Here is a 288,358-nt window from a genome sequence, read left to right as displayed (position 1 = left end):
CCTAAGCCTAAGGGCTGGGGTACCCCAGGCCTTGGGCTCCCAAAGCCTAAGGGCAGGGACGCCCCAGGCCTAGGGCTCACAAATCTTAAGGGCTGGGGCATACCAGGCCTAGGGCTCCCAAAGCCTAAGTGCTGGGGCGCCCAGGTCTAGGACTTCCAAAACCTAAGGGCAGGGACGCCCCAGACCTGGGGCTCCCTAAGCCGAAGAGCTTTATCCCCCAGGCCTGGTGCTCCCTAAGCCTAAGGGCTGGGGGGCCCCAGGCCTGTGGCTCCCAAAGCCTAAGAGCTGGGGCGCCCCAAGCCTGGGGCTCCTAGCGCCTAAGGGCTGGGCGTCCCAGGCCTGGGGCTCCCAAAGCCTAAGGGCAGGGACGCCCCAGGCCTAGGGCTTACAAAACCTAAGGGCTGGGGCGTCCCAGGCGTGGGGCTCCCAGAGCCTAAGGGTTGGGGCGTCCCAGGTTAGGGGCTCCATAAGCCTAAGGGCTGGGGCGTACCAGGCCTGGGACTCCCAAAGCATAAGGGCTGGGGCGCCCAGGTTTAGGACTCCCAAAGCCTAAGGGCAGGGACGCCCCAGGCCTGGGGCTCCCTAAGCCGAAGAGCTGTGTCCCCCCAGGCCTGGTGCTCCCTAAGCCTAAGGGCTGGGGGCCCCAGGCCTGTGGCTCCCAAAGCCTAAGAGCTGGGGCGCCACAAGCCTGGGGCTCCTAAAGCCTAAGGGCTGGGCGCCCCAGGCCTGGGGCTCCGAAAACCTATGGGATCGGGCGTCCCAGCCTGGGGCTCCCAAATCCTAAGGGCTGTGGCGCCCCAGGCCTGGGGCTCCCTATGCCGAAAGGCTGAGGCGCCCTAGGCCTGTGGCTCCCAAAGGCAAAGGGCTGGGGTGCCCCAGACCAGGGGCTCCCTAAGTCTAAGGGCTGGGGCGTACCAGGCCTGGGGCTCCCAAAGCCTAAGGGCTGGGGCGCCCAGGTCTGGGACTCCCAAAGCCTAAGGGCTGGGACGCCCCATGTCTGGGGCTCCCAAAGCCTAAGGGCTGGGGCTCCCAAAGCCTAAGGGCTTGGCGTCCCAGGCCTGGGGCTCCCAAAACCTATGGGCTGGGGCGTCCCAGCCTGGGGCTCCCAAATCCTAAGGGCTGGTGGGTCCCTGGCCATGGGCTTCCTAAGCCTAAGGGCTGGGACGCCCCTGGCCTGGGGCGCCCTAAGCCGAAGAGCTGGCCGCCCCAGGCCTGGGGCTCCCAAAGCCTAAGGGCTTGGGCGCCCCAGGCCAGGGGTTCCCTAAGCCTAAGAGCTGGGGTGCCGCAATCCTGGGGCTCCTAAAGCATAAGGGATAGGTGCCCCAGGCCTGGGGCTCCCAAAACCTATGGGCTGGGGCGTCCCAGCCTGGGGCTCCCAAATCCTAAGGGTTGGGGCGCCCCAGGCCTGGGGCTCCCTATGCCGAAAGGCTGGGGCGCCCTAGGCCTGTGGCTCCCAAAGCCAAAGGGCTGGGGTGCCCCAGGCCAGGGGCTCCCTAAGTCTAAGGGCTGGGGCGTACCAGGCCTGGGGCTCCCAAAACCTAAGGGCTGGGGCGCCCAGGTCTGGGACTCCCAAAGCCTAAGGGCTGGGACGCCCCATGTCTGGGGCTCCCAAAGCCTAAGGGCTCGGGCGCCCCAGGCCTGGGGCTCCCAAAGCCTAAGGGCTTGGCGTCCCAGGCCTGGGGCTCCCAAAACCTATGGGCTGGGGCGTCCCAGCCTGGGGTTCCCAAATCCTAAGGGCTGGGGCGTCCCAGCCTGGGGCTCCCAAATCCTAAGGCCTGGGGTCCCCAGGCCTGGGGCTCCCAAACCCTAAGGGCTGGGGCGCCCCAGCCCTGTGGGTCCCAAAGCCGAAAGGCTTGGGCGTTCCAGGCCTCGGGCTCCCAAACCCTAAGGGCTGGGGCACCCCAGGCCTAGGGCTCCCAAAGCCTAAGGGCTGGGGCGCCCCAAGCCAGGGGCTCCCTACGCCTAAGGGCTGGGGCGTACCAGGCCTGGGGCTCCCTAAGCCTAAGGGCTGGGACGCCTCAGGCCTGGGGCTCCATAAGCCTAAGGGCTGGGTGCCCCGAGGCCTGGGGCTCCCTAATCCTAAGGGCTGGGGCGCCCCAGGCCTGGGCATCCCAAAGCCTAAGCGCTGGGGCGCCCCAGGCCTGGGGGTCCCAAAGTCTAAGGGCTGGGGCGACCCCGTTCTTGGGCTCCCTAAGCCTAAGGGCTGGGGTACCCCAGGCCTTGGGCTCCCAAAGCCTAAGGGCAGGGACGCCCCAGGCCTAGGGCTCACAAATCCCAAGGGCTGGGGCATACCAGGCCTAGGGCTCCCAAAGCCTAAGTGCTGGGGCGCCCAGGTCTAGGACTTCCAAAGCCTAAGGGCAGGGACGCCCCAGACCTGGGGCTCCCTAAGCCGAAGAGCTGTGTCCCCCAGGCCTGGTGCTCCCTAAGCCTAAGGGCTGGGGGGCCCCAGGCCTGTGGCTCCCAAAGCCTAAGAGCTGGGGCGCCCCAAGCCTGGGGCTCCTAGCGCCTAAGGGCTGGGCGCCCCAGGCCTGGGGCTCCCAAAGCCTAAGGGCAGGGATGCCCCAGGCCTAGGGCTTACAAAACCTAAGGGCTGGGGCGTCCCAGGCGTGGGGCTCCCAAAGCCTAAGGGTTGGGGCGCCCCAGGTTAGGGGCTCCATAAGCCTAATGGCTGGGGCGTACCAGGCCTGGGACTCCCAAAGCATAAGGGCTGGGGCGCCCAGGTCTAGGACTCCCAAAGCCTAAGGGCAGGGACGCCCCAGGCCTGGGCCTCCCTAATCCGAAGAGCTGTGTCCCCCCAGGCCTGGTGCTCCCTAAGCCTAAGGGCTGGGGGCCCCAGGCCTGTGGCTCCAAAAGCCTAAGAGCTGGGGCGCCACAAGCCTGGGGCTCCTAAAGCCTAAGGGCTGGGCGCCCCAGGCCTGGGGCTCCCAAAACCTATGGGCTGGGGCGTCCCAGCCTGGGGCTCCCAAATCCTAAGGGCTGGGGCGCCCCAGGCCTGGGGCTCCCTATGCCGAAAGGCTGAGGCGCCCTAGGCCTGTGGCTCCCAAAGGCAAAGGGCTGGGGTGCCCCAGGCCAGGGGCTCCCTAAGTCTAAGGGCTGGGGCGTACCAGGCCTGGGGCTCCCAAAGCCTAAGGGCTGGGGCGCCCAGGTCTGGGACTCCCAAAGCCTAAGGGCTGGGACGCCCCATGTCTAGGGCTCCCAAAGCCTAAGGGCTGGGGCTCCCAAAGCCTAAGGGCTTGGCGTCCCAGGCCTGGGGCTCCCAAAACCTATGGGCTGGGGCGTCCCAGCCTGGGGCTCCCAAATCCTAAGGGCTGGTGGGTCCCTGGCCATGGGCTTCCTAAGCCTAAGGGCTGGGACGCCCCTGGCCTGGGGTGCCCTAAGCCGAAGACCTGGCCGCCCCAGGACTGGGGCTCCCAAAGCCTAAGGGCTTGGGCGCCCCAGGCCAGGGGTTCCCTAAGCCTAAGAGCTGGGGCGCCCCAAGCGTGGGGCTCTCAAAGCCTAAGGGCTCGGAGCCCCAGGCCTGGGGCTCCCAAAACATATGGGCTCTGGCGCCCCAGGCCTGGGGCTACCAAATCCTAAGGGGTGGGGCGCCCCAGGCCTGGGGCTTCCAAAGCCTAAGGGCTGGGGCGCCCAGGCCTGGGGCTTCCAAAGCCTAAGGGCTAGGGCGCCCCAGGCTTTGGCTCCCAAAACCTAAGGGCTGGGTCGCACCAGGCTTGGGCTGCCAAAGCCTAACGGCTGGGGCGCCCCCGGGCAGGGGCTCCCAAATCCTAAGGGCTGGGACGCCCCAGGTCTGGGGCTCCCAAAGCCTAAGGGTCGGGGCGCCCCAGGCCTTGGGCTTCCTAAGACAAAGGGCTGTGCCGCCCCAGGCCAGAGGCTCCCTAAGCCTAGGGGCTGGGGCGCCCCAGGCCTGGGGCTCCCTAAGCCTGAGGACTGTGGTGCCCTAGGCCTGGGGCTCCCAAAGCCTAAGGGCAGAGGCGCCCCAGGCCTATGGCTCCCAAAACCTAAGGGCTGGGGCGCCCCAGGCCTGGGGCTCCCAAAGCCTAAGGGCTGGGGCGCCCCAGGCCAGGTGCTCCCTAAGGCTAAGGGCTGGGGCGTACCAGGCCTGGGACTCCCAAAGCCTAAGGTCTGGGGGGCCTAGGTCTGGGACTCCCAAAGCCTAAGGGTTGGGGCGCCCCGAACTTGGGGCTCCCTAAGCCTAAAGGCAGGGACGCCCCTGGCCTGGGGCTCCCTCAGCCGAAGAGCTTGGTCACCCCAGGCCTGGGGCTCCATAAGCCTAAGGCAGGGGCGCCCCAGGCCTGTGGCTCCAAAAGCCTAAGAGTTGGGGCGCCCCAAGCCTGGGGCTCCCAAAGCCTAAGGGCTGGGCGCCCCAGGCCTGGGGCTCCCAAAGCCTAAGGGCAGGGACGCCCCAGGCCTAGGGCTTACAAAACCTAAGGGCTGGGGCGTCCCAGGCGTTGGGCTCCCAAAGCCTAAATGTTGGGGCGCCCCAGGCGAGGGGCTCCATAAGCCTAAAGGCTGGGGCGTACAAGGCCTGGGGCTCCCTAAGCCTAAGGGCTGGGGGGCCCCAGGCCTGTGGCTCCCAAAGCCTAAGAGCTGGGGCGCCCCAAGCCTGGGGCTCCTAAATCCTAAGGGCTGGGCGCCCCAGGCCTGGGGCTCCCTAAGTCTAAGGGCTGGGGCGTACCAGGCCTGGGGCTCCCAAAGCCTAAGGGCTGGGGCGGCCAGGTCTGGGGCTCCCAAATCCTAAGGGCTGGGGCGCACCAGGCCTGGGGCTCCCTATGCCGAAAGGCTGAGGCGCCCTAGGCCTGTGGCTCCCAAAGCCAAAGGGCTGGGGTGCCCCAGGCCAGGGGCTCCCTAAGTCTAAGGGCTGAGGCGTACTAGGCCTGGGGCTCCCAAAGCCTAAGGGCTGGGGCGCCCAGGTCTGGGACTCCCAAAGCCTAAGGGCTGGGACGCCCCATGTCTGGGGCTCCCAAAGCCTAAGGGCTGGGGCGCCCCAGGCCTGGGGCTCCCAAAGCCTAAGGGCTTGGCGTCCCAGGCCTGGGGCTCCCAAAACCTATGGGCTGGGGCGTCCCAGCCTGGGGCTCCCAAATCCTAAGGGCTGGGGGGTCCCTGGCCATGGGCTTCCTAAGCCTAAGGGCTGGGACGCCCCTGGCCTGGGGCTCCCTAAGCTGAAGAGCTGGGCGCCCCAGGCCAGGGGTTCCCTAAGCCTAAGAGCTGGGGCTCCCCAAGCGTGGGGCTCTCAAAGCCTAAGGGCTCAGAGCCCCAGGCCTGGGGCTCCCAAAACATATGGGCTGGGGCGCCCCAGGCCTGGGGCTTCCAAAGCCTAAGGGCTGGGGCGCCCCAGGCCTGGGGCTCCCAAAGCCTAAGGGCTAGGGCGCCCCAGGCTTTGGCTCCCAAAACCTAAGGGCTGGGTCGCACCAGGCTTGGGCTGCCAAAGCCTAACGGCTGGGGCGCCCCCGGGCAGGGGCTCCCAAATCCTAAGGGCTGGGACGCCCCAGGTCTGGGGCTCCCAAAGCCTAAGGGTCGGGGCGCCCCAGGCCTTGGGCTTCCTAAGACAAAGGGCTGTGCCGCCCCAGGCCAGAGGCTCCCTAAGCCTAGGGGCTGGGGCGCCCCAGGCCTTGGGCTCCCTAAGCCTGAGGACTGGGGTGCCCTAGGCCTGGGGCTCCCAAAGCCTAAGGGCAGAGGCGCCCCAGGCCTATGGCTCCCAAAACCTAAGGGCTGGGGCGCCCCAGGCCTGGGGCTCCCAAAGCCTAAGGGCTGGGGCGCCCCAGGCCAGGTGCTCCCTAAGGCTAAGGGCTGGGGCGTACCAGGCCTGGGACTCCCAAAGCCTAAGGTCTGGGGGGCCTAGGTCTGGGACTCCCAAAGCCTAAGGGTTGGGGCGCCCCGAACTTGGGGCTCCCTAAGACTAAAGGCAGGGACGCCCCTGGCCTGGGGCTCCCTCAGCCGAAGAGCTTGGTCCCCCCAGGCCTGGGGCTCCATAAGCCTAAGGCAGGGGCGCCCCAGGCCTGTGGCTCCAAAAGCCTAAGAGTTGGGGCGCCCCAAGCCTGGGGCTCCCAAAGCCTAAGGGCTGGGCGCCCCAGGCCTGGGGCTCCCAAAGCCTAAGGGCAGGGACGCCCCAGGCCTAGGGCTTACAAAACCTAAGGGCTGGGGCGTCCCAGGCGTTGGGCTCCCAAAGCCTAAATGTTGGGGCGCCCCAGGCGAGGGGCTCCATAAGCCTAAAGGCTGGGGCGTACCAGGCCTGGGGCTCCCTAAGCCTAAGGGCTGGGGGGCCCCAGGCCTGTGGCTCCCAAAGCCTAAGAGCTGGGGCGCCCCAAGCCTGGGGCTCCTAAAGCCTAAGGGCTGGGCGCCCCAGGCCTGGGGCTCCCTAAGTCTAAGGGCTGGGGCGTACCAGGCCTGGGGCTCCCAAAGCCTAAGGGCTGGGGCGGCCAGGTCTGGGGCTCCCAAATCCTAAGGGCTGGGGCGCACCAGGCCTGGGGCTCCCTATGCCGAAAGGCTGAGGCGCCCTAGGCCTGTGGCTCCCAAAGCCAAAGGGCTGGGGTGCCCCAGGCCAGGGGATCCCTAAGTCTAAGGGCTGAGGCGTACCAGGCCTGGGGCTCCCAAAGCCTAAGGGCTGGGGCGCCCAGGTCTGGGACTCCCAAAGCCTAAGGGCTGGGACGCCCCATGTCTGCGGCTCCCAAAGCCTAAGGGCTGGGGCGCCCCAGGCCTGGGGCTCCCAAAGCCTAAGGGCTTGGCGTCCCAGGCCTGGGGCTCCCAAAACCTATGGGCTGGGGCGTCCCAGCCTGGGGCTCCCAAATCCTAAGGGCTGGGGGGTCCCTGGCCATGGGCTTCCTAAGCCTAAGGGCTGGGACGCCCCTGGCCTGGGGCTCCCTAAGCTGAAGAGCTGGGCTCCCCAGGCCAGGGGTTCCCTAAGCCTAAGAGCTGGGGCTCCCCAAGTGTGGGGCTCTCAAAGCCTAAGGGCTCAGAGCCCCAGGCCTGGGGCTCCCAAAACATATGGGCTGGGGCGCCCCAGGCCTGTGGCTTCCAAATCCTAAGGGCTGGGGCGCCCCAGGCCTGGGCTTCCAAATCTTAAGGGCTGGGGCGCCCCAGGCCTGGGGCTTCCAAAGCCTAAGGGCTGGGGCGCCCCAGGCCTGGGGCTCCCAAAGCCTAAGGGCTAGGGCGCCCCAGGCTTTGGCTCCCAAAACCTAAGGGCTGGGTCGCACCATGCTTGGGCTGCCAAAGCCTAACGGCTGTGGCGCCCCCGGACTGGGGCTCCCAAATCCTAAGGGCTGGGACGCCCCAGGTCTGGGGCTCCCAAAGCCTAAGGGTCGGGGCGCCCCAGGCCTTGGGCTTCCTAAGACAAAGGGCTGTGCCGCCCCAATCCAGAGGCTCCCTAAGCCTAGGGGCTGGGGCGCCCCAGGCCTGGGGCTCCCTAAGCCTAAGGGCTGGGGTGCCCTAGGCCTGGGGCTCCCAAAGCCTAAGGGCTGGGGCACCCCAGGCCTATGGCTCCCAAAACCTAAGGGCTGGAGCGCCCCAGGCCTGGGGCTCCCAAAGCCTAAGGGCTGGGGCGCCCCAGGCCAGGTGCTCCCTAAGTCTAAGGGCTGGGGCGTACCAGGCCTGGGACTCCCAAAGCCTAAGGGCTGGGGTGCCTAGGTCTGGGACTCCCAAAGCCTAAGGTTTGGGGCGCCCCGAACCTGGGGCTCCCTAAGCCTAAAGGCAGGGACGCCCCTGGCCTGGGGCTCCCTAAGCCGAAGAGCTGGGACCCCCAGGCCTGGGGCTCCATAAGCCTAAGGCGGGGGCGCCCCAGGCCTGTGGCTCCAAAAGCCTAAGAGTTGGGGCGCCCCAAGCCTGGGGCTCCCAAAGCCTAAGGGCTGGGCGCCCCAGGCTTGGGGTTCCCAAAACCTATGGTCTGGGGCGTCCCAGCCTGGTGCTCCAAAAGCCTAAGGGTGGGGCGCCCAAGGCCTGGGGCTCCCTAAGACTAATGGCTGGGCCATACCAGGCCTGGGCTCCCTAAGCCTAAGGGCTGCAGCGCCCTAGGCCTGGGGCACCCTATGCCGAAGGGCTGGGTGTCCCCAGGCCTAGGGCTCCCTAAGCCTAAGGAATGGGGCGCCCCAGGCCTGGGGCTCCCAAAGCATAAGCGCTGGGGCGCCCCAGGCCTGGGGCTCCCTAAGCCGAAGGGCTGGGATGCCCAGGCCTGGGGCTCCCTAAGCCGAAGGGCTGGGTGCCCCCAGGCCTGGGGCTCCTAAAGCCTAAGGTCTGGGGCGCCACAGGCCTTGAGCTCCCAAAGCCTACGGGCTGGAACGCCCCAGGCCTGCGGCACCCAAAGCCTAAGGGCTGGGGCGCCCCAGGCCTGGGGCTCCCTAAGCCTAAGGGCTGGGGCACCCCAGGCCTGGGGCTCCCAAAGCCAAGGGCAGGGGTGCCCCAGGCCTAGGGCTCACAAAACCTAAGGGCTGGTTCGCCCCAGACCTGGGGCTCCCAAAGCCTAAGGGCTGGGGCGCCCAGGAATGGGACTCCCAAAGCCTAAGGGAAGGGACGCCCCAGGCCTGGGACTCCCTAAGCCGAAAAGCTGGGTCCCCCCAGGCCTGGGGCTCCCAAAGCCTAAGGGCTGGGGCACCCCAGGCCTGGGGCTCCCAAAGCCTAAGGGCTGGGGCACCCCAGGCCTGGGGCTCCCAAATCCTAAGGGCTTGGGTGCCCCTGGCCTGGGCCTCCCAAAGCCTAAGGGCTGGGGCGCCCCAGGCCAGGGCCTCCCAAATCCTAAGGGCTGGGGCGCCCCAGGCCTGGGGCTCCCAAATCCTAAGGGCTTGGGTGCCCCTGGCCTGGGCCTCCCAAAGCCTAAGGGCTGGGGCGCCCCAGCCTGGGGCTCCCAAATCCTAAGGGCTAGGGGGTCCCTGGCCATGGGCTTCCTAAGCCTAAGGGCTGGGACGCCCCTGGCCTGGGGCTCCCTAAGCTGAAGAGCTGGGCGCCCCAGGCCAGGGGTTCCCTAAGCCTAAGAGCTGGGGCTCCCCAAGCGTGGGGCTCTCAAAGCCTAAGGGCTCAGAGCCCCAGGCCTGGGGCTCCCAAAACATATGGGCTGGGGCGCCCCAGGCCTGGGGCTTCCAAATCCTAAGGGCTGGGGCGCCCCAGGCCTGGGGCTTCCAAATCCTAAGGGCTGGGACGCCCCAGGTCTGGGGCTCCCAAAGCCTAAGGGTCGGGGCGCCCCAGGCCTTGGGCTTCCTAAGACAAAGGGCTGTGCCGCCCCAGGCCAGAGGCTCCCTAAGCCTAGGGGCTGGGGCGCCCCAGGCCTGGGGCACCCTAAGCCTAAGGACTGGGGTGCCCTAGGCCTGGGGCTCCCAAAGCCTAAGGGCAGAAGCGCCCCAGGCCTATGGCTCCCAAAACCTAAGGGCTGGGGCGCCCCAGGCCTGTGGCTCACAAAGCCTAAGGGCTGGGGCGCCCCAGGCCAGGTGCTCCCTAAGGCTAAGGGCTGGGGCGTACCAGGCCTGGGACTCCCAAAGCCTAAGGTCTGGGGGGCCTAGGTCTGGGACTCCCAAAGCCTAAGGGTTGGGGCTCCCCGAACTTGGGGCTCCCTAAGCCTAAAGGCAGGGACGCCCCTGGCCTGGGGCTCCCTCAGCCGAAGAGCTTGGTCCCCCCAGGCCTGGGGCTCCATAAGCCTAAGGCAGGGGCGCCCCAGGCCTGTGGCTCCAAAATCCTAAGAGTTGGGGCGCCCCAAGCCTGGGGCTCCCAAAGCCTAAGGGCTGGGCACCCCAGGCCTGGGGCTCCCAAAGCCTAAGGGCAGGGACGCCCCAGGCCTAGGGCTTACAAAACCTAAGGGCTGGGGCGTCCCAGGCGTTGGGCTCCCAAAGCCTAAATGTTGGGGCGCCCCAGGCGAGGGGCTCCATAAGCCTAAAGGCTGGGGCGTACCAGGCCTGGGGCTCCCTAAGCCTAAGGGCTGGGGGGCCCCAGGCCTGTGGCTCCCAAAGCCTAAGAGCTGGGGCGCCCCAAGCCTGGGGCTCCTAAAGCCTAAGGGCTGGGCGCCCCAGGCCTGGGGCTCCCTAAGTCTAAGGGCTGGGGCGTACCAGGCCTGGGGCTCCCAAAGCCTAAGGGCTGGGGCGCCCCAGGCCTGGGGCTCCCTATGCCGAAAGGCTGAGGCGCCCTAGGCCTGTGGCTCCCAAAGCCAAAGGGCTGGGATGCCCCAGGCCAGGGGCTCCCTAAGTCTAAGGGCTGAGGCGTACCAGGCCTGGGGCTCCCAAAGCCTAAGGGCTGGGGCGCCCAGGTCTGGGACTCCCAAAGCCTAAGGGCTGGGACGCCCCATGTCTGGGGCTCCCAAAGCCTAAGGGCTGGGTCGCCCCAGGCCTGGGGCTCCCAAAGCCTAAGGGCTTGGCGTCCCAGGCCTGGGGCTCCCAAAACCTATGGGCTGGGGCGTCCCAGCCTGGGGCTCCCAAATCCTAAGGGCTAGGGGGTCCCTGGCCATGGGCTTCCTAAGCCTAAGGGCTGGGACGCCCCTGGCCTGGGGCTCCCTAAGCTGAAGAGCTGGGCGCCCCAGGCCAGGGGTTCCCTAAGCCTAAGAGCTGGGGCTCCCCAAGCGTGGGGCTCTCAAAGCCTAAGGGCTCAGAGCCCCAGGCCTGGGGCTCCCAAAACATATGGGCTGGGGCGCCCCAGGCCTGGGGCTTCCAAATCCTAAGGGCTGGGGCGCCCCAGGCCTGGGGCTTCCAAAGCCTAAGGGCTGGGGCGCCCCAGGCCTGGGGCTCCCAAAGCCTAAGGGCTAGGGCGCCCCAGGCTTTGGCTCCCAAAACCTAAGGGCTGGGTCGCACCATGCTTGGGCTGCCAAAGCCTAACGGCTGTGGCGCCCCCGGACTGGGGCTCCCAAATCCTAAGGGCTGGGACGCCCCAGGTCTGGGGCTCCCAATGCCTAAGGGTCGGGGCGCCCCAGGCCTTGGGCTTCCTAAGACAAAGGGCTGTGACGCCCCAAGCCAGAGGCTCCCTAAGCCTAGGGGCTGGGGCGCCCCAGGCCTGGGGCTCCCTAAGCCTAAGGGCTGGGATGCCCTAGGCCTGGGGCTCCCAAAGCCTAAGGGCTGGGGCACCCCAGGCCTATGGCTCCCAAAACCTAAGGGCTGGAGCGCCCCAGGCCTGGGGCTCCCAAAGCCTAAGGGCTGGGGCGCCCCAGGCCAGGTGCTCCCTAAGTCTAAGGGCTGGGGCGTACCAGGCCTGGGACTCCCAAAGCCTAAGGGCTGGGGTGCCTAGGTCTGGGACTCCCAAAGCCTAAGGTTTGGGGCGCCCCGAACCTGGGGCTCCCTAAGCCTAAAGGCAGGGACGCCCCTGGCCTGGGGCTCCCTAAGCCGAAGAGCTGGGACCCCCAGGCCTGGGGCTCCATAAGCCTATGGCGGGGGCGCCCCAGGCCTGTGGCTCCAAAAGCCTAAGAGTTGGGGCGCCCCAAGCCTGGGGCTCCCAAAGCTTAAGGGCTGGGCGCCCCAGGCTTGGGGTTCCCAAAACCTATGGTCTGGGGCGTCCCAGCCTGGTGCTCCAAAAGCCTAAGGGCTGGGGCGCCCAAGGCCTGGGGCTCCCTAAGACTAAGGGCTGGGCCATACCAGGCCTGGGCTCCCTAAGCCTAAGGGCTGCAGCGCCCTAGGCCTGGGGCACCCTATGCCGAAGGGCTGGGTGTCCCCAGGCCTAGGGCTCCCTAAGCCTAAGGAATGGGGCGCCCCAGGCCTGGGGCTCCCAAAGCATAAGCGCTGGGGCGCCCCAGGCCTGGGGCTCCCTAAGCCGAAGGGCTGGGATGCCCAGGCCTGGGGCTCCCTAAGCCGAAGGGCTGGGTGCCCCCAGGCCTGGGGCTCCCAAAGCCTAAGGTCTGGGGCGCCACAGGCCTTGAGCTCCCAAAGCCTACGGGCTGGAACGCCCCAGGCCTGCGGCACCCAAAGCCTAAGGGCTGGGGCGCCCCAGGCCTGGGGCTCCCAAAGCCTAAGGGTTTGGGCGCCCCAGGCCTGGTGCTCCCTAAGAAAAAGGGTTGTGGCGCCCCAGGCCAGAGGCTCCCTAAGCCTAACGGCTGGGGCGACCCAGGCCTGGGGCTCCCTAAGCCTAAGGGCGGGGGCACCCCAGGCCTGGGGCTCCCAAAGCCAAGGGCAGGGGTGCCCCAGGCCTAGGGCTCACAAAACCTAAGGGCTGGTTCGCCCCAGACCTGGGGCTCCCAAAGCCTAAGGGCTGGGGCGCCCAGGAATGGGACTCCCAAAGCCTAAGGGAAGGGACGCCCCAGGCCTGGGGCTCCCTAAGCCGAAGAGCTGGGTCCCCCCAGGCCTGGGGCTCCCTAAGACTAAGGGCTGGGGCACCCCAGGCCTGGGGTTCCCAAAGCCTAAGGGCTGGGGCGCCCCAGGCCTGGGGCTCCCAAATCCTAAGGGCTTGGGTGCCCCTGGCCTGGGCCTCCCAAAGCCTAAGGGCTGGGGCGCCCCAGGCCAGGGGCTCCCTGAGCCTAAGGGCTGGGCCCTACCAGGCCTGGGGCTCCCTGAGCCTAAGGGCTGGGCCCTACCAGGCAGGGGCTCCCAAAGCCTAAGGCCTGGGGCGCTCCAGGCCTGGGGCTCCCAAAGCCTAAGGACTGGGGCTCCCCAGGCCTGGGACTCCCAAAGACTAAGGGCTGTGGTGCCCCAGGCCTGGGTCTCCCAAAGCCTAAGGGCAGGGGCACCCCAGGCCTGGGGCTCACAAAGCCTAAGGGCGGGTGCGCCCCAGGTCTGGGGCTCCCAAAGCCTAAGGGCTGGGGCGCCCCAGGCCAGGGGCTCCCTAAGCCTAAGGGCTGGGCCGTACCAGGCCTGGGGCTCCCAAAGTCTAAGGGCTGGAACGCCCCAGGCCTGGGGCTCCCAAATCCTAAGGGCTGGGACGCCCCAGGCCTGGGGCTCCCAAATCCTAAGGGCTGGGACGCCCCAGGCCTGGGGCTCCCAAAGCCTAACGGCTGGGGCGCCCCTGCCTGGGGCTCCCAAAGCCTAAGGCCTGGGGCGCCCCTGGCCAGGGGCTCCCTAAACCGAAGGGCTGGGTAACTATTTTCTATATAAATACATAAACACACATCCGTGTGGTAAGGTTTACCCATGAAGTAAACTAAATGCTTGTTTAATAAAACTTCATTTGCACTGTCATTAATTTAGTGCATCACTAAGATTTTTTTATCTGCATACCAGCTTTCTTCTTAGGCTCTTTGCCTATAATGAACTTTCAAAATTTAACTCCTATTTTATTCATAGTAACTCCATATCTATCTACCTACCTGATCCACCAATATTCGGTATGGACTCTCCATTCTTCTGTGTAAGATCCACTTGTCCCTAAGAAGCCGTCTGCCTCCCCGATGGAAGGCTATCACTGCAGGGACCTTCTCCTCCTTCCCTAGCATCGTCATCATTCCCCTCTCAGTTTTGTATTTCAACCCGAACTTCCCTCTTGTTATTAATTTCTTGCTTCCTTTTTATTTTAATTGAAAAATGTTAATTTCCAATATCTAACCAAGGATATGCTCCGCAAAAGCAAAACCAAAACTCTTCCTAGCACCACGTCCAGGCTGCCTCAGAGTGACCCACAGGACAGAGGAGAAGTACCCCTGTGAATCTAAGGCTGTAACTCTCAACAGCGCTAGAAAGCCTCATCTTTCTCTCATCAAGCAGCTGGTAGTTTTGAACTGCTGACCTTGGAGTTAGCAGCCCAATGCATCATCACAACTCCACCGGGGCTCCAGGAGCCATTTTTTATTCTTTTCTAAATCTCTACCACCTAGCATAGTTCTTGGTATAGAGCAAGTACACAAGATAAATTTGTTGAGTAATAAAACTTACAGGTACAGGGTTGTATAATCACATGTGCTTTCATTTTCAATTCACAGTTCAGTGTGTTGGCTAACCCCTGATGTTGACTTGAATAGTGTGAGGATATTGGATTCCGAGCAAGGGCCTCTGGTTAAAAACGTCTTTTTCTCTCGACTCCATTTCTCATTTTAGGCAAGTTCTTAATATCTGTGATTCTCTTCTGTCAAATGGAGAGCTTGATCTAGATCCTATGTTTTCCTAACATATCCTATGGTGACGAGTGTGCAGTGTCTCAGACGCTGTTACCATGCTTATCAAGGGTGGCTCCCGTTCTGTGGACTTCTGAGCACCATCGGGTTCCACGTACGACTCAGAACCAGCTCCCCAGCACCTACAACAGCAACCGCCACAGCACACGACTGTTCAAAGATGGTCATGGGAGATGTTTCAGTGTTCTACAAACAACTTAAAGCCCTAAACAGATGGGATGGTGTGTAAATAGTTGCTCTTGGCTCTCTGTATGCTTCTAAGTGCATTTGAAAATTAAAGGAAAGAGGGATTCACAGAGTGTCAGGGACCGGGAGAAGAATTCTCAGACTGGACGGTGACTACTGGGCTGGTGGAACTGATTGGAAACTGGTGTGACAAGTTGTGACAGTGTGTTGGAGGAACAAAGAAAATAGAACAAGGAGGATGAAGATGGATGCCCATTGGACTTCGATCGTGGAAGGGCCTTAGATGTGGAAGGACGCTTGTGCCTGCAACCTCCTGCAGATATTAAGCAGCCACTTCTCTGGTTTAAGCAGTGACATGATAAAAATGGCTTTTTTAAAAATATTTTATTAGGGGCTCATACAACTCTTGATCACAATCCATACATATACATACATCAATTGTATAAAGCACATCTGTACATTCTTTGCCCTAATCATTTTCAAAGCATTTGCTTTCCACTTAAGCCCTTTGCATCAAGTCCTCTTTTTCCCCCTCCCTCCCTGCTCCCCTCTCCCTCATGAGCCCTTGATAATTTATAAATTATTATTTTCTCATATCTCGCCCTATCCAGTGTCTCCTTTCACCCCCTTTTCTGTTGTCTGTCCCCCAGGGAGGAGGTCACATGTAGATACTTGTAATTGGTTCAGCTTTTCCAACCCACTCACCCTCTTATCCCCCCCCCACCCAGTATCGCCCCTCACACCCCTGGTCCTGAAGGTATCATCCACCCTGGATTCCCTGTGCCTCCAGCTCCTATCTGCACCAGTGTACAACCGCTGCTTTATCCAGACTTGCAAGGTAGAATTGGTTCATGGTAGTGGAGGGGTGGGGGTGGGGAGGAAGTATTTAGGAACTGGAGGACAGCTGTATTCTTCTTCTTTTTTCTTTTTTTTTTTTCATTTTTTTCTCTTTTCTTTTTCAGGACGATAAAGACATAGCATACTAGCATTCCACTCCAGGAATGAAGATAAGCCTTCAAGAGGCAGGTAATTTGATTAAATTACTATGTTTATGATTCATTCAGCGAATTAGGGGTTTGCCGTTTATTTCTTGGATTATGTGAGGATTCGTCTGGTCTCTGCACACCGGTGCATTCTGATTAGGGAGCTCACACGACTTAAGAGTTCAGAGCCCAGGAAAAATTTAAATTCTACAGGACTGGCTTGTTTGAGATTTCTTTTCTGTTGCTCTAAATTTGGTCAATTGTGGTGAAATTAAACTTGAGCTCCTTAGTTCTGTTCATGTCTGGACTTTTTGTTTTGCTTTGAGTGTAGAGTAGTGTTTGTGTCTCAAGCGAATAAAGGGTGCCACTGAATAATCTCACAGCGTTCCAAGGTATTCCTAGGTGACCCGAGAAACCTCTGCTTGCTAGCACATTGATGGATGGAGATTTATGTCCTATTGACTATGTTCCTTGGATGGAAAAGGAACAGTGTCACCCCCAATCCATTAATCTGACATCTCTTATAATTGATGTCCGACCAAGTTTGTGTAATAAGAATTGCTTGTGGACTTGTGTGTGTCAAGGAGAGAGAAGATAGGGGTGGGGGGAGACTGTGAGGAGGGAAGATTGTCTACAACTCATTGGAAGCTCGGTGTTTGAGGACTTTGAACTCTGTCACGAGCGGGCTCCATTTAGTAAGGGCCCAGGAGAGGCGTGTTAGCATCCAGGTGTGCTGCCTGAGAAAACGGTAGTCTCCTTTTGAATGATGCTTCCTACAAAAGTATCATTTGTGATCATAGTTTATATCACATTGTGGAATCAGAAAATGTATTTCCAGAGCAGAAATGGGGATAGTGCCTACTGGGGTGGGGGTGGGGAGAGAGATAATTAGAAAATTTACTTTTGACTTGAGACGAAGCAGTGCAGAAAATCAAAAGACATGAAATGGAGCCGTAATTTTCAGGGTCCAAGTTGTGTAGTTAATGTGCAGTAATGTATAATGTACAACAGTGGAGAGATGCAGTTGTGAAAACCATCAACCTGGATTAAACTTTAGATATTATTTAATTTAGCCACTTGTGTTGCTTGTGCTGCTTGCAAGGTTCTGGTTATCCAGTGAAGACAGAAAGATAAAGACGTTCCTACACAGCAATGTCTTTTGTTGTATACCCACATAAGAAGAGGGCTGGTGGTGCTGTGGTTAGACATCGTGTAGCTATAACTGCAAGGTTGGCAATTCAGACTTATGAGCTACTGGGGGGGGGGCGGGGAATGAGGTTCCCTGCTTTTATAAAGACGTACAGAAATCCCATATAGGGTTGTTATGAGACAAGAGTAGATTGCATCTGAGTTTATAATCCAGTGTTCTAGGGACTGCATGTACAGATGCTGATGAGCAGGAGCCCCTGCAGTGCCATGAGTGAGGTTTTGAGCTACTAACCCCAAAGTAGGCAGTTCTAACTCACCAGCTGCCCCACAGGAGAAAGATGAGGCTGTCTGCTCCTCTAAAGCTTTATAGTTTCATCAACTTTCTGCAGGATACCGATGAACTATAATCAGCTCCATAACAATTTGTTACTTAGTTTTTGCTTCTTTGTTTGTTTAAAAGAAAAATTAATTTTAGCAGGGAGTTTTCAATAGGACGGCAATAAAAAATTTCCCTACCAGAATGTAGGGAAATGTAGGTTATGTAGTAATCTGCTATCAGTTGCAATAATTTATTGTTTCTGGAATTGATCTCTCTCTCTCTGCATGATGTATTGCGGGTGGGAAAGTGGAGGGAGTCAGTGTGGGAAGGAAAGTAGAGAGTAATGGAAAGTGGTGAAGCTGAAGCAGTAGGCAGCAGATGCATCATGAAGGGTCTCATAAAGCAGGTTAGGAGATTTTAGTCAGTGACACAGAAATAACGCAAAAAAAAGCAAAAGACACAGCTATAAACAACAACCGAAAGAGTCTGTGAAATCCAAATCCAGCAGCAAGCTCTTACAATGAGTGTTTTTAGAAAACAACTTTAGAGAGCAGAAAATGATCAAAAGAATGAAGGCTAAAGAAAGGGAGAGAACGGTCAATATTTTAGCCTAAGACTTTGAAGTTCGATTTGCCCCCAGTTAAACCCAATTCTGTTAAATTTCTAGCCCACCAATTCTGTGGACCATCTCCAGTGATAGAGAATTCGGAGACACGTGGATTATAATAGAGAGTACGTCAAAGTTTATAAGGAAAATTTAAAGTCTCAAACCAAACTCATGGCCATCGAGTCAATTCTGACTCATACCCACTCTCTATGTGGATCAGAGAAGGGAATGTCATGGCATGAACGAGGGGGTGCCTTCCGACAGCCCACTTGCTGCCACGCAGTCACTCAGCCCCACGGGAGCCACACGTTTCTGCTTTTGAAAATATTGACAACGAATTAACTTTTCTATAGCCTTTGCTTATATCCCAGCTACTTCCCATCATTTGTGTAATTAGGGTCATAGAACTATGCGAGCGATTACCAAATTTCCACCAGGAAATAGTGAGGGAGAGCACCCAGGGGAGTAGGGGGTCATCTCAGAGGGGATGGCATGGTGCAGTATTTTGGAAAAGTTGGCGTTTAGGACATCATTAAATGCCGTATCGTAAGGAAGAGCTTTGTCCTGATCCCGCTGAACAAAATTATCCATGCAATGAGGTACAAACATCGCTTCCAGTTCCCGGTTCCTGAACTAGTCCTTTTGCTTCTCTGTCCCTACTCATGACGGAGAACGTGAATTTCTTTTAAAAGTAAACTGTCCTAGAAATATCCCATTTCTTGGTGGCACAAATGGTCCTGTGCTTGGCCACAAAACAAAGGGCAGTGGTTGGAATATATCTGGAGAGGAAAAGGCCTGGCATTTTGCTTCTGCAAGGTCTGCAGAGTTCTACTTGGCAAAGGCGAGACTGCGTTCACAGAAATGGCTCACTGACAACGGCCAGAACTCCGTGAGTGTGCCAGGGCTTGGGGCAACTGCCTCTCTTGAGCGCACGCTTGCCGTCTCCAGGCTCGTTTCTACCAGAACCAGTTCAACACGCAGTTCTGAATATGCTACTTCCGTTCTAAATAAATGGCTCCCAAATAATTACTATGCACGGAATCAACATCTTCAATTTAACTCTCTTTGAACCGTGACCAGAACTCTCTCTTCATCAGTCCTTGCCTCTCCAATCACAGCTGGAGCTGGAGCCCTATTCTCCCCCCCATACCCCCCCCTCATTTTTAAGAGACCATACTTCCCTGTTTGTTTGCTTTTTTCCTGTATCAAAGTAGGTGCGAAGGGAAGACAGTGCAGAGCCCCTGGGGTAGGAAAATTGGGGGAGGAGGTAGAAAGGAGAATATGTCTCTAAAGGAGGGGAAGAGGTGTATCATTAAGGCAGGAAAATATTCTCTGTCAAAAGCTGAGGGGAGGGGTAGCTACAAGCCACAGAGATGAGCGCAGAGGCTAAGGCACAGCATGCCTCCTCAGTGAGGAGGGGGCGCGGTCCTCTCCACTCAAGTGTCCAGAGGAAGGGAATTGGTAGGTTCTCTTCCATCTCTGGGTCTTCGTCCCGGTCCAGCCACTCCAATGCCTAATCCTTCTCCCTTATCTAGATAAGGGTCCTTCAGGGCCCGGAAGACAGAGATTCGTTTTTGTGGGTTAAAAACCAGCATTTCCAGCAGCAGCTGTGCTCCGAACTCTCCACCTCAGGGACCACTGACTCCTCTGGGCAGGGCCCTTTGGGGGAAAAGGCTCCCGGGGCAGAGATACGTCTCGGGCCAGGCTTCCTCTGGGGGCAAGCCGAACAGATAAAAATTGTTGCCTAGCTGGTCAGCTTCAGAGTGCACAGAAGAGAGGCTTCCGACGAACCATCTCTGCAGAGATCAGCCAGCACTGCTTGTGGCCACCGGAGTTGCTTATGCAGCTTGCGGAGGGACTTTGGGAGCCCTGCACCAGAGTGTAACAGCCACAGGTGTAAGGGCCATCTGGGAGCTGGAGATTCTGGTCACGCCAAAGGCAGCCGGCTTGACCGTCCCATTACTTGTCACCAGAATGTTCTCCGGCCTCAGGTTGCAATTGGCACGCAGGACATCAAGGCCTCTGAGAAACTGCCCCATCAGACCCTCGAAGTTCTCCGAGGGCAAACCTGGTGAGGGGCCTATTCTTAAGCAAAGCTACCTCCTGAGTTGTGCATCCCTTTCTGTTCTGTTCATTCAGGCCTTTCTTCTCAGCAATCCTTTGACACAAACGACCGCTCAAGTCACAAAAAGCAGTGGTTACATCTCTGTTTCCATCTCAGTTTACCTCTTAGGAGTCTCCCACGCGCCCAACACTTTTATTGGCACACAATTCTCATATCATACAATCGAACAGTTCAATCGTTCAATCACATCAAGGGGAGTTGTATTCAGTTGATTAATTCCTCCTTCTTGCAGTACTTTCTTTCCTTGCTTTTTCATAACAAGTTCTTAATATTCTGCCTACTCCCTCATCTGCTTTTCATGAACTTCTTTGATAGCTCATGCCCTCTGAGATTTCCCCAATCTTGGGGTGCTCTCGCACTCTACCTGTGGCTACTTTCTCCATCTAGACATCTTAGGAGTAATCCTATCCATTGTCTTGACTTTAATATCTATGCACAGAGATGGCCACATTTATCCATGGTAAGCCCTTGGACAAATGCCAGACATCGATTTCTTCATTTGGCAACTCGAATTTGATGTTTCATATATTGAAACTTACCATGTACAAAATAGAACTCTTCATTTGCCACTCCCCTTAAATTTACCTTGTAACTTGCTCCATATTAAAGTTTTAATTAAAACATTTTAAATTGAAAGATCATTCTATCGGGGGGCTCTTACAACTCTTATAACAATCCATACATCAATTATATAAAGTATATTTGTATATATGTTTTCATCATTATTTTCTAAACATTCACTTTCTATTGAACCCTTGGTATGGACTCCTCTTCACCAACCCCACCCTCATGATCCCTTGATAAATTATACATTATTGTTATTTTTATATCTTACACCAACCACTGTCTCCCTTTCCCCATGGTTTCTGTAGTTCGTTCCTGTGTTCGTCTGGGTAGACTAGAGAAACAAATTCATAGACACTCATGTATATATAGGAAAGAGCTTTATATACAAGAATAATTGAACAGTGAGGAAACATTGTAGCCCAGTCCACATCAAGTCCATAAGCCCAATATTAGTCCATATGTCTGGTACCAATCTATAATGCCCTCTTCTGACTCACAAAACACATGCAATGACATAGAATGCAGGAAGATCACAGGCCAGTGGGTAGAAAGTCTTGTGGATCCAGTGGCATTGTAAGCATCTTAGCGCTGGCAGGGGTCTCCATGTGGCTTCTGCAGCTCCCAGGGTTCTGGTTGCATCAGGGTAGGTCCATGCGGCTTCTCAGAAAGGTCTCACAGGGAGTGAGCATGAGTCCCGCCACCGCCACCAGTGAACTATTTATCTCCTTAGCATCTCCAAATGAGGTCATCAAGCTACTGCCTGATTGACAGGCTAGACTCCACCCCTTGACACCAGATTATGTAACTACCACAGTCCCCCTCGTGTGTGTCTATGTGTTGATCATTGCAACTGGTTCCCCCTTCCTTCCCTGCTTTCCCTGCCTTCTCTCTACCATCCTGGTATTGCTACTCTCATTTCTGTTACTGGATTCCTTTTGTTCTGAGCTTTTACCTCTCATCTGTACTTGTGCACATACTCTGGTCTAGGCTGCAGTGAAAGGAAGGACTGGGGTCATGATAGTGGGGGGTGAGGAAGGCTCAAGGAACCGGAGGAATATTGTGTGTTTCATGGGTGCTATACTGCGCCCTGGTTGCCGCATCCCTTCCTTGTGACCCTCTGTAAGGGCATGTCCCATTGTCTACAGATGGGTTTGGGTCTCCTTTCTTCGCCACATTTGCTTACGCACGCATTTTGTTTTCAGTGATTGCGCTGGGAGAGTGAGCATCACAGGGTGCCAGGTTGTTAGAACAAAGTGTTCTCGTATTGAGGGAGGACTTGAGCAGAGGCCCGAAGTCTGTTTAGGAGCCCCTCAAATAGACTTCAGGCTAGGAGGGGCAGATCCTGGAATTCCCCCAGGACCAAAGGGGAAATAGTCATAAAGGTCAACAGACAGACCTGGAATCATGTATTTTTTTGGTTTCTTTTTTGCTAATTACTATTATCTTTTTCCTTTTATCTTTTTATTCAATTTTTTTTCTCTTTGTTTGGTCTCTGATATTGTTGGTTTGCCTACATATATAAGATAGGCATGGGAAGAAAGTTCGAGGAGAAAGCAACAGGACTGATGGTTCAGGAAGGACTTGGGTGGGCTAAGTGGGGGAGAGAAGGAGGCAGGGGAAGGGAGCAGTGAGCAAACCACACCATAGAGAGGGGAACAACTAGGGAATTAAAATCAGCAATGAGAAGGACATAGAGATCCTGCAGGGTTTGGAGCAACAGCAATCTAGCTGAGAGGAATTACTAAGAGAAAAAAGAAGGGTGAGCATGATGGTGGGGCAGGAGGAAGGTAAAAGGAAACACAGGAATGATCTAGGAAACAACGCTATGGAGAGAGGTATAAGCGTAGGTGTATAGAGCTTAAATTTTGAGCACTAGGGTTTCAGAAGGCTACCATTACAGTGAAAGCCCCAACTCCATCTGAGTCTCTAGGGAGATTAAGGTGCCATTGAATTTCTTTCTGACCTTTAACTAGCAAAGTATATATCTTTGCTCTGAGACAAAGTACATTATCACAAAATCAAACTCACTGCCATCCAGTAGGTGTAGACTCATAGTGACCATACAGGGAAAGGGTTGAACTGCCATTTTGAGTTCCAAAGACTATCTGTTTACAAGAATAGAAAGTCCTATCTTCCTCCCTAGGAATTGCTGGTGGTTTTGAGAAAAATCTCAGTCCAAGGCATAACCACCAAGCTACCAAGGCTCCTCCCAGGGTACATTGAAAGTGAATTCCTACACTCCCCTAGCCAAGGAACAGGGGGAAGGCCTTCCCTCAAGGGCTTTCCTAGCTGTGTCTTTGGTGTAATGGGGTACTAGAGTCTCATGGTCATGAGTCATACTCTGAGCGTCCTGGTCAGAGGCCCTCAAAAGCAATTCTGTCTAGCATTTTGCATGCTTCCCAATCATGGTCTTACTGCTGCTTCTGTATTCCCACCTGCAGATGTATTGATGTGTTGCCAATCATGCTTTTGTGTCCATTTGCCCTGTACTCCCATGTCCTGCTTAAGCAGGCAAGCTCACTACCATGAAGTTGATGCTCACTCATATTTTCTTACAAATCCTTAGGCATCATTACGACCTCCCACTCATGGTCTCCTTCATCGGGATGAATTGTTTCCTTTGTTGTCCTGTTTAAGAAATAATAAATGTGTCTTTACCAATGATATTTGAGATCTGGGGTTTCTTTTGTCCCCTACCTTTATCTAACAGCTCCCAATTTGACCTCTATTTCAGTTAATGGCCACTTCTCTTTTCTGTATTTATTAAGCTCTGGTTTAGCCTGGTTTTCCTCTCTTAGATTACTAACATCAATGAGCTAATTCTCTGTATTTAATCCTCTTCATTTGAAACATTCCCTAGATTTTGTGGAATATACCCTGATTAACATAGTATTTTTAATCTGTTTGATTTTCTGTCCTGATTGTTACAGGCTTGCATTTTCTCAGATTCATGTACTTATTCAAATGTTACCACCATACTCTATATTTATGAAAAAATGAATATTGATAACACATTGAAGACATTTTTGAAATCATTCACATATATGAATCATTTGAAATTTCTTTTTGTAATCTACACTGTTTTGTGATATATCTTTGTTGATAAGTGTTGAACAAGTTCATTAATTTTCCCAACTATATGCTATTGTTGAACAGACTATAGTTTATTTATATAGTCTTCTACTGATTTACTTCCATTAAAACTATGAACCAATCTGCAATCAATATACTTTTGAATGTATCTCTTTGAACCCACTTTCTAAGTTCATTGCCACAGTGCTTTTGATACGTCTTTCTTGTTTGAAGTCAGGGGATGTCATTTTAGCTACTTACTATTTTTGGTTTAGCAGTGCATTCCAAGGAGGTAAATGAAAGCCATTTTTTTAGGATTTGCTATAAATAATTATCTAGTTTTCATATTTTTGGAATAACATACTCTTGAATTTGTTCACTATTTTACTCAGATTTCTCAACGAAATTACCTCTTAATTGATGAGTTCAATTGGCCTATTTCAGTTTTTCTTATGCTTTGCTGCTTGATAGTTGACACACTCTCTCCCCTTTTCAGTCAGCTTATGTCCTCTTCTCTTTGCTTATAGTTAGACGGCACCACCCACCCCTGAGTCACCGTTAGCTATTGCTGCCTCTGACTTTTTCCCTATTAACTCCTCCACTCTGTGCTTCCTGGGATTTGTCTGTAGTCATTTTCTCTTATGTAGTCTCTGTGCTAGTTAGGTTTATGTCAAGTTGAGTAGGACAGGATTCTCCCATGATGCCATCTAACATAGTGTGGTCAATTCCACGATTCAATTTTTGACAAAGCACTTAAGCAGCTGTGGGGAGAATAAAATTAAAAGCCCAACTCACTTCCATGGAGTGGATGCAGGCTTTTAGCAACCCTATAGAACAAGATAGAACTTCTCCTGGGAGTTTCTGAGAGTGTAACTCTTTACAGGAGTAGAAAGCGTTGTCTTTCTCCCCGTGTGGCTTATGGTTTTGAACAGCTGACCTTTCAGACAGTAGCTGTAAGTGCAACCACTTAATCTGGTCACAGACTTGATATGGCTCAGGGAAGTTTCATTTAGAATGTGGCCTGTGCTTAGTATAAGTTGACAGTGGATGGAAGTTAGCTTATTCTGACTGCTGAATTTGGATCCTGCATTGCTTCATCAACCTCCTATTTAAAAAAATCCTGCCCATCAAAGGAGCAATCATTAGATTCATTTGAAACGTGGATTCATTTGGCTGATCTCAGATTCATTCACCTGGGCATCCACCAGTCTGTGGTCTTCTTGTTTCATCATCTTGCTTCTTGTTCATTAGCTCTTTCAGCTTTGGAGGTTAGCTTACATCTGGCCCATGTTCATGAACTGAACTGAACTTGATGCCCTTCTACAATGGTATGAGACTTCTTGATAAGAACCTCTTTCTATATGCATGCGAGCTTCATTGGTTTTGCTTCTCTAGAGAACCCAGCCGAATTCACTCTCCCTAAGGAATTACATGAACTATCAACTTTGGACATGTTAGCGGGAAAGACCAGTCCCTGGAGAAGGACATCTTGCATGGCAAAGTGGAGCGGCAGTGAAAAAGAAGAAGGTCCTCGAGATGGATTAACACAGTGGCCACAACATGGGCACACACATAAGAACAATTGTGAGGATGGTGCAGAAGAGGGAGGCGTTTCTCTCTGTTGTAGTTAAGGCTGCTATGAGTCAGAACCAACTCAATAGCACCTAACAGCGACAGTAACAAATATCAACTTTTACTTGATGCTTCCCAAACTCTTCATTTGAGTATCTCCTACTCTCTAATCTATTTTAATTAATTATTCAACATTTTCATCTGGATGCCCAATAGGATCACAAAGTCGGCGTGTATATGCTTACGTTCATTACTTTACTTCCAATTCTCATTCACTTTGTTTTAATTATCCATCTTACTGTCAAATTAGGAGTTGAATTTGGCCAGCAATGTGGATGAGCATCTCAGAGTCAAAGACATAGACTTTACCCAATTATACATATCTATCTCTTTGTATCTGGATCACATTTCTTATGTACACATGCACTTTTCTTTTCAATAGTATTTCCAATGTCTGTGTTTCTTACATTGGGGTACTTTGACCCTTTCCAATTCATGGAAAACAGCTGTACAAAGTATAAGACAAAGGATTCTGAACTCAGAATCTTCATTTAGATTCATTCTTTCTAGGAGTACTAAATAAGTTATGATGTACAGAATTTTTAAAATAAGGACATAAGATAATATTTTATTCTAATAAAATAACTGTAAATTGTTATCATCAAACAATTCTTTAAAGGAACTTTTTGGATCAATGGACTGCCCTGGTTCCCGCATGGGAATATTTGTTCTTCATTTCTCCCAGCCTGTGCTTTTCTGCAATGCCCTGCACATCAGCATTCTGCTCACTCCTTACAGTTCAGGTCAAATGCTGCCGCTGCTGTGGAGCGATGCTACTCTGAATTAGAATTAATTATTGCTTCCTTTGTGTTAATAAAGCACTGTTTTTTTGTTGAATTTTGTCTTGTGCTTTATTTGTTCATAGGCAATTTGATCCCTACTGTTGAATCTTGTTTATTTTTTCTTGTATTTTAGTTTTATATATATATATATATATATATATATATATATATATATATATATATTTCTTCATGAATTATATAGCAGGTAATTGTCTACTCTTTGTAGCTTCGCTGTACCTAGCTCATTTTAGGTGCCAAATGCATATTATGAATTTAATCCCTATTAGCAGATAAATAATATTCTACAACTTTTTCTTTATACTTTTGCAGCAGGTACAAAAAGAGTTGATTTTTTTCCCACTCAAATCATATCCTCTACCTTTAAAGCTAGAAGAACATGAGATGTCTCTCCATATTATTCTTTTTCCCTATGTAATTTCATTGTTTGATTGTTGATAGAATTAGTCTGTTAACCTTTCAAATGAAGATAAAAATATAAACACAAAGCAACTATATTACTTTTATGAAATAACTTTACTTTAAAATATAGGATTATATGCTATACTATAATACAACATTACATACATGTGACATATTTTTCTACACATGTAAAGGAAAACATTTTTTTGCATGCAATGAATTACACTTGACAACTAATAACTTATAGGAACTGAACTTGTTGAAAGCAATGGAAACTACATGATTTACTGAACACAACTGAATGAAAATAAGACTTTTTACCTTTTCTCTTTTAGTGTAGTACTCTAAGGTCTTCCACATTTTCTATTACAGCTCGCTAAAATGCGTCAATAAATCTCTACATTTTACTTTCCGTGCTACTTTATCGTTCTCTTGGACATCTGCTCATACTTCGTCCTTTGAGACTCTTTTATAGCCCCTCTCCCCAGGATCTCCTGGTACAGCTGATGACCAAAAAAGATGAGGAGAGCAGGGATGTTACCTATGACTCAGTCATATTAACTTAGATCGAAAGTGTTATTCTGTTTTTACCCCTGGTGTCACCTGATCCTCATTGGAATCTTACTTTACTCAGGAAGCCTAGGAAGAACAACCTCTTTGGGACACGTAAAAGGCCACGGTCCAACTTCTTAGGGCTTGAATCGAACCGTGTCTGGAGAACAAGCATGGTTCACAAATGTCAGTTCTAATGCAGAAAAAGGTAGACAACTTGGCACATGGTGAGCATGATCCGTAGCAAAAAGGCTAAGCCCCCTGAATATACTGGTATGTTTAAAGTTCAATATTTATGTTAATATTTATAAAATTAAACCTGGATCCAAAAGGCATTGGAAGATTACAAACTATCCTAGCAAAACGTATTGGCAGCTGTGCTTGACATGATTGAAGGGGACGCTTTGTTGCTCTCATTTTGCTCTCCCGTAGTCCCGTGTATCTAGCACACGAGGTGGCCTCAGGCCTCCCCAGTCTGCTAGCAATGAGGCCACATTAACATTCACGCCTGCTTTTGCTGCACGCTGACATTTACCTGTACCACTGTGAGGCCTCAGTTCCTTCCTGTCCCCATCTCAAACATCTTATTTCTCCAACATTTATTTCTAAGCATCTCTAGGAGTAGTCTCATGAGATCTCTGGATCAACAACATTAATCTACTTTTGTCTCTTCGATGTCTGTTGCCTGTGAGTCACTAAGGGAAGTGTCTCACCATTGTCACTGTTGTCAGCACGTTACTGTGCCTAAGTTCCTTCTGTCGCCCTCTTCCTAATTATTTCACATTTCATCACTGAAGCTGTCCAGTCTGTGTAAACCCAAATATCAGGGTGCTCTAACCAAGGGCCCCCCCGTTTCTGCCTTCAGAGGGGGGAGGGAGCAGGAAAGGAAAGTGGCTTGGTCATGGCCAGGCGCGCAGAACCAACCTCACCACTTCTTCTGCGACTCAGAATAAGTTACTAAAACTCACTGAGCCTACTCTGACTCTTCTGCAAGTGGGGATTGATAAGAATATCTATTTTAAAGAGTTATAATGCAAAGCAAACTCACTGCCACAGCTCGATGTTGACTCACAGCTACCCAACCGGACAGGGGAGACCTGCTCCTGTGGGTCTCTGACACTGTGACGTTTTACAGGAGTAGAAGGTCTGTCTTTCACCCAAGGAGGGGTTGGCGGTTTCAAACTGCTGATCTTGGGATGAGCAGCCCAACAAGTAACCGCTATGCCACCGGGACTCGTTCAGAGGGTTATGACAGAGGATTGAATTAGTTACCATTTGCAAAGTATTTATTCAGTGCTAGTGAACATTGGATATTATTACCATTTGTTATTGAGGCTACAAAATTATCTTTGAATTTTATATTCATGCTTTACTCCAGAGTTGAATTACTCCACGCTTCTCTGGCTATCTTGAAGCCACAGACACCATCTCGGGATCCAGGCCCTCGAGTTCAATGGGTCCGTAGAACAGCCCGTTCTGCCGCCGTGAGACCGATCCTCGACACTGGCCCTCCGCCCACTGGGGCATGGGTTAGACTGCTAGCCACAAGGTGATCACTTTGAAACCACCAACTGCTCCATGGAGGTAAGATGAGGTTTCTACTGACGTGTAGATTTAGTGCTGGAAACCCGTCCGAACGGCCTCGATGGCAGGGAGTTTGATTTGGGGTTAGCTGCTCTTACGGCTTTCCTGCTCTCCCACTCCTCCCAATCCGCCGCCACTCCCCTTGGGATTTTTCCGAATTGTCCTTCTCACCTGCTTTCTTTATCGTCCAGCCATGGTCTGCTTCTGGACGTGTCTGCTTAGCCTCCCTGCGCCAGTCCTCTCCTATTGTCAACTGTACCCGCTTTCCCGAGACGAGAAGCAGAAGGGTTGTGATGAATACCATCTCATGTGCCTACACTCGTTCGGTAACAGGTGGCTGCTCCGTCAGCTGGGGTCTCCTTGAGGACACCCTCCCGGCCTCCCTTTGACCATGCATACGCTCGTCCAGATGGCGACTTGCTTCCCCAGAGTCCTGAATCAACCGAACAGGAGATGGCAGGGCTGTGCTCATTTTGCCTGGGGTTTAATACAGGCATGGAGTTTTATTTATTTTTTGTCCTCTTAATTCAGGAAAAAGGAACAAACCTTATGTGAAAATGATGTTCACAACGTGGTTTTAAATTCTCTCACAGGAAGTCTAAATTTGTGTGATTAAATTAGCATTCATAAATGCCAAAGCAAGAAACCAAATTAATTTGTTTTTGCTGTTGGAAAAGAATAAAGATATCTTTGAATCATCTAATGTATTAGATTTTTACTCTGTGTATCTTACTTCTGTTTAATGCACTCTGGCTACATTAAAATGGAGGCAACTGAATTTATTATGTAAAGATAAATGTATAGGTTAGGTTCACCTTGGTAAGATGGAAGCAAGTTGCTTTCCCCTAAGGTTAAAACAGCTCTTCTACCTTGTATTCTGGAAGTAACCTACTTTCAACCAAATTACGGCTTCAAGAACAGTACACATTTGCTTGAATTCATCTCTGCCTCTATCGTTTTCCGGATGCATCTGTGCAAGCCCTGATTAAAGTCTTCATGTTGCTTGAATGCCTACTATCCCTGAACATTAGAGTAAGAAAACCTGGAGCCAATGTCCCAGAGTTGAAGGATAGACATTTTTAAAGTTTAAAAATAATATGGCTTTATTTAAAACATATCTAGTCATTTGTAATCCCTGTAAAAGGAATCACTTATGGAAGATTTTTCAAAGAATTAAGAAATCCCAAATATAAAGTCTTCTAATCTTAATCTGTTAAACATTGGTGTAGGTCGGGTTCACTAGGCAAGCAAACCTGGTGACACTTATAAAGGTATTTATATTAAGAAAATGCCTAACAATTATAGACGTGAGCATGTCCAAGTTCAAGCAGGATTCAAGTCTGTGAACCAGACGCTAGGCTAGAGGTTTCTCCTGACTCATGTAGCTTCAGGGAATAGTAATTCCAAGATCAGTAGGAAGACCACATGATGGTCTTCTGAGTGGCTGCTGAGACAGACAAATCCAAGATTAGTAGATCAGGCTTGTGGCTGCAGAAGCAAATTAATTCACAGTCAGCAGGTCAGATGACGGGGCCCAGAATACTCCCAGGATCAGTAGGCAATAGGGCAGAAAATTGGCTCAAGTCCACAGAACCAGAGGTTGATGAGCCAGATACAGGAGACAGATTCAGCAGAAAGCAAAGCAAACTTTCCCACAATGTCCCATTTATATTGGACGTAGGACACACACCCTAGGAAACATCCTTTCCATTGCATCCATCTGTGACCTTAGTAAAGATGTTGCATAACACGTTAATCTTGTTTCAAAGACTGGCTGCTCGTAGTAGATTCCATTATGGAGTTAACTACACTGTGTTAGATCACATGATAAATCATAACTACCAAACCACTGGGAATCTTGCTCCAGCCAAGTTGACACAAAACCTATCAGAAACATTAACTTATTTAGAACCACAAAGAGTGTAAGTTCAAGAAGATATTTTATGTGCTTATACATTTTTCTCCATCACCTGTCCGTCAGTTTGTCCTACTGTTGTGGTTCTGTGTTGCTGTGATTCTTGAAGCCATGTCAGTGGTATTTCAAAAACCAACAAGGTCACCTACAATAAACAGAGTTCAGCAGAGCTTCCTGACTAAGCACAGACTATCAAGAAGGAAGATGCTGTCCGCTTCTGTGGAGTGAACCACTGAATACCTTATATATTGAAGCACAGCACTGTCACATACGGAAAACCCATTAACATCAACAGAACATGGTCAGAGACAGTTCCAGAGAAAGAGTCTCCCAGGTCAGAGGGCACGGCCCTCACATTATAGCTGAAGTACTTGGGGAAGACTGCCTTCTCAGAGCAGAATGGACCACAGTGATGCAGCTGGAGTAAAGCTTTTGTGACCTTCCTTTGCTGATGAGGCGCCGCTGAAAAGGAGAAGAAACACTTGCAAACACCAAGAATAATTGGAAGATGAAATGTAACAAGTATGAATCTAGGAAAACTGGAATTTGTCTAAAATGAAATAGAACTTCTAAGGATGGATTTGCTAGGTATTAGTGAGCTGAAATTAACTGATACTGGCCTTATTGAATCAGAAAATCATATAGTTTACAATGCTGGAAATGAGAGATTCAAGAGGCATAGTGTCTCATTCATCATCAAAAAGGATATTTTAAGATCTATCTTGAAGTGCAATGCTGTCTGTGATAGGGTAATATTTATCTGCAGGCAAGTAAATCCAATAAATACTATTATTCAAATGTATGCAGCGATCACAAAAACTAATGATAAAGACATTGAAGAATTTTATCAACATCATTCTGAAATGGAACTAAGATGCATTCATAATTATTGGTGATTGGAATGTAAAAGTTGGAAACAAAGAAAAAGAAATAATTGGAAAATATGAGTTTTGTGAAAAAATGAAACTAAAGATCAGGTGATAGAGTCTTATATGACCAATGGCTTCTTAATAGCATATACTTTTTTCAACAACACAAATGGTGACTCTACACATGGACTTCTCTAGATGGAACACACAGAAATCTAGTTGACTGTATCTGTGGGAAAAGACTATAGAGAACCTCAATATCAGCAGCTAACATGAGGCCAGGGACTGATTATTGGAAAAGACCATCAATTGCTCATATTTAAGTTCAGGTTGAAGTTGAAGAAAATTGAGTCCATGACACCCCAAATAGGATCTTGAGTTCACTCCACCTGAACTTTTAGCACATCTCAATTATAGGTTTGGCATTGAGCAATAATGACAGAAGACCTGATGAGCTGTGGGAAGACATCGAGAACATCATTCATGAAGAAAGCAAAGGTCATTAAAAAGGTAGGAAAGAGGGTGTCAGAAGAGGGTGTCTATGTGGGTGTCAGAAGAGACTCTGAGACTTGTTCTTAATCACAGTGTAGCTAAGGCACATGGAAGAAATATTAAAACCAAAGGGCCCAACAGAAAATGTGAAAGGCAGCTTGAGAAGACAAAGTAAAATATTATAATGCAATGTGAAAAGACCTGGGGTTATAAAATCTAAAGGAATAATGCACTCAGGATATCAAACTGAAAGAACTAAAGAAAAAAATTAAAGCCTCAAGTTGCAATATTGAAGAATTCTTTGGAAAAAATATTGTCTTAAACAGGAGGCATCAAAAGAAAGAATATACAGAGTCCCTGTACCAAAAAGAACTAGTCATCATCAACTGCTTCAGGAGGCAACATACGAGCAAGAACCAGCAGTACTGAAGGAAGAAGTCCAAGTTGCACTGAAGGTATTAGCCCCAAAGAAGGATCCAGGAGATGATGGAATATCAGTTGAAATGCTTAAACAAGCTTATGCAGTATTGGAAGCATTCATTGGTCTATGGAAGACAGCTACCTGGACAACTGAATGGAAGAGAGCCACATTTGTATCCACTCCAAAACAAGGTGACCAAGCAGAATACTCAAATTATAGATAATATCATTAATATCACATGAAGTAAAATGTTGCTGAAGATGATCCAACAATTCAGAAGAGGATATTGATCAAGGGATATCTTTGCTTATGTCAGTTGTGTCTTGTCTAAAAGCAGAGAATATCAGAAAAAAGATTACTTGTGTTTCATTGAGTGTATCACAAAAAAACTATGGAGAGCCTTGGGAACAATGGGCATTCCAGAACACGTCTTATGTTTATGCAGAACTTGTACATGGATCCAGAGGCAGTTGTGCAAATAGAATAAGGGCATGCTGTGTGGTTTAAATCAGGAAAGGTGGACATCAGGGTTGCATCCTATCACCATATGTCCATATGTATTCGATCTGTCTACTGAGCAAATCATCAGAGACGCTGGATTACATGAGAAAACGTGCAGCGTCAGGCTTGGAGGGAGGCTTACTAACAACCTGAGATGTGCAGATGACACAACCTTGTTTGCTGAAAGTGAGGAGGATCTGTGGCACTTGCTGACGAATATGCAATTTTCTTTCTGAATTACAACTCAATACAAAGAACAGCAAAATCCTCACAACCGCACCCGTAGGTAACGTCATGATAAATGGAGAAAATAGTGAAGTTGCCAAGAATTTTGTCTTGCTTAGGTCCACAATCAAGCTCACGGAAGCAGCAGTCAGGGGGTCAAAGGACGCATTGCACTGGGTAAATCCGCTGCAGAAGGCTTCTTTAGGGTATTGGAAAGGATGTCATTTTGAGGACTAAGGTGTGGCTGACTCAAGCCATGGTATTTTGAATTGCCTTGTGCATGTGAAATTGGACCCTGAAGATGGAAGACCAAAGAAGAATTGATACATGTTAATTGTGATGCCAAAGAAGAATACTGGAAGCACCATGGGCTGCTGAAAGGGAAAGCAAATCTGTCTCGGAAGAAATGGGACCAGAGTGCTACTTAGAGGTAAGGGTGACCGTCTGACATACCTTGGACCGGTGGTCAGGAGAAGGAGCGTGCCAGAGGGGACAGAGTGGCAGCAGTAATGGGCCGAACACAGCAGCCATTGTGAGAATGGTGCAGAGGGTCGCAGTATGTCAGAACTGACTTGATGTCACCTAACAACAACAACGTATCTGTACAACTGCATATTTTTAACAAATTAGTTAACATATCAATCATGTACCATACAATCTAATGGTTTAATATATTTTCCAAAGATTGTTCAATTATCACCATAATCAGTTTTAGAACATTTTCATCATTCTTGTGTCCCTTGTTGTTAGCTCGGTGTTACCACCCTGTTTCCTCTGCTATAACCCTAAAGAACTATAAATGTATTTACTGTCTCTATCGATTTACCTATCTTATATTTCATATAGAGAAAATCATACATAAGAAATTGATAATGACAACAAAGTGCAACACAGAAAAACCTCAATTCAAGAGAAAGCAGAAGTTAATAGAAACTAGAACCTATTAAAATAGTCTAAGGGAAAACAAATGATAATATATTCAAATTTAACTTAACTAGTACTGAAGTAGTCTACTCTCCAATGCACTCTGAGCAGAAGAGTATTTATATAGCTGGTCAATTTTCCAAGGGAATTCTATGGAGGTCTAATTCTGTGTAGGCTCTGAAAATACCTTTTAATCTTTAATTTTTATCCACCATCTTGCACAAACCACGTGCTCAGATGTTAAGCTCTAGTACAATCTTCTCTTCTGAGCTTGAATTTTATTATTTACAATCCTTGGATTACATGGGCTGGTGTGTGCCTTCACTGTGAACAGAGCATCTCCTCGTTTAAATGGCTGCTTGTTTTATGACAAGCCTTTAAGATCCAAGACTCTTTTCTTTCTGATAGCTGGGCACCATCTGATTTCTTCATTACCATTTGCTATGGCACCACTGTCTTCAGTGTGCTCTTCATGAGGCAAGTATTGAGAAAGGGCCACATCATCAAAACTATTTGTCCTTTGATTAATGCTTATGATTGTGAGTTCAAAATCCATTTGTGTATCTAATGTTTACATTTCTAACCCTAGTTCCCACTCTAGAGGCAAAATCATCACCATCTGTGAAATAATTTAAGTAACCTGCATGAGACATTGGGTAATTCTCATAATAGCATAATTTATCTAGGCAATGGCACAAACTTTAAAGCACTTTAAAGGAAAAATATACATATGTGGGAATGCTTTTTACACTTAAATACATGGGATGTTCACTTGTACAGGATATAAACTTCAGTAATTTAAAGCTGCTTAAGAAAAAAATGAGGGCTAGACACAGGGCAACAATTTCAGCCACATTGATTCACAAATGGAAAATCACGTCTGCAGGACTAACACATGTCACAGAAGACAAGGTGGGGTGAAATTGGCCAGTACATGGCAGTCTTCAGTTGCCAATTAATGGGAAACCTCAAAAGCCAGAGATTTGAGCCAACGTCCACGAGCATCCAAATGTCCTACTTCAGGCTGCAGGGTTCTGCTGCTTCTCACACTGGGGTGTTTCAGCTTTAACTCCAATGGAGTGTTTACGTTCCTTTCTTTGCAAGAGTTATGTTTAAGGTAAAGTCCTGTCCCATAGTGGGGTTTTCAAATCACATAATTCTGATGTGGATTATGAAAAGTGCTGTCCACCTTGAAAGACAAAATCTAAAATCCAGGTGGTCTGTACCATTCAGCCAGGGTCACTGAGTGCTAAAATAAACTTGGTCAAAAAAATGCATGATTAGCAATATTATACTGGGTGGGTTCTTGAATTGAGAGTCTATTACGTAATGGTAAGCCATACAGTGAAGTTTCTTTCGACAATTAAAAGAAATTAAACATTGACATAAAATAGAGTATGGATGATTTTTCAAAGCATTATCCTAATGGAAAGAAAGCAATCCCAAAGACTACATATTATCTAATTATGTTTATACAAAATATCCAGAATAGCTGAATCAATAGCAATAAAAATTAATTAGGTTGTGTTTGCAAATGGAAGTGGGAAAAGTAGGGGACATTGAGAGTAACTGCTAATTGGTGTGGGCTACTTTTTAGGGAGTTGAGGATGTTCTAAATTTAGATTATGGAGATTGTTGCTCAAAACTGTCAATATACTAAAAACCATGGAAATACATACTTTTAGACTAGTATTCAAATTATGTCTCAATAAAGTTGCTAAAATTATCATGATATGTTGGTGCTTTGTAGTCCATGTGTCAGGTGACGTTCTCTAGAGAAGCAAACTAGAGATGTTTCTGCATGTGTATGTAGGCATAACTTTACATCAGGCACATGGTTCACTTAGCCGCAGAAATGGGTAAGCCCAAGTTAGTTTCAAGTCAGATGTTAAGTTGGAGGCTTCTCCTAACTCACATAGCTTCAACAGCTGATAAACCAAGCATCAGCAGGAGCACCACAGGCTGCAGATTCAGACAGATTCAAGGTCAGCAGGTCAGGTTTGTGACTGGCAAAAGTGAATAAATCCAAGGCTGGCACAAGCCAGAAGGCAGGCTGCTGGTGGCTCCAGGATCCAAACGCAGGACAAAGCAACACACTTTGCTGCATGGCCACATGGATACTAGGTCTTCAGAATGCAAACATCATGCTGTTTCCGTTATACTGTGGTGCTCTTTAAATTCATCCTGCAGCTATTAAATTCCAACAAGCTTCTTATACTTAATCTAATTTGTGCACATGAATGAGCACCACAATTTTTGCAAAATCTAAAAAGAATTGCTTGGCATTATACACAGGCCACAGGATAAAACGGAATTTGGCTAAATTTTCTGTGAGTCAAGTGAAAGAATTGCCTATTAGTTGACTAACGTTATTAATTCAACCATGATATATCCCATATTACAAGGATCAACTATCTGGAACTGAGGAAAAAATGCCTTTCGCTAACAAAACTCTTTAGTAATTCCTGGCTTCCCACCACTGACCTTTTGTTGGGGAGCACAGCACTGTTGTCACTGTATAGTCAGAGCTCCTTCTGCATCTCCATATGCTACAGCGCCCAGACGATAGCACACGGCGGACTGAAGAGCGAAGAAAAAGAGTTACAGCCTAAGTTCCTGGTGCAGACATATAACCAGACATGTAATTTTAGCTAAGTTCAATTTTTTATACATCTCACTCCCAGCCTTTGTCTGTCAGTTTGTGTCTTATAACATGACTTGCATGTTACTATGATCCTGGATGCCAGGCCACTGATATTTCACCTGCCAGCAAATGCCCATAGTGGACAGGTTGCAGTGGAGCTTCCACACTAAGCAAAACTGGGAAGAAGCTTCACTTCTGAAAACTAGCCCAGTGAAAACCTTCTGAATCACAGTCTGACATAGCTTACACTGTGCTGAAAGAAGAGTCCTTTTGGTTGGAAGGCACTCCAAATAGGAAAGAAGAACTGCCTCTTCAAAGTAGAGTCAACAACAAAAACATAGATGCCGTCAAGCTTTCAGGACCTACATTTGCTGATGAGAAGAAAAATTTGCAAACTTTCATTAGTGATTAGAGTGTGGAAGGGACAAACTATGAATCTAGAAAAATCGGAAATAGTAAAAAATGAAAGATACACTTGGATGCACAGTAGGTCAGGTGATTGTCTGATTCAAATTGTCATATGCCAGTCCCTTTTAGCTGACTACTATGCAAACATGACGAATTGAAGAGGGATGGCAACCATGCACTGTCAGAAAGAACATTTCAGAATTTATCCTGAAGTACAATGCTGTCAGTGTTAGGATAATATTCCTTCATCTACAAGAAAGATGAGTTATTATGACAGTTATAAAAATTATAAACCAACTACTAAGGCCAAAGATGAAGAAATTTAAAATGTTTAACAATTTGCACAATTTAAAATTGGGCAAATATGCAATGGCGATGCATTGATCTTTACTGGTGATTAGAATGCAAAATCTGGAAACAGAATGATTAGAAGTAGGAAAATATTAATTTCATGGTAGAACTGATGCAAAAAATCATATAATAGACTTTTACAAAATCAACAATTTATTCATTGGAAAATGACCTTTTTAATAACACTGACAACTACACAAAGGGCCCTCGTTGCATGAAACGCACAGGAATCAAACTGACTTCCTCTGAGGAAAGAGACAATGGAAAAATCAATGCCATCAGGCAGATAGGACCACCCACTTTCCTATGGAAATTTGAGTCAAAGCTGAAGAAAATTAAAACAAGTCATGAGAGCCAAAGTACAACTTTGAGTAGCTCCCACCTGAAATGAGAGACTATCTCAAGCATAGATTTGATACTAATTGAACACTAGTGAAAAAAGCAATAAGAATTTTCAGATGGCATCAAGGACATTGCACACGAGGAAATTAAAAATTTCATTAAAAAGAAAGGGCTAAAATGAATGTCAGAAGAACTCTTAAACATAGAAGAGCTAAAGCAAATGTAAGAAATGATGAAGCAAAAGAGCTGATACCAAAAGAGCTAAACAGAAGATTTCAAATGGTGGCTGATAAGGAAAAGTATTATAAAATGAACAAAGACTTAGTGTTGGAAAGCTAGATGAGAAGAACACACCACACTTGACATATCTGAAAAGAATTGAAGAAGAAAAAAATTCAAGCCTTCAGTTGCAATTAAAAAAATCATTTTATTAGGGACTCATATAACTCTTATCACAATCCATACATCCATCCATTGTGTCAAGCACATTTGTCCATTTTTTGCCATCATCATTCTCAAAGCATTTGCTTTCTACTTGAGCCCTTAATATCAGCTCGTCATTTTCTCCCCTCCTTCCCTACTCCCCCCTCCCTCATGAACACTTGATAATTTATAAATTACTATTATTTTGTCATATCTTACACTGTCCGATGTCCCCCTTCACCCACTTTTCTGTTGTCCGTCCTTCAGGGAGGAGGTTATATGTAGATCCTTGTAATCAGCTCCTCCATTCTACCCAACCTTCCCTCCACCCTCCAGGTATCGCCACCCTCACCACTGGTCCAGAAAGGATCATCTGTCCTGGATTCCCTATGTTTCCAGTACCAGTGTACATCCTATGGTCTAGCCAGATTTATACGGTAGAATTGGGATCATGATAATGGGTGGAGGAAGAAATTTAAGAAGTAGAGGAAAGTTGTATGTTTCATCATTGCTACCCTGAAAACTGACTGGCTCATCTTGCAATTTTTAAGGATTCTGTGGACAAAACATTGAGTGATATAGAAAGCATAAAAAGAAGAGAGAAATCCAAAGATGGTACCAAAATGATTTATCATACAGTCAGCCATTTTAGGAGGTAGCATATGATCATGAACTGATGGTATTGAAGGACGAAGCCCAAGCAATGGCGAGCAGCAAGCTTTTCCAGAAATTGACAGAATATCAATTGAGATGTTTTTTGAATGATGCAACACTGCATTATTTGCCAAGACATTTCAATGACAGCAACCTGGCCGAGGAACTGGAAGAGATCCTTAATTGTGTAGTTGAAATTATCAAGCAGTATCATTAATACCACACACAAGTAAAATTTTGCTGAAAATAATTGAAAATGATTGTAGTAAATACAACAAGGAGATACTGCCAGAAATGCTAGGGATATCATTATCATGTCATGATAGAAGAGAATCCCAGAAAGATGCTTACCTGTATTTTAATACCAGTGAAGGCATTTGCAAAGGCATTTGACTGTGGATTATAACGAATTATGCATAACATTGTGAAAGGTAGGAATTCCAGACACTTAATTGTGCTCATTGTTTGGGCCGGGTCCAGATTAGGCAGCTGCCTCCAGCTCCTCAGGAGGATAGAAATTCAAGGCCCCCATTGCCAGCCTCTCAGGAGGATAAATGACCTATTGAAGTATGCATCTTCTGCCCCAACATTCCAAGGAGCTTGTCTCTCCACCAAGGTTGTGCAGCCCCTGTCCCAACACTCCAGGGAGTAGGTGGGTCGGTAAACAATAAAGGCACTTCCCATGGATCGCATCTTGACTCAAGGACCTGCAGCTGCAAGGAAAAAAATCTCTCTTCTTTTTGTCAACGTCTACCTCCCTATCTCGAGCCCTGCATGTATATCTCCCACGGCCTCACCGACAAGCTGTGATTTCCCTGAACCAACTCGTTGGGTCTTGGAACCTCCCAGGAGCTCAAGATGCTCCCGTCCCTTTCTCTGCTCTCCCTTCCAGCCCGGCAGGTCTTTCCCTGCCCTAATAAAGCCGCTCTTAACCTCACATTCTTTGTCCCAATCCTATCTCCGTCAGTGTCTCAATGTTGACCTCTCACTCATGTATGCCCTGGACACAGACCAATGGGACAAGATGACACTGTATGGTTGCAATTAAGAGAGGTGTGGGTCAGGGTTGCGTAATTTCACTGTAATTATTCTATCTATAAACTGAGCAAATTATTTCAGAAATTGAGCTATAAGAAGAAGGCCATATCAGGACTGGAAGGAAACTAATTAATAATCTGAAATACGCAGGTGATGCCACATTACATGCTGAAGCAGAAAGGATTTCAAGCACCTTGATGAAGCTCAAAGACTGCAGTCTTCAGTAAGAGATGTACCTCAACATAAAGAAAGCCCATGCTCTCACAACTGGACCAATAAACATCATGATACATGCTAAATGAAGAAACTATTGAAGCTGTGAAGGATTTCATTTTATTGGGAACCAGTCAAGAACGCAAACAACATATTGCATTGAGTTAATCAATTGCAAAAGGCCTTTGAAAGCGATAAGGAGCCAAGATGCCTTTTTGAGGATTAAGGGCCACCTGACTCGACCCAGGGTACTGTCAATTGCATAAAATACTCATGAATGTGGAACCACGAGTGAGGGAAATAAGGAACTCTGGTGTTGGCAATGAATATTGCATACCAAAATAAGGACTACCCCTGTCCTGAAAGAAGCGCAGAGTATGCTCGGCAGGAGCATTCTGGTTGCACTTTCAGCGAGAATTCTTCCCAGGTCCTATGAGTATGACAGTAGGAGGGACCACTTCCTTGATGCCATGCTAAGTAGAAGGTCACTGAATAAAGGGAGACCTTCAACAAGATAGACGGGCACAGTGGCTGCCCCAATTGACTCAAAGCTAGCGATGATGGTGGAGATGGCACAGGCCTGGCGATGACATTCTTCTTTTGTACCCGAGGTCACAGTGATTCAAAACAATAAGAATACAACATTTCACTCCTTGCCACAAATATCTAAACAAAGCGGTGATGATTTTACTGTCGTTCGGGGGAAGTGAGAGCAGGCGAGGGGTCCGTACAGGAAATGAGCTGGCTACGATTTCCCGAGAGGACACGCAGCATGTTTGGCTGCAGTTTCTTTACAAAGTACTGCTTTCAGTGGGGACACAGCACTGCCTAGAATGTAAAATAAAACCATCAGTTCTCTGTGACCCTATTCCAGGATAATTTGACTAGAAATTAATAGCTGCCAACTGGAGAGAGTTTGCTGGCACTAAGGTAAAATGATGTGTGATTCTTCCTTCAGGTTACTCATATTGCAAACAGCAGTTACACCCGAAGATTAAGGTACCGACTGGAGTGGGGGAAAGCATTTTAATTTACACAATTATTGCCTTTTCTGAGGTCATGAATTTGGTTTTCTAGATATTTAAAATTGCTTCCTTACTCAATTTCTAAATAGCAAGTAAAGCTAATGATATGGTTTCCATGACTTTCTAATAAAGAATTCAGTGTTTTACATTTAATGGGGTTTTTACACATTTGAAAATTATTCTATGAGGACCATTGAAAACAATAAAGACAAACAAGCAGAAGACCCAAGGACACATGCTCATCTTATGTTGAATGCACTGGTAGAATCTGTTAGGAAAACAATCAGACTGTTATTGAAAGACATATTTCACATCTATTTTCTCCCCTCAGACACTTTTTTTCTGCATGCTCATCCTGTTTAAGAACAAAACCTTTTTTAATTCTACATGTACGTTCTACTGTGCGACTGACAGCACCAATTGTTCTAAATCTCTGAACGCGTTGAAGGAACCATGAAAAAGTTGTATCTTTTCGCTGCTTCACTTCGCCCAAGCTGTTGTTTATCGAGTGCCTTCCTGCGCTTGATTCCTGAGTGTGACCTCACTTCTCTTTGCTTCTCCAGCTGTCGATTAGATAGCTACTTGTTTTGTATGTGCAGAATGAGGCTCCGGGAGGACAGAAACTGCCAAAGGACACTCAACTGTTCCGGACTCCTCAAGCCGCGCAATCTCATGTCTCATTTATAAAATGTGGCTATCAAAATGTATTTCTATGAATTATTTAGAGGATTAAGTCAGCCCATACAATGTATCAAAGAGCAAGGATGTTGCTTTGCGAACTAAGGTGCACCTGACTCACGCTGGGATTTGTTCAGTCCCCTCGTACGCCTGGGAAAGTGGGACCATGAGGAACCAGGGCTGGCGCAGGGCTGACAGCTTTGAATTGTGGTGTTTTCGAAGAATGTTTAACAGACTATGGAATTCCAGAACAAACAAAAACTTCCCTTATATTCTTCAGACATGTCCTCAGGAGGGACCCACCCCTGGAAAAGGGCACCCTGCTCATTGAAGAAGAGCATCAGAAGAAACAGGAAGGGCCTCTGGAAGACGGCTGTAAAAGTGGACTCAAACGCAGCAGCAGCTGTGAAGATGTCACAGGACTTTACCCACGGAGCTGCAGTGAGCCAGAACTTCTCCATGGCGCACACCCACAACATATAAAGGCCTAGGTAGGAGGAACTCAGAAATGTTAGTCGGTTCCATGCTTCTGAGAAATCCACTGACTAGGAGCAGTCACAGCAGCCCGGCTTGAGTAGCCTTTGCATTTGAATCGATATGAATTCTCCGTAGGCGATCTTGAATTCATGTTTATAGGAAAGCAAGGCCACCCTGTAATACTTTTAATGTACCAAGAATTCTCAATACACTCTTTCACCTGATACTTTTAAAAAGCTTACGATAGTCTCAGGCCTTATACTTAATATGTGGTCTATGTAAACTCTGACTAATTAAAGATGCAGGGTCTCAATGAGTCACAGTCACCTTGATGGCTGTGAATTTGAAATTTTTGTTTTAGTAAAGATGAGGGGGATGATATTCAGAGTGTTAACATAACAGCCAAAGTCACAAGATTGCCAGTTAGGGAAGCTAAATAACGTGTCTTCCGTGTTCAGTATGTCATTAAAGATCTCTCCTGAGGGGTGGGGACGTAGTAAAGTTGTAATGTCCACATTATTCAGATTAGCTTGAGCCCATGGTTCTTGCTGATCTTAATTTCCTTTAGAGTATGTGTCTTAAATAGAAAAATATGACTCTTATGGACAATACAGAATCAATATTAGTGATCATTTTGGAAGCGAGACAATTTATGCTGATTGGTTTGTTGCATCACCCAAACATCATTCCTATATTTTCCAATTACATTTTACATTTCCTTGAAGACTTTTTACCACTCTAGCCATATACCAACATAAATTTGCATTTATTTCACTTCAGAAAGGTGAATTTCCTATTATAAATAATTTAACTGAAAAAAATTTACATGAATTGAATTCTCGGCATTTCATTTTAATGATATTGGTCGTGGAAAGTAAACAGCAACGAGCTTGATGAGATTTTTGCATCTTGTCATTGAAAGAATTTTAAGGTAAGGTCAGTTTTTTTTTTTTTTTAAAGAAGTAAGATGGTTGCAGTTCAGTGAATTACTTAACACGGCCCTTCCAGCTATATTCTTTATTAATCGTACTAAATGACTGAGCATGATTATGCAATTATGAGGTGTCTGTGGTACACCAAAAGGGTTGGATAGCTTGTTGATAAGATGACTTCTAGGGGTCGGACCATGCAAATAGGCGCATGATATGGTAATATGGGGGTTGGTAACTTATGCCAGCCTGCAGGGCCTACAGTGCAGGATAAAAATGAGCCACCCCAGAGTTAGAAAGAAGGATCGTACTATAATCAAGAAGGAAGAGTTAGTGCATCCTTTCGAGCTGACCTTTCTATGCTGAACTTCCTGGAGCCAGGAGATAGACACCTATGACACGGGAGACAAGGAGCAGCAGTGAGGACCAGTGACAGAAATAGCAGCAGCAGACGCAGAGCCAAGTGACTGCAAGGAAATGGTGTGGTGGACTTCCCAGCCCACAGAGTGAGATATCGGAATGCCTTTGGCAAGAGGCGGGTTGGAGAAGTGGGGTACCTCTGAGCTGTTGTTGACACAGTTCAAGAGTTGGTACCACTTGCCAGAGCAGGTTAGGGGCCAGGCTGAGGGCGCAGGAGCAGAGAGTGGTGTCTCTGGAGCCGTGGCTGAGAAAAGGCTGTCCTGATTGAAGAATTGTATCGGGAGCTTTCCTGATCAGGAATTGTAACTTGTTACCTCCCTAATAAACCAAAATGCTGTCTGGGAGTGCTCAGTGGCCACTTTCACGAATGCTGGAATACAGCAGAGAAGCAGAGCGCCGTGAGAGACAGAGGTCATGTCAGAATTGGCAATCGGGTCGGAGGATAGAGGCTTATCTGAGATCTACATCATAGTCATATTCTTTGGCTGATGTTAATGGTGATTTTCTACTTTCCCCAACCCTTTTCACACCATTTTCACAATTGTATTACAGGAATTATTAAAATAAATAATTATAGTTTTCTGTTTCATTGTGTAGCTCATAAATGATTTCTTTTCAAATATCTGTATACTGCCTTAAGAAAAGCATTTAGGAAGAGGATAACGTTTACTGATAAGAAATCTTAAGGAAATAAATACAAGTGACGCTGTGAGGGAGGTATTTTTGTACACAACATCTTCACTGTTTCTCACTCTGGAAATCAGATCTAGTAATGAACTTTGTTCCATTCAATTTCAGCTACTTGCCATAATGAATCAAGTTACTCTATAACCTCATTAATACTAAATAGCTCTCTTTCTAGCCCTTAGTTTCCTAAATAGCTATCCATCCACATCATGGTTAAGGACCTTCCTTTGTGCCTTTAGTAATTAATGGATTGGTAGCATTACTGCACTGCATCTTAAAACGCCAAAGATCGTTTACTATATTTGGAAAAATCCAATGGATGTCTGACAGGACATGAGCGTTCTTTGCATCTGTCAATCTCTTATTTGGTTGTCAACGTGCAGCATGTCAGCTAGGTAGTCTCTGCGGGAGGAAGTAAGCCTGGTTAATCTCTTTCACACCCAGAAATAACTACTCCATCATTCCAATTTAATGGCTGATTTTTATGCTGGTAGAACGGTGCATATACATTTAAAGTAGCAAGATCTCTGCAGATTCAACAGAATACTAAGTGAAATAGAGATGCTTTCGTTGCACAATATCATGAATCAGAAACATGAGAAACATGAAAAATTTAAAAACATAAGCTTAAATGTCAGATTGCAGAACACATCAACCCAACTTTTTTTACTATGTTTGATGGGAAAATGTTAGAACAAAATATTGGACTTTCTCACAGAAACCCAGAGTCAGATATAATCATTTACTTCTGCATAGTATTAAAATAAACTTTAAAATTGTCTTTAAATGTTCATTTCCTTTGTCTCCAACAGGGAATGTGCAGATGATTCTCAGCCAGGGGAGCTCATTTTGCAGTGGCAGAATTGTAGCCTCCATCAGTAGCCATGTATTTTACTTTCATTCATACATCAGTAATAAAATGATATTACCTATCTGCTCAAATAAAGACACCCACCAATGTTGGGTTATAAAGTCCAGGGGGGAAAATGTGATTACCTTCACAATCATCATGATTTCATTTCCATGAGATTTTGAAAGCAATTGATGGAAAGCGTTATTGTTGTGGTTTCTGAGACTGGTGCTAATTTGGCCAGACAAGCATCTGACTACATATGATTACCAGCGCTCAGCTAATACTATCACTCTGATGCTTGTACCATGAGCTGTCAAACATTTCTTAAACCACAGGCTCCTCCAGTTTCTTTAATTTCATGATGTTTTTGTAAATCTTACCCTGAAACAATTCCTCCTTAGTTCTCTAGACCTGCACTAACAAATTTAGCACACATTGAGTGGCTTCAAACGCCAGAAATTTGTCTCCCACAGTCCTAGAGGCTAGAAGTCAAAAACCCGGGTGTTGAAGGGACTGGCTCCTTCTGGCGGCTCTGAGGAAGAATCCTTTCCATTCATCTCTCCAGGCTTCATGTGCCTGCTGGCAATCTTTCTTCCTTGGCCCATAGCTGCATCACATCAGTATCTAAAACCATCACCCCATGACTTTCCTCTCTGCCTCTTTGTGGCGTAACGTCCCCTCTGTGTTGAGATCCATCATTGTAGCTAGACCCAGTGTTAGACTGGGTTGGCTAGTGCAACAATTCCAGAGACTTTCATATATATATGTGAAAGAGCTTTTTTATCATTTTATCTCTTCCAGTTCTTATTTTATCTTATTTTTTATCACATCTCTTCCAGCTCTTATCACAATCCATCCAACCATTGTGTCAAGCACTTTTCTACATTTGTTGCCATTATCATTTCCAAAATATTTTCTTTCTACTTGAGCCCTTGGTATCAGTGCCTCATATATTCCTCTCCCTACATCACAAACCCTTGATAAACTAAAAATTATTATTATTTTCTTATATCTTACATCATCCACTGTCTCCCTTCACCCACTTTTCTGTTGTCCATCCCCCTGGGAGGGGGTTATATGTAGATCATTGTGATCGGTCCCCCCTTTCTGACCTCACCTTTCCCTACCCTCCTGGTATTGCTACTCTCATTATTGGTCCTGAGGGGTTTATCTGTCTTGGATTCCCGGTGTTTCCAGTTCTTATCTGTACCAGTGTACATGCTCTGATCTAGCTGGATTTCTTAGGTAGAATTGAGACCATGATAGTGGGAGAGGAGAGAGAAAACATTAAAGAGCTAGAGGAAAGTTGTATCTTTCATCGTTGCTGTACTGCACCCTGACGGGCTCGTCTCTTCCTTGTGACCTTTCTTTAACTCTGTAATGCCAAGCGTGACGTTTTCATAACATTTAATTAAATGTATATATTAAGATATAGTGATAACTGTGAAATGTTATCAGCAATGTATGTATATAGTAGCTTTCCCCCTATGCCCCTTTTGCATTTTTAAGTTTACCCCAGCGGACTCATGTTGCACTTGTTCTTTTGTGCTTGGTTTGCTTTGCTTAGCATAATTTCCTGCAATTCTCCCCATGTGGCGATGTGCTTCATGCGTTCATCACTGTTTTTTAGCGATACCTAGTACTCCATTTTATGTGTGTACCACAGGTTTTTATTCCATTCATCTGTTGATGGACATTTGGGTTGTTTCCAACTCCTTGATTGTGAACTGTGCCGTGATGAACATTGGAGCACAGATGTCTGGCCGTGGTTTGTTTCTTGCCTCTTCTGGGTATATGCCCAGTAGGGGGATTGCTGGGTCATAAGGTAGTTCAATTACCATCTGTTTTAGATATCACCAAATCAATTTCCCTAATGGCTGTACATACCTACAGGTTCACCAGCAGTGGGTGAGTGTTCCTATCTCACTGAAGCCCCTCCAACACTTGTTACTTTCTGATTTTTTTTATTTGAGTTATCTTTGAGGGTGTTAGGTGGTATCTCATAGTTGTTATAATTTGCATTTCTCTTATGATTAATGAATTGGGAACATTTTCTCAAATGTTTATTGGCCATTCGGATTTCTACCATTGTGAAAATTCTGTTCAGGTCCTTTGTCCACATCCTCAATGGGAAATTAGTTTTTTTTTTTCTTTTTGGAAGGTAGCAGAGCACTCTAGATTTTAGTAATAAAATCTTTTTCTGATGTGTCATTGCTAAAGATGTTTTCCCTGTCTATGAGCTCTCTTATTTCTCTCTTCGCAAAATCTCTCAATGTACACAGGTATTTTATCTTCAGCGTATTGCACTTGTAATTTGTGCATCTTCTGTGTTTGAGTCCGTCTCTATTTCCGATAGCCTATGTATTCCCTGTGCCCAAGTTCTCAAGTTTGTACCAATTCCCTCACTGATGACTCCAATAGTTTAGGGTTATACCTAGAGGTCTGTGATCAACCTTGAGTTTATTCTTGTGAATGGAATGAGGTAAGGGTCTTGCTTCATTTTCCTGCAGGTAGACATCAATTTTTTTCCAGTACCACTTGATGAAGAGCGCATCTGCTTCCTATTTTTGTTTTGGGGGCCCTTATCAAAGATCACATGTCTGTATGCTGATAATTTTATTTCTGGGTTTTCAGTTCTTTATCATTGGTCTGTGTATCTGTCATTGTACCAATACCATGCAGATTTGATAATTGTGGCTGTATAATATGTGCTAAAGTCAGGTAAGGCAAGCCCTTCCACTGTGTCCTTCTTCTTGAGGAGTTCTCTGCTAATTCTGGGCTTCTTCCCTCTCCATATGAAATTGGTGGTCAGTTTTTCCAATTCTTTGAAGAAAGATGATGGTATGTGTATACAGATAGCATTGAACTTATATAGTGCCTTGGGAAGAATTGACATCTTTACTATATTGAGTTTTCTAATCCATGAGCATGGGATATTATTTTATTTGTTGAGGTCACTCTTGGTTTCTTGTAATAGCATTCTGTAGTTTTCCTTATACAAATCTTTTGGGTTTTTTATTTTTAGTCAGCTATATCCCTAGATATTTCAATTTGTGCTTAGCTATTGTGAAGGGTACTACTTTTCTGATCGCCTCTTCTATGATCTTCTCAGATTTGTATAGCAGTCTGATAGACTTTTGGTTGTTGATCTTGTATCCTGCCACTCTGCCATATTCCTCTATCATTTCCAGCACTCTCTTTGTGGAGCTTTGGGATTTTCCATATATAAAATCATATCATCTGCGAATAACGATAGTTTCACCTCTTCCTTTTGGAGATGAATACCTTTTATGTTTTTTTCTTTGCCTTATTTTAGCTAGGACTTTTAGTACAATGTCAAATAAAAGTGGGTACAAGGGGCATCCTTGTCTGGTCCCCTTTTTCAGTGGGATTGTTTTCATGTTTTCTCCATTGACCACCACAATGGCTGTTGGTTTTTTATATATTATCTTGTACTATATTGAGGAATTTTCCTTTCCTTCCTATATTCTTGAGTTTCTTAAACAGGAATCTGTGTTTGATGTTTTTGAATGCTTTTTTTCCACATCCATTGCTATTATCAGGTGGTGAAAGAACTTTATATCAAGAAGTAATTTATATCAAGACACTTTGTTAGGCAGATAGGCAGGGATGGGATGTCCATTGACGCATGCCCAGGAGAGCCAAGCATAGAACAAAGGCCTAGGTTTTCCCCTTGGTGGGCATGGTGGGCTGGTGGGCGTTAACTTGGATCAGCCCACCTGGGCCAGGTGAAATCAATCCAGCCAGTGAGGTCAATCTGGGGTCGTCCACCATGCCTCGCCCTGGAATCCTTGAAAAGGCAGGAGCCAGGGGGAGAGAGAGAGAGGAACTGGGGAAGGAACTGGGGAAGGAACTTGAGATAGTCCTATTGGAGGAAAACTTGGGAGAGAGATCTTTGCGTGACCCCGAGCAGTCTCTGCCAGGCTGCATGGTCGAAAGGAATCTTATGGGTGCTGCGTAAAGCCTGAAACTTCTTTTAAATCTCATTAAATTCACTTGGATCACGAGCCAGGCTTCGGCATGAATTCTTTCTCGTGTAGCGCCAAGGACGGAGGTGTAACTCTAGCCCAGAAGGAGAGATCTTACAACTTCAGCCCATTGCAACTCAAGTCCACAAGTCCTACACTAGTCTATAAGTCCCTCGTAAGACTCATGGGGCCACATGCAAGAATGCAGAATGCAGGAAGATCACAGGCTGTGGGGGGCAAGCTCATGTGGATCCAAGGTCAGTGGTAACATGGCAGGGCTTCAGCAGCTCTCAAGTTGGCCAGCAAGCAGGAGAGTGAAAGCAGAGGGAGGGGGTTCCCCAGGGCATGCCTTATGAGAAGGCCACGTTTACAAGGAGGCACCATCAGGCTGAGACTTGATTGAGAATTTGGATATCATCCCTATACTTTTATATATCTGCAATCTGACAAAATGATCTATTACAGGCTCCAATCTAAATACAAGATGGTCTACTTTTAGTATCTTTAATTTAATGACATTTGCAAAGATTCACCATCTCTTTCCCCAAGTATGGTCACATTTATAGGTGCTGATCAAATCTGCGATTCCTTTCTTGGAAACATTTAACAAACTCATCTGTTGGATGGCTGACAGCATCACCCTCATTTTTTTTCTTCACACCTTTTCTATATCATCAAATTGCTGTCCTTTCATGATCCTCTTCATTTTTGTAAACAAAAAGAAGTCTCACAGAGTGAGGTCAGGTGAGTAAGGTGTGCAGGGGCAAGAGGAGCATGCTGTTTTTTGCCAAAAACCTGGCGCACTGAGATGAATGCGTGAACTGGTACATTGTGGTGGCTAAACAAGTCCCCCACCTGCCATAAACCAGGCTTTTTGGTCACACACTGTTACATAATCTTTGAAGAACTTCTAAATAGAAAGCTTGATTAACAGTCTGGCCTGGTGGAACGAACTCCTAGTGCACTACAAGTCAACATTTTCATACATTCAGGAAGTTGATGCATGTCCAGAATGAGGTTAGTCATCAGTTGACATTTCACCTTTTTTGAAATGAGAAAATCACTTTTACACGTGAGATTTAACTATAATGCTGTCCTTGTAAGCTGTGTTTAACATTATAACAGTTTCTGTGGCATTTTTCTTGAGCAGGAAACAAAATGTCACAGCTGCATACTGTTCTCTTCAATCAGACATCACAAAAACATGAGGTTCAAGTAAAACTGATTTTAAGAAATTATTCACTATGACCAGAGAGAACCTTCCCTGCTGATGCCATTGGGTGCACTAACTCAGAGCCAGTTGTTCAATGCTTGCCTAGTGGGAAAAATCTGTACTACAAAAGCTTTGCCCAGCGGAGCTTTCTTCCCACTTTTTTTTAAGGTACACATACACACACACACACAGACAGACACACACACACACAGAGACTGAGACAGAGACAGAGACAGAGAGTATGAGAGTGTCACGATTCAACCTACTATACTCTCTCAGACCTGAGTTCTGCGAATTGGTTCAACTGGAAAACTTCACACACCAACAGCCTTTTTCTTACCCCTTCAAATTTCTTTTTGTTCCACAAACTCAAAGAACACTTAAAAGGAACACAATTTGAATCCCTTGAAGATGACAAACTGCCATCTTGACAGGGTATAAATTGAAGTTCAGAGAATAACTCTGTAGAGATTTCGAAGAATGGCATCGCCTTCAGAAGTTTTACCAGTTAGCAGGGAAAAGATACAGCAATTAAAATGAAGTGAATTTTTCATACAACCAAACGGAATCAAATGTAGAAAACAATGTTTATTTCTGTGGTTATGTAGTGGTTACACACTGGGTGGTTGGCTTCACATGCCACATGTCAAAACCACCAGCCACTCTGCAAGAGAAAGATGGGGCTTTCTTCTCCTGTGAAGAGTTTTAGTCTCAGAAGCTCACAGGGGAAGGAAGCTCTGAATCAGCATCGACTAGATGGCAGTGAGGTTCTTTTTTCCCCCTTTCTTCACAACTGCAAACTCACTGCCATCAAGTGGACGCTGACTCAGAGGAACCCTGTAAGAGTGAGTAGAATTGTCCCTGCGGTGTCTGGGCTATCACTCTTTATGGAAGTAGTCCGGCTCGTCTTTGGGCTTGCTGTCAGGGTGGGGGTGGAGGCTGGTGCTTTTGAACACAGACCCTGTGGTTCGCAGCCCAACATGTAATCCACTATGCCACCAGGCCTTCGATGCCCTTCCTAGTTTCTTCTTTTTAAATATAGTGATGATGATAACAATTTGGAAAAGAAGTCATGAAATACAACAAAATATTTGCCATTTAACCACTTTTAAGTATACAATTAAGTGATAGTAATTACATTCACTATGATATGCAACTGTCACCACTGTTCATTTACAAAAGTTGCCTATAATTATTTTCTTAAATATAATTGGGCTAGTTCACATTTGTATTTGTTGTTTTGTGCCTGATTTATTTCACGTAACAGTGTTTTTAGTGTTCATTCATACCTGGAATTGGTTAAGAGCTGCAAAGGAAAGTGTGGAATGGCCTTCCAGCCACAGATAATGGAATATGAAAAGAAGTAGATGTTTGACGGGGTGCAGCACATTGGTAGATCAATCTTCCCAAGACTGTGTGCTGAGTGTGGGAAATGAGGCCTCTAGGGTGTGCCTTGGATTATGACTTTTAAAAATTTTTGTATGGATTTTATAGTGGTTTAATCTCGAAATTAGAGTTACACATCTACATTAACCAATCTGATGTGACACTAAAATTGTACATTTATTCTCATACTTATTACACTGCTTAACTCAGACTGAGTTCGTTAGATTCTGGTTGGATTTGAAGTTTTGCAGGAGATGTGAGCCTCGCATTGCCTTTCGGATCATTTAAAGAAGTGGAGGAGCGCAAGAGTGACTGCTCCATGTGCTGCAGAGCTTCTCTGGAAGCTTCAATGAACTCACCTGCTCAGGAAGATTTAGGCATCGTCACTTTTCCCCCATAGTCATTTAAAAAAATCATTTTACTGGGGGCTCTTTCACAATCCACACATCCACACACATCCATTGTGTCAAGTGCATTTATACATTTGTTGCCATCATCATTCTCAAACCATTGCTTTCTACTTGAGCCCTTGGGATCAGCTCCTCATTTTTCCCCTCCCTCCCTATACCACCCTCCCCCACAAACCCTTGATAATTTATAAATTATTATTATTTTGTCATATCTTACACTGTCCAACGTCTCCCTTCACTCACTTCTCCATTGTCCGTCCCCCAGGGAGGAGGTTATATGTAGATCCTTGTAATCTGTTCTCCTTTCTACTCCGCCTTCCCTCCACCCTCCCTGGATTAAGTGTTCAGCAAACATTCTAACTGCTTCTTTGTTTTCCAGGCTCTCTCTTCTCCAATCCTATAAACTGTTAAGGCATTCTTCACAAATTTGGCCTTGGTCATATCATTTCCTGCATAAAAACAAACAAATAAACAACTCATATAGATGTCCATGATGTAAAATATGTAGTCTAGGTCGGTAGTTAATAGATGTATTATGTGTTAAGGGTTAAGACCAGTGACAGACTCAAGATCAGTACTCTTATTGCTTGCGTTGCTAGCCTGGCATTGTTCTACTCTGTACTTGCTCTACTTTCAAAATCATCTGTTATTATTTTTTAAGTATACCTTTATACTTTATAATTAGAAAATACTTGAGAACAAACTTACTAGAGATGCTCAGGACAATGTCAAAACAAATGCAAGAATTAATGAATAACATCAGAAAGTTATTTAGGACATCTGAAAATTATAAAACAAGCTCATATATCAACTGAGACAAATGGAAAATTCCAGTAGGTTTTTGGGTTAGGCTGGGATGACTAGAGAAACAAATTGAGTGACACTCATATATGTGTAAGACTGAGTTTTATATCAAGAACGAATTATACATCGAGAAAACATCCCAGCCCAGTTCAACTAAAGTCTATAAGTCTGATACCAGTCCATAAGGCCCTCTCAGACTCATGCAGTCACACATAATGATGCAGAAGCAGGAAGATCACAGTCTGGTGGGTCACGTTTGCAGGGATCCATGGATCCTGTGGCTCAGCACAGGGATTGAGCAGGTCTCCACGGGGCATCAGCAGGAAGGTGAAGGCAGAGAAATAGGGTAGGGAGGCTCGCAGGTGCCTCCTTTGTAAAAGGCCACTCCCACAAGCAGTCACTATGAGGCTGTCACCTGAAAGACAGGCTAGACTTCACCATACAAGTTGGCACGAAATTATGTAACTACCACATTTCTGTTACTTATTTATCTTTAGATCTTGAAAATTGTTCTAAAAATTATCCAACATAAGAGGGACAACTTTTATGAAAAAAAGCATTTTGAAATGGGAATAGTCCTACTTGCAATTAAATTACATTGCGTAGCTGTGTTTAAAACAGGGCAGAGAAGGTGCACGCTGAGAGGCAGATCAATAGTCTACAGGGAAAGCCTGAGAAATGAGGGTACAAAGCCTTTGCTTTTTCCTGCAGCAGGTGATTTAGTATTGCTGACCTTTATGCCCGATGCGTAACCACTAGACCACCAAAAACCAAGTGAAATGCACTGCCATGGAGTCGATTCTGACTCCTAGCTACACTACAGGATAGAGCAGAACTGCCCCTGTGAGTTTCCAAGACTATAAATCTTTACAGGGAAAGAAAGCCCCGTTTTCCACAGAAAGCTTGGTAGTCTCAAACTGTTGACTTTGCAATGAGCAGCCCAAAGCGTATCCATGAGGCCACCAGAGCTCCTCAAAATGGAAAATATTTTTCCAAACTTATTTTTCATCAGAATTAAGTTTTGTTTAATCAAAGCTTAGGAAATAACCCCCCAAAGTATTCATACTTTGCTCTTCTCTCAGGATCTATGCTTTGCTGATGCCACGGATCATCATTTCCAATGCAGACTTGGAGCTGGGTCATAAGAACACATTTCAGTGCTCTCAGGACCGGTCTAGCTCCCTGACTAGACTGATGATCCGCAAAGTGACTTCAAAAAGTTTGTAGAAAAATTTTATCTTTTAATTACATTTCCCATGAACTTTTGAAGCCCCCTTACATGTATGAAGTATATTGTAAGGTTCTTCTATTTGCCCATAATAGCTACTCCCAGTCTCTTTATAAGCAGATTATTGATCATTGAAACTAAGTTGGCTGCTTTGCATCTGAACAAATATGATCCCACTACTCCTTATTTCTGTGAGACAGTGGTGGCTCAGTGTAGATTTCTATTCTTTCAAGTGGTAGGTCTGGGCTCAATTCCCAGGAAGGATACTTCATGTCCCCTACCTATCTGTTAGGGAAAGGATACTTCATGTCCCTACCTATCTGTTAGGGAAAGGATACTTCATGTCCCTACCTATCTGTTAGGGAAAGGATACTTCATGTCCCTACCTATCTGTTAGGGAAAGGATACTTCATGTCCCTACCTATCTGTTAGGGAAAGGATACTTCATGTCCCTACCTATCTGTTAGGGAAAGGATACTTCATGTCCCTACCTATCTGTTAGGGAAAGGATACTTCACGTCCCTACCTATCTGTTAGGGAAAGGATACTTCACGTCCCTACCTATCTGTTAGGGAAGCTGGGTGCTGTTGTGATGCTGAGCTGTAGATCACACTCATTTGATCTGTAGTCCGTTAAGGGGATGTGCCTGGATCCACCATGAGTTTGGTGGATTAGAAGACAGTTAACAACAACAAAAAACCCAAAACAAACAACTCCTTGCTTCTTTTGTGTCATTATAATGATAGTGACAGATGAAAACAAACCTAAAAAACAAAAAATCCAAATTCCAAACTTTGTTCAGATTTACAAAGTACATTGAACTACTGACTTTTGATCTTGTTCAAGACAGCCACAAGTTAGATAGAGGAGGTACACAGCCCGTTCCTAGGAGACCAGGAAATAAAAGAACAAAGGTAGAAACCAAAGGTGGAGAACAATCATATAGATTTCTAAGCAGAAATCTTGACAACAGTGAGTCAGTAAATGATCCTTAAGGGTATGTGATTTAAAATGCAAGAATAAAAATATTAACTCACACATTAGAAAAGTTTCTCTTTGATGCATTGTAGCATGGTAGCTAAGGACTCAAACTGTCAAGGCCACCTGTTAGATTCTGACCATCTCAATTATTAGCTATGTGGCTTTCGGCAAGCTATTTAACTTTCCAGTGCCTCAATTTCCTTATCTACCAAATGGGGATGACAATATTAGTTCCTAATTAATGATGTTTCGATGAGAATTAGGTAAGTTAATGCTAGAAAAGGGTATAAAACAATTACTAACATGTGGTATATGCAATGGTATTTGGAGATTATTATTGTCAGGCAGATGAGGATTAATTTGTGCATCATATACGAAGATACAATCAAAATCAAAGAAACTGTTATTAAACAAAAATAACACAATGTGAAGGTTTTGTTTTTCAGTCTATTTCTTGGTCTATGAAGGTATTCCTTCATCTAGGTCTATACATTTCTGAAGGAGGGATTCTATCTCTCTAACCTTTCCCTGAAGAATCTGCTTTCTATAATTAACATGCAGTCAAAACAATAGTTCTGGCATCCTCAGGGGACTTAAAGTTGAGTTCCTTATAAATGTTGAGTTTGGGGAACAAATAATTCTACAGTCAAGATCAGGGCCGTCGGGTAGATAGGGTAAATTTTCTGAATGAAATTTTCATAGGATATCTCCTTCTACCCTCACAGGATGAGCAGCTACAGGGTCATGATAGAAACAAACAAAAAAACATCTCGCTGTAATTTTCCTGGTCTTTTTCTCACCAATGCAATTTTCAACTTTCTTAAAATGTCTTCTTCATAAGTCCCATGATCATCCTCTGATTTTAAGAACTTCTATCCAGATGGTGCCTTTGAGGAGCTCCAAAACCAGTTGCTGAACTCATCTCTCTGTTGGATTTAGTTGACATAGCAGGTCTCCTCAGAGAACCACTGTTTAGATTTTTCCTTGTGCTGGACCATATTGGTAACTGGAAGACTCATCCCCACTTATAATTTGTTCCACAGAATCACTTTATAGCTTTTATCTTGCGTAAAAGACTGGTGGAAAGTGAGCTAGTTTACCTTTGCACTGCCGATTACCTTAAAAGATTTCTGAGGACAAGGTGTTTGCTTAAAATTATAAATGTGGAATCATGTGATATCCCAACTCCCTAGCTATCACATTAACACTAACTCGATGGTTTTTTTCCCACTGGTTTCTGAACCTCAGGCAATTTCATCATTTGTGATGTTGATGATCTTTCTTCCCTTGGCTCATCTTTGAGGTCTTCCAACAGCAGTGACAAAAAGAATGTATAACCTACTCCCTTACTTTTGGGAAGTAGACGTAGTTGTCGTTCCTGTGATAGGCACTCATGGACCAGGAGAGGAACAGAAAACAAAAAGCAGAAAACCGAATTAAAATCCAATCTTTTCAGTGGTAAGGAAGCCTTACGGGAACATTGGTTAAGTATTGTACTGATAATCACAAAGTTGGCGGTTCAAACCCACCAGCTCCTCCCTGGGTTTCAGCTGCTGGGTAAGGAGTGTAGGAATATTAAAAACATTAGTGATCTAAACTGAGTGGTGAGGAAGAGGATAATTTGAGGGGGAAATTCTCATCTCTTTACCCTGATATCCCATATCAGAAATCAATGATTTTCAAACTTCACCACGAATCAGTCAATCACTTGAGGGCTTCTTGAAATACAGATTTCGGAATCTCCAGGGCTTTTGATTAATAATGTATGGAGTGGGGTGATGAGAATTGCATTTCTAATTAACTTTGAGAAGATGTTGAAGCTACATATCTGAAGATTCTACTGTATGAACCTCTCCTCCAGATACTAAGTCATTCTTTGTTTACTATTGTAACCCATTGTTTTACTTAATGTAGCCAGAAAAAATCTCCCTTACAAAATGTAGTAAGCTGAAGTCAGTGGTTCTCAACCTTCCTCAGGCTGCGACCCTTTAATACAGTTCCTCATGTTGTAGTGACCCCAACCATAACATTATTTTTGTTGATACTTCATCACTGTAATCTTGCTAATCTTATGAAGCATAATGTAAATATCTGATATGCAGGATGTGTTTTCATTGTTATAAATTGAACATAATTAAAGCATAGTAATTAATCACAAAAACAATATGTAATTATGTATTATAAAATATTTATTTCTAATTACAAATAAATGAAGTTTCATCTTGAAGCATGGTGTAGCACAGGTAAGTCTTCATGCCAGGTACTCGTATGCGGGAGTATTTGTCGACCTGCCTGGAGATGGATGGATAAAGGAGCGATGTCTCAGTTCTTAAGACCATCAGAAACATGTTCTCTGATGGTCTTAGGTGATCCCTCTGAAAGGGTCATTTGACCCTCAAAGGGGTTGTGACCCACAGGCTGAGAACCACTGGCCTACAGTGTTATTTCTTAATGCAGTATCTGTGGAATTTTATAAGTGGCTACATTGCCGAAAAGCAGACAGGTTAGATGCAGGTATCTCCTAAAAGGGCCAGATAATGCGGAGAGTCTTCTCTTATTTACTGTTGTGGTTAGTTACAAAATCTGTTGTAAATTTGAGAGGATATGAGTGAAGGGTTGGAGTTTAGCCTGTCATTCAGGTAACAGCTTGATGACCTCACTTGGAGGCATTAAGAAGATAAATAGCTCACTGGAGGCAGACTGCAGATAGTCCCTGTGAGACATTCTCCTTGGCAAGCCACATGGAGACGGGCTGATGGCAGCCAGACCCTTGGAGCTGGAGAAGCCACATGGAGACCCCTGACCTTGCTGCTTTGCTTACAACACCACTGGATCCATAAGACCTTCCACCACCTGGCCTGTGATCTTCCTGCATTCGGCATCATTGCATGTGTTTTGTGAGTCTGAAGAGGACTTTATAGATTGTTATCAGATATATGGGCTAATGTCGGAATTATGAACTTGATTTGGACTGGGCTGGGATGTTTCTCAATATTCAACTGTTCTTGCATATAAAGCTCTTTTGTATATGCATGTGAGTTCTATGAATTTGTTTCTCTAGTCTACCCAGACTAACACACCTATTCGTAATTAAAAACCAGGCCCTGCCACCTAGTTGGTCAACAAAGACATCCTGAGACAGGCCTAAGACTTAAAGCATTTTCTCATCTGCTTGTTTGCTCATGGTCAAGAGCTGTTTCCCTTGGTTATCTTGAATCCTGAGTTAATGTAAAGCTGCTATACATGACTCCCCAAAGTGTACATTCCAAAGCCAAAGGCATGTATTTTCCATGTATTCTGATTCCACCCAGCACACCACAAAGACAGTCTGTTCTGAACTGCTGTGGTCTCCTCACTGGTATACCTGCTCAGTAAAAACAAAAATTTCTCTTTCTGCCTCTGATGTGGAGCGGGTGAATTGCCAGGTAAAACACCTGCATGTAAGGTGACACAACTTGCTTCAATTTTCATCAGGTTAATTCCACATTGTAGTGATGCACGGAGTCACTATGATGCAAAATTAACTTGATTCATAGCATTTGGGGGTTGATTTTTTCGGAACTAGATCTCCAGGTTTCTTCTGCATTTGCTTTGTTTAGTAGTTGAGTGCTTAACCATCTGTGCCACCAGGGACTCTGGTTACCTCAGAGTAACCAGTGTGACAAAGTAGACCTACCCCCGGGCTTGTCTAAGCTATACCCTCACAGGAGCAGATTGCCCAATCCCTGTGAACTGAGAAGCTGAACACTTAACTGTTGATCCACGAGGGCGCGTTACTCACGCCTTCCCCTTGTTCATTTGTTCCTTTTGTTCTTTGCACCCGCCCCTGCATGGGCCACGTCGAGACAGACCTCTTTTCCATGTATGTGATCCGTCTCCATACTTTATTTTGGACCTATCTGCCTTCAAGGTTGATGGAGGGAAACGAGTAAACTGAGAAGAATACAAGAAGGCTTCAGGTTTGTGAGTCCTGCTCCCTTAGAGTGGCACCTCTAACTCTGGAGTGGGTACGATGCAAATCTACTCTAGTTTGGACACAATGAAGATAACGTGTTGCTTTCTGACCACTTTTTTTTTTAAAGGTCTCAGATGCCTCCCTTGTTCTCTGGCAGACACTGTCGGCACCCTTAAGCATGTTCTGTCCACACAATGCCTTATGAAACGTATGATTCACCCTCTTTGGGCTACTGCTTTGTAAAAAACAAAAATTCACAAAATCAATATAGTGAATGGAAACACAAATTACAATGGCGCAATCTGGGGTCTTAAATATTTAAGTATTCTTATAATTTCCTTTGATAAGTTTAAAGTTGTTGGTGAAATTAATCTATATGAAAGAACACGAATTTGGCTGTTAGATCAGAAACAAAGGCAGACTGTACAATCTGATCTTCGGGGATATGGACGTGGTGATGACGTCATGGAGCCTGAGCATCAGGGGGTGCATTATTCAGGTTCTACAGTGCAAGGTTAACAAAACTGAGTTTTGCAGAAACCACGACACTCTGGCTACTAAGGCTTGTTCACAGTTGATTTAAAAGCTCCAGTCAAAGCAGGCAAAGAAGAGCATCTGTCCCCATTACTGTTCAAGGACAATGCTGAATATTGGACTCAGATCTCTGTCCATTTGTTCATATTATTAATCTAGGATTACAGACATATCTGGTTGGACACAGAATGTTCTTTGTTCAACTTTTTAAAAGAATGAGCTATCTCTAACTTAAAATTATAGACCTCGTAGCTTAATAGAAATTAATTTGTCTACCTGGTATCCATCTGTATTAATCAGCATCTGCAGCAGTATGAACTGTGCAGCATACTGTCTGGATTCAACCCCAAGAGAAGAAGAGACCCTCCGTACACAGGTCCCCAGAGAGCCAAGGACAGATGGAGAACCAAGTGAGAGAAATCATTTGATTTGCATTGGGGTGGGGTGGGGAGGAAGGGTTCCTAAGGAATGGGATAGGGAGTAGCTTTGCTTCTAGTGAGGCTGGATGGGAACGTTTCGTCTGAGAGGGATTGCTCTGGGAAATCCTTCTAGAGTTGGAATAGGGGGCGCTACCGAAACTAACCTACCCTGAACCGGAATCCCACTGCGAGGTCCATGCTCTTCTGGTAGGGAGAGGACGAAGAGATCATCCACAGCACCTCTGGCAATGCTGTGGCACCTGGCTATCTTTAGGGGAGCAGTATCAGGACCAAGGACACTTGGGGTGTGCCTACGTAGCTGAAGCATGGGCCATTTTTGGAGCATTAATACTTACCTACAGATATAGACATCAATGATCTAAGTTTTTCTCTGATTGACTTCAAAGACATTCAGTTGAATTGCCTTTTTCATTGCGTCAGTAAGTGATCTTGCAACTCTTTTGTTGTCTTCTAGTCCCATGCAGGTGCTAGTCTAAGAGTTCCTTACAGGATAAAGCACCACCAATTCTCTAAGTCGAGGAATCCTGGGGGTGGTGTTTGGAGAGCAGGGCCAGTAGATGATTTACAAAGTGAGTCAGAGTCAATAGCATATTTACGAAGTCTTGGAAACTTTGCACAGAGTAACTGTGTGTCAGAATTGACTCCATCGTGGTGGAGGGTCTTTTTTGGTGTTGTCTTTTAATCCTCTAACTCATCCTCCATCAGGGAGAAATCTCGATTAGGGACAAGGACATCGTCTATCCTTTTACTGTCCTTTGTACCTCCTGTTTTCTGGGTTTATACTTAATTTATAATGGTGAAATCTGGCAGGCGATATGAAGTGGGAAAGATGAAATGTCTCCCATTTAACCAGCCTGGCTTGGTCATTTATGGCTCTGTATAATTCAAAGACTGGCTTTAATTTAGGGAGCATATGACAGATTTTCTGGGGTCCATTGGATGTACTCCACTGAATCATATGCTGAATATTGGAGCTATGTTCCTGTAAGACATATCCACGTTGGTTTCTCACTGCCAGGACTCTTTGGGCTCCTACCCAGCTATCGTCTGTGGCATCATTGCCATTCAAAATGATGAAGGATCCGGCTAGTCCACTGACTATTTCACTCAGATTTCTTTCCCTCTTCTTACTCAGGCTCAGGATGGAGATTAGGCAATATGCTTCAGAGGTGACTATCCAATTTTCTGTGTAAGTCCCTCTTCCCTAATCCCCCCAAGTCTCTCTCAACTATATCACACTCACGACTCTCTTTGAAAACAAGTATTTGGCAAAGTCTCATATTAAATCCTGAAATGAAATTCATGGGTGGCAAGTATAAAATGTACTCATAATTTTATAGCAGAACAATAAAGCACTGTATAAGATAAAGGAGAGAGAAAAGAAATAGAATTTACAATAAAGGAATAAGTACTTTCGTATGTAAGTGCTCACATAGTGATACTAGAAAACAAATGAAAAATTCAGATGCTGGCAGCTAATTACTTAGATGAATGAATACTTAGAGTTAAGGTTATTTAGAAAGAAGCTATTCTGAATAGGGAGAACATTCAAAGGCTAGAGATGTGGGTGAATCCTAATTAAAATTAGTGGACAGATAAATAATTTTAAAATATTTATTTGTAAATGATAAGATGAAAAAGAGAACAAGGGAACAACAAGTGATCCAAATGGGTGGTGAGGAGGGTGTCAGAGGTTTGGTAGGTTGTGATCAAGGGTAATGTAGCCAAGAGGAATTACTGAAACCCAAATGAAGGCAGAGCATGATAGTGGGACAAGAAGAAAGTCAAAGGAAATAGAGGAAAGAACTAGGAGGCAAAGAGCATTTACAGAGGTCTAAATAAAGGCATGTACATATGTAAATATATTTATATACGAGGATTGAGAAATAGATTCATGTGCATATATTTATAGATTTAGTATTAAGGTAGTAGATATACATTGGGTCTCCACTCAAGTACTCCCTCAATACAAGAATACTTTGTTCTATTAAACTGGCATTCCATGATGCTCACCTTCCTGACACAATTGTGTTAGACAGGGTTCTCTAGAGAGATAAAACCTATTGCTGATAATTATATATATATATACATATATATTTATAAAGAGATATATAGTACAAGAAATGAACAGTTAAGTTATAAACAGATTGATATATAATACAAGAAATGAACAGTTAAATTATAAAGCAGTACAAATGGCTCAGGGCGACTCACTCCCATGAGAGAGTGGTGATACACTGTCAGTCTTTCAAGTCTTGAGGGCCGTCAGGTAGTCCTCTGTAGAGAGAGCGAGCTAGGCTCTCCCAGCACAGTCAGCAAACAGCAAGGCAGGTCACCAACTGTCAGCCAGGTCACCAACTGTCAGTTCTCAGCTCTGGAGATGTAAATTTCATTTGTGTGGTCTTAAAGGGACCACACAACTTACAGAGACACAGTCCACAGGCTAGGCGTCTCACAGGTAGTGTGTCCTTTAAACTGAGGCACAGAACAAGCAAGGCAGCTGCACCCTGGTCCGATGATTAAAGAGTGAGAGATAAGAAAGGCGAGGCTAACCGAGCCACTTATCTCTCCTCCCTTCAATTAATCCCACTTATGTTTATCGGCCAGGTTGGCACAATAAACTATCTCACTCACCTTCCTGACACAATTACTAAAGACAAAGCAGGTGCATAAACCAATGTGGTGAAGAAAGCTGATAGTGCCAGGCTATCAAAAGATATAGCATCTAGGGTCTTAAAGGCTTGAAGGTAAAGAAGTGGCCATCTAGCACAGAAGCAACAAAGCCCACATGGAGGAAGCACACCAGCCTGTGTGATCACAAGGTGTTGAAGGGATCAGGCATCAGGCATCAAAGAACAAGAAATCATATCATTTTGAATGAGGGGGAGTGCTGAATGGACCCAAAGCCCATCTGTAGGCAACTGGACATCCCTTTACAGAAGGGTCACAGGGAAAAGACGAGCCAGTCAGGGTGCAGTATAGCAACGATGAAACACGCAATTTTCTTCTAGTGCCTAAATGCTTTCCCCCAACCCCCGCCCCACTATCATGATCCAAATTCTACCTTACAAATCTGGCTAGAACAGAGGACGTACACAGGTACAAATAGGAACTGGAAACACAGGGAATCCATGATGGATAATCCCTTCATGACCAGTGGTGAAAGTGGCAATATTGGGAGGGTGGAGGGAGGGCGGGGTAGAAAGGGGGAAATGATTACAGGGATCTACATAAAACCTCCTCCCTGGGGAACAGATGTACAGAAAAGTGGGTGAAGGGAGACACTGGACAGTGTAACATACTACAAACTAATAATTTATAAATTATCAAGGGTTCATGAGGGAGATAGGAGTGAGGAGGGGGAAAATGAGGAGCTGATGCCAGGCACTTAGGTGGAGAGCAAATGTTTTGAGAATGATGAAGGTAATAAATGTACAAATATGCTTCATATGATTGATGTATTTTTGGATTGTGATAAGAGTTGTATGAGCCCACGATAAAATGATTTTTAAAAATGCCCTTGGGAGGGACAAATCAAAGCCATAGAGGGATTGAGGAGGGGCTTGTAAAAAGTGTAATAAACACGCAGGATGGAAAAAATAGAGGCGAGAGAGAATATAAAGTGAGGTAGAGAAAACAAAGACACAAATTACAAACTGTCAAAATGGAGGAAACAATAAAAACAAAAAAAAAATCCTAACAAATATGTTAGTCTTATTTATAACCACAGTGAGAAAATGGTTTCTATTCTTTGCCCTAAGATAGATTATTGTTAAAATAACAGAAACCACTCTGAAGTCCACAAGTCGAAGTACATATTCAGGATCTTAATGTCTTAAGAGACATACGGATACTATGTGGCACAGAGCTTGGAACACACATCTTCACGGACTGGGTTTCTATCTCCCTTTCTGTTTCCCTCACTCATGCTGTGTGGCATGTACCCACTGCAGGATGGCTAGCAGCATGGGCTCATGCTTGTCAACCGACTGTCTTTGTTGTTGTGTGTGCTGTGGATGGAATGTCCTCTCCTATGGCAGAGTAGAACTGTCCCATGGATTTCTTAGGCTGTGATCTTTACTGGGAAAGACGGGAAGTTCTTTTCCTCTCTGGGGTTACTGGTGGGCAAAAACAACTGACCTTTTCGTTAGTAGGAGAGCATTTAACTACTAAATCAGTTGCCTATCATCCACTGCTATCAAGTGGATTCCAACTCACTCCTACCCCGCCGGATAGAACAGAACGAGTTCTTAGAAATTCAAATACATCTTTATGGAAGCAGACAGCCTAAATGTTTTCCTGAGGAGCTGCTGGCGTGTTTGAACATTAACGTAAGGTTAGCGGACCAAAGATTAACCCCCTATGACACCAGTACGGCAGCCAAATGCCTGTAAGTGCCCCTAAAACTGTAAGAAGAACAACAACGCATTCAACGTTTTCACAGTGCTGCCTAGAGGATAGCTCCTCCCCTAGAGGAAGCAACAGATCTTAAAATGGTTTCTTTGCTGTGTTTTTTTCATTAGACCGTTTTTATGGTTGCTCTCCAGTGAGACCTGCTTTTGTTGAATTCAATACTAGCGTGGTGCTGCTGGTCTGCCCTGACTCTATCTCAACACTGTATTTTCTAAAATTATGGATAATGTCGATGATGCTATTCTCAACATCAGACCTGTGTGCTTATTTCTTTTTCTATGCAGACTAATGGAAGAAATGTATCCCTGACGCCATAATAGGATAGCGAAGCTTCTCTCGACTCTTCTGACTTTGAGACGTATTTATGCTTCTCTGTGTGTGTTGGTCAAATAAGTCACGGGTCAAATTTGTGTTCTGTATCTTGAAGGCAGATTTTTAAAAACATTTTTTCTCCTCTTGTTTCCATTTCCATTCTGCTTTTGTCATTTCATGCAAGCAACTGTTTTTACAACGATTATTTTTTCCTTGTTGAGTCAAAATAACTCAATAATTCTAGTTTTTAAGATTTCAGACTGAGCAGATATTGTAAGTATAAACTGTAGCTTTAACTATCATCTTCCCCTGTTTACATCAAGCATCCTAGGAAGTACACACACACACACACACACACATATCCCCCATGGGCTATAAAAGGGGGCCATTCAACCATATGGTTGCAAATAAGAAGAATTCCTTTGATGAGGGAATGGAAAGCTAATAAAAATTACTGGACTCTTATATTTCATCAGGTAATGGCTATACAAGAAAAAAACAACTAAGGTCTAGAAACCAAGGGGCAATGCGCACGGTGCAGTTTGGAGGAAAGCAAAGCATATTAATACTTTAATATCATATCGTTTCATACTGAAGATCTCCACTTAACCTGATAGATTTTATTCTTATTGGACTGTATCAATGTTGCTTGGGACTTGGTTATGAGGGCACACCAGGTTACCCAGAGGAAAGCTATAACTTTCTAAGTGTAACAAGGAATTCTGAGTCCTCAGTATGAGTGGGATTCTCACTAGATTTACATCACATACTCAGGTCAAGAAAAAATGAGCAGCTATGGTCCAGTAACAATGACGTTCATTCCTGTTACAAAAATTCATGCATGAGTATTGTGCAGTGCAATGTTTTCCATGTGTTGGCTGTCAGATGCCATAGACCTGTTCTCGCTGGCAATGCGAGGGGAATAGGCTGGAGCTGCTCCATAAGGTTTCCAAGGCTGTGATCTGTGGGAAGCTGATTCCCAGACCTTTCTTCTAAATTGATATCTGGCTGGAATTGTTAACCTTTCCATAATTAGCCAGAGCTTAGCCATATGTCTCATAAACCACCTTAACATTAAAGTAGGTTGGGGAAAATATCAGTGGTTTGAATTTTAATCATAACTCTCCATTAGTACACATATGCAAACATGGCTACATTTTAATCATCTTCCTCCGCCCTTAATTCTTGTAAGCTCATTCAATTTTGCATATTTAATTCTTGAGCTTATTCTATTTTATTTATTAGGATTTCAAGTAAGTAATTTTCAGTTTACTTTGGAACCAATGGCTTAAACCCATGCCTACTGAACTTAAATAAATTTCCCTATGCTAGATGAATTGGTAAATCCTGATTCTGCAAAAAATTCTGCAAAGAAATATACCTCCTCCTTGTGAATAAGAATATGAGTATACTGTCTGTCATATACTAAAATGATGCAATTGACCAGCTGTAAGGAAATGCTCTCTGAATTTTTTTCCCAGGGATCCTGCTAAATTACTCTATTGGCTGTAGTTAGAGAGACAGTCTTTTTTGTGGAAAGATTTTTTTCCCCTCTCTGTAAAGTTAACTGACTCAAATAAGGAATGAATATGCAATCTTAGCCTCATAAGCAACATACTATCACCCTCTAACCAAAGAATTGCTTTAGTAATATTTACTACTGTGACATATAACCATCTGTGGTTTGTTAAAAGTCTCACTTAAATTTTTTCTGCATATAGTTAAATTTTCTTCAAAGGTCTTTAAAGTTAGGGAAAAGTCAGTGGAAAGAAGAAATCTAGGAGATAAAAACGTGAAACAGGATAAAGTGTAAGGTGGTTGAAACAAGGGATACACATTTATTCAAAGCCACTTTCACCAGGTTTGTAAATAAAACAATTATATTGATGTCCAGAGCTTCTAAGCATTTAATGTGATTACATATGGGAGGTCAACTACAGGACTTCTTTTCTTATGCTTATAGGAGGCACCATTTCTCATTAGGAGGTGGGAGACTAGTTATTGAATTCCTACAGGAATGATGGAAATGAAATTTTCTTTTGGTCTTGAGGTTGGAAGCTTGCATGTCTGACTGCTTTGTTCTTCATGATGTTCCTGGAAGGAAAGCCCCAGGGAAAGAGACTGGGTGATATTTCTAGGAGCCTGAGAATGAAGCTTTGACCGGGGGCAGTAGGATTTCTCAGGGAAGAACCAGAGTCTGACTATCTCTTTGGTGTTGTAGACAAGGATCTCACTAGAAATCTAAGATGTGTCATGAACTTCAAATCGTATCGATGTTTGTACTAGAGAGGGTGTAATACTCAGTGTTTTCATGGTGGGATAGTCGTTAAGTTGTGTGGTAGTTATATGAATGGTACCTAAAAGATAAAAAAACCAAAAACACTTTTACTATGGGTATGGGCATGATAAATGCTGCAACAAACTTATTCTTTATTTCCTCTGAAATCTGTAAGCTCAAACATTTTCCTCTCTTGAGAGCCATTTAAAGGAATCATTTAAAATGACAAACAAGATTCTTGGGGATATGGCTGTCAGGTAACAATCACAGGAAGATCTCCTTAGCAAGTAGTAGAGAGGTCCCACTAGTAGGGAAATCCTGCACTCCTGGGAAGGCAGAAAAACAACTAAACACCTAAATGCACCAAAAATTCTTAAAGTTGGAACTTAGCACCACCTTTGGATTGTGACTGACTCACCTTTCCCATTGACTGGCACCCAGGTTGTTTATGTGTGCTCCCCCTCCCTTGTACAAGTGGAACTTTCCCTGTCTCTGTTCCAACCTGCACACTAAACCTCTTGCCTTGCTGGCCTCTGTGGGCCCTGTGTGGACAACAGACTGTGTGGGTAGCTTGGGTAGGCATCCTAACTACCCAAACAATACTTTTACCCATTAATATTTTTTTCTTATTTCCTCCATCTTTTGCACCCCTCCCCCACATGCCACCACCTCTTCACCATGCAGCAGTCAAGGGAGCACACCAAAGCAACTAAAGGATTCAGAATCCCCACCCAAATTATGGTTTTATTTTCTACTTTTTGCTTTTTCTATTTTTGACTTGTTTTATTTAATTTTTTCTTTTATCCTGGTTAACTCTTACTTCTTCCCATGTGTCCTCTGAACTGTGAAGATATGCATGCTTCCTAAGAAGATTTACAAACCTGCAGACAGTTTGATACAGTTACCCAAACAAGGTTTTTTTGTTCTGATGATGCCTGATACCTGATCCCTTCGACACTTCGTGATCACAAAGGCTGGTGTGCTTCTTCCATGTGCACTTTGTTGCTTCTGAGCCAGATGGCCGCTTGTTTATCTTCAAGCATTTAAGACCCCAGATACTATATCTTTTGATAGCCAGGCACCATCAGCTTTCTTTGCCACATTTGCTAATGCACCCATTTGTTTTCAGTGATTATACTGGGGAGGTGAGCACACAATGATATGATTTTTTATTTGATGCCTGATAAGTGATCCCTTCTGTACCTCGTGATCACACAGGCTAGTGTGGTTCTTCCATGTGGTCTTTGTTACTTCTAAGCTGGATGGCCAATTGTTTACATTCAAGCCTTTAAGACCCCCAGACGCTATATCTTTTGATAGTCTGGCACCATCAGCTTTCTTCACCACATTTGCTTATGTACCCGCGTTGTCTTCAGTGATTGTGTCGGGAAGTTGAGCATCATGGAATGCCAGTTTAATAGAACAAAGTATTCTTGCTTTGAGGGAGTACTTGAATGGAGGCCCAATGTCCATCTGCTACCTTAATACTAAATCTATACATATATGCACATAGATCTATTTCCACATCCTCACATATAAATATATTTACATATGTACCTGCCTTTATTTAGACCTCTATGAATTCCCTTGACCTCCTAGCTCTTCTTTCCTCTTTTTCCTTTTCCTTTCCTCTTGTCCTGCTATCATGTTCAGCCTTCTTTAGGGTTTCAGTAATTCCTCTCGGATACATTACCCTTGATCATGCCCTGCCAGGCCTCCTACACCCTCCTTACCACCAGTTTGGACCACTTGTTGTTCCCTTGTCCCTGAGTTTATTAACATCACTTCCTTCCCACCCCCCACCTCCCCATATCCCCCCAGAACTGTCGGTTTCATTGTTTTCTCCTCCAGATTGCTCATCCAGCCTATCTTATTTAGACAGACCTGCAGAGATAATAACATGCACAAAAACAAGACAGAGCAAAACCAAGCAACAAACTAAAACAAAACAACAAGAGCAACACCAACAAGCCAATGGCAAAAATCAAAACAAAGCACAACAACAAGAAAGAAAAGCTTGTAGTTAGTTCAAGGGCTGTTGGCCTTTAGGAGTGTTTTCTGATTGAATCTGTTGGGGCACCAAGCCCTGGCCCCAAAGTCTATTCTCTGGGAACTTCCTTGCTCTGTTCCCCTTGTTGTTCTGTTCCACACCCTTAGTGCTTTGCCTTGGTGTGGTGGGATCAGATCAGGTGCAATTCCCACACTTTGTTTCCAGTGTTGTCCCCTGTAGGGCTATGGGTCAGTGAGGGATTTCGTATCTCATAGTGGGACTGACCATGTTGTCTTCTCTGTAGCGACTGCTCTGAGTGGGAATATCATCTTCTTCAAGGCTCGCAGGACAGGCTGTGCTCCACTCTCTCTTCCTCTCCCTTTATCTGCTCCCATGTGCTCTGATCAGACATGTGTCTCTCCTGGAGCTGCAGATACAGTGTTGTCCTTTGAAATAAATCCTTATGGGGGGGAGGGGCAGCTGTCCACATAGTTGGGATTGAGGCTGGCCCCTCAGCACTCTCCACTGGTTCCCTAGTCCATGCCGGCATGTTGCATTTACATTGGGTTGAAGTCTGGTCCCTTTTTCCCTGTGGAGATATAAACAATACCCTCCCCCTGGGTGGGTTAGAGCCCTGACTCCCCCTACCCATTATTTTTTCTTCCCCCACATCCTTTTTAGTTGGCTACCATATGTATCCTTGTATTTGGTCTGGCCTCTGCCATACTACCTGGTTCTCACCCCAGGAATCAAACAAGGTTTTTAAAACTAGATTGGGTTTGTTTTTTTCTTTTTTGCTTATTGCCCTGAGGGTAGACTCACCCATGTTCACATCACCATAGTAACAGAACTCCATACTCATACCCAAGCCAGGTCTAAGTGTTTATTTGTTTGTTTTTCAATCTCTTCTCAGCACAGTTAAATTTTACTTTTTTCTTTCTTCTTTTATCATATTTGCCTTCTCTCTTTCCCCTTCCTTCGATTTTTTCTTCCATTCCACCTTCATTTTCTTTCTTGTTCTTTAATTCTACTTATTCTAAATACAAACAAAAAACCAAACTCACTGTCATTGAGTCAATCCTCATAATGACCCCAACAAACAAAAAAAATCTACACAGATAGAATGGTCCCCTGTGGGTTTCTGAAGCTGTACTTCTTTAAGGAATTAGAAATCCCCATCTTTTTATAGTGCAGTGGTTGATGGCTTCAAAGAGCCAACCTTTCAGATCGCAGCCCAATTTGTAACCCCGACCCGAACAGAGCTCCCTTCTCCATGTAAATGCATATTAGTGCACTTCTTCTGGTCTGACTATTTACTTACAATGCCTCATGGACTCTCTCTTCTCTATCTCCTTTCCTAGGACACCTTTAAATCTTATGACCTATCTTAAAATGTATTTTCTTTATTTTTATAGACCCTTTGCTCTATTAAGATATCCCCCTTATTATTATTATTATTATTACTATTAACTTAATTTTATCCTCTCTCTTCTTTCATTTTACCTTCCCCATTTGCCCATCTCCTTCCATTTTCCACTAAATGTTCTCTAGCTCCTATTTCACTCTTCCCCCATAACTTGACAAAACCAACTCCCCCAACTCGACACAGCAGCTCACACACTATTAATAGCTTCACCTTGATGCCAGGGAGCAGTCAACCAGAGCACACTCTACAAATCAAGAAAACAGTCACTAACCACTGGTAATCACCTAAATACAATGCGTTACTGTATCTGAAATTGAATTCAAACAAAATGTGTTGAGGTGCTGTCATGAGAAGTGGGGTTTTTTCATGAGAACAATGGAAAGAACTAAAAAACGAGAAGTCTTACATCAACCGATACCAAGTAACTATCAGATGATAAGCAATAATGTTATAGAACCAGGCAGCATGGCAAAAGACCTGAGTTCTATGACAGAAGAAAAGGAGAATTGAATCAGTGAACTCAAAGAAAATATTCTGACTACCAGCTTGGAGAGAAACAATAAAAAAGCAGAGCAATGAAATCCAAAGAAAGCCTGAGAATGTGGTGGGGAAAAAGTAATATCCTACATCTCATTGGGTAAGAAGAAACACTCCAATGTGGTGTGTAAAAAGTAACATCCTACATCTCATTGGAATCCAGAGTAAGAAGAAACAATCGAAAATATCTACAAAGAAAATAGTAAGAGAAATCATGCAAGAAAACTTCCCTAACATCACAAAGCAGGAGAAAATAACTATTTAAAATCTAAGAAAACCCAAACAGGACAGAATCCAATGAGAAATGCTTTGTGATATATGGTAGCCAAATGATCCAATTCCAAGGTAAAGAGAAGAATCATGAATGCAGCTTGGGGAAAAAAGTCATCTACAGAGAAAAATGATAAAGATAAGCTTGGATGTCTCAGAAAACATATGCAGGCGAGAAAACAACAAAGTGACTCGTGTCATGTTCTGAAAGAAGAAAGAAGATTGACCAAGAATCTTGTGCCCTACAAAATAATTCCTCAAATATGAGAGAGAAGTAAAGGTATTTACAGATAAAGAACAATTAAAGGAATTCAGAAAGACAAGACCAGCATTACAAAACGAGGATCACTATTGACAGAGAATCAATAACAGCAGACAAACCTGAGATCATCAGACAGGTAACAGCACCCAGAAAACAATACAATGAAAGCAGTATTCAGACCAACACAGGACACCAATAAAATCACAGCAATAAATAAAGACCAACAACAAAGACAAACACAGCAAAATTATAATGTCAAACACACATATATCAATAATGAAACTGAATGTCAATGCATTGAATGCACCAAGCAAGAGACACAGGGTAGCAGACTGGATTAGAAAGCAAGGCTCACCTATAAGGTGCCTACAAGAGACAAACCTAAAACTCAAAGACAAAAATTGGCCCCAAATAAAATACTGAAGAAAAATTTACCAAGACTTTGGCAACCATAAAAAAGCAGGAATGGCTCCATGATGCTCACCTTCCAGACACAATCGCTGAAGACAAAGCAGGTGCATAAGCAAATGTGGTGAAGAAAGCTGATGGTGCCCGGCTGTCAAAAGATATAGCATCTGGGATCTTAAAGACTTGAAGATAAACAAGCGGCCATTTAGCTGAGAAGCAGCAAAGCCCACATGGAAGAAACACACCAGCCTGCGTGATCACAACAGGTCAACAGGATCAGTTATCAGGCACCAAAGACCCAGAACAAAAAATCATATCAAGGTGAATGAGGGGGCATGTGGAGTAGAGACCCAAAGCCCATCTGTAGGGAACTGGATATCCCCTTACAGGAGGGTGTTTCCTCCCCGCCACTCTCATGACCCCAATTCTACTTTACAAATCTGGCTAGGTCAGAGCATCTACATAGGTGGAGATAAGACCTGGAAGCTCTCAGGGCCAATATTGAGAGTAGCCATATCAGGAGGGTAAGGGGAAGGTGGGGGGAGAAAGGAGGAACTGGTCAAAATGCTCTACCTATTACCCACTTCCAGGGGCATGGACAACAGAAAAGTGAGTGAAGGGAGATATCGGCCAATGTAAGACATGGAAAAATAATAATAATTTATAAATTATCAAGGGTTCATGAGGGAGGGAAGGTGGAGAGAGATGGGGAAAATGAGAAGCTGATACCAAGGGCTCAAATAGAAAAAAAAATGTTTTGAAAATGATTCTGGCAACAAGAGTACAAATGTGCTTGACACAATGGATGTGATATGGATTGTGATAAGAATTGTATGAGCTCCCAATAAAATGATTTTTTAAAAAGGAATGGCAATATTAATCTCTGATAAAATAGACTTCAAAGTAAATAGCATAATTTGAGATAAGATTGAACATCATATAATGATTAAAGGAATACAAGAACAAGACATACCATAATAAACATGCAAAGTCAAATCAAACTAACTGCTATCAAATTCATGCTGACTCATAACAACCCTAGTATTGGTTTCTGAAACTGTAACTGTTTACTTGAATAGAAAGCCCAGCCTTCCTCCCTCGGAGTTGCTGGTAGTTTTGAACTGGCAACCATGCGATTGCAGCCCAACTGGTAAACAATACACCACCAGGGCTCCTTATAATAAATATATGCCCCCAATGAAAGATCCTCAAATAAATCAATTAAACCCTCATAGGGTTGAAGAGAGAAATAAATGGCTTGACTAATTGGAGACTTAATTTATACCAATATCAAAGAAAGACAGATCATCAAGGCAGAAATTCAGCAAAGAAACAGAAAAGCTAAACAACACAATCAGCTAGCTTGGGCTCCTACACATACCCAGAGCACTCCACTAACAGCAGCATGGCATCCATTCTTCTCCAGGACACTCAGTATGTACTCTAGAATAGACCACCTGCTAGACCACACAGCCAGCCTTACTAATTAAAAAACAAACCAACATTGAGATCCTACAGTCTGTTTCTCAGATCACAATGCTATAAAACTGGAAATCACAATTGATGTATGTATATGTATGGATTGTGATAAGAGTTCTATGAGTCCCTAATAAAATGTAAAAAAAAGAAAAGAGGAGAAAAAATGATTAGGGAAAAGAATGTACAGATGTGCTTTATACAATTGATGTATGTATATGTATGGACTGTGATAGGAGTTGTATGAGCCCCTAATAAATTGTTAAAAAACAAAACAAAACTGGAAATCAACAAAGTAAGGAAGAGGAACATAAAACTAAACACAAGTACAATGAACAACATAATACTTAAAAAGGACTGGTAAGAGATCAAATAATAATTAAATAAAACACTTTACTACCGTTGAGTCAATTCTGACTCATAGTGACCCTACAGGACAGAATAAAACTGTCTCTGTAGGTTTCCAGACTATAATTCTTTATGGGAGTAGAAAGCCTCATCTTTCCCCCAGGAGTTTCTGAAATTTTTGAATTGCTTACCTTCAGGTTAGCAACCCAACATATAAGCCTTACATCACCAGGGCTCAAATATCAAATAAGAGATGAAATTGAGAAATGAATGAAAATGGTAGCACAATATAACACAGGGAAGGCATTTATCAGAGAGGAAATTATAGCAATCAAGACACACATGAAAAAAATGAGGGAAAATCCACAATCTACACCTTAACATAACACATGCATCAACTGGAACAAGGGCAGTGACATAAATGCTCAGCCAACAAAATAAACCAGAAATAAATGAACTAAAAAACAGAAAAACAATGGAAAAGCTCAATAAGACTGGAAATTGGTGTTTAGAAAGGATCAATAGAATCGACAAACTGCTGATAAATTTAACAAAGGAAAAGACAGAGAAGATGCAAATATCTAGAATTAGAGATGAAAAAGAAAAATGTGACAACAGATTCAAATGAAATAAAAAGAAGAAGAACTCACTACTGCAAAAGACAATAAGTTTGATCCTGGAAGTGGACAAATACCTAGAAATACATCATCTACATAAATTAATGCTGATGCGTTTCGAAAACCTGAAGAGACCTATAAGAAAAAAGAAACAGAGAAGGTTATCAAGTAGCTCCTAAACCAGAAAAGGCCGAGACAGCTGGTTTCACAGGGGGAATTCTACCAAGTCCTCATTGACGATCCGTCACTATTCCGACACAGAATACAGAAAGGGCCAACAGACCCCCACACTCATTCTATGCAATGAGCATATGCCCGATACCAAAGCCAGGCAAAGACCCCGCAAAGAAAGTGAACTGCAGACCAATATCCCTCAAGAAAAAGACACAAAAATTCTCATCAAAATTCTGACTCATAGAATCCAATAACATATCAAAAAGACAACTTGCCATCACCAAGTGGAATTCATACCAGGGGTTCAAGGATGGCTGAACATTAGAAAAGTAATTAATGTAAATAACCACATAAGCAAGACAAGAATAAGAACCACATGAGCATATCAACAGAGAAAATGTAAATGACATTATCCAACAGCTATTTCTAATTTTTAAAAAACCCAAGAAAAAAACAGAAAAGGAAATTCCTCTGCAGAATAAAGGCCCTATATAAAAAATTCAACTGCCAATATCATGGTCATTGGGGGATAAACTGAAAACATTTTCTCTGAGAACAGGAACCAGACAATGATTCTGCATATCATTACTCTTACTCAACAATGTGCTGGAAGTCTTAGCCAGAGCCATTAGACAAAAAAGGGAAATCAAGGACATATAATTGGGAAAAGAAAAAGCTAAATTCTCACTATTATCAGATGATATAATTTGATAAATACAAAACCAGAAAAGATTGTTAGAAACAATTGAGGAATTTGGTAAAGTAGAGGGGTATAAAATTATCCAGCAGAAATAAATCAGATTCCTGTATACTAGCAAAGAGAACTCAAAAATGACATCCAGAAAATAATACCATTTACAATAGCCACATGTGTTAAGTTGGGTTATTTAGACAAAGAAGACCAACGACACTCTTATATGTACAAGAAAGAATTTTTATATCAATTAACTTCATATCAAGAAGGCTCCCAGCCCAGTCCAACTCAAGTCTGTAAGTCTGATGCTGGATTAGTATTTTCAATTGCCGTGTAGGCATGTGAAACTTGAACATTGAATAAGGAAGAGGGAAGAAGAATCCATGCTTTAGAATTGTGGTACTTTTGAAGAATGTACCATGAACTGCTAAATGGACAAACAAATCTGTTTTGGAAGAAGTTCAGCCAGAGTGTTTCTTAGTGGCAAGGATGGTGAGACTTGATCTTACATACTTTGGACATGTTGTCAGGAGAGACCAGTCCCTGGAGAACAACATCATGGCTGATAAAGTAGAGGGCAGTGAATAAGAGGAACTCCCTCAAATAGATGGATTGACAAAGTGTCTGCAACAATGAACTCAAGAGTACCCACAGTTGGGAGGATGGCAGAGGACTGAGCAGTGTTTCTCTTTGTCGTGCATGGAATTGCTATGAATCAGAGCTGACTTGATGGCACCTAACAAGATCAATAGGATTACTATATGAGAGGGTACCCCAAAAAGTCTGGAATTTTTTCAAAGCTATATATTTAATTTTTTTAACAAAACAACCTTATTAGCTTCAAAGTACTCTCCATTACAGTTAATATACTTGTCAAATCTGCATTTCCATTCTTGGAAACATTTTAAAAACACATCTGTTTGGATGGCTGACAGCTTCTCCCTCTTTTTTCTCTTCACCTCTTCTAAGTCGTCAAATCATTGTCCTTTCATGTCCCTCTTCATTCGTGGAAACAAAAAGAAATCTCATGGAGCAAGGTCAGGTGAGTTAGGTGTGTGGGGCAAGAGAAGCAGGCTGTTTTTTGTCAAAAACTGGCACACTGAGATGGCTGCATGAGCAGGTGTATTGTCATGGTGGCAAAACTGGTCCCCCGTCTGCCACAAATCAGGCCTTTTTGGTCACACACTGTTACACAATCTTGTCAGAATCTCTAGATGAAAGACCTGATGAAAAGTCCAACCTGGTGAAATGGACTATTCCCCTCACATTAAAAACAACAACAACAACAACAAATAAGCATCATCTTGATCTCAGATTTCACTTGTTGAGTTTTTGGAGGGTGAAGTGACAATGGGGTCTTCCACTAGTGTGATTGATGTTTGCTTTCAGCGTCATGTCTCATTACCAGTAACGAACTTGGTTACAAAAAGTCTGGGTCGCTTCAGAACTGTTATTTCAAAGCATGGCATGTTTCCACTCAGTGTTATTTTTCTTGTTCAGTCAGAACCTGAGGGCGCACATTTTCCAGCAACCTCATTCCCAAATTTTCCGCTAAAATTTGCTGAACCAAGCTCCAAGATAGTCCCTATAACTTCTCCATCTCTTCAATCATCTGACATGGTCTTTGAGCACAAGTGCACAAATTATGTTGACATTTTTGTCCATTTAGGACAGACATCCAGAAGATTTGTCATCAATGGAAACTTCACCTTTTTTTTTGAAATGAGAAAACCACTCGTGCACCTGAGTTGAATAAACTGTGTTCAACATCACAACTTTTGCAGTATTTTCCCCAAGCAGGACACACAATTTCAGTCACACACTGTTCTCTTAAATCAGCCATCACGAAAAACGAGAGTCAAGCAAAACTGCTTTTATGAAAAAAATCACTGTGACCAAAGAGAACTTTCCCAGGTGATGCCACTTGGTGCATGTGGTAGTCACCTAATCTGCTGTCAATTTGAGTCTTAAGGGTTTAGGGGTGGAGTCTAGTCTGTCAATCTGAAGATAGCCAATGTGACCTCTGTGTGGGTATGGCCTTCTCCTGAGAATTCTGGGAAATCCAGTACTTCCTCCTTGGAGGCAAGAGACACCTCTCTCTGCTACTTCCTAGGGGACATTGCAGAAGGCAAGCTACATGGACATAACCATATCTCAGAAGCCGGAGAAGCCACAGAGAGACCCCTGCCAGCACTGAGATGCTTACAATGCCACTAGATCTAAAGACTTTCTACCCACTGGCTTATGATCTTCCTGTATTTGGCTTCATTGCATGTGCTTGGTATCGGACATATAGGCTAATATCAGACTTATGGCCCTGGATTGGACTGGGTTGGGATGCTTTCTCAATGTTCAACTCCTCTTGTATATAAAACTCTTTCTTATACACATATGTGTGTCCATGGATTTGTTTTTCTAGTCTACCCAGATTAACACAATGCACTAACTCAGAGCAGGTTACTCCATGCTCACCTAATGGGAAAAATGCATATTATGAAGGCTCTGCCAAGTGGAGACTTTTTTTTCTTCCATTTTGGGGTACCCCTTGTGTTACCTATATGGATGATTTATGACCTTCTCTCTTAAGATGGTAAAGATACAGTTACTATGAATCAGGGGCCTGTGTAAACTATAGACTTATGAATACATTTTGAACATTCACTTAATTATAACCGTTCTTGTGACTTGGTCATATGATCACTGAAAATATGGTGCTATTGTAAAGTGTGGCGAAACATCAGATGGCACTCGCCTATTGCAAAGGATAATGTGTGGGGCCTTAAAGGCTTGTCTTGATCCAATTTTTGTAACTAATGAAAGCCAAGACGAGAGAAGGGAATGGCATTAGAGCTTACCTTCTGTGCATCCAGTTTGCATAAGGCTGCGAAGGACAGGGAAAGTCCCAATACATTGTCAGGTTACCAACCTGGATTAAGCCTTGAGGGAATTCCCTCTGGCTATTGGCCATGAATGGGAATGGCCTTCCTATCAGACAGATTGCATTGGAATTGGATCAATGTAGATGTATTGCTGTTGTTGGTATCATCAAGTCTGTTCCATTTCATAGCAACGCTATGTAGAGCAGAACGAAACACTGCCTGGCCATGGGCCATCCTCACAATTGTTCATATGTATGAGCCCATTGTCATGGGCACCGTGTCAGTCCATCTGGTCAAGGATCTTTTTCTCTTTTACTGCTCCTCTAATTTACGAGTCTTGATGTCCTTTTTGAGACTGGTCTCTCTTGCTAACACGTCCAAATGACATAAGACAAACCCCTTTTTCTGTCCCTCCACTGCTTCCCGCTGATAACATGTCCACAGCATGGGAGATGAAGTTCTGTCATCCTTGCTTATAAGGAGCAATTTGACTTACTTCTTCCAAGACTTATTTATGTGTTCTTTTGACAGTCCATTGTACTTTCAATATTCCTTGCCAGCCCCATAATTCAAATGCATAACTTTTTCTTTGATCATCCATATTCCATGTACAAGCTTCACATGAGCATGAGGCAATTGAAAATTCCAGGGTTTGAATCAGGCACACCTTAGTCCTCAAAGTAGCATCCTTGCTTTTCAGCTCTTTAAAGAGGATCTGTGCTGCATATTTACCCAATGCATTGTATCCTTTGATCTGTTCACCGATGCTTCTAAGAACATGATTGCGAATCCAAGCAAGGGGGAATCCTAGATAACTTCAATCTTTTGTCTATTTATCATGATGGTGTTACCTATTGGCTTTTCTTCACATTGAGTTGTAACTCATACTTAAGCCAGCAATTCTTGATCTTCACCAGCAAGTGCTTCAAGTCCTGCTCATTTGCAGCAAGGAAGGTGCTGTCCTCTGGCTATCGCACATTTTAATAAGCCTTTCTCCAGTCTTCTTCATAGAGCCCAGCTTCTCTGATTATTTCTCAGCAGCCAGATTGAAATACAGGCAAAGTTGGGTTAAAAGTTAACACCCTATGCTTTGTTTCCTGTTGGACCAATTTTAAATTTGTTCTAGGTTTTAATATTTTCTGCTTTCCTTTCAATTGAGATTTTTCTCTGATTTATTTCATTGTTGGGCTTTTTGTGTTTGCTTTTAGTTTGGGTTTTTTTTCTGCGTGTGAAATCTAGGATAAGTAAATCTATAGAGACAGTTTCTTAGGGTTAATGGGGAAGTTTGAGGGAAATGGGGAGCTACTAAAGAGAACAAGAAAGTAGAACTATTCCAAAGTTGATTGTGGTTATGACTGCACAACTCTTTAATATGATTCAACAATTGGAGTTGAAAAATCAATCAATCAATAAAATCACAACGGTTGTTACGCATGGCCAAGGGGAGTCCAGAAGTGTATGTGGTAGGTGAACTTGTCTACCACGTTGAGCATGTGGAACAACAGATCGCATTGGCATACACATCTTGTCTCTTGCTGGCCCTGCCCTCTGTTTTGGTGTTCTCCATGGCAATTTGATCGGCTTCCATGTTTCCAGAGTAGATCTGCTCCCTAAGGTCTTCAAGGCTGAGGCCGTTTGGAAGCAGGGCACCAGACTCTTCCAAGGCACCTCTTGGTAGACTTGAATTCCCCAGCAGTCTGATGCTTTACCGCTTACAGACTCCTCATTCCTTTTCAACTTCTCAGAGATGTAAGAGTGTGGAAATGCTCTGTCTTTACTTATGTGGCCACTCTGTAGAAAAGACAATTGATTTTGACTATAGTGTCTTTAGTCTAACTGACAAACAGTTCATAAAAATGTCACTTTAATAAAATAGAAATTATTTTGATTAGTATAAATTCCAGTTAGAGACTTCAGTTTATCTTATAAATAGACTTTAAGCCTCATTGCCAATTTGTGAACTTTCAGAGACCTACTAGTAATTGTTTGACTTTCTGTCATAGAGAATGCAGCCAAGTGACAAATAGAATCATCATTTTAATATGCTGAGGCTTGCATCATTGAATGTGCTATGAGGCTGGGATAAGGTATTTAAAGTACTTTAAAATGGACAACAAACAAACACAACTTCTAGTTAAGATGGCATGTGCTTCAGAAACTACACATTTCCTCATGATTTCATCAGGGAGTAATTAACTGAAAAGATGAGAATGGTACCGAAGATTAATGATAACATCAATAAGCTGTTTGAACTCAATAGGCTAAAAAAGGAATACATCGAACATAGCAATTAAGCACATTTGGTTTAAATAAAGCACCTTTAGTTGCCAGGAATATTACCCACTGTGTTTGTGTTTTCACTGGGAAATGTTTCTTGGGATTGGGGTAATGAAAACATTTAAAAAACAATGGGAACAATAAACTAGTTAAAAAGAGTTCAGAAAGAAAGCAAGAAAAGATCCTCTGGCCATTAGTATTTAAATTCTCAGTAAAATTCCAAGGCAGATATTAAAGGGAAATGTATACATGCATCAAGAGAGAAATGAAAGCTTGTATGATAAACAGCATGAGCATATAAAGAACAGATCATGCCAGAGATATTCAATTGCATTCCTTTGATCAAATTACCAAGTGGATGAAGGGAATTTAGTAGATGCAATATATCTGGGCTTTACTAAATCATTTGCTTTATGCTTTATGAAAACCTACTTAAAATTTTAATTAAAATTAGCTTAACTATTTACACTGTCCCATAGACTGAAGTAAACTCACAAATAGATAAAGAGAAATGAGACTTTGCAGCCGTATCTGCACTGAGGAAAAGGGCTGTGGAAAGTCCCCCGATGGCACGAGATGTAGAAGGAACAATTGTATGCTAAGGACAATGAGAACTGTTAAAAGCATAGAGGGGTGAGATGCTAATGTCGTGTTAGAAATTTCAAGGTTTTTCAAATATTATAATTCAATATTCATTTTAAGGAGCTTAGGAAAAATGAATTCTTTCGCAACCTGATATATGATGCAGATATCAATAGTTTATAGATGTGCTAGCAGGAGGATATCTAGTTTATCACTGGCAGATGGTTTTCTTTCTAGAGAACCTTGAGTGATTGAAATCTGCCCTATTAAAATTATTATGTCAATAAAGCAAAGGGCCTTACGTCCTAAAGAGTGTAAAATTTGTAACAATAAACTTGTATTTCCTGTATACATCTTGATAAGTATTATCTGAGATCCTTTCTAGTTTTGGGTCACTATTAATTTTCCAGGGCTGTTCTATCAACACACTAACAGGAAGGTGGCTTATCACAACAGGAGTTATTGACTAAAGTACAAATCAACATGTCAGACAGGCCAGGCTCCCTCCAAACCCTCTGGGGGCAGACAGAGCCTGTCTTGTGTCTCTCAACTGTTAGCCTGAGGCATTCTTGGGCTAGTAGATGTATCATTACATGACTGTTCTTCCCTTGTCTGTTTTTCTGTATCTCTTCTCTTCTTTTATAAGGACTTCGCGCAGATTTTATTAGTACCTACTCCAGTATGACCAAATGTTAACAGACGTTAACAGATGACAACATCTTCAAAGACCCTATTACCAAATAAGTTCACAATTACAGGTACCAGCAGTTGGTACTTCATATCTTTTTCAAAGACAAGTCAATCTGTAACACCAATTAATAATCATCTTTGTTTACTCATAGACTTTAAGTATATAATTAGCATAGTGATTTCATGTTATTATCATCCATATTATCCCTATTATAATAAACAAAGTAGCTATTGTAGTAATTGTTTCATTCTTTTTCTTATATTTCCCCTCCTGACATTCATGTACCTGATACCAATATATTGCATAATATGTAGTCTGAATACTATACTTTCTAATTAATCAATCACATCATAACCAATCCAGAATGTGAAAATTTACACTTTCAAGCAAATACTGTTTATAGACACACATCAAAACTGAATCTCATTCTGGGTAACTAGGTAATTATAATATTATTGTAATTTGCAGTTACTGTCACTAGATAGTGGAACTAGCTAATATACTGATTTTTAATAAAGTCTAGAGCTCCCCACTCAGAAAACCAAGCATTCCCCAGGGTGGCTGATTGCAAAAGCTCTCAGGGCACCTTAGCAGAAAAACCCATCAGCTTTGACAGGGTTGGGAGATACATTTTCCCTCCACTCTACTTGTGGTAAAAATTTCCCCGTGCAACATATGCTTATAAAAGTTGGCTGTGTCTTATAAGCTGCCAAAGCTTATAAATGAGAAAATACGGTGATGTGTTCAACAGATATGTAGTCTTCCCCCAACTGTAGCACAAGCTCTTTTTAAGTCAAACGTTGTTACTATGAATCATAATTCTGTTTTCATCACTCGATAGAAATGTAATTGAAAAATAACACACTGGGATTATTTTAGGACCATAAATTAGCATAAACTGTGAAAAGAAAATGGGTAACAGAAATGATATTGTCATTTTTTGACTTTGGACATTCATCAACACTTAAAGTCAGAGCTGTGTTATACCCATAGAATTAATTCACATACGAGGCAGAATTTTAACTGATTAAGTTTTGCTATTTTTTGAGAAAAAATAAACAAACATAAGACATGTTTATTTGACAATGAAGAAAGAACATGAAAACAAAAAAGAGAAATATTTTAAAATCCTACAGAACACTTATATTTCACTACATTGATCCCCCACTGCTCTGTCAGGCCCTGGCTCATGTATGGCTGTGGGGCTTGACGAAGTCACCAGGATTTTAAATCCCAGAAAGGTGACTGACGGTAGACAGGCTGTAGTGGAGCTTCCAGCCTAAGAGAAGCTAAGAAGAAGGAAGAGGCATTTCACTACTGAAAAATTAACCACTAAAAATCTTATGAAGAGCAGGGGACATCATTTTACATACTAGAATCAGAAAAAAAAAAACAAAACAAAAGTATTGCTGCTATGGTTCCAGTTCAGACACGAATGAGTTCCTTCCAAACAAACTGGTTTATACCTGGCTCAGCCATCAGCGACTGGCTGCCAACAAGGTAGTTCAGTGATACTCTCGTGTCAGTCCATTGGAACACTTCCAACAAGGTCTACTCAAGTAGTCGCTTCCAAGGACAAGTTAAAGGAAAGGCAGAAAGGTCAGTTCAGAAGATTTTGATCACTTGGGGGCATGGGCAGACTTCAAAGGACAAATCTTTTTTTCATTTTATTGTCTTTTTTAAAATTTAATCATTTGATTGGGGACTCATACAATTCTTATCACAATCCAGACATACATCCATTGTGTCAAGAACATATATACATTTGTTGCCATCATCATTCTCCAAACACTTGCCTTCTACTTGAGCCCTTAATGTCTGCTGCTCATTTTCCCCCTTCCTCCCCACTACCCCTTAACTCACGAACCCTTCATAATTCATAAATTATTATTATTTTGTCATCTATTACACTGTCTGATGTTTTGCCCTACCTTCTTCTCTGCTGTCCCTCTCCCAGGGAGGAGGCTATACGTAGATTCTTGTAATAAGCTCCCCCTTTCTACCACATAGCGTCTGGGGTCTTAAAGGCTTGAAGATAAACAAGCGGCCATCTAGCTGAGAAGCATCAAAGCCCACAGGGAAGAAGCACACTAGCCTGTGTGACCATGAGGTGTACAAGGGACCAGTTATTAGACATCAAAGAACTAAAAATCACATCAGTGGGTGCCCACCTTCCTGATACAATCACTGAAGACAAACGTGTGCATAAGAAAATGTGGTGAAGAAAGCTGATGGTGCCAGGCTATCAAAAGATGTAATGCCTGGGGTCTTAAAGGCTCAAAGATAAACAAGTGCCCATCTAGAAGCAACAAAGCCCACATGGAAGAAACACACCAGCCTGTGTGACCACAAGCTGTCGAAGGGATCGGGTATCAAGCATCAAGGAACAAAAACTCATACCATTGAAAATGTGGGTGAGTGCAGAGTGGAGACTCAAAGCCCATTGGCAGCCAACCAGACACCCCCTTACTGAAGGGTTGTGGGGAAGAGATGACCAGTCAGTGTGTAGGGTAGCAAAGATGAACATACAACTTTCCTCTAGTTCTTAAATGCTTCCTCCCCCCCACTATCATGATCCCAATTGTACCTTACAAATGTGGCTAGACCAGAGGATGTACATAGGTACAGATAGGAGTTGGAAACAAAGGGAACCCAGGACAGATGACCCCTTCATGACCAGTGGTGAGAGTGGCGATGCCTGGAGGGTGCAAAGGACTAATCTTGATAGATTTTCTATAAGGGCATAGCACAATCATTCGGTGAGGAAAGGTCCAGTAAAATTGTGTCAAGGAATTTTCCCATCACAACAGTGCACCTGCTCATTCTTTGTGGGAAGCAAATTATCCTACAAGAACTTAATAGGAAACCTTATCCCATCTGCCCTACAGCCCTGATATCGCCCCTTCAGTCATTGTGATATTGACAAAATTCAAAGAATATTTAGACAGAATATTGTTGTAGGCTCCCGAGGATGCCCAAAGTTTTGATTTAGTCTAAATCAAAGAGCACATTCTTCAGGAAGGATTACAGAGATGGAAACCACCTTCAGAAGTCTATAGACCTAGCTAGAGAACAATAGCTTCATATTTTGAAATTTTTTTTAGTAAAGATTTCTGTGATGTTTTTGGCAATATTTTTTAACTTAACTTTTGGTGCCGAAGGTGGGCCCCTCAGGTTAGAAGGTATTCCAGATAAGGCTGGAGAAGCCATCTCCTCAGAGCAGAGGTGAACGCCGTAGTGGACGGCGGCTTTTGAGACCTTCATCTGCGGGTGTGACATGACGCAAGATGAGAAGAGACACTGGCAAACATCCATTGCTATTCAGAAGTTGGAATGTATAAAGTACAAATCTAGGAAAATTGGAAGTCATCAAAAATGAAATGGAAGGCATACAAAGCCACATCCTACACTTTTGTGAGGCGAAATGCACTGATCCTAGCCGCTTTGAATCCAGTCATTGGTTTAGTATTGCTGCAATGTCACAGTGTCAGGCATTCATCATTAGAAACGAACATTTCAACATCGATACCGCAGTACATCAGGTTTATTAACAATCTGCAGATAACACAGCCTTGGTGGCTGAAAGAGAAGATGGGAAGCTCTTGTTAATGAAGACGAGTGACTGCCGCCTTCTGTATGGACTGCAACTCAGTGTGAAGACTGAGATCCTCATCACATCATGATAAATGGAGCAAATATTGACATTTCCCAGGACTGTATCTTGCTTGCACCCATAATCAATGCTCATTACAGCACTAGTCAAGAACTCAAACAAGGCATTCTATTGGACACTCTGCTGCACAGGGTTCTTTGAAATGAGGACCATGGATGCTATATCGAGGACTCACGTGTGCTCGGCCTAAATCAGGGTCTTCGCTAAAGAGTGATGTATTTGAATTATGGTGCTGGGGATGAATAGTGCAATTACCACGGCCTAACGGAAGAACAAACAAACCTGTCTTGGACAGAAGTACAACCAGAATGCTCCTTAGAAGCAAAGATGGCAAGACATTGTCTCACATACTTTGGATATGTTCTCAGGAGAGACCAGTTCCTGAAAAAGCACACTGTGCTTGGTCAAGTAGACAGGCAGCAAAAAAAGAGTAACTTTCCAGAAGACAGCTTGCCACAATGGCTGCGACAGAGGACTCCAACGTAACATTTGTGGAAGTGTTGCAGGACAAGACAGTGTTTCACTCTGGGGCTGCTAACCCCAAGGTCAGCAGAGTGAAACCACCAGCACTCCTGAGGGGAAAGATGGCGCCTGAACTTCCTGGGGGCAGTTCTTGTTCTCTGGAGTTTCTGGGAGTCGGCATGGATTCAGGGGCTGTGAGATTTCCTTCTCTGAGTTGGAGCTGACTTCACAGCACTGGTGGCAACAGTAATTGAAGTACAAGATGAGCAGAGGTAGGATAATGACCAGACGTCTTCAAGGAAGACCAACTAATATGACTATTATTCAAATGTACACTTTGGCCACTAATGCCAAAGATGAGGGACTTAAAGAGTTTGACCGTGTTCTGCATTCTCAATTTGATGAGATGTGCTATCAAGATGTATTGTCAATTACTAGTGGTTAGAAATTTGGATAAAAAGATGATTTTGAGTTTGGAAAAGATGGCTGTGGTGATGGAAACAATGTTGGAGATCATATGATAGAATTTTGTAATACCAGTGATACATTTTGAGTCAAATGGGGTCAAACCTGTCCTCCTGCATCAGCGTCTATAATACTCTATGCACGGACATTGCCAGTGGATAAGACAGCCCAGAGGGATACTGCGTGGTTTAAAACCGGAACAGATGTGGTTGGGGTTTTGTTATTTCCGTATACTTTTTCAAACTCTATGCTCAACATACAATTTTTGAAAATTGAACTATATGGATGAGAACCTGAAATCAAAATCGCCAGTTCCAACTCTTTGCTACATAAATCCGAACAAAACACTGCCTGGTCTTGCACCATGCTCATAATTGTTCTTACACTTGAACCTGCTGTTGCAGCCACTGTGTTGATCCATCTTGAGCAAGGCCTTCTTTTTCACTGGCCCTCTACTTTAGGAGACGGGCTGTTCTCTGGGAACTGGTCTCTCCTGACAACTTGTCTAACGTACTTGAGACAAAGTTTAATCATCCTTGCCTCTAAGGAGAGTTCTGGCTCTACTTCTTCCATGATAAATCTCTTTGTTCTTTTGCCACTTTCAATCTTTGCCAGCATCATAATTCATATCCAATGTTTATTCTTTGGTCTTCCTTATTGAACACCAAACTTTCACTATTATATGAGATGACTGAAAATATGACATGAGTCAGGCGCACCTTAGTCCACAAAGTAACACCCTTGCTTTGCAACACTTTAAAGAGGTTTTGTGCAGCAGATTGACCTAATGCACGTGTCCTTTGATTTCTTAATTGCTGTTTCCATGAGCATTGTTTGCAGATTCAAGCAAGATAAAATTCTAGACAACCTTTTCTTTATTTATCATGATGCTACCTATTGGTCCCATCATGAGGAGTTTGGTCTTCTTCACATTGAATTGTAATCCCTACTGAAGGCTGACTTGATCTTCATCAGCAAGTGCTCCTCACTTTCAGCAAGCAAAGTGGTGTCATCTGTACATCACAGATTGTTAATAAGCCACCGCCTTCTTCCTGTAATCCAGCTCCTCTGATGATTTGCTTAGCATACAAATTGAGTAAATATGGCTGGTGGACACAACCCCAATGCACATCTATCCTCACTTTTAGTTATGCGGTATTCTCTTGATCTGTTTGTAAAAGAGCTCCTTGATCCAGGTACAAGTTCCACAGGCGCATGACAAAGTGCTCTGGAATTCCTATTCTTTTTAAGTCTATCCTTAGTTTGTTGAGATCTAAATAGTTGAACGCCTTTCCATAGTCAATAAAACGCAAGTAAACATCTTTTTGGAAATCTCTCATTTCATCCAAGATTCATCTGATATCAGCAATGATATTACTCGTTACATGCTCTCTTCCAAGTTGGACCTGAAGCTCCCTGTTGATATTCTGCTGCAACTGTTGTTGGACGATATTCAGCAAAATTTTACTTGTATGTTATATCAATGATCTGGTTCTATAATATGAGCATGTCGCCTTTCTTTGGAATGGGTACAAATATGGATCTCTTCCAGTCAGTTGACCAAGTAGCTGTTTACTAAATTTCCTGGCATAGACCAGTGAGTGCTTCTATGCTTCGTGAGCTTGTTGAAACATTTTAATTGCTATTCTATTGACTATCCTGGAGCCTTGTTTTTGGTTAAGGCTCTCAGTGTAGCTTGAACTTCTTTCTCTAGTAACTTTGATTCTTGTTTATATGCTACCTCTTGAAATGGTTGCGTGTCAACTAGTTCTTTTTGGTACAGCGACTGTATCACTCAATATTTTGGCCATAGAATCTTTTAGAATTTCATCTTGAGGCTTGATTTTTTTTCTTGAGTTCTTTCCATTTAAGATATGCTGAATGTGTTATTCATTTTGTATATTTCATTATAATATTTTACTTTGTCTTCTCAATCTGCCATTTGAAATGTTCTGTTTAACTCTTTGACTTTCTAAGCCCCGCCCCCATTTGCTTTAGCTACTCTAGGATTAAGAGCAAATTTCAGAGTCTCTTCTGACATTCACTTTGATCTTTTCTTCTTTCCTATGCTTTTAATGATCTTTTGCTTTCTTCATGAATGATGTTGTTTTCTTTTATTTTTTTGAAGTTGACAAAGATGTTTTTACTTGACTCCACAATCAACACCCATGGAAGCAGTAGTCAAGAAGTCAACTACAATATTGCTTTGCGCAAATCTGCTGCAGAAGTCCTCTTTACATGTTAAACGAAATAAGTAAATCACCTTGAGGACTAAAGTGCTCCTGACTCACAAAGTCATTATATTTTCATTGATTTATACCCAGCTGAAAATCAGGCAATGAAGAAAACTCAGAGCAGAATTCCTGGCTTTGAATTATAGTGTTGGTGAAGCATATTGAGCGTAATATGCAGTCCTATAAGAACCCTCGGATCTCTTTTGGAGGAAGTCCAGTCAGAATACTCCTTGGATGTGCGAGTGACAAGGCTTCACCTCCCATACTTTGGTTATATCATCAGGGGTGAGCAGTCTTTGGAAACGAACACCATGCTTGGTAAAGAATAGTGCAATGAAAGAGCACAAACCCTCCAGGAGATAGATAGGCACGATGATGAATGATGTTCTTGATGTTGTCTCAGCAACTCAGGTCTCATCGTTCATGTTGTGTTCAATGTATCAAATCTGTCCTTGCGATATTCTCAGGTGGGATCTACTCAAGTCCTATTTTGGCTCTGGTGGACTTGTTTAATTTCTGCTTCACAGTCAAATTACATATAAACAAATGATGTCCTGTTTTACAGTCATTCCCTGGTCTGGCTTACCTGCTAATATTGAGCTTCCTCCTTGTTTCTTCTTACAGATGGAATCAATTTTGTTTCCTACATATTCCATATGGAGAAGTCTATGTGGACAGTCACTTTTTATATTGAACAATGGTATTTGCTTTGAAAAAAATATATTTGCATTGGTCTTGCAAAAGTCTCTAATGCAATCTCTAGCATCATTTCTATACTGTTCCTTCTTCTCGGCTTCTAACTTTTGTGATCCAATTTCCAATAATAATCAATGCATCTTGATTGCATAATTAACCAAGTTCAGAATGAAGAGTTGGTAGAAATCTTTAATTTCTGCATCAGTAGCATTAGTGATTGGTGTATAAATTTGAATAATAATTATCATAAATATTTGTGTATAAGTGGAGTTTTTCGGCACATTTTAATGCCATTTTTGTGGTAAAATTAGGTGCCTCGGCTGATATTCGGGTCAGCTTATACTGAAGTATATATAGTATATTGACTTATTAACTTGCATTTGGATAGATATTATGCTATCACAAACAGCAGTGAAATGTCCTTTTTGACAATAAATCAGACACCATTCCTCTTGAATCTATCATTCCCAGCATCATAATTCATAAGATTTTTTCATTCAAAATGGCTAATACCAGTCCATTTCAGCTCACTAAAGCCTAGACCATCAATCTTTATGTGTTTCCTTTCATTTTTCACAACTTCTGAATTTCCTAGCGTCGTAGTCTATGCATTCCAAGTTCTGATGATGACCAATGGCATTTGCGGTGCTTCCTTCTCATTTTGGGTCAGAGCCCATCAGCAAGTCCAAGTCCCAAAGGCTTTGCTCCTGTAAGCCTTTTCTCCATCCGTGTCATGATGACCCACCCTGCTTTGAGAAGCCAGGGCCTCATGACCCTGCATTGGCACCACACCGAGGCTGCATCACTGGGATGACTCATAGAAGTGATTGTGAATGCAGCCTGACCCTGGCAGTGTTTCCGTCTTCTGTCCATAATGTTTCCATGCGCTGGAACCAATGTGATGTCCCCTAGCACTAATCTGAGTCTTTGATATTCCAGAGAGTTGTGACTCTTTTCAGCATTTATTCACTTCCTTCTTTTCCTTCTTATGTAAATGACGCGGCTATTTCAGCCTACTGGCCTAGAAGAAGTTGTGGAGGTGGTGCACACCATGGGATGGGTACCATCTTTTCCTTACCCAAAAACACCTCTCCCTATTCCTTTTGAGGACCTTCCAGCTGATGACAGTCTGCTGCTGCTGTACAACACTTCGGAAAGCCCCCAACGGGAGTTAGACGTGGCCCGGGAGATCTCTTCTCCCCTTCACTCTTTTGGTCTCATCAAACCAGACCCATGCTTTTCTGTTCGCTTTGTTTTTATGTCTAGACAATGCAAACAGTACCTCCAGGAACCCAGTTTATTATGATTGGAATGTTGTCACCACTAAGAACGTAAGGCTTTGGGGTTACTTTTGAATATTCTGAATAGAATATTTTTAACTTTTTTATTAAAAATTACTGTGAATTAGGTGAAGGTTTACAGAGATGGTCATAGTTTTACATACAATGAGTCATACACCTTATGATTAAAATAATCCACTCCAATCCCCTCAGTATTTCATCATGTATCCCATATCCCCTGTTCAGACTCAGAGCTGAAGCTTTCGTGGGGATCCCACCTGATCTTTCCAAGAGGTTAACCTGTTTGTTTGTTTTTGAGTTGTGATACCATTTTATTTAGAAACATACCGACACCATTAAATCCATACAAAATGATTCTGGTATTTCATTTTTTTCTTTAAAATTGCATGAGTTACACAGCTCTGGATAATGGAAATATTAACACTCTGAATGTAAATTAAATACAAAACAACTGGACTCCTTTCGCACCCCCACTGCTCATCTTCTGTGGCATTTTTCGTTGCCTTTTGTAGATCTTTTTCTTCCTGGTTTTCAATCCCACCCGGGGCTCTGATTTCACCCACTCAATTTTGATGGACTTTTCCTCGGCTGGGGGTTGAGCACATCTGCAGGGGACCATGGGCAGCTCAGTCGTGGGCTCTTTCTTTCTCCGTTTCTGCACCTCCTCCCTTGCTGTCGTGCTTTGTATTTTGCAGCTGTGATGGATTTCTTGATACGGCTGCGTGTTTGGTGACTGAATAGGGTTTTCCTATGAAGTTGGTGCTCTGAGCCTTCCCTGGAAAATCTGGATAAAGTTTAAGACAAAACGTTCCCTATCTCTACCAGAGCAGCATCTTCCTCTATAATCTGGAAATTCTGCACCCATAACCGATTATCCACAATGCTGAAAGCAAACACATGATTCATAAAGGGCTGACAAGGAGGTCAGCTGGGGCGACAGTGGGGCATCCAGAAGATCTGAATTTAGCAGTCTTTTAACAAAGTATCCTGTGGGATTCATCCAATACAGGGTCAAGACACAAAAGGGGCCGAGAAACCTGCAAACAGCTTCCAGTCAACTTGAGTTCAGCTAGGGTATGATTATTCTGAACAAGGAATTTAGCAGATGGTCCGTGAGGTGAATTTGAAAGCCACATATAAAGATGCTGCTTTTTCTTGGCCTCAAAATAGATGCACTTATTAGTTTTTCATTTAGTAGGCCTCATTAATCACGAATAACTTATCTTTATGATCTATTTTAGTATCTGCTTTTGAACGAGGCATCACCATTCTTAAATCTTGCATTAAGCATCTTGTTCTGAAATTTACTCCTCTGGAAGAATAGATGAGAACTTGATCCTTATTCTTCCACTTGCCCTTGCTGACAGGGCCTGGGATATGGTCTATGTATTCCTCTTGTGCCTCCTTTGCAGTGTCATGCTGCTTAGCCGGTGATGGGACATCTTTTTGGTTCCATTTTCATGTCTTGGCTTGGATGACCAGGTTTCCATGCCATCTAATATGATCTTTTTAATGCTTTTGAATTATGTTCCACATTTTCCACTCGTCATGTTCATGACATCCTACTGTGATGCTGCTCAGAGCAGTTGATAGTGGTCAACAAACATGCACCATCTACGTGTTTTGGTCTTAGAATGTTTACATGATCCATTAGTCCATCAGATGAATTATTTCTGTGTTTTTATTTTTATCACTCTTTTTTTGTTTTGAATTTGGTTCAATGTAAACACATTGTTCACAATTAAGATGCTGGAATCGTTCTGAGTTAGGAGGCACCACTTCTATTAAAGAGTTCAAGGGCGGTGGACAATTGGAGTACAACTAGAGAGTCAAAGTGAGGGCAGATGGTTATGATCTTGTTTTAATCCCTAACCTAACCCTAACCCTAACCCTCACCCTCATCCTAGCCCTAACACAACTCTAATTGGCTATGATCTTATAACCAGAGGTTGGAATTGGATTTGTGTGTTGTAACAAAGATTGGTTTTGTGTATGTGTATGTATGTATGTAATAATTTTCAGTTATACCGAGCTAGACTCTAAGACAGAATTTTGAATATTATAATATTCCGTTATAATAAAGAGAACCACCATTATTTTCTAATGAAATAAAAATAATTTCTGAGTTGCTCATCTGCTACCTGAGAGAAATTCTGGGAAGGAGGTATTAAGAACCATAGTCCTATCATCTTCCTTACCAGAACACTAACTTCCAAGGGGAAGGCCTAGCTCAAGTTCAAGGGGGAACACCTATATCAAAGTCTTTTTTTTCTTATTTCTAAGACATACTTTATCAGCATATATCTAGGTTCCCCCCTTATTTTCTTGATTCTATTACCAAAATAATACCTTCAGTCAATCTTCTTTCCCGCTGTCTCATATAAATCTGTTTTCTTCCACAGAGTCTCTTTTAATAACACCTATCATTCTATAATTTATACATTTTGCTTGTGTACTTTGCTTATTATCTGTCTCCCTCATGAAACTGCAAGCTTGATTAAAGCAGGGAGTTTCATCTGTTGTGTTTACTACCGTTTCTCCATGGTTTTGAACAATGATGGCACACGGTAGATGCCTACTAAATATTTGTTGAAAACATCCCTTAATGAACCATGATGTCTGATGTTCAACTTAAAGCTGCTTTCTGTTCTTTTGAAACCTTCAATAACTTTTTTTTGCACACACAGCTTGAGGAATGAAGGCAGAAACGCAGGATAAAACTACAGGGTGAGCGTTATCTAGAAGGAATGTAGGCAACCTCAATCTAGTTCTTAGGAGGTAAGGCAACTGGGGTTTGGAATTTCCTGAGCACCTGGCTTGGGATTCAAATAATTTTATTTGAGTATTAATTTTAATTATTGAGTATTAATTTTAATAAAATTCAAATAATTTTATTTGAGTATTAAAAATATATTTGAGTATTAAAATATATTCCAATTGGGTAGGGCAGTGGAGTGCGTATGTAGCATAATGATATTGCAAGAAAGTCTTGGGTAAAGAGAAAAAATATTTTTAAAATATTCAATAAAAAGCAAAACTGTTAATAAGTTAAGTGAAATTCACAGGAAAAAAGGAAGCAAAATGAGTTTCGTTTAAGGGAAGAGACATATTATATCACTACTTGTGTCATTCTCAATATTACTGTGTGATAGTTTCTCAAAACTGGGGTGATTGGCATGATTGAAATAACTCACCTGAGTCTGAATCGAGGCTTCATTGATTACTATTTAGCTACCTATTTACTTTTTGACTACTATCTACTTTGTTTTCTATTTTGCCTTCAGAAGTGTACTGCCTGCTGTTTGGAGCCTTCTGACATTCCTGGAACATTTAGAACCTGAATAGCCAACAATGGAGGAGTCAAGGATGCTATTTGCAACAAAATGTGTGTTTGCCAGAGTGGTCTTGCTGGAGTATTTGAGCAGCATGCCTCAGCACGGTTATCCAGGGAGATGTTTCAGAGGATCACTTTCTAGGTTGGAGGGTGGATTAGCTAACCTTGCACTGTTCAATTTGCTGTTTTCCTATACATAATCCCTAATCCTGCCATCGCGCTCACCTTCTTCTTACCCCACTTTTCTATATAACTGTTCATCTCTCTCTCAGAATGTCAGAACATTGAGTTTCTTTTCCTGGGCTCTCTATTTCCCTTTTGACCTCTTAGTTTTACTCTGAATAGAGGATTGGAATTTTATTCTATGGCTCTTCCTTGATGATGTTCTGTGTGCACTTCACTGATATATGAGAAACACAAAACTTCAGCATTAAATTTCCTAGTTTGTGAGTCAACAGTGAAGGATAGGTACATAATGCAGCAACTTTTAGATACATAAAAACACTATTATTATTTCATACTGCTTGGTAACGTTATTCTCTTGTATACATTTTCAAAATTTAACTTTTGAGATGTGTTTTCTTCCCCAGTCAATGCAATACCTTTTCTGTTTTGTCACCTAATTTTTCAATCACTGACTTCCAGCTGATAATAGAAGAGAATGAATAATACCCCAGGTGTGTGCTAGATTCTGTGTTTGTATTGCAATAGTAGAAACTACTTGTACATAACGATAGTAGACCATTTCTCTAAACTGAGGGTTATTTAAGTTATTTGTATTTGTGATGTGACACATCTGCAGTATACCTCTGTAACAAGGAAATACTGAATTTATTGTAAAATTTCTTGATGAGGTATAGTATAATTCAATTTTGGTGTAAGTGCATACAATAGTTTATTCCTGTAAGTGATACAGAGAAAATATCTAAATATTGAGTAAATCCTTGTAATTTTTATGTTCACCGCTTTGTCAAAAAGATGTTATCTTCCCAGCAGCATCATGTTATCAAAGATGCAAACTTTAAATCAACAGTTGTTACACCTCCAGCAAGTCATGAATGTTTTCTGATTTATAGCAATCATTCTTTTTATATCTTTTCTCAGTCAAGCTGGGGCATTACAGTTATTTTCATGTAAAAGATCAAAACACTGTGGCTTACTGGTTCAAATAATCCACACCCAGTACTTTTAAAATTAATTGGCTATTGAAATAAATGTGACTTGAGGGCTCTTTTGATTAATAACATAAATATTGTTAACAAATACAAGGTAGAGACATTTACATAAGAATAAAATAGAAGATAACATAGACATAATGAAAAGAATCCTTTTTATGATTTATATTATAATGATATGCCAATAAAATATGACCATAAAAGCTGAAGAAATTTGTGGTATTTCAGGAGAGAAATATTACAGTTTTGTTTTTTGTTGGTTTTACATTCTCTTTTTTAAAAATCCACTTTGCCTAAATCAAACAAAGAAGGTTACCTTTTGGTGAATTTGCATAAATAATACTTTGAAGTTACAAACTACAGTACGCTAAAACTGACCTTATAGATCATAAAATTGTTTGCCCAAATTAATAATAATTAATCTGTTTCGATTTATAGTAAATTACAAGTGTAAATTACATACTGTATGAAAATATTTTCTATACAGCAGCTAACAGTTCTGGAAAGAACTTTTTGGAGCTAAATACTATTGCGTACTGATGATTCTGACTTACAGAGTCATGTGAGAGTAAAACTGTGCCACCCTCCTGGGCTGTAACCTTTATGGGAACAGAACAGCTGGTCTTTTCTTCTACGGAGCCTCTGGTGGGCTGAACCACCGAGCTTTCAGTTAGCAGCAGAGATCAGACTACTTTACCATGATAGCATCGGGGTTCCTAAGCACTATTATTGGTTCTATGTCATTGATGAGAAAAGTGAAATCCAGTGTCTGGGCCAGGGTCCAAGTCCTAGGTTGTTAAAACCTAGGTTTTTAAATCCAGAATTAAAAAACAGGATTTTGACTCATCTGAAGGAATAATTGAACAAACATAACCCTTAAACATTTTATTATACTGGCTTTGACTACAGTGTCTTAGAAAAAACTGGGAGAGTCTGATTGAAATGAAAAGAAAAGAGCTTTTATTGAGAGAGGCGTCAATTTACAGAGGATTCTTAACTGAGACAAGGGGGAGACAATTCAGTGTTTATATATGGAGTTTTAATAAAAATTCAACAATTGGTAGATATTTAAGTAATAGTTACAAAATTGGGTGATAGTGTATCTGATTGGAAGATTATACACAGTTTCTAAAGTGTTTTTTTTGTTGTTGTTGCTGTTTTTTTCTTTTTACAAAGTGATCATTGCATTGGGTACATTTGGCCTTCAATCATGAGAACTTCCCCTGCCTGCATGGCTGCAGGGTGGACATACATAATTCTAAAGTTTCTTTTGGGTAAGCATCTTTTCTGAGAAGTGTTTTGGACATTGCTTCCTAAGCGGCAAACAAAACTTTTCAGTAAGTAATGGAGAATTAAGATCTGAAGTTGCTTACTGAGTGATTTTCTCAAGATAGAATAGAAATTACAGGAATGAAACACTTCCTTCCTGGTGCAGAGGTTATATTTGATTTGAAACAGAATTGTTAGCCTTGACCTTACCAGAGTCACCCTCCTACATTAAGAACCCTAAATTAATTAGAGTTGCTCTCCTCCAGCAGGGAAGCACGTTTGCCAAACCCACACCAAGAACCGACCGGCCGAAGAAGCCAATGTAGAAATGGCCATGTTTTTTACCAGGGAGACCTAAAAATGTGGTTTAATTATACTCAAGAAGAAGAAGCAAAAATTACAGGTAGAGGGATAACAGTTCTAGTTATTTTCCAAACTAATTTTAGCTTGCTTGTGGAGTCCTATGCACATTGCAATTGTGCTTAACATTCTCTCCAAGGCCACTTATTGTCAACAATCAAGAATCACACTTTGGACACATTTCTCGGGCTCGAATAAGACAACTTCATAACGTGGTTACGTTCTTGATAGAAGTGCTTTCTCAACACATTGATTGGTTTATTTTATTTATCAAACACACTAGTAACGTAGTAACTGTGTGCTAGCTACTGTTGTAGGAACTTTGACATATTTGATTTTTGAGATAAATTCTATTATTGTCTCATTTTATGATTAAGATGACTGAAGCATAGCTTAAATAACTTGCTCCCATAAAACGTAACCGGTGAATGGTAGAGATTGGACAGAAAACGGGTTGCATTCACAATCTGTACTCTTAACCACACTACATTAGGATTCTCTGTATCACCCCACTATTGCTACATTGTTGCATTTGGCAAACCACCTCCAAACGTCACGATTCAGCACAAGGATGCTCTCTTCTTGTTTACAGATCTTCCGTTTCAGTCAGGTTTACATGACTTCAGACGGGCGCAGCTGATGGCTCTGCTTTCAGTTCTAATCCAGGCTCCTCACCAGACTCTCAGCTAGGGCCCAGTCTATTCCATATGTGTGTGCAGAGAGGTTCACGCCCACGAGGAGCAGAAACAAGGGCAAGCTCTTCTCAGGTAGATCACCAGAGGACCAAGCTAAACTTAATAAGTACATTAACTCGCCTTTAGAGTGAGGCATGTATTAGCTAACACGACTTTACGCTAGTGAATTAGAGACATTCTCACTCTACATTTGTTTAATACAAGAAGAGCTTGTTGCTCCGCAGCACGCCATATGAGCAGACTTCCTCAAGCGTATTTGTGGATTCAGCTAGGCCTCCATGTATCCTGGCTATTCCTTCCTCTAGCAATCAGACATTGTTCCGTCATAAGGGAAGGTACAGAAAGAATGGGATTTGGCCCTGACGGTAGCATCCTTTAATTCTCTGTATTACATTGGCTAGAACTCAGACACATCGTTCCTAACTCTGAGGGAGAAAGGAAAATGAACTAGAGTTTGTGCTCCAAGAGGGTATTGGGTTTAGTTAGCATCTAGCCAATTTTGAACATGCAAAACGAATCACGTGATTATACAACAATGAGCAGATATCTGTCTACACTTGTTCTTCATGCTATAGCAGCATTAAGTGCATTAGAGAGGTACCTTACTAAAATGAAGACAGAATATTAGCATAAAATCAAATCTTTAGGATAATAAATTCAACAAACTACTAGGGGTTTTTTGTTGGTAGTTGGGTGGGCAGGGTGGTCTTATAAAAGTAAGAAGTCACCAGCCACCTCTTTGAATTCCTAGTTCACACTATCATGTAAAAATGAACTTGGAGTATGAAAATCCATAGTTTGCACCAGAGTGAAACAGTTAAAAATGTGTAAATGTGAGTTTTTGAAGTCTCAAAGCAGTTTGTGTCTTCTGAGAAAAATATTTTGAGAAGACATTGTTTTTTCCTAGAGCCATAAGAAACAGACATTGATCTTTGGTTTTTATGAAAGTACACTGCCTTTCTGCAGACTCTCAACTACATCACATCTTCCAAAATTAATCTTCCACCATTTTTTTTGTCAATCGTGACCAGTTAACACTCCATATCATTATTTAACCTCATGGTTTTTCTTTTCCTTTTTTGTATTCAGAAAAATAAAATTATTCATACGAGACAGATGGAAGATTAAGGATTAAATCTATGCTTCTCTACTGCCAAATTGAACCCCATTTTGAGTCAGAGCACCAGCTACACAGTGAACACAAGTATTCAATGAAGGAAGTTATTCACGATATGACTGGCCCATTACTAATGCAATTACTATAGCACTTGTTGCAATGACTACGAGTTCAATTACGTTACAGCAAAATGACTCCGAAACACAAAATGGATATTTCTGGTCTCGTTAGTTGCAGGAGGTTGGAGCACCTAAATCACATCATGTAGCTGTCACTTTTCAACAATTATTTATGTCAGAGGTATTATCGACTGATAAATCCAGTTATTCCTTGCTCCCCTGAAAACACTTAGCATATTGCTTTTTTGTCTCTCATTTTTGACAAGTACTTTTTGTGTCAAAAACAGATTATGTCACAGTATAAATCACTGCTTCAACCTCTGCATGCATTATTTTCTTAATGGAGATAAAATCTGTTATATTCTTTTAAAGTTAAAAAAAACCATAAAACACAACAATTTTTAAAAAGAAATGTCTGTTACTTCACATCCTAAACATTTAGCTTGATATATATAATTTGCTTTACCTACTGGTTATGCCACAAATATAATTGAACTTTGGATGAGGTCTTTTTGTGTCTGTGAGAATAACAAGGACAACACTAATAAGAATCCCTGCTTTAATCGATTTTGTTATTTTCATGGGAATGCCCGTATTTTGTTCCTACCAAAAGAAATCTTGCAATGTTAAAAAAAACCCAATTTACGTGTTTTTCTTTCTTTTTGGGTGTTTATTAGGTTTAGGTAGCCCTCCTGCAAAGTAGTCTTGTATTTTTCTTTCTATTTTAAGTAACGTGTTGGTTCCTAGGAAGAACTAGTCTCCAGAGTTGAAACAGCTGGGGCTTCAATATCCATATTTTTAAGCTGAAATAGCACCGTAAGAGCATTGCGGCTAGAAAAGAAGGAAATAAATCAGCCTGTGAGATGTTATCATTCACTTTACATCGTGCAAAACAAATACAGCTGCCATATTCTAACATCCACCATAGATAGATTGAAAATGTATATCATTATTTAACATGGTGCAATGAGGGAGAGGGCGAGAGCATCTATGGCTTTGAAAGTACAGTATTTTGGTAATATGTCTTATTAAAGCAAAGTAAATTGGCTACTGGATGGTAAAATTGCAAAGAGGTTATCAAAGTGTTGAATTGTAGAGACTCAAAATTATATGAATTTAGGAGTGGAGAAGATTTCGCTGTTTATTAATCTCTGAAATAGGTTGTAACACCATGTAACATTTTAAAAAATATGAAGAGGTATCACTAGGCTTCTATTGATTTTTCTTCTTAATACCTCTGGGGAAAATGACTGTTTCCTTTGGAGAAATGCTCTCTCCTCGTTCCCTTTCATCTGTATGTTCAGGGTCTTTGCTATTGGGGAGTGCCGCTGGCATTTCTGACGTCAGTGGCTACTGTCAGAAGAGTAGCTCACCCCGTGAACTAAGCCTAGTGATTCACCTTTTCTATGAACAATGCACGTGATTCAAGCCAGGACCATTTCCCCCCTGTTATTTACCTGTAATCTCTAAGAACATCTTGTGTCATGAGCTACTTCTCCTATTTTTTTCCTATTAAAATTTTCATAGTTTTATAGTTTCTATTTACTTCTCCGCTACATTTTGAGTTGTTTTTTTGCACTGTGTATGAGGTTTAGGGCAAGATTCTTCTTTTTTGTTGATGTTACTATTTTCTTCTAATTCAATGGCCCATTATCCTAGTACTGTTTTTATACATTTTCATTTCAATCCATTATTTAACTATTAAATATTTTCCAACATCTGTCAAAATCAATTAGTCATTTTTATAGCATTCTGTTTCTGGGTTCTTTATTGATCTTGATATCTTTCTCTGTGTCTGCAACATGTCATCTTAATTACACTGGCTATGTAGGAAGTCTTACAATTAAGTGAAATAATTCCTCCTGCTTTATTCTCATTTGTCACACTTGCTTTGACTCTTCAGGATCCTTCCCCTTTCCAAACATATATTATAATGAGCTTACTCATATCCAGAAAACAGTCTTCTGGAATTTTGATTGGTATTGTTTTAATTCTATAGGTCAATTTTTGGAGAATTGACATGATTATTGGTTGAAACTTTTGATATTAAAACATTAGATGTCTCTTCATTGATTTATTGAATTAGTATTATATAATTCTGAGAATACAGACTCTATACATGGTTTATTATCGTAATTATTATTTCCTATTTTGTTGTTTTAGATATTTTACATGAACTAATTTTGATATTTTTTATTCCAATTCATTATTACTAGTTCATAAAAATACATTCTTTTAATTGATCATGTGGCCTGTAACTTTGCTAAACACCAGTTCTAACAGGTCCTTTGTAGATTCTTTGAGATATTTTTACATTAAAAATATTTCACCTCTGAAAAGGGTTGGTTTTATGCCTCCTGCTGTGTTTTTATGTTTTTTAAAAAAAATTTCTCCTTCCTTTCTTTGCCATATTTTCTGTCTAGGGCTGATTAAAGTAGAAATTCTTATCCTTTCCCCAACTTTTGGGATGAAGCATTTAGGTTTGCATCATTAAATACAATGTTAGCTACAGATTTTTGTATATAACTCTTATCAGGCTAAGGGAATTGTTATATGTTCCTATTTTATTAAGAATTTTTATCTAGAATGCCTGTTGAATTTAAAAAAAGGCTGCTCTGCACTAATTGATCGAATCATCTGCTGTTTTCTTTAAGGCTGCTAATCAGATGTATTCTATTGATTGATTTCTGAATGTTGAACTGCATTTGCATTCTCTGATGCACTCCACCTGACTTTCCTATTCGTCAGTTTATATATTGCTGAAATTGGTATATGGATATTTCTGAGAGTGTTTGTATTTATGTTCATGAGGTCTGTTTATCTGTTTCAGTTCTCTTGAACTCTTTGCTCGTTTGCTAGCAGGGGAATGTTGGCATCATAAGATGAACAGAGAAGTGTTCCCATTGCCCCTATAATTTGGAAAGTTGTGTAGAACTGGTGATAGTCTTCATTAAAAGGTTGATATATTTCACTGATATATACCAGTGAAATGGGGTTCTGGAGACATTTTTGGTTTTACTAATTTATTTTAATTCTCTCTAAGCACAAGATTTTTCTCATTTTTGGATTAATATTAAAATGACCAAAAATATATTTTCTAGCTCCAGTCTCATAGATTCTGATTCAATAGGTAAAAGTAAAAACCATAACCCTGTATTTTTAGTAATCATTGGTTTCAGTATTCTAGAATCCTTACTATAGATTAATATGTCTGACTATGTGCACATGAACTCACATGTTGCCATTTTCTTCAAATGCTTCAATTTCTCTCTTTACTCTAGGTTTTTGCCCCAAGATTCTACTGACACAGGCCTTTCAGAAGGTGACCAATGATTTTCACATAACTGTAACAGGCAATTCCAAATCCTGTGCTATTTGGCACAGTTTAATCTATAGTGAAATTCTTCCAATGTGGAATTCTTCGTTTGGATTCCAGGACACCAGTTGCTTTTGTTTCTTCCCTATGGTCTCACTGGCTGATCCCTGTCATTGTCCTTGATTTTTGCTCCTAATCACTTAGACCTCATTCCTCGTGTTCTGTTTGTATCTGCAACCTTCTCTGGAGGCTCTCCATATGTCCTATCCGTGCTAATGATTCTCACATGTGTATCTTAATCCCAGATGCCTCCTCTGAATTCAGGACTTACATATCTAACTTTTCAACAGTTCCACTTAGAAATCTCATAGGTATTTAAATGTAATATGTCCAAAATAAAATTCCTAAAATTATCTCCAAATCTACTCTTTCTGTAGCCTTTCTCATCATAGTAAATGACAACTCCATACTTCAAATTGCATAGATTAAATTTTTTATATTTTCCTTTTAAAAAAGGAAGCTTGGGAGCTCTTACAGATATTGGAACAATCCATATTTCAATTAAAATAAGCATAATTGTACAAATGCTACCACGATCAGTTTCAATATATTTTCTTTCTTCTTAAACTCTTTGATATCAGCTTCCCTTTATTCCCCCTTCCCCACCCTACCCCCAGAGACCCTGTTTTATTACATATTATTATTTGCTGTATCTTACACCATCCAGTGAATCCATTGACCAGCAATTCTGTTATTCCTTCTCCTCAAGTGGGGTTATACAGTCATCATTACTATCAGATCCCAATTATCCCTCCCACCCCCCTCGCCAGTCTTCCAGACACTCAGGGAATCTTTACTCTCATTACTGTTACAGAAGGGTTATCTACTTAGCTTTCATGCATGGAGCGCTCTTAATTGTACAGATGAACATATGCAGGCCTACAAGTTTAATGAGGCAAATCAAAGACCATAATAGTAAGGGGAAGAAATGTTACAGAATTAGAGGATAGTTATGTGTTTCATCAGTGTTATCCTGCTCCCTAGATTTAACATTCCTACCGTGTGGCCCTTCTATGAAGTACTATCTAATTATCTTAGAGGTGGGTTTTGGGTCTCAACTTTGTCCATGCTCTTCCCTTCATTTGATAGCTTGCTTTTGAACATCTGATACCCATTCCCATTGACACCTCATGATCACACAGGCTGGTGTGCTTCTTCCATGTGGACTTTGTTACTTCTCAGATAGATAGCCACTTGTTTATCTTCAAGCCTTTAAGGTCCCAGGCACTATATCTTTTGATAGCCGGGCACCATCAGCTTTCTTCACTACATTTGCTTATGCACCTGCTTTGTCTTCAGCGATCGTGTTGGGAAGGTGAGTATCACACATTGTCACATTATTAGAATAAATCATTCTCATACTGAGGTAAGGTTTAAGTAGAGGCCCAAAGTTCATCTGCTTATTTATTGAGTTGACACATGTATACATACATAGACAGATACAGTTATTTTTATATCTTTATATATTTACATTATATATGTATATTTATACCTTTATCTATAATTGTTACTTTCTTCTTCTTTCCCCTGTTCTGTCTGCTGTATTTCTCACCTTGCATCATTCAAATACTATCCTTAACCCAAGTCCATCACCCCATCATTTATACTCTATTTCAAGCCATCATCAAGTATTGTTTATATTATTGTAACAATGTGTATAATAAACACAAATAACCCTCTTGAGAAGTAAGGTTATTTCCTTCCTCTGTTCACAGTCCTTCAGTGGTGAAACTCATCACTCAGGGTGAAAGGGATAAGACGGTCCCTGCTACTTCATTAACCTCATTGCTTCCTACTCCTGCTCGCTCTCATTTCGCTGCCGTCATGTGAACTTACACATGCCAACGAAGCTCCCGAAGAGTCTTTACTCTTCCTAGTCCACTACCTATCATGTGCTTTTTCTGGAGAGATATAAGGTTTGCTTGCTCACTTTTTTTGTATCGCTACTTAAATGTATGTGAGACCATGTGCCCACTCCCATGATATCCAGTCTTCCTTAGCTGGTTTTATTGTGGTCTTTCCATTGTCCTTATCACAAACACATACATGTGCATATATGTACATGTATATAAATATGTATGCATATACATATGTGTATTCTGTCTTCCTCCTCCCTTTCCTGCCCCTCCTAGAATACAAACTCCATCTGAGCTTGGCAGTTTTCTCTATCATTCATTGCTCTGTCTCAAGTATCTGGAGCAGGAATCAGCAACCTTTTGAGATGGAGAAGCCACTCCTGTTCCTCACAGCAATTTACAAATTATTCAAGAGCCATAAGTATATTTTCACAAACAAATGAAACTAGTACTATCTGAATAGTATCCATTAAAGGAAATGATGTTCGTTTCATTTTCATTTTCAATTTTACTTCAGATCCCTGGGTGCCTTCTGAAGGAACTGCATATGGCATATCAGCTGACCCGGATCTAGAACAGTGTCTGCACAGGAAACTCATTTCACATCCAAACTAAGTCATTCCTTCCTCTTTTATTAAAGTTTTATCGGGCTTTACTCTCACATTTTACCTCTTGATATCTTTAGATTCTGATGCTTTTACTGTAGACTTCAAAGGATTTTATATTAAAAGAGGATAAAGAAGTAATAACTACAGAGTAGTTTCTCTCACAGTTTTTCTTTCTAGGGATTGCAAATATTAGCACACACAATTACGAACCTTTCAGGAAATTTATTAATGATGAGAACAGGTTGGTTAATCCATAATTGATATTCTCTGTTGCCCCTTTGTTGGTGTCATGAGCTACGTAAATGATGAATGCAGCTTCTCTGCGACCGATACTTCTTTTCTGGAGAGACAATGGAGGTGGTTTAACTCCGTTTACTCACTTTGATCCTGGGAGATTTGGGCCTGGTAAGACAAAATCTTGGACAAGAACAAGTGACTTTTCCACAGGGGCTATACCATTTTTGCATTCCCCTCAGTAATAGAGGAAGGTTCTGATTTCTCCACATGCTTATTAAGCCCTTACGTTCAGTTATGAGGCTCTATTTATCATTTGATGTTACTACATTTATTATCCTTTTTTGGCCCATTGATGCACACATGTTCAAGTCTATGATGTTACTAACTCCGTTCGTAGCAACTTCCTCATGGAATACCACTGTCAATTATGTCCTCTTGCTATACCATGATCTCGAAACTGCAGTAACCATAAACTTGGAGGTCAATGAAGCTACTCCATAGGTTTGATATTAGAATGGGAAATTTTACAGAAATGTATTTTAGATTCTATTGTAAATAATATATTTAACAATACATTTGAAAATTCAGCTCTTAGCCGTCACTTAACATACCTTAACATACTCTTCTTTTGGCTATTAATTTCCCTTCATTAATGATAGAAGTAAGCATTCCTGGTTAAATGCTCAACGACTAAATGAAAGGTTGGCTGTTTGAACCCACAAGTTACTCCACAGAGGAAAGATGTGGCCGGCTTCTTCCATAAATATTACACCCTGCCAAATATGGGGCTGCTCTATGACCAACTGACTCGCCTACAGAAGTCATTTTGTTTTCTTAAAATAGATGAAAATAACTATTTTCTATAAATATATACACAAATTGCTAAAAAGGCATCACCATCTCATTAAGAAATCAATTTCGCAATTAAATATTACTTTATGTTTCTAATTATAATGATTTCGATATGTTTTTGATGGATTAGATACTAAAAGTAATTTTGTTGCTGTAAGGTGTTGTTGAATCAGTTCTAACTCCTAACGACTGTGTACAACGGAAGGTAGCACCACTGGCCCTGCACCGATTCAAAAGGAAACTCACTGTACTTGATGGGTCCATAATTATTTGCAAAGTAAAAATAAACGTTACATACATATTTTACTGATGAAAATGTGATAGGGGGTCAATAAAAGACTTCCAAGAACAATATTCAAGATAGTGTTCTGAGAACTAAGAGGTTATATGATTTACATAGGAGCCTTGGTGGCATAGTGGTTGGGCTGCTAACCAGAAGGGCACGGTTGGAAATCACCAGCCACTCTGCCAGAGGCCTCGGGGCCTTCCTATGCCCATCAGAAGTGACAAAACGGAAACTCCCAAGTCATCTCTACCTAGTCCTTCTGCATCAACTCAATGGCAGGTTTGGTTTCTGATGATTTCGATGTTGCACGAGCTAATAGTCCGGGCCTGGCTCTGGAATATGTTAGCGCTTAGTGGTGATCGTGAGTGTGCCGAGAGGGATTCGCTTTATGTTTCATTTTCAAATTATATTATTAGCAGTTTGTCCATATCTACTATAGATCCCCCGGCACATTCATTAGCCCTGTTGCTTTCAGTGGAGCCAATCTTTTACAATGTAGAGCATTTCTTTTCCTTTTCTGAGTATCCTAATTGCCATGTGGGACAAGCCTAAATCGTGAGCGATAACATTCACTCATTTTCCACTTTACTCTTGTTCGTAACCTTGCTTCACTTCTGAATCAATATTTCTGCCTTTCCTTTGTATGTAGCTGCTAACAGTGTCAGCGATTCTGCCTTCCTCGGGAGCCATGAAGCACATCATGGAAATATTTTCTAAGGAAAATTGCAGAGAGATAATGCTAAAACTCTTGAGAGTTGTGCTCTTACATGATATTGCATGTTGCTGCCTATGAGTTGAAACATATTTGTTACTTTGTACATTTAAAAATAGAACAAACCGTACCATTAATATAAATGGTTATTATGCCTAGCCAGGCATACATATTTTAGTTTTATATTTTGACCGGGCAGTGCGATCCCTTGTACCCAAGAGGAATTAGATTCCCCTTGTCTTACCTGTGGGAAGCGTTGTGTTCTCTACGTACCATTCTTCAATTGGATTTTTGCACTCTGCACTAGTACATGTACATGTGTCAGATGTTCTGAGTAGATGTTATGTGGCATATGACTGCAAGATCAAATTCTTTGGGGACAGAGGACTAACAATATAATTTTAAAGAGGAAAAAGAATGGTAGAAATTTTCTGACTACCAAAGAGGAGCTTTATATTTATATTTCTGTGGTGTTTAGGCCATTGGCTTATATTAAACATAATGAAATGGGATTTTTAATTGAAAAACAATTTATTTTATATCCCTTAAATCATTAATCATAAAAGTGAAAAAGTGCTTGGAAAACAAGTAGGGAAATAGGAATGAGACAAACAGTCTTTGAACAATTATTTTACCCTTGAGAGATAGCTTAGTTTTGTTTTTTGCCATTCATTCAAAAAATAAACAAGCAAACAAAATATCTATCAGATTCCTTAAAAGGTACCTTTTAATATTTGAGTGGAAACACAGAAAATGACTCTTTCAACATTAAATTATCTATATTAGGCTAATTTATTACTTTACTATTTATTATAAATTGGGCAGATATAAAAGCACACCAGTTTTCCATCAAAGAATTTATTAATGTTTTGGTACATAGCATTAATTTCAATAATGTAACATCATTTACCCCACTTTCATATTTCCCGTTTCAATTCCTTTTTTTCTCACCCTTTTGAACTCTGCCGCTGCCCTTTTCACTACAAGTGGTGGCTTATTTAAGGTGTGCATATCTCTTTAGGGTCAGTGTTCTCCTTATTGACCTCACAACCGCTTGGCTAAAATACTGAGCCACGGAGGTAAGTTCATTTCCAGACGTGGAAGGTGACTAAGGGCCGTAGTCTTGGGTTCCACTACTCTCTGCACCACCAGTAAGGCTTCTCGTTATGATTTTGAGATCTCTTTCAGAACAGTTGTTTCTAGTATTCCAGTACCATGTAGTTCTTCTCCTCTTAGGGCCACAGAGGTTGTCTATGATTTATCATTACAATGGACTCAATTGTTTCCATGCATCCTCCGTTTTCTTCACTCCTCTCATCCATTCATAGAGAGACCAAGTTCCATATGAGGCAGCTCTTCTGGAGTGTTTGGAGCCCCAGTGACACAGTCAACAGCTTGTTTTATTGATGCTTTGCTGTTTCATTTATTTCTGTTCTAAACTTCTTTTTCTTTCAGTAATTATAGGCCTATTTTGCTGTTCTTATCCTAATTGTTGTAGATATTGGGTTACAATGTTGATTTTATTCATTCGATGTGGTACTCATTGCTTTAAATTGCCTCTGAGCACTCTTTTTGTTGTGATCCCAAAACATTCTGATATGTTGTATTTTCACTATCACCTGATTCAGTAAATCTTAAATTTTCATTTCTTCTATTACCCAGTTTTTAAGCAAGTTGTTATTCAGTTTCCATGTATTTTACTCCCACTACCCTCAATCTTCCAATTGTTTACTTTTAATTTTATAACACTGTGAGCTGAAAAGATGCTATGTTGTTTTCCTATTTTTAAGAATTTCTCAAGGCTTGCATTGTGGCCTAAATTAAGCTCCTTTCTGGAGAATGTTCCATGTATTCTAGAGAAGAATGTATATTGTGGTGTTGTTAGGTAGGATGTTCTATATACATGTATGATGTTAATCTGATAGAACTGAAGGCAAACAATTAAAGTCTGTAGTTAGAATATTAAAAGATTATATGGACAAAATATTAAACATAAAAAAACCCCAAGCCTTCTTTCCATCATGTAAATTCCAACTGACAGTAATCCTATAGATAGAATATAACTGCCTCTTTGGGTTTCTGAGACTTTAAATCTTTAAAGAAGTAGCCCGCCTTGTCTTACAACAATACAGGAGGCACACATTATGATGGAAGAAACACACAGTTAGTGCACCAAAAATAACTGATGGATATTCAATCCTTTCAAGAGATGGCATGTGATCAAGAACCAATGGTATAGAAAGAAGTCTAAGCTTCCGGAAGTCATCAGTGACAAATAAGGCTCCTGGAATGGATAGACTACCAACTGACATGTTTTAATAAACTGTTGAAGCCTTGGAAACCCTCACGCTTCCTTGCCAAGGAATTTGGCTAACCAATTGGAAGCTATTCATATATGTGTCTATTCCAGAGAAAGGCGACCCAAAAGAGTGGAGACGTTATTGAACAATATAATCAATATTGCACACAAGTAAACTTGTGCAGAAACAATTCAACCATGGTTGCATTAGTACATTGCCAGAAATTCAAGCTGGATTGAGAAAAGGACGCAAAATGAAAGATATTATTGCTGAGAGCAATTTCATTGTGGCTGAAAACAGAGAATATCAAAAAGAGGCTGACTTGTGGTTGATTAACTATGTAGATACATTTGTCTGAGTGGCTCATAACAAACAATGGATAGCCTTGAGAAGAATGGGAATTCCAGAACTCTTCATTGTGCCCCCGCATAACCTGTATGTGGACAAGAGGCAGTATTCAAACAGAAAAGGGGAATGCGGTGTAGCTTAAAAACAGGAAAGTAGCATGTCCGGGTTATAGCCTTTCACCCTACATATTCATGCCTGCTGAATAATCTGAGAAGCTGGATATCAATAAGACTAGAATCAGTGTGGGAGAAAGTCTTATTAACAAGCTGTCATTTGAAGATAACACACTCGCTTGTTGAAAGTAAGAAGGACTGGAAAGATTCGCTGAGACACAATACCAAGGAGCTCAGCTTGCGGTGTGGATTGCAACTCAATGTCAAAAACCAAAACCAAATATGTTCACCACTGGATGAAAGTCAGCATCATGATAAATGGGGAAAAAATGAAGTGCTCAGGATTTCATTCTGCTCATATTCACTTTCAATGCTCTGGAAGCAGCAACAGGGAGTCAAACAGTGCGTTGCACTGGAGAAATCTGCTGCACAAGCCTGTTTTTCAGTCTGGAACAGGAAGGCTCTCACTCTGAGCACCAAAGTACATCTGACCCAAGTTATGGTATTTCCAGTCACCTCACATCTATCAAAAAGTTGGGCAAGGGATAATGAAGACTGAATGATGTGTGGAATTATGGTGTTGGCGAAGAATATTGAAAGTACCATTGTCTGCCCAAAGAGCAAACAAATCTATATTGCCTAAGTACAATCAGAATGCTCCTTCGAAGCCAGGATGGTGAGATTTCATACTCTGGAAATGCTCTTAGGAGCAACCAGGCCTTGCAAAAGGACAGCAGGCATAGTGAACTCGAAGGTCAGCCCAAAAGGAGAGTCTCAACACAGTTAGGGATATGGGACAGCTAGGATGTGGTTTCCCAGTGAATTTCTCTAAGGAGAGCCCTTGCTACTCCTAAAGAACGAGCAGGGGCACCATTAAGATGGACATGGGTCTGGTTACTTCTGGCCATTTTTTCACTAATTTAGGTGTACAGTTTTCTTAAAACTTCATATTAAGTTCCAGGAATCACCAAAACTTACTGGGTACTCTGTACCTCAAGAAAATCTGTCAAAATTATCCCTTTGGAATAACAGAAAACAACGGCATGACCCCCTAAGATGACTTGTATTTTACTGGTCAGTAGATGCCTTCAAAAGTCAGTTTTGATTGGACTTTTTTTCCCTTCCCCTCCCCCCTATTCCACCCACTAGCCGATTGGATTTTTTTTAAGGTACTCTAATGAGGCTAAGATAAACACATTACTGAGAGAACTTGCCTGCAGTCACACACTGATCACAGACATATTTAAATATTTAATTTGGAATATATCATGCATGTGAATCAACTGGAACTCTCGTAGCAATAACTTTGTACTTACTTTGTATTTGTATGTAATCAGCCACTCATGTCGCTGATCCTACTTTTCTCCCCAAACCTCAACTTTAGTGGGAAAAAATTAAATCACTCTATTCTCACACACCTTGAAGGCTACACATTATTCAATTTTTCATCTGAGATATCCTAGTGCTGCTAGAAGTTTCCCAAGTCTCTTCTATGAAAACACTATGTTCTGATTCCTACAAGTATTCGCAGGATATACTTTTCCTTGCAAAAAATAAACTTTTACTCCTATGGATATGTTTACCTATCTGTAAACCTTAAAACAATTTAATTTACTACTCTTTCAACATTTCAAAAAATGATTAAGTAAATGAAGCATATGACTTTACAAATTACATTTTTTTACATTGCATTCTTCTAGTAAGGAAATTATTGTTAAAATTTTTGGTCATTATTTAAATTTACACAGGTACAGATAAGTTGATTAAAATTGATATGCACATATATATTTAATTTTAGGAGAAGCATATAATATATTAGGTTAAGTTTAAACAAATATTTTTCACAACAATAAAGTCTAAAATGCCATGATGTATTTAACCACACCCTAATGGTTTTTCCGCAAAATGTTTTCAAAGTCTTTCTCTTAATCACATGCAGTGTGACAAAGAGCGTCCTGGTGAAAATATCACTGCGTGTGTTTGATTATTTCTCAAATATAGATTCCTAAAGTGGGGTGACTTGGTCAATGATTTTACATGCTAATGTTTCAAAGATATTGTCTCCCCAAACAAAACTATTTTACATTTAGATAACAGTGGAAAAAAGGTTTCTTACACCTTCTGCAAAAATGCATATTTTCAACTTTTAAAACTTTTTGCCAAGCAAGTAGGTGTGAGAAGCTGCAAGAAGTGTGACTTCATGTGGACATTGGCATTTCTCTGTAGCATATTGCTCTGCAGAGAGAAGTGACATGTCTATAATTTGAGTTTCAGTAATGCTGAGTTACTTTTTCTCCCCCTTAGGCCATGTTTATCTGCACAATATCAGTTGGATATGGATTTTGATTCCCCTCTGTCTCCAGAGAAACATATTTTCCTGCTTTCTTTTTGGATCATTTCCTCCTTTCTATTTTCATCTTCAGGAGCTCTGGTGGCTTAGTGGGTCAGCGGTTTGAACCCATCAACAGTTCCACGGGAGAAAAATGAATGCGTCTGCATCTGCGAAAATGTGCAGTCTCTTAAACCCAAAGGGGAAGTTCTACTCTGTCCTATAGGCTTTCACTGAGTCGGAATCAACTTGATGGCTGATTCTGGGAGTATAGTATAATTAGCATAACAAATGATTCCTTGTCTCCAAACAGGATTTACATCTACAGGTTTAGAGGTTAAATTTACAACATATATTTCAGGGTAACATAATTTAACCCATAATATTATTAATTCTTTTTTTATGTTGGACACAGAATATTGGAGTTAAGAACCAGTGAATTGAGGTGAGTGAAGAGGAAACTGACTTTTTCAGTGTTACACACGTTTGTATTTGACACACTAAATTCTACTTGTTTGGGAAGTTCAGAAAAGGAAGCAGGAGCAATGGGGAGCAGATGACCGCTGTTCCAAGATTGTAGACTTTGTGCTTGTTGGCCTTTGCTTCCAATTTCTTGCTTTAAGGGTGCCCAGTGAATAATGGGTGGCCTGGGACTACCAGATATTTACTATGTGAATACACTCTGCTTATTTATGACATGTGTTAGCCTGGCAGTCATGGTTTTGCCTTTGGTGAGTGAGTGTTATTGAAAGTGTTGCCCTATCCGCAATCCTCGCTGCTCCTGTGAATAGTGGCCAGTCACTTACGCACTGAACTTGACAGATCAACAATTCATGTATTGCTGTCTGAAAAGCTGACCTGTACGTGAACAATATCCTTTTCTCAACAGTTTTCAAAGTCTATACCTCTGGCTAAACTAATGAGACTATCAATAGGATTGTCTCCTGTCCATGGAGATGATTTATCATATTCTCTATCAAAAATAATGATGGCCCCAAAGTGACCAGAGACCTGTATTATTAATGGATTTTGGACGCACACTTAAGCATAGTCACAGTCTAAGAACACCTAGGTCTCATGATGTAATACTAGCCTTCTTGAGGAGAGCCCTGCGGATAAGGGCGCTACTGCAGAGTATGGGGAAGAAACCCGATGGTGCCTGGCATACGAATGAATACTATCTTGGGTTTTAAATTCTCGTCTCCAAGCAAGCAAGCATCTAAGTGATGGGTCAACTAAGTCCACATGAAAGAAGCGCATTAATCTGTGCGATCCAAGGATTGCAAATAATCAAATCCAAATCTAAAGGAGGGGACCATATCAGATCTTAAATTGTGAACACCTGGGCTTAAAAAGCTATGGAGGAGAATGGACGCCCAAAATCCATTTACAGGGTCCCCACGCCGAGTGAGGCATCCTTGAATTCCCTCTGATGGCACTGCACCAATGGAACATTGCTTCCCCACAGAGAGTAGTATAAGATCAATTATGACAGATGTAGTTAATACCTTATCATTTGATCCCTATATGATCCATTTGAAAGCTGTTTCCATTTTTAATACTTTCTTTTCTATTAAGATTTTTTCCTCTGTCTCATTTTGTCATTGTTTCTGTTTGTGTTTTGTATGATTTTCTCTTTATGAAATCCAGAGTGGGTAACTCTATTGACAGTGACTGCATTAATAATCATCCGCGGGCATGGCAGGAGATGTTGGCTGCTGGGGTAGGATGCTAACAACAATGGGCATGAGAAAAAAGAAAATGTTCTGAAATTGACCATGGTGCTGATTGAACAATCCTTCTCAATATGCTCTATTAATGGTATGGCATGTGAATTATATCCAATAAAATTATTTAAAAAAGAAACATGTAGATCAGCACTTCTCAAATTTTTATAGTATCAAAAGTTATTGAGGGCCTCAAAGTACTTTTGTCTTTGTGAGTTATAGTTATCCATGTAAACTATGAGATTAAAATGTATTTATAAAATATGTTAATTAATGTAAAAAAACGATTTGTTTATATTAATATAAATTATTTGTATTTTATTGAAAAATAATAGTTCTCCAATTAAAGATGACATTAAATGAGAAGAATGCCATTTTTTTACCCTTTTGAAAATCTCTAAAATGTGTGACTCAAGAGAAAACAGGTGTATTCTCATCTTTGTATCTGCTGTCTATCGTTGCAATATATGCTTAAATTGAGAATATAAATGAAATTTAATCTTTTACATAGTTATATAAATATAAAAGAAAAGGATACTTTAGAAGTCCTTTTAGATCAGTAGTTCTCAGCCTGAGGGTCATGAGAAGACTCAGCACTATCTGGCCCTTTCAGGAGATACCTGTACCCAATCTGTCTGCTTTTGTGAACAATGTAGCGACTTAAAAAAAATTCCACAGATACTGCATTAAAAAACATACCTTAACCAGCAGTTCTCAGCCTGTGGGTTGTGACCCTTTTGGGAGTATGACCCTTTCGCAGGGGTAGCCAAAGACCATCGGAAAACATATATTTCCAATGGTCTTAGGAACTGAGACACCGCTCCTCTATCCATCTCCAGGCGAGTCCACCCACATGCAGATACGCCCACATACGAGCACCCAGCAAGAAGACTGTTACCCATGCTGTACCATGCTTCAAGACAAAATTTCATTTATTTGTAATTAGAAATATGTCACAAAATATAAATATATGTTGTTTTTGTGATTAATCACTATACTTTAATTATGTTCAATTTGTAACAATGAAAATATACCCGGTATATCATATATTTACATTATGATTCATAACAGTAGCAAAATTGCAGTTATGAGTAACAATGAAAATAGTTTTATGGTTGGTGGTCACTACAACCTGAGGCACTGTATTGAAGGTTGTGGCATGAGGAAGGTTGAAAACAAGTGGTGGTTTCTTGAAGGTTAGTTATAATGTGAAATCTACAGTTTGTCAATGTTTTTGTAATCTATTATATTATGTGCTATTGATCCATCCTGTTCTTTTACTAGATCTTTTACCCACGCATGACCTTGTAACACTATGCATGGCCACTTGTAAATGATTGATTTTCTGAGTCATGTAGGGTTTCCAAATGTTGCTACACTGCTTTGTACCATATAAAAAACTTTTTAGCCTAAGTATAAATTTCTTTAGAAAAATCATTAAGCCTTTTTATAGGCAGCAGTTTCACTGTGGCAGGAACACACTTTGCAAATTTCTAATTTTTCACTTCAAGTTCACATTTGATCATTGGCAACTGTTAGTGTATTGTTTTCCTTAAAGTGACAGCTAATTTGGTTTGTTGAGAAAATTTCTGCCAAATGCTCCTGTAGAAATAATTATTTTTCAGTCTTTAATTCAAACAAAAATTATGTTCATGCTAGAGTGATTAGTTTCATTCAGGACCTAAGCAATCACACAAATCCCTCTCTTGGAGACAAGTCATTTTATACAACAGTGTAAAAGTCCTGGATGTGTTTCTTTCATCTTGGTGCATAGAAGAGTAAAGGGATGTTTCTAAGAGTTAATATTTAATAACATTCATCTTTTTCTAATTAAATAATGGACATTATTTAATTTTGGGGGGTGTTCTCTTACCACGTGTTGGTGTGCGATGGTTGTAAGTTGCCGTGGAGTAGGTTCTGATGCTTACAACCCTATGTCCTACAGAATAAAACAATGCCCAGCACTGGCCCAGTGCCATGGTTTGAGTCCATCCTTGCAGTCATCAACCAGCAGCATTGGTCCATCTCCTTGACAGTCTTCCTCTTTGTTGTTGATCTTCTACTTGACTAAGCTTGAAGTCCTTTCCAGGGACTGGTTGGTCATATGCCCAAAGTACATGAGACATCGTTTCACCATACACACTTCTAAGGAGCCTTCTGGCTGGGTTTCTCCCATGAAAGATTTGTTTGTTCTTCCAACTGCCCATGGTACTTTCAATATTTTTTGCCAATACCATAATTGAAATAAATGCATCACATCTTCTTCGGTTTTCCTTATTCGTTGTCAAACTTTCACATGCATACAAGGTAATTGAACATAGCAGGTCTTAATCATGTGGTAGTGAAAAGTTCAACAACTGGGGTAGCTTGTCCCACTTTCTTAATTCATGCTGCGACTCCAGAAACTTTACTAAGCATTAATAAAAATGTCGTCTTAACGTTTTAAAAAAATGACATCTCTGCTTTAGCCTTTTAACTTTTGACCTTGTGGACCCCTGAAAATGTACAAGGGGCTTCCCGTGGTCCATGGACCAAGTTTTGACACCCCACACTAAAAAAAAAAATGGTTCTCAATCCTGGCTGCATGTGACAGTGTCTTTCACATTGCAGGCCCTCAGATTACATGCTGGGATTATATTGGGAAACCTACAAGTACATAAACTTTTTAAAAAATTAAATCACCTTATATAACTATGGTACTTTGTGCAGAATATGGGCCAAAGCAATTTCAAGAATCTCTTTCTCAGACTTACAGAGAATTGAAAATATTTTGGAACTTCATTTATATTAGGTATAGAATATTTAGATACCCCAAACCAAGTCCACTGCCAGTGAGTTCCTTATGACTCAAAATGACCCTGTCTGGGGTTTCTGAGACTGGAAATCTTTATGGAGATGGACAGTCTCACCCTTCTCCCTGGAAGCAGCTGGTACATTTGAATCACCGACACTGAAATTAGAAGTCCAACATCTTACCCACAGCACCACACCAATGTAGACAAATGGAAAACAAACTATAAATCAAAAAGTGAAATTTTTATTTAATGCCTTTTCATATTTATATACAATTGAATTGCTCTTAAAAGATACCTTTGCTAAGTCTTCATACAATTTCCCTTTTTTGGCTCCTGAAGCCAACTTATTTCAGAGGGTAAATCATTCTAAATATGTTAGAATGTTAGGGAACAGAAAGTAGAGTGAAGGCATAAGATTTAGGGTTCACTAACGAAGCAGTAGCTGCCCTGACTCTTCTTGAGTATGGGAGGGGGTAGAATTGTTGGTCTCCTTTAGTCACTCCAGGAGAATCAGAACATTTTTATTTAAGGCACTTGCCTTGGTGTATCTGAAATATGGATATTTTGTTAAGAAACTATGTTGCTTATAAGTTTGGAGTCCATATTAGTAGATATCAGCTTTCTTATTTATTCCATTGATGGGAAGTTTTAGGTTTTAAAAGTAAAATATTGAATTTCTAATACATTAAATTAAATACTTGTTTATTTTTAATTTTATTTTATTGTTCAAAACAAAGGCAGGTACTGGCTGTAGACCAACCATCAGTTTCTTTATTTTCTATTTTAAATATCATTTTATTAGGTTCTTACGGTCCTTAAAGCAATCCTTACATCAGTTGTATCAAGCATAATTGTAAATATGTTGCCATCATTATTTTCTAAATATTTACATTCTACTCTGTCTCTGGTATCAGCTCCTCATTTTACTCTCCCTCCCCCAACCTTGTGACCCCTTGATACATGATAAATCATTATTAATTTCATATATTTTTAATAATTTTATTGGGACTCATACAACTCTTATCACAATCCATACATACATCAATTGAGTAAAGCACCCTTATAGGTTCATTGCCCTCCTCATCATTCTCAAATTTCATCTTCTGCTTGGGTTCCTGGAATCAGCTCATTTTCCTTTTTTCCCTCCCCCTCCCTCGCAGCTCCCCCCTCCCTCATGAACCCTTAATTATTTATAAATTATTATTTTATCTTATCTTACACTGCCCGGTGTCTCCCTTCACCTCCTTTTCTGTTGCCCATCCCCCAGAGAGGAGGTTATATGTAGATACCCGAGATCGGTTCCCCCTTTCTACCACCCCCTTCCTTCCCGGTATTGCCACTCTCACCGTTGGTCTTGAGGGGTTCATCTGTCCTAGATTCCCTGTGTTTCCAGATCCCAACTGTGCCACTATGCATCCTCTGGTCTAACCAGGTTTGCAAGGTAGAATTGGGATCATGATAGTTGGGGGCGAGGGGGGGGGACGGGAAGAAGCGTTTAAGAACTAGAGGAAGGTTGTGAGTTTCATTATTGCAATACTGAACCCTAAGTGACTAATCTCCTCCCCACTACTCCTCTGCAAGGGATGTCCAGTTGTCTCTCTTATACCCACTACTGTCTTCCTTCCCCTGAAGTTTCTTCCCTGTCTTCTCCCCACCTTCCCCCTACCCTCCTGATATTGCTACTCCCATTTCTGTTCCTGAGGGGTTTATCTGATCTGGATTCCATGTGTCCTGATCTGTATCTGTACCTGTGCACATGCTGTGGCCTAACCCACAGTGAAAGAAAGGACTGGGGTCATGATAGTGGGGAGGTGGGGGGTGAGGAAACCTCAAGGAACCAAGGACTATTATGTGTTTCATCAGTGCTATATTCACCCTGGCTTACTCGTGTCTTCCTTGTGACCCTTCTGTGAAGGGATGTCCCATTTTCTACAGACAGAGTTTGAGTGTCTGCTCTGACTTCCCTGGTCCTCTGAAATATATTTTTGTTTGTTTGTTTGGTTTGGGCCTTCTGGTGCCTGTTATCTGATCCCATCAATATCTCATGATCGCACAGACTGTTGTGCTTCTTCCACGTGGACTTGTTGCTTCTCTGCTAGGTGGCCACTTGTTTAACTTCAAGCATTTAAGACCCCAGACACGATATCTTTTTTCTTCACCACATTTGCTTGTGCACCCATTTGTCTTCAGTGATCGTGTCAGAAGGGTGATCATCACAGAAGGCCAGGTTGTTGGAACAAAGTGTTCTTACATCGTGGGAGGGCTTGAGCAGAGGCCCAACATCTGTCCACTTCCTCAATGTATTGTCATAGAAATGTATGTACCTATGCCAATACCCCTATTTTTATGAATTGATATATTTACATAAGTGCACACCTATGTTTAGGCCTCTATCCATAGCTCTGCTTTCTAGGTCTTTCCAGTTTCCTTTTACCTTCCTACTTTCCCACCATGATGACCCCTCGCTGGAGCATACCATGACAGAGGTCAGTGCTGGGGATACATGGTGGGGAGTGCGTCCAGTCTGAACCCCCGCAATAGGGCGACCCAAGAAGGGAACATAACAGATCCACAATGGGAGCAAAGCCAAGCCACAAAACCACTGAAGAGCCCCCAAAATAGACTTCCGGCTAGGAGGGGCAGTTCCCGGAACCCCCAAAGACCCGTGGGAATATAATCAATATGGTCAGCAGGCAGCCCTGGAATTATTTATGCTTGTTCAGGGTTTTTATTTGTTTTGCTAGTTATTATATATATATATATATATATATATATATATATATATATATATATATATATATATATATATATATATTTTCTATCTCTTTTTTCTCTCTTTTTATTCATATATTGTTTTCTTTTTGTATTGTCTGCATTGTTGTTTGGTTTGCCTACCTATATACGATAGGCATGGGAAGCAAGCCAAAGGACCTAAGGTTCCAGAGGAGGCAGAAGGAAATGGTGAGGAAACAACTCCATAGACAGGGGAACAACTAGGGAATTAAAATCAACAACGAGGGGGACGTAGAAATCCTGGGGTTGCTGGAGCAACAACAATCTAGCTGAGAGGAACTACAAAGAGGCAGAAGAGAGGAGAGCATGCTGATGGGAAATACTTAAGTTTAATACTGAATACTTTAATACTAAGTAGTTAAGAACTAAGTTTAATACTAACTAACTTAAGCACTTAAGTTTAATACTACCTGAGAAAAATTGAATTTAGCTCTGGATTTTATTATTTTTTAAAATTTTATTCCAAAGCTAGTTGGAATGTATCATAGACTTGATGTAAAATATCAAACAAAGGATCCTTTAGACAAAAAACAGTGGGTAAGATCTTTATGACATTGAGAGGAATAGATTTCTTGAGGCAAGAAACAAAAGGAATTAGCTATCAACATTTTATGTCCTAATTAAGATCTTGTTAGAATGAAAACTTCTGACAATTTATTATACTCTTAAGAAAAAGTATTAAAGTAAGAAACATATTGGGAGATAATATTCACAATGTATGCACACCTGACAAAGAGTTTTTATCTGTTATATATAAATTCCATAATAATAAGAAAAAGAACCCAATTAGAAAATGGGCCAAAATGTGAAAATTTCAATCAAAGAAGATGTGTGAAGGCCAACAAGCACAAAAATCTGTTCAGCATTAGTAATCACCAGCGACATATACCTTAGAACCACATGGCATTCTACCTACTAGAATGGTAAACATTTTAATGATTTCACAACAACCGAAAAAGCCCCGATCTTATCAACGATGCAGAACTAGTGGAACTCTCACACATTGCTGATGGGAATCTTTTCTTCATGCATTTGAGGGTCTGGCTTTCTTGGTTAAGTGGAACACATGTCTGCCTTTTGATTCTGCCATTCCACGGCCAGCTGTTTGCTCAGGAGTCTTTAGATAGCCCATAGAGACTTGTACATGAATGCTCTTAGCAACTTTATTGGTAATAGTCCCAAACGACAAGCATCCCCGATATCCTTCATCAAGTGAATGGCTAAGGACACCTCTGGTCATAACATGGAACATGCCTCAGAAACAGCAGCAGCAACAAAGCAACTGCTTAGATAAATCTCAAGACTCTCATCCCGAGTGAAACAAGTCAGACCCCAAAACATACATGCTATGTACTTCAGTAAAATTATGAAAGAGGCGAACTTAATCTATATTGATGAAAAGCAAACTAGTGGTTGCCTAGATCTGGGGTTTGGAAAAAGGGGACAAGTCAATTTGGGATGTTCAAAATGTTTCATAACTTGATTGTGATGATGGTTCCACAGGACTGAATCTATTTGTCACCATACACTGGATGTACATGTAAAATGAGTGCTTTTTACCACATATTAATGATGACTTAATTTAAAATAAATATGTTAATATAGGTAATAAGGGTTAGAGAAATTCAGAAATGAGCAAACTCATTAGGGCCTGGCAGTTTCAGTTGTAGAAATGTCAGGCTGGCAAAACTCTCTGAAAGGGGATCTAAATGGTAGGAAGATCACACTGTGAGTCAGATAATCCAGCTTTGAAGATGTTTCTCATATCCAAATTTTGTTGTCACAAATTTTAAAGGGCTAAAAGATGTTTCTCCATTATGCTAAAGGTCAGAAAACAATCAGGAACCAGATAAAAGAGAGCTCATTTTATATGGTCAGCAAACAACACAAAAAAAATTCTAACAAGTTATAAACAGGCTTTTAGATGATACTGAAAGAATTTTTGACACCAAGCTGCTTTGAAAAAGCGTCCGAGGCTTTCACAGTAAAAAGGGCAGGAGAAGGACTTTGAAGGTGTCTTTCTTCTTGGCCAGAGGTAGTTTGACTCTAATAGGTTGACATTAGCTCTCACAATGTATATGCTGCTTTTATTTCCTTGACTTTTGCCAAACATGTTTTGCTAAGATTTTCCGGATTTTTTTTGCATTTAAGTTCATGAGAAACATTGATGTATCATTTTTGTTCTGTCTTTGCTAATTTAGGGTAATATTATCCTCATAAAATGAATTGAGAATCAATACCTTTTCTTCTACGGTTTGAAGATATTGAATAAATTATTTTTACTTTTTCTCTCTGCTAAAATTGCCTAGTGAAGTTATCTGGGCCTTAATGTCTTTCTTTTAGGTACTTTTACAAATACATACTCAATTTCCTTAATGTTTATAAAACTACTTAGGTTGTTATTAAGTCTTGGTTGAGTTTTTGGTAGTCTGTGATTTTCAGGGAATTAGTTCATATTTAGGAGGATAAAACTTCCTGTAAAAATATAAATATATCCCATTTAATTACTGCAAGATATGTGGTGATATCCCTTTTTCATACATACTCTTGGTATTTTATGGCTTTCTCTTCATTCATCATGTTTTGGGGGTGGTATCTGACCTCCCCTAATTTCATGAAGAGGAAAGAGAAGAATTGCCATTGGTAGCAGCCCAGCACTGATGTCTATAAGATAAAGTTCAGGAATGCTTCTACCCTCCACATTTCTTACCAATTCTGACACCAATCGCCTCTCCCAAGACACACTATGCTTCTCTACTATGTTCAGTAGTTCGTTTTGAAAGCCACACAGAACTCACAGGCAACATTCACCATGAAGGGATTTATTAGTAAAGTTAACAGATACAGTTCAGGGTCAGAAATGCTCAGGACAGCACCTTTTCGGCCATGTCCACGGACATAACTCTCTCTTTTCCTTGATCTCTTAGCCACTTCTTTTGGCAGATGACGTTTAGAAATTATTTTAGCTCTGTCGATAAATGTCCAGAGGCACCAGACTCTGCCAACAAGCTTTCTCCTTGAAACCCCTTAACATTCTTGCTCTATCGGCTGGGAAGCTCACTGCACTGTCTGCTGCCAGTCCCCTAGCTCAGCTGCTGCCCTTTCTTGGCTGTCGCTCTGCCATTTGTGGTGTCACAGCCCTGTGGATCTGTGCAGGGATTTCTAGGTCAGCCTCCCCTCCTAGCTCTTCTTTCTTGATGGTGGTTGGACCCACGTGGCATCTCTGGAGTGGTTCATTTTCAGTTTAGCAGGATGGTGTAACTAACCAATCCCTTTGTCAAGGTCCCATCCTCCTTATTTGCAAGGTCCCACACAATGGTTTCATGTTTCTTATTTACACTGTTAACATACTAATTCAGTGTAGCAGCAATGAAACTCAAAACCTTTCTCTAGTTCTTGAATGCTCCCTCCCCTCCCAATTATCATGACCCCAATTCTACCTTGCGGACCTGGTTAGACCAGAGGATGTACAGTGGTGCAGTAGGGATCTGGAAACACAGGGAATCTAGGACTGACGAACCCCTCAACACCAGCGGTGGGAGTGGCGACACCGGGAGGGAAGGGGGTGTAGAAAGGGAGAACCGATCTTGGAGATCTATGTGTAACCTCCTCTCTGGGAGATGGGCAATGGGAAGGTGGGTGAGGGGAGACGCCGGGCAGTGTAAGATAAGATAAAATAATTATTTATAAACTATTAAGAGAGCAGGGAGAAGGGGGGAGTGGGGAGAGGGGGTTAGGAAACTGAGCTGATTCCAGGAACCCAAGTGGAAGGTGAATTTTGAGAATGACGAGTGCAACGAATGTATAAGGGTGCTTTGCTCAATTGATGTATGTATGGATTGTGATAAGAGCTGTATGAGCCCCAATAAAAACATTTAGTAATAAAAAACAAACAAAACAACTAATAAATCCCTTGGGTGGATAACAAACACCTTAAATTTGTGGAGCCATGGTGGTGTAGTGGTTATACTTTAGGCTGCAATCTACCTGGTCCACATAGGCAGCAGTTCAAAACCATGAGCAACTCCACGGGAGAGACTTTCAACTCCAGTGAAGAGTTACCGTCTCAGAAACCCACAGGGAGTTGCTAGTAGTCAACATTGCCTTGATGGCAGTGAGACTACACCTCATCATGAAGGAGCCCTGGTGGTATAGGGAGTCACTCCGTGAATTGCTAATTGCAAGATCAGCAGCTGGAACCCACTAGTGTCTCCATGGGAACAAGATGAGCTTGTCTGATCCCATTACGATTTAAAGTCTCAGAAACCCAAAGACCGAGTGTTATTCCGGGTTGTGGGTTGGAGACCCAGTCTTTTGGTGAAAGTTACACAGATGATAGCTAGAAGAGCTATAATAAGCAATACACTACAGCACACTCTTTTAAACTTTATTGTTCTTGCTAAATGTTAATTAGCTATTTTACTTGTATTTCTAAGAAAGCAGTCTTTGGTATTGTTGATTTTCCCTATTGTTTACTGTTTTCAATTTCATTGATTTATCTTCCTTATCATATCCTTCTTTCTGACTATTTGAATTTATTTTTCTCTTTTTAAAAATTCTTTAGGTGAGAAGCATATCCTAGATTATTGATTTGATATTTTTACTCTTTTATTATATATAGTCATACATTTATCTTTTACCAAAGTTAGAGAGTTTTCAACCATTATTTCTTTGAATACTTTTTCAGTCCTGTATTTGCTCTCCTTTTCTCTTGGGACTCTGATGATGTGAATGTTGGATCTGTTATTGTCCCACAGGACTCTGGTGGTCTGTTCTGTGCCACCACCATCCCTGCCCCCCATTCCCCGCAGAATATTTTCTCTCTGCTTTACAGGTTTACTAAATTCTAATCAGCTCTTATCTACTCCACTGGTTCTAACTCTATAACTGACCCCATCTATCATTTTTCTTTATCATCATGTTATCTACTGGTATAGTGGTGAGGATTTTGGTTTCCTTTGCATTCACTTATAATCCATATTGAAGTCTGTAAACCTTGATCTTCATCAGCAAGTGTTTCACGTCTTCCTCACTTTCAGCAAACAAGATGGTGTCATTTGTATATTAAAGGTTAACAAGCCTTCTTATAATCCTGATGCTGGATTCTTTTTCATATATCCAGTTCTCAGAAGATTTGTTCAACATATAGATGAAACAAATATAGTGAAAGCATACAACCTTGATATAAATTTTTCTAATTTTAAACCATTCAGTATTTCCTTGTTCTGTTCAAACAACTGCTTCTTGTTCCATTTACCGGTACCTCATGGACCCAATGGCGTGCTTTGAAATTCCCATTGTTCTAAATGTTATTTCTTTATGATCCATACAGTCAATAAAACACAGATAAGTCTCTTTCTGGTGTTCACTGCTTTCAGCCAAGCGCCAGCTGATGAAAGCAATGATCAGTCACTCTTCTATGTCCTTCTCTGTATCTGTCTTGAATTCCTGGCGACACCCTGTCTATGCATTGCTGCAACCATTGTTGAATAATCTTAAAATTTACTTGTATTTATTATTAATGACATTGTTCTAAAATTTCAGAATTCTCTTGGGTTGCCTTTCTCAAGGTTTTGCACAAATATTTCATCGTAATATTTTATCTTCTTAAGCTGCTCTTTGAAATGTTTTCAGCTGTTTCACTTTGTTATTTCATTCAAGTGATTTATGTTCAAAAGCAAATTTCAGTCTCTTCTGACGTCCACTTTGGCCGACTCTTTCTTTCTTATCTTTTAATGACCTTTTGTTTTCTTCATCTGTGATGTAGTCAAGAAATAAAATAAGGCATTATATGGGTAATTTGTTTCACAAGATTTTTTTTAATGTGTTGAAGATCATTGATGTTACTATGAGGATTAAGGTGCTCCTGACTCAAGCCATGGTATTTTCAATCACCATGGTATTTTCAATCACCTTAAATGCAAATACTGGACATTGAATAATGAAGAATGAAGAAGAATTCAGGCATTTTAATTATGGTGCCATCAAAGTATACTGAGAGTACCATAATCTACCACCGGAATAAGCAGATGAAGTAGAGCTAGCATGTGCCTTGGAAGAGAGGATAGCGAGACTCTTTCTCTCATTCTTTGGATCAGGAGAGACCATTGCCTGTAAAAGAACATGCTTCTTAATGTAGAGGGGCAGCAAACAAGAGGGAGATCCTTGACCAAATGGATTGTTACAGTGGCTGCAAGGATGTTCTTGACCATAACAATTGTGGGGGCCGGACCAGGCATTGCTTTGCTCTGTTGTACATAGGGTTGGTATGGGTTGAAACTAACTAGATGGCTCCATTTTATTTCAATTTTCAATTCTATAATTTCTTTTTAAAACTTCCATTTCATTCATTTGGAAGAAAGCAAACCTTTATTGTTGTGTCTAATTTATGGTGGCAACCTTATATTCTTTGTCAGATGGTTTCAATATTTGATTCCTCTCAGAATTTGTGCCTGCTGAAATGTCAGTATTTTCTCAGTTGAGCTGTGATTTTTAAAGGTTTTTGCTATAATGAGTAATCTTTGATTGTAGTGTGGACATTTTAGATATTATGTTTAGAGGCTCAAGTTTATTTAGATCTTCTATGTTAACTTGATACTTTCTGATGCTGGTTTGGCAGAGGTCTGGCAGGCCTTCCCCGTCTCTGCTGGGATTGTCATTTGGCAGAATGGGCGTGCTGGCTTAGGGAAGGACAGCTGTTAGCGCACTGGATACTGATGATGGTAGATCATGTTTGTGAGGCAAGGGATGAATTAACCCTCTGGGTGGCAAGTGACTGGCAATTGCGCCCATTACTGTCACCCAGTGTGAATCAAGGGGTGGACAGGATTGCTTAGTCACTTGCTGACAACCCTATTGTTGACAGATCAGCTGCTGCTGCCAGAGTGTGGCTTGTCTCTGCTGGGCTACTGTCTCCCTTTGTTATTTTAGTTCATTAGTCAAAGCAACAGGACATTTCTCCCTCTTTCATCTTTTTCTTGTTTATGCCTGTCGAGAGTTCTGCATTGCAGGGCTTTCCAATGTCCAGCCTGGGCTACAGGAAAAATTAAACACCAGCAGCAACTTATAATGAAGTCTAAGAAGTCATTATAACCTTATTCTTTAAGCCCTAAGATGCCTAGCCAAATAATCTTCTTTCCACCTTCAGAGTTCTCCTATGATTTTGAGTGTTTTGCAGGGTATTTAGTTTTGCTTAGAGGGAGGGAGTAGAAGAAAGCTACTTTTTCTATTTTATCTCAGAAATAGACTCTTCTTTTAAAAGTTTTATTGGTAATTTCTTTATCCACATGTCATACAATTCAATAATCCAATCATACCAAGAAGAGTTGTAGAATTACCACTTCATTCAATTTTAAACATATTCTTCCTCCTTGTACTCATTGGTATTCATGCAATTATTTTTTTAACCTTGGCAAAAATATGCATTACAAAACATTCTCCAATTTGACAATTTCTATGTGTATAATCAAGTGCCATTGGTTATACTCTTCATGCTATATAATCATTATTAATATCTGAGTTAGTTTAGGTAGACTAGGGAAAACAAATCCACAGAAGCTCATATATGTATAAGAGAGTTTTATATAAGAGGTAAATGTACATTAAGGAAGCATCCCAACCCAGTGCTGTCCAAGCCCTTAAGTCTGACATTAGCCCATATGTCCAACACTGATCTACAAAGTCCTCCTCAATCTCACAAAACACATGCAATGACGCTGACTGTAGGAGGAAAGCCAAATCAGTCAGCCTGGAAGCATCTCAGTGCTGGCAGGGGTCTCCACGTGGTTGCTCCAGCACCCAGGGCTGCATCAGGGTAGGTCCATGTGGCTTCTCCTCAGGGGTGTCTTGCAGGAAGTGAGCCTTGCCAGCTGAGGCACGGAACTAGCTATGGCTGCACACTGGTCCCACTATCAGAGAGCAAGCGACAACACAGGCGAGGCTCGCTGACCCATTTATCTCTCTCCCCTTCAATTAACCCCAGGTGTTCATTGGCCAGTTTGGCATAACTATCACAATATCCTTTCCCAACATTAACATTAACTCTTCCCCTAACTATTAACATAAACTATTCCCCTAACATTAACATAAACTCAATGACTTCTAAGCAACAATTCTTCCTCCTTTACCCATGTTAACCATTAGTCAAGTTTGGTTTCATTTCCCCCCCTCAGTTTTCTTAATATAGTATTCACATATCATACACTCCTATATTTAAATTGATTTTAAAAAGAGTTGTATACACGTGATCACAATCCGTTCTAATGCTCCTTGCCCACTCCCGAATTTATTGTTTGTTCTCTCTCCCTCCAGTTGTCCCCCAAAATCCCCAATAAATCATTGCATCATGTATTAAGAAATAGATCATTCTTTCAGAATTATTACATCTGTCTACTTGGTAGCACTTTATCCAGGTTGCTTAGTATCTGTCAGGGAAATAAACATCCTGTCAAAAAATACAGAATGCTATCTTCACCAGAATTCTTTCTATTATTTTGATTTCTGTTATTTAGCTTTAATAATTAACCAGTATGTAAATAGAAGTTATTTGATTAGAAGATTTGATGTCTGAGTCTCACCTTATCTGTTTCCATCCATGACCCTTCTATTGCAGAGATAAAAGTTGAGAACCATGTCCTGTACTCATAAATGACACACATAATATTTTGTAGATTAAGTAATTTCACAAGTACATATATGCACCCATATAATTTTAAGGTTAATCGTATCTGAAAAGTCTCTTTGTCATGTAAAGTAATATAGGCATATCTTCCTGGGATTAGGATATGGGCATCTGGGGAGTCATTATTCAATGCACTGTGCCAAGCATACATAAAACGATGGCTTTAATTATGAATTCTTAAGGAAAAAAATATCTCCATTCCCTCCACACAGCACTTAAGCCTAGCCCAGAATAAGCTGCCGCATTGTTTGCTTTTTCTGGTGGAAGCGATTTTATCTTATTCATCTGTTCATTGAAGACATATGTTCAATATAAAGTTTACCACTCCAACTTCATTTGTTGGATACTCAGGTATTGACTATAGTTTTGCAAGGTAATTAAACACCACCTACTTTTGTTTTTAAAGTGGCACTATTCCCAGGTACCTGTCTGCTCAAGAATGTACCTGTATTGGTTTCTACCTTCTCTTTCTTTTTATTGTATGGAGGTATTTTTGTTGTGTGTGTTTTTTTTTAAAGAGCCCTGCTAGAATTGTAAAGGATCACTTTAAAGTAGTTTTGTTATGTTTCATCCAGAATGTCATGGTATTTTATTGCAGAATATCATTTAGGATACACCTATTTTCTTAAGAGTATATTAGACATACACTGAACCTTATAAGGTCAATGGAGACGATAAGAGAATAATCCCCCAAAACAACTCACTACCATCCAGTCAATATGGCCTCACTGTGAGCCGATCTGGATTTTTGAGGCGTAAATCTTTCCTGGAACAGATCACTTCCTCTTTCTGATGGGAAGTGCATCTGAATTGCCAACCTCGTCCTTAGCAGCCCAACACCAGGTCTATGGGGCTCACAGCCCAACACCAGGTCTCTAGGTCTCCAGGGGCTCCTGGCTCCTAGAGAATACCATAGTCTAGACTGAGAAATAGAGCCCTTGCTGTTCTTAAAGACCCTTCTATAGAAGTGCAGATTTCAAAGGAATGTTTTGGTTTTATATATTTGATGTAGAAAATTGACAAAAATTTACTTAATAGTGTATGTTTTTTAAGATAAGAATATCAGCATTTTAAACTTAAAATACTGAAGTATACAACTTTAAAATATTTCCTAATATTTGACCTATCTATCCAATATGTGCATTTTGTGATGTAATACTGTGCCACCCAAGACCATGGCTAACATCATGGCTAAAAAGAAAGATGATACCTTACACGAAACAGTATGTTTCCATCTTTATAATCATATTTATCAATAATTTCTTTTCTGTCACTCTAATAAAAACTTCCAGCTCAATTACATTCTAGTTACTTTAACCAATTTTAAGTGTTTCTCCAAATGTCATTTCATACCTCAAACTAGTTCACCTGTCATATAACATGCTGCAGAAATATATATAATTGGTATATATGTATATATTTTTATTAAATATTATCTGAATGAATTTTTAAATTCTGACTTGTTTCTAGTGACATTGCTCAATTTCCTTACTGTCATGGTTTATTTGTATTTCGTCCATACATAGTTATGCTATATGTGGCCAATGAAGCTTTCATTTCCTCTTTACCAATCCTTAATGTTTTTATCATTTTATTTGGGGCTCATACAATCCTTATCACAATCCATACATCCATCCATTGTGTCAATCACATTTGTACATTTGTTGCCCTCATCATTCTCAAAAATTTGCTTTCTACGTGAGCCCTTAATATCAGCTCATTTTCCCCCTCCCTCCCTGCTCCCTGCTCTTTCATGAACCCTTGATAAGTTATAAATTACTATTATTTTGTCATGTCTTACACTGTCCACCGTCTCCCTTCACCCACTTTTCTGTTATCCATCCCCCAGGGAGGAGGTTATATGTAGATCCTTGTAATTGGTTGCCCATTTCCACTCCACCCTCCCGGTATCGCCACTCTCAGCACTGGTCCTGAAGGGATCATCTGCCCTGGATTCCCTGTGTTTCCAGTTCCTATCTGTACCAGTGTACATCCTCTGGTCTATCCAGATTTGTAAGGTAGAATTTGGATCATGATAGTGGGGGGAAGAAGCATTTAAGAATTAAAGGAAAAGTTGTATGTTTCATCATTGCTACCCTGCACCCCGAGTGGCTCATCTCCTCCCCACAACCCTTCAGTTAGGGGGTGTCCAGTTGCCTATGGATGGGTTTTGGGTCTCCACTCTGCATTCACCCTCATTTACAATGATATGATTTTTTGTTCTTTGATGCCTTATACCTGATCCCTTAGACACCTCATGGTCACACAGGCTGATGTACTTCTTCTATGTGGGCTTTGTTGCTTCTGTGCTAGATGGCCGCTTGTTCACCTTCAAGCCTTTAAGACCCCAGACGCTATATCTTTTGATAGCCAGGCACCATCAGCTTTCTTCACCACATTTGCTTATGCACAAATTTGTCTTCAGTGATTGTGTCGGGTAGGTGTGCATCATGGAATCCCAATTTAATAGGAAAAAAGTGTTCTTGCATTGAGTAATTACTTGAGTGGAGGTCCAATGTCCATCTGCTGTCTTAATACTAAACCTATAAGTATATGCACGTAGATATATTTCCCCATCATCTTATATATATTTACATATGTACATGCCTGTATTTGGGCCTCTATAAATACCCTTTGTCTCCTAGTTCTTTCCTCTATTTCCTTTTGCTTTCCTCCTGTCCCACTATCATGCTCAGCCTTCATTTGGGTTTCAGTAATTTCTCTTGGTTACATTGCCATTGCTGAATCCCTACCAGGCCTCTCACACCCTCCTTACCACTAATTTTGGAGAACTTGGGTCGGTCCATACCACCACTAATTTTGGAGAACTTGGGTCGGTCCATACCACCTACTTATCCCCACCTCCCCCTCGCCCATGTCCCCCTGGAACCATCGGTCCAATTGTTTTCTCCTCCAGACTGTTCATCCAGCCTATCTTATCTAGATAGATCTGTAGAGATAATAATAGACACCAAGAAACATGGCATAGCAAGACAAAGCAACAAAAGAGAACCCAACAATGACAACAAAAAAGAAAACCAATGACCCACAAAAGAATAAATTAATTTAAAAAGAAAAAAATTAAAAAAGAAAGAAAACCTGTAAATAGATAAAGGTCTGAATTTTGACCTCTAGGCATGGCCTCCAGTCAAGTCTGATGGGGTGCCACGCTCTTTATCGAGTTTATCCTTTGTACTTCCACCAATCCTTAATTTTAAAATGAATTTTTATTGTGGTTGTGCACTGGGTAGGACCTTCAGAGCAATGTACTCTATAGGAGTGACAGATGACTTTTATTGTTCACAATTGTGAAAGGCATATTCTTATAGATCACCATTAATTATGATTTCTGCTGTAGGATTCCTCCCCCCCACACACACACACTTTTTCTGGATATGTGTTGGTGTGTTTAACAAGTATCTTTCTACTCCTAGTTTGTTAAGGGTTTAAAATTTTTTTTTATTCTGAGTACTAGAGTTTTGTAGAATGCTTTTTCTATAATTATTTTCTTAAACTGATTGTTTTTCTTTATCCTGATGATAGGATACTTTATGTTGATTGATTTTTAAATGTTAAACCGCCACTGCATTCCTGGAATATACCATTTAGGATCATGATGCTTTAAAAAACCAAAAATACTGGATTAAAGTGTTATGCCGGGTTGACTGGAGAAACAAATCTAGAGACTATCTATCTATCTATCTATCTATCTATCTATCTATCTATCTATCTATCTATCTATCTATCTATCTGAAAGAGTTTTGTATCAAAGAGTAATGTATACCAAGAAAACATTCCAGTCCAGATCATCTTTTAGTCCAATTTCAAACAATAAGTCCAATACCAATCCATATGTCTTTCTTCAGACTCACACAGCCACATGCAATGATGCAGAATGCAGGAAGATCACAGGCCAGTGGGTGAAAAGTCTGTGAACCCAGTGGTGGTGGATGTATCTTGAGGTGCTAGTTGGTCTCAGCCATGTGGCTCCCAACAGGAAAGAGAAGCAGAGAGAGGAAGTTCCCGAATCCTCCTGAGGCCTTGCCCACAAGGAGGCATCATCAGTCTGTGACCTGATGGACAGACTAGACTCCACCCTTTCACTCTGAATACCCTCAAGTTGACACAAGATTGTATAACCACCACAGTGCCTAATATATGATTTAGGATTTTTGCATTTATTTTTATGAAAGAGAATGGTCTATAATCTTCCTTTTAAATTACATTCATGTCATTTTATTATGACAGTTATGCTGACCTCATAAGTGAATTGGAAAGCATTCTCTTTTTATCTGTTTTCTGAGTTTGTGTAAGGTTGGATTTATTTTTTCGTGAGCTATTTGGAAGAATTTATTATGGGAAATTTTTTATTACAAAGATTTTTAAGTAAATATATAAGGTTTTTAGTGTCAGATCTGATAAATTTTATTTTCTTAGGACTTTTCTTTATATCTAAACTTATAAATGTTTTGACTTACGTTTTTTCCATTGTATCATTTGATGTAATTTAATATTAACATTTGTAATTTGTGCCTTGTCTTTTGTCTTGATTAATCTTGTTAGGATTTTATAAGTGTTATCGGCATTTTCCAAGAATCTAATGTCAGTTAGTTAACTGTATTAATATGTACTATGTATGTTTAGATACAACTCATAGTATGACTTATCCCTCATAAAGTGTATTATATTAACCTTTTGAAGTACATACAATGGTTTTCAGTAATGAATCAGTGCTACTTCATGATTCCTACCAAACCATTAGTATTATTTATTGTTTTGGGCTAAGGATGTTTTAGGGTGTCTGGAAGTATTTCTTTGATGCATACAAAGAAGCCTCCAAACATGTCTCTTGCTGTCAATTTGGTTTGACTCGGAGACCCTGTAGAACTAGGCTTCTAAGACCATCAATAATGATGGAAGCGGATTTCTAAGTCTTCCGGGCAGCACCGAGCCCTGTGCCACCACGGCTTTTGATGCACACACGCTAGACTGTATGCGAAGACAGACGCTTGACTGATAATTACGTCAGACCTGTTTCAACTTATATGCACATTTGACGTCAAGACAAATTTGGCAACAGAACTCGTCATAATCCAGAGATTGCCTGTTTCGTATCTTTGCAGTTCTCTTGACTGACGGAGACTTGTTCGCGGCCCCACGCGTGCATAATTCTGCAAATTGGTCCACGTGTACTGAAAGGCATGAACGACATGCATTCTTCGGATGCTGAGTTCTCCATTTTCTGGCTAAGTTTGTGGATTATGCTTTTAAATCTTATGCAGTCTTGATATTTTCCCTGCTTATTTTGGAATTACTGAAAGATATATGTAACATTGTGAACTGTGAGTTTGTCCATTTGACTTTTTATTTCCGTCAAATCTTGCTTTATGTATTTTCAGGCTATGTTACCAATTTCACGCAAATTTAGATTTTGTCTTCATATGTTCTTGAATCTTCTATTATGGAAAATATTTTTTAGTGAAAGTTTTTAGTTAGTAAACCCTTCTTGTTTTCCAGCATACTTTGTCTGCTATTAGTAATGCAATTCCATGTAAATTCTTTGAGTTCATATTTGCTGTTATCTTTTCCTATTCTTTTATGCTTATCTCTTCCTCTATCTTTGCATTCAAGATGAGTAGTGCAATTTTTAAAACTCAGTTCATAATGCTTATCTTAAAGTGTTCAATGTCTTTCCACTTCATGCAGCTGCTGGTACAATGAAGGAAAAGTTACCATCTCATCACTAGTCTTCCATATTTGCTTAAATAACCTTTTCTTCCCTTTCTTTCGTATTTGACATTAATCAAGGATTTTTTTGCATTTGTTTGGTTTGTTTGTCCCACGGATCTTCATTAGTTAGGTCTTGTTACAATTCTTTTGTTGATTACTTAAGCGTCTAGAAATGTCACCATGCGATACGGAAAGAAAACGTTTCTGTGCTCTCTCGACCACTTGTCTACTCCCACCACTTTTATTTTTCATTCACTCGCACTGTCTCCACTGCCCGTGTTCATGTTGTGCTCACCCATGTTCTTCAGACTGGCAAATAAGAGCAACCATCAGACCGCATATCAATTGATTACCAACAAGAGTAACCCCAAAATTTTTGTATTTTTCTCAATCTTGGTCCTCCTTCAGTCTTCTCTACTTCAGTAACTAAGTTCTGCCTCCTTATTGCTCAGGCCAAATATCCTGACATTATTCTTGAGGTCCCTCACAGGCAACAATAGAAATTCTTTAGCAAAATTCAGTTACTTTTCACCACTTGAAATGCTGCCACTCTAGTCCAAATCACAGCTGGCTTTTGCTTGGCTTATTATTATTTTTCAACTTTGTATTGTGAATTGGATGAAGGTTTACAGAGCTGATCAATTTTCTCTTCAACAATTCACAAAGATTTTCATCTCACTGATTGTAATCTCCACACGTGACATCACTTATCCACTTCCTCTGTTTCCTATTTCGAGTCTTTCCTAACCCATCTGAAGCTTGTCTTTGGGTCAATGCTGCCCTTTTATATCTCAGATGGTTGATGGCTCTCACTGGGCGGTTCTCAACCTGTGGGTGGCGACCCCTTTGAGGATCCAACGACCCTTTCACAGGAGTCACCTGATTAATCACAGTAGCACAATTACAGTGATGAAGTAGCAACGAAAATCATTTTATGGTGGTGTGCGGGGGGGAGGTCACCACGACATGAGGACCTGTATGAAAGAGTCCCGTAGTTAGCTAAGTTGAGAACCACTGCTCTAAGATAAGGATACCCCTCTACTGCTACTGTTCCTGTATAGACCTATTGTTTGGCTGAATAGTGAGCCCTGGGCAGGAGTTGTTTCCAGACCTGAAGCGTGATTAAGGTGAAAGTGTTGGAGGTTCCATTAGTCTCTATCTGACCAGTAAGCCTGGTCTTTCTGTGACCCCAGGTTTTGTTCCACATCTCCACTCTACTCAGGTGCTTCTAATGCGATCCCTTTTAGAGCCGTTGCCAGTGCTAGCTGGGTGCTCTCTACTTGTTCTGGTTTCAGGGTCATGGAGAATGATGTTTGCATGGCCTGTTAGTCCATCAGACTAATTGCGTCCACGTGCTTTTGATTTTCTGCATGCTTTCCTCTGGACAGGGAGAAACATATGTTGAACATTAGATAGCCTGTATTATTTTGGATAGTTTCCACACTGTCACTTTTTGGGTTTTGTAAATTTACATCAATTACAAGAAGAATTTGTCATAAAGCTTTTGCTTTGTCCACTCCCTCAAGTACACACCTTACTTACCACTGGTGTTTATTCACATATAAGGCCTTCCCTGTCAGTTTAAATCCTGGGTCTAGCTCCATTTATAATATACTTATTTATTTTAATTCTAAAATTTTGTCTATTAGAATGAAATCTCCACACGGGAAAATTTTTGTTTTTGTTTTGTTCACGGTGCCCAGAGAAGTACTTTGCACAAAGTTCTTATAAGCATATGGTGAGTGAGTTAGTAAATAAATACCAGGAAGGACAACTTTGGGACAAGTTTCAAGACCCATGATCTAATATAAGAGAGGTTATGCTGAGAAGAGATTGGTTTAAATGGGGCCACATGTCCCAGCCCCTTTATTGTGGCAGAGAGTACCCAAGGAGGGCTGCAGATCCTGGCCTAGAAGAACTAGACCCAGGATTCGCAGCAGCACAGAGTGTGACTTACCAAGGGGCTGTTCTGGATGAAGTCACACAGTATAAGCTTGCAGTAGCTGGGTTTGAACACTGCATCATAGGAAATGTCCAATAAAAGCGGTTAACAGGTCTGGTTACAAGTAGTTATCAGGGGGATGATCGCTTGGGCAGGGATTCTTAGAATGCCCCAAATACTACTTACCTGATTTGTGATTTCCATTCTTCTTCTATGGCCATTTTCCTTCTCGCCATTAACACCGAGACGGAATTAAGGAGAATGTGAGGTGATCATGACCATAATGGAGATGAGGCAGTTGGTGATTGCAGGTGAGAGCCCCAGGTTATCTAACCGTGTATTCCATTAGTCTCTGTGAGGCAGATGAACACGAGAACTAAAATATCTCACCAGATAGACTGTGAGTCTATTGTTTCTCCTGATTTGTGGATATTGTTCCAGGTCTTAGAAAGCTCTGTGGCTGTCATTGCTGCTTCCTTTGTACTCCACCTGTCATTACTAAAGAATGGTGGCGATTTTAATTGCAGTCAAGGTGGTTTGAATTTAGATCTTCTAAAGTTTTCTTTCAACAATTTCTCACATTCTTGACAAGTGGTGTTTCAGAGTGGCAGGCTGTTTTATAGCCCTGACTTGAATTGCAAGGGGAGAAAATTTAGAAAACCGAACAAAAGAGAACGAAAAGGAGGGGGGATGCTTACCACTCTGATTTCCTTTCTTCTCACAGCTTTAAGGGAGGGTTTGGAATAGAGTATAGGTCAAGAAATGTTGATGGTGGGCCTCTCTCTTTGAATGAGTCTCAGAAGCATTTTTACATCTCTGGTCAAGGGAAAAGGAGGCCTGGTGGTGTAGTGGTTATGAGATGGGGGCTAATTGCATTGTCAGCAGTTCAAACCCATCAGTCTCTGTGGGAGGAGGGTGGAGCTTTCTACTCCCATAAAGAGTTGGTCTCAAAAATTCAGTTCTCAGTTCTACTCTGTCCTGTCTGGACACTGAGTCAGCATCAACTCAATGCAGGTGAGTTTTGGTTTTGGTGAAGAGAAGAGAGGAGGAAACGACGGATAAAGAAGAAGAGGCCTGTGAGGTAAATGAATGGGATGAAGAAAGCTAGGAAGACCAAACTAAACTCCCTGTCTCATAATTCAGTGACTAAGTTCATTGTGACTCACAACGATCCTATAGGACAATATAGAACTGCCCATGTGGATTTCTGGGAATGTAACTGTGGGAATAGAATCGCTCATCTTTCTCCTATGAACCGCTGGTGGTTTTAAACTACCGACTTGGTAGTTAGCAGCTAACGCTAACGCCCCAAGTTACCCCTTCCTCCGTCGGTGCTCGCAGGTGATTCATGGGGCTGGGAGAATGGTCTAGCAATTTGCTGCTTAGCGTGGCCTCTTCCAGAATAATAAACGATGTCTCTAAAAATAAATTCGTGAAGAACAGGAAGGAAAACATACTCTCAAAATAAGTCTTTTTCGGTGTTTAAAATGGTTACACAGGCTTTCTTATGGTGGAAATGTACTTGCAAGACACCAGGAAAGTGAGTGAAAGCAAAAACTTGACTGTGAATTAGTCGGTGGATGGCTGCCACATGACCGCTTCACCTTTTCCCCCACTTTACTCCCGCTTTCCTTACTGCTGCTCTACCAATGTTCTGTTCCTAGCAGCACAGGGGCACCTAAAAATAATACTGATGAGCAAGCAGAGAGGCTTGCCAAACAGACTTTTATTTTCAATAATTCCATCCTGATAGAAGCGTTGTATGAATAGCACAGCATGATGATCTGCCCAGTAACCGCGTTAGTCTGGGTGCTTCAGCGAAACAAAGCCATAGCAACCATGCATAAGACAGAGTTTCATATACAGGTTAAGTGCACATCAAGAGAACATCCCAGCCCAGTGCTGCCCAAGTCCACAAGTCCAACGTTAACCCACTAACCCAGATGTCCAATACCAATCCACAAAGTCCTCCTCCATCTCACAGAACACACACTATGACGCCGACTGCAGGAGGAAAGCGGAGTCAGTGAATGTGTAAGCGTCTCAGCACTGGCAGGGGTCTCTACACGGGTGCTCCAGCACCCAGGGCTGCATTGGGGTAGATCCATGTGGCTTCTTCTTGGGGATGTCTTGCAGGAAGTGAGCCTTGCCAGCTGAAGCAGGGAATTGGCTAAGGCAGCTACATATTGGTCTGACCATTAGAAAGCAAGAGACTCGAGAACTCTAAAGGCAAGGTTCACCGAGCCATTTATCCCTCTGTCCTTCAATTAACCCCACATGTGTTTATAGGCCAGGCTGGCACAATAAACTAACTCAGTAACCTTCTCCCAGAGACCAAATTCAAAATATGCCAATTATTCCAGTAATGTGCTTGCAGCAACAATGGTCACTTCAGGATCGCATTACTCTCAGGTGTCATGTCTTCTCAGCCTCCGTCAGTCTGAAGTAGCTCCTCTGTCTCTCTGACGTTCATGGCCCTGACGTTTGTGAAGGCCAGTGATATTATAGAAACCCCCTCCAGTTTTGTTTGATGTGTATTCTGTTAGGTCAAGGTAATGCAGTTTTACCTGGAATACCAGAATTAGGATGCATTCTTACTGCATCTCATTAGGTGAGTTTTAATGGTTTGGCTTGCACTGACTGTTAACCAGAGTTGGCGGTTCAAAACCACCTAATAGTACCACAGAGGAACAGGCCGGACAACCTGTGTCTGAGAGGCCCTAGAGCCCATCGCATCCATGGGGCCCCCACAAGTGGAATCAATTTGATGACAATGAACAAGTGTTCATTTTTATCATTTGATTCAAATGGTGTTTTTAAATTAGGGTTCTCCACTATGAAGTTTTCTTCTTTTTTGCAATTGGTAACAATTTTGTCTGAAGATACTTTAAGACGGAGTAAAGTTGTGTCTCACTTTAAAGCACTAGATTTCGCATCATTGTTGTTTCTTGCTGAGTTCCCGGTACCTTGATTAGCTGGCATTCTAAGCTAAGAAAGCATTTCCTTTTCTATTTGTATATATCAGTGTGGACAAACAGATTTCTCTTTTATTCATGAATTTATTATCCATTACTCGCTTCATTGTGCTGCATCAATTGTCTTACCTTCCAGGTGGCTCCTGTGTTCTTTGGCCATGTTCACATCGTTCTTTGAGCTCACTGACTCCGTGGCATACCAAGATGTTAAAATCTCACTTCATTCCTGCTTTGACCCACCGTTGGAACCTCCAGTGATCTTGATTTCTTTAGTACGGAGAGATATTTAGAAACCAGGATTTGGCCATTAACTCTTCTCATTGCTTCGGCAATGTTGCTGCTTCCAGGTTATTTTAGTGGATGTACGCACCATCTCTCGGTGTGTGTCTTAGTTACATGTGGCAGAGTAGGCTTCATGTCGAGCTGCTAAGCACAAGGTCAGCAGTTCCACTCCACCAGCAGCTCCAGGGAGACGAAGCTGTATGCTCCAGCAAAGATTGTCAGGCTCAGAAACCCCAAGGGGCAGTTCTACTCTGTCATCTAGGGTTGCTATGAATCAGAATTAACTCGATGCTAGTGATCTGGAGTTTGTATCTATATTTGTTAAAAACTATGAAATTACATCTTTACCTCCACTTACAGCTTGACTCCACAAAGTTAATTTGAAGTCCTCCCTTTGCATATTTGTGTCTTCCTAAGAGACTTGGTTCCTTGTCCTCATACGTCATCATTCATCTGATGCTGTTGGTCCTCTGATCTGCTCAGGCATCCCTCCTTAGAGTCCTGAACTTTGCCAGATTGCCTTCTTGTCAGCTCCGATGCACTCTTTAGGCAAGCCCAGACAAGCACTGGACTGCTTTTCCTGCGGGACAGAGAGGAAGGCATTACGACTACAGGTAGACTCTGTATCTTTAAGCATTTGTAGACAACTCAGAACAGATGCATATGGTTTTTAAAATTTACCCTTACTTTATCGCAAGAAGAAGAGGCCTGGTGGCCTAATATGTTGTGTATTGGGCTGTTACCCTCAAGTCAGCCGTTTTAACCTGCCAGTCATTCTCTAGGAGCAGGTGAGGCACTGGGTTCCTGTGTAGATTTACACCCTTGGAAACCCATAGGAGCAGTTCTACTCCCTCTGGATAGTCACCATGAGTAGGAATAGACTTGATGGCTAAGGGTTTACTATAGGAGCCCTGGTAGTGCAGTGACTAAAGTGCTCGGCTCCTAAGTAGAAATACAGTGATGTTAACGCACATACGGCAGCCTGCTTTTTTATTTTTTAAAGGATTTTCAACCTAGGCAACCCTCTGGTTTCAGTTCTACAGGGTCCTAGAAGTCAGAGAAGACCCCAAGCAAGTGAGTTTAAAGGATAGGTTCCCAAACTTCTTTGGCCTACTGCCCTGTGTTCAGGAAAAAACAAACCAAAAACAGCACCCCCAAAACCAAAGCAAACAACTCCTGCCACAATAGCACACAATCCAGGATAAAGCGCAGGTGTCTGACTTTTCCAATCACTTGCAGCAGTCCAGCATCCCCAGGGGATGTACTACCTACTTCGGGAAACACAGATTTAATGCAACAAAAGGCTTGCTATCTTTCCAATGCCTTCAAGTGGCACATGCAGCAAATGCAAGCGACTGTGATGAAGAATTTGTTAGAGGTCTGTGTAGTTGGCTTTGTGTCAGGTTGTTAACCGCGTCAGCAGTTAAAGGTACCAATCTGTGGAAGAAAGATGAGGTTTTCTACTTCCTTAAAGATTTATAGGTTCAGAATCTCAAGGGTTGGTACGAGTAGCAGTTGACTCGATGGAAGTGAGTCTGGCGATTTGTTTTATTGGAGAGGTTGGCTCAACGGTTTCAAAGCAATAGCAAAATTATGTAACATTAAAATGTAAGTAGAAGTAGTCCATGAATCCTAGGTTAGTAAGCCAGTGAGCATATTTTTAAATTAAGCTTTCTGTATTAGCAAGTTATTTTGACATCATACAACTACAATAGTAAATTAGCAGCAGTGTTATTTAAAAAGGGAGGCAGACTAAATGTTGTGAAAATATCAACATTTTCAAAATACTTTACAAAGTCAGTGCACTTGTGATCCAAATTCCATCACAAATTTTCAAAGAAATGGAAAAACTAATTACCAAATTTATATGAGAGAGAAAGGAACCTAGGACAAACACACACACCCACAGACACTATTCAAATTTTTCACAAAGCTAAGTGGGTCTTTCACTCCCAGCCTTTCAAACCTACTTTATTGCCATGCTAACACGCAGCCTGGGACTGGCACAATGGCAGGAAGACCAATGGATGATAATAGACACCTCAGAAGAAGAACCACGTATATACAGACACCTCCATTTTTAAATAAAAACTACAACCTATTAAATGAGTGAGAGACAGCTTTTCAACGAATCATGCTGGAAAACTGGATCTTCACCTGCAGGAGAATGAAACAAGAGCCAAACTTCATCCCATGACCCCAAACATTACCAAAGATGACCCAGAGGTGGCCAAGAACCATATGAAGAATTGTTAAGCTCATTAGCAATGAGAGAAATACAAATGAAAGCAATGAGTTTCCATCGCACACCATCACTTTTCAAAAAATTCAATAAACTAGAAATTAAGAAGTGCTGCAGAGGATGCAGAGCAAGAGGAACGCTGTAACCCTGCTGGTGGGAGGGGGGCACCGTGCCGGAAGCCAGCGCGACGCGTGTGGCCATCAGCACACGCAAAGCCAAGTCCCTTATGACCTGACCTAGCAATCTCTCTCCTCTCTCCAACTTCTACGAAGAAATTAAGAGGAAAACACAAACAGACATAAGTACACCCATGCTTCTTGCCGCGATTTCTGCAATAGCAAAAACAAAGAACCAACCCCCCAACCCCAGAGCCATGGCTAAACAAGTTCTGGTACATTCATACGATGGAATCTTATACATCAACAAGGAGCAGTAACACTCTTACGCACAGAAAGACATGGACAAATCTAGAGATCTTAGGCTGTCGATATTACAAATTGACATATTTAATCTCCATTGTTATATGCAAAACTAAAGGAGCAATGTGGCTTGGGCACCAAAAAACGACTTGATGCCCGCGAGGAGGCCAGCAACAGGCATGGGGAAAGGGGGAGGGGATACATAGGAGAGGGCAGGTTAAAAAAAAAAGTTTCCATTAGAGAAAATAAACGCACAAAACCCCTCCAGACTCCCCAGTCTTTAGATGTAATAAACATTGGTCTGAGTGGCTAAACAATGAACATTGAAGCGAACTTGAAGTCTTCAGTGACATACAAGTTCATTTCAAGCATATGGCGGGGTGGGGGAAAGGTAGTCAAATTACTTGAGTGTTTTATTGACCCAATTTTAACGTAATTAAAAATATTGTTTATGTATTACATGTGGCATTTAAACATACATATTGGTATAATGAAACAGGCACACAAAGCTGACTTACCAATTATTGTAGTAAGTCTGAGGTACTGTTTAGGAGTAAATTGCACCGCAGGTGCCTGTTACCTTATAGTCTTTATTTCAGAGTTTAAGTCCCGTGTGAAGTGTAGCTCATTTTGTAATGCCTAACGTGTTCCAACATCTAGTCACATCCTCCATGTGGGAAAACACATTCACTTTGGTTTCAAAATTTGAAACTTCGAGGATCTGATACTAATTTAGATCCTACTGACTTACTGGCTCATTCAGGGACAATGCTGTCATTTGTTAGCTTGTCTCCTCCCAAAATAGGTGGAACTGCTTTCAATAAATATTCTGGTGCCAAATCTCTGACGGGGTTGGAGAAGAGGCACCTTAGTGATGAGATCGCCCCCCAAAGGCGGTTCCTTGGGATGGGCGGTAGACGTCCGAGGTGAAGAGCGCCTGCAGCAGGCACGCATCCCGAGAGGATGTGGCAAAGCAAAGGCAGTGAAGGAGCCAGAAGGCCAAGGGAACTGATGATAAGCACTACTGACTTCACTCATGTAATGTATATGTACTAAGGGCTTGGGATGCCCTGGAGTGCTTGCTTTGTGCATACATAAATAAACATGCCTCTTTATTCCATTTTCCTACGAACCCCTGAAGCCCCTTTGACATATTCCTCACCCCTGAACAGCCTGCAGTCTAGTAAGTGAGGTTTCTGTTAACATTTATGATACAAGGTGTCTCAAACATCTCACTGCAGCTGTTTACTTTGGCGAATTTGACAAGCATTTGCCAAACTACTTTCCATAAGGTTTACATCACTCTATAATGAGAGTTGGAAAAGTAATTTCTAAATATTACTTAAAATCCCCACTCCACACAGGATCTTGTGTATTGGGAAGGCAAAGTGGAAGAAGGGTTTTGTTAACAATTTTAGACTTCCTCAGGACATTTTTTCCCTGCACATTTTCTTCTTCTTCCGAGTTGCTTAACAGGTACCAGGGAAGTGGTAATGCTTTTCTGAGAAACAGTGGCTAGTGGCTACATTTTTCTAGATGTTGACGGTACAGGACTGAACTCCAAGGGGTATGGAAATGATCTTCTTGTCCAGAGGTTGGTAAACTGTGGAGACAGAACAGCCAATCCTGTTCCACACCATTAAAAATCAAAGAGCCAAAAAGATACTTTTACAAACAAATGAAATCACAATTATCTGAACCCTATCCAAAATCCTTTACAATTTTCTGTTACTTCAGAGCCACACATGCCTACTCATAAAACGACATATGGTTTGAGAGGCGCAGTTTGCTGACTCGTTCTAGTCAAATCACTATTGGGTTGTTGGCCTGTTTATTGCCTATTAACTATATCCCAAACCATCGAGTCAATTCCAAGTCATAGTGGCCCTGTGTAGAGTAGGATACAACTGGTCCTCTGGGTTCATGAGACGTCAACTCGCTACAGTAGACAGCCTCAGCTTCCTGGATGGAGTGGCTGCTGGTGTCAAATGGCTAACCTAACGGGCAGCTGCCCAACTCAGTCATCATGCCGTCAATTGTTCAGCGACTGGTACATGAGAGGCATTCAGCTTAAAGCTCCCGGGACTTTGCAAAAGCAGGTGATCATTCCATAACAAACGCTTCCCTGAGAGATTACGTGGCTGAGAGAAACCCATTTTGAGGTTATGGAAGAAATTACAGATTGCTCTTAAGTGATCTTCAATAAATAAATGATGAAGTCTGACATTTACACCTGTGCCTATGTATCTTCATTTTTCCCTCTAGAGAAAACACTGGAGAACATAGCAGTTTGGGGGAAAGTAATTAAGGAACTCAGAAGTAACACCGGAATATAAAGGTCCTCAGGCCGGATTACTGTTGGAGTTGGGGAGCAGACAGTAGGGAAGGTGTGCAGTGGGAGTCTGTCATTCTTCGTAGCAGAAGCTCCCCTCTCAGCTAGGAAGGTGCAGACAAAGCCTACTGAAGAGAGGGGAGATGCAGACCATAATTAATTCTCATGGTTAGTGCAATTTCAACTAGCTAATAACAGACAAGGCAGTTCAAGAACATTAACACTTTGAGCCATAGGCAATCAAAACGGAGGGCTCATTCTGCTCAAGTCATAATACAGGTTATAGATTATAATGTTGCTGGGAAGCAACTATTTGCATACCCTAAAAGGTATAGCTTCTGCTTAGAATATTTCAAGAGAACTGCTATAGAATTCTGAACATTAAACAGAATTACCAGAGGTAAATCTCATGGAGCTAGAAAGAAATGATTCTACAATCATGGTTTTACAATTATATATTTGGATGATTATCACATCAGTTTAATTTGGCTATCTTGGCAAAAACTGAAAATGGAAGAGTGGCGCAGTATTTTATAATACTACAGGTCAGCAGAGTCTCTATTCAGACCCTATGGAAACATGTATTCCTTTCTCATCAAATGATACCTCTCTCTTATTCATAGATTTAGATACATAAAGTAATATATACGCAAATAAGACACAATGATCACAGAGAGGGTTTGTAAGCATTGATGCTAACTTGTGGGCACACATTGATTTTAAGTGTATCTTTTACTTTAAATAGCTTTGATTTTCTGTCTAGAAGACAAAAGGGAACATTAATAGGTGTCACTTACTGAGTTTTCCTAGTTGAATGTTAGCGCTTTTAAGAACAAGTCAAAATTCATCACTTTCCACTTTGGAAGATTAAAGGAACCAAGATGCTAAAGAATGTCAGGAATATATTTTGTGCAGCCAGACTTTAAGAGGAACTGAACAGAGACCATACATGCCATTTGACTTTAAAGTAGAAGTCTGTTGGTCTATAATGTAATCCAATTAGGATCTGTCCAACTTGAAATCTGTAACAGAGAAGATATGAAATATGTTTCCTGTATCTATTTACCATAAATAAAATAGAACTTCATCACTGCAGTTCAGCAGTCCCTATCTGCTCAATGGGTTTTCTAGATGGCTTACATAGCAGTTTCTGAAGCTTAGGGTATAATTTGCTGAGAGATTTATATCTGTTCCTAGCTGGTCGTAAGGGCGAGAAAGAAGATAGGCTTCTAATGTCAATGCTGAAGTTGAAGCATGAAGGAAAAACTGCTCAGCACTCTTCTTGGTCCAAGGTATAGGAGTCTAGCTCCGGGGTTTTTGATTTTAGGTTTGGATTTCAAAGCAACTTTCCGAGCACAGGATAAATCGAGAACAACGTAACTGACATCATTTGAAGGTATCTTTAAATTTGTTCCTGTACGAAATCTGTGGGAAACAATGAGGGCAAAATGGAACAATTAAAGTTCCTGAAATGGAAAACACAATGTATTAATTCTGGAAGCACAGTGTGAGACTTGATCAAGATCAAAGGTGAGTAGGGAGTTATATTCGAAGGGTTTGCAGTCTTACTGATAGTGTTTGACTGGACTGTGTCCTAGTTCTGTAATTAGACTTTAGCAAGCCTAGAAAAATACTTACATTTTCTTGTTTTGTTGGTGTGCTTCCAGCATTGATAACCAGTAGCTTAAGACATTCCGGTTATAGGTCAGGTCCGAGGCCTTATTGCAGATCCAGGGAAAATTACTTTTTGAATAATACATGGCCCAACCTTCAAATGTTAATAGGTTAGGAGGAGTTCAACTCTGAGCATTTACACATTCCAAGTAACCAGACTATACATGATTTTTACTTTCTCTTAAATGACTCCAAAAATACAATTTCAAAAAGTGTCCACATACACCCACAGCAGTAAGTTCAGACACATTCACTTTTTTTTACGTTTGTCTTTTTTTTCTTTTTTTTTTACATTTTATTAGGGGCTCATACAACTCTTATCACAATCCACACATATACATACATCCATTGTATAAAGCACATCGGTACATTCTTTGCCCTAATCATTTTCAAAGCATTTGCTCTCCACTTAAGCCCTCTGCATTAGGTCCTCTTTTTTTCCCCCTCCCTCCCCGCTCCCCCCTCCCTCAGGAGCCCTTGATAATCCACAGATTGTTATTTTGTCATATCTTGCCCTATCCGGAGTCTCCCTTCCCCCCTTCTCTGCTGTCCATCTCCCAGGGAGGAGGTCACATGTGGATTACATTCACTTTTTAAAGAGGATAAGCCATGGATTTTTCTTTGACAATTTAAAAGATTATTATAATATGTAGAAAATGTTATGCCCTCAACCTTCCTCATGCCGCGACCCTTTCATACAGTTCCACATTGTGGTGACCCCCAACCACAAAATTATTTCCGTTACTACTTCATCACTGTTATTTTGCTACTGTTATGAATTGGGCGACCCCTGTGAAAGGGCCGTTTGACCCCCCAAAGGGGTCACAACCCACAGGTTGAGGACCGTCGTGTTAGGGAATATATATTTCCTGTATGTCTGAAAAAAGACATTCAATATATTGTGCGGAATTTTTCCTTCTTCTCTCATAGCAGCAGCATAATTGAAAAAAAAAACCTGAGTATGATAACTCAATGCAAATGCAATCTCATGTTAGAAGTAAGCTGCCTTAGCGACGAAATCAGATACCAGAGCTTTTCTACAACAGAATTAAGCAGCGCTGCGAATTACCTAGAATCAATTCTCATGGGACACTGTTGGAAACATCATGATACTGAATTGAGAAAACACTTTTCTTATGGAAAAATCACGTCCGAGCTGGCCAGTTATGTTATCCAAGATAAGTTTGGTGATTATCCTGTAAATTAACATCGATTTTTGTATAGACTCCAATATTGCCGATCTCTGAGAAATCATCCTGGTCTCCAGAAGGGCCAGTTGCAGAGGTATGGCACATACCTTCTGGTGCAGAGGCTGTCTGAGGACACGAATGGCCGAGTTTACCACACCACGATGAAGACTAGCTTAAACACAGCAGAAGACAAAAACTTCCCCCAAACCCCAGAGACTAAAAACTACGTATTTATTGTTACTGGCGAACCCACAAGGTGGCACTAAAGAGAAAAATGACTAAAGTGAATATACAAGGAAGACTTACATAATAAATCCTATACTGAGAATTAACCAATTTTATGAAAGGGTCAACTTTTATTTAATAATTCACAAATCGTCTCCTTCAGGTGCATTGCTTTTCCCCTCCCACAAACTGTTGAGAGGAAAAATGCTTCATTTTATGACACAGTTGGTTATTTTTCAAGAGTCAGCAGTTTGCATTTTCTGTGGATCCCTTTTGCAGGGACGACTTTGTACAGATATAAACTGGTCAACTGTTTGGCATATAAATGATGATCATTGCACTTTTACGTTTTGTATAGTCCCCAGCACTTAGTTTCTTAATATAAAAGGCAATCAGTGTAACAACATATTATATGAGCTGGGGGCCTTTCAAACATTCCTGGGAAAATTCCATTATTTCTCAAGTCCATTTTTTCATGAACTTTTTGAAGATCCTTTTAGTGAGATTTTTAATATTTGTAATAATACCCCATAGCCAAAAGTCTAAATGTTCGAGTTTCAGGAATATTTCTGCATTCCCAAATTCCTACTTTCTTTTTAAGCCATTGAAAAGTGCCTTCTGGGTGTGTGGAAATGTTCTCAGAAAACAATGTGTGTCTCAAACAAATTTGGTGTAGTCTTAGTATCCAATCCTGAGACTGAAGATGGGTTCTGAATTAGGGTATCATGAGCTGAAAGGAAGAGTTTCCCTTTACTGACTATGCACAAGCTTTACTGACTATGCCCAAAGAGATGGAGTGAACCAGAAGCTGCTCTTCAGTTCCGAGGGAAGGAACTATGCTATTTGCACACAGACCTAAAACTTGAAGAGGGAAAAAACACAATAATTCATTCCTGTGTTAGGCTGAGTTGTCTAGAGAAACAAAACCAGTGACACTCAGATATTTATAAAAAGAACTTTCTATCAAGATAAAATTATATATTAAGAAATCATTCCAGCCCAGTCCAACCAACGTCCGTGGTCCTCTTCAGACTCTGGTAGCCCAAGACTGATGACACCGAAAAGTGAAGCGGGACGCAGGGACATCAGCCTGTGAACACTGGGATCCAAGGTCGACGGAAGCAAGGTGGGGCGCCAACAGTTCTCTGGAGAACCACAGGGTGCTGCCCTTGGTGGCAGGCAGAGTCCCAGCAAGGAGGCCAGTCAAGGGCAAGAGAGGGAGTTCTTCCTGCCTCGCTTGCAAAAGGCCATACCCTAATGAGGCATCCTCAGGCTGTGACCTGAGGGATAGGTTGGACTCCACCTCTGCACCTTCACACAGACATAGTGGACTGACATCTAAGTACAACTCCTTTGCCTAGTATCCCGGTAGGAATTTAGTGTAGTTGACAATGTGATTTAAATTTTTAGCATTATTTTGCATGTTCATCATGAACTATTTTCTAGCAGAAAGTCTGCTTCTGACACAGACATTAAAATGTCCTTGACCAGGAAGCTGACTATGCAAGAACAGGGTTTAATATTACAATATTAAAAATAAGACACCGTGTGCCAAAATCAGCTTTTAAAAAAATCACACCTAGGCATATGACTTCCATGTTAGCTGTATTTTAATACTACACTAATTCACCATATTTTTGTCAATTTATCCACAATGATCATCTGATAGCTAGATTTAATATTCTACTTAGTATAGTTATATTTATATATCAAATAAGGGGCTGTGATGATTTTTTTCTCTTAATGTAAAGAGATGGGATAAATTACTGTAAGAAAGATTAACATTTACAGATTAGAGTACGTGGAGGCACTAAAGCAGGATGTGTTTCACCTTTATGTGCGTTTACACTCAGTATGTCTTTTATGCAGATACTGACTGTGGTTTGAAAGTGGTGAGGCGCCGTTCAAATCGTGTAAATTTGATCTGTCAAACCATCTTGGGTCAAAGGGGAATATTTTTAATGCATCCACAAGTTAAGATTTGTAAAGCACATAAACTGCTTGTTCTGCAGTATGAAAATAAGCTATCGTCAACTCTTTCAACTACTTAGTTCTCAATCCAGGATGGATAATGCTGTGCTTTCTATAATCATTATTTTATAAAATTATAATTATTCTGCGGAGGGTCACACTACACTATTCTCTATTTATTCACTTCACGTAACAAACACCCAGGTAGCACTTCTGTACGCTAGTAAGAGTAGAGCTCAGAGCTGTCTGGTTCTGCCCTACACTCCTAGTTCAGTGTCTCACCAACTTCATAAGTTATATAAAGAGTTTCAGCTATGCACTCAGACTTGTTACAGTTGCTTACCTTTCTGAGAACAGGATAGCATTATGGTTACCTGTAGAAGTTACAGAACAACATGACCTGATTTGGAATCTGAGCATTGCCACAGCTGTTGATTGAAAAGGGCTCTCACAAAGGTATGTTGCAGTTCTAACCCTTGCTAGGTATGACGGTAGCTTTTTAGCACATAGGATTCTTGCAGACGCCCTCGGTTGGCATGAGGTCATCCTGGAGCAGCGTGGGTTCTAATCCTGTGTGGCTGGTGTTCTCGTAAAAGAGGAGCAGCACGGACTTAGGGCAGCCATGTGAGGATGCATCTGACAACCCGTGAATTTTTCAATTTTAAAAATGTTAAATTTTTTAAAAATTTTGAAAACTCATGAAACAATATTTATTGTAAATTAGGTGCGTGTTTAATTTTCAGATCACTAACTTTGTATTCAACAATTTAAACTACTAATCAAAGTCCCAATAGTTCACCCTTCATCCACTCGATTTCTCTTCTCCCTCTTGTGGACCGCCTTATTCCATTTCACCTAATGAAACACCTGTTAACAGCCTAGCCCATTGCTTTGTCTTTCCTCCATGGCCTCCCAAATTCCAAAGCCTGTTCCCTTTAGCATGGAAGTCCTCGTCTTGGTTTCCCCCCTCGTTATAAGAGTGGTCTCATATCACACTTCTCCGTTTGTGACGGCTAATTTCATGCATCATCATATTCTCTAGTTCCATATGCCAGGACATGATTTGTGGTTTGGTGTTGGTAGTTTTAGTGATGCATACTATTCTATTGTGTGTTTGTGTCAGTTTCTTTATCTGTTCTTCTACACTTAGGTTTTTTCTATCTTCTTGTTCCAGCTTACAGTGTTGCATTGAACATGGATGTGCTTATGTCTGCTCCTGGTACGGCTCTTACTTCTTTATGATTTACACCCAGCAGCGAGATTACCAGGTCCTATGGAATTTTTATTCTCAGCTTGATTTCTTACCGATGACTTTATGGCTCTGGGTTTTACTTTTAGGTCTTTGATCCATCTTAAGTATGTTTCTGTTCATGGGGTGACAGGTCTTGTTTCATTCTTCTACAAAATGGAAATCTAATTTATCTAATGCCATTTGATGGTTTTAGGACCTTTTTTGAAGATAAATTTTCTTTAGGTGGAAGGATTTATTTCTGGCATCTCTATTTGGTTCAACTAGTCTATGTACCAGTGTCATTGTGCCAGTACCAGGACGTTTTCGATAATGTGGCTGTACAATGGGTTGTGAGGTCCAGAAGGGCGAAGCCTCCTCCTTTGCTTTTCTTAAGTATTTTTTATTTTTATACCTCCTGGGTATCTTTCCTTACCACATGAAGTTAGTAGTGTCTTCTTCATGTCGTTAAAGAACGCATGTGGAGTCCGGATCTGAATTGCAATTGTATTCATAAATATTCTTTAAGTGGTTCTCTTTCGGCTTCTTGTAGAAGCATAGTTTCGCTGTACACGTCCTAGGTTTTTCTGGTGAGGCTTATCCTTTATTCCTAAGTACGTCTCATTGTTTGTGTGGATATTGTAACTAGTATTGTTTACTTGATTCCTTTTTCTCATATTCTTCCCGTATTGCTCTCATTAGCACACAGGGATCAGATTATGTGTATGTTAATCTTGTATCCTGCCACGTTGCTGAGTCTCCTCAGATTGTTTCTAACAATTTTCTGAATGTTTGGGGGATTTTCTATGTATAAAATCATATAATCTTCAAGTAGTGAGACTTTGACTTCTTCCTTGCCAATCCACATTCTTTGATTTCCTTTGACTGTCCAATAGCTCTGGCTAATCATTCCAGCACAAGGTTGAATAATAAGAGTGATGAGTCTCTGTCCGATTCCCACTCACTAGGCGGGGATCTTTGCCGCTTTCCTACATTGACGAAGAGAGTGGCCTTTGGTTTATAATCTATGGCCTTAATTGTGTTGAGAAATTTCCCATCTAATTCCCATTTTGTTGATTGTTTTCATCAGGAATAAGGGGTGGATGTTGTCAAATGCCTTTTCTGCATCAAACGATATGACCATATGGTTCTTAACAAAAGATCTTAAGAGTAGCAGTTCGCAACCTGTGGGTCCTGACCTTTTTGGGGATCAAAGGGCCCTTTCAAAGGGGTTGCCTGGTTCGTAACAGTATCAACATTACAGCCATGAAGTAGCAACAGAAATAATTATGTGGTTGGGAGGGGTTCACATGTGAGGGACTGTATTAAAAGGTCGCAGCCTTAGGAAGGTTGAGAACCACTGTCTTAGAGACTTGGAGTGGGGGGGAAGGGCTATGGCCTGGTCTACACATTGAATTAGACTTCTAGCTTCTAGAATTATGGCATAACATTTCTGTACTAATATGTTAACCACAGTTTATGATGTGATCTGAGCCTTAGAAACCTAAGACAGTCACCAACTAATTAAATTAGTTTAGGCACATTAATTTCTTTCAGTCTCATTTTTTTCAAATAGGGATCATGGTAGCAATGATCCTGTTGGGGTCATTTTCACGATAAATGAGATATTCTAAAGTCGCTCAACAACCATAGGGCACGTGGCAAGTTCTCGGTGTTGTTAGTTGCGGAGCTGGTTCTGACACACAGGGACTGCATGTACAGCAATGCCGCACCACCTCACAGCATTGCTCTGTTTCACATTAGTGCTGCGGCTGGGGCGCCGCTTTATCTGAGGTTCTTCCCATTGTCTTGCTGCCTCTCTAGTTTACACTGAAGTTCGAAGTTACCATTGATCGGGTCTCTCCTGATACCATGTCCAATGTGCGTCAGGTGACATTTCACCATGCTTGCCTCTAGGGAGCCTTCTGGCTGCACTTCTTCCAGGACCGGTGTGCTTCTTCTTATAGGCCACAGTATGATCTTCACCAAGACCGCAATCAAAGGTAACAATTTTCCTTCGGTTTTCTTTATTCATTGACCACAAGGGACTGAAAATACCATGGCTGTGGTCAGGCTCCCCTTAGTCATCAAAGAGGAACCCGCCTTTTGAACACCTTTCATAGGTCTTTTGCAACAGCTATTCCCAGTTCGGTATGTCGTTTGGCTCCCTTCCTGCTGCTTCCGTGGACATTGACGGTGCACTCAGTTAAAATGAGATCGTTGGCACTCCCATACTGCTCTCTTTATCATGGTGTTGCTTATGCTGCGAGGGCCTGTGTTTTCTTGATGCCGAAGGGAAATCCACATTGAAGGCTGCGTTCTTTGTTAGTCATCAGTACGTGCTTTCAATCTTCTTTACTTTTAACCAGCTAGGGTACATGATCTGCACATAGCAGGCTGTTAACGTGCCTTCCTGTAATCCTGAGTTCAGTTTCTCAGGTTACTGGCTGAGCACACAGATGGAGTAAGGATGATGAAAGCATACAGCCCTTCCAGTAACTTAGTCCTGATTTTAAACGATGCGCTACCCTCTTGTTCTGGTACAGCCTCTTTGTCTGCACACAGGCTCAATAGGAGCAATATGAAGTCTTTTGGAATTTCCATTCTTCGCAAAGTTATCCATAATTTGTTATGATCCACACAGTTGAATGCCTTTGTGTAATCAATAAAACACAGGTTGACTTCTTATTTGTATTTTCTGCTTTTCTGTAAGCTCCATCTGCCATCAGCCATAATATCCATCATTCTCCACCTTTCTCTAAATCTAGCTTGAATCTCTGGCAGTTGTCTGTCAATGTACTGCTATGCCCACTTAAGGATATTTCCAGTGAAAGCTTACTTGTACTAATATATTGGTGGATAGTTGCCAGAGTGAGCCGAATTACCTTTCTTGGGAACTGGCACAGATGTGAGTCTTTCCCAGTCAGTGGAGCAGGTGTCTGTCTTTCCCATTTCTTGCTGTAGGTGAATGTGTGCTTACAGTATTATCTGTTTGACAAAACAGCTCAATTGCTATCTGTTAACTGCACAATTCCCAGAGCCTTGTTTTCGCTGATGCCTTCAGTGTAACTTGGACTTCTTTTTTCAGTACTGTCAGTTCTTGATCAGCTGTTCTCTCCTGGCGTGAACTGAACATTGGTTGATCAGTTTTTTTGGCTCTCGATTCCTTCCTTATTATTTTGTTACTTTGTTTTGTTGAATTTTTGTCCATTCAATCTTTCAACATTGCAGTTGGAGGCCTGAAATGTTCTTTCAGCTTGAGAAAGTCCTCGATAAACCTTTACCATTACCTAATTCTTATATAATTAATTCTTGTCATAGTTATGTATTTGAACAACTTAAGTTCATGACAAAAATATGTTGGTATCTTATAGTTTTCCTTTCTTCAGCTAGTAGACTAGTTAGTTCAGACTAGTTCAACATAATGTATCCCTAGAAAATGACCCAATTTCTGTTCTGTGTGTAAAATCTGGTGCCTATTATGCTTGCAAGCTTTATAAATATATAAGATTTCCACAATACATACTTTGCCTTTTTATAGAGTTTGCCTCCTGAGCTTATAAAACAAAGAACCCAGAGCAAACACTGAAGTTTTACGTTGTCATTGATCCAGTGTCAGAGTGGAACTGAGCTCCACAGTGCTTCATCAATGTTTTTTTGGGGGGATGGTGGTGGTGGAGGGGGTAGTATACATTAACAGGCCTTTCTTCTGCTATGCCTCTGGAGGATTCGCTGTCAGTGATTTGGTTAGCAGCTGTATCTGTAACTGCACTACCCAGGGACTATAGCCAACTGTGTGTGTTACTGAGTTGATTCCAACTCATAGTGATCCTGTAAGCCAGAGCAGAACTGCCCGATAGGGCTTGCTAGGCCGGATGCATTACTGGAGCAGATTCCTAGGTCTTTTCTTCTGTGGTGTTACTGGATGGGTTTGAACCAAAGAGCTTGCTGTTAGCAGTGAAGCATTTAATTGTTGTGCCACCAGGCCTCCTTGATTAGGACCCCCCAACACCCCACCTTGGTGGAAACATAACTTTCCAGAGATCCCAGTTATCTCTTCTGTGCGTATAGTTTTCAATGCTTGATTGGGAAATACCCTGGATATTTGGTCAGATTTTTCCTTACATTTCCCATCTATTTTCTGCTTAGACTTAACCTTGTTTTGATGTAAGAATAATCAGAAGACTTTCAATAATTCTATAGCAATGCTAGTGGGGGTGGGGTAATGACAGCTTGAAAGTTATTTGAAAAGTTCAAACCTACCTTCTGCTCCACAAAAGACCTGGCAATCAGATTTGCTTCCCCAGAGATTATAGCTTAGGGACCCCGACCACGTGTTCTACTTGGCTCCATGGAGTTGCTTTGACTTGACTTGAGATTGATTCAATGGCCTACAACAAGTAAATATATTAATGCATTAAGGGATTAAGGGACAATTCCATAGTTTCACCAATGTTTATGTGAGGAACAAAAGACAATGACATTTAGATGTAATTTCTATTCACATAGATCTTTAAAAACAAACAGAAGTCAGACAACTCCCAGTTAAATCAAAGGCCTTATCTATAGTGACAAACTACTCACATCATGGACATTTCCATGTTTCCATATTAGGGCTAATTTTAACCAATTCTCTTTCCATCCTCAAGATGGTGAGGAACGTTCTACCCACCAGGGTCGTTCTTGTGGAAATCCCTCACCACTGCTGACAGGTGCAGTGGCGCCACATGTGAAATCAACAAGTTGTGCAATATGAAAAGATTAATAAACCAGACAATAATATGAATTTTTCCAAAATAAAAATTTCATCACAATTTCACAAAAGGCAGTTCATTTTGATCATTTACAGGGACAAGGTGAAGTATAAATTTAATTAAAAACAACTTCTCTTTGGACTCATGAATATTAAATATTCAGACTGTTTCCATTTTTACAAGTCAACTAGGGCCACAAAATTGACTTCACGGAAAAATCATAATATTATTCAAACAAATTTGTGTTTTCATTTTTCTGTTGTCACATGGCGGTAACCAGCTTCTCCATATTCATGTCAGCATGGTCCCCAATTGCGTGTGGTCTGCAGGAACTCAGCCCTCACAGCACACGCATCGACCCTGTTTGACTGCCAGTTTGGGGAAGGTTTGATCCTTCCTCTCTGCTCCACTACTCCATTACATAGATGGCTTAAAGAACAGAGATTGTCTTGAAGTTAGTTGTGGAGGTTAGGAGTTCAAATCCAGGGTATTGGAAGAACCATGCTCCCTCAGCTCTAGAGCAAGATCTTTCCTTTCCTCTTCCAGTTTCCGCAGGCTCTGGGCGCTTCTCAGTGACTGGGCTTTGAAATGCATCTTTACATGGTGGCCCTCTTCCTCCAGTGACTTTATCCTCTCGCCTGCTCTCCTCTTTTAGAAACCGTCTCTCAGATGGAATCAGAGTCCTCTCTCATTCCTAAGTGACAAACCTCATTTCCAAACAGGGTCACATTTCGATACAAGGATGAGGGCTTCCACCTTTTCTTTTGAGGGGGCACAATTCAATCCATATCATATTTGCTATTAAACATTTTATAGTGTCTCTTTACCCATTAAAAAGGTAAAAATTAAAAATTTCTCAATGGAGATAATTGAGAAATCTATTGAAAGCAGACAGGGTAATATATCAGTTTCTAAGTCTTTCATAAAAGTTAAGAACTAGTAGCGTTTGCCTAGTCCCACTTCTCCACAGTCAGTCACCCCCAAAACTGAGCTCATTCAGTCACTGGACTTAGGTTGTGTAAGCAGCTGGGGCTGACTCGGGCTCTATCTAGCTCTTTCTCCTGAGCAACAGCTGCTTCTGGATGAGAAGCAGTAATCGCACTTGAAGGGGCTGAGAATCCAAGGGCACTTAAATTGCACCTCACCATACAAACCAGTTTCCAAAGGAGAGCAAAAAGAGCTCAGGTGTAAACAATTAAAGCATAAAGTCTCTGCTCTGAAGCCAGCACATTCACGAAAGGCAGTTCATTTTGATCATTTACAGGCACAAGGTGAAGTATAAATTTAATTAAAAATAACTTCTCTTTGGACTCATGAATATTAAATATTCAGACTGTTTCCATTTTTACAAGTCAACTAGGGCCACAAAATTGACTTCACTGGAAAAATCATAATATTATTCAAACAAATAAATGTGTTTCTGAGAAAAAACATCATGTACTTGGAAAGCTCGATATTTCCCTAGGGAAATGCATGGCTCCAGAACTGGCCCAGTCAAAAGTGTCTTTATCCCAGTGGCTCACAACACAGAAGGCCCATAACACCAATATTCCTTGGTAGAAATATCAGGGTATTATTTCTTGATATTTTTGTTGGACACACAATCTAACAGAAACACAGGATAGAAATAGCAGGTTCTAAGAAGATATTACTATTTTTCCAAAGACCCTGCTTCTGAGGGTGAGGGTGCTAAAACACTTTCAGAAAACACAACACCATAAAATCAAACAAAACCTCACTAGGATGCTTTTATAACATTGATATGAAAGGCAGAAATATCCATACACTTGACCTTGATAGTCAATTTATTGAGTGAGGCTACATTTGGGGAATCAGTGCATTAAGAGGTCATGTCCAGTCTACTTGAATTTCAAAAAAATCATTTATTAATTCAGTCACATTTAGTAAAGCCTTTACTAATTGGTACATATATATTCTTTATCTCAAAATATCTGAGAGTTTCCTTGTTGTAGCACTGAAAAGAACATGAACACATTGAAAAGGCATAAAGAACGGAAATGTGCCCCATCTTTTCATGACGACTAGCAATACTGAGTGTGTAAACTTCTTCATTAGGTGGCGGCTGTCAGACCCCAGCGAATGGTTCCAGACCTTTCTGATCATCAACGTGTGATGAATCCATGGACTTCAGATCAATAACCTGAATTGGCAGATTAAAACCTGAGGTCAGGTGATCTGAGAAGGGTCCCACCATTCCGTTCCCCTGCTGTGTGATGCTATGAAAGCAAAATAGGTAACGCTGCGCCTTGCTTCTTCCAATGCATTTAGCCAGATACATATGGGCAGCAAGAGCACAGCGATGTAAAAACAGAGCAGAAAAAAGTAACTTGAACAGAATGTGGCATTTTCCCTTGGTTTTGCTAACGGCCCACATACAACATGCTTTTAAAAAGCCACCCTAGAACATTTTCTCTTCATCATTTTCAAGCAGCTTAAATGGACATTTAGAATGTATAGCACTGGGCATGTATTCCATCTGGGAAAAATGGAAAAGAGATTTAGCACGATGGGCTGCATTTCTATAATTGTTGTTAGGACAAAGTTGATGTGTACTTGATCTCTTGTCTTTTGGTCATATTTTAAGGTCATCGTACCTTTTCAGCTCTGCAGTAGCACTACATGTTGCTTTTTGTAAGGAAAATAATTTTGAACATAATCAGTACACTTTATATTTAATTATAAATATCGATTCATTTTAAATGCCTTGAGGATTTGAAGACTTGAAAGACACATATAAGAGGAATTCTCTCATTCTCTTTATATTGTGAAAACTATTTTTATGGACTCTAAAGCCAGTAACACTTCGCTTTATTAAACACCAGTCCCCTGCCTCCTGGATGTTAATTTTATTGGGGCTGTCCTCTGAATATTCTTCCAATTCGAGCTATTCCTGCACAGCCCATGCACACTCATAGAAACTCTGCACCACCGTTCAGAACTTCCCCGTGCAGACATGTGTCCACAGCCAGCCAACGCCGCTCCGTGCCTTGATAAATATTGGCCTATTATAACCATTCTTAACAAAGTTTATTTCCAAACACATTTTTGTAACAATCTTCAAGATAACACCGAAAAACTGCACAAGAGTCATCTTGACTGGGTGAAGCGGGGAAAAAATGCCGACCAATTATAGCATTGCTTTGTTTACTCCTCCAGCAAGTCTGAAGTATTGGGGCTCTGAACCCTGTTGTTCTGTCTCAAGTATACGGTCCTGGATGTTATGTTTAGGTATTATGTTTTTATCATTTCTCAACTCTAAAGATACGGGAGGGAAATTCTCTCTCTAGCTTGTACAGCCAGAGGACTCCAATGCTTCCTTGCTAACCACAATTTAGTACTGCACACCTGCACACATCATACTGTATAATATATGTCGACAGTCTATGGAGAATTTATCTCAATTTACATACAGCTCTCCAAATCCTCTGGTGAGCCTGATGTGAAATCTGAGACAGGCCAAATCTCCCCAACAGGATCTTCTTTTCCTCCAGGGGGTTCACCTCCGAAGGCAATACAGATCCTTGGACAGCGCGGTGGGGCTCGAGATTCCGGGAGAGGAGTGGCTGCGGGGCTTGTTTCGCTGAAGATTTACAATGTAGTTCTTGCAGGCGGCTCAGCAACCCCCTCTGTGGCCGTGGGTGTCTGCTGTGACAGAGCGGGGAAAAGCTCTCTAATCTCCCGTGCCTGCCTCTGCCTTTCAGCCGCTCCCCTCTCCTGCCTTCCCTGCCGCCCAGCGCTCTCGCCTCCTTTGCCTTTCTAGGGGAGGGGGGGATGTTCGGGTGGGGTGGGGGTGGGGTAATAGGTGTTCAGTCCCTGAAGGCAGCTAGAGTAGCTTTGGCAATATAGACCCGAGCCTGTGTGCGCGCGCACACACACACACACACACACGCACACACACACACACACACACACACACACTCACTCACTCCAGCTCTCCCCACGGGGATACCAAGCCAGCCCGAAGCTCCAGCTACCTGCAGGGGGTGGCCCGGCCGGGCGCTCAGCGCTTACTCGCCATCTGCGGAGGGCAGAGCCACATCCAAACCAGGGAGGGCGGTTGGCTGTCCGGTTGGCAAGCTGGAGACGTTGGCCGCCACCGCGGCTTAAAGTGTCCAGGGTGGCGAAGAAGGAGTCTCCAGGGCAGATTTCCGGAAGGGCTCCGAAGCTCCCGGACTTCCTCCGGCGGCGGCGCTCCAGTCGGTCCCTCCTGGCCATCCTCTCGGGCCCTTCTGCGGGGTGCTGGTCTGGGGCGCCCCGGGGCCGCCGCCGCCGCCGCCAGCGCAGCCCACCCGGAGGAGCACTGAACGCCCCGGCGACACCGGAGTGGGGGGCGAAAGCGGGAGCCCTAACTTCCCCCCGCGGGACCCTCGCTCGGCGTCCGCCTCGCAGTGGCTCGCAGCCCGGGGCCGGCGGACGGGCTCCCGCGGAGAGCGCGGCGCAGGGGAGGGCCCGGCGGGAGCGGCGGCCGCGCAGGGGGCGCCCGGACCCCGCCCAGGAAGTAGCGCGCCGGCGGCCGGCGGCGGCGCCTTCCAAGTTGGGCGCGTCCGCGAGCCCGCCCCGGGCGGCCCGGCCCGGGGGGGGGGAGGCGGGGCTCCCGGGGGCAGTCGGGGCGGCCCGCGCCCCGGGCCGGCGCCCGTCCTGCGAGAGCGCGGGCCGGAGGCTCCCGGCTGCCAGGCGGCGTCGCGCCGCGGGCCCGCGTGCGCTGCCGGATGCCCGCGCCGGAGGGGGCTCGGGGCGCCCGCCCGCGGGGGGTGCTGGGGAGGGCGGGGGAGGAGGCGGAGGAGGCGGCGTGATGGCCCTGGACGGCGAGCGGGGGGAGCAGGAGGAGGAGAAGGAAAAGAAGAAGAAGAAAAAGAAGAGGAGGAAGAAGAAGAGGGCAGAGGAGGGGGCCGCGGAGAACCGCTCACCTTCGCAGGCCACCATGGGGGAGGCCGCCGCCGCCGCGCCCCGGCCGGGCGGCAGGGGGCCCTCGGACCCGTGGGCGGACTCGGTGGGCGTGCGACCCCGCACCACGGAGCGCCACATCACGGTGCACAAACGGCTCGTGCTGGCCTTCGCCGTGTCCCTCGTGGCGCTGCTCGCCGTCACCATGCTCGCCGTGCTGCTCAGCTTGCGGTTCGACGAGTGCGGCGCGCCCGGCGCCGACGGCGGCCCCGCGGGCTCCCCCGCGCGTGACCGCAACGCCAGCCTCCCGGGAGCCGCCCCGCACAACCACCCCGCGGGCGAGGGCTCGGCGCCGTCCGAAGCGGCCGGCCAGGCGACGCCGGCGACCCCGTCCGCCCGGCCACCATCGGAGGAGGAGCGCGAGCCGCGGCGCCCCTGGACCCAGTTGCGCTTGTCGGGCCACCTCAAGCCGCTGCACTACAATCTGATGCTCACCGCCTTCATGGAGAACTTCACCTTCGCCGGCGAGGTGAACGTGGAGATAGCGTGCCGGAACGCCACCCGCTACGTCGTGCTGCACGCCTCCCGGGTGGCCGTCGAGAAGGTGCAGGTGGCCGAGGACCGCGTGGCTGGGGCCGTGCCCGTGGCCGGCTTTTTCCTCTACCCACAGACCCAGGTCTTGGTGGTGGTGCTGAACCGGACCTTGGACGCCCAGAGGAATTACAACCTGAAGATCATCTACAATGCCCTCATTGAAAACGAGCTCCTGGGCTTCTTCCGCAGCTCCTATGTGCTCCACGGGGAGAGAAGGTAGGGAGGGGCGGGGCCCCGCGGCGCGGGACCCTCAGGACCCTCTGGGCTGCCTGCCACCCACCCCCCAGACTCGGTCCCATTCCCTCTGGGAAGCAAGGGGTGGCGGCGTAAAGTCACCAGCCCAAACCCTCTACTCCCCAAAGCCCAAAGCCCGTCCCCAAAGCCCGTCTGCTCCGCAAACTCACTCACTCACTCAGTGCCAAACAGGGAATTCCGCCCCCCTTGCATAGTTGGGACCTTCTCCTGGGGTAAGCTTGCTGGGCCTTAGAATAGATTCCCACTCCCAGTGCTGCTGCTTTTCTAAGGGGTATGTGTAATTTGAGCGATGCCAGATTGACAGTAAAAGGCTAACAAGTTATCCTCTAAAGAAAATGACTGAGCGCTTAAGGCCAACATAGCAGAGCCTCTCCGTTAAGGTATTGGCAAATTCCTCTTACCAGGTCCACCCTGTCTGACTCTTCGTCCCCTGGCAAACGCTTGGCAGAAGATGGGCTTTGGCTGCGTAAAGTTTTCTAAAAGTAGAACGTCAAGTTCACAGCCCTGCCTAGTACAGCTCAAGGCCGGAGAGGCTGGAGGGGTGGTTGGCATGGTACACGCTGCCAAGAGTGCCCCGCCGCCGGGAGCTGCAGTTTGAGGATCAAGGCATGGTCATTCCAGTGGCTTTTCCTAGAGTTATTGCCCCTGGAGATGTCTCTAGTGGTGAAGGGGGAGAAAACACGGCTAGTTAGTCTTCAAAGCCGAGTGCCTTTGATGCCTTTTAGATTGGTCAGTATTCTACTTATTAGTGCCTTAAAAAACTTTCCTTCACTTGTTTAGAGTTTGTGCTTAAGAATCCAACAGAACAGGTGCGAATTGCACCAGTTCCTCCAAAACTTTATGGTTTGGTGAAGTTGTTTAATTTAGCTAAGCCAATATTTCTGAACCTGATGACCTCTATCTAAGTTCTATCAACCCCACAGCAGCCCTGTAGGATAGGAGCTGATATCCCGAGTTTGACAGATGGGAAAAGGGGAGCATCGGGAAGTCAGGTATCTTGACTGTGATTACATGATGAACCGACAAAGCAGGGATTTGAGTTCAGGCAGCAAGGCTTGGTAGAGCCCATATATATCCCCTGACTTGGGAATAATAACAATAATAAATCCATAATGATACCATACTCTCACAGTATTGCATCAGGTGCCCATGACTCATTCACTTCCAGAGACTCAAGTCTGACTCACAGAGACCCTGCAGGACAGAGTAGACGGAGTAGAACTGCTCCTGTGAGTTCATGAGTTCATGAGACTGTAACTGTGTACCAGAGTAGAAAGCCCTGTCTGTCTGTCTCCTCAGAGCACTGATTCGAACCGTTGACCTAGTGTTTAGCAGACCAATGAGTGAGTACCATGCCACCAGGGCTCCTAGGTGCCTATGAGTAAATGTGTTAAACAACACTCGACCACGTGCGGGGAATATAATCTACCATAAATAAGTGTCTGGTAGTACGAGGTTCTTAGGTATATTTTAATGAAAGAATAAGATTCTTGCTCTTCCCCTGACTCATTGCGTTTAAAGCAAATGATTACTTAAATGACTAGAACAGGTGAGAGTTAAAAAATAACAAAGTAGTAGAAACATAACAAACTTAAAAATGCAAACAACTTGATTAAAGGTGTGCTGGAAATGACTGATGGGAGATCCCCAGTGATTCTCACAACGGCAAAAACGAAGGCTCAGCAGTCCAGCGCACTTGGGATCCCCAGGCTTGTCAGTGAAGAGCTGAGTTTGAACTCTGGTTTTCTGATCCCTAGACCTGAGCTTATGGTGCCTGGAAACTCTCAAGAGAAACTGCTAGTCTCTCAGAGACGGGAACTTCACCAAAGTTCTGTTTTATGAGGTCACGTTATATAAATAAAATACCGAAATGCCTCAATAGTTGCATGATAGTTAAGGTCTCCCATAAATTAGTCACTTGATAAATCGTAGCATTAGGTATGGATAATTTAAACCCCTTTCCATCATTTTCCCATATATTATAAAGAATATAGATTAACCATTAAAAACCCCACTATCATCAAATATGGGGAAAGGCATAGAAGGTATATCTTCATATGCTGAGAAAAAAGCTTATTATATCAAAATATCAATACTGTAAATTGCACATCACTACTGATAAATCTTGCTGCGGTAAAATAAATACCTCCAACTAATGCTGGTTTTTGAGCCATGCCAAAATATATTTGGTGGAACTGAGTTTGTTTTGGTCAGTGCTTTCAAATTAACAGGACTCCTAAAAAGACCAGATGTTTCTGCTTGACCCATAACTGATTTCTTATACCCCTGGTACATATTTGCATTTCAATGCACTCCTTCAGTTCTCCCTACAGATGTAAAGGGCTCAGTTGAAAGTTTAACCTAGTGCCCATGCAGCTAAACTCTCCTCTTGCCCCCCCCCCCCCCCCGGAACTACAGGATTCTGTGTTCCTAAGAGTTCTGTTCCTTTTTCTTTAAGGCCATGTTAATTTGATCATGTATTGGATGTTTATGCTAGAGTTGATAAGACAATGAAAATGTAGTAAATTATTATAAAAAAATCATACCAGCGTTCCAGATATTAACTCTTGTTGTTGTTGTTGCTGTTACTATGGCTACTTAGACTAATAGCAGGAACTCAGTCTAAGTTGGACTTTTGTTAGTAATAATTTTATCACTTAAATGCAGTGTAAATAACATTTAAAAACCCCATTCTCCAAAAGGACACAGGGGCAAGCTCTGGGAAACCTGGTTTAAAATAAATATGGTTGCAAAGGAAATTAATGCCATTATCAAAGTATAGTGGCCTAGTCTATGTGACCGTAGTTACTGTTCTAAGTGCAGTGGATACTGGCCATACCTACTCCCAGCCCACTGCCATCGAGTAGGTTTTGGCTCGCAGTGACCCTATGGGACAGAACAGAACCGCCCGAGAGGTTTCCAAAGCTGAACTCTTCACAGAAGCAGACTGCCACGTCTTTTATTTCCACGGGGCAGTTGGTGGGTTCGAACCACTGACGTCTCGCTTTGCAGCAGAGCAGTTTAAGCAGTGGACCATCAGGGATTTTATTTTGGATATAGAGGAACATGTTCTTCTTTTGCATCTATAATCATTTTATAGAAATCTTTAGATGCTTTTTGATGTTCTTATGGCCATTTCAAGGCTATACAGGTTAGATCATTTCGTGAAAGGAAATCCAAGACACCTCGTTTTCTCTCTGTCTTCAAAATTTGGTGTTTGATTTGATTTGAGTCACTTAGCACGTGGGGCAGGTACCGGAGGTGCTTTCTTCGGGCATGCTCCCTTGCAGCGGTGGTTCTCACCTTCCGACAGTTCCTCATCTGGTGGTGACCCCCCAACCATAACAATATTTTCGTTGCTACTTCATAATCATAGTTTGCTACCGTTATGAATTGGGCGACCCCTGTGAAAGGTTCCTTTGACCCCCACAGGTTGAGAACCACTGCTATAAAGTATCTTAAAATTGTTCTCAGTCCCACTCATCTGTACTTGTTGCTAAAGGTTTAAAATCAGACACACCAATTATTTAGATGTGACTTTTTATGAGTTAAGAATCTAAGTAATTAGTAAACATTTGAAAATTTGACTTCATAATTTTTATGTAGAAAAATAAAATAGCACACTATCAGAGAGTATCAAAGGTCAATTGGAAAAAACTTTTAGTTTGTATAATCTAAAAATGCCAAGATCAGTAAAACGGAAAACAAAATTGCCATAGGGAGTTCTTATTTAATACTGTGGAAATCTGATTTCAAAACCAGTCTCGCTTCTTCTGTCACCCTTTGAAAATTCAATCTGTTTTCTTTCTCCTGCCTTTCTTTTTTTATTACTGGAAACAGATAGGAATGACATTTATCAACCCTTACCAGCTGGAAGGAGTGAAAGTTTAGCTTCAGAATCTTGAGTGGGGGATAGTCATGTGAAATCCAGGTGGCCATTACAGAGCCGAAGATGAAACTCCTTCCTTTGGGATGAGAGCGATGAAGTTGAGTAGTGTCTTTGTAAACCCCAGCTGAATGACAGCAGCGCCTCAAGGTGGCACGTTTGAGACATCAGCCATATCCTCAGTACCTGCTTATTAAGCTACCTACTCCCTCCCTCCCCCCCCCCACCAGGCAATGCCCTGAGTAATCGGAAAGATAAAAAGCAGTCCAAGGTCCCACTGGTACAGAGATCGGACATGCAGCCTTCAGATAGACTTCAAGCCTGCAGACACGATTTGTTTACCTAACCCCCAAACAGCTTAATGTTATTTTTCTGATTAGCTGTAAAAGTTTAGAAATTGAGGGATTACATAGAAAAGTATTTATTTCTGGCCTTTTGGAAAATTGGAAAATCTTGTACCACTGGGCTTACATTCTAGCTTGGCAGTATTTGTCTTCATTTATTACTTCAACAGTTATTTATTGAATGTCCTCTGTGAGAGTCAGGCAGTTTCATAGGCTCTAGGGTCTAGAAATAAAGTGAACAAAATCACATTGTCAGGAAGCTTTTATACTTCTTAAGTTTGTGATTGACCCATTTACAAGTGACATTTGCTTCCATGTGTAACTTAATCTAGACCACTTCTGCATCTTTGTACCTAGTCTACTTCACCTTTTTCAATCAAGTGGCTATTTGGATTTTCAACCCTTGCTTGGGCCATAATTCACCAGGGAGGCCAATAATAAGGACCAGGAAAAAGAGGAATATGAATAAGAAAATCAACAAGTTCACTAATTGTGAATTAATGACAGTAGCATTCACTAACTGTCAAGTGTAACCTGTAGAGAATAAGTTTCTTGTACATAATGAGTCCAAGAGAGTTTAGAAGAGGGAGAAATTTCTGTGAGTTAGAGTCTAGAGATCTACTTTATAAAAGAAACATGATTTGGTATTCACTTAAATAATATTATAAAGAAAAGTCATAGAAATGGGGAGGTCTGTGGGAGAAAGTATAGTATTCTTGTTATAAATAGATCTGAGAATTTAGATTTCGTTTCTCTGTGTAACATGGGTTAATTACTTAACCTCTCTTTAATTCACATTTTTAAAAACTAGAAATACAAATTCTTCATTTACATTGTTTTCCTGGTTACTATTGTGATAAAACAAACCATCCCAAAGCTTAGTGGCAGATAGAAACCACTTTGCTATACTGAAGCTCTCCTTTAATGGATCAGGAATTTTGGACAGGAAAGAGGCAGGCTAGCCTGCACTCTATGATGAGAGGTGACTCCGTGTAGGTTCTTTTGTTGTGTCTGTGGGATTGGTGCTGGCACGCTCGTGGAACTCACCTGCTGCTCATTGTGGGTACTCTCTTTGGAACGCAGTGTGGCCTGGCCTTCTAACTCACGTGGTGATCTCCGAATGGCTGGTTTTCTTACACGGTACTTCAGGGCTCTGTAGGGGAGTTCTTACATGGTACTTCAGGCCTGTGTTCTTACATGGTACTTCAGGGCTCCGAAGGGGGGTGTTCTGAAAGAACTAGGTGGAGACTGTGGCCTTTACCGGCATCCTTACGGGTTGCTCAGTATCACATACATAATATCTCCTAATTATAAGTGGGTCATTAAGGATGGCCCTGATTCATTAGAAGAGAAAGTGTACCTCACCTCTTGATAGGAAAAGGGTCAACAGCTTATGGAAGTGTTTTAAATGTATATTATTTGCTCTCTGGTCCTAAAGAATTTTATCCACCCCTGTACGAATTTCCGCTGACCCTTCAGAGAGAGCGAACCACCAATAGGCCTCCTCCTATTACAACTCAAGCTCAAGCTTGAGGTCCAGGATCTTACCCTGCCCAGCTGCCACTCGGGGTTTGTCTCTTATGTGTACTTCCTCTACTCTGAAGACCATCAAGTCAGAAGACAAGTTGTTTCCCCCTGCACATCCAGTGTGCAGTAATAAAACAGGCATACGGTGATTACAGCAGCCATTTTCATGAAAATACGGAGAAAATAGGAGGATACAGACGTCACTGGCCGATGGCAGTTCTCCAATTCAGTTGAGCCCCTGCCGCCAATTCCTTTATTATGGCTCTTTTCGACTCCTTGAGAGTTGTTCTCCCTGATACGTGACCTTCCTTGCTGGGGCCTTTATATTTCATTCTAAATCTTCCTTTCTCTACATTTAAAAGGCAGTTTGCTCAATTCATTGACATCGGCTTTATTCTTCAGTTGTATAACCAGTCTCACTATTTTTTTCATAATCACTCCACCACTATTTATATAAACTTACTGCTCCTTAAGTTTCTTGCCTGATCTTTCTGGATGCTGTTGTTGATTCGATCCAAATGCCTGAGAGCAGTGCTCAAGGCACACATTGCTAATTAAGCTGAACTTGTAACAAGGGGTAATAGAGAGCTCATGGTCTCCTCTGTTGAGGAGAGTTTCTTGAATTAATTAATAAGCCTCATGTGATTGATTGCAATTTAATTTACATTTGGACCATAATTTCCCCTTTAGATGTTTTCTTCTTTTATTAAAATTCCACTGTGTTGTATGTTGGAATGAATCAAACTGTTACTTATCCGCAAAAGATGAGCTGTGAGCAGGACGTATAAATGTCAGCAGGAGAGACTGCCACATTTCTATTAATCCAAACTGTGGCATTTTGAAAGATAGAGCATAGGTTTATGATTGACTTACACATCATGAAAGAATATGAGTATATAATTCAGGTACTAAAACTTTGATCATTGTAAAACATTCAGTTGATTCTCCAAAAAAGTTGTTTACCATTTGATGATTTGTCAGTAAACTCAGGAAAACTTATGCAGACAACAACCAGTAGATTGTGGTTGGTGTTGAATAACCTTCTCAGTTTGTTTCAGTGCAGGGTTGGGAAGCAAGGCTTCTGTTTTATTGTTTCGTTTCTATTGCTGGGAATTCAAGCAGTTGTAATTCTTTTAAAAATGGTGGGTTTTTTATGTATCAACTGGTATCCACTCGATTAGACAAAATTACATGCACAAATCTCTTTGAGATGAGCCTTTCTTTACCTTCGGGGTCTGTAGAACAAGACCCTTATAATTCTTACCTATCCTATTATTTAAAAGACAAGGCTTGGAAGAGGCTTAATCGAAAGACTCCAACAGCCTGTTGTCACGTTGAAAAGGCCCGTTAGGGTCTTAATAAAGTCATACTCTAGCATTATCTTTAGATCAAGCTTTTCTTTTTTATTTGTTTGTTTGGGAATTAAATTCAATGCAGTATCTATTACAAAAGAGTCTTGCTTTTGAAGAGGAAAATGTGAATTTGCCAACTTAAAAAAAATTATTAAGTACTTTCATTGGGGCTCTTACAGCTCTTATCACAATCCATCCATCCATCCATTGTGTCAAGCACATTTGTACATATGTTGCCATCATCATTTTCAAAGCATTTTCTTTCTACTTGAGCCTTTGATATCAGCTCCTCATTTTTTCCCGCCCTCCCTCCCTCATGAACCCTTGATAAATTATAGTTTATTATTTTCATATATTACATAGTCCTCTGTCTCCCTTCACCCACTTTTCTGTTGGTTGTCCTCCTGGGATGGGATTGTATGTTGATTCTTGTGATCAATTCCCTTTTCTCCCCTACACACCCCGTATTCAACTGGTATCTCTAGTCTCATTATTGGTTCTGAGGGGTTTACCTGCCCTGGATTCCCTGTGTTATGGGCTCTTATCTGTAGCAGTGTATATGTTCTGGTCTAGTCAGATTTGTAAGGTAGAATTGAAGTCATGATAGTGGAGGGGAGGAAGCATTAAAGGCTCACAAGGAAGAGATGAGCCCGCCAGGGTGCAGTACAGCACCGATGAAACCTACAACTTTCTTCTAGTTCTTTAATGCTTCTCTCCCCGCTCACCCAACTAGATCATGTTTTCTAACCCTTTGATTTGAATATTTTTTTTCGGAGGCTGCTTTTACTTTAAGGATCTTAAGCCCTCTGTAGTCTGGGAAGGAAACACAATTTTAATTTAAAACCTAGAAAGTCCTGCTCGTTTATGGTTTAGCTACATTTTACTTGAAAACTGTAGAGATTGTTCTTAACGTGTGTGTGTGTGTGTATGTGTGTGTGTGTGTGTGTGTGTGTTTCATGGCTAGTGAGTGATAAGCCAGGTCCAGACAGGCTCTCTGCTATCGAGGTGATGAAGACCCATAGCAGCTGCGGACAGGGTGGAACTGGCCCCGTGAGCTTCTGAGACCGTAACGCTTCAGAAGAGCAGAAAGCTCCACGTGTCTCCTGCAGAGTGCTTAGTGGTTTTGACTGCTCACTTTGTGATTAGCACCCCAGTGGGTCACCGCTACACTACCAGAGCTGCTGACGATCAGCCAGGTAGCACTGTCAGTACTCTTTCTGGAAGCTCCTTGGCTAGAAAAGAAGAGTGGAATGGGTTTCTTCTCCTTTCACATACTGCAGACAACTGTAGAGCTAAACTTTCTGTGACCACACAAAAAGTTTGTCTTTTATTATGTTTCTACCCACATTTATCGTATTAGCCTCGAAGCCCTCATCAACAGTTTCCACTCATAGTCTTCTTATGTCTGAAGCTACGGCCATGTTTTAATTAAAAGCCCTTGTTACAGCAATGCTCCATGGATACAAATTTGCTTTGGCTGATTCTGCTGTAGAGCAAACCACTTGACAATATAATATACTTTTTATGGCACACACAGGTTCTTTGTGTGAGGGACTCAGATCGTTTTTGGAACGGAGCAATTTATCTCTGCTACATGATGTCTGGGGCCTTAGCTGGGAAGTGTCAGTGTTGGGATATCAAGATAATCTATAGCTGGAGGGCCCGAGCTGTCCAGCGGCCCCATCATCCACTGTCTAATGGGTGATGCCATTAGGACTTCACCTGGGGCTGGCAGCCGAGGGGTTTACATGTGGCCTCTCTCCGTCACTTGAGCGTCTTTGAAGCATGGGGATCACATGGTATTCACATGGTAGTTGGTCTTCTTAGCTATTGATTTCATTTTCCAAAGACACAAGTATAAAGAGATTTACATCATTTGTTCCTTGCATTATAAAATAGTTATGGAGAATTGCATTTGTCACTATATTTTTCTCTCTTGTTAGGAAGGTATTACCATTTCTAATGCAGCCATGTGTCAGTATTACTTTATTAATTTCAAGCTTAGGGTGACTCATGATCAATGGATGAGGCATAAACTCCATCTCTCAGTGAGAATAGAGTCAAAGAAGTTGTATAAATTTTCTCAAACTACCAAAAGTTTTTCTAAATATTAGAAGAGATTACATAAATAAAGGGAGTCCTGGTGGCTCAGTGTTTAAGTCTTGGTTGCTAACTAACCCATCAACTCCTTCTGTCAATATTTACAGCCTTTGAAACCTATGGAGTAATGCTACAGGGTCGCTGTGAGTCTGAATCGACTTGACAAAAATGAATTTATTTCAGTTTTATGGATATGAAATCGGAAGCACAGCATTTGGCACATAATACACTGATGATTATAAATCAATCTGTTCAGAAATTCTTTAATGAATTTGTGATATATACATTTAAGAGTTTAGATGTAAACTAGATTATAGAGGATCTTGATACCAGACCACTCGAGTATTTGTTTTATTCACTGAATAATTTAAAGCTACATAGAAAGCTAATACAAACTCATTGCTTTGAGTTGATTCCAACTGAGAGCAATCTTGTAAGACAGACTGTCTTAGGATTTCCAATGCTGTCATTTTTTTAAGTGTAAGAGAGAGCTTTATATCAAGACGTAATTATATTTCCAGCTAACATCCCAGCCTAGTACAGATCAAGTCCATAAATCTGATTCTACACCATAAGTCGAATACTAGTCCATAAATACCCCTTCAGAGTCGTGCAGCCACATGCAGTGAGGCAGAATGGAGGAAGATCACGGGCCGGTGGGGGTGGGTGCAGTCTTGTAGGTCAATAGTGGTAGACACATTCTGGGCTCTGGCTGCCATCAGCATGACTTGAAGTGGCTTGTCAACAGGAAGATGAAACGGAGAGTGTGTATGGCCTGCCTTCAAGGAGAAAGAGACAGGAAGAGGCTGGCCTCACAGAGCCATTTATCTCGGTCCTCCATTCAAGCTGTGACCTCATTAATACACTAAACTCCAGGTTCCTACAAGAACCATGTGGACACAAGAAAACCTAACTATCACAGTCCTCAACTTGGCACATATATACCATTCTTTAGTCAAATATAATTTTTTTAAAAAGGACAATAGTAAAATCATATTTGTGCTTAAAAGGAAAAAACTAAAATTCAGAAAATTCAAAATATTCCAGGCTTTTTAAACATAATATTCTATACACTCATAGAAACAAAACTATTCTATGCGTAATAATTGCAGTATGTGAATATCTACATCATAATCCTATCAAAATATTCTTTTCAAAAAAAGTTTCCTATCAAAATATTCTTATGAACATATTCCCATACCCATGGAAGTTTGTAAGCCAGCCATGTCATTACTTTGTCCTCCCTTTTTGGGTATCCAATTTCTATACTTCCCTCTTAGATCAACCCAGTGCTCTCAGGAGACCAGTGTGTTCTTTGGTGTGAAAACTCTGCGTTCCAGTTGGGAGCTAGTGAGTCTGCATCCACGAGCGAAGTCAAACCAGGACAGGCTGTTGCTGTAAGTGTCCTGGGCATTGACTGCCACACCTTTCTCCTGTGGAGCAGGTGGTGGCTTCCAATGGCAACCTGTTGGCCAGCTGCTAAGCACTTAACTGCCGTGCCACTGGGGTACCTTCAAAGCTGCATGTGTTTATTTATACTCTTGATAATCTGGTGCAGCTTTTATGGCACGAGGAGAGTTCACATAGGTAAGACTAAGTATTATCACTACTAAAGTCATTATAACTTAAAATGCATAGAACAAAGTGGATATGGAAGGGATTTTAAAGGAGGAATTGATAGGATTTGGATAGGGAAATAAAAAGTTGAGAAAGCAAAGATTGGCTTTAAAATTTAAAGTAATTACCAACACCAAATTTGCTGCCAGTGAGTCAGTTCTGACTATAGAAACCTTCTGTGGAGTTTCATAGGTTTTATAAATCTTTACAGGAACATACAGCCTCACCTTTGTCCTTCTGAGCAGCTGGTGGGTTTGAATTGCTGACTTTGAGGTTAGGAGCGTAATGCTTACCCAACAGCACACCAGGCCTCCTGTTTAAAGCAAAACCACTTTTTTTTTTCCTATCAGCATTTGTTGTGCATTTTGAACCAACTATTCACAGGCAATGTGGGTTTTCATTCTTCCTGGCCAATCCATTGGGCACATAAAGCACACTACCCAAATAACCCATTTGTTGCATTGTAACTTATTATACAGAATTTTATTAGTCACATTTTTTATTAGTAGCTAACAAAACTCCATCAAAGCTAAAGAAAAAGAGAATTTATTTTAGAAAGTGATTGAAGTCCACATCAAGGATGAACTTAGTGCTCGGGGCGCTGTGGGAACTTATGATTCCTATTTCAGCATGTGTTAGTTTCCTAGGCCATTGCAGCAAGTGGTCATTAAACTGAGTGGCCTAAAATAATAGGAATTTGCTTTCTCACCGTTCTGGAGACTAGAAGTTTGAAATTACACTTTCCCCAGGTTATACCCCTTCAAAGACTCTAGGGAAAGTCTGTGTTTTTTTGGGGGGGCGGGGGGGGCTCTTCTAGTTTTTTTCCCTTCCAATAGTCCTTGTCCTTCCACCGATTCATAAAGATACATTACTCCAGTCTGCCTTCAAGTTCTGGGTGTGTGTCTCTGTTTCTCTTCGCTTCTCCTTTTTCAAGGACACCATTCATTTAGAATGGATTATGACCCACTTCGTTGTGATCTGAATAATTGCAAGGAGCCCTGGTGGCTTAGTGGCTACACATTGGGTTGTCAACCACATGGTCAGCAGTTCGAGCCACCAGCTGTTGCTTGAGAGCACGACGTGCCTTCCTGCTGCGGTCAAGAGGTAAAGTATTGAAACTGCAAAGGGGGCAGCTCTACCCTGCCCCATTGGGCACCATCAGTCAGAATTGATTGGATGGCGGTGGATTTTTAACTAATTACATCTGCAAAGACCCTGTTTCTAAGTAAGGTCACATTCACAGATACTGAGGAAAAGACTTGATGATCGCTTTCTGGGGACATACTTTAGCTCACAGAATAGGCCCTTCTAAATGCTGTTTCTGGTTCATTTTCTCTCTCTTACGGTGGCATTCTTCCTCTGTTCCTCGATGCAGACAGTGAACTATGACTGCCCATATTTTCAGGCTTTACATATTGCTGTGCACACTCCAAGAGAGGAAGTGACCTTTATAAAGTCCCCAATTAATAACAAGAGTATTGATTGCCTGTGTTTGAACTACTGATCATCCATGGTTGCTAGGTCTGGAAAGTACACACGTGAAGGGAGATTTTCAGAACATGATATCTTTTCCTGCATCCTTGCAAACGGGAGTGGGTGTTTCAAGAAATACATTTCTAAAGAAGGACTTCAGGAAGAAAACGCAAGTCCTAAAGCTTGCATTTTACATATTTTCACTTTGGATTGACTACAACAGAAACCATAAACCAAATATGCAGTGGTAGTATGTATACAATACACCCCCTGGAAAGTGTACACTTGCACATTCACACACGAATGTAAGGCACATTTCTTTTTTATGTTTATATATATACATATATATATGCACACATTTTAATCATTTTATTGGGGGCTCGTACAACTCTTCACAATCCATGCATCCATCCATTGTGTCAAGCACATTTTTATATTTGTTTCCATCATCATTCTCAAAACATTTGCTGTCTGCTTGAGCCCTTGGTATCAGCTCATTATTTGTTTCCCTCCCTCTCCACTCCCTCCTACCTCACGAACCCTTGATAATTTGTAAATTATTATTATTTTGTCTTATCTTACACTGTCCGACGTCTCCCTTTATCCACGTTTCTGTTGTCCATCCCCCAGGGATGAGGTTGCGTGTGATATGTTTATATTTTTAAATGATCTGTAAGGCACATTCTGATGGCCAGTTTTAGTGAAGAAATAATGTGTACATTTTTAAAAATTGAATTATTCTGTGTTATTTCCCATTGGAAGCAGAACTTAGGTCTTATTTTAATAAGAGAAATAGGTTAGTATATGGTTAGACTTATTTTTCAGTTGTCATAGAAAAAAAATCTATGTTTGATAACAAAAGTCTCTCTGTCATTAGCCTTTCTGTTTTGATTATATTGCACATGTAACAATGACCGCAGAGAGAAAAAGAAAGCAAACAGTAAGAAATGTGTTAGCTTGCAGCCTGTCTTGGAATGTAAGCAGAGACTTCCTGACAAACCCAGAAAGAGTTAGTCATCTTCCGAGATCCTCTTAAAGTACGTGGAGCATGCATTTTTCCACAGATGTACAGCTGTCCATCGGCTGTTTGGCTGGCCTCTTTGGAGCGCCAAAGTCTGCACACTTTGAGGCAGGCTCCTTTGCTTACCCAGGTTTGTAGGTTCGGTTGTTCGTAGTGTATAAAAAATGGTAGGTACTTAGGGAGAGTCCACTTGGTGTTTGAATGGGGGAGTTCCTTTCAGAGAGGTCCGAATTTCAGGAGCTTCTAACTGTTTGGGGTAGTTAATATGTAGGACAGATACTTTCATTATTATTGCCTCTAAGGAATTTTCCAGGAAGATGTAGGTGAAATGAGATTCCAGAGAGAATACTGAGGAGACTGTCAAATGGAAAAATGGAACCAGCAAAGTCTAGACACTGAAGACGTCACTATCAAGAAGCATAAATCATCTTTGTTTTCTTTTTAGGAAAGGACTCTGTGTGGTCCTGTGGGGTGGGTCACTACCTTGCTGCCAACTATAAGGCTGGTAGTTCAAACCCACCAGCTGCTCTGCAGGAGAAACACGAGGGTACTGCTATCTAAAGATTTCCAGTCTCAGAAACTACGCAGGGTTGCTGTCTGTCAGAGCTCACCAGATGGCAATACGTTTGGGTTTGGTTCTTTTTGAGCATCGTCTCTAAGAATTGTTGACAGGCTGGTCATGCCAAATAGGCACTGAGCTGGCAGGCAGAGATCTGTGAGGTGGGTGCCTGCCTTGGGTCATCATCAGTAACTTGCCTCGGATGTGCGGGAGATGTGCCGAGTCAGGGTTAGCGCTCCAAGTGAGATCAGCATTGCTATCAACAGGTGAGATGACAAGGCCAGGGTTACTGGGTCCAGGAATTAGAGAATATAAAAAGAACACACATACTATGAAAACCTCAGTATATTTCACGGATGTGGTGAGAAAAGGACAGGTTCTGTGATGGATAGAATGTCTAATGGAGAAATGGTTCCAGCTATTGCTGACTCTGTCTTCCAGCCACCATTTCGCTGTCTGTCTGTCATTCTGTGGTGGCTTGTGTATGGCTGTGATGTGGAAGCTGTGCCACTGACATCTCAGATACCAGCAGGGTAACTCGGCGTGAACAAGTTTCAGGAGAGCATCCAGACTGAGAATGGACTCTGAAGGACTAGTCTGTCGTCCACTTCAGAGCGATTAGCCTCTGGAAAGACTATGGATAGCAGAAAACATTGTCAGTTACTAAAAACCCAAGTAACAGAAGCAAATCAAAAGCAAAAGATTATGCTGGAAGATAAGCCCCTCACATTGGAAGTAAAACTATTACTTGTGAAGAACTGCCTTCTCAGAGTAGAGGGGACCATCAGGCCTGGATGAAGTAAAGCCTGCAGGCCCTTCGTTTTCTGATGGGGCATTTCACTCAAAACAGGAAGAAGGTGTTGCGAATGTAAATGAGTACTTGGAACGTGGTTTGTACAAAGAATGCATCTAGGAAAATTGGAAGTCATTAAAAGTGAAAAGCACAAAAGATTGATATTCTAGGCACTGTTCAGCTGAAATAGTCTGATATTGGCTGTTTTGAATCAGAAAATTATGTATTTTATTTCCCACCAGCAAAATCGAAAGGAAAGGAAGGCATTGCTTTCATCATCCAAAGGAACATCAAGATATAGCGTGCAGTGCAGTGCTGTCTGTGATAGGACTCTATCGATCCACATTCACACAAATCCCACCAATACCACTATTTTTCAAATTTATGCACCAACCTCAAAAGGTAGTGATGAATAAATTAAAGAATGCAATCCAGATGCAATGGCAATTAATGGTAATTAGAATGGAAAAGTTGGAAAGAGAGGAAGGATTAGTAGTTGGAAAATATAGTCTTGGTGATAGAACTAAACTGGAGATCGCATGATAGAATTTTGCAAGACTTGTTAATAGAAAATAACTTCTTTTCAACACACAAAAGGTTGAAGACATGTAGACTTCTCTAGATGAAATACACAGAAATCAAGTTGACTACATCTGTGGATAGATGTGGAAAGAGACAATGGCAAAGTTGATTGACTATCAGCAGCTAAACCAGGCCAGAGGCTGATTGTGGAACAGACCATCAATTGCTCATATTTAAGTTTAGGTTGAAGCAGAAGAAAATTGAAAGAAGTCCCCCCAAGTCAAAGTATGACCTTGAGTATATTGCAGCTGAATTTTGAGAATATCCCAACAGATTTGACGCTGTGCCCCCTTAATTGCAGAAGACCAGATGAGCAGTGGAATGGCATCAAGAAAAATCTATAAAGAAACAAAACGTCATTAAAAATCTAAGAAGGAAAAAAAAATCAAAGTGGATGTCTGGAGAGACATACAAATTTGCTCTATTTGTAGAGTAACTAAAGCAAATGGAAGAAATGAAGAAGTATAATAACTAAATAGAATTTTTCAGGAGACAACTTGAGAAGAAAATATAAAATATGAAATCCGAAAAGAAAGACACCCTCAGCATATCTTAGACTGAAATAACTAAAGAAAAATTCAAGCCTCAACTTGTCATATTGAAAGATTCCATTGACAAAATACAGAACGTTACAGGAAGCATCAAAAGAAGATGGAAATAATATGCAGAATCCTTTACCAAAAATAACTCGTCAATAGTGAATCATGTCAAGAGGTGGTATATAAGCAAGAACCAGTGGTACTGAAGGAAGAAGTTTAAGCTACACAGAAAGCACTGAAAGACTTCAGGAATTGATGGAGTACCAATTGGAATGTTTCAACAAGCTGATGAAGAACAGGAAGCACTTAGTCCTTTATGCTGAGAATTTTGGAAGACAGCTTCTTGGCAAACTAACTGGAATCAATCCATCTTTCTACCCATTCTTAAGAACTGAGACCCAACAGAATGTGAAAATTATACAGCAATAAAATTGATATCACCTACATGTGAAATTTTGTTGAAGATCATTCAACAGTGTTGCAGCAGGACATTGACAGAGAGTTCCAGAAATTCCAGGAATTCCATAAGTTCTGTCTGGAATTCTGTCAGGAATTCTGGAAATTCTGTCAAGAGGATTTAGCGCCAGGGTTATCATTGCTGATGTCAATGGATCTTGCCTGAAATCAGAAAACACCACAAAGATGTTTACTTGTGTTTTGTTGACTGTGCAAAAGTGTTTGGCTGTGTGGATCATAGCACATGGGACCACGAACAGGGGCACACTGCATGCTTTGACATCAAGAAAGTTGTGCCCCAAGGTTGTATCCTCCCATCGTACCTTTACAGTCTGCATGCCAAGGAGAAGAACGGAGACGCTGAGGAAGAATGCGGTATCACCATTGGAGGAAGGCTTGTTAGCGACTTGTGACTTGCAGATGACACACACCTTGCTGGCTGAAAGGGAGGGGAACCTGAAGCACTTGCTGATGAAGATCATGGATTGTCCCCTTCAGTCTGGATCACAACTCGATGTAAAGACAACCGAAACCCTCCCACTGGAGCAATAGGCAACATCCTGATAAGTAGAGGAAAGATCGAATTGTCAAGGATTTCATGTTGGTCGACTCCGCAATCGATGTTTATGGAAGCAGCCAGCAGAAATGCATTGTGGTCAGTAACTCTGCTGCACGAGACCTCTTTAAATTGGTGAAAAGCAAAGATGTTACTCTGGTGACGAAGGTGCTCCAGAACCAAGCATTGGGATTTTTAATCGACTTCTATGCATGTGAAAATTGGACATTGAAAAAGGAAAACTGAAGAAGAATCTGTGCATTTGAATTGTGGTGTTGTCAAGGAATATTTAAAATACCATGAGCTTCCAAAGGAACAGATAGATTTGTTTTGGAAGAATTACAGCCAGAATGCCCCTTAGAGGCAAGGACGGAGAGAAGTCCCATACTTTGGACGTGCTGTCAGGAGAGCTCAGTTCTTGGAAAGGTGCCCCATGCTTGTTTGAGTGGAGGGGCAGGTGGACGGACACAGTGGCTGCAACAGTAGGTGTAGACACACGAGCAACTGTGAGGTCGGCACAGGACTGGGCAGTGTTGTTTTGTTGTACGCACGGTCACGATGGATCAAGACTGATTGGAACATCAGTGTAAACAGTAACGTGACTTCAAAAGTATCCCTTATCCTTGAAGGGGTAGGAAAATGTATTCATGCATAGCATAGTTAAAATGATTTAGATAATGGGAGAGCTGTATTTATAAGACATTTTCAGATAGCAGTCACGGGTCACCTAATGCTTAACAACTCATCTTTCTGAGAGAAATACCCAGCACACTCTTGTGCCTATTTGCAAGTTTTATTAACCCAGAAATAGAGAGAGAGGAGATGCAGATTTTCAACCTTGGGGATTCACAAGACATACAGAGCCAGTTGTCTAGAGGACAAGATTTCTAGTACAACATATTAGTGTTGTAGAAATAATTAGTCCTAATGTCAAGAACGATAAAGAGGGAAGCCAACCTTCAGTGGGAGCCTATAGGGACATAAGTGAAAAATGGATTGGGTGGGATTGAAGAATATAAGTCAACATGAGACTAAACTGTAGTTTCATGAAATAGAGAGATGAAGTGGATAAGGTAGGAAGATTGTTATAGAGAGTTTTCTAGGTAAGGTAAGCAGATTTCTAAGTAAGCTGGAGGGATTTTAAGTTCTACTGCAAATTGGGTGAATTGGGGCAATGAAGATAAGAGTTCTGGAGTGTACATGGAGAGGTCAGATTAGAACAGACAGTATTATTGAGAAGGGATTGATAAGAAATCTGTAAGCTAGACTTCAGCTCCTTGAAGAAATGCACGGCCAGGGGGCTGGCGCAGAAAGGATTTGTGAATGCCGTGAACTCCATCCAATAAGAGAGAAGGTTTTCCATGAAGTAGAAGAGGAATAGCATAAAGCAGCAATTGAGGGAGCTGGGAATGTGCCCACCCCTGTCTGTCTCTGAGGGTAGGTGAACAAGCTGTTTTCAGTGGGCACAGAAAGGAAGAGGAGTCAGAGGATGAGAACTGTCGGAATGGTAGACTAGAGGGACATATTTGCAGAACAGGGGAGGAGTAAGCAGGCAACATTTCGTTAATGGAGGCGCTGACACAAGCATCAAGCCCCAAGGTTTCCATCGGGATATCGGTGTAATGGAGTGTGCCTCCGCAAATCGCCATCCCCTGGTGGCGGGCCTCGGCTGATGGTGGCTTCAGTGATGAACGATAATGGGTTTTGTTATATAATCCACAATTTATCAACAGCCTTAAGGCTTAGAAGCATATATATTGAGGAGCAGAATAGAAACTAAGGGAAAGAGCTTGAATTGAAAATCAAACGTACAAAACAGAAGAGTTCAATTAGTGTAGAGCATTCATGTTTATGGTGTGTTTAGATATGATAACGCGATAACGCGTGTGCTAGATTGTATAGCGCACAACCAGGTTATTCTCCTTCCTTGTACAAACTGGGAAATGATCCTTGGGGTCTTCCAGCAGGATTTCAGGTGTTTACAGAGGGGACCATCAGTTCCCTTGTCTTCTAGTGTAGTCTCGGCATATCTAGACTAAAGAATAGTTTGTGTCCTCCCTCTCACTCACTGCCATCCAGTTGAGTCCAACTCCTAGCGACTCTTTGGGACAGAGTCAGATAGCTCCTGTGGGTTTCTGAGACTGTAAATCTTCATGGGAGTAGAAAGCTGCATTATTCTCCTCGCTTGAATCCTGATCAGTTTTAAAAAAAGAGTCTTGGTTGCCCACTGTTAGGTACTCGGCTACATACTAACATGGTCAGCAATTTGAACCCACCAATTACTCTGGGGTGGAAAATGTGCCCCTCTGCTTCTTTTTTTGTATTTTATTTTATTTTATTAAAAAACATTTTATTAGGGGCTCATACAACTCTTCTCACAATCCATACATATACATACATCAATTGTATAAAACACATCTGTACATTCTTTGCCCTAATCATTTTCTTTTTTAATTTTTTTAAAATTTTAACAATTTATTAGGGGCTCATACAATTCTTATCACAGTTCATGCATATACATACATCAATTTTATAAAGCACATCTGTACAGTCCCTGCCCTAATCATTTTTTTCTCCTCTTTTCTCTTTTTACATTTTATTAGGGACCCATACAACTCTTATCACCATCCATACATATACATACATCAATTGTATAAAGCACATCCATACATTCCCTGCCCCAATCATTCTCAAAGCATTTGCTCTCCACTTAAGCCCCTTGCATCAGGTCCTCTTTTTTTTTTCCCCTCCCTCATGTGCCCTTGGTAATTTATACCTCGTTATTTTGTCATATCTTGCCCTATCCGGGCAGCGCGACTGTGTCTTGTTGGGTACATGCTGGCTAGATCAGGAAATAATGATTTAATGGCAATCGCGTGCTCATCTAAATGTGAGGGGTACCAAAGCTGGAACGGCGCTGGGCAGAGGGCAGCTCGTGTAGTCTGCATTGTTCCTGCTAGGAGAGCATGGAGCAACTCGCTCTGAGCGAGTTTACCCAGTGGTGTCCCCTGGGAAGGCTCTCTTTGGTTACAGGGAATTTTTTCTTAAAAGCAATTTAGCTCAAACCTCGGATTTTTTTTTTTTTGTGACGGTTGATTTAAGAGAACAGTGTACGGCTGTGAAATTTTGTTTCCTGCTTGGGAAAAATGACACAGAAGCTGTTCTGATGTTGAGCACAGCTCATAAGGACAGTGTTATGGGAAATACTCAAGTGTATGAGTTGTTTTCTCATTTCAAAAAAAAGATGAAATGTCAGTTGATGACAAACCTCATTCTGGATGTCTGTCAACTTCCTGAATGGATGAAAATGTTGACTGCTAGTGCATTGGGAGTTCATTTCACCAGATCAGACTGTTAATCAAGCTTTCTATTTAGAGGTCTGAAAAGATTGCATAGCAGGGTGCAACAGAAAAGGCCTGATTTGTGGCAGAAGGGGACCGGTTTTGCCACCATGCCAATGCTCCTACTTACAGAGCTATCTCAATGTGCCAGTTTTGGGCAACAAAACAGCATGTCTGTCTTGTCTCGTGCCCCTTATTCACCGGGCCTCACTCTGTGCAACTCCTTTTTCTTTCTGCAAATGAAGAGGGACATGAAAGGACAGCAATTTGCTGATGTAGGAAGGTGAAGAAGATAATCAAGGAGGTGCTGTCAGCCATCCAAACAGATGAGCTTGAAAAATGTTTCCAAGAATGGAATTGCAGATTTGGCCAATGTATTAAGTGTAATGGAGAATACTTAGAATGTGATAAGGTTGTTTTGTAAAAAAATTAAATACCTAGCTTTGAAAACAAAATTCACTTTTTCAGAGTACCTCCTCATAGACTTGATTTTCTTTCCTTTGCAGTTGCGTTTATTTTCCTAATTTCAGATTTATTTTTCTTCTTTTTTACCTTTAAGTTCTTTAAGATTTTCGCTTTAAAGGATTGTTTGACCACGTCTTTTTTCATCCCTGCCTGGGATGGGTGGACTGTGGAGCTCAGCAAGACATGCAGTTGCCAGGAGTTGGTCTCCACTTCACGGCAGCGGGTTGAGACAGGTAGAGAGAAGGGTGTGAGGAGAGATGAGGTTGATTATTTCTGCACGGTTGGGATTGCAAAGGGATTTGTAGGTCATATAAGGAGTTTGGATTTTATCTTTAAGCAGAGAGGAACCATTAAAAGGCTGTGCCGAGAGGCATTCAGATCATATCTGGAGCTTTCTGGAGAAGCACAGGAATAATAGACAATGTCTTATCACCTTTGCCCACATACTTGCAATAGTTCATTTTCTCCATTCTTACTGACCAGTATCTGTTTTCCTATTTGGTTAAGGCTACTAGATTAATCTAGTTTAAGGCTCAAGAAAAAGATTTATTGGCCTTGTGGACTTTCATGTCAAAGCTGACATGAAAACAAAGCCAAAGTTTTGCATCTGATCTCAGACACAAATTGTGTTACAGAGAAAATTTTCTGGTAAGTATCCTATAAAGTGTATGATGAGGCAAAGTCATAGTCTAAAGTTCAATATTACCTAGGTTCAAAAGATTCCTAGAGGATTGGATATTAATTTTTAGGAAGACTTACAAGTATATTTGGTGGAAGGTTGTTTAATATTTCTGGGTCTGGAATTTCCAAGGGGAGAAAAGAGAAAAACCATTTGCTGAAAGATCAAGGAATTATCTTCCTGGAAGGCCTTTCTATTTCAGCAGATAAACAAAGCTGCACATTCAGTGTGGAAGAAGCCATCAGAAGTACTGACAGTTCTGCCTGTCCTCAGCCGTTGCCACTTACTAATGTTTCTGCATGTCCTTATCAGACCAGATGGCAGGCTGGAAACTTACTGGCTCTGTGAGATGCTGCTGTTCTCTGATTAGATTTAATTTAGGGAGGAACTGGCCAGTGTTTGAAGCTAATCATTATTCATGTGTACTGTTGACATTAAAATAAAATTATATATTGCTGACCCTATATATTAAAACCACAGAGAGCTATTAATTTATTCACAAACATAAGTTGAACAACTATAACCAATGATGAACTGAGATATTTGGAATACTTTAGCTTAATTAAGCATATTAAAAAGAGAACAGCTTGGGAAGAATTCATAAGCTGTTCACATACATATAGGAATTTGAATGATAAGAAATGGAATAATTTTGATTAACCTTAATCAGTTGACTAGCAGACACCAGTGTCTTCTCTGAGTGTACTATGTGTAGACCAGCAGGACAATATAGATTTTATGTTTATTGGTTCAGGAAGTAGTTGAAGACACGATAGGCACGCTGCCACTCATGGGGCTTTCTTTACAAGGCACGTAGAAAGGTAAAGTCAGTAGACTGCTAGATGATGAAGAACAGAGAAGAAAGTCAATGAGTGCGGTATGATTACTGAAGAGTCTTGAAGCCTGGGAAGTGAGTGAACATGAGGTGTTAAAAAGCGAGTCAGAGAATGGTGTTTGAGAAGAAGAAAGGGTCAGGAAAGGGAGGAAGGATCATAAGGCTTTCCTCAGAGGGTGAAAAGGTTGTGTCAGGACCTGCGTTATCTGTTTGCTAGACGAGGACAGTAAGATGCTGAGAGATTGGTGAGGGTACTTGGTCCTGGTTATGTGGTCCATAAGTGGCAGGGGTGAGGTTCCGGCCCAGGTAGTTGAGCTCCAAGGTGTGTACTTTTGACTATGCTGAAGAAGTTGCAGAATGGAGACTCAGAAAATAAAGTTGAGTACGTAGAGGAGCCAAAAACACACTTTTATATTGAAGTGGGAGGAAATGATCATCATAGAAGAAAAAAGATAAATACTTAAAAATGTTATTTTTTATCTAAGTAGAGGGTCAAATAATATGGAGAAACTAAAGTCTGTAGTCCTGAAAGCCCATGGCCGAGTGAAGGCAAATTCATTGAATGCCTGTATACCTTTTTAACATGGCAATGAATTATTTTTAACACACTTTAATTTAAGTGAAAATTAACATAGCAAAATAATCTCCTAATCATTAATTCATACACACATTGTTCTGTGACATTAATTGAAATCTCCTAATTTCCCCTTGGGTACTCCTTTCCATTGATCTGGCTTTTCTGTTCCATCCTTCTTTGCCCCATTAGTCTCAATATAGAGCATGCTCTTCATGGCTGTTATTTATTTTATAGCCCCGTATTGAGTTTCAAGTTGGAAGATTGCCTTCGGGCAGTGGTTCTCAACCTTCTTAATGCTGGGGCCCTTTAATACAGTTCCTCATGTTGTGGGGAACCCCAACCATAAAACTTATTTTCATTGCTACTTCATAACTATAACCATAGCTGTAATTTTGCTACTGTCGTGAATTGGACAACCCCTGTGAAAGGGTCGTTAGACCCCCCAAAGGGGTCGGGACCCACAGGTTGAGAACCACTGTCTTAGGGAACTAGCCTTGCGGTGTCTTCCAATACCTTTCAGAGCAGTAAGCTGGTATTTTCTATTTTTGTTTTTGAATTTGCCCTACTTTTTAATCATTTTAATCAGGGTCATCTTCCGTGCTCCTAGTCAGCGCCAACTGTGGTGGCTGGGCACCACCTGGTTCTCTGGTCGCACATTATGGCTCATGTGGGCCGTGCATCCTTTGGACTGGACTACTAATTGCTTCCTTGAGTCTTCAGTTTTCGTCTTCTTTCTAAACTAATTGTGATTAATACACCTATCAAACCAGGCCACAGTTCAATCACATCTAGCAGAATTGTACACTTGCTGCCACGGTCATTTTCCACACAATCTTTTTCTGTATGGACCCCCTTGATAACAGCCTCCCTTTACCTAATCTGTGGCCCCCTCCCCCACAAAACTCATATCCTACTGCTGACGATATAGGTTCATCTGTCCTGGTTTTCATAACCTGAAAAATGAAAAAGACATATACTGCAGCTTCCAGAGGGTGACTGCAATGATACTGCACTCCCAAGATACCCCTGAATATGCACAGTCAGAAACCCAGCCAAACAATACAATCCCCAATGCATACGATTTTGGAGACCAGATCAGGTCCAGCGTGCATCCTAGGGGGAATCTGTTGACAAGTTTTAACTTTTTCAGGCAGGCTTCTGCCTTTGACCTTCTATACTCAACTCACCAATGCCCTCCGTTTAGTGACCACTTTCCTCCTGTCCCTCGATTCTGGATAGAGTCTTATTTCCTGCATAGTTCCACCAATGAATCTCGGGCTCCCATGTCATCCGTAGCGTCTGGCAAACCAGATTCTTGGGCTTTAGGCTCTGATACTGAGCCCTCCCTTCAATTTGGATTATATGCTTCACAATCCTTTGGTGACTGGTGATGGTGTGCTTCTTCCATGTGGACTTGGTTGACATCTCACTTAGATCGCTGCTTGTTTGGAGACAAGATTTAAGACCCCAGATGCTATTTTATCTGATAGGTGGCACCATCTAATTTCTTTACCACATTTTGCGATAGCACCCGTCTCCTCCATGTTCCTTTCCTGGAGACGAGTATTGGAGTATTGAGCATGGCCATGATGTACGAACTAATTATTTTTAAGTTGGAACTGGGATTTAGTGTATGCCCAAACCAGTCCTGGATGTATGTTTGTTTAACGTGGTCTTTCAATTTATTCTTACTTTGGAATTAACCCAAATATCATACCACTTAATCTCATCAAGAAGAATTTTACCATTGCTTCCATAATCAGTTCCCAAACATTGGATTTCTCCTGGGTACTCTGACATTATCTCCCTTTTATTGCTATCCCCCTTCCCCACTTTCCTGGGTTTCATTTACCAAAAAAAGGAAAAACTTATTTCACTTCTTCTGAAGGCTAATTCCCTACTCCATAGCACCTGAGGTATGCCCTGCTATGAACAAACAAAAACCAAATATAGCAGAACGATCATCACATATTTGCCAGAACAATATTTGATCTTAGCACAATCTGTGAGGCATTGATGTAGCAAGACCTTATTTGTCTACCTGCCAACAATTCTCCAAAATTGATACAGCTGTTTTCTGCTTCCTTGGACACATGTATTTTCCGGTTTAAGTCCACAAGTTCTAGGTGCGTCTGAGGTGGGATTCCTGCAAGGGATCTCTTTGATTCTGCCTCTGGGGCATGCCGTACGACGTAAAGGTCCAGGATTCAGTGTCCCAAGGCCCCGTGACACCCAGCCTGAGTCCCCAGGATACAGCCAGCAGCCTGCGTCAGGGTGACCCATCTGGTGCTCCAGGCTTCTGTGATGGCCAGTCTCAAGCTTTGCAGACTCCAGTAGCTTCTCTTCAAATGAGGATGTAGAAAATTATCTTTATGAGGTATGTTATGCCAATTAACCCAGATGTCCCTCGAGACGATGGTCCTTAACATTCAAACCCAATAGCTCAGTCCTCTGAGGTGTTTGGATAGGTCTAAGACGTTTCCCCAAAAGTGCCCCTATTTGTATACATACGCCCAATTTCCCTAATGATATCTACACGTGCATGCATGTGTACTCTCAGATGCCCTCCCACACTTAGCTAGTATACATGTTAAGAAGGTAACCACTCACAGATGTTTGGTCAATATTACTGTTCTTCCAGAATTGTATATGTTACAGCATTTACATACCCAAGCCAAATTAACTGCCACAGAGCACCCTATTGGACAGGATCGAATTGCCCCATAGAAAGCCTACGGCTGACCTTGGGGCAGCAGCCCGACTTGTACCCATGAAGCCCCTAGAGCCCCATAGCATTTACCACCGTTGTCCTTTCTGCTTACGATGTTCTCAGTGTCTCCCTTTGCCTTGGTCACATTGCGCCGACTTCCTCCATGTTGTATATTGCTTTTTCTTCACCAGAATCATCCTGTTTGCTGTCTAGTAAGTGATTCCCCTTCTTTCCTTGGTAATGATCAAATGATGTTTCTAAATCTGTTCTGGACATTTTATCATGGCAGTCTCATACAATATTTGTACTTTGGAGTTTGACTTATTTCACTCACATGATCTCTTCAAGATTCACCCGTGTTTAGTGGATTCGTCATTATCATTGCAGAATATTCCGTTGTATGTATGTGCCACTGCTTATTTATGTTTCGTCCTCGGTGGGCTCTTTTGTTGTTTCCATCTTTGGTTATTGTGACTGATGCTGCAGGGAACATGGATGTGCTTTTGTCTATTGATGTAATGCCTCTTATTTAGGATCTACATCTAGGAGTTAGATTGCTAACTCTTATGGCATTTCTCGTCCTGGCTTTCGGAGAAGTGTGGATTCCCTTTTTCACAGTGGGTGTGCTGATTTGTGCCCCGTCATACTGACAGTGTCTGAAAGTCCCCGTCTCCCCAAACCGCTCCAGCATTTGTTGTTCTGTGTTGCTGTTTTTGTTATTGTTCTCCTTTTTTACCAGTGCTATTCTGACTGGAGTGAGATGATATGTCATTGTAGTTTCAATCTGCATCTTCCTTCTGGCCAGTGATCCTGAGCATCTTCTGATGTTTGCTAGCCACCTGGATGTCTTGTTTGGTGACATGTCTTGTTCACTTTAAAATGGGTTGTCTTTTTGCTTCTTTTGGATTGAAGTGTTCTATTGAAAACATTAGCGATCAGACCATTTTTTCAGATACGTTATTGCCAAAAAATAGTACCCGACCTTAGATTCTCTTTTTATTCTTTTGGGGAAAGTTATTGATGAGCATAAATATTTAATCTTTGGGAGGTTAAAGTTTTCTAGTTTATAGTCTGGTGTTTGTGCATTTTTATTTATGTATGATAGTGTGTAGGTATTACATTTAGGTCTTTGCTCTGTCTTGAGTTTTGGTTTTCTGTGTGATATGAGATACGGGTCCTGTTTCATTATTCTGAAAATAGAAACCCAGCTTTGCCAGCACCATTTAATGAAGAGATGACCTCTTCCCCACTGAATGTAGTTCAGCCTTTGCCAAACATCAGCTGTTCATAGGTGGTTGTGTTTACTTCTGACGTCTCCAGTTTGTTCCATTAGTCTTCTAAAAAAATCACAAGAACACACTGTCACTGCTGTTTACTGTCACGTTGGCTTCAGCTCATGATGCCCCACAGTTCCAGGAAACACTGTGTTAAAGAGGCAGAGACTTCTTAAAAAATGGTCTAACAAGGAAGAATTATTCTGGCACAAGAACTTCGAGGGAAAATTTTCAGTTTCACTTCCTCCTTGAAGCCTTGTGATTTTTCCCATTTTGATTCTTCTCTTTTTATTCATAATTTTTCTCTTCAGGAATGATTCTCATTGGATAGTTATCCCGGTTTATTCATTTTGTAGTTTGAAGATATGCGCTGTTACATGCGATAATATTCCCAGTCCCAGAAATGGTATACAAACTAGCTACTACTCACCGCATGGTCCCTAGCCCAGTGCCATGCCCTCGCTGTCTCTCAGGAGGCATCCAGAGCGCTTAGGAATGGGGCCAGGTACGATTTGAAGGGAAGTCATGTGGACGTGATGAGTGCCTTGATTTCGGTGACAAAGGGGTAAAAAGGGAATCAAAGAGAACTTACAGATTTTAGACCATTTTTCCTGAGAGGATGGCAAATTATTACTGTCCCTGCACGTTAGGTTTATTTTTTTTCCCTTTTGCTTCCCCTGCCTCCCTTATCTCATACTTTTTCTTACTACTCTTGTCTGTGAAGCCTCAGGTAGAGGGCCGGTCAGAATGCGATACTCCTTTCTCTCTCTCTCCACTTCCAGTTTAACACAGCGCAATCCTGTCATGCCAGTGAAAGAAAATGAAGAAGTATGGCAGGTTTTCTTTAATATGGAAAACTTATAATATGTGTCTCTGATCAAATGTAAATCTTTCAAATGCCAAGTCAGGCTGAAAGTTAGGTTATTTCCACACATGCCTAGAATTAATGCCGAAGTCTCTCACAGAATTTCATATATGTATATAATATATATATACACATACGCGCGCAAACACACACTAACTGTTCAAAATCAGATTATTTTTCCAGAGTGAGTTTTATTTACATATTTATTCAGTAGTTCATTAGACAATGAAAAATTCTACCAGAAAGGCCTTTATATGAACATAGGAGAAGTGTGTGGTGGAGACAAAGAAACAGAAGATGCAATGTCCAGGCTCAGTATGTGGCTCTGAAAGAGTCCTCTGTAAAAGAATCAACTGAGCATACAGTGAGTCTGTTCAGTGCTGTGGGGTTTCTGGGGGCCATGGAGGTTCCAGTGTAGATTGGTGAGAGGCTCGTGGAAATAGCGTTGGCTTTTGGCACAGTGGGGTTGGACTTCAGATTCTACCATGAACCAGCATTGGGTCTCAGACACCAGAAACTCACTCACTGCCATTGAGTATATTTTGACTCAGAGTGGTACTAGAGGACAAAGTAGGACTGCCCGTGTCAGTTTCTGAGACTGTAAATCTTTAGCGAGTTGAAAGCCTCATCTTTCTCTCTTGGAACAGCTGATAGTTTTGAATGACTGACCTTGTGATTTGCAGCCCCAAACCAGGACTAGAACCTTAGTTTTCTCTTACGAAGATGAGGATAACAATAAGTACTCTGTAATGCAGCTGAGAGGCTTAAAGAGAGACCAAGGAAGCGAAGCACCCATCCAAGTGCCTGATATGTAAGGGCTCTTTCTCAATGTGTAGCAACTATACAGACCAGAGTGCGTGTGTGTCTTGTGAGTGAACAGGGTAGAGCTGTGCATGGAATAGGGGAGAAAGTGCACAGGAGGCTCAAATGGGGAGCTTTGTGGGAGCAGGTTTAAAGATGGAGTTTGCAAAAGGGAAGGAGGCATAGATTGAGAGGACAATATACCCAGCATAATGCATCTGTGGATAATGCTGTAAAAATGCATAGTGCTTATTATTCCTATGATAATCAACCTCGTTATTGGAGCAAATGAGCTAAGTTCTGTCATATGTTGGATGATCAGATCTTCTTAGGTTCAAGGCACTTTGTTCTCAGTAATATACTAGAGACGAAGTATTTAAAGAGATGGAGATTTGTAAGAAGTTGAATTAGCAAATGTTGTGTGATACATGCATGTATATCTGTTTTTTAATAGCAGCAGCAGTAAAGGAACAGAAAGGAGAGAAAGAGGAGAATCGTCGTAAAGGCTGCTTATATAGAGTCAGACACCTCAAGGGGTTTGATTTTTGATTTGAAGGTTTAGGGGTCACGATTTCATAGGACATTCAATTAATTGGCTTATCATTGGTTCTGGTACTTCTGTTTTGTCCCTGATTTGTCACAGGGTGCTAAACAGCTTGCAAGCAGGCATCTAAGTGACAATAACTGGTTTCGACGTACCTACCATGGGAACTCTGATGCTGGAGTGGGCTAAGAATTGGGCTGATAATCACAGCATGGGGCTCACAGCCACTAGTGACTTCAAGACAGGAAAAGTAGGCTTTCTTCCCATCCCAAAGGCTTACAGCCTCGGAGGCCCACAGGGGCTACTCTGTTCTGCAGTATAGACTCGCTATGGGTTGGAATTGACTTGGTGGCCATGGGGTTCATGAAGAACAGCAGAGGAAGAAGGAGAGTCAGGATTAGGAGGAAGAAATGGAATGCGCCCTGGGATAACATTTCAACTTTACATGAAAAGAATTGTTTCTGAATCCTTCTTCAGTCCAGGCCTCAGTGTAGCTTAATTAATGTGGAATAACTGCCGCGAGCACTGCACTCTGTCAGCGAACTATGTAGACAGGTCCAATAGCTCATCACACCTTGAGATGTGGCATGGGAAGCTTCGGGAACAGTGAAAGGCAGGCTGAACGTGGTTGTGCAACCTGAAGAATATAGTCAGTGTCACTGAATTGTAATTTTTAACTGTGGAAGTGGCATGTAAGGATACGTAAAAAAGTAATGCTACAAAATCATAGAAACCTCTATTAAACCTTTACAAAATGCGAAGCTATTGCTTCCTGACATATCTTCTGTCTACATCTATACTTCCAAAGGCAGTGTTTGTACCTATCTCGCCTGCCCTGAGGAAGGGGCATTCCTTTGCCCTCTTGGATTTAGACCATGTCAATGATAATTTTGGCATCCGCAAGGGATACAAATTGGGTTTCTTTCAAATGTTCTGTGAGTTTTCAGGACAAAGGGAAGTGTGAGGCCCAGGACCGAGGTTGTGGGATGAATGGGCTAGGATTTCCCGAATAGCTGCTCTTAGGACCGAGCAGGTGTATTTTGATGGGAAAATTCTTGGCACAACTTTCCTGGCCCTTTCTCACCTATACGGTTTTCATTTTTCTCCCCCCCCCCAGTAAACTCTAATTAATTGTGCATTTTTCTTTGAGAAAACCTATGAAGATTATCCCACTGGGATCCTTACAAACAGTGGCTGTAACTTTCGGAGCTGGCTTTGTTGTCTGGAGTTTAATTGGCCCGGCAGATCCTGTGGGGCGCCGCTGTCTTGCAGCGCCCCACCTTCTATTCCCTTTCCTTTATGAAGGCGCCCTGATCAGACCAGCACAAGGACATTGCTGACAGGGTTTGTCCGTACCCATCCACGGATCCAAGGACATGCTTACATACATTTTGTTTGGAATAAACCCATGCGCAAATGAACGGAAACGGTAGTATCAATACTTTTTGACTTACAGTTAGCTGTTTTACCGTGTTTATTTTCAACAACAAAAATAAAGCAGGTAAATGATTGCATTAGTCATGCACAGGTGCCTGTGACAAGTAGCCGTATGTAAAGCAGAGTGATATCCTGCTAGTTGTCCGGCTGTCCTGAAAGAAGGGGTGGGGGTGGGGGGCTGTACAGCAAGTTCGAAAGCTGGAAAAGAGATTGTCTGCACTGTTGGGGCTGTACAAAAATAAATCATTTATTCACCAAATAATGGCTAATACTTATGTTTCATTAATCAAATAATACCTAGTGTTTGCTTTATTGATTATTATGCATCAGTTATCTCATTTCATCTTCATAACAATTAGGAAGAAATTTCTGTCACATTATTTTACAATATTTTATGGAGGAGGGCACAGAAGCTCCGGGAGATTGGAGTGATGTTCCCATTGCCACGTGACTCTAACTTGTGGGGCTGAGACTCCAGCTGGGATGGTCTGCAGAGTCCCTTCTGCTCCTTCTGCCCTCCCCCACGGGTTGCGGTAGGAGGTCTGCAAGGCAGGCGCAGCGGGAAGCAGGGCAAGCCCTTTCTGTCTGTCTGCATGGAGTTAATTCCGAGGCAGAGATGAAATTCTCTGAGCATTCTAACTCCAGCTGTCGAGGGGAGGGACCCTTAAGCACTCTTTGGAACACAGTTTCTCCATCTCAGGACCATGCTCATGTTGACCTGACTGATTCTGTGGTTGCTGTTGTGATGGCCTGTCCGGTGCGTTACCGGCTGTGGATCAGCATTTCCTTGCCCACTAGATGCCAGCAGCGCCAGCAGCTGTGATAATCAGCAGTGTATTCAGAGATGGCCACATGTGCCGGGAGGACCCTCCCGAGTCTAGAAAAATGCGTTGGCTCTTGGTGAATTTAAATTGCAAAAGTGTGGAGGTGTGCAGCCAGCCTATATTCGGAGGTGACAGAGGGGTTGGCGAGACTCACCTTACTCCTTGGTAATCTTCTTTGTCTGCAGAAAAACTTGAACTCAAATGGCGCTGCAGGCAGGACATCTGGACTACAGCGCGAGAGACTTAAGGGCTTGGCGTAACCAATTGAGTGATTAAAAGGGAAAGGTTTTCAGATTTTCATTGGATAGTTATTTTAAATGAAGAGAAAATACAAGTAAAAGGAAGTGAGAAGTAAACATTTTATGAGCGAAACCCGTGAGAGTTGGGACTCAACACTACTGCTTTGCTTTTTCCAAGTCTCACAAGTATTTTCCTTTTACAGGGAAAAATCTTAGGACCTTTCTGTCACTTGTTTGAGCGGAAGGAGCCCTGGTACTGTAGTGGTTATGCATTGGGCCACTAATCGCAAGGTCAGCAGCTTGAAACCACCAGTTGCTCTGTGGCAGAAAGACAGGGCTTTCTACTCCTGTAAAAAATTACAGTCTCAGAAACTCAGCTAACTGCAAGGTCAGCAGTTTGAAACCAGTTGCTGGGGAGGAAAGAGTTAGTCTCAGCCTTGGAAACTCACAGGGGCAGCTCTGCCCTCTCCTGTAGGGTTGCTAGGAGTCAGCATCGACTGCACGCCTGTAAGCTTTTCTTTTGTCTTATTTTAATGGAAAAGATTTGAGTTTCCCTTTTCTGACAGGCTTCTACCGTACACGAATCTGGCTTTTGTCATTTTCAGAGTACCCTGGTTTGCTTCTGGGGGTTGCTGGTGTATTTTGGAATAGTCTGAACTTGCATTTAACAATGTTTTTAATGCATGATTGATTAGCCTTCGGTCCTCCTTATGTTTTAGTAGCCCTACAGTGGTGGTCATATATATATATCAGAATAAACTGAGGACATTTTTCTCTCAAATTCATACGTATAGATGCAGCTCCAAACCTGCTGCGTTGGAGTCTTTAGATGCAGGAGAGCATATGCTTTGACAGCATACAAGGGGGCTCCAGAAATTCATGGGAAATGTAATGAAAATAACGTAATTTTATTTTTGGAACAAAACTAAAAAGAAAAGTATGACCAGGCTTACTAGTCAGATAGCGACTGATGGAACGTATGAGCCGATGACCCTTGGTAACCCTCAGGTGTGGACATGAATTCACTCTCACGCTTAATGTTGAGCTAGAACCATAGGGGGAGCAGTCACACTAGAGAGGGAGAAGACCCGACACTCAGGGCTCAGGGGCAGTGTGTGCGAAGAACACGGCTCAGCGGGTGAGAGAAGCAGGACACAGGGAAGTCTGGAGGAAGCGGGAGAAGCAGGATGCATTGTGAGGTTTGCAGCATGGTTTGTGGAGTAGAGGACTGATCTGCCCAGTAACCTTCTACTCAATTCACTAAGAAGGTTCAAAAGATAACAGAAGTTTTAGGACTGAACTTTTTGAAGCTTCCTTTGAGTTAGAAAGCTCTGAAGCACACTCTGATTGAGAGGCATCGACAGTCTTTTTTCCCTGCCTCTTGGTCTGCAGTGACCTATTGTGACCAAAGGACTATCCCCCAATTCACAAAGAGCAGTTCTGTTTAATTCTTATTGTCTAGAACTTCTCTGTCATATCGAAGTTCAAGGGATGTTGGGAAATGTAAATTGTAGTTAGGAAGGTCACATGTCCAGCTAAAAATGAGGGGTTCTACGGCTCAGTAACAAAAGAGAACAGACATTGATGGACTGTTAGCAGTCCTTAGCACATTCAATTATTATAATAGGGGGTAATTTATTGAGCACTGAACGGGTGCCAGGAAGAGGCAAAGCCACTACATGATGTCCCTGCTTTGAGCATCCTTGTTTTATAGATGAGGAAATGGAATCTTCAAGGCCTGAACAACTTGTTTATGGGGACATAGTTGCTGAATATTGTGCTGAAATGCTAAAACAGTTTCTCTCTATTCTATCGGCATTTGCGACGAGGCTATTGAATTCTATCACTTACCTCAGTTGCCCAGGACAATTTAGTTACAGTGTTTAGAGTCTTTAGATTTATATGTAAAGCCAATTTGGCCTCTGTTGGTAACAGGAGTATCAATAAGCCTTTATGTTTAAGATTTTATTAGAACCATAGTACTATTTATTTTGAATTTACTATCTTTTATTTTTAGAGAAAAAACTAAGATGCTTTATTGTAATTTGGCTTCCAGTTTACAGAGAAATTTGGATTTTCCTTCCATAGTTCATATACCTTTTGGTGCATGACATTGACTGCAATGTGTACAGTGTAACAACACCCTTTCCACACCCTTCTTAGGTTTACTCTTTCCATTTGTCCTTCTTTACTATCCCTTTCTGTCTACTGAGCTTTACGCTGGTAAACATGCTACCTGTGCTCAGGGAAACATTCATGCCAAGACACATGGAGATCTCCCGGAGATGCCATGTCTACAGATATTGAAGGGAGGTAAGAACTTCATCCTAGGGCTGACACCCTGAATTTGGACTTTTAGTTTCTAAACTAGGAGAGAATACATTCTCGTTTCCTCGAACCAGTCAGTCATAGTATTTCTGTTAAAGCAAAACTAGACAACTAAATCTAATGTCTTAATTTAATGTTTTTCAGGAAGAATGAGGAGGATTTTGACACTCCCATGTTTATGTATTTTCTGAGACTACATTGAATGACAGTACTCATTCATTTTTCTATCTGTTTTTGATTTCGTGTCAGAAAGTCATCATGGACTAAGAATAGTACCTGTATAAGTCACAGGATAGTAACCCTTTCTTAGAAATCTGCATAATACTACCATTTTAAAATCAGTGATTTTACAGGGCAGAAACCATGTAAGATAAAATTCTAGTACTAAACTGTAAAGCTGACTTTTGCCCTAGTTTCTTATTTATTTTAGATTTACATTTCAGCTGTTGTAGACATGAACGCAAGCGTTCTTCTCTGTGTTTTTGTCAGTCATTTATTCATCACACAATCATGCTCACTTGACAAATACCCCCTTTTGAATCTTAGCACGTGCCAGCCACTTCTCCTGGCACTGGGGACACAGCGGTGAAATAAACAGATAAAACTTCACAGACCTTACATGTCTTCTGGTCGAGGAAGATTGACAAAACAGAAAATACATGGTAAGTTCAATGGTGATGTGTGCTGAGAAGAAAAACAATGCCATTTAAAATAGGGTGGTTATCACAATGAACTGTGAATGAACGCTTGAACAAAGGTTTCATGAACTGCAGGTGTGAGCCTTCGGATAGCTGAGGCGAGAGGATTCCAGGCAGAGGGACAGCATATGCACAGGGCTCAGACAGAACGCTGCCTGGAGTTCTTCAGGTGCTACTAGAAAGCATTGACGCAAAGGAAAGGATGATTTGGGGGATTGCGTGTGCTGTGGAGAGGCCCTTGTAGGTTTACTGCAAGGACTTCCTATTCAGCCTGCAGGAGATGGGAATTCTCAGGCTTTTAGAAAAACAAAGGAGGGACCCACCAGGTTTACATTTGAAAGGGCCTCTCTATGAGGACTTTGAAAAGTTCAAGGACAAATTGAGTTGAAAAGTAATAAAAAATTTCCATGAGCTTTTTGGAACCCCTCCTATAGGGGGGCAAAACATAGAAGCTGAGTGGTCTTCTAAGTGATTTTTGCAGCCTCTGATAGCAGAACTTAGACAGGCGGCGGAATTTAAAACTTGTCTATATAAGATATTGCGTGTGGTTTGTAAGAAAATTTGAGAATGCAAGGTTCTAAGGTTTGTTTTGTACTTAAAAGATATTTAGAAATGACAAAATAACGATGTATAAATTACCAAGGGCACATGAGGGAGGGGGGAGAGGGGTGGGAGGGGAAAAAAAAAAGAGGACCTGATGCAAAGGGCTTAAGTGGAGAGCAAATGCTTTGAGAATGATTGGGGCAGGGAATGTATGGATGTGCTTTATACAATTGATGTATGTATACGTATGGATTGTGATAAAAGTTGTATGAGTCCCTAATAAAATGTAAAAAAAGAAAAGAGGAGAAAAAAATGACCAGGGCAAAGAATGTACAGATGTGCTTTATACAATTGATGTATGTATATGTATGGACTGTGATAAGAGTTGTATGAGCCCCTAATAAATTGTTAAAAAAAAAGATATTTAGAATGTGGGGATACATAGGAAACAGCTGAGCTAGTTGTTCATTGTCAGAGAGCACAGGTCTAAACAAGCTCAACTGAATTAACATTGGGATCATTTAGTCTGTAAGTGGACAGTACTAAATTACTCTGCTCAACACAGTAATTAATTGAACAGTTGAGAATTAATTTTACAGATTGCATATTGTATGCACACCCACAACAGAGTATTTATTAATAAAATCAGATTCTTTATCTCCTACATAGTCATTTTGTCATGCTTTCAATTCTATATGGTGTCGACTCTGAGATTTAACAATAACTATCTGAAGGTATTAACAGAATCAAGGCTGATTCTACTAATTCTGTTTTTTGCTTTCGTTCCTGAAGATCTTCATCACTGTGGAGAGAAAGCTGGTTAAGAATATGGTTAGGCTCTCGGAGCAGGGCAATTCCCACTCCCCCTTCTAGTACTGGCTGCAATACGCTGACGGTCATTTTCCTCCATGCACATGCCAGTGAATGGAAGGACAGATTGCGCGTGGTCCAGCATTTGTCAATGATTTCTTCAGACAATTGGTATCTGAGAAAGATCATGTCATCAGTAAACTGACAAACTACTTGTTTAGATTAGTGGCTGTGTATGGCATACAGGATGATTTTAAAGCTTGACATTTTCTGGAACTGATTCTGCTATAATTACATATTAGCCGTGTTACTTAACTATGTTAAATAAATAATTTCATTTCATCTAACACATTTTTATGCATGTCAGGTAAAATAAGATTACATATCTAAAATGCCTGGAATAGAGAAGCTGCTTTGTCTTCAGTTCTTTGCTATCACTGGGGTGTATTGTCAAAAAGCAGCAGCCACTGTCCAGGTTATCTTAGTAGCTGTTGCAGTTTTTTAATCAAGTAATTATTTTTAAAAGATTTTTTAAAACATTTTATTAGGGGCTCGTACAACTGTTATCACAATCCATTCATACATCCATTGTTTCAAGCACATTTGTACATTTGTTGCCCTCATCATTCTCAAACATTTGCTTTCTACTTGAGCCCTTGGTATCAGCTCCTCTTTTGTTCCCTCTTCCTGCTCCCTCCTCCCTCATGAACCCTTGATAATTTATAATTTTTATTATTTTTTCATATCTTACACTGCCCAACGTCTCCCTTCACCCACTTTTCTGTTTTCCATCCCCCCGGGAGGAGGTTATATGTAGATACTTGTGGTTCCACCTTTCTACTCCACCCTCATCTGTCCTGGATTCCCTGTGTTTCCAGTTCCTATCTGTACCAGTGTACAGTGTACAAATCTGGTCTAGCCGGATTTGTAAGGTAGAATTGGGATCATGATAGTCGGGTAGGGGGAGGGGAGGGAGGAAGCATTTAGAAAGTAGAGGAAAGTTGTGTGTTTCATTGTTGCTACACTGTACCCTGACTGGCTCATCTCCTTCCAACGACCCTTCTGTAAGGGGATGTCCAGTTGCTTACAGATGTGTCTTGGGCCCCCAATCTGTACTTCCTCTCATTCACAATAATTTTATTTTTTTTCTTTGATGGCTGATATCTGATTCTTTCAACACCTGTTGATCACACAGGCTGATGTGCTTCTTTCATGTGGCCTTTGTTGCCTCTGAGTTAGATGGCCGCTGTTTACCTTCAAATTAAGACCCCAAATGCTGTATCTTTTGATAGCGGGCATCATCAGCTTTCTGTACCACTTTTGCACCCTTTTGTCTTCAGCAATCATATCAGGAAGGTAAACACACAATGATATGATTTTTTGTTCTTTGGTGCCTTATAACGTGATCCCTTCCGCACCTTGTGATCACACAGGCTGGTGTGCTTCTTCCATGTGGGCTTTGTTGTTTCTGAGCTAGATGGCTGCTTGTTTACCTTCTAGTCTTTAAGACCCAAGACCAGACATCCCCAAACTACGGCCCGTGGGGTCACATGTGGTCCACTGAGGACATTTATCCGGCCCACTGGGTGTTTTTGACCGCCCCCCCTCTTTTTTACTTCAAAATAAGATATGTGCAGTATGCATAGGAATATGTTCATAGTTTTTTTTAGACTATAGTCTGGCCCTCCAACGGGTCTGAGGGACAGTGAACTGGCCCTCTGTTTTAAAAGTTTGAGGACCCCTGCCTAGATCCTATATCTTTTGATAGCCGGGCACCATCAGCTTTCTTCACCACATTTGCTTATGCACCTACTTTGTCTGCTGTGATTGTGTTGGGAAGGTGAGGATCATGGAATGTCAGTTTAATAGAGCAAGTATTCTTGTATTGAGGGAGTAGATCAAGTAATTTTTAATGTTATGTCTCATCTTTTAAAATAGAAGTGATGCATAAAATATTCACTAAAATATTTCTGAATTTTTATTATTTTTACCTAAAAACTTCATCTACAAGGACTAAGTGATACCATCTTCTTTGAATTCTGGTAACACAAAACATTTCTCTAATTTCATATTAATCCCTTTCTGACTTTGTTATGGAGAAACTCACCTCTCAGTTTGGTGTCTAGCCACATAGTTCATGTTCTCACCCCTTTTGATCAGTGTAATTCACTTCTTTGCAATTCATTCTTTCTTTGTTTTCTTAATCAGCTTATTTTTAAATCAATCTTATGGAGAAATTTATGTATGATAAACTATCTTTGTAATATACCATTTTTATAATCATTTTCAATTTATAGCAAAATGATGAAGTACAAAGGGCTCCCATGTACCCTTTCTGTCTCTTGGATACAGTTTTTCCTTTCATTAATACTTGCATTGTGCATTAGAATTGCTACCACTGGAGAACCAATACAGCAGCATTATTATTAAGTATAGTACCTCATTTACATAAGGCTCCTACTCTGTGCTGTGTAGTTCTATGGATTTTGACAAATGCACAGTGTCATATGACTGCCAGCAAAATCACCTGCAGAATAGTCTCACTGCCCTAACACTCCTTTTGCCTATTTCCTTTCTTCTTCCCCTTGAGTCCCTAGAAACCACTATTTTTTTTTAAACTGGTTCTAGAGACTAGACTTCTCTAGGGTGTCATAGAGTTGGAATCATACAGTTCATATGCATTTTAGGTCCACCCATATATTTCCATAGCTTGCTAGATCATTTCTTTGTATTGCTGAATAATATTCCGTCTCGTGGCTGGACTGGAGTTTTTGTGTAGCACAAAGAGTTAAATCCTAAACTCTTAACTGGAAGAGTTGTTTCTGGAACTTACCCAACAGCCCCTCCAAAGAAGGGTAACAGGCGTGAAAACCCTCAGAAGGGGTTGAGCTCTGAGTTGCCACATGTTGAAATTGACTTTATGTTCCATAGTTCATCCAGTCACCAACTACAAGGCATGTTGTTAGGTTCTTGCGTGCCATTGACTCAGCCCCAACGTAGCAAGCCTATGTACACGAGAGTGAAATGCTGCCCCACTCTGCATCCTTCTCACAACTGCTGCTGTTTGAGGCAGGTGCTGTAGCCCCTGCCCCTTTCCTGTCATTGCATCTGCAGCCCTCAACTTCCCCTGCAGTGTCATGTCCTTCTCTTGGGACTGCTGTGCCTGCACAGCCTGTGCGAAGTATGGGAGACAGCTCACAGTCCTTTCCTCCAAGGATCAGTCACGTTGTACTTCCGCTAAGACCTTTTTTTTTTTTTTTTTCAATTTTTTGGCAGTCCAGAAGCTATTCAGTATTCTTCACCAACACCATAATCATAGATATCATTTCTCAGTTTTCCTTATTTACTGTCCAACATTTCCTTTCACATGATATCATTGAAAATACTGGGTCAGAGGTCCCCCCCAGCACCACCCCCAGCCCATTTGTCCAATAAAGTACATTATAATGCTTCTTGGAAGCTAGGGGTTAAGACCTGATCTCTCATGCTTTGGACGTATAATCAGGGGAAACCAGCCCTGGAGAAGGGCGTCATACTTGGTGAAGTTAGTTGAAAAGAGGAAGATCTTTAGCAAGATGGATTTGCTCAAGTCAACCAGTGTGGTGATGTGAAGGACCGGGCAGTGGGGCCTTCTCTTGTAAATAAGGTGGCTGTGATTTGGAACTCACATGGGGGCACTTACCAACACCCTGCACCCATTAAGGGCGAACTATTCAGTGATGCAGTGAGCCTCAAAAGAAGATCGAAGGAACACATGGCATCACCGGACCGAAGGAATTAGTTGACCTATTTCAAGAGACAGCGTGTGACCAAGAATCGGTGGTATTACTGGGAGAAATGCAAGCTGCAGTGAAGGCACTGTGACAAACAAGGCTCTGGGAATTGAGGAAGTACCAATTGAAATGTGTCAACTAGCGGATACTATGCTGAAGCACTTACGACTCTGTGCCAAGTAATTTGGAACGCAAAGAGATACGTGTCAGTGCCATTCCAAAGAATGGTGAATCCAAGGAACACAGCAAATATTGAACAATATCATTAATATTCCATGCAGGTGAGATTTTGCTGAAGATCATTTTACACTGACAGGGCGCTGCTAGAATTTCTAGCTGGACTCAGAAGAGGATGTGGTTGTAGACTCTGAGGTATCATTGCTAGTGTCAGGTGGGTATTTACAGAAAGCAGAAATCACCAGAACGATGATTATTTGTGTTTTATTAAATATGCAAAGGCATTAAACCATGATTCATTAGAATCGTAATAAATAATGTATGTGATTTAGAAACATGGGCTTTCTTGTACTCTCCGTTTTAGTCAAGCCAAGGTTGTATGTAGACATAAAGGTGGTCATTTGAACGCACAGGGTCCTGCGTGGTTTCAGATCCAGGAAAGGGTGTGTCAGGGTTGTGTCCTTTCTTCGTGCTTATCCAGTCTTCGCGTTGTGCAAAGAAGCTGAGCAGCTGGAGTTTATGAAGACAACTGTGGCCTCAAGATGGTAGGAAGAGCCAGTCACACCTGTGGGATTCAGGTGACACAGGCTCACTTGCTGACAGCAAGTGGGTGATATGTCCCTGAAGGGCTTTGTAACAATCCAGACATGCTGGAGTATGGGCTCTATAAGTAAGTTTTTAATTGCGAGGATGGTGCTGAGTAATTTTTTTAAAAGCCAGTGGCAGGCCAAATCAATCTGGGAAGCTATGGGCTAGACTCCTCTTCAACAAGGATTACACCTCAATGTTAAGAAAACAAAACCCCAAAGTTTCTAAGGACCCTTTTCTGCATGGCTCTCGTATGAAGGTGAGGGAAGAGACTGAGAATTCCCTGTAACTGTGAGCAGGATTCCCTGGAATGCCATCCTGCTGCATTTAAAATGAGCCCTCTGAAAGGCAGGAGGAAGGATGGAGCTGAGCCTATTGTTTGGATGTGAGATCCCTGTGCAGCGAATCTCCTGGATTCAGGACACAACAGTGCTTTGTTCTGTTGTCCTGTGTATCAGGTCTGACCCACGACACCCAGCAACAATTGACATTTGATACTGAGCGTTTTCCTTATGCCCTGTGTCCCTTTCCGGTGAAGTGCCTTCTCAGATATTTTAACCCATTTTGTAATTGGGCCGTTTGAGTTCTTATTGTTGAATTTTAGTAATTCTTGTGTATTTTGGATATAAATCCTTTATCAGGTGTACATCTTATAGATTTTCCCATTTTCTTCTCGAACTTTTATAATTTTACATTTTGCAATTTGGTCAGTGCTCTGTTTTAAAGTAGTTTTTTGAAGGATGTAAGGCTAGTGTTCAGATATTTGGGGCATGCTGTTGTTTTGTTAATCCAGTGCATTTATTATACAGCCCGTCATTTCTTTATTGGATTGTCTTTGCACACTTTTGAAAGATCAATAGACTAGATTTGTGTTGGTCTATTTAAATGCTATTTTACTGATCTATTTGTCTACTGTTTTACATAAACCATACTGCCTTGATTATTTTTCTTTCAAGATAGAAGCATTGCTTAAAGTCAGCTATTAACTGACTGTAAAAGAGGTGACCTTATTCTAGTTCATGTGCAATACGCTCCAGTATCCTTTTAAAAATGGATAAAATGCGTACATTGGTTGGAGTAGCATGTATGCCTATCACATATGGGATATGCTGTTTACACAAATATTCTGTGGTGAATTGTGCCACGGGGGTTCTATTACCATTAAGAGTCAGAAAACTTGAGTTCAAATCTCATATCTAAATTCAAAGCCAGTGTGAAAGCTGTCCATTCAGTGCTATTTGCTTACGTCAGCTGTGTTGTAGGTTAAATTAACTTACCTGAACGTAGTTGAGTGACAATGGAATGATATACTATATATGCTTGTGGTATATACAAATAATAACACAATTTTTAGTGTTAATTGTGTGTCCGATTACACAGGAATTCTGTAAAGTAATGAATATGAACATGTTATAGGCTAGGCAAGGCTATAAATGTAGAGCAGTGTTGAGATTAAAAATAGTCTGTAGATTTTTATTATGATCATGTGGTCCCTGGGTTTTCCAAATGATCGAGAGCTCAGTTGTTTACAGAAAGGTTGGAGGTTTGTGTCTACCTAGAAGCTCCTCGAAAGAGAGACCAGACAATTCACTTCTGGAAAAAATCAGCCAATGGACATTCATTAGAGAACAGCTCTACTGACATACATGGGCTCAGCATGAGTCATAACTGACTTCAAGGCAACTGATAGCATGGTGGGTTAGGAGTTGGGCTGCTAAATGCAAGATCAGTGGTATGAAACCACCAGCTGCTCCTTGGGAGAAAGATGAGGCTTTCTACTACTGTGAAGAGTTACAGGTTAGGAAACCACAGGGGGCAGGTTCGACCCTGTCTTCTGGAATCATTATGAGTCAGAATTGACTCGATGGCAGTGAACCAATATTGATTATGTATTTATGCAATTATATTTTTAACCTGCAGCCTCGAAGAAATATTTTATTGGCAAGAAAAGAAGGCAACCGTTTAAATTTCTCATTAACAGATAGTTTTGCTGTTCTTGTGGTGCTCAGTCCCTTTCTTTCCTTCAGCACGTGGCGTTGGAATTTGACAGTGCCTCGGCAATACCAATTTCAGTCGATCCCAACCTCTAATAGCATACAGCCCAAGAATTCATTCAGGTACAAAATGTTGCAAGTTCTTTTAAAGATTTGTGGTAACTCTGTGTATTAACTTCATGGAGCACCATTGGAGGATAAATTATAGCATTTGCTGTTAGTGTGGGTTCCCCTACTTTCTTTTCCTTTCTCCAGTGAGCTGTTTTATTTTTAAGTCAGATTTATTCATATGTAATTTGCATATCATCATATTTATCCTTTTAAGGTGAAAGTTCTCTGGATTTTGAAAAATGTGAGCAATCATGTATCCACTAACACAATCAAGATATAGCACAAGCTCATCACTCCCCAACGTGCCTTCGTGCCTCTGCGCTTCGTCTCTTTGCCCAACGCTCAGGCCATGGGAACCACGGATCTTTTTTCTTTCCCTGCCCTTTTATTTGTTCCAGGATTCCATTTATATCAAATATGTGAAGTTCTGTGAAGTTTGTAAGTTTGTCAGAACAAGTGGTGTAGTTCTTGTGTCCTCTTACTTCAGTGCAAGAAGAGCCCTGCCCTGGTGGCAGAATGGGTGACATGTTGAGCTGATCACCACAACGTTAGCAGCTCAACCCCCCCATCGGTCCACTGGAGAAAGATGAGACTTTATTCCTGCAAAGACTTGGGAACCCAAATGCAGAGTTCTACTCTTTCTGATGAGTTGGAATTGACTTGATGATCTTGGATTTTTTTTTCAAGTGCAAGAAATTCTTCTTATTATTTTCATTGATTTGAAAGTTGAAGTGGTTGTGATGGCTAATTAATTGCATGTAGTGGTTGGTTCAATTGTTTCAAAGTTAGGATGAATTCACATAACATGAAAGCAGTGGTTCTCAACCTGTGGGTCATACTCCTTTGGGAGTGGGTGTTGAATGACCCTTTCACACGGGTTGCCTGATTCATAACAGTAGCAAAATGACAATTATAAAGCAGCAATGAAAATAGTTTTGTTTTGGGGCTCACTACCACATGCAGAACTGTGTTAAAGGGTTGTGGCATTAAGAAGGTTGAGAACCACTGCATTAAAGGGTTAGTAGGATTCGTCGCTACGTGGGAATTTTGTTACCTGGTACTGCCTGTATGTCCAAATTTACCCATGGAGGCATGCGTGGGTGTATGAGTGCTGTGTCCATGTTTGTTAGTGGTTCGAGGCAGGTGGTAAAGGATGGTGCTAATGAGCCCCAGGGCCCAGGCCTCATTTATCGCCCGAGAGGCTGATGGGATGGGATTTTTAGAGGGCAGCACAGTTGCTGAAAAATCAGAGAAAGGAGGAGGTTTCTTTTCTCAGTTGCCTCTCAGTCAACCCTGTTGACTGCTGACATGGTAATGGAACTAAGGAAATAGCTTTACTGCTGGGGAGAAGTCAGTTGATCTGTATGAAAAGGAGAATAATAATAACATCAGCATCAGTGCTGTTGTATCTGTTACACTGACCAATTTGGAGTGCTACTGTTGCTCCACACATTTTGGTAGATGGCCAGCAATACAGCTGGAGAACACTAAATTGACTACAAAAGGGTCAATTGATGGGCAATAGAAATTCTTCCCACACACATGGGTGAGAAGGAAACTCATTACTTACCTCCTTACGAGTAGAGCTTCAAATCACTTAGTACCTCCATCCTAGGAAGTTTCATATCCTGATAAATTGGGATAATTATATAATCTTCTATTTTAGATTGTAGCATTATCATAGATGCAAATAGGTGGAAAGACAATACTAACAAGTATTTAAGTTTCTGCCACATGCGCACTTATGGATGCTTTAAATATATCTTACAAGCCGGACAGAAACCCTTAAAGGGGGCTTTGTGATTCCTATTTTCTACATACATAAAGTAAGCAGAGCCTTTCGAGGGCCATGCAGCCAGTCAAGCCAGATACCACCTTCAAAGACCACAGTCAATGTGCCTCCCCTCGTTGATTTCCCTGTATGCTGTGTGGTGACGCTTCAGTGTCATTCCTTTGGTCCATTTATCTACTAGCTAAATGCATTGATATTGTTCACAGAGCATCAACTTTATGATTATGTACAAGTGTTCAGCAAATAACAGGAATTGCTTTTTCATTTTCTATATTTAGGAGGTTAGAACAACTCATAATAAATATGATGACCTTAGGTCAGACATTTCCTGTAAAGTAATGACCAGAACTTCTGCAGCCTACTATTAATTATGATCCAAGAGCACTCAGCCATTGCTTTAAAAATAATAAAAAAATAAAGAATACAACAAATGATGCTTTGGTTGTTATGTAACAGTGTGGTGGGTGTTAAAAAGGTAATTTTGTTGGCCTATGACTATTTCCCGTAACTTCACTCACAAGAGCAGGTGAACTCATTTTCCGGTAGGTCGCAAATGTACCAGCTTGGGCTTTATTACCCACTTAAACTTTAATAAAGTCTCAAGAAGGTTATCAGTCTGTTAACTTTCTATGGTTATGTCATTGAAAATCTATGAGGTGACCATTCCGTTTTTTAAGCAAATGAAGAAAGATTGGGTCCAGGAATATTGTGAAGTATTTTTTTCTGCATTATTTTTCTTCTTCCTCCTTCTCTCTCTTTAAAAATTTTAAAATTTATTTTAAAGACCCGCTCCCCACCTTCCTCCTTCTCTTGTCATTCTGGGCAGGCCTTGACTTATGAAAGATTTTCAATCCTGCTACTTTCTTTTCTTTTGTAAGTTACAATAGTTAGGTCGGTCAAATGTTTGCCTTTGTGTGTGTGTGTGTAATATTTCTATGAATAAAAATCATTAAAGAAGTACCCTGGGATATATTAAAACATCCTTAACACAATACAATAATACTTAATAATAATGTTTTGATGTGCATTGCAAAGTACCATCCCTTGTGACTACAATCCATTTCCTCTCATTTTTAGTAGGCAACACAGGGCTGGCCCTTCAGTACAGGCTGCAGCCAAGTCAGACCTGGGTGACCTGGAGACTGCCTACATACCTGAAAGGATTTGTAGGACGTTTTTGTGGGTCTTGAAACAAACTTTTCTTAAATTTTGAGAAGGAAGAAGTGTTTTCCCTCCCTCTATCTCTCCTTTCTTGTTTTATCCCCTTGGAATGTTTCACTCCTGTGATGTAAGCCATTGGTTAATTTTATTAGATTAGAAGCATTCAACTTTGGACTTAGCTGTTCAGCTTGACAATTGTATTATTTCTGGCAGGATATATGTATAATTTCAAACAACTGTATCAGGGAACAAGGCAATGTATCTGTTCTTTCCAATGGCCAAACCATTTGGCTGCTTCTTAGAATTTTCATATTTTATTTGCCTTATAGAACACCTGATGAAGTGACTACTAATATAGATGCGTATTTTGGGAAAAATGTAATGTACATTAGATGTTGAAGTGAACATTTTAAGAATGGTATTAGGCAAATAAACTATAATAGTGGTAAGGTTATTAATTCTATCATCAAAGGGGAATTTTTTATTTTTTGTCAACAGCAAACTTTGTTCCATTTTATCACTGGGGGAAAAAATGTGCTTCCAGCGCTAGTTCAAACCTTTATTTTTAGGTAAAGCGTGGAAGATTTTAGAAAAAACATATTTCAGAAAGTATATAGCATGTAGCTGAGAACTGCTAGTGTGGGGGTCGGGTGACAGTTCCCATGGGAATTCTCCACGTCTTGTGACCATTGTTGTTCTGGACTATCTTTTCAGGGGTGTTTGCCCAGCAAACAGCTTTAGAAGCTAGGAACAGTTCTGCCTTTGAGGCACAGGGGAGATTTTTTCCTTGATCCAAATAGATTCTGTGCAGAGAGGTTAGCAGGTTTGTGTGCAGCTCTCTATAAAATTGGGGACTTCCTAAATTTGGGATTCTTCCGGTGTGACACAGACACTGTGAGTACAGCACCCCCCGTGAGTGAGAGAGTCTGTGACTGGGACGTCAGCGTTTATGGAATTGTGACAGGCGAACAGGGGAGTTTGACAGCCAGATAGAGTTCTCAGTCCCTTCACAGTGCTTGATTTTTTTTTTTTATCACATGTAGCTAAACATTAGAACACCAGGCCTTCCTTTTAAAAAAGAGAAAAAAAAGGAATACAACTGCCTTATAAATTGCACTTATTTCTCAAACTAAATGCACTGGGAATGAAGCATTCATATATACTATTTGCCGTATAAAACTTCAACTTATGGCAGCATTTATTGCAGAGACAAGAGTATGAATATGAAATTAATTTTACTTGCATAAACTCACACTGCTTCAAATGCTAAGCAGTACTGATAGTTCGAGGCTTGATGTGTCCATGGTGTGTAGTTCTGTGCAGTTTAAGTGTTTGGCCCTCAAAGGAGCAGCAGGTGGCACTTATATCTGAGTTCTAGCAAATGAATAAAACACATGCAAGAGATTTAATATATCAAGATGCCTGGTAACTGTGATCTTAATTTTTTTCCCCTTTGGTGTTGTGTTCTTTCTTCAGATGTGGCGCAACTGATACGGGAATTGAGAATTGGGATTAGAAATGGGGCTACTTTTTGAAAAGCTACTAAAGACGTTGCATTGAATGCCCATGCTTAGCTTGGTGGCAAGTTTGCAGTCAATGAACCACAAATACCTGTTAATATAAGTGATGTATTCATCGCAAGTTTACCAAATTAATTTGGTGCGCCCTAGATAAAAGTGAAATGCTCAGGCAGGTGTTATGGATTGAATGACGTCTCTCCAAAACATATGCTGTAATTCCTAACCTCCATGCCTGTAGGTGTAATTCCACTTGGGGGCGGGCTGTCTCTGTTACGATGTTTATGACGAGGGCTTTATGTAGGTGGTATTTCAGTCAGTCTCTTTTGATATACAGACGCAATTAAAGAAGCAAGCTAGTAGAGATGGGACTAGACTGAAGCTGAGCCACGTGGAGATCTGCAAGAAACCAGGAGGCTAGCTGAAGGGACAGGGCCGTCCACAGAACCAACACAAAGAAAATCCCTCCTCCAGCGCTGACTCCTCACCTCTTAACCTGTGAATTTTCACACAATTTCTGTTTGCCGTGGCCACCCACTTGTGATATTTCTATTGTAGTAGTGCTAGACATAGAAGACAGCAGGCATATTGATAGATTTATATTGAGATAGAGCCTTAAATTTTATATAGGGTATTTTGCTTTTAGCTTTAGTAAAGAATAACTTTAGTTATATTTAAAGGAAAACTGCATTTTACTTTTATATATTTTTTAAGTGACAAGTTATTCTCAGCAACTAACTCCCAGATCTTTCATTTGTATATTCTACACGAGCAAGATAAACTTCTACCTTCAACTTTGGTGCTGTTAGGAAGTATTTCAATATGATAGCTACTGGCTGCTTCCTACTAATTTTCTCGGGAAAAAATAAGCAAATTTATAGGTGTTCCACAAGTTCCTCAAGGTGGTAATGTTTTATGGAATGAGTAGTTTAGATTTTGTAAAGTCCACATATACTTTAGATTTTTATGGAGTGTGTGTGTGTGTGGTGTGTGTGTGGTGTGTGCTGTGTGTGTGCGTGTGCTGTGTTTAGGTAGCCATCTGCACCATAATTTATGATGTCTTGTGCATTTTAATCAGCGTCTAGTTATGCACAGTCCTAGCCTTCCTGCTACCTAAATACTTAAAACAGCAAAGAGCTGTGGGATATAGGGCATGTAGCTGGAAAACTACTTCCTGCTTTGCCTCCCTGTACCTGAGCAGATGATCTGCGAACCAAGGCCTCTCGGAGGCACAGCTGCTGAACTGCTGGAGTGCGGTTGGCAGCAGGAAGCAGGGACTGGGTCTGTGGCTGCCAAGGGGCCTGGCCTTCCTGCTGGTCAGCCTTGGGTGCTCTAGTTAGGGAGGGCAGCATGGCACCATTTTACCCATGGCTGTCTCTGAGTAGGCTTTCGGCGCTGGCGGAAAACGGGAGCTGGTGCTGCCATGTTGTTGCCATGCAGCCTCCTTGCCCGCAGGGTTTTAATTGCATTGTGTGGCTTTGGCACCATGGTCATTTTAACGGATAAGCATTCATTTTTCCCCCTTTGATGTGTAGTTTAGTCAGAAAAAACTGCAACTGAAATCCATTTCAAACAGAAATGCGTTGTGCCAGCTGCAGATTGAAGCCTGGCCTTGATTTGCAAATTTTCGCAGATTCGGAGGATGTTCTGCCAGCGAGCCAGCGCAAAAGCTGGGATAGGGCCAAAACCAAGCTCCACTGAACACTTTCCATCCCAGCTTCTCAATGTACAGATCCAAGGAACTTTTTCCTTGAGAAGACACTGGTATATATGTTTTTTGAATAGCCTTATACACACATAAATCCAGAACCCTGGCATGGAGATAAGGCTTCTGGGCTTTAATTCTGAGTCATGGGTTTGTTATATGACTTTGCTGGATTAATGGGGCCTGGAAAGACCACAAGGCACTTGGGGATACCAATTTTCAAAATAAACTATTTTTTGAAGTATTATTAAGTCAAAAAGTATTGCTAAAATTAATAGTGGCCTTTCTTAAAAAAATCTAAAGGTGCAGGTATTACTTTTCAACAGATTCTCCATCTAGGTCTACATACTTTCTTTTCCTTTTTTAATCATTTTATTAGGGGCTCATACAGCTCTTATCATAATCCACACATACATCAATTGTGTAAAGAACATTTGTACATTCATTGTCCTCATCATTCTCAAAACATTTGCTCTCCACCTAAGCCCCTGGTATCGGTTCCTCCTTTTCTCCCTCCCTCCTTACTCCCCTGTCCCTCATGAACCCTTGAAAATTTATAAATTATTATTTTGTCATGTCTTGCCTTGTCCAACGTCTCCCTTCACCCACTTTTCTGTTGTCTGTTCCCCAGGGAGGAGGTAATGTACACATCCTTGTAATCGGTTCTCCCTTTCCAACTCACCCTCCCAATGCCCTCCCTGTATCGCCACTCACACCACTGGTCCTGAAGGGATCATCCGCCCTGGATTCCCTGTGTTTCCACTTCCTATCTGTACCAGTGTACATCCTCTGGTCTAGCCAGATTTGTAAGGTAGAATTGGGATCATGATAGTGGGGGGTGGGTTGTGGGGGAAGCATTTAGGAACTAGAGGAAAGTTGTATGTTTCATTGTTGCTACATTGCACCCTGACTGGCTCGTCTCCTCCCTGAAACCCTTTGGTAAGGGGATGTCCAGTGGCCTAAACATGGACTTTGGGGCTCCAACCCGCACAACCCCCCCGTATTTATTATGATATAATTTTTTGTTCTGATGATGCCTGATACCTGATCTCTTTGACACCTAGTGATCACACAGGCTGGTGTGCTTCTTCCATGCGGGCTTTGGTTTTCCTCTCTGTAACCCATTCCTGAAAAATTCTGCACTCTTGCTTTACACCATGCCCAAATGGCAGATTTGCCATCCTCCAGGGACTCAGATGAATTTCCCTGTTGAACAAAAGGAAGCCTGAAGAGGCAAGCTCAGGCCGTTGGGTGAATGAGGTAAAGATTTCTCAGTAAATTCTCAAGGAATACCTTTGCCACCCTCGAAGAATGAGCGGGACGTTTTGCCTCCCAGGATTCTGCCCCTGCTCGAGACTAGCAAGGGTTGCTCTAGGGGAAATTCTTTGAGAAACCTTATGGCAGACGATGGCCCCTCTTTCCTCTGAAGAACAGCTGGCTGTTCGAATCCCTGACCTTTTGGTTAGCAACAATGAATGCCTCAATCAGTGTGCCAGCAAGTCTCCTTTTATTACGAACATACCACAGCTCATTAACGAAGCAAGAGTGCGTGGCATCAAGTAGCTTCGCGCTAGTTGTGTAGTGTGCATTTCTAAGTCAGTGATCGTTCAAGTTTCTCACATGCAAGCTACATGCTTTTCTTGGATCGTTCATACAGGATCAAGACTCACTTCTGACAGGGTAGGATGTATTCATTTATTTTTAATGAAAATATTTGTGTATAGCAGACATTAAAAGAAGTGTGTGCAGTTATGACATGTCCTATCCTATTAAATTCATTAAACACACCTTGAGTGTTGACACTACTATGTACTCTGGTCTTCAGAACAATCCTAGAAGGTATTGTCATTCCTTAGTGTGAGGAAATTGAGCCTCAGAAAGCTGAAGCTAGTTGCCTACAATGCAACTTCTAAGTGGTAAAGCAAAATTTAGGCTGCTTTCTTATCTTCAAGTTCCATGTGTGTTCAACTCTACTTTCTTAAAACATGCTAAGGCATAACCTCAGCCTTCCTGTAGCTTGTATTCTGTGGCACTAGAGATACAAACAGAGAAAGTGACTGCTTAAATGTGAACTTTTGTACAATGGCTGTACATTGTAATGGAAGCATGGGAGCAATCAGTGCATGTAAGTCTTCAGGGTAGTGAGACAGTTGTAGGTCGAATGTGCAAGAACCATGCAAAGTAGAACAGGTGCTTTTGCGGAGGCATGGCACGATGTGGGGAGCACAGCTACAGCTCAAGATGGGCATGGGGTAGGATAGCAGGAGAAAGCACATGGTAGAACTGAGCCTTCAGTGCTGGCCTCTGAAGGAAATTCTTCTGGGGAGAGGGAGGGCTGCCCACCTAGTTGGGATTGGGGCTGGTCCTTCAGACCTCTCTATTGGATCTACAGCTCAGGGAGAGGGAGTAAACGGAGGGAGTAAACGGAGGGAGTAAACGGAGGGGGAGGAAAAGAATGGGGAGCACATCCTGACCCACCAAGCCCCGAGGACAATATTCCTGCTCAGAGCAGCCAATGCACAGAGAGGAACATATGGCCGGGCCCACTATGACACACGACATCCCTCACTGACACATAGCTCTACGGGGGGCAACACTGGAGACACAGTGTGGGAATTGTGCCTAACCTGACCCCACCACACCGAGGCAAAACACTAAGGGTGTGCAACAGAACAGCAAGGTGAGCAGAGCAAGGAAGTCCAGAGGGGGTACCAAAACACAGACCTTGAACTATTTATAGGCTTTTGTCTTTTTGGTCATTGGGTTTTTTGTTGTTCTTATTTTTTGTGCATATTATCTCTATAGGTCTATCTAGATAAGATAGGTGGGATGAACAATCCGGAGGAGAAAACAACAGGATCCAGGGTTCCGGTGGGGTGGGGGTGGGACATGGGAAAGGAGGAGGTGGGGGAAAGGAAGTGGGTGTTAACAAACCAAGGACAAGGGAACAACAAGTGATCAAAAATCAATGGCAAGGAAAGTGTAGGCGGCCTGGTAGGGCTTGATCAAAGGCAATGTAACCCAGAGGAATTACTGAAACCCAAATGAAGGCTGAGCATGATAGTGGGACAAGTGGAAAGTAAAGGAAATAGAGGAAAGAGCTAGAAGGCAAAGGGCATTTATAAAGGTCTCAATAAAAGCATGTACATATATAAATATATTTCTATATGACAATGGGGAAATAAAGTAAATTCTTCTGGGGGGAATGGCAGTTGTCCACGTAGCTGGTATGGGGGACCGAGCCCTCGGGCCCCTCTAATGGCTCCCGTCCTCTAGTTCTTAATGCTTCCTCCCCCCGTCCCTATCATGATCCAAATTCTACCTTATAAATCTGGCTAGACCAGAGGATGTACACTGGTAACTGGAAACACAGGGAATTCAGAATAGATAAACCCCTCAGGTCTAATAATGAGAGTAGTGATATCAGGAGGGGAAGGGTAAGGTGGGGTAGAAAGGGTGGACGAATCATTAGGATCTACATATAACCTCCTTCCTGGGGGATGGGCAACAGAAAAGTGGGTAAAGGGAGATGTTGGAGAGTGTAAGACATGAAAAAAAATTATCAAAGTTTCATGAGGGAGGGGGATGGGGAAGGAGAAAAAGAAAATGAGCTGATATCAAGGACTCAAGTAGAAAGCAAATGTTTTGAGAATGATGATGGCAACAAATGTGCAAATGTGCTTGACACGATGGTTGTATGTATGGATTGTGATAAGAATTGTTAGAGCCCCAAATAAAATGATTTTAAAGGGGGAATAAAAATAAAGGACGTGAGGCATGGACAAGAACGAGGAGGACGGGGTTTTCCTGCTAATGAGTGTGAGCTTTTCCATATAGGTAATTTGTAGTGATTATAGGACTTTTATCAGGGGGGAAACAGGAGAATCAGTACTGCACAGTGACACCAATATCCTTTAACCAAAGCCCATAAATAATGCGTCTGCAATGGAATAACCTGGACTTATTCTTACTGTAGAGTATGTTAGAAAAAGTTAAGATATGATTTGGTGATTCAGGGTAGGTCAAAGGATGTTATCAGGAACCAGAGGTAATTCTGTAATTTGGTAATTTTATAAATTGGATTTAGTAGGAGTGCTGAAAGAAATCTGACACTGTGATTGGTCTCAGAAAAAGCAGAAATTATTCATATTAGCTGGGAGAGGGTGTGGTTGGCATTTTTTAACGGAGTACACGATACATCTGTTTTTTTATATGCTTAGGCAGGATTATGAAGTAGACTTGGCTTTGCTCTCCCTTCATCAAAGTCATAGTGACCTTGGGTGATGTTGGTGTTCCCTGGGACTGTTTGTGCCCACAGGACAACACTGCAGCTGTGCTGTGAGGGCCAGTCCGGGGTGTCTCTTCAGCCAGATTTTAGTGGTGCAAGCTATGTATTCAGACTCCACTGTCTTAGCTGAGTGAGCTTTGGCAAGCTATTTAGACTCATTATGCCTCCGTTTCCTTTTCTGAAAATAGGATTAGTTCATGGAGTTATGATGGAATATATGGGATGATAATATATGTAGTTAGAATCATGTCTGGGAGATAGTAAAATTTCAGTAATTATAATCGTTTCTATTATTTTGGAAATATTACTCCATCAGAATTGGAACCAAAGGCATGAGGAAGGAAATGCTTAGGAGAGCTGGTTGACTGCTCGGCCAGGGTGCTAGAAGTAGGCTCTGAGAGAGGCAATCCAAACGGACGTTAGACAAGACTCGGCCTCAGATGGTGGCGCGAAGACAAGAAGAGGCTATACGACAGTCTCCCTATGTTTATCCCCGAATGTGCGGTGGGAGGTGAGATTCTCACAATAGATCTGGAACACAGGAATCGCAAGGAAGATTAAAGGGCAAGAATGATAGCCAGCTGGAGATGTTCAGCAGCTGCTGGTGATACATAACCGAAACTCAGGGACAGGCCAGGCGTGCTAACCACTGTGCTTTCTGCTGTCTTAGAGAGGGCCTAACTGTCCACAGGTGAGAAGTGCCACTCATTTCATCCTTGCCCCCCTCCCCCCTTTGCTCTCTGCAGGTCTGAGGGAGGAGGTTTCCATGATCTCATATATAATACCAAACAATCAGCAGACTGTCAAAAATGATGGATTTGCTTTTTGTCAACAAAATGGAACATTCTTTTTTTAAAAAAAATCATTTTATTGGGGCTCATACAACTCTTATCACAATCCACACATACATCAATTGTGCAAAGCACACTTATACACTCATTGCCCTCATCATTCTCAACATTTGCTTTCCGCTTGGGTTCCTAGAATCAGTTCCTCATTTTCCTTTTTCTCCTTCTCTTTCCCTTCCCCCGCTTCCCCCACCTTCATGAACCCTTAATAATATATAAATTATTGTTTTATTTTATCTTACACTGCCTGGTGTCTCCCTTCACCCACTTTTCTGTTGCCCATCGCCCAGAGAGGAGGTTATATGTAGATCCCTGTGATTGGTTCCCCCTTTCTACCCCCTTTTCTCCTAGTATCGCCTCTCTCACCCTTGGTCCTGAGGGGTTAATCTGTCCTGGATTTCCTGTGTTTCCAGTTCCCATCTGTACCGCTGTGCATCCTTTGGTCTAACCAGGTTTGCAAGGTAGAATTGGGATCATGATAGTTGGGGGGAGGAAGCGTTTAAGAACTAGAGGAAGGTTGTGAGTTTCATTGTTGCTACATTGAACCCTGAGTGACTCATCTCCTCCCCACTACCCCTCTGCAAGGGATGCAAAACAGAACATTCTTATGCCAAGAAAATCTTGTCTGGGGCTTTTAACTTTGAATAATTCTGCATGATACTTTCACAAATGCTTAGATGGAAAAACATAAGGTGTTCTTCTAGATAGTCCCTTAGATAATTTTATATATCTGTCTACACATCTGTCCTTCCATCCATCTATGGCCATCAGGTTTGCTGAGTAATGGACCGTATTACTTTGGTTCTTAATAAGGTTGCTTCTACAAACCATGATTTGGCAGGGTGCAACCAATTTTTACTGAGAGATGTTATAAGGAACTGGCAAGGAACCATGGTTTATTTTTTAATTCACTTTTGGTTTTGTGAATAATCTGGTTCTCGATAGTGTACTAGGTAGACTACATGAGGACTCTGGGAGAAAAGTAACTTCCAGTGATCAATGACAGGAAGTGCTCTACTTCTCTTGAATATTCACCGCCCCCCTCCCTTGATGGTGAATTATGTAGCTGCTGTTATTTCCTTCTTTGAGTTAGTCACTGGGAAACTCAGAGGAAAGCATATGGTTCTGAATGAAGTATCTGTTACCAATAACAGTAATTATAGTGCTAATCAAAATTCTGGCTTTATTCTCTCCTCTTTTTACTTCCTGTTACACACCTTTTCTCAGTTCTCTTTAGTCTCATTACTCGAGTAAGGTACTCGGAAGATGGTAAGGCGCTTACATTCTTGTTTGTCCTATAAATACCTGAGTGTGTATGTGTACCTACACAACAGTTTTGTTGCTACTTATAGGTGTTGTGTGTTCCACGTGACAGAGTAGAGCTGTCTCGTAGGCTCAATCTGTATGGAAGCAGATATCTGGCGTTTTCTTCCGTGGAGCCACTGTGGGGACCGGGGAGTATTGCATGCTACAGATATTTTCGTTGGAAGCTAAGCTGGAAACCATTGTGCCACCAGGGCTCCTTTGCACAGGCTTACACACATGTCATTGTAAAAGCACTAACAAGGACCTGACAAACCGTCTCTTTATTCCACTGAAATGGGCTCTTTTGTGTGGCATATGTAAGAAACATCCTAATTTCATAAGATGGGAGTTTTATCTTTATTACAAAGATATATATATATTAAAGAATAATGGAAGCAGGGTAAGAGGTTTTCTAGAGTTAAAAGGAACCAGAGGCAAATACTACTATAGACACCATCGTGCAATCATGGAGATCTACAAGTACATGCTTGTGTAGACACAAAGGCTGAACAGCTATGGGAGGTGGAGGGGGAAGTAAGCCCATGTACATACAGAGATTTGACAGAGGTTATTTGTATATGTGATTTTACCTTGAATTCAATGACAGAAATGAATGTGGCTGAGTGTACAGGGGATCAAGCTATCAAAACTTTTTAGACATAACCAAACAACCTCAGGGAATGGACCTGCTCTCTCAAGAAGGTAGTCTTGGGAGATACCATGGTCAATTGGCATGACAAAGACAATGTTCTACATCCTACTAAGGTGAGTAGTGACTGGGGTCATAAACACTATCAGCATCCATCTAAGGTGCAAATCTTGGGGTCTCCTCACCTGAGGAAAGAAGAGTGATGAAAATCAAGAGAAACCATTAGTCCAATGGACTAACGAACCATGCAGACATCAGTCACTATAATTCTGAGAGCAGAACTAGATGTTGCCCACCACCACTGCCAACTGCCCTGAAAAGGATTATGTTTGGTCCTGGATGGAGCAGGAGAAAAATGTCGAACAAAACTAAAAATCATAAAAAAAGATCAGGCTTTCTAATGGTTGGATAGATACAGGTGGAACCCCCGTGATTATGGCCCTTAGTCCTTCTGTGTGTTTTGAACTGAACTCCTTTGTTAGAATCATCAACCATTTAAGAGCAACAGGAAATACTCAAGGCAAAGCTTAGCTGACGGGGAATGAAGAGGAATGGAAATAGGACACACAGGAAGACAATGGTGTACGTGAGAGTACCTTGGGGGGAATTGCAACAAAGTGTGTAAGAATTGAGTATAAAACCGATTTCTGCTGTAAATCTCCATCTCATGAACAGTAAAAAAGTATTTTAAAATGCTATATGCAAGAAAAATGAGTTAGCTGTGTATCTCATGTGTAGATTGTGTTAGGAAAAGCTATGGATTTGAAATCAGAAGGATTTCATCCTTCTTGGTCTTTTAATAGCTGTGTGGCCTTACACAGCTACTTAATCTGTGTGAGCTTTGAATTTCTCGGTAGAATGAGAATAAAAATATCTGTTCTACCTACTTTTCCTTTATTGCAAAGATTACACTGGATAATGCATAATCCTCTGTAAACTGCAAAGAGCTAGAGGTAATATTGTTATCCAAGTTTTGATTTTCACTTCTTAGAAGAGTATCTGTCACAGCGTTAGAACAGGAGCCACCAACTTAACACCAATGTGAACGATCAGGGGTCAAGAAAACGAATCCTGTGATTCTCTGCCTTTTTCTCATCATCGATGGAGGCATTAGTAAAAGAAGTACTTCTCTCAATATTAGAATAGAAAACTCACTGCAACATCAGGGGTAACAGCAAGTAGCAGAGAAACAATACTTAGAAGAACCATCTGCCCTGTTCTGTAGGAGTTCCTGGGTAAAGCAAATAGTTAATGATCTTGGCTGCCAACCACAAGGTTGGCAGTGAAGGTCCACCAAGTAACACCCCCGATGAAAGGGCTAGCAATCTACCCTTGAAATAAACTTGTGGGACATCATTCCACTATAGCACACACAGGGAGGCTTGCCGTGAGAGGGAGTCAACTCAGTGGAAGATCGTTGATGCGTGTTTCTGTATGTCCTGTACAAGGAGCGCAAGTGGGGCCGGTAGGTAAGCATTGGACTGCTAACTTCCAGCTTCTGAGTTCAAACCTACCAGCCAAAGACAGCTGAGGTCATCTTGTCGCATAAACACACACACAATCTTGGAAACTGACTGGAGGATGACTGTAAGTCTAAGTCAGCACAGTGGCAGGAGGTGGGTTAATGTCAGATACAGCCAGCAGCCACGAGTCAGTGACTCCTCGTGGTTACCAGGCATACATGGGAATGGTTTTGTTTTTAAAGAGAAGGCAGAAAAAAAACCTTTAAAAAAGTCTTCCCAATATAGTTTTTGGTAATTAATTCAAAATTTTAAAAATACATATATTGGTGAACACTGTTCAGGGAGGACAGGATAAGTTGTGGTTACTAGGTCATGACCTCAGTTACAGAAAGTATTTCTGAAATTCGGCTCATGTGTGAGGCAACACGGACCCAAAAAGGAATAAATTTTTAAGTTCTTTGTAGAAAGCAAACGCACATCTATTTTTTAAGTGTTACAAAGCATTTCTCTGGTGAATATTCATTAAATTCTATACATGGTGTTCTAAAAATATTCAAATTTGTTTCTAAAAGGCACTTTTTACTATGAATGCATTACAAAGGTATATTTTTAAATGCACAATTAATATATTCATGCAGCATACAAAGGAAGCAGTATTTATAAATAATTATTTGTGAATAATGTACAGTTTTGTTAGGTGTTGCTGTCTTCTGCCTAGTTGTGGTAACATGCTGATATCAAACAACAGGTATTCCTAGGGACTGTATTCCAGGAACATCAAAGGACTGTTGGCTGCTTATCTTATTATAGTAGGTCCCCGGGGTAAGATATCAAAAAATGAAATTGAGAAACTAGCACATTACCCAGATTATATATAAATATATGAACACCAGATAATAGACTAATTTCCACCATGTATTAGACTTGTTATCACTACTTTAGAATTAAAAGGGATATCTGAAAACGTCAGTAATCACCATATGATAAATTATAAATGAGCTTTTGAGCTTGAATTTATCAGGTATGTCTCAAAAAAAAAAGTAGATCAAGATTTTCTGTAATCGCCACACACTAAGCTGGGAGTGAGTTTTAAAAACCTGTTGCCCTTGAGTTGATTCCGACTCACATGACCCGTTAGGACAGAGTAGAATTGCACCTTTGTGTCTCCAATCCTGTGCTCTTTATGGAAGCTGATTGCCACATCTCTCCTGCAAAGAAGCTGATGGATTCTGTGTTTCGGTCACCACCTGAGAGCATTAACCTGTGTCCCTAGCACTCCTTTAAGTGAGCTCTAGGACCTGGGTTCTCCAGGGCTGGTACCATCAGCAATGGATGCTGGAAATACACGAGCACTGTTTGGAGCCCTTGCCGACCTAGTGCTAATCTTTGCCTCCTAACAAATTAGCCATTGTCAGTTTCTCAGGTTTCATTTTTAATCTTTAAAAGGATGGCGTAAATGAAGATTTTCAGAGTTCTATTCTTACAATTATATTTGTCTGTGAAAATATTACCACTTGTGTTTCCCCATGCGCTAGGAGAAGGGAAAAAGAAATTCGGTTACAAAAATGTTTCTATAGAAAGCATAGTACTTATAGTGAGGAAGGTCACCACCAGTTGTAAGAGAACATACTGAAATTGAAACACAAAGATCGGAGATGATGTAACGAGATCAATTAGAGCCTATGGAGCCGTGCTTTCCAGCCTAGAGGAGGAGGAGGGCAGAGAGTAGCTTGTTAGAGTCATCTGGTGAGAAGCAGAATTTTTCGCATTAAAAACACACACCGCTCCTGTCGACTCTTTATGTTGGGTTTGAATAAGGTTGAAAACCATTTGTAATGAATATTGTATGAATTGCTAGAACAAAACAACAACTTACTTGCTGTCGGTTCTGAAGGCGCTGTGCTTATACAAACTACAAACAGGTTTGTTCCAGGTGATCCCAAACCCATCCTATTGCCCAGGTACACAAATAAATAACTGAGCTATCTGTCAAAATCTGACCCAAAGGAAACCATTTTAAAATAATTGACTATGATGGCTAATAGCATGACATGGGTCAAAAAAGTGTACTGGGCCAATCACATTGCTTCATCGTAAATTTTAAATAAGCCACATGGAGTTGCAGCTAAAAGGCGTCATGGTGTTGAGAGAGGTTGGGTTTGTTATGATGGGTATTCTGCAAGAAAAAATTTATCAGAAAAACATAAACACAGAAAAATGAGGGTGGTGGGGAGTCTGGTTGACAGAGGATGAGAGAATAGACAGAGTGGGCGAGTCACACTGGCGGCAGGGTATTTACCGCAGACCCCATGACTCATCTCTGCCACTGATTTTGTTTTTCCCAGATCACACATTGCCCATAGTCATTTTACCAGTCTTTGGTACAAAAAATAAACAAAGAAATTTTCACACCTATTTTTATGTTGACTTCACAACATCACATTGTTATAAAAATGGTTTAATTCCAATTTAAATGTTATCTTTTTCCATTTAAGCCTGTTTATCCAGTTTTATTTGCACATAGTCACCATTTTTTCTCCAAACTATTTTTTTTACATAATTTCAAGTACTGTCCACTAAAGAGATTTAGACTTCATCTTGAGAGATTTATATATCTGTATGTTTCTACTCAAATCTCAGGGGGAAAATAGGAAAGAAAGCCTGTAAAACAAATGAACATTTCTGTTGATCAAATAACTTTTGTGAAGAAAGAAAACAAGGGTGATTTTGTTTTTGTAAACAGAATTTTGTATTTTTAAGAGTAGAGTAACTATGCTAATAAGAAAAGTACAGCAATCAACAATCCTTTTTTGCTGGAGAGGAAAAAGTAATAGAGAAGAATGTTTTACTTATATCACTTGTAGTGCCTTTCGCACTGTTTTGGATGGGTCCAAACTTGGTGATGAAGTAAAAGATACTCGACTTTTAAAATTTAGTGGGATCTAGAATGCGAACAGGCATTGGTAAAAACATGGTCAAAGCATTGGAATGGCAAGTCTCAGAAGAGGCCTGATGTTGTTACATGAAATGAGGCCAGTTTTGACTCAGAGCAACGGTTTGTACAACAGAACGACACACTACCGGGTCCTGCTCCAGCCTCACCGCCGTTCCTTTGTGTGCCCATTGTTGCCAGCCACTGTGCCAATCCATCTTATTGAGGGCTTTATTTAATTAATTTATTTATGCATCTCTACTGAGTAGGATGCCCTGTGGCAGGATCTTGTCTTTCCTGATAACATAGCCAAAATACTTGAGACGAAGTCTGACCATCCCTGCCTCTAAAGAGCACTCTGGCTGTGCTTCTTCCAAGGCAGATTTGTTTGTCCAGTTAGCAGTCCACGGTACCTTCAATATTCTTCCCCAGCACTACAATTCCAATGTGCAGATTCTTCTTCAGTCTTCCTTATTCATTGTTCAACATTCACATGCCTATGAAGCAAATGAAGAAGATCATGGCATGGCGCTGGGGCACCTTATTCTTCAAAATAGCAGCCTTGCTTTTCACACTTTAAATAGAACTTGAGCTGCGTATTTACTCAATGCAATGTGGCATTTGATCTCTTGACTAAGCTGCCCTCAATGTTGATTATGGATCCAAGCAAGATGAAACCCCTGGCAACTTCAATGTTCTTTTATCATGATGTTGCCTATTGGACTAGATGTGAGGATTTCTGTTTCCTTGACACTGAGTTGTAATGCATAGTGTAGGCTGCAGTCCTTGGACTTCATTTTCAGTATGCAAGGTTGTATCATCTGAATATCATAGGTGTTAATAAGCCTTTCTCCAATCCTGATGCCATATTCTTCTCCATGCAATCCAGGGGCCTTAATTATTTGCTCAGTTTACAGATTGAACAAGTGAGGTGAGAAGACCCAACTCTTGACACACACCTTTCTTGATTTCAAATCATGTCATATACAAAGGGATACCCCCTAAAACCAGAATTGGGCTGGCAGAGCTTTCTTAGTATGTGTTTTCCCCACTGGGCAAGCATTGAGCAACTCTCTCTGAGTTAGTGTATCCAGTGGTGTCACCTGGGGAGGTTCTCTATGGTCTCAGTGGATTTTTTTCATAAAACCAGTTTCTCTCAAACCTCATTTCTTGTGATGGTTGATTTAAGTGAACAGCTTGTGGCTGTGAAGTTTTGTTTCCTGCTCGGGAAAAATGACACAGAAACTGTTGCGATGTTGAACACAGCTTACAGGATAGCACTATGGGAAAAACTCAAGCGTATGAGTGTTTTCCTTGTTTCAAAAAAAAGGTGAAATGTCTATTGATGACAAAACTCATTCTGGACATCCATTAACTTCCCAAACAGATTGAAACATTGACTTGTAGTGCATTTGGAGTTCATTCCACCACGTCAGACTGTTAGTCAAGTCAATCTTTCTATTTAGAGCAGTGGTTCTCAACCTTCCTAACGCCACGGCCCTTTGATGTAGTTCCTCATTATTTTTGTTGCTACTTCATAACTGTAATTTTGCTACTCTTATGAATCGGGCGAACCCTGTAAAGGGTCATTCGACCTCCAAATGGGTCGCAACCCACAGTTTGAGAACCTCCGATGTCGAGGTTCTATAAGGATAAATGTAATTACTTTGAAATGAAGGATTATTTAGTGAAATTGAAAATATGACTGCCAGTTCTTTTTAATGGTACATTTTATTTGCCTTAACTACCGTATATACTTGAGTATAAGCTGACCTGATTAACAACTGAGGCACCTAATTTTACCACAAAAACTGTATAAAAAATGTGCTGAAAAATTTGGTTTATACACGAGTATATAACTAATTATTGTAACATGCATTTTGCCATTTACAGAATATTTGATTCTTGGTTATGGGACTACAGGCTCAATATTGGATGCAGTGCATACAAGAAAATAATTGTCTAGTTTTGGAGGGAGAAAATGTATTCTTGCTGACCATTAAAAACAAATGTCAGTCTGGGTGTCAAATTGTTCCTTGTTACTGATGAAAGCCATCTTTATTAATATTGTTATGTGAAGTGTATATGGATGTAATTTAAATAAAATCTTCCAACCTATTTTTTCTGGTTAACCTCCTGTTGAAAATTTCCTTTTTTTCTCCAGATAAATTGAAACTGACTCTATAGTTGGACAAGATATTCATGTGATTCTTTTAGACCCTATTAAAATGTAGATTCTGATTCAGTGTACGTGAGATGGATGTTGAAATTATCAGCAGTGGGTTGAACTGGAATTCCCGATGTAAACACCCTGATTTAGACCTCCAACCGATTGTTAGTTTGCTGTGCTCTGATGGCTGCGTGTTGCAGTGATCCTAGAAGCTATGCCTATGGTCTTTCAAGTACCAACTGGGTCATCCGCAGTGAATAGGTTTAGCAGCGCTTGTAGACTAAGACAGAGTAGGAAGAAAGGCCCGATACAAACATTAAACAATGAAGACCTTAGTGATATGAACTGATCATTTTAAGACTAGTTTGATTTGAACTGGTCGAGTTATGGAATAGAACAGCACTTCTGGTCAAGTAGAAGACCACTAGAGTATCTAAGGAACAATTTGGCTGTACTTCTTTGAATACATATTTATTTGTTCTTCTCACAGTCCACAATACTTTCAGTATTCTTCTCCAACATATTAATTAAAATGCATCAATTCTTCCATCTCCCTTATTCATTGTCGAATTTTCACTTGCATATGAGGAAATTGAAAACACCAGGGCCTGGTCAGGCACACCTTAGTCTTCAAAGTGACCTGCTTGCTCTTCGACACCTTAAAGTAGTTTTGTGTGGCAGATTTGCCTAATGAAATATTTCACTAAATTTCCTGGTTACTAAACAGAAGGCAGCTATACCAAGATTATTGAACAGTCAGTAGGCTGACAATCATTTTCTTACCACATCAATGCCCCATATGCTATAGGAAGATATATATCATTCTAGCAAACCTGTGACTGACATTCTCAGTGAGTATTATTTTAAGTTTTCCCTGGCAGCCAACTCCCATTGTTTGTATAAGTAGCGTCCAGCCATGAAACGATTGATTCTGTACAAGCGAATAATTCAGGTCCTGCGATAGGGAGTTAGTCTACATTGGACCGATATCTCTATTTAAAAAAAAATTAGGTACCAGGGGCTAATCAATGACAATATTAACAGAAGATCTTTTTGCCTCAAGGAGGTGATCAATAAGACTCTCTAACATAAATTGACAATGCGGTCTCTAAAGGGAGCCAAATGCAGATAAAAATCCATACATCCAGAAATAGATTTTGGGTTCATACGATATCCTATAGAGAACAATTAGTGCTTACATCATGGCCCTGCTTGATAGGGAACCGAGGATATATGAATGCTATATCAAAGTGTGGTGAAGAAATTAGATGGTGCTTTACTATCAGAAAAAAGATAACATCAGAAGTCTTAAAGGATTGTTTCCAAATAAGCAGCCATCTAAGTGAGATGTCAACTAAATCCACTTAGAAGTACACCAATATCAGTGACCACCAAAGGATTATAAACCATATCATCTGAAGCCAAAGGAGGTCAACAATATCAGAACCTAAATTGTGAGACATTAGTTTGCAGAAGGCTATGAGTGATGGGGGGCGCCCAAGATACGTTTGTGAGTTCTACATAGGAAATAAGTCTTCCTTGATTCCCTAGATCCATAATTGAGGGATGGGACGAAACTGGTTGCCAAACCAAGTGCATGGCAAGATGACTCTAGGGAGATCAAAATGATAACCTAACTTGAGCAGTGAAAACCTTGGCAGCTGATTTCCCCTCTGTTAAGCCTGATCTGGTTTTCATCATTTTCTGTAGTTTCTTTCTTTTTTTCATTACGGGGTTTATCTTCGATGTATTTTATCATTGAGGGTAAGCTCCTGTGATGAATGTTGGGCCTGATCTGGTTTTCAATATTTTCTGTGTTGTGTGTGCGTCTGTGTTTTTATACTGGGTTTTATTTTAGATGCAATTTGTCTTTGGGGGTAATTATCTTGAATTTTTGTTACATTTTTCTGTTGATCAGATCCAGGAATGATGAACCTATAGAGACAGCAGGCAGAATAAGGGTTTCTGGGAGTATGATTGAGGGTGATGGGAGAAGAGAGAGAGATGATGTCAGAGTTCAAGAAGGAAGCGAATGTTTTGAACCTGATTGTGGTAGCAGTTGTACAATATTGCGCCATGTGATTGAACTATGGGATGACAATATATTAGCCCCCAATAAAATGGTTTTTTGGGGAAAAAACCAACAAAATAAAATTTTTGCAAACACTGATCTTTCCCCTGTTTATTGTGATGTTACCCATTGGTCCAGTTGTGAGTATTTTTGTTTTCTTTGCATTGAATTGCAACCTATACTAAAAAGCGACTGTCCTTCATCTTAATCAGCAAATTCTTCCTCCTCCTCACCTTCAGCAGGTAAGGTTGTATAATCTGCATATCACAGGTTCTTAGTATGCCTTCCTACAATCTTGATGCCAATTTTTTCTTTATATCATGCAGCTTCACAGATCTTTTGATCAGCATGCTATTGCATAAGTATAGTGAAGGATACAACCCTAACACACACCTTGTTTGATTTTAAACCAATGTGTACATCCATTCATGTTCCTATGGCTGCCTCTTAGTCCATGTACAGGCTTTGCATAAGCACTATGATATCAGTATTTTGGAATTCCCGTTATTCTCAATGTTACCCAGAGTTTGTTATGATGCACACAGCTTCATGACTCTGCATAGTCCATCAATAAAACACAAGTAAACATCTTTCTGGGATCTTCTGTCATTGTTAGTCTTGTTGCATGTCCTCTTCTGAATCCAGCTTGAAATTCTGCCTGGTACCTGTCAATATGCTGCATTGACTATTGTTGAATTATCTTTGGCAAAGTTTTACTTCCATGTGGTACTTATGGTTTTATTTGATAACTTCCATCTTCATTTTGGTCACCTTAAGCTCTTACTTTATCCTCTCTGCAGTTTTCTATAGCTGTATATGTTCAGGAGTTAGCTTTAGAGTCTATTCTGATATGGATTTTGATCTCTTTTTGCTTCCTGTCTTTTAAACACCTTTTGTTTTCTTCATGTATGAGCTTCATGTCAACCTACAGATGACAGATTTTCTCTCATTAGTTTTCTATGGAGCATATCTGTTCCACAGGTATTCTTGAAATTCAGATGGGATATACTCAAAGTTGTATTTTAGCGATGTCAATTTGTTTTCATTTTCTTTAGTTTCAACTTGAACTTGTGTGTGAGCAATTGGTGATCTGTTCCACAGTTGGCTCATGGCTTCACTTTGGCTGCTGATATTGCATTTCTCCAACTTCAAAATGTGGTCCCTTTGATCCCTGTGTACTCTACCTGTTGAGATCCATGTGTACAAGTCACAGTTTATGTTGTTGAACAAGGTATTTGCATTGCAGAATTTGTTAACTCAAGTCCATAGTAACCCTGTAGGATAGAGTAGAACTGCCCCTTTGGATTTCTGAGACTAAATCTCTATAGGAGTAAGACAACTTCATCTTTATCTTTCAGGGCTGCTGGTGTGTTTGAACCACTGACCTTGTGGTTTGAAGCTCAATGCATAGCCCACCATGCCTACAGAGATCCTTAAGGAGTCATTGTTCTTGCAAAATTCTGTTACTGTTTCTGTCAGCAGGGTCATAGTTCCCAATGACTGCCCCTTTTTCTTTGTTGCCAGCTTTTGCATTGCAATTGCCAATAACTGTGATGGCATCTTGATAGCATATTTGTTCAGTTTCATACTGAAGAAATTGGTACAGTTCTTCAATGTCTTCACCAGTAGCTTTAGTGTTAGTTTGTAAATTTGGATACAAGTTGTATTAACAGGACTTCCTGTAGATGTATAGATAATATTTTATCACGGACAACATTGTTCTTCAAGGGAGCGCTTCAAGTATTCTCTTTGATGATGAGTTTGACACTATCCCACTTCCCATAGCCAAATCACTACCTGATTCAAACTGATCAAAACCATTCCATTCAGCTCACGAATATGTAGGATATTGATCTCTGTGTGTTCCATTTCATTTTTGGTGACTTTCAACTTTACTAGATTCATACTCTGTTGTGGGGGAAGCCAGCTCCCCACAAATAATCATGGGTTCAGTAAGCACAGTTGTACTGTTGAGCTATATAAAGATTATAATAAAGTCATAGAGAAATGGGAGAGATGGGAGAGAGTAAAATAAAGAAATCAGACACATTTCTTGGTAGCATGCTCACCTCCTGGATGGCCATGATCTCAACAGCCAGGTCCATGCACAGCGCGGGCAGAGAGGGCAGGAGGAAGATTTATTACTAACCAAGGCTTATATATCTTTTGGGGGTGTGCAAGCCCCCTAATTACAGGTAAAGACATATGTCACAGGAAAGGGTTGTACTATAGGTACTACAGTAATGAGGGAGACAATCTAGGGGTATACGCACAATAGGAAGGGGAGTTATTGGGGGTACACATGTGACAAGATGGGCAGATCCTAGACTCATGATGGTGGGCTAACCTTGATTGCCCTTGAGCTGCAGACTCCAAGCTTTCAGGGGAAGCATTCCATTGTCCCTAACAGCAGGGAGTGAGCCCCACCTGTGGTGGGACCAGACAGTAGTCTGATGGCTGAATGCCTTCAGGGCGGATATCTCTTAAGCATCTGACCTCCCACCATGTGCCTGCAAACAGCCTCTAATGTCTGGCATATCTTTGGGGGAGACAAAGCTGGGGAGAAGTCTTTTTTATATCCCACACTCTGTACATTCTATGTTCTAGTTATTAATTGATATTTGTAGCTCCTTCTTATTTTGATGCTCTGTCTGTAAATGAAGTTTCCCAAAGCTTTCCTCTATCCACATTATTATGGTGGACTCTGCCTTGAGAAGGCAGCTCTTCCTTATCTTATTTTGAGGGCCTTCCAAGGTGAGGGGCTCAGCTTCTGGCACTTTAGCGAGCAGTGTTCTTAATCCCTCAGCAGTGGGAGCCTGGTCCCCTTCAGGTACGCAGCTAACAGTGTTCCCCTCGTTATAGTGGTCAGTGGCTAATACCTGATTTCTGCTTTGGGGTCTCTGTGTGGGAACGCTCGCTGAAATGCGTTTCCTTTGGTGGCCCTGGCTGCATTTAAAGTACAGCGTCACAGCCACCGGTGAGTCGTCCATTATCTCAAACTGACACGCGAGGGGTGGGATCGCTCCTTCGGAGGAGCCTTATTCATTTCCCCGCTTACAGAGGCAAAGATGTTTCATAATGTGCACTGACCAGATGTGTCCAGTGAGAGGAGGTGCAAGAAGGTGGAGACCTTAAAGAAACAGATTTTAATTAGAGGGAATAGAGTTCGGAGGGGAGGGAGTCAGGGGCAGTGTCCGTATTTCTCCTTAATTCACATTAAGACTTCTATTGAGGAAGTGAGAATATGATGTGAACTTGAGGGTGGGACCCTCACAGGGGTAGGAGAGTTTCTGAAAAAATAAGTAGTGCTGGTCAGGCAAGTGAGTGAGTGAAAGAATGAACGATTGTTCTTATACCATTAACCCGTGCTGTTAACAAAAGTAATTAGGTTATGTGCACGAGTGATATTCTAAAATTATTAGTCTTTGGGAAATTGTCATTATTTTTTTGATCACCTATTAGAACACACTTACCAGAGATATTTCTTCTCAGAATTCAACGTCTACCCATCATGAAATTGCCAGTGTGGGAAACTGCTGAGACCACAATGAAGACATATCGTACAATCTCCACCCCCTTGCCATTGTTAACACTATTTATTTTCCTTTTAAAGCTCCTTAAATCCAAGATGAAGCTAGCTTTTAGCAGTTATTCTCTTTTATCGGATTAATAGTAGAAAGAAAGAAAATGTAACACATAAAATTAACACCTAAGCTATTTGATTACCTATCAGGGTGAAATATAAAAGATATAGCTTTGACTTTCAAAAGATTGTTTGGGGAATTCGTTCTGCTCAGACTTCCCTTTCTGCTTGTCTCCCACACGTTTTCTCATCAGTTTTCTTGCTAGGAGTGTATGCAGGGCAAGCAGCCCAGTTTTAGTAATTGTGCGTGTTTTGGCTTTTGCCTAATCAACACCAGGCACTCTGGTTTTTGCATATTGACATACATTGTAAATTACCCAGGGGTATCAGAGAGGAAAAAACTGCTCTACTAGGTTTGAACAATGTCAGGTTATGAATTATATCATTCGAAGCCGAAATACTCCAACCCAATCTCGCAAATTCCATTCTGAATTTGATATGATTATAGTATGCTTTTGTGATGCTGTGTATAAGGAGGCTTCAAAAAGTTTTTTGACAAAATGGAAGTGAAAAATAATATAAAATTTCCATGAACTTCTTGGATCACCTCATATGGACACCTACTAAAATTAAATTCCTGTGAAGGCAGTCACTGATTGGGTGGGGTGCAGACTCAAGGAGATTTAAAATAGAAGCTGAGTGTTACTGACGCGTTCCAAGTAATTTCCTAATTTGGAATTTCTTTTCTGAAGTAGGGTCACTTATTACACATTAATGGGTCAAATTTAAGTTTGATCGATATTCTTTTCAGAAACAACGTTCCACTCATTTTCTTTGCAAATGCTGGCACTAAAGTGTTGTTACAGAGATATTTGTATATTTTCTTTTAGATTATCAGTGATTTAGTTCATTGTAATCATGGACAGACACAATAGGAGAATACTTTTTACTTTTATGACCTGGAGACTTTCATAGGCAAACAGACAATCTTTACCCTAGATACTTGTGAAATTTTATTAAATTTTCACCATGTTATATTTTAGAGAGAAATGGTACTACACATGAATCATAAGTGGTCTGGGTGAGAGATAAATTTGTTGAAATAGTTTAACCAGGCAAGATGAGATTGTAAGTGGGATGAAGTAATTTTACAGAGAGGAAAATTGTCCTTCTTTCTGACTTGCTTGCATTGCTATACTACGGTTTTTCAAGTGGCACAATCTCTAGAGTTTTTGCTATTGATGTAGCTTATAATTTGTATGAGCATGTTTAATAATATCTAGTGTATTTTAAAACCTTAATTATATATGCATCTATATATGAGTCATAATCAACTGACAGTAAGAAATGTATGTATGTATATATATTTATATCATATATATAATTTCTGACATCCTAATTTTATGTCACTGGAAATATATATGAAAATATGAATACTAGTTTCAAAGTTCTTTTATAAAGTTCACATTTCAAAAATATTTATGGAAAGCTCACCAGATTCTTGTCTTTTGTTAGGCTTTGAGGTGCTAGCCCATATTTCCCTACTCACAGTTGACTGATTGGAAGTCTGATAGGAAACTAGAGACCGTTGTCAACTCTGCTGAAGCCAGCAGAGGGGATTATGGGAGGTTAAAGGTTAAATAAAAAACAAGGACAGAGTCCATCTAGGTCAGATAAATCCTTAGAGGCTTCAATTAATAAAAATAAAGATATTCAAGTTTTTAAAATTATGAAAATACCATTTGATTTAGAAATACATATTGGGTATGACTCAAGCAGAGTGGGAAATCAGAGTGACTGTAATTATAGTAAAACATTGAACCCATTTTTCCTTACAGGTTGGTAATGCCTACCTTTACCTACCAATTCCATGATAAGAAAGTGTATTACATTAAAACAAAGCATATAGAACTTATCAAAGAACATCAGTTTTTGAGGCTATTGTACGTTGTTTCTGTTGTGCTTTACAGCTACATCATAGGGTGCAGCGCTAGTTGGTAGCATGTTGCATCTCCATTTTAAAGGAAAATAAGTAGTGGGAGTGAGTGGAACAGTCTCTCTGATTATCATTTGTTCCATTTGGATGGAAAAAGGAAGTTCTCTTCTGATTTATGCCTTGAAATAATGTTTTATTTATTCCATCTGTTTATCACAGAGGAGACGGATAGCTTGGGGCTTGTTACCCAAAGGAATCACTTGTCCTGCTTTCCCCCAGTTTGGTCTCATCAAAATTCAAGAACACTGGTGCGACAAGAGTAGGGTGTGGAGGGGACAGACAAGGGAAACAGGAGGGAAAGAGGAGAGATGGAAGTGGGGCTGTAGAAAAGATAAATGGTTTTGCTGTCAGTGCAGTGGAATGAAAATGAAATCAGCGTAGGCCATGTCATTTCCCCCATCATTCCAAACCCCAAACACTGCTTTAAATAAAACATATTTCTTTTATTTCCCATTTCTTGCTTGCTAACTTAAAGATAAATGACTTGCTTGCAAGTGCAGTGAAAAAGAAATAAAATCAGTAACAGGCAGTGCCCAAAAATGCCCCAGCTGCTTAACGGTCTGGCCTTGAGCAATACACAGTTTTTATGGAAAAGTTTTACTATTCGGCTGTTAAGGAAACAAAAGCAACTCTCCCCAACTCAGGCCCCTAATCCTCAAAAAATAAAAGCAAAGACAAAATAAAATCTAAACCTCAACAAATCCGAGCAATCCAGAACCCTGCATGTCGTGTACGTAGGGTGGTGACATTAAGGGTACGAGAGGAGGTGTCCAGCCTGGAGCTGCGTGAGCACCATTCTGAGGCCACTGGTGCTCGCCCCTGTGATGGGCTAGCTGATGGTCATGCGCCTACAGCCAGAGGTCAGGTGCTGTAATTAGACCCAGGGGTGTTCCTAGGCAGGCAATTGGATATCGTTTGTGAGCAGCAGTTTGGAGCAGCCTCAAAGGTTGGTAATTAGGCAGCGAGGTAACTGAATCAACTAGAGAGTTACTGATATACAGGCCAGGACATGTGTTCAGAAGTAGAGTGAAAGCACTTTTAGATTAAATATATCTTAATAAAAATAATAGGAACCATTTAGCTAGTATCTCTTTGCTTGTCACTAAGCGAAGCGGTTTACACATATGATCTAATTCTTACAACTTGGTGATTTTCTGGGGCAGTATTTAGTGTGTAGTAGATTTATCTGGAGGGCTTTTCCCAACATAGATTCTTTGGTTCCACTCCCAGGGCTTTTAATTCAGAAAGTCTGGGATGGGGCCTGGGGGTTTGCCTTTTTAGATGGTTCCCAGGTGATGCTGCCACTGCATCTCTCAGGAGTGTATGTGGAGAACCATTGCCTACATAAACTTGTCTGTGGTTGTCGTAGCCAGGTTAACATTTGAGGAGTTTATATGCAGCATGTATTCTGTAGGCAGCTCGCATGTATTTTATCTCATTTACTATTTATAATGGCTTTGTGAGGTATCATGTGCTCCTTTCAACAGAGCCTCTTGGCTTTACAGAAGCTATAGGACTTGGCCAAAGCTATCGATCTAATAAGTAGGAAGCCGATTGATCTTTAAGTGCTGGTCTCTAAAACCCTTGTTGTAAGTACCACACCTCAGAATTTTGAGTGTCTTTTAAAATAAAAAAGAAAATACTTAAAAGAGTTCACCTGCCCGTATAGCCCACGCAAGGAATGAAAAACGCTCGGATGGTTACATTTCTGTACTCTGCATGGACAGTGCAAATACAAGACATTGAACTCGCAGGGAACTTTTTACACCAATAGAGCGCATTTCATGACTTTGCTCCTAAATAGACTAAATGTCTCTGATCTGAGATGCTTCCCATGCATTTTGCTCTCTTAGAGTGCCCTCAAAGACTGATGAGGTACACATTTCCTGAGGGGCAGAATAATGTCTGGTATGACTGAAGAAACTGGGCAAGACTTTATGGAGGAGGTAGGACTTGAGCGAGTGTAAGTGGGAAAGGGAGCAGGTGTGAAATGCTCGAGAGATGAACGGGCAGTTCAATAGATAAGTGCGGTGAGAAACATGGCCCCAGCTAAGGGAATGGTGTAGAACAATGCAAGGGGATAGGGATGCGGAGTTAAATGTGGGTGACCTTGATGGCCAGCATGGGAAATTGGATGCAGAAATGATTTGATCAACCCTCAAGTTTCAATCTGTATGCTGAGCAAATAAGTTGAGAACCTGGACTCTAAGAAGAAAAACTTGCCATCAGGATTGGAGGAAGACTCATGAACAACTCTTGATATGCAGATGACGCAACATTGCTTGCTGAGAGCGAAGAGGACTTGAAAATGTTCACTGGTAAAGGAAGACAACGCCCTGCAGTAGACTGATGGTTGCCGGGGGCAAGGGAAGGGGCTGTGGGATGGAATAGGGAGTCAACAACAATGGGAACGAGAAGGAAGGAAAGGTTCCAAAATTGACTGTTGTCAGGACTGCACAAACCTTCACGTGGCTGAGTTATTGAACTGTACGTTAATTATAATGAAATGAAATTATAAAAAAGAAAGACAAAAATACTCACAAACAGGAAAAATCATAAGTAGAGAAAAGAAAGAAGTTGTCAAGGATTTCATTTTACTTGGATACACAATTAATATTCATGGAAGCAACAATCAAGAAATCTAATGACATATTGCTTGCATTGGTGAATCTGCACACGACCACTTTAAAGTTTCATTTTGAGGTCTAAGGCGTGACTTTGCGGTCTAAGCGATGGTCATTTCAGGTGGGTCCCATGCATGTGAAAGCTGAATGATGAGGACAGAAGATTGATGCCTTTGACTTTTGATATTGCTGAAGAATATTGAGAGTACCATGGACGGCCAGAAGAACGTACACGTTTGTCCTGGAAGAAGAGTAGCCATAATCCTCCTTAGGCCTTCATCTCATGGACGTTGGGCATGTTATCAGAAGAGACCAGTCCCTGGAAAAGGGCATCGTTTTTGTAAAGCAGTGAGTCAGTGGCAAAGAGGACGACCCGAACAAGGTGGATTTACACAGTGACTGCATCAATGGGCTCAAACAGCAAACACGCGACGATGGAACAAGACTGGGCAGTGTTCCGTTCTGTTGGGTGTAGAGTTGCCTCAGCAGCGTCTAGCAGCAGCACACACAGGAAAGAGCCCTGGTGGTGTAGTGGTTAAGTGCTCACTGTTAACCAAAGGTCACAGACTGAACCCACCATGTGGTCTGCAGGTAAAAAGACTTGATCTGTTCCTGGAGATGTTCGGTTCAAGGAAGTAATGACCGTAGTCAAAGGCTTTACTTTCTTCACAGCCGCATTTGTTTCTGTTTACTTTGCTAGTTCTAGGGGAGCACGTCAATTATCTTTTTTTCCTTTAAATAATTTGCTTTATCTGTTTTTAATTTTTTTTGAACAGTTTTATTGGCATATAATGCACATATCATACCCTTCAGTAATTCAGCCATCTTAAGAGGAGTTGTACAATCCTCATCACCGTTTTAAAATATTTTCTTTTTTGTTGTACTCATTGTCATTAGCTTCCCATTTGCCCCAGCCTCTCCAGCCGTACCCTCAAGAAACTATTAATACTGTGTCTATAGATTTGTATATCCTAGATTTCATATGCAGAAAAACATACAAAACAACACCGCCAAAGCTAACAACAATAACAAAGGAAAACAGAGAAAAACTTCAGTTGAAAAGGGGATAGAAAATAGAACTAGAACACAAAGGAGCTCAAATGATAAGGTGTTTTAAATGACCATTTTAAGTGAGCTTCATCTGCGCTGACCTATTTCCCATTGCACTCTGGATGAGAATAAGGCTGTTCACAGCCCTGATCTGTGCTCTGAGAGGATTCACTGGCAGCTCTGTCCATGAATATTGTCTCTTCACTTAAAAAAAAAACAAACTGAAAAAACTGGACAATGTGTCAAAAGGGTAATCAAATGATAAGATATTACATTTTAACCTAAATATACCCACCATAATCAACCTTACGATGCTCTTTGTCGGATAACAAGTCTATTCATATCCCTCGACTATGGTCAGAGGGGACTCAGGAGAAGCTTATTCCACACGTGGGCTCTGCAAGTGGATTTGGACTTCTACTCTCAGCACAGCCTTCTGCAAACCAGGCAGGTGTTCAGAACTTGGCTCTGAGACCAGGAGGGGAGGGAACACCTTTAGAAAGATTTGAGTTTTATTGCTTACCATTTTTTTGAATCACACAGTCTGGTTTGCTTCTTCTATGTGGACTTCGTTGGCCACTTACTTACATGGCTGCTTGTTTGAAGACAAGCCTTTAAGACTCCAGATGTGAGTCTTTCTGATTGCCAGACACTATCTAGTTTTTTCGTTTTTACCACACTTTGCTCTTACATCCTTATCTTCAGTGATCTCTTCATGTGGATGAGCATCCAGCGGGGCCATGTCATAAAAGCTAATTGTTCTTAGATCCGGGCTGGCATTAAGTGCAAGCTCCAGATCCATTCATGTCTCTATGGTTAATACATGTCTCTGGTTCACCTTAGAGACATCGTTATCATTTTATGATACAGAACAGGGGCATCAGACAAATCTATTAATAGTGTCATTCATTTGTTCACTAGAATCAAAAACACCATCGAGCAAAGGAAATTACTCAAGTATAGGCTAGCTAAGACCAACAGTACATAAATTGTTGATTTGCACATGTTGAACTCTTAAGTGACTGGACACTACATACTCAATGGAGGTTGGCACCAGGGTAAATTTTCAATAATATTCATTCCTCACAGCATAACCAGGGCTACCAGATTAATGCATGTCATAATCATGAAAAGAGGACATTAAAATAGTAAGTATGCGGTAGTCTTGGACCACCGTTAATTACACACCTTCCTTTTTTATCTCTTCCTCAGCACCTACTTCAGAGCAAAGCATTTTAGTTGAACTCTGAGCAGAATGAAGATTATTGGAATCACGGATACACCTAATACAAATTACACCAGAAACTGTAGATTGTCTGAATATTTACCAAATATATTGGTGCTGTCCTGAACCTGGCGGCACATTGGTGGCGCTTATAGTTCAAGCCATGCAGTTGCTCCACAGGAGAAAGACGAAGCAGTCTGTTTCTGTAAATCTTTCCACCTTGGAAACCCCGTGGAGCAACTGTCCTCCATCACTGTTAGTCCGAATCAATAGCCCCAGGTTGAGTTTTGCTCTGTGTTTATCAGAAAGAAAGTTTTAGCAGATAGAAAGTTATCTGAATGAGAGAATGTTAAATCATAGGAATTTGAATTAGAAGAGAATGAATCAAAGATGATTACACATTGGGATGCTAACCACAAGGGCTGCAGGTCCACAGGAGAAAGCTGAAAGTTACTATTCCCGTGAAGGCTTCAGTCCTAGAAACTCCCAGGGACAGGGACAGCTCCACCCTGTCCTAGAATGCCATTATGTGTTGGAGTCGACTCAGTGGCAGTGAATGAGAATCAGAGTGAACATAATTCAGATCCATTTAGGAAACAAGGCAATTTGGAAAGTCTCTGGAATTTGTGACATTAAGAAGGTTAAAACAGTAGTGTGGTACTAAAGCATTCTTGCTCTAGGCATTAAAAGCAGAAGGATATAGATTGAAGGGCCCAGGTAATGGGGAAATTCACAAGCATTAATGATTAGCTCCGTTTGTGTCCTTAGTGAACCATGTCTGACCCTCTTGTCCATGTAGCCTAAATATACTTCAAGTGATGGGAAATAGGGATAAAAATATCTTCATACCATTTTTTAGGGTCAGTGATTTTGCACTGAGGTATAGCTGAAATGTATCTTGTTCATTGTTTATTTACATCATATTTTGAATAGACAATATTGGAAAAATTTTCCTTTAGGAACAGGTTTTTTTATAAATAAAAAAATGAAAATATTACATTGGATAATTCAAACACAAGTGTTGATGCACATAGAGAAATAGTGTTTTATGGTTCAGTTGTTTGGAGACTAAAGTCAACCTTTGATTTTTTTATCTAGTGGAATGGGTACAATTCTGGGTTTACAGAGGCCTCTGGACGGTTTTCCTAATTATTTTCTCTTCTTCTAATCTTTGTAAAGGAGAAGGAGAACTGAGGTCGTTCGCTCCGCCTCTCCAGCGTGGATTGTATCTCAAGGGGTCTGGTATAAAATAATCACATTCCGATGCTCACAGAGAGCAGAAATCTCTGTAACGTTTGTTGTTCAGCAAATCATTCGTCATCCTGATTGCCTCAGTCGGCACTTTGCTCATTTGTAGATTTTTCCTTTCTTGCCAGAATTTTGCCTTAGTAAAAATGACTTAGGGTGTAGTTATAAGGTTCACTCTGATTCTTCATGATAGAACAGGTACAAGAACTGTGTATTTCCAAATCCACTCCCACTCAGATTCTGTTATTGTGACTATGTGTTGCTTAGAGCTTGCCAGTCATAGAGTGTTGACTTTATATTCTGCCGAGGACGACATCTGTGCTCTGGCAAGAAAGTTTAGGGAACATTAAGACTGCACAGCCCTAAATGACATTTTATATTTACTTTATGAGGAATTAATTTTTTGGACTACAGATATGAAATCCAGATAAACTGATGAGCACATATACATATGAAATGATTCTGGCATCTAGAGATATTTTATTTCAGCGCCTTTTTTGTTGGTATTTTGAAGTCTTTTGTGAAAAATTGCAAAATTTTGAAAGTATAATAACTTTTGGGGTTTCATGATAACAGCACCTATGTAACCATTATCTATAGTTCGGCTTTTAGAAAATTAAAACTGTTCATTGAATTGAGTTAAGAAGCATAAAAGCAGAGCGAGTGCAAAGAGAATGAGGAGGAAGAAGCAGTGCGCGCGTGCCCCTGTTCATTCCCCAGAAACCGGCTCAGTGCAACCACCCACCCACCGCCCTTGAGTCGCTCTGACTCAATCTTATGTAGGTTTTCTGAGGCTGTCAATCTTTATAGAAACGGTCTCAACTTTCTCCTGTGGAGATCTGGTGGGTTTGAACTGCCAACCTTGTTGGTGGCAGGCTAACTCTAATGTGACCCTGTTCAACGAACAGTGAATAAATACAGCATGGATGGAAGCCCCAGAATTCTGGGCTGCAGCTAAGAACCTGGGAGTTGGGGTGACTCCAGCAGCAGGGACGATGAGGACCAGCGATGGCAAAGCAGCCGAGAGAACCTTCCCACTAACGTTGTATGACTCCTTCTTCACAGCCATTTTGAGCTGGGATTGGGCAGTCCTCCAGAGAAGGGACATCAAAGAGAAACTCACCTGAATAAGCTGTCACCTGGTATGTTAAAGCAGTGTGGATTGGTGATAGGAATTCATAGGCCTTGAACCTGAGAGGGGTTAACAGGAGGCTGTGCCGCTACGAGAGAACACTTGAATCTTGCTGAGGTTCGAGACAAATGGACAGCAGGACAGGGAGGAACTGCAAGCAGCAGGGTCGGGGGAAGAGTCCACACCGTTACTGACACAGAGAGAAGGAGCCAGCTTTTGGTCTACTGTGAGACACCATCGGAGAGCCTGTAAAGGGATACTCAGGAGGGTAAAGGGGCACCCATGAGGGAAAGAAAGAGCCCTCTAGTCTTTGCCCTGGAAAGTCAAGCCCTGTTGCTTACATCACAGTCCAGGCAGCTAAATATTCCCGCCATTTCCATATATACCTGTTGTCTTTCTGAATTCAAGCATCCGGAACTGAATCAGCACTGAATAATGACTTCTTTCAGGAAAAGATAGCTAGTCCATAGCTGCTCTCTTGATTCGGATACACAGGGACCTGTGGACAGAGTGCAGCACCCCGCTGGTTTCCAAGGCAGGGGTCTTTCCCCACGCAGAGGCTGTTGAGTGTGGACCCCAGTCTTTTGATTGGCACCTGGTTATTTGACCTTGGTGCTACCAGGTCAGTCAATCAGAGACAGTTCCCACCGAAAACTAGAGTATGACATTTAAAGTTAAAAAAGAAATAGGAAAATGACCAAGGTTTAACTAAAAATAGTAAAGCACGCAGAATTACAAGAGAAGGATCAATCAAAAGAAAAGCATGGAGGAGAGAGATTTTATCCTATGAGGTCAGACTACTGCGAAGAATCAATCACTTTCAGACCGTGGTGCTAAATGTGTTTGGAGGAAGCAAAAGTCACAGAAAACAATGGAAGGAGTGTATTGGAAAGTGGATTATTAAAGATACAATTAGGTTAAAAATGTATCACCTTACCACTTGATCTCTCTTTTGAGCCTTTTAAAATTAGAACAAATTTAAACTAAACTAAGTACAACAAGGTTTTTTAATATTTCGACTGAGATAGAAATATATCAAGTAAGTAATTGGATGAATGGTTTCCTCATGGCACAGTGGGGGAGGTTGTAGGGAAATGGCGAGCTAATGACAATGGATACACGAGGTAAATGTTCTGAAATTGATTGTGGTGATGATTGTATTACTTTTAAAAAATATGATTGAATTATTGTATTATATGTGAATTATATGCTAGTGAAATGGTTAAAAAAGAAAATGGAGGAACAAAATGAGAGATTCAACAAGGAAACTGAAACTTAAAAAAGAAAGAAAATTGGAAAACAAGGCAAAGTAGTAATATAATAGGAGAGAGACCATAGTAGAGGTCAACAGACAAACTGTAGAATGAGTGAATTAAAAGACAAAATAACAAGCCTCAAGAACAAGAAACAAAAGAAAAGGTAATATTTGATTTAATTAGGAATCAGTCTAATATAGACATTCCAGAACTCTATAGTAATAGTAAAGACATAGATATTATTTTTCAAGCGATAACCATAGAGATGATCAGAACTGAACAGAGAAACAAATACGAGAAGCTACATGAGCAGAACTTTGAGCAGGAATCAGAGGAGGGATGACATTGATGTTGCTGGATCTTAGATGAAAGAAAACATCCTTACCAGTAGTTTACTTGTGTTTTATTGATGTGAGAATGGCGAGACTTAGTTTTGTGTACTCTGAACATGTCACCAGTAGAGACTGGTTCCTGAAAAAGCACAATGTGATAGTTAGGGGGGGTTTTTTTTGTTTGTACCTGGCTCCTGTAAGAAGATGTGGGTGGAGGATAGCCTGCCAGCCAGGTTGCAACTTGATGACCTCCTTAGGAGGTGCGATGAAATAAATGGCTGCCTGGAGACCAGCGCCTCTTTCTCTTTCCTTTCACCTTCCTGCTGGTGAGTCACTATGAGAACTCTCGGATCCACGGCCATTGGAACCACGAGACTTTGCACCCACCGGCCTGTGATCTTCTTGCATTCTGCATCATGGCATGTGATTGCATGAGTCCAATGAGGGACTTACGGACTCGTGTCGGCACAGTGAAAAAGCAGAAGGCCCTCACAGAGATTAACTGACACAGTGACTGCAACAATGACCTTGAAAAGAACAATTGTGAGGACAGTGGAAGACCAGGCAGTGTGTCCTTCTGTTGTACACAGGTCACTCTGAGTGGAATTTACACCACAGCCAACAACAACAACCAACAGCCACAACCGCCCAACTACCCAACCACAACCAGTCACCCCGCCCAAACCAACTGCAACCAAACACAATCCATGGATGTCAACCAAAAGAGACAAAGATTAACTCCCAGCCGTCTTCTAATAAAACTCTTCAAAACCAAAGCAAAAGAATTCGGAAAGCAGCAAGAGACAAAGATCAGTGTAACTTACTGAGAAGCATTCATAGAATCAGTGTACATACCCCCCAGCAATTTTAGACAATGGAACAAAATGTATAAATTATTAAACAAAAATGATCTCTAACTAAGAATCCTCTACCCAGAAAGATGTCACTTAAAAACAAGTGTGGAAAATCACGATATTTTCCGCAACCAAATGCTCTGCGAATTCGCCACTACCAGGCCAACGCTGCAAGTATGAAGAGAATGCACCAAGGGAACAGCAAGGCCATCACATAATTGCCTGGATTTATGCACTGCAAGAGGCAACATGAAACAAACTTCTAACTAAGATCACAATACTTTGTTCCATGTAGAATGGGAGAGAAATGGGGAGCAGAATGCCTAGACTTTCTTTGTTTGGCTGGCAAGCAGAAGATGGAAACCAAAATAAGAGAGTCAAGTGTTGTCTGTGGGTCACTGGAAGAAATAACTGCCTTCAGCACACAAGAAGGTGCCCTGGTGGCATAAGGGTAATCCATTTGTTGCTAACTACCAGGTCAGCAGTTTGAAACCAACAGCCACTCTGTAAGCGAAAGAAGGGGCTTCCTTCTCCCATAAAGAGTTAGGGTCTGTGAAATGCACAGTGACAGTTCTACCCTGTCCTTGTAGGGTCACTGTGAGCTGGAATAGACTCAATAGCAGTGAGTTTGGTTTTGGGTTTGGTATTATGCAGACCAATTCCAACATTGTGGCAACCGGTTTTGCAGACTCACCCCCCAACCCCCAGATTATACACAATCTGAGTACAGGGATAATATGGTAATCATGGAGGTTTGCCCCATCATACCTTATATGTTAGGAATTGAAGACAAACATTAGAATGAGATTATTAAAAAAAATTTTTTTTAGTAAAACCCTTCCGCGGACCCATGGTGGCAATTTATTATGCTCTGTTTTATGTCAGTGGTAGCCATTTTTTAAACCAAAAATTGGTGATCATTATTTAATGAGTGGGCAGAATATTTGAAATCCAAGCTCCCTTGAAAAACTTAAGGCAGATATACGATGACCACATCTTTACTTATTTTGAGGAATAGGCTTATGAACTATTATTTAAAGAATAATAACAGTGAGCAAGTGGAATAATACATTTAACTCATTTTTCCCTAGAAGACAGAAAATTTGCAAATTCAGTGTTTTTTTAGAGACATAAGCACATTTAGAGCAATCAGAAATGAAAGTAACTATAAAGGATGGAGGGTGGGGAGAGCATTTATGGTGAGGTTGGAGTTGCCATTGATTTTAGATGCCAATAAAAGGGGAGAGAGCGTGACACATGTTAAGAGCTCACATTTGTTATACCTTCTACAACCCCAGAGACAGGTTTTATTGTGCCCATTTCCCCATGGGAAACATTCGTTCAGAGATGTTACCTGATTTGAAAGCCCGTGCTGTTCTGCTCCATACTGTCTTCTGTTCAGTCACTGTAAAATCCCAGGCCAACCAACGTCAATCAGGATCTAATTGAATCCCTCTTATTCCTCAACTTAGTCATATTAACTATCTGTGAATGGAAATGTCACGAGAATTTCTTGAGCGTCCTTTCAAGATCTTTAATAACATCATTTTTCAGAACTGAATGAAGAGTTTTCTTCTCTGGGAAACTGCACTTCCTCAGGCTTAGTTAGTGACCTATAATATGTTGTTGCTGTGCTTGTTATGTGCTACTGAGTCAATTGTGACCCACAAGGACCTCACGGGACCCCGTAAAGCTGTCCATACAGCGTTGTCTGTCGTCTTTATAGAGCAAATGGCCTGGTAGTTCTTTTGTGGAGCAATGGGGTGGGTTCAAACTACCGCCCTTTCAGTTAGCAACCAAACCCCTCACTCTTTTCATTACTAGGGCGAATTCTATTATTTGTTGCCGTGTCGTTAGATTAGTTTTATCTCTCTGTGCCTGTCTCTCCCACAAAACTCTCAACTCCTCCGATGCTTACTATTAAAGAGTGGCCCATAACACGGCAGCCTCAGGATCATTTAGGAGCACTAAGAAAAACAGACTCTCAAAGTCTTTCCCGGATCTGTTGTTGGTATTGTGGGTTGCCAATTTAATGGAGCACAGAGCAACCTATGTACAACAGGTGAAACGCAGTCCAGTTCTGGGTTACCCTGAAACACTGTTATCTTGGAACCCACTGTGTAGACTTCTGTGAGAATCGGTCTGTGTTGACCAGGGACCGGACCTTCTGGATCACATGTCCAGAGTACGCGAGACAAAGCCTTTTCATCCTTGCATCTAAAGAGCATTCTGCCTGTACTTCTTCTGAGGCAAACTTGTTTTTGTTCTGGAAGTCCATGGTTCTTTCAGTATCCTTCACCAACACCATGATTTATAGGCATCAATTCTTATTTATTGCTCGGTTTTTACATACACGAGCTAATGGAAAAGAATATGGCTTGAGTCAGGCACACCTTAGTCCTCAAAGTTAGCTCTTTAGCACTTTAAAGAACTCTTTTTTCAAAAGATTGCCCCAATGTAATAGATCATTTGATTTTTTGATTGATGCTCCGATGGACATTGATTATCGGTACAAATAAAATGAAAGCCTTGAGAACATGAATCTTTTCTCAGTTTATCATGATGTTGACTTGGGTCCATTGTTTTCTTCACATGGATTTGCAGTCTGCTGAAGGCTACACTCTGATCTTCATTAGGAAGTGTTACAAGTCCTCTTCACTTTCAGCAAGCAAGCTTATCTCATTTATATATTGCAGGTTGTCAATCTACTTCCAGTCCTGACGCCATATTCTTTAAAACATCCAGAATCTCAGATTACTTGCTCAGGACACAGATGGAATAGACACAACCCAGACACATTTCCCTTCTGCTCTAAACCTCACAGCATTCCGTTGTTCTGTTCTAACAGTTGCCTTGTGGTCTCTGACAGCTTCTGCATGCCTTCAGTGAAGTGTTCTGCAGTGGTCATTGTTTGCAGTGTTCTCCATAATTTGTTAGGATGCTCACAGTCAAATGCTTCTGTGTAGTCAATAAAATACAGGTAAATAAGCTTCTGGTCTTCTCTGCTTCTTGCCAGGATCCCCCGACTCCCCCAATGGCGTCTCTAATTCAGCATCGTCTTTGGGACGCAGCTTGAGCTTTGGCAGCTTTCTGTCCACTCACTGCTGCAGCCATGGTTGAATTATCTTCAGTAAAGCTTTAACTGCATGTGATACTCGAAGGGGCACTGAATGATTTAATGTGGTTCTTCTGGCCAAAGTCTCTAACTCCCATAAACAACCTTTCCATGCATGGGTCTGGTAAGAAGGTGGGGATAATACTGATCAGATTCACTTGTGAGTCATTGAAAACAGGATTCCTGGGAGTGCCATCCTGCTGTGTATCACCTGAGAAGGAAGAGTAGGGATGTCCTTATCAGCAGGACGCAAGAGTGGACCAGAGATGACTGCATAGGGTCCTTCTGGATCCAGATGACAGTTATCGCAGCAGAGGGGCAGCTGTCACACCAGGAGCTAGAGCATGAGAGGGGAGGGCTGGGTTTCCGAGCTGAGATTAGGGCTGTTGTTCAGGAGGCAGACTTCTCCAGTGGGGCACCTCTGGGTTCTTAAAAGAGCTGGGTTGCTGATCCATAGAGCTTGAGCTGACTGCCTTTGGATTGAGGGTTACAGCAAAAGGGTACGCCAATTTGGCCGTATTAACAGACCTGTGACTTTGTCACACACATGTCCTGGTTAGCAACTACCCTGAGCACCTCTTATGGGCATTACAATTTGTTAACTTCTTTAATAAATCATTTAATCGTGGATTTGGTCTCTGAGTTGCTGTGTAGCCACTTCAATGGATATTGGAATCTAGAGAAGTAAAATAGAGAACGCTAAGACAATTCAATATTAAAGATATTGTTTGATAATGTAGGTACAAGGGGGCTTTAAAAAGTTAGTGGAAATTCATTTTCCTAATCTCTTTTCTTTTTCACAAACTTTTGAAAAGCCTGGTATTCAATTGGCTCACCTTTCTTTGGAATGGGAACAAATAGGCATCTTTTCAGGCTTTAGTCTGGTTACTATCTTCCAAACAGATAGCCATCTTCTAAACAGATGTGTGAGTGTGTCCAGGGTTGGAGCCATTTATTGAAACTTCTGAATGGGTGTGTCATTAGTTTCTTAGTGCTGTCAGTTCTTGATTATATTTTTGTTGTTCAGTATCTGGTCTATGATGTTGGTGTGATATTGCCAGGTCATCTTTGATTTATTACAACACTATATGTAGCAGAACACTATCTGGTCTTGCACCATCTCCATAATTGTCATGGATGAGCCCATTGTAACAGCCATTCTGGAAAGCCATCTTTTGTAGGGTTTCCCTCTTGTTTTGCCGAATCTTTCAATATTATGACTGAACCCTTTCCTTTTCAGTTCTTTCAACTTGAAAAATATTGGGTATGTTTTTCCTTCTTAGTTGTTTATTTCCAGGTGTTTGAATTTTTCATGATAACAACCTCTAGGTTTTGAAACCTTCTGTGTAACTCTTTTGATTCAGCATCTCTCTATTGGCTTTAGCTACCATTCTGTGCCCCAAAGCACATTTCCGGGTCCCCTCTGTTTTTAATTTTTAAAAATTTTTCTGACTTTGCCTTTTTAATGTATGGTATCCTTTTTTTTTTTTTTCAAAGCTATGTATTCAAATATTTTTACAAAGCAACTCTATCACCTTCAGAGTACTCTCCATTACACTTAACACATTTGTAAAATCTGCGATTCCATTCTTGGAAACATTTTTCAAACCCATCTATTTGGATGGCTGATAGCGCCTCCCTCGCTTTTGTCCTCACCTCTCTATGTCATCAAATTACTGTCCATTCATGTCCCTCTGCATTCACAGAAACAAAAAGAAGTTGCCCGGAGCAAAGTCAGGTGAGTAAGGTGTGTGGGGAAGAGAGGCATGCCCTTTTTGGCAAAACCTGGCACAATGAGATGGCTACATGAGCAAGTGTATTGTCATGGTGGCAAAAGCAGTGTCCCTTCTGCCACAGATCAGACTTCTGTCACACAACATTACGAGATCTTTCACAACCTCTAAACAGAAAGTGTGATTAACAGTTTGACGTAGTGGAATGAACTCCAAATGCACTATCCCCCATTATATCCAAAAAACAAAAACAAATGAGAATCGTCTTGATCTTTGATTTCACTTGATGAACTTTTTTTTGGGCAAGGTGACAATGCGTCTTCCATTGGCTTGACTGGTGTTTGGTTTCGGGGTATAAAGAATAGCACCATGTCTGTTTACCAGTAATGACCTTGGAGAAAAATGTTGGGGGCATTTCAGAGTTGTTCTTTCAGAGCACAGGCATGTTTCCACGGCTCTTTTCCCTGGTCAGTCAGAACCCATGGAACAAACTTTGCAGCGTCCCTTCTCATTCCTAAATCTTCCGTTACAATTTGCTGAACTGAGCTCAGATAACGTCCCCATCTCTTCAATGGTCTGTCATTAGTCTTTGAGCACAAGTGCACAGATTTTGTCATCATTTTCGTCTGTTTGGGAAGCTGACACACATCCAGGACGAGGTTTGTCATCAATCGACATTTCACTTCTTCATTTTGAGGCGTTGGTACAGGTCTTTCTAAGTCTAGGAAGTCTAGCGGTCTTTCACTTAGTGTAAGAACACGCGGTGGTGTTTTCAGTGCCAGAGGCTTAAAGGGAGTTGATTGAATAAGGTCAAGATCTGCTGGTCTTGAAAATGGAATGTCTTCATTATTTCCTGCCACAACAATCCTCTCTGGGACCTGCATTATCACACTAGCATTTGGAGAGCCGTCTTGAAATCCTTGTTCTAGGTCAGAATTCGGCGGTGCTACTTTTAACTTCTCTGGGACCCTCATTCGCTGACTGATACCTTCGGTGTATTCCATCTCATACTGGATGCGACTGATTTCCGCCATCTCAGCAGCAGTGGGGGAAGGAAATGCTGCCCCACTCACCAAATGGGTAACTACTACTGCCTGCTACTTGGCACTATCTGCTTCTGGGCTTCATAGTAAATCCTTTAACTTGCTTCAAAGGGCATGTGTTGGATTTAGAGCCACTTGGTTCCCAAAAAACACCCTCCAGTTTTTTTTTTTTTTTTAGCATATATGGTGTGGTCTTAGTTCAAGGTTTTTATGTACATGAGGGTGCTTAAAAAAAATGGAAAAACTCCATCATCTCTGAATTCAAGCTTACGACTTTTCTGAAGCCCCCTCATGGAAACCATTCGTTTAAGTTCTTTTCCAAAAAGTCCTACGGGGAACAAAAGGGGCCCTGGGCCCGCTGGAGGGTCCCCGGCGAGGGCCGCCGCCCGCTGGCTCCCGGGGCGCTCGGGGGGGCGCTCTCGGAGGCCGTTGGCCGAGCGCACGGAGGCGCCGGGGCGAAGCACCGGCCAGAGCGGCCCTCAGCGGGCCGAGAGAGACTCAATGTATGGTATCCTTGATATGATCCCACAACTCATCTGGTCTAATGTGTCCTATCTATTTTTGAGATGGCCTTTTAAATCCACGCTCTATTTTGGCTTTCATGGATTTCTTTTTTCAGCTTCAACTTGAACTTGCATATGAGCCATTGATGATCTCTTTTCATGGCTGTTCCTTGACGTTGTTTTGTCTAATGAAATTGAACTTTTTCCATCTTGTCTTTACACAGATAAAGTTGATTGATTCTTGTGTATTCTAACCAACCATTTCCATGTGTGTAGTTTATTCTGTTTAAATAAGGCATTTCAATGAATAGGTAATTGGTCTTGAAATGTTTTATCAAACAATATTCAGCATTTTTTCTATGACCAAAGTCATATTTTTAAACTGATTTTTCTTTGTTCTCAACTTTCACATCTAATCCCCTCAGACCTACTTAGAATTGCACTTTAATGAAATCTCTAGATGTTTTACCTATACTTTACAGGTTGCTAAATGCCATGTTATTACATGGTGAGCACTCATTTGAGCAAATAGAATATATATACATATATACATATATATACATACATACATACATGCAGTAGACCCACTGTTACTGTGTTTCTTCCTTTGGATAGTTGTGGGCAGTGCTATTCTAAAACGTTGGTCACCTGGAGCTCAGTGCACATTAAGTCCTTACTTTCCTTCCCCCCCCTCTGAGCCTGAGGACCACTGATATACATTCTACGCTGTACATTTGCCTACTTTATTGCTTATTTAGGTGGGATTGTGCAACACCTGTCATTTTCTCTCTGGGTTATTTCACTTTGCAGAATGCTTTCTAAGTTCATCTATTGTAGTATGTGTATGTTAACTTCATTTATGTGTATGGAGTAAGTAATATTCCATCGTATGTGTGTACCTTCTTTGGGTGAGACACATAGTTGTCAGTTAATAATTACAAGGCTGGCTGTCTGAAATTATCAAGAAACTCTGCAGAAGAAAACCCTGCCAGTCTATTTCTGTAAAATTTCAGCCATGGAAAACTCTATGGAACAAACTTCCCCTCTGACATCCACGGGGTCCCCATGAGCCAGCGTAGATGACAGCAGATTTCATAGGTATGCACAGACATTTTGCTTATCCATTCATTTGTTGACAGGCATTTTGGTTGTTTCGAGTTTTTACTATTATGACTAATGCTACAATGAACATTGGTATATAAGTATCAGTGTCCTGCTTTTAATTTTTTGAACATATGCCTAGGAGTGGAATTGCTGTCTTACGTGGTCATTGCATTTTTTAAAATACTTTTATTGGGGACTCTTACATTCCTTATCACGATCCATACATTCATCCAGTGTGCCAAGCACATTTGCACATATGCCGCCACCATCATTCTCAAGGCATTCTATTCCCAATTGAACCCCTGATATCAGCTCCCCATTTCTTCCCCTACCTCCCCTCCGCACCCACCCTCACAAACCCTTGATAAGTTATAGATTATTATTTCCATATCTTACCTTGTCCCCCATCATTCCTCACCCACTTTTCCATTATTTGTCCCCCTTGGAGGGGGTTCTTGTTGATCATTGTGATTGATTCCCCCTTTCTTCCCCCACTATCCCCTAATCCTCCTGGTATCGCCACTCTCATTGTTGGCCCTGAGGGTTTATCTATCCTGGATTCCCTGTGTTTGGGGCTTTTATCTATAGCAGTTGGCATGCTCTGGTCTAATCCAATTTGTAAGGTAGAATTGAGGTCATGATAGTGGGGTGAAGGAAACACCAAAGAACTAGAGAAAAGTTGTGTGTTTCATTGGTGCCACACTGCACCCTGACTGACTCATCTCTTCCCTATGACCCCTCATTTTTAACTTTTTGAGAAGCCACAAATCCAATTTCTTTTTCTTGTGTTTAGGAGGGTTGGACACTGGCTCCCTGGGGTGGTTAGAGGCATGCTTCAGAAGTGTTGATTGGCAGAGGTCTAATCCCTCCACTGCTGGGGGGTCTGAGCTGTATGGTCTGTGGGACAAAGGAGAGTCCTTCTTCTTATGCAGGGCTGAGTAACTATAGCCACATGTCAACTCTTCTGCGCCAATATGTCCTGGGCAGGAGCAACCAACTCTCAACACAAAGCTGTTTTGATGCCAAGAAGTGGGAATAGAGAAGTAAATCTAAAACTTCATTTTTAGAGCTCCTTCAGAGATGACGAATATTTCCTCTCCTTAATTATTTATGGTGTTACCTTGGTGGTATTTATAGAGTGTGATCAGCTTCCCTCCTTGATGCTCATTCTGGAGACTGTGTAAATTTAGTTTCCCCGAGTGTGTCTCATATGTCTTTTCCATGGAGCCAAGACTGACATGCATTCTATCTCCCTTTACTGACGCTGTGATTTATCTTCATTTTTACTAAAGTGCTGGGGTCAGAAGAGCTCCAGCTTATGGTCTTTGGCTGGTTTAGATTCACGGCTATCTGCCTGATTGTTTTAAATGCCTTTCATAAGAGACATATCTGAAAGTTGCATGCAGATTTCTTTTATTATTTTCTATTGCCAGTCTATGCAAACTTTGAAATGTCATAGAGTGGGTAAGTGTACCATTGTCCTGCTGCATGCACTTAACTATGGTTAAGCACAACACTAATAAGCCTTTTAGGTAGGTCTGCAGTGGGAGCTGACCTGCTACTCCCAGGGACAGAGGAGATGCGTTTTTTTTCTGTCAGCATGTACAGTTCACAGTCTTGGAGATCCTGGAAGTAGTTTGACTCTGTCCTACAGTGTCACGATGAGTCAGAATTGATTCAACAGTGGCTGCTTTGTTTTTTGGATTAGTTTTAAACAGGATGAAACAGACTATAGGAGAAGCAGGATGTGTGTGTGTGTGTGTGTGTGTGTGTGTGTGTGAGAGAGAGAGAGAGAGAGAGAGAGAGAGAGAGAGAGAGAGAGAGAGAGAGACAGATATCAAGGTATCAAGGTTTGGTTTTAATATGACTGATAGATATTTGAGTGGAGGTATCAGTTGGCAGCTGCATTTACAAATCTGAAATTGTAGGGAAAGTCTTCAGTTTTAATATCTGAAAACTAGATATGATATATGATTAGCAAGATCTTAAGTGTAGACAGCCTGTGGAAGAAGCCTATGGCTTGCAATCCGGATCTCTCTACCATTGAGGGAAGAAAGAGGAGGAGCCAGCCAAACTTGGGAGTGCTTAAGTGGGAATAGAAGTCAAATAACAAAAGTGTTTCAAAGAGAACACATGATCGCCTGTCCCAAGCACTGCTGACAGGGCAAGCATGCATTGTGAAGTCATTAGTAGGGTACTTTTGGTGCGTCTAGTTCTGGTAGACTGTTGGGGGCCCAGGTGGTGCTTTGGGCTGACTACCAACCACAGTGTCAGGGCTTCAAACGCATCAACTGCTTCATGGAGGCAAGTTGAGGCTTTCTGCACCCTTGAAGATTTACAGCCTTGGAAACCCAACATGGAGTTGGAATCAACTCAGTGACATTGGATTTAGTGTTGGTTTTCTGGGTATAAAAGCCTGGTTAATGAACTGTGAAAAGAATTGTATGAGCCCCAATAAATTGTTAAAATTAAAAAAAAAAAAAAAAAAGCCTGGTTGTAGTTCATGAGCAACTTAAAAGCAGGGGATATACGTTTCAAAACACCCCATTTATAATTGTCTCTATATTATATGCCCACTTTCATGCTGGTTCATATTACATTTTATGTTGTTTATTATAATATAGGAAACTCTTTTGAGTATCATTGATATAAAAGGGAATGGAAATATGGGACAATAATTGGAGGAACAGAGGTTAAGGGTTTTTCGGTTTTTAATTTTAACAAAGGAGACAAAACAGAGTATGTGCCTACTGAGGAGAATGATCCAGGAGGCAGGCATCAGTTGGTGATGCAGGAAACGGGGAAGGCATTTTGGCAGTGACGTCTTTGTTCAAGTAAAAGGGGATGGAATAAGGACTTGGCCTTGGACAAGAGATTAATCAGTTGATCTGTTGGAATGAGAGGAAAAGCAAAAGATGCCCTTTTGATGTTCATATTGTCCTTTTGCTGTTAATCTGTGTGTCATTTAAGATGCCGTGAAGAGTAGTGGTGCTACAACACAGCTTAAGCACCGGGATGGCTTTGACAAGTTCGTTTATTTTCTCATGGTTTCAGGGCTAGAAGTCAGAACTCAAAATGCCAGATCTAGGGGAAGGCTTTCTTCCTCTGTTGACTCTAAGACAAAGTCCTTGTCTGCCCTCAGCATCTGTGGGCTTGGCATTCCTTGGAGATTTCCATCTGTATGGACATCCCTCTTTCCCTGAATCTAGGCTCTCAGGGCAGGGATCCCGGTGAAAAAGACACACTCTGCTGGCTTTTCTTTCACTGTGGTGGGGAGGGTCCTCTCTCTCTCTTCTTATCTCCCCGGAGGATTCTCCTGACACTGGACGAGGGGCCTTATCTTGACTAGGGCTGTTGCCTCCCACTGAATCCTGCCTCGGTGACACAACAAACATAACATAATCCTCATCACCATGACCTAGTCCAGCTTCAGCTATACATAGAAGATCACGAAGTGGGGGAGTAATAAAATCACAATACAGGAAATCATGATCCAGCCAAGCTCACCCATCTTTTGAGGATACACAACTTAATCCATGCCATTACTTATCAACATCTAGGCACTGCTATGAAGTGCATGGTATGAATCTAGTCAATTCTGACTCACACTGACCTTATAGGACAGAGCAGAATTGCCACTTTTGGTTTCCAAGGCTGTAAATCTTTACAGGAACCAAAAACTTATCTTTTTTCCATTGGAGCGGCTGGTGAGTTCAAACTTCAGACCTCGAGGGCTACGCACTCTGTGGTCTTGTTTTATTTGTAGGCTCCCGTAAAGTGCCTGGTACACAGCAGGCATGCAATACATGTTGGAATGAATAAATGAAGACACTGCTTCTATGTCTTATTTCCTCACCTGGAATTGGATCATTTCCATCAATTCTTAACAACCAGATTGACTCAATCATGCTTTTCTTGTCTGGTCCTGCAGATAGCTTGACAGACTGGTGGAGTTGATTGATAGAAATAGCTGCATTTTTACCAAAATCGGTGATGGTGCTTAAGATTAAAATCAGTGACCCTTACTCTGTCATTTTGTAGTGGTCCTAGTTATAGTTTTAACTTGAATTTATTAGTTACTTCATTTCAAACCTTCTGAAAGCTATATATTTTTCTCATGATACATTTGCCATTTATATCACAGGAAAATGTTACTTGTACAATGTGTTTGCTGGACAGAGTGGATTCCAAGGACACTCATATATGTGTAAGAGAGAGCTTTATATCAAGAAGTAATTCTGCATAAATAAAATATCCCAGTATAGTCCTGATAAAGTCCTTATGTCCAATACTAGTCTGTAAGTCTGATCTTAGTCCATAAATTCCTCTTCAGACTCACACAGCTGCAAGCCATGATGCAAAATGCAGGAAGATCACAGGCTGGTAGGTGACAAGTCTTGTGGATCAAATGGTGGTAGAAGCATCACAGGGCTCTGGAAGGTCTCTGAGTGGCTTGCCAGCAGGAGGGTAAAGGCAGAGGGAAGAGAAAAAGAGAGAGCGAGAGAGAGCGAGAGCAAGAGCGAGAGCGAGCGAGAGAGAGAGAGAGAGAGAGAGAGAGAGAGAGAGAGAGAGAGAGCGCCCAGGATCCTTCATATGAGAAGACCATGCCCAACAGGAGGCATCATCAGGCTGTGACCTGATTGACAGACTGGACTCCACCCCTACATTTTCATATCTTCAAGTTGATATGAAAATAATGTAACTAAAAAATACAAATACTAAATTACTGAATATATGTTAAGCTTTTTAATAATGATGATTATATTATCTCTGATCTTTGTACCTTAATGCTTTGTACCTCATTTAACTAGAGACCATGTTTTCTTCATCATTAAATAAAAAATACTTAGCCTTGACCATGGTACAAAATTCCCCCCAAAGAACAAAACACCCACTGCCATTGAGTCATTTCTCTCTCTCAATCTCTCACACACACATGCACACCTGCTCCTCCTGTAGTCTTTTTCATCCCTATTAAAAATAATCAAAAAACTAAACCAACTGCCATTGAGTAATTCTGATTCATAGTGACCCTGCGGGACAGAGAGGCAGGCAGTGTCCCTTAGAATTTCCGAGGCTGTAAACCTCAATGGAAACAGATGGCCTCATGCTGCTCCTGAAGTGTGAGTTTGAAGTGGTGACCTCTCAGTTAGCTGGTGGCTTTGAACCACTGACCTTTTTGTGAGCAGTCCACCACTTCTCGGATTATTATGGCACCGAGCACGTGCTAATTAAATATCTGTTGACAGTGAATTAGTTTCTATGACAGTTGCTGTTGTATAGGCTAGATCCCCTTCCCTATTTGATGTCCCTATTGCTCCGTTTTAGTGATTTTACTCCTAACTGCTCACACCTGAGAGTCCCAAAACAAGAGCAATTGACTAGGGGAGCTCCTTGCCCAGCTGTCTCAAGAACAGGAAGTGCCTGAGGTACTTATATCTTGACTGTACAGATAGTTTGCGATTGGCTCACCCCTACCCAGAAATTCTGTTGAAGGAAGTCCCGAGGAACGACTTCCAGACGAATTACCGTGATACACTTCTATGGAGCGGGTCTGCTCTGGGACATATCGAGCTGCTGCTTCAGAATTGACTTAAGAGCAGCTGCTTTGGTTTTCCCTTCTCTCTCCTTTTAATATAGATGGTAAAGAGTCACCTGTACAATCATGTGTTATATTGCGATGGGGTAGGCTAGGGTGTCTAAAGAAACAAAACCAATGACATAGATTGTTTATGGATTTGAAATCAGAAAAAAAAAAACCCTTGATATCAAGAAACAATTTCACATCAAGAATGCATCCCAGCTGAGGCAGGCGGATGAAACAGAACAAGTACCTTTAGCGGAAGCAGGGGGATCACAGGTGGGCGCAGAGTCCTGTGGATCCAGGGTTGGTGGGAAATGGCAGGGTGTTGAAACATGCAGGGTCTGCAGTCCACATGGGGCTGACGCTAGAGGCAGACACAATCTTGGCAAGCAGGGAAGGCGGCGGGCTTGAGAAAGAAGTTCTTGCTGTTCGCTTATAAAAAGCCACGCCCCCAAGGAGGCGTCACTAGGCGACTACATGATTGACAGGTTTGACTCCACCCCTGCCTCCACAAAAGTACCAAGTTAGTATAAGATCTAACCATTACACATGGACTACAGTTTTCCTTTGTAGTCTTTATGAACATAAATATCCATTTACATATACTAAATAAAATATTTTATACTGATTTGGGAAAATCACCAGTAAGAAAATAATAAATCCTTTTATCTGTAAAATGGGATTGGGAATAGGTGTTTTAGAATTGAAAAACACTGTAGAACTATCTGGTGGCAAACACCTTTATTTTATAAATGAGAACATTTGAGACCCAAGCAGGTTAAGTAATTTGCTCACCAGCATCCCACGTTCTTAGTGGCAGAGTTGGACTAAAATCCAACTCCCAGGACACTGCTCTCCACTGCTGTACAAAATACACATTTCTTATTCACACAATTGATATGAGGATTAGGGACCACATCTGTGAAAAATAGACTTAGCCTTTGGAAAGAAGGATGCTGGATAGCTTTATGAAAGCTTTATGGAAACTAATCTCATTTTAGCCTTTTCTGTACAATTGTTAGTTTTGTTCAGTTTTATGTTACTTGCCTTAGGATCCTTCTTGGCTGAGGACTAGATAATATACAGTGCTTGATTTAAAATCCATATTAAGGGTCCAGATTGTGCTGGAATATGAATGATGTTCAGCTGGGTTTGAGCCAGGAGCACTTGCAGAGTGCCCACCAGAATGAGGATTGTTGATGTCCAGGCAAGAATTTTCTATCCCTGGTTTGCAGATTGGGAACAAGACAGGTTTTTTCCAAAGAAAAGAAGGGGGCATAAATTATATTTCTGCCCTGCTCAGTAATACTTTCAAAGTTTGTTATAATATGTCTTTAACAAACCATGAATTTTCTCTCCTGCTGAGCCACCGTATCCTGAGTATTTTCAGCATCGTTAGGGACCCATTATATTAATCCACCATACCTTCAAATCTCTAACAGGCGCACATAAGTGATCACTTTGAATATTTATTTTGAAGCAAGGTATAGAATTGTTCTCTTTGTCGTCTTGCAAAGGGAGGAAATTGTAACTTGCTCACCTTGGTTACTTCAATTGTTGTAGTTTGATTCTTTCAATTACAAAGTGCCTTGATATAATGGACAAAGGATATTGTTTAATTTTTGTAGTCCTTGAAGTAATTTGTGTAGGTTCATATTTGCACGATAGATACAACTTGAGACCAAAAGGCTAAAGTGCTGCGTCTGCATATGTTTTAGGTGCGGTTGTATGCAAGACCCGACGCCATCAGAAGAGGATCCGGGCACTACGCCCTCCATATAACAAAGAGACTAATTGAGTTTTATGAAGACTACTTTAAAGTGCCCTATTCTTTGCCAAAACTCGGTAAGAATTTTCTTGTTTATTTTTTCAGAAGGGCTCCTTGAAGGTGGAGTTTATTGGTTAAGATGCTTAGGACGCATGAACAGTCTAAGGGTTATATTTTTAGAGGCTATGATTTCACAAGAGGTAAAATAAAGTTTGGTGCTTCTGGATTCTTGCCACAAAGTATGTGTATAATTATTTAAGAACTGATGTAGGTTTAGCATTTTAAAAGATAGCCAAAATAATTCTACTTTGTTAAAAACATGCGTAAAAGGTTCTTGGCAGTGTCACACTTCATGTTCTTAACTACTGTGTACAGTAGGCACTGCTACACGATTATTTTTTATATTAAGGAAATTGAGACCATGAAGTTTCCTATTCCTGCAGACAGCCATTAAATGAAGGAGCTGGGATGTCAAACACATTCTCTGTGATTCCCCAAAGTCTTCACTGTGACACTATGAGGAGGTGCCCATTGATTAGTGCTTGTTTCCTAACTCTCACATGCCGGGCTACAGTGTGTAAGCTGCCCCTAGGTTTTTTTCATTCAGCCACATGTTGGATGCCGAGTTATAGTAAGTTAAATAAAGAGAAGAGAGAAAGAAATTGCACTGGTCATGGGATTGTGTTCTCGAGTGTTCTTATGTTTCTTCCATGCACGAAAGTAGTATACTCAACACTGTTGGTTGAATGAATAAATTAATTACTTTTATTACTTTAACTTCAATGAGGCTGCTTTGGCAACGTCATTCTATGACTTTCCAGAAAGGTAGAATGCATACCCATTTTGAATGCTGAAGGTATTTTTTCTTCTGAGAAAATCTGTTTTGAAATCTCACATCACAACACTCCTTTGTTCCCCCCTCCCCACCGCTACACGTTTTTCCTTCCCAAGGGGATTTTTGATCAGGATCCACATCAAAAGTATTGCTCATTGGCAAGAACAAAGTGCTTTCATGATCACAGTGCTAGCGTTTCAACCACAGGTTCTTGTCCCCAGAGAATAGGCCTGTTTCATTAAAGTACCTGCCTGCTGTGTAGCTTTACTGGTCATACAATGAGCTGTTTAGAAAATAGACAGAATAGTTGACACTCTTACCACTAGGTGTAGCATGTGATGGAAAAGAATGAGATTGTACACATTTGAATTCATTTTAAAACACAGAACTTCAAATCCATAGGCAACGTGATTTTTTGTTTTCTGTTTTGTTTGCGTTTTTGTTTTATCCTCTCTCTCAAGTCCTCAGTTAGCCCCGGTTACACTGACATCTCCCTGGTGGGAACCCAAGGCAGGGAGGTGTACCTGACCTTATTTGCGCGGGAGGTGACACCATGCTCTGTACTCGGTCAAACAAACTGGAGCTTCCCAGCTTGACCCTAATGTCCCATTCACGAGTGCTTGTTGCAAGTTCAGCAGAGAATAAAATGTGGATCATTCTTTGTCTCTTTCAGGCCGGTAATTAGCAGAGGAACTCAATTTAAAACTTCAGGGGTCCCATGTAACTGTCAGCTTGCAGCAGGGAGCATTTCTGCTCCTCTGCTTCACTCCCAGCCGAACCATGTACGCTTTCTCTGTAGAAATGGACGCTGTTCACTGTGATGGTGACTCGCTAACATACTTTAGGGTGTATGGCATGGAATGATTTGACTTTACCCCGGCACAGTCAGTGTTATCTTGGGAAGATATCACAGCCCATGTGCTTTGTAAAATTTCTCTCAGTTTCTATGCATTCTATAGATATTTTCATATGTCTGTTAATGACATTATAAGTACATTTTCTATATAAAATCCTACATAAAGTTTGGTAAAAGCAGAAGTAGTTTGACAAAGTCTTAGCTTTTGTTATACATTGTGAATTGTATTTTCAAAAAAGGAATATTTTGGAATCAACTCGGTTTTTATGAATGACCCAGGCAGACTCGTTTTGGGTATTCGCTGTGGCTGTCTTACTATAGAGTCTATTTCACCCATCCTCTCTTCCCTTACCTATCTTCCCTTCCTGCCCTCTCTTCGACCTTCCCTCCTCCTCTCATTTCCTCTGCAGGTGTTCGTTGGGTCACTCACCTGTTGTAGACACTTAACTTTCTGATAGCCATAGAGTTGTGGATAAAAAATGCAAAACTTCATTCTATACTAATATTTAAAACCTATTAATTTGAGGCAAGTTAAATCATTAAGTAAAATATATAGCCTATCAGCTACAGATTAAAAGACAAAACAAAAACAACTCAATGCCATAAGATTGATGCAGACTCACAGCGACCTTGTAGGATAGGGTAGAATGCCCCTGTGGGTTTCCTAGACTGGAGCTCCTTACAGGAATGGAAAACCTCATCTTTTTCCCATGGAGTGGCTGGTGATTTTGAACTGCTGACCTTGGGGTTAGCAAAGGCAGAAAGGATGAATAGAAAGTGTGTGTGTGTGGCACTGTAGATGAAGCTCATATTTTTACTTGTTTTACTTTTTTCTTTTTGTAAATTGATTTTGTTGTGAATTGGGTGACGGTTTACAGAGCAGATCATCAGTTTTTTTCAACAATTAAACACATTTTGTTTCATCTCATGTACCATCACATATGTACTTCCTTTCTGTTACCCGTTCCCATCCATGCTTCTTTTCGAATGCTCTGAAATTTGTCCTTGGGGAAATGCTGCCCTTTGGGTCTTAATTGGTTGATTATACTCAGGTGTGCCTACCACACTAGCGCTGTTATCCCTCTTTGAGACCTGTCTGATGTGTGACTGAAACGTGAACTACAAGGGTGAGTCCAGTTACAGACCTGAGGAGTGACTAAGGATCATAGACTTCAGGGTGCCACCAGTCTCTCTCCAGCCTGTGAGCCCGGTCTCTTTTGTGATTCTGGAATCTGTACTGTATTCTCCTCTGCTCTACCCGAGCCTTCTGTGTAAGCCTTTCCATAGCAGGTGGAAGTGGTAGCCAGGCGCCACCTAGTGCTTTGTGTTTCATGGATGTGAAGGCTGATGTGTGCATGCCCCATACAACTATTAGACTAATTGTTTCCATGAGAGTTTCTATTTTTATCAGTCTTCTCTCCTCCCAGTGGGGGAGCAAAGGAGACCAGTAATTGTACCCTAGATGGCCACATGAGTTTTTCAGGCCTCAATCTCTACTCACCAAAGTAGGCCTTAGAACATCGCCTTCATGAATTACCTATGTCACCCTAACCATTGCTAATAAGTGTTTGGTTATGTCTAATAAGGTGTTGAGGTTTTTAAATGGGAAATCACAGAAGACACCATTGGGAAAATGGTTTTTGAGCAAAGGACTTAGGGTAGTAGAAAAATTAGCCCAATACATGGAAGAAATGATGGACACAAAGAGATGAACAGAAAATTTCAAAGGACAGCTTGAGAAGACAAAATAAATTATTATGATTAAATGTGCAAAGACTTAGAGTTAGAACACCAAAAAGAAAGAACATAGTTGGCATATCTTTAACTGAAATAACTCATTATTAAAAAAGTCAAGCCTTCAGTTTCAATCTTGAAAGATTCTATCTGCAAAATATTGAATGATGGAGAAAGCATTGAAAGAAGGAATACACAGTCATTGAACCACACTAATCAACATTTGTCCATTTCAAGATGTAGCATGTGACTAAGAACTAATGACACTGAAGGAATAGATCCAAGCTGTCCTGAAAGTATTAGCCAAAAACAAGGTTTCAGGAATCGATAGAATATCAATTGAAATGTTTCAACAAAGTGATGAACCACTGGTAGCACTCCTCTAGAAATTTGGAAGATGGCTGCTTTGTCAACTGACTGGAAGAAATCCATATTTATAATCATTCCAAATAAATGTGACTCAACAGAATAAGAAAATTATCCTTGATATCAGATGCAAGCAATATTTTGCTGAAGTAGTAAACAACAGTTGCAGTAGTTCATTGATTTGGAGCTGCCAGAGGTTCAGGCCAGATTCAATAGAGGATATTGAACAAAAGATATCATTGCTGAAATCAGATGGATTTGGCTTAACACAGAGAAGACCAGCTGTTGTGCAGCGTGTTTCATTCACTATGTGAAGGGATTCCACTGTATGAATCACTGCAAACTATGGATTACCTTGAGAAGAACAGGAACTACCTATTATGCTCATGTGAAACCTGTACATGGATCCAGAGGACATTGTGTGCACAGAGCAAGGGACTACTACTTGGTTTAAAATTCAGTAAAAGCGTGTGTCAGAATTGAATCCTCTTGTCCTACTTACTCAATTTGTTTGCACAGCAAATCATCAGAGAAACGGGATTATGTGAAGAACTCAGCATCAGGATTGGGAGGCAGGCTTATTAACAACCTTCAATATGCAGATGACACACCTTGCTGGCTGAAAGACAGGAGGACTTAAAGCTCTAGTTGTTAAAAATCAAGGATTTCAGCCTCAGTATGGATTACAACTCAATGTAAAGAAAACCAAGATTCTCAAAACTGGACTAATAGGTAACATTAGGAAAAACAGAAAGATTGTAGTTGGCAAGCATTTCGTCTTGCTGGGATTCATCATCAACACTCATGGAAACAGCACTCAAGAAATGAAGCAACACATTGAATTATGTAAATCTGTTGCATAAAATTTCTTTCAAGTATTGGAAAGTAAGAAGGTCACTTTGAGGACTGAGGTACAGCGGACAGAAACCATGGTATTTCAGTGACTTTTTGTGCGTGTGAAAGTTGGATATTGGATAAGGAAGCAGAAGAAGATTCTCTGCATTTGAGCTACGGTGTTGGCAAAGAAGAATGAAAGTCCCACGGACTGCCAAAAGAGCAAACTGGTCTATCTTGGTGAAGGACGGCCAGACGCTCTTTAGAGGAAAGATGGTAAGACCTTGTCTCACATACTTGGAACTTATTATCAGCAGAGACCGGTCCCTGGAGAAGTCCATCATGCTTGGTAAAGTGGAGCAGCAATGTAAAGAAGGAAGGCCCTCAATGAGAGAGAGGGATTGGCAGTGACTGCAACAGTGAGCTCAAAGTGAAGGACAGGCGTGACGCTGGGATGGAGACGAGTGCTTTGTTCCAATGTGCATAGGGTTACTGTGCAGCACCGACTTGATGACAACATTCAAGCGGGTATCCAAAAATAACCCAGGTTTTTTTTTCTAAGCTATGCATTTAAATTTTTTTACAAAACAACCTTTTAACCTTCAAAGTATTATCCATTATACTTAATACATTAGTCAAATCTGTGATTCCATTCTTGGAAACATTTTCAAACTCATCTGTTTGGATGGCTGAGAGCACCTCCCTCGTTATTTTATTCTACTGGACAACAAAGTGAATCACGGCCCATTCCTATGTCATCCTCGCCATCATTTATTATTTTTGAGCCCGTTGTTACAGACACTATGTCAGTCCATGATGTTGGGGGGTCTTCCTCCTTTTCTTTGACCCTCTATTAAACATAATTTCCTTTGGCATGGGTTAATCTCTCCTGGTAGCATGTCCAAAGTACATGAGATGAAGTCTTGCCTCACACACTTCTGAGCAGCATTCTAGCTGTATTCTATTTTTTAAAAATTGGTAGCTCTTATAGATATTATAAAAATTTATATTTCAATTAGATCAAGCATATTTGTACAGTTGCTGCCACCATCATTTTCAAAACATGTTCTCCGTGAACTTGTTGATATCAGATCCCCTTTATCCCCTCCTTAGCCCTCCCTACCCCCCAGGAAACCTTATTATATATTATTATTATTAAATTGCCATATCTTACACCATCAAATGTTTCTGCTTACTACAGTTTTGTTATTTGATCCCCTCAAATGGGACACAGTCATCATTGCTGTCCATCTCTTAGAAGAGAGCTTTGTTTGTTCTTCTGGCAGCTCATGGTACTTTCCATATTGTTTGCCAGCATCATTGTTCAATTGCATCGATTCTTCTGTGGCTTTATTCACTATCCAACTTTCATGTGTATTTGAGGTGACCCATGGCTTGGATAAGACATGCTATATAGTATTGGTTCTTAATCATGGGTAAATTTGTTGCCCCATCCAAAAACCAAAACATTCGGAGGTATTGGGGACATTTGCAATGGTCCCAAATGCGGAGAGATGATATTGACATTTAGAAGCCAGAGGTGCTGCTAAACATTTTACATCGTGAGGCCAACTGTTCATCTGAAAATGTCAGCAGTGGTTCACATAAAAGAACTTTGTTGTAGGTGGAAAGGGCAGAGGCATGAAAAGCAGTTAAAATTCAGGCCCAAAATGATGGCCACTTAGTGTAGGCTGTTAACAGTGGCATAGACAGGAGTAGAACAATTCTGGTTGGTAGCAGAACCATTTGGAATTTGTTGACGAAGATGTATGAGGTGTGAAAGAGAGAGAAATCAAGGCACCAACTCTAAGGTTTTGAGGAAAGAACCATAAATATATCAATAAACTCACTGACCCTGATTCAATTCCAATTCAGTGACTCTGTAGGATAGAGTGTAACTGTCCCTTTGGGTGTCTGAGGCTGTAAACCTTTGTGGGAGCAGAAAACGTCATCCTTTCTCCTCGGTGTGGGTGATGGATTAGAACTGCTGATTTTGTGGTTAGCTCCACAAGCAAGTCACTTTGGCACCAGGGCTGAAGAATGAGAAGGGTGGAATTTCCATTTGCTGAGACAAAAGATCGTCTGTCCAAGAAGGAGATCACTTAGAGACTGACATATCTATTAAACATTTAGGTAGACATTTTATATCTGCTAGAAATTTAAACAGATGTTGGATTTGAAACTGGAGTTGACTGAGTGGTTTGGCTTGAGATATACATTTGTCAGTATCTAATGAAATGTGAAGCTTCGTGCACTCACCCTGGTGGTGAAAGAAGGTAGAAAAGAGAATGGGACAAGGCAGCACTGACAGAGATCAGTCATCTGAGGCTATCATCTACATGCCCTTGAGTGGATTCCAGCAACTGCAAAGCTGCTAATAGAGGTGCTGAGGAAACCAGGAATAGACAATGTCTAGAGAGTATCTCAAATAGGAGCAGACAATTCTGACACATCATGTTACAGGCGGACTGACTGAGAATTAACTTTAGCAATGTTAAGGTAATTACTGACTGTGTTACAGATAAAGAAGCAAAACTAGGGACACTTATAAAGAGATAAATTGATATCAAGACAATGCCTCATACAATTGTAGACATGGGTAAGTTCAGTCTAGCTCAAGTGCATGGATCAGATGTTAAGCTGGGGGCTTCTCCTGACTTGCCTAACTATAGTGACTGATTACACAGAAAGAAAGAAGACAGAAAGGTCAATGACTACAGAGGAGGATGAGTCTGAGGTCCGAGGTCAGGCTTGTGGCTGCAGAGTTCATAAAATCCATGCACAGAAGGCCAAATGGCAAACTATTGGTGACGTCGAGGGTCATTAATGTAGATAGTGGGTCTTTGGTTGAAGTCCAAAGAACCCCAGGGGTTGATGAGCCAGATGTAGGATCCCCACCATCAAAAAGCGAGGCAGTTTCCCACAGCCTCAACTGACCAGTACATGAGTAGTAGGACACATTCCCCAAAGAAACCTCCTTCCCATTGCATGAGGGCTGTGACCTAAGTCAGGAGGTTGCATCCCGCCTTTATGTTCTCACCTGTGCTTGTCTACTCACAAGCAGACCCCAAGATGGGAATTGTTGTGCTGTGTTAGATCACATCGTGGAGGATTACTGGGAACGTATTGAGAATCCTGACCCAGCCAAGATGAGGCGCGACTTACCTGTCACAGTGACTTTGACAAGTTGCAGGGGATGTTGGCAACAAATACCTGATAGATGTGTTGAAGAGACAATGGATGTGGGGCATGGCTATAGACAATGGGTTTCTAGGAATTCCCAGTGATTTTCTAAGAGGAGGAGGGGAAGAAAGGCTTATGTTCTGATAATACTTATCTTTGGTGGACAAAGGCTGCTTCTGCAGAGCTGAGAGCTGAGAGCTGCCTTAACTTGCTTTCCCCAACCAAATCCCAGAGGAATAAGGAGCTTGCTACTTTCCATTAGAAAGTCAAATTTTAGACCAATTGAGCCAATAATAAACTACTAGTTGACCTGATTTTACTTAAGCTATGGAGGCGAAATGTGCATGTAAGGGTATTATATGACCAATGACCTTAAAATAAAATTTTCTATTAATAAATATTAAAATTTTAAAAATCTTAAAAGTAATTTTTATTTCTCGATTATAAACTCTGCAATGCCTTCTCTCCTCTCTTTTCCTTCTTTCCCAAGTTCTTTTTCAATTGTAGTACTGAGCAGTCTGTTTTTCTATTGTGGTCTCATCTGTTAACATACCCCCAAGGGTTTGAATTTTCTCCTCATGCGGTTTATCCAGGAGAGACCCCAGAGGAGAATTATGTAATTGGTGTTCACCATGTGAGGATTTGGTTTTAAATCTCTAAATTTGATAATTAACCTATCTGTAGGTAATCTATTTATATGAGATTGGCAGATCTTTTCTATTTCTAGCTGTTCAATTATAATTAAAAGTGTATCATCTACTTGATACAATACAGCAAGCTATCTTATTTATATTTTATCTTCATGAGAACCCTCAGAGGCATGGAGTGCTTCTTAAAAGGATGTGTTGTAGAAATTTGAAGAATGAAATTGTCCTCTTTCCTCCTATCCCAAAGACATACTAAAAATAACAACAACAAATACTTATATCACTTTTACTATATATGAGTCACTCCTTAGGACATGGAACATTTTGACCCATTTAGTGTTTTACTATGGCCTTAGGAGATAGTCCCTCTTATATTCTCATTTTCCAGATGAAGAAAACTAGGCATTTGGTGATGAAGTAAAGTACTCAGATTACACACTTGGATCTGGAATTTCAAACTCCATGATCTGTTCTCAGGAATAATACAAGACTTTTTCCTTTGTTGTTATTGTTGTTTTAGTTCCTTAAAGGCAATACATGTTCTTTATAGAAAAACTGGAAACTTAACTAGCTAAAAGTGCACATATGATAGCTCCTAATTTTATCTCCGAAGATATATTTGAGTATTTCAAGTGTGATTTCTTCATGGACATTTCATAATTAATTCAGTGATAGATAAAGTGAGTCAGAATTTTATTGGAATATTTTGTTATTCACCCTGTTTAAATTTCAATTAATTATAGACTGATAGTTTTCAGTTTCCTTTTGGTGCTGCTCAAAATCTGTATATCAAGAAGTTCTCTAAAGCGTATGCTCGATTACTTCTTTTCAACACTTTATGCTTTTATGAAGATCCATTACCCACCTGGCACAGAGGTGCCATCTTAGAGGAAGAACTGGTATTTTGTAACAAGAATATCTGCCTTCAGGGAGATTGTGGTTTTGATGAGGAAGCAATGAGATATTTATAGGAATGTGTGAATTAGAGACTTACACAATATGGGATGTAATTAAGTACCAACGTGTACGGTACAAATGTACGGTACAATTACCTGCTAGCCAGGCTATGAACAGTGACTCATTGTACTATATATCCAGAACATGAAATACCTATTAAAAGCAGCCTTCATTTTACTTAAGTCCAGAAAAAGAGAGGGGAATTGAATGAGAAGAAGAGATAGAAGTAGATGGGAGATCAGTTTTCATGTTGTGTACTAGGGAAAGCTCATAGATTTCACTTTATACATTTGGTTTTATATAGTATGTTGATCGATTTACTTTCCTATAATAGACAAATTATGAGATATAGTACCTTTTGAATTTTTGTAAATGAGAGAGGTTAGCTTGTGTAGTTTCTCAAGTTGTCACAGATGTATCTATGTCTTCATGCTGACAGCACTGATGACAACGACAGTCCTTCTCCTTGAAGGTAGGCACGCTTACTGTCTCTCATCCGGTAGCGTGGTTACAGTTCCATACTTACTCTGTGATTGGGTCTTCTCCCTGTATCAGTGGCTGTATTGTTGTTTTTAATTGGAGGTAATAGATTTATAATACTTGATTATGCATATTATAGTGATTATTTGTGATCCTTTCAGTGTGTTTTTTCTTCCTCCGTATATATTTTTTCTGCTTTTGCTTAGCTATTGGAATGTACAAATACTGAATACCATTTACCATATATACTTGTGTATAAGCCGAGTTTTTCAGCACATTAAAAAAACCAATTTTATTGGGGCTCATATAACTCTTATCACAATCCATACATACATCAATTGTGCAAAGCACACTTATACATTCGTTGCCCTCATCATTCTCAAAATTCGCTTTCCATTTGGGTTCCTGGAATCAGCAACTCATTTTCCTTTTTTCCCTCCCAATCCCTCCCTGCCCCCCTCTCCCTCATGAACCCTTAATAATTTATAAATTATTATTTTATCCTATCTTACACTGCCCAGTGTCTCCCTTCACCCACTCTTCTGTTGCCCATCCCCCAGGGAGGAAGTTATATGTAGATCCTTGTGATCGGTTCCCCGTTTTTAACCCCCATCCCTCCTGGTATGGCCACTCTCACCAATGGTCCTGAGGGGTTCATCTGTCCTGGATTCCCTGTGTTTCCAGATCCCATCTGTACCACTGTGCATCCTCTGGTCTAACCAGGTCTGCAAGGTAGAATTTGGCTCATGATAGTTGGGAAGAGGGAGCATTTAAGAACTAGAGGAAAGTTTCATTATTGCTACAGTGAACACTGAGTGACTCATCTCCTCCCCACTACCCCTCTGCAAGGGATGTCCAGTTGTCTACAGATGGGCATTGGGTCCCCGTCACACGCTCCTCTCTTTCACAATGATATGATTTTTTCCCCACCTGTCTTTGTTGCTTGAAACCTGGTCCCCTCGGCCCTTCATGATCACACATGTTGGTGTGCTGCTTCCATGTGGGCTTTGTTGCTTCTGGGCTAGATGGCCGCTAGTTTACTTTCAAGTCTTTAAGACCCCAGACACTATATCTCTCGATAGCCGGACACCATCAGCCTTCTTCACCACACTTGCTTATGCACACATTCATCTTCAGCGTTTATGTGGGGAAGGTGATCACACAATGATGGTTTTTGTTCTTTGGTGTCTGCTACCTGATCCCTTCAATACCTCGTGTTCACATAGGCTTGTGTGCTTCTTCTCTGTGGGCTTTGTGGCTTCCGAGCTAGATGACCGCTTATTTGTCTTCTAGCCTTTAAGACCCCAGATGCTATATCTTTTGATAGCCGGGCACCATCAGCTTTTCCCACCACATTTGCTTATGCATACGTCTATCTTTAGCGATCATGCTGGGAAGGTGGGAATCATGAAATGACCATTTAGCTGAGCAAGGTGCTCTTGTATTAAGGGAATGCACGTGAGGAGGCCAAATGTCCACCTGCTACCTTACTACTAAACCTATAAATATATGCACTTAGGTCTATTTCCCCCATAATCATAAATATATTTACATATGTACATGTCTGTATTTAGGCTTCTGGGTATGCCCTTTTCCTCCTACTCCTTCCCTCTATTTCCTTACTCCTTCCTCCTGTCCCACTACCATGTTCAGCCTTCTTTCTGGTTTCAGTAATTCCTCTCAGTACCTTGCCCTTGGTCACTCCCTACCAGTCCTCCCATCCCCTCCCTGGCACTGGTTTTGAACCACTCCTTGTTCCCTTGTCCCTGAGTTGGCCAATACCTCCTCCTTTCCCCCACCTCCCACACTCTCATTTCCCTCCGGGACCTTTGGTCCCGTTATTTTCTTCTTACATTGTTTGTCCCGCCTATCTTATCTAGGGGGACCTGCAGATATAATAATATGTCAGCACATTTTTAATGCAGTTTTTATGATAAAATTATGTGCCTCAGCTGATATTCGTGTCGGCTTATATTTGAGTATATGGGGGTGTGTGTTTTCTTAAGTTGATCAAGTAACACTTTTTTTGTCGGGGGGAATAAAATTTCTGGGAGGTCTGTATAGCCTAGTCTAATTCTGACTTCATCCTCAAAACACTTTATTTCAACTAGAGCTCTTCAAACTTACAATAGAGCTATTTAATCTAGTGGGTTATTGGTGGAAACTAACATAAGCTGTCTCGGTGGGCTCTCAGGGAAACAGGTGAGGCAGTCCATCTCGTTTCAGTTTTCTAAGTACCACCGGGAAATACTTTTGTGCAAATGACTATCCTTGCTCCCCATTTGGAATCAAGTAAATGTAGACGCCTCCTGCCTCATGGAGCTAATTTATTTCGTCAAAGTCCTTCATAGGGTGATTTTTCTAAGGAAAAAGAAAGGCAGTTCCCATTAATTTCAATGGCAAATATTTTTATGCGTTTCCTACCCCCACTGCCTTATGCTAAAACAATACCAAATCCAAGTCACTTCAGGATTTATCAGCCATTTTACAACAATCCAGCAAGGCAATTTTCCCTTCATTAATTATAATATGATCATTTAGCAGTCCTTGTTAAGATATTTTGCATTTACCGCATAGTGTACATTTCCAAGACTACACTAAAAATGCAAAGCCAAAAAATAGCACTGTGACAATGAGAGAAATCAATGAAAACAATGCATTTTAGTGGGGACGCTGCATGAGATTATTACGGCTATAAACCAGCAAACCATGAGTTCATTGAGAGGAGCATGTAATGCAACACAACAGAATTGAATTAACTAATTCAACTAGTATTTATTGAGTAGTGACCAGATAACGTTGTCCTCAGCGATGATAATAAATGGTCTCTTCCATTAGGAACCTAAAACCTAGTTGATTTTTATGACTGTGCAGCTTGCCAGCATTGTTTGATGTTCAGTTTGCTTACCACCCTCCCCTATGCGTTCGTTTTTAAGAGTGTCTGGCCTTTACAACGTTGGGTTTGTGCCCAAGCATATTTTCATTAATTTAGTATTAGTCTTGTGAAAGAGTGCTTCTCCTCCTGAAACTACATGCAATTTCAGAAAGTGCTTAACTTGCTCGGGTGTGTTTGTAAGGAGCCCCCCAAGGCGTTGTTTACAGACTCCAGCAGCAGTATCCGGTCCTGACAGCTCTGCAGTGAAGTGAGAGAACGGACTGGCTCCACTATGTTGACTTGAATCATTGCTAAAGTCTCATGCTCTGTATTCTTCCCCCCCACCCCTATTCCCATGGCTTTAATGATGCCACGCCAGTGATGGGACCTTCTCTCAGGATCACCCGAGCCCAGCCTCGCTCGCCTGCTCCCAGACATCTCTCGGAGTTCTGTCCCTGCCCTAAATCCTTGATTTTCCCCTTTTATTGGGTCCTTTTCTGTTGGCACTAAAAATGGGGAACTGTTTCTCTTCACTTAAACACACAGACCCACACACTTCCACTCCCACTCATTCCAGCCACTGGACAATTTCTCTCCTTACTTTTATAGCCTTTAAGAGGTTAGCTGTCTGTACTGACTCCAATTTTTCTCTCTCCTTTGTCTTTTGAATGCACTTAACACCAGGCTTTTGCCCCCTACACGCCACTAAAACTGTGCTTGTCAAGTGCAAGAATGCCTCTCCATTGTGAACTTCAGTGGTCAATTCCCAGTTTTCATCTTGAACTGCCAGCAGATTCTGACACAGTTGTTCTCTCAACTCCTTAAGATACTTTTTTTTCATTTGTCTTTTCAGACAACACATTTCTCTTCCCTGCCTGCCATCCCTCCTGCTGCTCATTGGGAATTCTCTTCCTATGTATTTACTTTCCTTTCCGTCTCTCTTCACATTTTCTCTCGAAGTGTCCGGGTCTCAAGTTGCGTAGCTCTTTTCTTAACTACCAACTTTAGTCACTTATTGACTTCACCTAGCTTCTTTAATTACTATCTGCTGATAGCTAACAACTCCCAAATTTGATCTTTCCAATTGAGTTCGCTCTCAATTTCAGATGTCTACTTTGTACTATTTGGCATCTGTTTGAGTGTCTAAAGCGTATATGAAAATTACCATGTTCAAATTTGAGGTACACATTGTAAATCACTTTCTTTTTCCTTCTGAAGTTTTGCCTATCTCAGAACAGGGCAGATCCATTCCTCCAAAAGTTGTTTGGTGTTCTTGCTGGCTGCTGTCTGGTGATTCATTCTCACGGTGGTCCTGTGTGTGTGTAGACTAGAATACGACTCCGTTTGCTTTTCGTTGTTGTGAACTTTTGGAAGTAGATCGCTAGCCCTGTCTTCGCTGGTATCTCTGAGGGGAAATGAATCGTTAGCTTCTCAGCTAGGAGCCAAGCACTGAAGTGTGCTAGCTAGAGAACCCCTACATTGTTTAGAAAACACACAAACAAAGTAGCAACCTTAGATTTAAACTCTTTGTCTCTCATGTCACACACCCAAGTCATAATGCATCTTTTTGGTTCTATATTATAAATATCTTGGAAATCTGATCACTTCTAGCCATTTACCATTGTAACAGCTCATACTGTTATCTGACTCGCCCCGCTTTCTTTGTCTTTGTGCACCTTTTAACTGAAATGGATTCTGATGTTAAGTGGTATGTGAATGTGATATGTCCTGAATTTTAAGATTCTGTTGGACAGATGTTAGATTTAGCTGCTGCTGCTGCTCTCCTGTTCACACCTTGCCTTGGCACCTAGTGCCCATTCAGGGATTCTTTGGTGTTTCAAGACCCTGGATGGTGTGGCTGCCGCTCCATCCTCGTCTCCGATTCCTCTCCTCCTTGTGCACACCTGTTCTGGTTACACTGCCAGCCTACTGTTTCTTACAAGCACTACGCAGGCTCCTTACTTGGGTGTTTTCACTTGCCCTTCTTTCAGCCTAAAGCCCCCCTTCCTTCAGATGTATGCGTACTTAAAATAATCTGTTTTTCAGAGTTGTGTTTTCTGACTTCCGCTTTTTATATTATAGCCTTGCGGTCACTCCTTATCTTCCTTCTTTGTTTTACTCCTCTCCCTTTCCCTCATTTCATGCAGCATTAAGGTTATCATTTCCCTTATTAAATCTTGGTCTCTAGCCCTTGTCCCACAGCAGGCACTTGGACGGCGGGGAGAAGAGTGTCTTAGTCGGAGGGAAGATCCATTGCCAAGGCTTTGAGGTGTGCAATGTTTTAGTCTGATTAACAGCAACAAGGCCAGTGAGGTTGGACTAAAGTCAGTGGGGAAAGGGGTAGCAAGAGATGAGATCAGAAGGGGCCAATTATATATGACTTTAGGGGTTTTCACTCTGTGTTTTTTTAAGAGTTTGGTTTTGGGTGTTAGGAATGTGACCTCAAGATAGGCGATACAAGAAGAGATGGTTTTATTTTCTTGTTTGCAGCTCGATTTCCACTGCCGAGTGCCGTGCCTGACCCAAGGGAGGTACTTAACAAATCTTTCAGTGTTTTCCCATCTTCCATTTTAACCCTTTGTATTATGTGGAAGATAAGAAGCAAACCTTTTCTTTTACTGTTGTTGAAAGTATATACCAATTCCCCATGTTGACCTTAATGCTAGTGAGTACATACCCCAGGTCTGCAACCTTCCTCATTCTCCTTTGCCGAGTCATTCCCCTCCAGGAACTTGAACGTTTTGCCCCTGAGGTTTCTAGTTAATATTTCATGTTGCTTTGGTCAGCTTGATCTCATGCAGTTTCAAGGGCTCCAGGTAGTGTGAAGCCTATGAGCATTTGAAACGCTGGTACACACTTTTCTCCCGTTTGGTCCAGTTATTCCACAGAAGCTTTGGTCAAGATGTTCAGTAATGGTAGCTGGCTACCATCTAGTTCTCGTGGTTCATCTTGTTTGAGAAAATGATGACGGTTTTCCTCATAATTGCCAAAGCTGTGCCTTTTCGGTAAATAAGATGTCAACGAGACTAAAGATGTGGTATCTCTATTTGCAACAGCCCTGCCATTAGGGCCCCCAAGTAGAGTTTGCTGTGAAGACTGGGGGCAAGTGCATTGAGCTTTGTTTACCATCAGAGCAGTGTGAGGGTGGAGCTGTTAAGAAGGGTGGTTTTGCATGAAATGCTTTTTTCTTCTGAAAATGCAGAATCTCGCTTTTCTTGGGCATTAGAACCACATTAATTAATGGATTTGACATATGTTTATTGGCTGTTTACTAGATACTATTCTGCCAACTGGTGGAAAATCAGCAGTTAATGAAACAGATATTCCTGTTCTCCTGGAGCATACTTTTTAATGGGAAAAGACAGGTCGAAAACAAAACATTTATGATGTTAGAAAGTGATAACTTATATACGAAAAATAAAATGTTGGCAGGTCGGGCTGTAGTTTTAAACAAGGTGTGTGGTCAGGAGAGAAAGCTGCTCAAAAGGCATGGAGGAGGCCCCACCTGACCCCTGGCCTGCCTGTTGACATGAGGCAGACGTCAGCCATGCCTCGACCTTCCGCCCTTCTCTATCCTATGCTGACACGGACCATTCCTGCCATGACACTCTACGTTCATGCTGCGTTTCATGCTGAGGCAGAAGTCACACATAGGACCCACAATTGTGTATTAGGGGAATTGGGAGGTAATCCCAAGTCAGGATCAGCAAACAATACAGTTATGGTCATTAGTCCACAGCAGCATCTTCATAGCCAATAGCCAGCTCTCTCTATAGTATCAGCCTCTCGCCACATGATCTCTTGGCCTCTGGCTCTTGCGGCCAAGAAGCTGACCTGCTGCTCTGCCTCGCAGTCTCAGTGTCTGCTCTCTCTCTCATGATCTCTCTGCTTCAGCCTCTGATGTTGGGTTGGTTTCTTTGCTAAGTCCCATGGTGTCTACATCATATCTTCTGGTGTATCTGGTGTCTTTGCTCTTGGCTTGTGCTACTTTAGAAAGGGATTTCAAATATACTCCTTTGGTAGTTGTTCTTCTGATGGGTGATCCTGGGACTTCTCTCTCTGCTCCTGCTTTTGAAGTGTCTCTTATATAGAAAAAATGATTTTGAGGTGTGGTGTTTAATCTTTCAGCAGACCATAGCCCCAAGGAAACAGGGTGCTGGCTTGGTTTACCCCCTCTGCTGCAGTGGAGACTTCATCCCCCTTATCTACTGTCAGTGCAGTAGAGAGCTCTCTCCAAAACGGAATTCGAGCCAGCAGCGCAGAGGCCAGCAGTTTTAGTACATCATGTAAGGATTGTGGCCAAAGGACCATATTCATTGATGCTATCTCAAAGGCCTAATGGTGAAATGGTTCATTATTCAGCTCCCTACCAACTGGTTGGCAGACGGAACCCACCCATTCATTCGGTAGAAGCAAAAACTGGAGATCATTTGATTGCAGCTAAGATCATTCTAGTGCAGGGGTTCTCGATCTTTCTAATGCCATGACCCTTTAATACAGGTCCTCATGTTTGATACAGACCCCCAACCATAAAATTATTTTTGTTGCTACTTCATAACTGTAATTTTGATACTGTTATGAATCATAATGTAAATATCTTATATACAGGATGTATTTTCATTGTTAAACAAATTGAACATATTTAAAGCATAGGGATAATCACTGTAGTAATTATATATTGTGAAACATTTATTTTTAATGACAAATAAAAGAAATTTGGTCTTGAAGCATGGTGTAGCATGGGTAACAGTCTTCATGCCCAGTACTTGTATGTGGGTGTATCTGCATGTGGGCGGACCTGCCTGGAGACAGATAGAGAAGGGTCTCGGTTCCTAAGACCATTGGAAATGTGTTGAGAACCGCTGCTCTAGAGGATAATTTTACTTGGTCACATGGCATTACTGTGAATTGACATGGACTCAATGGCACCTGAGAGAAGCCTGAAGGAGAACATTGTCTGACTCCTTGGAGAAAAGTCGGGGGACCGGGTCAGACTGCATGGACCTGAGAGTAGGATTTGTAAACTAACTGTTGCTGACAATCAAAGATCTTCCATGGTTAATGAAAGGCTCACTTTCATTTTGAGCAGAGGAGCAATTGAACTCTGCTTTGAGTTAATATTAAGTGGTCACTTAAATAACCCTGATAGCATGGTTGTTACGCATTGGGCTGCCTAATTGCTAGGTCAGCAGTTCAAAACCACTAGAAACTTGGTTTGAGAAATATAGGGCTTTCTACTCCCATAAATAGGTCCAGTCTCAGAAACTCGCAGGGGCAGTTCTACTGTGTTTTCTAGGGTCATTGTGAATCAGCATAGACTCAATAGCAGTGAGTTTCAGTTTTTAGCTGCTTCATATAATATGGCTTTGGGGGATAGAGGAGAATCAAGGGCAGAAGCTGAGAGGCTCCTGCATTAATCTGAGAAAGAATGGAATTTTCTACAAGAGTGCTAGCAGTAGAGGTTGACAGAGTGAACTTATTTTGGATGGATTTTGAGAGGAGACCCACCACAGTTTGCTGCATTACATCTGGAAAAAAGGAAGTTGGGTGCCTCTTTCTCTGAACTGCTTTTTAGTGTAATTTGGTGGCAACTAGTTTGAAAAACGATGCTCTTTCTTCTTTCCCTTGTAGCTTACACTTCTGCATAGCTACAGTGAAGGGGCGCAATCTTTTCATGCTTCCTTATTCCCTCGTGGTTGTTTGAAATTAACACAGTGGGATGAGTCATTTGTATTTTCAGTTTTGTCCAAACAGAGCAGCTGTACTTGGAACAAAATGATGGTTGTAATAATCTTTTCTTGGAGTAAATTGCTCTTTCACTGGCCATTGGTCAATCCGGAGTTAATTATAACCAAATAGCTATCCTAAGCCTCAGAGGACAAGCGCAACATTTCATTAAAGTCTAGGCTGGGGAGTACTGCTGACAGAAGCACTGCCAATCAGGCAATTTGAAAAGAAAGGTGACCATTCCTATAAACTTGAGAGCTAAAATAGCTTATATTGAGATCAGTAGGTTTTTCAAAATAGCTTCATTACAAGAAACTGAGACTGAGGGGTCGTTATGTAAATTAAGGTTACCCTTCTAAAAGCCAATAAAGGCAGAAAGCTCTCTAAGAGAGAAATAGTCAAAATATATTTTTGTCTCCCTTTTCCCAGTGTTATTTTAAGCATTCTTTATCCAGTTCTGAGCTTCTCAGAAAAAAGACAGGGACTACTTGTTGATTGATGATCCTTTCTGCGGTTTAGGGGCTTCGAATGACCATGATCATGGCTTTCCTTTACCTTCAGCATTTAGGCTGTCTGATCTGATACAATAAAGAAGAGTAACAAAGATCTTTGTTGTAAACCATGGAATATTCACTCCCAATCTTGTGGAGCGAAAAGCAGATGTCCCTCTCTCACCTGAGTGAGGTATACTTTGTTTACTTTTTATTTTCTGTAATCTCAGAGGGGATTGTCTCTCAAACCATATAAAAATTAAACTGGGATGGATATGAGGAAATTATCACAAGAAAAATAAATTGAAATATTTTTCCAGTTAATAACAAAGGTACAGTCTTCTAAATAGTGATCGATGCTGTCATCATTAGGAGTCATTAAGTTGACACTAACTCAGAGAGAGTGCAAGTATGCTGTTAGGTACATGGAGTCAGTGACCACCCATAGTGACCACTATACACATCAGAATGCTACACCGCACGGCCCTGTGCCATCTGCACAATAGTTCCTACCCTTGAGCCCATTGTTTCAGCCACAGTGTCCGTCCATCTCCCTAAAGACTTTCCTTTTATATTGATGCTCCTCCACTTAACCAAGTTTGGTGTCATTCTCAAGGGACTTGTTTCTTTTGATAATATGTACAAATATGTAAGATGAAGTCTCTCCTTCCTTGCCTCTAAGGACCACTCTTGGCCATATTTCTTCCTCAACAGATATTTATTTCTCCTTTGGGCAGTCCAAGTACTTTCAATATTCTTGACCAGCACCACAGTTCAAATGGATCAATTCTTTTTTGGCCTTCCTTATTGCATATCCAACTTTCACATGCATATGAGGCAATGAAAAATACCATTGCATGGGTCAGGCACACTTTAGTCCTCAAGGTAACACCCCGCTTTTCAAGACTCTAAACAGGTCTCGTGCAGCAGATTTACCAAATGCAATGCATCAGTTGCTTCCATGAGTAGCGATTGTGGATCCAAGCAAGATGGAATCCTTGGCAACTTCAGTTTCTACATTTACCATGTTGATACCCGTCAGTTCAGTTGTCAGGATCTTGGTCTTCTTGACATTGAGTTGTAATCCATACCATAGACTGCAGTTCTTGATCATCAACAGCAAATACTTCAAGTCCTCCTCATTTCCAGCAATCTAGGTTGTGCCATCTGCATGTTGCAGGTGCTCGAAGCCTTCCTCTACTTATCGCAGGGGTTAATAAGCCTTCCTCCAATTCTCATGCCACATTCTTCTCCTTATAAGCCAGCCTCTCATGATTTTCACAGCATATATATTAAACAAGTATGGTAAGAGGATACAACCCAGACGCATAACTTTCTTTATAGAGAGAGCAGAAGGAAACACTGCCTAGCTACATCCTCCTATCAGTTTTTGTTATCTTGAGCTTAATGTTGAAGCCAGGGTCAATCCATCTTGATGAGGGTAGTAATATTTTTGTGCTTCCTTCTTCTTTAGCAAACATGAAGCCCTTTTCCAGGGGCCAGTCTCTCCAGGTAACATGTCCAGAGTATGTGAGATGTCTCACCATCTTCGCTGCTGAGGAGCATTCTGTTCTTGAGCACTTCAATCTTCTCTCTGTTTCACATGATGTTATGTATTGATCCAATTTTAAGCACTTGGGGTTTTTGTTTCTTTTTTCAGATTGAGTTGAAATCCATATTGGAGTGAATTATATTTATAAAATAAGATTTTTGCAAACTACATTTTTACTTGATTGACTGTACCACTGCAGTATCTGAGATTGAGATTGAAACATTATGATTTTCAAATGGAAAATATATTACTACGTCAGTTTTAGCCTTACAACCTCTTTCACGATCTTTGAGAACTGTGATGCAGCTGCAGCACATGTAAATGTAAAACAGACTGAAGTGTAAAAAAGAGAGGTGGCCTGCATGGGAGGTTGCCATACATAAGCAGAGCGGATCCAATATGGCAGTCGTAAATGATGCCCCTGGGGCATCTCTAAAGCTTTAGGGAGTCTAATTTTGAAAGAAGGAGTGAGTTCCAAATGCCATTTTTCAACTGGAGGAATTTTAATGGTTTATAGTTTAGATTTATTCTTTATTGGCTTTATTTTCTCCTATGGGTTTAGTCTCCTTATGAGAAATAATTCATGAATGACCTAAAGTATCTCTTCAATAAGATAGAATAGCATGTTTTTTAGCTTTTAAATTGTTTAGCATTTTCTTCTATTTTACAGACTGGAAAAACATTCACTTGACTGTAAAATAATTGGTAGGTTTATAATGTTTAGGATCATTTAGCTTAAGTACATGTAGATAGACCCTGCAAGTTTTTATTAATATTAATAAAACTAGATAGTGAGTGGTATGAATCCTGGTGAGCCAAACTTCTCCAGTGGACGAAACCAACACTCTGTAGCTGTAGCAGAAGTTTGGTTATACTTCTATACTTATGCATGGACTTGGGTCACATTCAGTGCTACTTGCTGAGATTTGAGGGATTGTCAAAGACTATATGGCCCAAATGTAGATATGACAGCCATAAAGTGTATAAGGCTTCCCTTTCACAGTTTCACTTTATATTAATTATTTAATCATTTAAGAGATTTAATTGGGTTATCATCTTAATATCTGTTAAACTACCTTACCCTTTCCTGGCATCTGTATTGAGACAATTTATAAGAATAAATTTCAATCAAGGAAATAAATCTCCAAAATCAATATGATAGTGATTAGAGGACATTCACTGTAACAGATCAGACACTAGATAAATATTTTACAGTTTGGGAGCCATAACATGACATCGGCAACTACTCAACTTCGTAGAGGTGGCAAGAAAGCAGCCATAAATAATTTATAAGTGAATGAGGATAGGCGTCCCAGTAAAATTTTACACAAAAACAGGTAGGCATGTGGATTTGGCCACGGACTCTACTTGATTGCCTCCTTCATTCAACAACACAAAAACCTATAGTTTCTTTAAACTAAGAGGTTATAATCAGGGATGTATTTTCTTTCTACATTTCTATATATGCTTAAAAATAAAACTCAACTGTCACATTAAAAAGAACTGATACATTTAGTTTTTATTAAGATAATCAATTTGTCTATAAATATATATAATGGTACCCACATTAATTGAGTATACATATGTATCAAAATTATAATCATATGCTATATTATTTGTATATGATAAATGACTATATTTGTTTCTATATAACTTTTGAAAAGTTTAAATTATATGTATGGGTAAATTAATTTATTTGTATGTACCATATTAAACATATTTATGTACAGTATATTAAAAATCAATATTGCATATTCATCTAAAGACTTATGTTGATACTTTTGTCTAATTTATTTAACATTCTCACCTGGAATGAATAATATCTGGAAACTTCAGGATCGATAAACCCATTTTTCTCACCACTTTGAATAATGCTGAAAATTAAGAAGAGCGGTAGTAAAGCATAATGACTGATTCTATACTGCTGACTCAGGGAACTGGATTTAAATTTCAGGTCTGCTACTCAGTGTCTGTGAGATCTCTGGCATTCAGATATTTAAATCTATAAATGGGAATGTTTCCAAGTTCACAGATTTACTGTGTCCATGGTATGTTTCAAGGAGCCCTGTGGTGTAGTGATTACACGTTGGGTAGTTGAAAACTACCAGCCCCTCCTGGAGAGGGAGATGAGGCTTTCTACTCCCATGAAGAGTTACAGACCCGGAGACTCACAGGGGCAGTGCTACCCTGTCTTACAGAGTTGCCGTGAGTCAGAAGTGACTCAATTGCAGTGAGTTTGGTTTTTGTTTTTCTTTTTGTAGGTTGTAAGTATTTTAATATGTGTTTGTGGTAGTCACCTAATCTGGTGTCAATTTAAGGATTGAGAGTGTACGGGTTAAGTCTAGGTTGTCAATCTGGAGATAGCCAATGAGACTTCTGTGTGGGCATGGGCTTCTCCTGAGAATTCTGGGAAATCTGGTACTTCCTCCTTGGAGAGCTGGAAGACACCTCTCTCTCTCCCATTCCCTGGGAGACATTGCAGAAGACAAGTTACATGGACGCAACCAGACCTCGGAAGCTGGAGAAGCCACAGAGAAACCCCTGCCAGCGCTGAGATGCTTACAACGCCACTGGACCCGGAGACTTTCTACCCACTGGCTTGTGATCATCCTGCATTTGGCTTCATTGCATGTGTTTCGTGATTCTGAAGAGGACTTTATAGATTGATATCAGACATATGGGCTTATATCAGACTACGGACTTGATCTGGACTGGGCTGGGATGTTTTCTCCATGTTCAATTGCTCTTGTACAGAAACCTGTCTCTTATATACATATACATGTTTGTGAATATGTTTCTCTAGTCTACCCGAACTAATACAGTATTTTTATTGTTAGTTGCTATCAAGACAGTTTTGGTGCATGGCTACTGCATATTTTCAGAGTTAAAAACCCTTTTAAATTTTTAAAGATATTTAAGAGTTCAGAACGAGAGTGCTAGGTTTCTCTTCCAAAATAGCTTTGGGTGGGTTCTAACCAGCAGCCTTTTGGCTAGCACTCAAGATTTTAACTATTTGAGCTACCCGGAGACTTTATAATATGTGCTGTCTATTTTTATTTTTATTGGTTCAATCTTTCTTAAAAGTTTAAGTTCACTAAGGCTCACGCTTAGGCATGTAACGCCCCTGCTTCAGAACTTGGCCATAGGAAGAATAGAGTTCTTCCCCACATGGCAATGGATTTACCCCTGCGAAGTGCGGGTGAAGTGAGGTCAGAGTAGGCAAGGGATGTCTTTAATGCAACAATCTTAGAGAGAACATAACATGTTTCAGAATGAATTCTATTTTTCAAAGCTAGAGGATATAAAAATTGAGGATCTGTACCCAGTGTCATCTTTTATATATATGTTGTCAAACATATCAGTCATTTGAAATTTAAGATTAAAAAACCCTACAAATAAATGATCACAATAAAGAAAATGTACTGATCCTCATTTTTTGATGGCAGTTGATTTATTTGGGCTGATATAATGCTGTTGTATTTTGTGTTTTTGTTTTATATAGTGAGCCTAGAAAGTGAATCTTTATGGTTGATGTCATGTGTGAAGTGTTAGAAATATAATGAAGATATTACTTTAAACTTCACAAAAATATTAAAGTTTTCTATTTATTAGTCTTTTTGTGCCCTTCAGGATATAGTAGAATCAAAGTTAATATTGCAATGTATCTTTCATGCATGTGTTTCTAAAATTCTTTTGAAGACAATGAAAAGGGTTTGGAGTAAAAATAATAAATGTGCACTCCTTTCTTAAGTGAACACACTCAGGCGTGATATTTAGTTATCTGTACTGAGACTGGTAAAATTTTTAAAATGTTAAGGTAGATAGTTGCAAAAGCAGTAAAATTTATATATGTGTCTAAATAAAGAAAGAGACTTTTTTTTTTAATCTTAAGGGAATGATTCATAGTGTTGCTGTTAGCTGTTAGGGGCCATCGAGTTGGGCCCAGCTCATAGCTCCGCCGCCTGGTGCTGCGCCATCCTCCCTATTGTCTTCTGCTTAAGCCCATTGATGCAGCCACTGTGTCAATCCTCTTGCTGAAGGTCTTCCTCTTTCTTTCTGCCTTGCTACTTTACACCAAGCATGATGTCCTTCTCCAAGGACTTGTCTCTCCTGAAAACATGTCCAAATTATGTGAGAGAAATCTCACCATCCTTGCCTCTGAGGAGCCTGCTGGCTGTACTTTTTCCAAGACAGATTTGTTGGTTCTTTTGGCAGTTCATGGTACATTCAGTATTCTGAGCCAGCATCATAGTTCAAATGCATCAAGTCTTCCTTAATCTTCTTATTCACTGCCCAACAGTGCATATGAGGTAATTAAAATTACCAGGGCTTGGGTCAGGTGTACCTTAGGTACATAGTTGAGAGGCTTGGAATTCCCAAGTCATGGGTGAAAAGTCAGTATGGCGGCTTCTCTTTACTCATGAAGCTACAGGGTTGATGAACCTAAGATTGGCAGGTCAAACAGACTGCTGACATCTATTGGAAGCAGATGAGTCTTAAGAGCAACAAGCAATACAATAGGCCTCTGGTTCACATCCAAAGAATTAGAAGTCAGATGATGTGGTCCTGATACATGTCCTATACCAGTGGTTCACAACTTTCTAATGCTGCGACTCTTTCAGACAGTTCCTCATGTTGTGGTGACCCACCACCCATAACATTATTTTATTGCTATTTCATTACTGTAATTTTGCTACTGTTATGAATCGGATGACCCTGTGAAAGGGTCGTTCAATTCCCAAAGGGGTCACGACCCACAGGTTGAGAATCACTGCTCTAGAGCGAGAAAAAACCTAAAGATATTTATCTGAATGTCTGTATGTTATTGTTCTTAAGTGCCTTCAATTCGGTTCTGCTTCATAGCAACCCTACGCTCAACAGAACAAAACACTGCTCAGGCCTGTGCCGTTCTCACATTTGTCCTTATGTTTGAGCCGTATTGCTGCAACCAATGTCAGTCCATCGCATCGAGAAGTGCATCGCATCGACAAGTGCATCGCATCGACAAGTCCATATTGCTGCAACCACTGTGTCAGTCCTCTCATTGACAAGTCCATCGCATTGACAAGTCCATCGCATCGACAAGTTCATTGCATCGACAAGTCCATCACATAGCAAGTCCATATTGCTACATCCACTGTATCAGTCCATTGCATCGACAAATTGCATCATCAAGTCCATTGCATCGACAAGTCTGCTATAGTTTATTGTGCCAGCCTGGCTGATAAACACAAGTAGGATTAACTGAAGGGCAGAGGGATAAATGGCTCGGTGACCCTCACTTTGGTTGTTCTGTGCCTCAGTTTAAAGGGGTACACTACCTGTGGGATGCCTAGCCTGTGGACTGTGTCGCTGTAAGTTGAGGTCCCTTTAAGCCCACACGATTGGAATGTTCATCTCTGGAGCGGGGGACTGACAGTTGATGACAGTTCGGGACAGGCCTTGCTGTTTGCTGCCTGGATATATGTAGCCCAGCTCTCTCTACAGAAGAGGACTGGCAACTGACAGCTCTCAAACCTTAAAGGACTGCTAGTGTCTCACTGCTTTATAATTTAACTGTTAATTTCTTGTATTATATAGCTGTATATAATTTAACGGTTCATTTCTTGAATTATATGTCTATCTTTATAAATATATTTTTATATAATTACTAGCAATCTGGTTTGTCTCTCTAGAGAACCCTGTCCAATACAAAGTCCATCGTACTGACAAGTCCATATTGCTGCAACCACAGTGTCAGTCCCTCGCATTGACAATCTTCTGCTGTCACAAGCATATGCCCTCTTTCGGGCACTGGTATTGCCTAATAACATGTCCAGAGTATATGAGACGAAGTCTAACCATTTGCTTCTGAGGAGCATTCTGGCTGTATTTCTTTCAAAATTTGTTGGCTTATTTGGTAGTCCATGATATTTTCAATATTCTTTGCTGCCACCTTAATTCAAATGCATTGGTTCTCCAATCTTCCTTATTTAATGTCCAAATATTATACGCATATGAGGTAATTGCAAATACCATAGCTCGGGTCAGGTGCAGATTAGCCTCGAAAGTGACTTATTTGTTCTTCAACACTCTAAAGAACTCCCGCGCAACAGAGGTACCAGCGCAGTGCATCACGGAGCATGTTGAGTGCTGCTCCGTCAACATACATAGATGTGCATTTAAGTCAAATGGAACGCTTGACAATGCCAATCTTTTCTCCGTTTATCACGATGCTTTCAATGAACTCAGTTGTGAGGATTTTCATGGTCTTGAATATCCATACACATATATTCACTAGAACTTTATTAGTAGTCTAGGTAATAGATTATGAAGACATCACTTTCAACTTCCCATTTCACCCAGGTGAGATTATGTGATGTCGCACTGTAATCACTCCTCTGGCTTTTGTCTTTGACTCCTTTGCCTGGTCTTTCATCATAGTCATTATTGTTGGTATGGTTGATTCCATAATTTGTGGCCATTATGTAGTGTTTTCTAGTCTACATGCAGGGAGGTAAAGTTCTGGCAGTATATCAGAAAATATTGTGTTGTGACCCATAGTGTTTTCAATGGCTAATATATGGAGTTAGCTCACCAGACTTTTTCCCTAATTTATCTTAGTTTGTGTGATAGTTAGGTATTGTGTCAACATGGCCAATGAGAACATGTGGGATTAATAAAGTTGCAGTTTGTTTGGAGGGCAAATAGATAAATGGCTCGCCAAACCCTGGCCCCTCTCTCTTGCTCTCTGGTGATTGGACCAGCATAAGGCTGCTTTAGCTAGCTCTCAACTTGTGAGCTACACTACCTGTGGGACAGCCAACCTGTGGATCTTGTAGCTAGAACTTGAAGTTCCTGCAAGACCTGCTTCACCACGGAGCTGGTGTATACAGGGCTTGAGCTTGAGGCTGTTGGATCCTGTGTCTTGCACTGCTTGAGTTTGATGTCCCATCTGGGCCTGCTTCACTAAGCTCCTGAGCTGCTGACTATTGGTGACCCGTCCTGCTGTTTTCTGCCTGATCAGCTGTCTGTTCCTTAACCTTGGACTGAGCAGTGCTCATGAGTTGGAGGACTTCCAGTATATTAACTATTCCATGGAAGTGAGTTGAACTGAGCCCTTTATACTGCTGCACGGACTAATTAGCTGTTATATTCCTTTGTGCTGTATCTAGCTTTCAAATCATAAGTGTCCTGGTTTTGTTTTTTTCTAGCGAACCCTGTCTAACACAGTTTGAAAGGTCTGCTTAAGTCTCTGGTGACCTTGCTGCTATCTGCAATGCTAATGGCACAACTTACAGCATCAGAAAAATACACAGCCACCGTATTATAACATAATATGACACCAGTCTCAGTTCCTTCTCCGAAGCTTTTTGTTCTCTTTCCCTCGATCTGAAGTACTTTTTCATTAGAGATTTATTTTGGTAATATACTCAAATAACACTTCCTAAAAGGGACCTTCCTATAACCAATCTTCCCTGATTACTTATCAAATACAGCTAAACTTAGACTCTATTGCCTTGTCCTATATAGTTTTTCAGAGGAGCCCTGGTAGCATAGTAGTTCTGAGTTGGGCTGCTTACTGCAAAGTTAGCAGTTTGAAACCACCAGCAGCTCCTCGGGAGAAAGTCAGGGCTTTTGACTCTTGTAAAGAGTTACAGTCTCAGAAACCCGCAGCTGTAGTTCTTCCCTGTCACCTGCGGTTGTTTTGAGTTGACATCAACTTGATGGCAGTGAGTTTTGAGTTTTATATTGGTTTTCTATGCAGTATTCGTTATTCTGTGCTCTTGAATTACATGGAGTAGTGGTTAAGCATTGGACTGCTAATTGCAAGGTTAGCGGTTGGAAACCACCAGCCGTTTTGTGGGAGAGATATGAGGTTTTCGACTCCTGTTAAAAGTTTTGGAAACTCACAGAGGCAGTTCTACACTGGGCTATAGGTTCACTATGAGACAGAACTGACTCAATGACAGTGAGTTTGGTTTTGAGTTTCACTGAATTATATGCCATTTTATTTATATGAAGGGTCTTTAAAAAGATTGTGTAAAACCGCAATTCTTTAAATTTTTCCTATGTCAACTAAAGCAGAGAATACTAGAATGATTCTAGTATCAATAAAACTTGTGTTGTATTGATTTGACAAGGCATTCAATTGTGTAGATCATAGAATACCGTGTATAACTTTGAGGAAAATGGGAATTCCCGAACACTTCATTGTGCTCACTAGGAATGTATACATGCATCAAGAGGCAGTTGTGTGAATTGAACACGGGACTACTGTATGGTTTAAAATCAGAAAAGGTGTACGTCACGATAATTATTCAAGCTATATGTTGAAAAAATAGAGAAACTGCTTATATGAAGAAGAATGTGGCATCAAGATTGGAAAAAAGGGTTATTAACAACCTGCAATATGCAGATGACACACCTTGCTTGCTGAAAATGAGAACTTGGCGAACTTGTTGATCAAGATCAAGCATTGTAGCTTTCAGTATGGATTATGATTCAATGTCAAGAAAGATCCAAACCCTTATAGCTAGACCAACAGATAGCATCACTAAAAATGGCAAAAGATTGTAGCTGTTAAGGATTTGTCCTTCCTGGATCTGCAATCAGTGATCATGGAAGCAGCCGTGAGCAGATCAAGACCCATTGTATTGGGCAAATCTGCTGCACAAGACCTCTTTAGATTATTGAAAAGCAAGGATGTTACTGGGAGGACTCTGGTCATCCTGACCTCAAATGTGGTATTTTCAGTTGCTTCGTATGCAGGGGAGAGTTGGAAATTGATTAAGGAAGATCGAAGAGAAACTGGCACGTTGGAATTGTGCTGCCAAAGAATATTGAAAGTAACGTGTACTGATTCAGGGACAAACAGACCCGTCTCAGAAGAAGCATGGGAAGCGTGCCTTTGGAAGCAAGGCTAGCCAGATTCCGTCTTAGATCACTTGAAGCTGTCAGGAGAGAGCAGTCCCTGGAGAAGGGCATCCAGCTTGGTGAAGGGGAGCGGCCGGGAATCGAGAAATAACCTGGAGGTGAAGAAACGACACAGTGGCTGCAGCAATGGGGGTGGCACAGCTCTGGGTAGAGTTCTGTCCTGTGCATAAGGTGGTTCTGTTTGAAACGGACTTGGTGGCAGCTCACCACAGCAACAGTTTATTACATGTGTAAGGTTTGCCGGGAGAGGGATTTTTACTGGATTAACCATGCATGGTAGTCTCTGTTACAACAGTGTTTGGTTTATAATAAATGCTGACTCAACATGGATTTGGTAAATGAATTATTGAAATGCCAGTGTTTTATTGTAAATTAACTTTCCTCCCTATTATTTTTTACTACTTTTAAAATTTGAATACATTGTCCATTAATTTTAATCAACAGAATCCATTTAAAAAATCTTTTTTTAAGTCCCAATATAGAAAATGAATGAAAGTAGTCCTTATGTGTTTAATGTGGAGAGGAGGGGAGGTTGAACTGCCCTTACTCTACCCATCGTCAGCAGATGAATATTAAAATACTATATGTTTAATGTTATCAAAAACATTTTCTCTAGTCCACTCGAGTATTTACAGGTTAATAGAAAAAAACAAAACACAAAACCCCCAAATCCTCTGGGCATTACCAAAAATCATAGTGAAAAAAATCTTTACAAAATAATTTAGAAAGGTTTCCCCCCAAAATTAGATCATGACATTTAATTCACAAGAGAAGCATTCCTAAATCTTACTGTGAAAAATATAAGCCATTTTGGACAGCAAATGTTATCAATTTCTGAATAATACAAGCTTGAACTTAACTATTTTTGTTTAATAATTTAAAAATATTTCTGTGCTTCTTATAACCATACAGAATATTTAGATGATTTATTTATTACAGTAACATAACTGTCAATGTTGCAATAACATTTTTCACCAAGAAAGAGTTTTTTATCCTGATCAACCCTATAGCTCTTGGTAAACACTCAAATTTGGATGCAGAAAGTTCACATGAAACCCACTTTGTAATTGATGAGACATATAAACTGCAAACATAACTTACTTCCACAAGATTTTAGAAGATTTCTGCACAAGTTTAATTAAAACCACTCTTTTCTTCTGATACTTTATTAAAGTGTAGTTATTTTGATGACTTGTTACGAAGACTACTTTTTTTAGAAAAATGTAAACTCTCAAAGACAGATGACTGACAAATTTCTAGATTCTTTATTGCCTCGGTATCTCAATTGTCTGTCGTCTATTTTAAAATGTAGATGAATAGGCTATCAAGGGAAAAAGTTGGTGCAATGATTCTAGATTTAATTTCCCACACTGCCACTAACTCACTGTTTAATCTTGGGCAAAAATCTCTATGGACCTTAGTTTCTTAATCTAATAAATGGGGATCTTACTCTATGTCATATTAATTTTTGTCCAGATTATTGACAGACAGGTATGAAGCTATTTGTATCAAAATGACTTTTTGGTGAATGTACATTAAATACCTATATAGATTTGTGAATACTTCAGTTAAATCAGATTAGTGTGTTTTCTTGTGTATTAATAGAAATAAATATTTTTACAGTGAAAATCCACTGATAGGACACATAGTTGATGTTCTATTAATATTAAAGTCACTTGTTGATTTGGGAGAGTTTTTTTCTCATGGCAATGGAGAAAACTAGACAGTGGTATTAACTGCTATTGGTATGAAGAATTATTTTGCTGAAAGGATAAATACATTCTCTACAACTTGAAAATTTATTTAATATCACGGTATAACCAAATCATATTTTACACTTTGCGAGTAAAATTTTCAGTTTAAGTCAGTGTTTGGCATGCACACCTTCAGGTCACGGTGAGATGGAAATTGACGCAGTTGGCAGTGAGACAGTTGCGAGCTGTGTGGTGGGGAAGCTTCTATTGACAGATAATGCAGTGACTCCAAACTTTGGAAGAGATAGAACTTTGGGGAGGATAGTGGCAAAAATCCCTTAGGGTTTAGCATGCATTGGTAAGCTGCTTAACTAAGCTGTATACCAAGTTTATAGAGAAGATTTTAAGGGAATTCATATAAGACTGGATTTAAATGACATATATTTTGTTAAATTTCACATTTGTGCTGCAGCGTGCATTATGTGCAATTCGCTTTGAGATTTTTTTTCCTCAAGGAAGTTATAACTACTAAGACACTTTGCTGCCAAGTCACACAACTCTCCTATCTTCTTGTCTAGAATATTTTATTACCTTGCTTGAAGGAAGCGATTTTCAATTAGAAAATTATTCTAATGCACTGCACTATCTTTTCCCATGAATTATATGTCCTGTACAAATGAGATTAAATAAAAACCCCCAAAACAAAACCTGTCAGATTAAATTGAGACTGTGATTATAGATAGCCCCATGTATTCTTGACTAGACCTGTGTTCTATATGGACGCCGTTGTTAATTATAAAAACCAAGCCAAACTCACTGGTGTAGAATTATTTCTGACTCATAGAGACTTATAGGACAGGCTAGAACTCTCCTTCTGGGTTTCCGAGACTAAACCTTTACTAGCGTCGAAAGTCTCATCTTTCTCCCTCAGAGCACTTAGTGGTTTCAAACTGCTGACCTTGCACCTAGAAGCCCAATACATAATCACTATACCACCAGTTTGTTGTTTAGCAAGTCATTATTATAAAGTATTTTAAGAAAGTCCTAATCACATATTTTCATTCTTTTACATTATGGTTAATGTTATATACTCTGTTTCACTTGGTTTAAAATCAGAGGAATAATTCTATTATTTTATTTTTAAGTGATTTCTGGCTTTTGAAATGATCATCCTTTTTGAAAGCAGACTGCTGTAACACTTTTTACCTTTTAAATTTCTCACAAGGATATTAACACATATCTATACAAATGATACATCACCCGCGGCTGAAACTCACTGAAAACTTGCTCTATATAAAGTGCCTTAGTTTCCTAGCATTGCCATTAGGACCTAGCCGACATCTTATTAACATAACAAAAGACAATCCTCTTTTGGAGCTGAGTCACATTCACAAATTCCATGAGATCGGACTGCAACATGGATTGTGGGGTGATACAATTTGCTCTCGAATATGAAGTAGTTACTAAGCATTTTGCATCCACTATCTCATCTAATCCTGACATTGATATTATCCACATTTAACGTATGAGAACTATGCCTTTACAAGATTAAGCCACGTAAGGTCATGCTCAAAGAAAACTCATAAGGGTTGAAACCAAATTGGGATGCTCCAGAACCTTCAGTCTATCCTTATACAGACAGAAGTCAAATTTTTAAGCGAACGATTGGTAGTCAGTTGTCTCAAACGCTACCTACTTTTACATTTAGGTTCTAATAGTAATTACAGTTGCTACACAGCAATCTCACATACAATTTTAATGATTACAAGGCTTATTGAAGAAATTAAAAAAGTTATAACACAAGTGATGTACTTTTCTCATCGTGACGTGTTGGAAATTTTTTTCAGGACTGCTAATAATGTGCAAAGGTCATGCGACTCCCCTGTAAGCCTCAGCTCAAGGTCTGTGGGTCAGCAAGCCCAGCTCCCTGAATTGAGTGTCCCAGGCACCTCACTCTAGTAAGCCTCAGCACAAAGGCACTTGGCTCTACTTTTGTGGTGATGAAAGGCCTGCTTCTCCAATTAAGTGGCCAGAGGCACTCCACTCCCCAAGGCAGTCTGTCATACAAAAGCATTCAGCTTTACTTTCTCTGAGGGCTGCCCATCCATCACTCTGTTTCACATTGTGGCTCCTGGTTCTCCTTGTGCTCTTCTGAAGTAACAACTATCTTCTGGAACCACGAGGTTCAGTGCACAGGGGTGTTGGGGTCTACAGGATTCACTCTGTTCCGGACTCTTGTGGACAACCGCATCCCTCCTCAGAAGCTTTTTTATCCTACCTGGATGGTATTCCAATAAATCCTACTCACGATTACTCACAGATGAATTCTATCAGTCCCTTCTTCCACCTTCTGCCCCAGACCCAGGCAGGAAAAAAGCAGTTAGGTCAGAGTTATGGACTTAGGCCCTAAAAGCCACATTCAACAGTTCAGTGCTCCTGCAGACCGTTTGAACATGTGACAAGAATGATCGAGTTCACACTAATAACAGTTTTTAAAATTGTTTTACAAAACATTGAAGAACATTATTAATAAGAAATCTTGAACCTTAAATGCAGCGTCACTGAAAAAACAAAAATTGTAATACTACATGCGTCATTACCTATTCTACCTTTTAATAAACCATGGGACTTAAAAGGTCTCCTCAATTTTAGTTAAAAGAGTAGGAATAGGTCAGTGAAAATGAACTGGATATTTACAAAGAGCACTGGAATGATGGAAGATGAGGATGCTAGCCTATTCAGAGGTGAAAAATGAGCTTATCGTTGATATTATTGGCCAGAGATGGGGAACATCTTTTTCTATAATCCAAAGATTCCTTCACCTTCCGATGTATCATTCATGGGTAAAGTCACTGGTATTGGGTTTGAATAAAGGTTAAACTGATTACATTTATCTTTTTGACTGAGTTATTTTATACCTACTGCTTTTTAAAATTTCTCTGTTTACTGATCATTTCATTTCAATTATTGCAAACTTTTACTTCTTATGAAATAGTCCCACTGACTTCCTCTCAGTAGAACATGCAGTTTCCACCATTACTTCCTATGCTAGAAGGCAGTTGATTCATGTTGGAGAGCTGA

The 288,358-nt window shown here is 41.6% G+C and overlaps 1 protein-coding gene and 1 pseudogene across 2 annotated transcripts; one reads left to right on the top strand and one right to left on the bottom strand.

The window, feature by feature from the left end:
* Nucleotides 1-90,298: 90,298 nt before the first annotated feature.
* On the bottom strand, nt 90,299-91,764 carry LOC142436605 (ribosome biogenesis protein BRX1 homolog pseudogene; annotated as a pseudogene).
* A 66,941-nt stretch (nt 91,765-158,705) lies between these two features.
* Nucleotides 158,706-278,291, top strand: LOC142436606 (thyrotropin-releasing hormone-degrading ectoenzyme-like). 2 transcript variants are annotated; one of them, XR_012782025.1, is made up of 3 exons: nt 158,706-159,622; nt 254,081-254,207; nt 274,590-278,291. XR_012782025.1 is itself a non-coding variant. In XM_075540159.1 (2 exons), the coding sequence occupies exons 1-2, from the start codon at nt 158,721-158,723 to the stop codon at nt 254,142-254,144; spliced, it is 966 nt and encodes a 321-aa protein (XP_075396274.1). In that variant the 5' UTR covers nt 158,706-158,720; the 3' UTR covers nt 254,145-254,475. The 2 variants fall into 2 exon arrangements, 1 of the variants encoding a protein (XP_075396274.1); XM_075540159.1 differs by lacking the exon at nt 274,590-278,291 and having other exon boundaries at nt 254,081-254,475.
* The last annotated feature ends 10,067 nt before the right edge of the window (nt 278,292-288,358 follow it).

This window comes from Tenrec ecaudatus, unplaced genomic scaffold (genome assembly GCF_050624435.1).
Source record: "Tenrec ecaudatus isolate mTenEca1 unplaced genomic scaffold, mTenEca1.hap1 Scaffold_457, whole genome shotgun sequence".
Classification (NCBI taxonomy): Eukaryota; Metazoa; Chordata; class Mammalia; order Afrosoricida; family Tenrecidae; genus Tenrec; species Tenrec ecaudatus.
The sequence above is the reverse complement of the archived record's forward strand: the minus strand, read 5'-3'. Positions and strand labels throughout refer to the sequence as shown.

What these genes read in the sequence shown, in the direction of transcription:
- LOC142436606 (XM_075540159.1), top strand. Translation starts at nt 158,721, where the DNA reads ATGGCCCTGGACGGCGAGCGGGGGGAGCAGGAGGAGGAGAAGGAAAAG. An exon ending in GTGCTCCACGGGGAGAGAAG is followed by an intron (nt 159,623 to 254,080) that starts GTAGGGAGGGGC and finishes CATATGTTTTAG; the next exon opens with GTGCGGTTGTATGCAAGACC.